Genomic DNA, 271,347 nt, shown 5'->3' with positions numbered 1-271,347 from the left:
CCCCAAAGATATAAAGAAGGCCAGATTCTATTTAAGCTGCCCTGGTCATAGAATCATAGGGTTGGAAGGGGCATAGAAGATCGTCGAGTCCAACCCCCTGCTCAATGCAGAAATCTAAGCCAAAGCATCTCTGACAGATGGCTGTCCAGCTTCATCTTGAATGCCTCCAGGCAGGAGAGCCTACCACCTCCCTAGGTAATTGGTTCCATTGTTGGATTGCTCTAACAGTCAGGTTTTCCTGATGTTCAGCCGGAATCTGGCTTCCTGGAACTTGAGCCCATTATTCCATGTCCTGCACTCTGGGATGATCAAGAAGAGATCCTGGCCTTCCTCTCTGTGACAGCCTTTCAAGTACTTGAAGAGTGCTATCATATCTCCCCTCAGTCTTCTCTTCTCAAGGCTAAACGTGCCCAGTTCCTTCTGTCTCTCTTCATAGGGCTGTTTCCAGTCCCCTGATCATCTTTGTTGCCCTCCTCTGAACCCGATCCAGTTTGTCTGCATCCTTCTTAAAGTGCGGTGCCCAGAACTGGACATAGTACTCAAGATGAGGCCTAACCAGTGTTGAGTAGAGGGGAACTAGTACTTCACAGGATTTGGAAGCTATACTTCTATTAATGCAGCCCAAAATAGCATTTGCCTTTTTTGCAGCCACATCACATTGTTGGCTCATATTCAGCTCGTGATCTACAACAATTCCAAGATCCTTCTCGCTTGTGGTATTTTTGAGCCAAGTATTCCCCAACTTGCAACTGTGCATTTGGTTTCTTTTTCCTAGGTGTAGAACTTGGCATTTATCCCTATTAAATGTCATTCTGTTGTTTTCTGCCCAGCACTCCAGCCTATCAAGATCACTTTGAATTTTGTTTCTGTTTCCCAAGGTATTAGCTATCCCACCCAATTCTGTGTCATCTGCAAATCTGATCAGCATTCCCTGCACCTCCTCTTCCAGGTCATTAATAAAAATGTTGAAGAACACTTGGCCCAGGACTGAGTCCTGCGGTACCCCACTCGTTACCTCTCCCCAGTTTGAGAAGATCCCATTGATAAGCACTCTTTGAGTCTGATCCTGTAGCCAACTGTGGATCCACCTGATAGTTGGTCAACCAACCTACCATTTTCTGGGTCATCACTCCTAAGAAGTCATTGTAGGTAATCTTTCCAGTTCCTTCCTTATCAATGTCTAAGATCATTTTCTTGATCTCATCTTTCTTTGGTTCAAACCCAAGTGCTCTCATAGCGACCTGCAAACAATGAAAACAGGCTGACAACTCAACAGGAAGAGGAGCAGCTAACATCTATAAACTGTAAACCTCAATACAGTGACAGAAGCAGAACAAATGCACCGGAGACTCAGCATTTCCATCAGCAGACGCTGAGATATTCTACTGTCAGGATGATGAGTAGGAGGAGAAGAAACCAAGGGGGTCTTATTCGTGTACTCGTAAGAGAGCTCCCGGAAATAGAGTACCCCCTACTGTAACTTGCCTGGTGGCCAATATCCATGGCAAGATAAGGTGGAATGGGGACCAGGGAATGAGCACACTGGGGCCAACATTTCTTCTGAACTGACACTACACTGCTAACAACAATCTACTCCTCTAAAAGCCTGGAGAAGAGGAGGATCTGCTGGTGCAACTCTTCATCAGGCAAGCAAATGGCCCTACCAAGATACAGATGGCCACTCAAGGTTTAGAATAAAGCCAATTTTCCTGTCTTTAGCCCCACACAAGACAAACACATTCCCCTGAAACGCCAAGAGAAATCTTTCCTAAAAGACACAACACTAATGAGACACAACACTAATGAGTTAGGCAGATTCCAGACCGGGACATCCATAGCCACATACACCAAGCCTTCATATTCCAAAAGCGACCACCAAGCATAGACTCAGTTCTGTGCAGGAAACACTGGCTCTTCACCCACAACTTTGGTCTGATATAAAGTGACATCTTCCTATCAGAAACTAGATGGCTGATGGTAGTAATGGGTGAAAAGCCTTATTTTTACCCCCAAGGGCCTGATTCCCTTTGCTTCCTGCTACTTCATTCTGGTTTACCAAGGGTGGGGAGAAAAATTAATCTTGGAGTAAAGGGATGGGGCTGCAAACAGTGGAGGATTCCCTCAATTACAGGAAAGGCCTCCTAGGCCTCTCTCCGCCTCCTTAGATTGCAAGTAGGTAAAGACACACCCAACATAGTGACACTGGCAGCATCTTTTGCCATCAGAGATCATGGGGATTACACTGCTTCAGGTTTCCCATTTTGCACCGTTTAAATGGCTGGAGATGGAACATCCTCCTCTTAAGAAGTCTAGTTCCTAATATGAAGCAGTCCCTTCTGTCTCCAGTATCTATGATTTAGGGAGTTCTTTGGTGACAGGAAGAAGGGATTTGCTTTTCCAAATGAAAACTTTGTAAAGACAAGGAAAGTTGACTGGACTAATGAACTGTGATCATCAAAAACTGTTCCCAAGACAAGCCTTGTTGCCCTTGAATCTTTTGGTCTGCATTTATTTCAGTTGATGAATTTGAGCTATTCGGGAAAATGGTTTACCTTCCACTCTGTGTCTCCTGCATAATCCAGTCTTCTCAGGTAGCAACCAATGAAACTGAAGTAAGGAAAACACCTTTTCTCTGCATTACTGGGGTGACTAAAATGGTGGGAGATACCAGATTTGCACAGCTGATTGGCTAGCCTTCTCAGAGCAGTTTTAAAAATATATTAAGTGTCAAATAAACATTTGAGCATATAAATGTACAAAGCACTTGAGAAAATGAAACCAAAGCAGACAGGCCACCTGAAGCATGAGGGAAAGGGAAGAAGACGAACCCATAATTTGGTCTGGAGGCCTATAAATTCATTTGAGAAGCAAGCGGGGAGCAGAAAAGCTTGCATCTGCTCCTGTTTCCAGGTTCATCTCTACCCATCCTAAGATAGCGGCTTCTTGCCTTTGTCACCTCCTCCTCTCCTCATTTAATAGCAATGTGTGCAAGGTAGCCTTGATCACATGTCAATAATACTCATATTTTCCCAATACACATAAGGCCAAAGAACATGCACAAAAAAGAATACATGACAAAACTGACAAAGAAAACAGAGTGGCCATACTGAGACCCTAGCACTTTAGCCCTTACAACTCGTCTGTTCAACAGCTTACAGTGAAACCCTATATATGTATACTCAGAAGTAAGCACCACTGAATTCAATGGGGCTTACTCCCATATAGGTGTGGAAAGGACTATGGCCTTAAACAAGTTGCAGTCATGTTCTGCCGCTTGCCTTCAACTCTTTCACATCGATGTTCCCAGTCCCATCAGTATCAAACAGATCAAAGGCCTCTTGGATCTCCTGCTTCTGCTCTTCAGTAAGTTCAGTTTTGGGGGCTGCCTTCTTCCTCTGAGCTGGAGCCCCCAGAGATGGCTTCTTGTAGCTGGAGGCCTTCAAACATGAATCAAAGACAGAAAATGAGAACATTGATAAGCAGCAACCTAGTTTTAATCTCCTCAAGCCTTTTTCTTTCTGAGCACTCCAAAGACAGTAGCCTCATGTATGAAATGCTTCTCCAGAACCCTGCCTTAAAAAAAGCTAAAACTCTCAGAATGCCAACCTCTATATATTAGAGGTATAGAGTAATAGCCCCCTTCCTGTGGAATTCCCTGCCTTTAGAGGTCAGGCAGGCGCCAATGTTGTATTCCTTCTGGCACCTGCTGAAGACATTGTTATTGAAAGAGGCCTTCCTTGTGTAACTAGCCGCACATTATTAAATTCAACCTTATTGGAATTTGCCTTAAAAAAAAAAAAAAGTTTTAACTGTTTCAACCTGGTTTTTATTGTTTTACCTTTGTTGTTCACCGCTCTGAAATCTTCTGATGTGGAGCGGTATATAGATATTGTAAATAAATACAATAAATATACTGTACTGCAGATCTTCTGCATGGGCATACAGAAAGCAATCACAGCCCTACTTCTAAGAAACCTGGCTTGTAGAGAAGAATGCTACAGCTAGGACAATGAATTTCCTTCAACCAAAGACCCAAACGTCTCCCGTTCAACCTACTAGGCCTATTCCAATGCAGAATAAGCACTGTGACCTGTGGCTAGGACCAGTGATGCACTGTTTCCAGATATTGTTGAATTGAATTTTTTTCTAGATTTTTTTGGTCCTAAATCAAACAAATTCTGATTTATCACATCTGGATTATATGCATTTGGTTTTAATTTACCGTTAATAAATAAGCGGAACTATTTATGGTATAAGTATTTAATATAATACTTCCTAGGACTAGGAATAGTCACTTCCTAGGACTAGGAATAGTGACATAAAAAAGGAAATTACAACTTTAAAACAATCTAGTTTGAATGTTGTCCATTCACTGGGTTATTAATTTTCTGAAACCATGCATTTGTAGAAATGCAAACATTCCTACAGAAAAACACAGTAGCAGACGATTTTCAATTACAGAAATTTTCCACCCACCATCATTTGCTAGATCAGCAAAGGGGATCTGTATTGTTTTATTACAGGTTTCTTGCATGTTGTGGGAAATGACTGAAATGGGGATCAGGTAGCATTTCAGGAACAATGCTTCAAGAGGAACAAGCCGCATAGAGTTGTGGGGTATGCCCTTTGGAGTCTACAAAGCTGTAACATCCCTCCTATGTTATGACATTCATACCAGAGTATAGGGCAATCCTTCAAGTGATCTCTCACCCATAAGATCAGTGTCTCTCTCAAGGGCTTTGCAGCTATTCCAGCATGCAGGTTCTAACAAGGGCTTCCTTGGGAAAACATTATGTTTGGGAGTCATACATGGGAACCTGCTATAACTCCCACATATTTATTATTATTTATTCATTACATTTCTATACCACCCAATAGCTGAAGCTATTTTAAGACATATTTATATTAAAAATGCAACCACTTCCACACCTATTTAACTATCCTGGCTCCCAATTAAGGAACAATGAGTGAGGGATCTGTTTACAAATAATTTAATTATCACATTTCTATTCTCCTGGCTTTCCTGCAGGGAGCTCAGAGTGGAATTATGGAGTTCTTTCATTTTATCTCATGTGAGCTAAGGTGAGGCTGAGAGAAAGTGACTTGCCAGAAACCACAAAGTGAGGAACTGAAGTTGGATTTCACGTATCCAAGACCAATATTTTAAAGCCTAGCCGCTACAGCACACTAGAATCACAAAACTCTAATTTCCAAGTGTACGTTAATGACTAATGGGCCATTTAATGAACTAGGAAGTCCCTTACTTGAATCTTGCCTCTGCCATAAATACACTAGGTGGCTATAGGCAAGTCACTAAACCTCAAACCCCATCCCCCAACAATATGATGATAATAATAATACTGACCTACTTTACAAGGTTGTTGTAAGGATCACCAAGAGAATATGCCTGATGCTTACTGAACAATCTAAAGTAGTGTCAGTACTTTCATAATGCCAGGTGGCTTGGGAAAAGGCATAAGAGCTGAACTGGTTTAACCATGCAATCTATGCATGTTTACTCAAAATAAGTCCAATAGTGCTTACTCCCAGGAAAGTGCATTTAGGATAGCAGTCTACAATAGGTAATGCTGATGTACCCTTAAGTTAACTCTGGGTATTACTGCCATCCACAGGCTGGGGGATTTTTTCCAGCTCCCAGCACAAGTCAGATTCAGTCCCAGTTTGCACTGAATTGGTCAACCACTTTCTGGGCTGTACTACTTCAGAGTATCATAGTATCATAGAATTGTAAGGTTGGAAGGGGCCTACAAGCCCATCGAGTCCAACCCCCTGCTCAATGCAGGAAGCCTGATTCCCAGGCAGTCTCCCATCCAAGTACTAACCAGGGCTGACCCTGCTTGGCTTACGAGATCAGACAAGATCGGACACATCACTTAAGTTGAGTGTGAGTACACGTGTTAGAGCATGAACCTGAGCACACTCCGGGAGAGAGCGGAGGGCAGGAAGGCCTGGCGTGCTATGGTCGGTGGGGTCACGAAGAGTCGGACACGACTGAACGACTGAACAACAACAACAAGTGTTAGAGCACAGAACTGAACGCTGGTCCATACCAACACAAAACAAAACCAACTCCCTGCACTTAGAAAGGTAGCATGTGAACAGGAAGGGCTCCAGCTCAGCCATCTCCCTGACATGCTACTTTTCTACATGCAAGGATTTGTTTATTTTTTTTTCTTGGTACAGAGACGCATTCAAAAACAAGCGTGCAATCCCAAGCGGTACAGCCTGGAAACAATATACCCCCTCGGCGGGGGCGACGAAGCGGCTTCAGACTAACTGACATATGCAAAGGAGATGCGGCCTCATCCCTCATGCGCAGTGGCACAAAAGAAGAGGGAAGAGTCAGTAAATAGCAGCCCCTTGAGATGCAGGAAAGGCAGGGACGATGCTGCTCCCCCCGCCTAAAAACAAGAACCCCCCCCCTCCCCGCCCCCAGCACAAGGATCCTCTTGAGAGCCTCAAAGCCACGCGGGCACATTTGCATAAATTAGCATATGCAAAGTCAACCAGCGTAAATTAGCATATACTGTCTCCTTCCCCGCCAGGAGGCGAAGCCCCACCGAGACCCGGTCTTCTCCCCCCGCAGGTCCCCGGCCGTAACCGCACTGACCATCCCGATCCGCTCCTGAGGCGATTGGGGGAAGGGGGGGGAACGGCCAGCTCCACGATCGCCACAGCAGCGCCGCCGCTCAATATTGCGCCTCCCGATTGGCTCCGCTTCCCACGCGTCGGCCCGAAAAGCAACCGCTCTTGCTATTGGCCCCGCAGACAGACGCGCGCGAGAGCCGCATTCAACGGCGATTGGTTTAGAAACAAAACGAGCCCCGGAGGCGGGACCTCAATCGGGAGAGGCCGGTTGGAGCCAAGGGTCAAGGCGGAAGAGCCAATGGGCGAGCGGCCCGGCGCTCGGCTGATTCTCGGCATAGGAGCGGAGGGGGAGGGAGGAGCGAGGAGGGAAGCTGGGCAGTGATTGGAGGGGCGCGGAGGTGGGCGTGGCCGAGCAGCATCATTAGAGGCGCGAGTGGGGTCGCGTTTCCTGGGCTCCGGAGCAGCGTCGGCGGTAGGAGCGCGTCGTCGCCTCGGTGGAGGCGGGCGGGGGAAATTGCAGGGGCGCGCTGAGTATCTCCAATGCTGACCAGCCCCGTTTTGGCCCCAATCCTGCGCCCTCCTACTCAGAAGTAAGTCCCGTTGTGTTAAAGGGAGCTTACTCGTAGGTAAGTGTGCATAGGGTTGTTGTGGCCTAACCCATCTTATTAATTATATGCTGCTCCTTTTTACTGTCCCTTGTATTGTTTTGTGTTGTTGTAGCAGTTGGAATGGTTTGCAATAGTGTTTTTAAATGTGATTTTTTAACACGTGTGTGTGTGAACCGCTCAGAGATTTTATTACGCTAAGAGGTATAAAAGTATTACTAACAAATAAAGCCTTGTGGCAATGAGTTCCGCAAGCTAACCGTGGTGCTGAAAAGAAGTACTTTCTTTGGGTTGCATCCAGTTGTTTGTCCTACTTAGAGTAGACCCGTTGACATGAACAGGGTTTAAACTGGACTAATCTCGGATGCAAACCGTTGTCTTTGTCCGGAACCTGCCTTGGCCATCAATTTCATTGGGTGTCAAGCTTTTCCTTATGAAATATTTTTTTTCATAAAATAAATCTGAGATGGCTTGTAAACACCAGTTAAGCTAATGCATCGTTACCTTCTGGAACTTGCTACCACAAGATGTTATGGTGGGTGCTAACCTAGATGCATTCCTCACTTGCTTTCTTGCTTTGGGTATGTGTTGGAACCCAGGGAAGAGTTGGAGAGTTGCTGCATTCTTCTAGTGCTCCCCTAAGAAGTGTTTGCCACACGTTCAGAGCTGTTGCCCTGGTATGGCTACGCGACTGCGGCCGGTAAGCTGGTTTATTCCTTTGAAGGATGTCTCATGCTGGGGACTGCCCCTGTTTTACTGCTCTTGCTTAATTACGGCATTTATTTCATTATTGCTTATTTAAAGTAGCTGTATCCTGCTCCTCGACCAAAAAGTCTTCAGGAGTGGGTTGCATGAAATCGGGGAAAAAGATAGCCCCTCCCTGCAGGCTTACAATCTAAAAAGATACAACACACAAGGAAAACAGGATGAGGGAACAGGAAAAAAATGAACTAGTTTTTCAGTATTTTGGCGGTCTCCCTTATAGAGGAGGTTAGTTGTTCTCTCTTGAATGAAATGCCACTGGAATGGTATTTAGGCTTATTATGCCCAATTCGAGCAACACGCATAAGAGCAACACGCATAAGAGCGGTGGGGCTGTGCATACTGACCCTGCCCCCAATGTCCCCATGTTGAATGCAAGTAGAAACCTCCATGCAGCCAGGAACCCTGCTTTATCAAAATTCCTGATCATTCAAAGGGTTCTATTCAAGTTCAAGTGAGCGTGAGTACAAGCCTGCTCCATATCTCCCCGTTCAACATGGGTGGAGGAGCAGGGACTCTGAGGACAGGCTGGTGTACATGTGATGTTGGGGGCAGGCTGACATGTGCAGCCAGTCATACTTGCACATCTTGCTTGTACCCTATTCAGGCATCATGCCTGAATAGGGCTATATTCTGTCATGTTACATGTCAGGGTTGTGGGGCCTACTTTTGTTTTCTGCTAAGACCTTGAGATCCCACAACCAGGTTTAAAATAGTAGCTCAGGAGGGTGGAGCTGGATGAAAAATGGTGTCTCAGAGGGGAAAACCAATTACATCCCTCCAGGGCCGTTCCAACCCTGCTGAAAAATTACTTTTTCCTCTTTCCTCCTCATCCCCTTTTCCTTGTGTGTTGTGTCTTTTTTTTTTTTTTTTTTAGACTGTAAACCCGCAGGGTTTACTATAAGACAGTGAAGTCTTACTTTACTGATAGATCATAAACTGCTCCACAAGCCTGTTTTGGCTGAGGAATGAGATAAAAATACCTAAAATCATAATAAATAATAAGAACAACCTTTATCTACAAATGCAAATCTGCTTCCACATTCTAGAACGTGAAATCCACATTCCACAGTAGCCTGCCTTTTTGGGTGGTGGAGCTTTTTGTTTGTTTATGCTAGTAAATAATTGCGAGTCGGAAAAACCTTGCTGATTGCTGGATCATCCAGTGATATTCCAGGAGATCCCAATCTGCCTTCCATCCGCCCTGGTCTGAACTGACTGATTTCTATGATCTTGTATGGCCGAGTTAGAAATAATGTGTTTTGAGCTGGCTAGGTGATAAATCTGTGAAGGGCTGGCTTTGCTATGAGAAGCCCCTTGTAATGCCTACATTTTTCCCCAAGCACTTTGAGCTGTTCTTCACATGTATTCAAGCTATGCCCAACTCCTTGGGTAGGTTTTTTAGGGGAATGGTAACACCAGTTTTAGGTTTGCTTTTCAGCTGTGGCTCTTACCAGAATGAATTTCTTCTGATTCCTTTCCTCTTTCCCAAGGGCTGTGTGTGCTTATTTATTTGAAGTATTTTTATTCTGCTTTTCAGCCAAAAGCTCCCAAAGTGATCAATTAAACAAGACAGTCCCTGCTCTCAGGCTTACAATCTAAAAAGACATGACACACAAGGAAAAAGTGCTGGGAAAGGAAGAGGAAAAAATAAGTCATCTTTCAGCAGGGCTGGTTGAATGGCCCTGCTCTTGGCTCTCTCTGTACAGCTTGGTGGAATGGCTGCGGGTGGTAACAGCTGAGGGAGGATGAGGAGACTTTTTTTGCAAACATTCATGTATTCCATGGCGCACTTCTGGTCTCTGCTGTGCACAGCTCTGCCGCTATTACCTTGTTGTTTTTTTTACAGGCCAGTAAAAAATGTACTGTGATAGGTGGCTCAGGGTTCCTGGGTCAGCACATGGTGGAGCGCCTGGTGGAGAAAGGCTACTCAGTCAACGTGTTCGATATCCGTAAGAGCTTTGAGGACGACAGGGTGCAGTTCTTCCTGGGCGATCTCTGCAGCAGAGAGGTATGGGCCAACCTAGACTGGTGGGTGCTGAGGCCGAGATGCCAGTGTAGTGTAACTTACGGGCAAGAATACCTTTTCTGTAAGGCCTTTCCCACAGCAGGCAACATCTTCCACCACACAGGTGCAGTAACGCTGCCTCCAGGACTGTTCCCTCAGGTTCAGCAACCCTGAATCCTTGAGATGCGAAGACATACCGGCCTTTTTTTCTGACCTATGTAGTTCTCTTTATTATGTTTACCCTTTTGTAGCCATGAGCCATAGGCGTAGCATTTTATGAAACATAGAATTATTTATTATTTACACCATTAAGGTGTTAAACAGTAAATAACCACTTTATGCTCCTCCTGTGCATAAATAATTGAATTACAGCAATATCACTCTAAAAGCTTCAGTCTGTATCTCTGTCTTCTCCCATGCACACATGCTCAATTACCACTGTCATCTTATACCACAAATCCTGGTCACATGTCTATGTCTTCACAGACCCTATCTTGATCTAAACTATTCCCTATCTAAACTACACAAGCACAGCTCCCTGTTTATATATCGCATGCCATTTCATCCCACCCACTTACTCAGCCAATCACCTTACATTAGCAAATACATTGTACTTCCTATCACTCATACCACTCACTCTAGATCTACTTATAGAAATCACAGAGTCATAACATTAATGCACATCTATAACCATTGATTGATCATTGATTATATATATATATGATCAATCAAATGCACATGTGTGTGATATCACAGCCAGCCAGTCAACAGAGTTTGTGCAGGCTTGGGTTGAAGCTCAGGGGCCTGCTTAGCACTGATGCAGAGAACTGATGCTTTCTATGGAAGCAGTATTTTTTCTGTGGAATCAGAGTTGCTCTTGGGCCCAGGGAGGTGGAATCTGTGTGATTCAACCCTGTTCAGTCTGCGACTGATGTCCTTACTGCTTTTGTGCTGCTCATTTGCCGAGTAGCTTTGAGTCCATAGCTGAATGTTAAGCTACTTCTCGGCTGCATTCGTGAAAGCTTTGCCAAGATTCTGGACAATCCCAGTTTACCGTGAACAAGCTGTGTGCTGGCTTGCTCCCATTTTGACTCCTCCCACTAGTGTGACCAGCGAAACAGCCCAGACATGGTTTGTTTAGCATGGTGGTGAGGAACCTTGGGTCCAGGGGGCAAATCCACCCCCTTCAGTCCCGATCTGGCCTTCTCCCCACCCCCATCCTCTTTCCCCCAGCCACTGATCGATTGGTGGTTTCCCAGGTTTTAGGCCCTTTTATCCCCATTCTAAAATGCCTCTCCGAAGGTTTAGTTACTGGGAGTTAGAGCTTTAAACTAAAAGATGCTGGTATTCGTTGTAATTCCAGACCTTTGCCTTTGACCCCGCCCGCCACCGGAATGTGGCCCCTCGAGAACTTCTCTGAAATGGAATCTGGCCCTTGGGCTGAAAGAGGTTCTCCAATGATGGTTTAGTGTATCGTTCTAACCCAAGATCCTGGCTTGTGTCCCTTTACAAACCTGGATTTGTAAACCAAGATCCTGGATTGCAAAGCCTGGCTTTTTTGGGAGCGACAAGCCAGAGTCCTGGGTTCAGACAATGCGCTAAGCAAATCATTACTGTTTCGTTGCACTAACAGGAGGAGCCAAACAAATGGGAATGGGCGCATCTTGTTCCGTGCAAAGGCAGCCTCGCTGATGTGGGCGATGGCTTCTGTGGCCTTCAGAAACAGATTAAAGTGTGAACTCGTTCAGAGGAAGGTGTGCAGATTTCCCACAATTCCCTTCAGAGTGCTGAATGATCCCAAAGATGTTCCTATCCCTAATCTCCATTACATCAAAATATTTCTATCTTGGCAATACCACTACCTTTTCTAGCTTGCCTCTGGGGGCACTGGGCCTGAACTGCCACAGGCGGCCAGAACCTGCCCTTAGGAGTGGTTGCGCCTGTCGCGATCCCCCGAGGATCTTGCTTGTAACCATCTCTTCTATGTCCCCCAGGATCTGCTCCCGGCTTTACAGGGGGTGACAGTGGTGTTTCACTGTGCCTCACCAGCACCTTCCAGCAACAACAGAGAGCTTTTCTACAAAGTCAATTATTTGGGGACCAAAGCAGTCATTGAGGCTTGTAAAGAAGCTGGTGTTCAGGTAAGGGCAGCGCTGGGAATCTAAAGCAAATGTCAGAGGCAAAGAGTGACAGTGAATCTTTTCGACCTTTGTGTGTGCGCCATTACCTAAAAGAGGGGTGCAGAGCTCATGGGCCAAATCTGGCCTGCCTGGGGTCCCAATTCAGCCCTCTGGAGTTCCCCTGATGGCTCACCCCCCCCCCCCCGCTGATCATTTGGTGTATTCTTGGCTTTTGTGCTTCTCTCTCCACCCCCCTCCTTTCTAAAAGATTCAAATGCCTTTCCCAAAGCTTAGCTTAAAGTTCTTACTTTAGTACCCAAGTCATGCTGGCATTTTGGCCTTGCCCCATTTTGCCTTCGGCCCAGCCCACTGCTGTAACGTGGCCCCCAAGGGCGCCTCTGAAACTGAATTTGGCCCTTTGGCTTAAATAGTTTCAACCCTCCTGGCCTAAAACATGGCAGGCTGACAGTAAACAAGTTTGCCTGGGATCATGTCCTGTTGGCTTTAATCGGTGATGAGTGTTTCTGAGCGCAAGGATAGCAGTTGGATAGCAGTTCAGATTCTGAAGGAGAACGATCAGACATGGGGGAGGTGTTTTCCCACGCTAGTCCAAATATGAGTGTAACCTGGGAAGCAGGCCTAAACATCCAGATTGCTGAGCATGAGGGTCCCTCCTCACCCCTGCCATGAGAGGCAGCGAATAGGAGGCGGTGGGGTTTGGGGAAGATGACCTAATAGATGCCAGATGCAGGCTCAGAGCAAAGAGAGAAGGCAGGGGTGGAACTTAGAGGGTCTACCCCATTGGCCTTGCATGAAAAGCTGTGCTTAGAAGCCTCACGAGAAGAGAGGGACCTCCCGCCCTTAAGTTAGGCTAGCCAGATGGCCTCCCTCTTCAAACAGCAGGCAACTGTCATAAATCCCATTTGAATCCCCTGAAGGCATTCCTTGTAGATGGAGAGTCTCTGAGAATTTGCGTCTGTATGACCCTATGAAGTAATAGATTCAAAGCTATAGACTGAAGCTTCTCGTCTGTGTATGTTTGGGCCTTGAAGTGAAGTGGGGGTAAGGGAATCCTGACAATGAGAATCTTCTGGAAAATTTTGCATGGTGGAGGGCTATTCCGTATTTTTCTCCTGTTACACATTTTAAGATGTGAAATGTTTTGGCATAAAACACCAGCTTCAGTTACAAATAAGAGGTATTCTATGATACCACCTATAAACTGAGCCAGGACCAATCAGTAACAGGCCAAACCTCAGTGAGGGAAACAGAAGCTAACCATCAGCCCCTGTATTCAACAGCTAATCAAGCCTCATTAATAAACATCATGGCTTGTTTCATCTCATCTTACGAAAGAAGGGCCCCTCCAGAAGATCTTAAGGACCGGGCAGGCTTGTATGGGAGAAAGCAGTCTAGCCTGGTCCCAAGCTGTGTAGGGCTTTATAGGTCATAACCAGCACTTTGAATTCTGGCTGGAAACAGATCGGTAGCTGTCAAGAATGAGGGTAGGAGAAGGCAGGATGGCCGATTGGGTTGTCATGTTTGAAGTAGCCACCTGGAAGCTGATTATTATTTGGCCGTTTCACAGCCTGGCAGCTCAAGGCCACCCTCTATTCCTGTTAATTGGGAAAGTGATAACAGCCATGTCTGGTGGGAAGGCCCAGCCTCCTTGGAGGGTGGAGTGGGGTGTCTGGAGACTGGGCTATGATTGGGTGTTTCAAATCTGCCTTGAGTTGCTAGGGCTGGGCAATAAATAAGGGGGCAAAGAAGGGGTGGGCATCTGTTATTTTGCCCTGACGGTACTAGGGGTGTTGCAACTCGATGGCTATCCTGAGAGGCCCATATTTTGGTATGTATAGGACAGACTAGACAGCTTTATTGTTTTGCTCCTGAGCATGTGTGTCCAGGTGATTGGCGTTTGGGTATTGTAATCTTGCTTGTAGTGTCCTGTACAACCTACCACCTCTCCCCTTTCCCCTCCTCTTTGTTCCTTTCCCCTAATCAACTTTTATCCAACTTCCAGTTGGTGTGGTGTGTCCTGTATAACTTCAGTGCTAAATACAGCGCCTACTGGCCTGGGCGGGAAGCTACTGGGTAATCTTGGGAGAACATGTGGCCGAATTGGGCCTGTCCTATCTTGCAGGTTTGTTGGGGTGAGACCAACGATTCTCACAGTAGCCAGCGAAGCTGCTGTAACAAGGGAGTCGTGTGCTCCCTGTAACCAGCCCTGTCAACACGTTGGCAGCAGCATTCTGGATCAGCTGAAGTTTCTGAACAGTTTTGGAAGGCAGCCCCATGTAGAGTGCGTTACAGTAGTCCAAACAGGATGCAATAAAAGGCATGTGTAAGGCACATCTAAGAGGTATAATTATTTTTTAAAAGCCAGAATACTAGTTACTGGGGGCAATAGCTCAGGAGGACTGCTCCCTTCATGCCCTGCTGGTGGGTTTCTCAGAAACTGCTGGAGGGAGTGGAAACAGCAGTCGGACACCCCTCTGTTGTGCCTGGATTCACTTCCAGCTGAGAGGTCCCCTGCCTCCAACTGCCACTGCTGAGGCTATCAGAAGGAGATGGAGGTTTCATGACCTGCTGAACTTTGCAACAATGCATCTAGCGGCTGAATTTGCTGCTGCTTCTTTTTCCTCCTCCTCTCTCTTCCTTTTGTGTTGTGTCTCTTTGATGGCAAACCTTATTTCTGATCTGGGTAAGCTGTTTGGAGAGCCTTGGCTGAAGGGTTGGATAAAATATACTTTGAATCAATCAATAAGTGAATGAAGAAACCTATTTAATTATACACAAATAACTTATAATTAAGTAAATATTTTTTCTGCTACCTTGCGGAAACAGAAAGCTGGGCTACATGAACTGGGCCTTCATCCAGTAGGAGTCTTGCATTTTCCCCGTTCTTACCAAATGTTCTGGGACTTTACGTAAATCTCTTCTTTTTTTTTCTTCCCTCCCCCTCTACCTTTCCTTTTTCCTAACCCAGCAGAAATTGGTATTGACCAGCAGTGCCAGTGTTGTTTTCGAGGGCACAGACATAAAAAATGGAACTGAAGATCTCCCATATGCAACGAAACCCATTGATTACTATACAGAAACGAAGATCCTGCAGGAGAAGGTCTGGATGTGTGTTTCCCCCCTCATTCATTCATTCATTCAATCAATCGATTGCCCATCTGGCTGGTCACCCAGCCACTTTGGGTGATGTACAACAATAAAAACAGTTCATACAATAAAATTCAACATTTAAAACATCACATTTCTAAAATTGCCCTAGCCCACCCCAAACGCCTGCCTGAACATCCATGTTTTTAATGCGTGGTGGAAGCTTGTTAAAGAGGGGGCATGGTGGAGTTCCCTAGGGAGGGAGTTCCACAGAGTGGGGGCTACCACAGAGAAGGCCCTCTCCCTCGTCCTCACCAGCCTAGCTGTCCTGGCTGATGGGACAGAGAGAAGGCCATCCGAGGCTGATCTTGTTGAGCGGCCTATCTGATGTTGCTGGAGGCGCTCCTTGAGAGCTGCTGGTACTGTGCTAAGGCAGGGTTGGGCAGATGGTAGATCAGGGTCTGCTGGCCAATTTGCAGTAGATCAGCGAGGTTTTCTGACTCCCAGTTGTTTAACCATACTAAAATCCCAAGGCTCCACCACCACCCCCTGCCCATATCCCGGATTTGGTTGCTAGGTCGTTCCGCGAACTCAAATAGCGCTAGCTGAGCTCCGCTGAATCTTTGTGCAAGCAGTTGCCCATTACGCTTGCGCAACTGGCTGTGCAAGCAGTTGATCAGCCAGTTGCACAACATGTTACACAAGTGTCACGTGCAATGCATTGCACAAACATAATGCAAAACTGCCTGTGCAACCATGCTGTGCATGTGTACCTTTAGTTGGACACTTCTCTTGCACGTAGTTCAGAACCTAGTTTCCACTAGTTTCAGCATCATTTGCGCTAATGGAATGGCGCAGTTGGATACTGCCCCTGGAATCCCTGCCCTGTTTAACTAACACACACATGCACACTTGAGAGAGGGCCTTCTCCCTTACCAACCTGCCCCGTCACTGAGGTAATTGGGTGATGTGCTCCTGGTGGTTCCTCATGGACCTGTGGCCCAGTTGGAATCCACCCAGAGTAGATCCTTCAGTGTGGTGGCTCCCTCTGTGTGAATTCCCTTTCTCTGGAGGTCAAACAGGCATGGACACTGTTTTGTTTTTGGCACCTGCTGAAGATCTTTTTCTTTCAACAGGCATTCCTCAGTCGGCCAACCAGGGTTTGTATTGATGTTCTGTTTTTAAAATCGTTAATTTTGTTAGTATTGGGTAGTGTCCAATCTTAATCCCACTTAAAGTAGACCCATTGAAATGAATAGAGCTTAAGTTAGTTGTGTCTCATTCGTTTAATGGGTCTGCTCTAAGTAGGCCTAACAGTGATACTATCCTAACATGACTACTCCTCTGGACGTCGTTACAAAGGGGTTCCTGTATGCCTGAGGTCTCCTTGCCTACTCCACCATACATTGGGATGACATGCATATTTATTTACAACATTTATATACCACTCCACATCTAAACAGATACCTGAGCTGTGAACAATGAAAGATAAAAGGAATAAAACTAAGTTGGACTAACGTTGGATATTTTCCAAGAAATCTGTCTGAAGGGGCAGGTGGGTTGCTGGATTGCTTTTCTAAGGCATTCCATGGACTCTCACCTCTCCCTCTCTTCTAGGAGGTGCTGAGTGCAAATGATCCAGAGGGGAATTTCTTCACCGTTGCCATTCGACCACATGGCATATTTGGCCCACGGGACCCTCAGTTGGTTCCCATCCTTGTCCAGGCAGCCAAGAGTGGCAAGATGAAGTTCATCATTGGGTAAGTTCCCCTTGCAATTCACAGAAAACTTTACTGCCCAAGTAGCACAGGCTGTTCTCCTGCATTCTCCCGAGCGCTATGCGGCATGAGAGCATCAGCTTTGTGCATGACACCCTTGAATAATGTGGAGATGGACCACGTAAACCGCGTTGGGTTCCTTTGCAAGGGGAAAAAAGGCGGGACAGAAAAGTAATCATAAATTAAAACAAATCCCGTGGAAAGGAGCTGATCTGTGGCGCTGAACAGTCCTTACGGCACAACTTGAACTTGTTATAATCCAAACGAACAATGTGAGAAAACCCTATGAAAATAGCAATATGCCATTAAAACAGCAACCTTTGCGACAGAGAATCAAAGAAATCAAAAAGGCTGGGAAAACGCATCTGAAAAACTTGCATCTGTCTATTAAAAAAAAAAAAAAAGCCTGGGAGAATAAAAAGGCCTTCCTTTGGTACTAAAAAAGAAATAAAACGAAGTGGGCTCCAGCGAGAATGTGACTCCTTTTCTGCAGGGGTAACTGGTTAAATTAGCATGGCTCTAAAATTGGTCTTTCTCAGCAAGCAGACACAGAAGCTACTTTGCGCATGGCTAAGTGGATCTTGGTGCAAGTGTGCACACGTCTCCATGCATGCGCACTGTGCCGGCTCTAGGTTTTTTGAAGGCTCCTGGGCGAGACATCCTCAATGGGCCCCCTCCCTCAATAAACCTACCTTCTTGCAGCTATTGTCACCAGCTGCTCCTCACTCCTCCTCCTCCCCTTTCCCATCGTTGCTCCCACTTGCTTGCTTGACGGGCAGAGAGCCAGGGAGCAAGGAGGCCGTGGCGTCTCCTTCTCCTCTTTCTCACTGCCCACCATTGCCCGGGCCAAAGGCAGGTTGCAGTGGTGAAGAAGAGGAGCAACTCCGGGGATGCTCTTGTCTGTGGGCCCCTGTTGGGGTGTGGGCCCTTGGCAAGTGCCCCTCAGTGTCTACTGGAGATGGGTGTGTGTGTGTGTGTGTGTGTGTACGTACACACACGTGTACCTAGATGCAAAATGGTGGCTCAGTGGACAGAGGAAATTGCTGATTATACCCCACGGCCCATACGTCGGTACAAATCTACGTTGGAATTGCTACAGATCACCAGGGATTTCAATAGCCTAATTTAGACAGGGTGGGAAGTCTTTTTGTTTATGTTGCCGAACCATTGGGAACCCATGTTGTCGGCCCACCCTTGTTCTCTTTCCTGTCCCAGAGTAACTCTTGTTCACTTTTCCGAGATAAACCTCTTTTAGCCATTCCTGTTTAGTTCTGCATCTCCTTTTTCTGCCTGGCTGGCCAAACATGCAAGAACACCAGTGGAGACTTGCCCCCGGATGCAAATACCTTCAGGGGAATGATTTTCGACTGGGGCGGAGGGGGGAACGGTCACCTTTTCTCTCCACCCTTCATGATCTTGGTGCTGCTTGGGATTCCCTGCAAGTGCTATTGATATTTTGAAATATTAATAGCGAACAAAACTGAGACGTGTGTGTGAATGGTGTTCACACAATCAGCGTCGCAACTAGTTGAGCTGTCTGTGTTCAAGGGCTCGGTTCTTGTGTGTAAATCTCAGCCTGAACCCTTTCCCTCTTCTCTGTGCAGCGATGGGAAGAACTTGGTGGATTTTACCTTTGTGGAGAATGTCGTCCATGGACACATCCTGGCTGCAGAGCAACTTCAGAGAGACTCTCCCCTGTGTGGGAAGGTGAGGCCTTTTCTTTGCCACACATGGTGAGAGGCGCTTACGGGAGAGCATTCCTCCCATCTTGCCTGCTGTGTCTTTTGCACCTCCTCATTCAAAACTCCCCCGATGTCCAGGCCCAGAATGCCTTTGCACTTGTGGAAGCTGGGGGAGGTGAGATGGGTTGCAGGGCCATTCCACCATCCCTGCTGAAAGACCGCTTGCTTTCCCCCTTCTTTTTTCCTCTTCCCTCCCTGTCCCTTCTTCCTTTTGTGTCGTGTCTTTGTCGACCGCAAGCCTGTGGGCAGGGACTATCTTTTATTGATTGTGGGTAAGCTGCTCCGGGATCCTTTTTGGCTGAGAAGCAGGATTAAGAACGCTTTAAATCAATAATAACTTCCAGAGGCTTTGATGGCAGCAGCTCATGGCTCAGTTAATTCTTATCCCTCACCTCTTTCCCCTCTGGCCTGTTTTTGTTTTGTTCTCTTGACTTGCAGGCGTTTCACATCACAAACGACGAGCCGGTCCCTTTTTGGGATTTCATGTCCCGCATCCTGACAGGATTGGACTACGAGGCTCCCAAATACCACATCCCCTATTGGCTGGCCTATTACTTGGCCCTCCTCTTGTCGCTGGTCCTGCTGCTGCTCAGCCCCTTTGTCACACTCAGTCCCACCTTCACTCCCATGCGGGTGGCGCTGGCTGGGACGTTCCACTACTACAGCTGTGAACGTGCCAAGAGGGACATGGGCTACAAGCCGCTGGTCAGCCTGGACAAAGCCGTGGCGAAGACCGTCGAGAGCTACCCGCACCTCCACCGTGCTGCGTAGCTGTCTGGAGGCCCCAGACAGCATCTCCAGGATCCCTGGCACGGACTTGACTTTACCCGGTCTCTCCCGCCTTTCACTCTGGCCACTGCCAGAGCTCCCTGGAGGCCGTAGTCTGGAACAACTTCGCCATCCCGGCTGTTTGCAGCTGACCTGATGTAGCCAGCATCTCTGAAATGGCGGTTGCCCTGGTTGGACTAAGCCTTGTGTGTTTCTTTTAAACCCTTGGGCTTGATCAGCCTGAGCTATCTTGCGCCAGTCAGACTGTTTACTAGCTGTGCCTGTTCAGAGAACAGTGAAGTGTGCAAGGTGTGTTTTCCTGGTTGCTTTCTTCTTTGGGGGGTGAGTGGGGGGTGGTCTGGGGCCTGACTGTTTTCCTTCCTGGCGCAAGGTGACGTTTTGGGGCTGAAGAGGAAGCTTTGTTCCCGTCTTGTTTCATTTGTTATTTATTTCCTTACTGTATTTTTTCCTGTTTTTCAGACAGTTCTTTTGTCTCCCAAAGCAGCTCACATCAGTAAAAACCGGAGAGAAACCGGCCTTTCCATCAGGCTTACAAACTAAAATGACAAGACACACAAGGGAAGGGGCATGGAGAGGAAAGGAAGAGGAGGGGAAAACAGTTTTTAAAGTCTGTAACAAGGTGGTGAGCTATAAGTGGGCATTTAAATGCTCTTCGAGCCAGGTTGATCTTCCTGTGCTGGTATTCTTGCTTGAGTAGCAATTGGTGGCTCTTGTGTGTCTTCTGTGACAAATTTGTCCAGGGATTCTACAAGATAGATTTCCGGCATTTAGTTGCCCCTAGACCATCAGCTAACCAGTCCCACTCAATTTTCCCCAGTGCAAAAGCATCACCAGCAGTGCAGGTTTTTATTGACTTCTGGTATTAAACGCACAGAATTTCCAGAACAACTCTCGGACACCAAGCATTTGTCTTTTGGGTTTTTTTATTTATTTCAAGTAGATCCCTAGTACAGCATAAACACAAGCCATGCAATTCTGGTGCAAGCAGAAATCAGAACAACATCATGATAGGTTTCTACAAGCAAGACCTATGGAGAGTAAAACATAGTAAATAAGGCTTCTCATTGGGGGGGAAGACGTTACCTTAGTAGTAGAAAAAATGCTTTTTTTAGCATGGCTAAACTAATGACATTTGAGCTCCCCTCTTCTGCAAGTGTCCACCTGTAAACTGGCTTTGAAATTCCTTGAAAGGAATAAACGTAAGTTGAGGTTTAACGTGGATTTGTTTGACCCCTGCTACCTAGGGCTGTAGTCCTTTTACACAATAGCACCTCGTTGTACGTCATTCAGGGGTGTTAGTCTGAGCTCTGGATATAGCAGGCTTGACTGGCAGTGTGGACTTTTCCCAATGTTTGCTGTGCTCCTTCCAAACTGGTGGCTGCCATAGCATTTCCTAATTTGATTGTTCTGCTAATTAAGGATGCAATCCTATGCATGTTTAGACAGAAAAAAGTCCTACAGCTCCCAGTATCCCCCAGGCAGCACGGCTGGTTGGGGAATGCTAGGAGTTGAAGGACTTCTTTCTGTCTAAACATACAGAGGAGTGTGCCCTTAGTTGCAAAGACCAGCGATTAACTATAGCATCTTCTCATCTATTTACAGTCAAGCACATGATGCACTTTTCCCCAAATTTTCTTTTTGTCACTAAGAGCCTATTCTGCAAGCCAGGTGCTTGCACTGCATTTGTGGAAAGTGGGTGAAGCCCAGAGCAACTATCTGTGGTCCTGGCATTTTGAGGATGTCCCCATCCTACCCTGTACTATTTTGAACATCAGCATTTCATATGGGAGACCTTGGGCAAGCAGAAGTCACCGTTGTTCTCTTCTCCCCCACCCCCAAAGACCTGTCCTCCTAGCGGATTAGTCTGTAAAGCTACAAACAACACAGTGTTACAACTACTTAAGGCCATTAATTTTACTGAGCTTGAGGGTGCAACCCTATGCATGTTTAGATGGAAAAGTCCTACAAAAGTCCTATGCATGTTTAGATGGAAAAGTCCTACAATTCCCAGCATCCCCCAGCCAGCAGTGCTGGCTGGGGGATGCTGGGAATTGTAGGATATTTCCCTGCTTAGACATGCACAGGATTGTGCCTTTAGATAGTTTTAAAAGGCAACAACATTTACATCATCTCTGAGTCTTGGTGGTTCTTTGAAGTTTTATAGCTCCCAGCATTCTCCATCCACAGCCATGCTGGTTGGGGAATGCTGGCAGTTGTAGGACTTATTTCTGTCTAAACATGCATAGGATTGCACCCTAAATCTGCATTAGATGGTTTGTAAAGGAGTCCAGAGGCAGAAGATCCGACGACTTAGAACAGTTGCAGAAGTGAGCCTCGATTTGCCTTTGTGGCCGTCTTGTGTATGCGAAACATCAGATTCGTCCTAAATTGAGAGGCAATATTGGGGTGCAATAACTAGTTCTGCCTTTAGATGGGGCACACCAGCTACAAGTGAGTCTTCCAAAGCAGCGGCACAGCCAGTGGTGCAGGTAGGGCTGCACTTTGGGATAGAGGTCAATGGCCCTTCAGTCCAGGGGGACTCCAAAGGACCATCCGATGAGTGGCAAGTGTTGGAGGCACTGCAGCCAAGCCTGTGAACAGCACCTGGGCTGGGATGAACATACCTAGACCCACTGCAGTGGTACCATTTGGCAGAGCATCCTTATGTTTTTTTTATAGTCAGGGCAACCAACTGGGCATGTTCATGGATACAGATGCTCTTTTTTCCTTTTTAATGTTGATATATTATCCTTTTCAAAACAAAACAAATGACCACCTGTAGTGTGTCGAGTTCATACATGTATAGATTTTATTTATTTGTTGAATTTATATCCTGCCTTTTTTCCTCTTGCAAGGAACCCAAGGCAGCTTACATTCTCCTCTCCATTTTATCCTCACAACAACAACCCTGTGAGGGCTGAGAGTCTGTGACAGACCCAAAGTCACCTATTGAGCTTCCATGGCTGAGTGGGGACTAGAACCTGGATCTCTCAATCCAACACTCTCACCACTACACCACACTGAAATTCTGAATTTTACAAATTCCAGAATTTCTCAAAATATATATCCTTTTCCACAATGCAGTGGTGCTTTTTCCCAGGTCAATGTGTTTTGTATAAGGGCAGCAGAAGCACAATCACTTTATTCCTGTAGGCATGATGGTGCTATGATTTACATGCGTTTAAAATGTGAAACTGCACATGCTCGGTGATCGGCAGGTGTGCCTGTTCCATGGCCCCTGTGTTCTTGTCTACGTTTCGCCAACTGGAGACGGAGAAGAGGCAATGGTGCTGGGCAATCCAGTGTGGTGCCCCTGGGGATGGGAACTGGGGGGGGGGGGTGGAATGCTACAAGGCAGCGCCTTTTAAAAAGGGAAGCACACCTGGGCAAAATGGGAATTGCAATAATTCGAGAAACAAATTTGTTCTTCAAATGCTGAAGAACAAATGTGTGAATGAATGGCATTGATACCTGTGGCAAAAGGTAATATAGACTTCCCTGATCCTATGCTTGCTGGCCCCCAATTAATTGCAAAGGCAGCGGTGGGCAATGTGTAGGCCAAAACATCTGGAGGGCCACAACTCCCATCATCCCTCACCATTGGCTATGCTGGATAGGCTTGGTGAGGTTGTGGCCCTCCAGATGTTTTGGACTACAACTCCCATTATCCCTCACCATTGGCTATGTTGGCTAGGGCTGGTGAGAGTTGTAGTCCAAAACATCTGGCGGTTGACCAGGGGTGAGGAAGAAGTTAGAGCACTATTCCCATCATCCTGGAACATTGGGTATGCTGGCTAGGGCTGATGGGAGTTGGAGTCAAACTACATCTAGGAGGCCGCTGGTTCTTCACCCTGCGGTACACCTTGAGGTTCCATGCAGGGGTGACAACTGGGGCATGAGTGACGGGGAGGATTTGGGGACTTTATATGGTAAGAGATTCCATTCAGTCTCTTGCCATGAGTCAGAGCCACAGCCAAAAGCTCCACTCTGGGCACACCCAGGTGTCGAAAGGGCAGAGCTGAGGCTTGGCTTCTGTTGCAGAAGAATGCTCAGTATCTCTGTACCAGTCAGAAGTGGCACAAAACTGCATCATTGCTGCCTTCTCCGCTTCTTGGAAGAAGAAAAAAAAAACCCTGCGAGGTGTGGGGACCAATGTGAAGGTCCCACAACAGGATGTCATCTCTGTGCATCCAGGAGACACTATCTTTGGTGTATATACGTATGGCAACAATGGCCAGTTCCAACTGGTAGGTGTCTGCATAGGTGCAAGGGAGAAAAACCAGAAAGGAGAGGTGCAGCAGGAGCGATTGGAGCATATGTCAATGTATCAGCATGAGAGGAACACTACTGGATCAGACCAAGGGCCTCTGTAGTCCAGGTGGCCAACCAGATGCCTTTGGGAAGCCCACAAGCAGGATGTGATGCACCGGCAGCCTCCCTCCTGTGTTTCCCAGTGACTATCAGTGGAGGCTAGGGGCTCCGAGGTCAGTGGGGGAATCTGCTCTGGGTTTCAGTCAGAAAACTAAAGGAGCAGTCCAAGATGCTGAAACCAATCCCCAAAATAGATCAGCCCCACTGACATCAGAGTCACCAGCCTCCACTGGTCACCATATAAATACTTTTAAGCATTCTCGCGCATTCTCTTGTAATCCTTAAAGAGCCCTGCAATAATGTGTTATACGCTTATTAGGGACTGTGCCAAAGTGACTTACCTAAGGCCACCTCATGAGTTCATGGCAGAGTCAAGATTCAAGTGTCTGGGTGGGGGTGGGGGGTTCATGATTCATAGCTCAATTCCTTTGCTGTTGTGTTACACCAGCTGTTTCGGAATGTATTTGTAGGACAAACCTTGTCATTCCAGTGGTTGGTGGGGCTGAAGGCAAGCAGCGGTGGGACAAAAAAAATCCCAAGCATACTGTAGCTTAAAGCTCTTAAGGCACAATCCTATGCATGTTTAGAATGGAAAAAAGTCCTACAACTCCCAACATGTCCCAGGCTGGCTGGGGAGTGCTGGGAGTTGTAGGATGTTTTTCAGGCTAAACATGTATAGGATTGCACCCTTACTGTCAGTAGCTAAGCCTTCGGACAGGCAGTTCAGCCTTTTTTTAGAATTGGGGGAGGAGGGCTGGGATTGCACAAAAGCTGTGGAAAGGGAATCCCGGAAGAATGGATTTATCCCCTAGGCCTAAGGTTGTACAAGCCTGTTTTAGAAGCGTTGCAATTTTGCTAGTGTTGAGCCAGCCTTTGTGACTGCTGGAGTTGAGAAGCTTACATCGCTTTTGGAGGGAGGTCCTCCAAGAATACAGTAATATAACAGGAGTGGCAGTTCACCTGGATTCTAAATTGGCACTACTATCTGTAGAGGCCCTAATGAACATTTACCAAAGAAATGCTGACTTTTATTATGGTAGCGTCTCATCAATTAATAGCAAAAAATTGGAAAGAATCTACAGATCTAGCAATAACTGTGTGGCATAACTACCATTGGAATATTGTGTTGGCTGAAAAACTACCTAAACAGATAAGGCACAAAGACAACAAAAAGAATATGACAGCTTCCATACAATCTGGTATAAATTCATTGACTTCATGAATAAACAAGGTTCCCAGAGAAAACCACCACCATGTCATGGACAAATATGGAAAGGCACATTTAGGCTGCAATCCTATGCATGTTTAGACAGAGAAAACTCCTCCAACTCCCAGCTATGCTGGCTGGGGAATGCTGGGAGTTGTAGGAGTTTTCTCTGTCTAAACATGCATAAGATTGCAGCCTTGGATAATTGCAGCTGAATCTTAAACCCCTGAAGAATTTCTGAGGATAAATGTAAGGTTATGAATACACTGAAACTCCTGTGACCCCTTTTGACTGGATTTCCTATGTAATGTTTGTATTTTGTTAGATTTTTTTTATGTGCTCAGTGATTACATTGAAAACGTGATTAAAACTCCATAGAAATAATTTAAAAGAAAAGAATGACTGCATGTGTCAAAAAGAACCAGCAACCTGCCTTGGTGTGTCCCCTTTCTGGATATTCCATGGGGCCATTAAAAGATCCGGAAAGATATTTCCAGACTAGGTGCCCATGCAATGGAATGGCAAATGGGATCCCATGTTAAAATGTGCAAGGTGATGCACAAGCCGGAGGGGGAAACTGGCATCGCTTCTCAGAAGCATTGTGGATTTGACGACGCCTTTGGCAAGAGGGCTGCATTCTCCTTGCCACTTGCAGCTAAGGAGGACAGAAGCTCAAGGGAGAGAAACTCATGAAAAACCAGTTTGATTTCCTTTCATCAAATGGGTGGTTTGACTACCACACCCGACTTCTTGACTTTCAGCAGTGTTTGCGGTGTTTGGTGGAAAGAGAGGGAATAAAGCCCTCTGGCTTCTGCTTGGTGGGAGATTTGACTGTAACAGAACACAGCGGAACACCCAATTAAATCTTGAAGCTCTTAAATATAGAGCTGTCAAAAAGAGATTACTCTTTTTTTCCCTGATGTATGCTTCACCTGTAAAATTTGCTGCCGTAGAGGTACACTGAGGGACATCAAATAACTGTAGTCCTTGTAGCACTAAAGGAGCTTGAAGATCACTATCAATCTCCAGTTTATTATTACTCATCCACAGACCATCAAATTCCCAAAACAAATATTTGCTTCCCTACAAGGGGAGGGGGGAGGGGAGGAAAAAAACTAAAAAACACAAGAAAATCCACTGAGGATACATTTTCCATTAGTTAAAGATGTAAGCAAGATTTAGACTCAGGCCCCATCTACACGAGCCTTTTACTCTGGGGCGGCTGCGAGTCGAGGTCCCTTGGGATAGAAGATGCAGTCGCCACTTTGCAGCCATCTGTGGTTTTCTCCTGGAAGGCATTTTGCTGTGATGTTTTTCATTTGCTGGGGGCAAATGTTTTTCATTTGCCACAGTTGCAAGCCGTCTGTCCCGCCGCTCACACAAACCATCGCGAGAGTCTCAGGCTGGGGAACTGACAAACAGATGGGCCCTCATATTATGGCATGCTCTCCCCAGCAATGTCCGCTTGGCACCAACATTGTCATTGTTTCTGCACCAGGTTAAGAGTTTCCTCTGTTCCCAGGCATTGGATGGCATATGGTGGGCTGTTTAATTCATCAGTTGCATTGTTTATGGCTGTCACTGATGTTTTAGTTGTTTTATGGGGTGGTTGTATTTTAGGGGATAAAGGTATTTTTTAAATTTAGTATGTTTAAATTTTGTTATAAATTGCCTTCAGTCCCTTTTCAGAGAGGCATCTAAGTAAATAATAACAAGTAACAGTAATAATAATAGCTGCTGTTGCTGCTTCTGGTTTCACTTTGTTGTAGTGTGCACTGAAACAAACGTTTTGGATCTTCCTTGTGAAAGAAAAGATGTGGGAGAGGAGTGGAGTGAAAATGACCAGAAGATTTGCCTTGTTGGATCAGACAAATGTCCATCTAGTCCAGCATTCTCATCCACACAGTGCCCTGCCAGAAGATTCCAAGGCCCGCACAAGCCTGGTGTCAAAGCAATAGGCCTCCCTCAGTGTTGCCACCCATGATCTGCTCAGCTCCCTGGAGGGCTCTGTTCAGCTATCACCTGTTGTGACACCTGATAGATGGAGAAATGGCTTATTTTTTGAGTTGGGAAGCTGGAATCATCATAACTCCTTCTATTTCTGATGTTCAGACTGTGAGTGCCATTCCTTTTCTAGCCAAAATGGTTTTATCCACACACAGGAGCCAGGTATCAGCAGGGTTGGGGGAGATCTGAGGTTGGCAATATACATAAGTCATATTTTTTTTTAAAAAAAAACCTAATTGGGGCAGGGGCAGGGGGCAGCCCAATGAGGACTAAGTACGCTCAGTGGCCATAGAATGACGTACTGTTGCAGGTGGAGTGTGGGTGGGGATGGAATGAAATGTCTGGAACCCTAAACAGTGAGCACTCCACACTGCAATATTTTGTTGCAGGTCCCACTTGTGTAATTTCTAACTTAGGTGGCTGTGGATTGTACTATTTTCTTGACCTCTTTACCCTTGCAGTGGTGGACACAGGCAAACATTGCACACAGGTCCATAAGAGGGGTGTTCGTGTTGCCTGCGGCAAACGTGGAGACCGGTACCTAGTTGTGTTGTGGAAACATGCCCTGGGCATTTGCACTTTCCCACTGAAAATGGTTCTACATAACACAGGGCTGGGGAACCTGGTGCCTTCCAGAGGTTGTTGGACTCCAGCTCCCATCAGCCACATGCAAAAGGAGCATGGTTGGGGATGATGGAAGTTGTAGTTGGGCAACATCTAGAGGGCCACAGGGCCCCTACCATAACAGAAGGAGAGAGAGGTGAGATGGGGGGCAGGTCAAGTGGGGAGAAGTTTACAAATGGTCCAGGTCCCTTGTGCTCCCTGGTCTTTATTTGTAGGCCTACTCCCTGGGAATCTTAAGCTGCAATCCTATACATGCTTACCTGTGAGTAAATTAGGGTGGCCATGCGCCCTCTTTTACAGAGGACAGTCCTCTGTTTGAAAGGCTGCCCGAAGACTGTCCCCTATTTGAAGGTGTCCTCTTATTTGAAGGTGTCCTCTTATCTGAAGGGCTGTCCTGTCCTATTTCAATTTAAAGATACAGAACCCTAAGAATTTTAGCCCATCACCAGCATCTGGGCAGCAGACTGAACAGGCAGGCACACAGGTCACCTGGTCACATATCGCTCTCACATATCACTTTAGGAATAGCGCGTGCAAGCACTTAGAGAAAAGAATCGCTGTTCATTTTAGAGCAAGAGACTGAACAGCTTTAAATAGCTCCTGAAGAAGGGGACCTCTCCGAAACACGTAGAGCACAATAAATTTTCCTTTTTCAAGCACTGGAACCTGCCTCCCCCTCTTCTTCCCCTCTTCACTTCAATTGAAACCTTGGAGAGACGCTGCTGCCACTCAGTGTCGACAATATTGAGCTAGATGAAGCAGTGGTCTGACTGAATATAAGGTGGCGTCCTATGCAAATCCCTGTCCTCTTTTGCCCTGTTTTGATAATGCATTTCTTCTTTTTTTGACAAGTGGCCCCCCTAGAGTAAATTCCACTGAACTCAATGGGATGTCAGTGCTCAGTAGACATGGCTAGAGTTGTGCTGTTAAGCAACTTTTCGGTGTGGGAAGATACACTCCTACACACACAGGTGTGAACATCCCGTTGTAGGCCTTGGTTATTTCACTGATGAGTGGTCATGCTGCAGTGTGTGTGTGTGATTTCATGAGCTGGTTGTTGTTATTTCTTTATTTTGCATCCTTGGGCACTAAGCCACCTGGAATCTGGCAAAAGCAAAAACCCCGTGACTTGGTTTCCAATCCTCCCTGTCAGCCCAGGATGTCTTGAGCGACACAGGGCAGGGAATGCAAAGAATGTGCCAAGGGAGAGGCACCTTCTTGCTGAAGTACATGGGGTGGGGGAGGAGGGGGAGACTCTCTCTCTCTCTCTCTCTCTCTGCCTGGCGTGGATGGAGAAACCTGTTTGATCCCCTGAAGGGCAAAAACACACACCCACATTGTCATCACCCTCCCATAACAAGGCTGGGCCTTGTTGGCAAAGGGAAACTTGGGCTGGGACACAGGTTCTGCCTTGCCCACATGCCGCCGCTGAACGCATAGGACTAGTGGGGAGGGAGAGAGCGCCCGCTCCAGCCACACAGCTGTGAGTCCTGTTAAATGCTGGGGGACATCTTTGGAGAAGGAAGTTCGAGCTGAGACGAGTAAGTACCACAGTCTGGGTTTGAAAGAAGATCCTTTTTTTCCTGCTCTTTCCTCCTTTATAGTCTGTGAGGGAAAAGGCCTTCCTCTGGGACCAGAGAGAACAGCCTGCCTTTGCTGCACCCAAGCCAAGGGCTTGAGGAAAGCTACTTTCCAGATGAATCCCACATCCCTGAATATTTCAGGACTTGGATCTGAAAGGCACGGCCTGGCTTCGAACTATAGGTTTGGGTTTGGCTAGCATGGCCCCTTGCTCTTTGATAAGACTGCCACTTTTTCTGACAGGAAATTAATACCAATAATAATAATTCATACAGTTCACTTTTATTGTTTCTAACTCCAGGACCTAGAGTCTAGGTCATCTCAGTATATGAGAGAAAATATCCAGCATATTACAAAAGTAAAAATGGACAAATGAAACATAGATCAAAGAAAATGACTAATAATTCAGAGCTAACAAATTTAAGTTAATGATAAAGTTCTATAATGTAAAGTAATATAATATAAAAAATTTCCAACTTTTATAAAAGTGTCTGTTAACCAAATCAGAAATAAAATAGATGACCCTAAAATTAAAAAAAAACAAAAAACTATCAAGTTTCTCTGGTGCAAACTTTTACATTTGCCTTATTAAATGTGGCACGGATCCTGTCTAATGCCATTAGGAAAGTGGCAACTATGTCATCATCATTTTTCAGTATATAGATGCAATAATGGGATATGTTGTTGTTGTTGTTGTTTTAATGCAACACTTTCCCTAGGTGCTTAAAATGTTCTGTATATCTTTTCTATTATCTCAGTAAAATGTACAACAGCCTTGCAAAATAGGCAAGGACTGGGAAAAAAGTGGTATTTCTACCAGGGATGCCACAGCTCATTCGCTTAAACCAGGGGTAGGGAATGCCCTCCAGAGGTTGTTGGACCAACTCCCATCAGCCCCAGCCAGCATGGTCAATGGTCAGGGGTGATGGGAGTTTTAGTCTAACAACATCTGGAAGGCTGCAAGTTCCCCCACACCTGTCTTAAACGCTACACTCTTTCTAGTCTGTGCTTTGCCCTCTTAAATGTCTGCCTGTCATGCAGCCCTTGGTGAAAGACCTAGGAGGATTATCAGCCCAAAATGTTGCCAGCCCTATGCTTGCTGGGGGCCGATGGCTTGGAACTGGCATTTTATGCCCAGTGGTGTCCTTCCCTCCAGCTTGCTGTATGCTGACCCCTAGATGCTCTGCTATACTCTGGATGCCTCCCAAAGAGTCTTCAAGGACACACAGGAGACTTTAAGAAGCTGCATGAAGAACGTTTTAGGGGACAATGCTATGCGCATTTAGACAGGAAAAAGTGCTGCAACTCCCAGCATTCCCCAGCCAGCATGGGCCTTTGCAAGCAGGAAGCATAAAGCGGTTCTCATCTCAATCAGGTCTGTTATGAGAATGCAGGACCTCCACTGGGCGTAATACCCATTCCATATGCCTCTCTTTCAATTTAGGAAGGCTCCGATGTTCACATAAAATACGTGAGACGTCCGCAAAGGCACATTAAGGCTTACTTCTGAAACTGTTCTAAGCTGTTGGCTCTTCTGCCTCTGAACTGCTTCACATGTGATCCAGTACAGATTTAGGGCACAATCCTATGCATGACAGAAAAAGGTCCTACAGCTCCCAGCATTCCCCAGCCAGCCTTGCTGGTTGGGGAATGCTAGGAATTGTAGGGCTTTTTTCTGTCTAAACATGCACCATGAAAGTTTTAACGTAGATATGTGCCAGATGTTTGCTGCTTTTAAGAGACATCCCTTCATTTCTTAACCCCAGAAATTCACTTATAATTTCCTGACAGGGCTCCTGTGACTTTAAAAGCTGTGCAACAGACTAAAATCCAACTGGCAAAGTTTCCCCCAAGATGTATTGATTACATTTTTATCCTTCCCCGTCTCCAAGGAGCTCAGAGTGGTGTGGCATATGTGGTTCTCCCTCATGCCCATTTTATGTTCACAGCAACCCTGTGAAGCAGGCTAGGCTGAGAGAGAAAGAGAGAGGGTGTGTGTGACTGGCCCAAGGTCACCCAGAGAACTTCATGGTGGGCCAGAGATTTGTGCATGGATCCCCCTGGTGCTGGTCTAATAACCACTTCACTGCACTGTCTCTCAGTCTGTGCGTGTGGTGATTGGGAAAGCCAGGTGCATTGGGTTTCTGCCTGTTGTGCAGCTAGAAAAGCTTTCCCAGGTGTGAATGGTGACAAGCCATTTCAGAGCATCGACCTGCTTAATTTATGTACTTTTAAACAGCCCAGTGTTGTGGAAGTCAGTAGAACAAGTGCCAGTTCATTGCAGGTTGTTGCCTGGGTGGGGTTGATGTTTACAACATGTGCTGTGCCGACTAGTACTTCCCCCACCAAATATTTTGCTGAGATTCAGTCCCCATTAGAATGAAGTGAATGTTTGTAGGAGGGAGGAGGTGGCAGTGCTCTGGAGTCCTTCCCTGCTCCCTCCCAGTTTCCCACCTGACCACAAATCCAGTTATTTCCCACTGTCCACACCCAACCCTCTAACTGCCCTTATAGCAAACAGCACAGATTTTAGTCAGATGGCATCACCATGCAGTGGGGTGCCAAGGAGCAAGGAAGCTGCCTTCCTTTACAGCACCTTCTCCATCCCACCAGCTTTCGGGCAGGGGTGTTGAACTTCAGGCCCAGGGGCCAAATCCGGCTTGCCTGGGGCCCCAATACAGTTTTCCCCAGAAGGGTCTCCAGAAGGTTCCCCCTTCCCCGTGTCACCAGGTGCTTCCTGTTTCCCCCATCTATCATTTGTTAGTTTCCTGGCTTTTGGTCAACTTCTTCCTCATTCTTAAAGGTTGAAACTAGAGTTGTGCGCAAAGGGCCTCTCAAAATTCTCCAGCCTATTTGTGGGCAGAGAAATGGGGGGGGGGGGATTTCACCAAATTTCTCCTAGGGGAGAAGAAATTCTCCCACAGTTTCTGACAGATAGGGCTCACTATTGGCAGGGGCTGTAGCACAGCTTCTGTCTATTTTTTTCACCGAGGGGTTTTGGGTTTACTGCACTGCTTCTGTAGGTGGCCACAGCATCAAGGCTTCCACTTTTTTGAGGCAGAATTTTGAATTTATTTTGGTGGTATTTTGGAGCTTACTGTGAGGTGGCCAAGGGTGCTGTGTGTGTTTTCTCCCTCTGTTACACATCTTTCCAGTGCTCTGCAGCCTCCCAGGCCACCTGCACTTTCTGACTGAAAAAGCCCCATGGGAGGAATTGCCTCAGGATGCCTTCCTCATGATGGCTTTAACTGGAGACGGAGTGCAGGAAGCCGAGGAGGTTACAGTCTGCCACAAAGATTACTGTACAGTGACAGGACACTCAAGCACACTTTGTAGCCACCTCATATGTAAGGTAAGCACAAGGACGCCAAACCCAACCCATGAGAATTTCTCCAAAGTTTCTCCTCTTTTGAATTTCTTTTTGAAAGCCATTTATTTTCTATCAAATTGAATTAGAAGGGTAAAAAAAAAAAGGTGGGAGAAATTTTCGGAACAGCACTAGTCGAAACACCTCTCTTGAGGCTTAGTTACTGTCATTAAGGGCTTTACGTTAAAATATGCTGGTATTTTGGGTATGTTGGCCCCACCCACCACTGGAATGTGCCCCCTGAGAGCTTCTCAGAAATTGAGTTTGGCCCTTGGGGAGAAAGAGGTTCAACACCCCTGTTCTAGAGAATCCCCATTTCTCCCCACCTTTTTAAATAACAAACCATGTCATTCGGATGTGGTTAGGGTAGGTAAAGACACTGTGCTGAAGCCAGGGCTGTATGTGTTCTGCATGAATGCTGCATTTGGGACTGAATATCCAATCAATTCGGTGTATAATGAGAATTTCTTAATGGCAAGTTTCTAGTCCTTATGGTGGCAACAATTTATTTATTTCACATATATGTGATTTTGTGAAACACACACACACACATATAGTGAACCGCCTGGAGAGCTTTGACTATTGGGCGGTATAGAGATGAAATAAATGCATAAATAAAACAAATAAACATAGAATCATAGATAGAATCATAGAATAGTAGGGTTGGAAGGGGCCTACAAGGCCATCGAGTCCAACCCCCTGCTCAGTGCAGGAATCCAAGTCAGAGCATCCCTGACAGATGTCTGTCCAGCCTCATCTTGAAGGCCTCCAGTGTGGGAGAGCCCACCACCTCCCTAGGTAATTGGTTCCATTGTCGTCTTGCTCTAACAGTCAGGAAGTTTTTCCTGATGTTCAGCTGGAATCTGGCTTCCTGTCACTTGAGCCCGTTATTCCGTGTCCTGCACTCTGGGATGAACAAACAAACAATATCCCCACCAGTGAAGGCTGGTGGTTCTGATGTCAGTGGGGCGGTGGAATTACTTCAGGTTTCAGTTAGAGCCAGTCAAAATTCTAAAGGAGCTATTCAAGGTCCTTTAGTGTTCTGACTGAAACCCAGAGCAGATTGACTACCCTACTGACATTGGAGCCACCAGCCGCCACTGATCCCCACCTTTCTTCTAGCATAGAACTAGAGGTACTATACATAGGGATGCCCAGGCAGTTTTCCTTCCAGGACCTGAGCAGACCCAGACCTGCTTAGCTTCTACAAGAACACTGTGTCTTGTGCTCGTACCCAAGATAAGCTTGGATGTTTCTGTGTCTGTGTGTGGGAAAATCCCTGGTGAAATATCAAAGGCAAAGGCAGGGAGGAGCAGAGTATATTATTTGTAATTATTTACAAATAGGGCTCAAGTGTCCTGTGTCATTCATCCCTGTTTACATGTTGATGGAGAATAACTTATGCAGAAGAAGCAGAAATATGCAAATATACTTAATTCGTACAATGTACACAGGTCAAGGCTGTTGGGTTACATGAGCTAAAAATAAATGCATTCTTTGCTACAGCTGATGCGCCTCTGGCAAACAAAATATTTGGACATCTGATGCTGCCTTATACTTATCCAGACATTGGTCCATCTAGTCCAGGGATATGCAGACCTCTCCCCACTGCAGTCTCTCCTTCTATTTCTGGAATTAGGGCAGCGTGCCGACTCCAGGGTGGGCAGCAGGGCTCTTAATTACTGCTTCTGCTCATCCCAAACTAACTTTGTTTATATCTAAATGATTTGATCAGATATGGGCGTAAATTGTGGGATATGCATCAGTCATGTTGGTCTGGACTGGAGCACTTGATATATTTATTTATCGGTCGGATCTGATTATTTGTTTCACTTTCATCACCACCCTAATCCCATGGGCTTGATGTAAGTTTGCAATAGTGTAATATACAGAGTCACCTCCGCCAACTTGGATGTCTTAAAAAAAATTTAAAAAAATTAGACAGATGTGTTTGCTTCAATTTGAAGGATTTGCATCCTACTTTTCTAGGATGTGTTCAAGTAGTTTAAACAACGGGGGCAGGGTGGCGGGAGGATTGGTATAGTAATCTGCCTTGCAAATATTGCATTTACTCATACATTTGCCAAGAACATTTGGCCCAGCTGTAGAGAGGGTCTTTCTCTCCGCCCAGGGGTGGAATTCTGACTCAAGAAGAAGCTAGGCCTGACACAAATGGTATGAGGTCACCACTATCAATCTGCCACGGAACAAAGTAGCACAATGTGCTACCAGCACAAACTAAGAACTAGAAATATCTGCAGAACTTATAACTCAAGCTCAGAATCTCATCCTCAGATTACACATGAAGTCACTTCGATATGCCACATCTTATCACGGAATTAGGCATTTGTACAATGGGTCATTCCCACTGCCCACCCACTGCCTATCTTCTTAAAAAAAGTAGTACTCATTTTACAGAGTGATGCACTGGTGAAATTTTTAATTTTGTCAGGTGGAATCCTATGCACGTTTAGACAGAAAAAAGTCCTACAACTCCCAACATTCCCCAGGCATCCAGCATTTTCTAGGCCTCTTGCAGGATTCTTTGAACTGGCTGTAACCATGCTCCTGTTAGGATTTTATTGCCATATGTTGGTTGTTGTTACTTATTTTTTTATTGTTTATATTATGGTAAGATGCCCTGAAAATGGTAACATCAAGGGTGCAATCCTATGCATGTTTAACACCAAAAGTGCAATCCTATGCATGTTTAGACAGAAAATGGTAAAACCAAGAGTGCAGTCCTATGTGTGTTCAGACAGAAAAAAAGCCCTACAACTCCCAGCATTCCCCAGCCAGCATAGCTGGCTAGAGAATGCTGGGGGTTGTAGGCCTTTTTTTCTGTTTAAACATGCATAGGATTGTGCCTTAAAAGTAATAAATGTGTTGTTGTTTTTTACATACACTGAAGCTGATTGGTGGGAGATTCGGGACAGATAAAAGGAAGGACTTCTTCACACAGCACATAGTCCAACTATGGAATTCTCTACCGCAAGGTGTAGTGATGGCCACCAGGTTGGCTTTAAAAGGGGATTAGACAAATTCATGGAGGAGAAGGCTGTCCATGGCTACTAGTCATGATGGCTATGTATATTCAGTGGCTGTGCGCCCTGATTTACAGGGGACAGTCCTCCACTTGAAGAGCTCTTAGAGAACAGTCCTCCATTCGAAGGTATCTTCTCTTTGAAGAGCTGTCCACCAGTCCAGGCCTGGTTTAAAGATGCAGAACTATAAGAAGGGAGTGCAGCAGGGGCCCAGAGGTTTTTAATTAATTAATTAATTAATTTTATTATTACATTTATATCCCACCTTTTTTCCTCTTTGAGGAACCCAAGGTGGCGTACATAATCCTCCTCCTCTCCATTTTATCCTCACAACAAGAACCCTGTGAGGTGGGTTGGGCTGAGAGTCTGTGACTGGCCCAAAGTCACCCAGTGAGCTTCCATGGCCGAGTGGGGACTAGAACCCGGATCTCCTGGCTCCCACTCCAACACTCTAGCCACTACACCACACTGGCTCATCAACATTTAGCACCTAGACAGCCGACTGAGCAGGCAGGCAGGCAGGCAGGCAGGCAAGTCGCCATCTTCCCCTCTCCGGAGAGAGAGAGAGATTATTTCTGTTTAAATAATAGCCATTATTTCTAAATTTGCATCTCTCTATATAGATAAATGAACACATGCAAATTTTATGCACCTCTGGGTCCTCTTTTGTCCTCTGGTGATGCATTTCCTCTCTTTTGCTGCTGTGTAAGTTGTTCCCCTACCTAGGTATTACCCCAGTATCAGAGGCAGCGGGCCTCTCTGTACCTGTGCCACTTGCTGGGGAGCACAGATGGGAGGTACTCTTGCACCCATGTCCTGCTTGTGGGCTTCCCGTGGGCATGTGGTTGGCCACTGTGTGCAGCGCCGGCTCCAGGTCTGGGAGGGCCCTGGGGCAAGACACCCTCAATAGGTGCCCTCCCTCAGTGCATCTACCTTCTTGTCACCATTGGTACTTCCTGCTACTGCTCCTCATCTTCTTTTCTCATCATTACTTGGCAAGCAAAGAGCAAGTAGGCAGTAGAATCTACTGCTCCTCCTTCTCACTATTGTCTGGGCCAGAGCAAGAGGCAGGTGAACAAGCAGGTTGCAAGGGTGAAGAAGGGGAGCAACTCCAGGGGGCTCCTGTCAATGGGTGGGGACCCACGGTAGGTGCCTGATCTTGACGCCCGTCAGCTGAGTGTGGGAACCGAATGCTGGACTACAGAGGTCTTTGGTCTGATCCAGCAGGGCTCTCCTTATGTTCTTATGTCATATTACTGTCAAGCTGCATCTCCTACATTCCGTTCGCCGACACAGAGATTTATTTTTGAGAAATCCAAGGAGTGCATCTGTGAAACTTCAAGACTGGCAATGCTACCAACTCACAGTAACATTTTTTTTAAAACCATCTAGTTTTTTGGGTTTTTTAAAAACATACACACATAAATGTGTATGTATCCATAGCAATGAATACATATGAAATGCATATACCATCCCCACTGGGGGGGGTGTGTGTGTGTGAGAGAGAGAGAGAGAGAGAGAGAGGGAGAGAGAGAAAGAGACTAACAACAGAGCATTAAAATATATTTTAAGCTAAATGTTTCGGCTTCCACCCTCATCAGTGGCTGTGCTGTTAACTGGGAATCAGGAGCGGCAGTTTGGAATTTGAAACGTATAGTTTCTCATATATATATATGAATACAACTTACTAGCAATTATACATAGACTTCAACAAAAGCAGACCAGATATCTAAGTAAGTATCCATTTAAAGGTGGCATCTATATGCCACCCATTCAAATGTTGAAAGCATTATAAGGACCTCAATCCATTACATTATAGGAGGTGAGTGTTTATCCTTCCAAGGTTGTAATATCACTCTTTTAGCTGTTAAGAGGGCGTGGAGAATTCATTTACACTGATCATTCATCAATTTCCATGAAGCAGGTAAATAGATTAAAAGAGTGAATATACATCAGGGAATATTAAAGACTGCCCCAGTACAAAATTTATTCACATAATAACCTCTTTCCCCAAAGCAGCAACTACTGGACATTGCCAAAACATATATTTAAAGGAAGCATTAGTTGCTTTAGCTACTAGTCCTGATGGCTATGTGCTACCTCCAATACCAGAGGCGGTATGCCTATGTACACTAGTTGCTGGGGAACATGGGCGGGAGGGTGCTGTTGCACTCATGTCCTGCTTGTGGGTTTCTGTGGGCAGCTAGTTGGCCACTATATGAAGAGAAAGCTGGACTAGATGGACCCTTGGTCTGATCCGGCAGGGCTCTTCTGATATTCTTATGCATTGCACCGCCAGCAATTAGCCGAATTAGATAATCTTTTATTAAAGAGACATTGCGGTGTCCAATACACATGAAACAAATGTTTTTGCTGAATAAGACTCAGCTGAAGATACATCTGATCTGTGATCCATCCCTTGATCTAAATCAGCATTTCATAATGTCCTGTAATCAGAGTCCAGTCTGCCCCATGACTTATACTAGACTGAAAGGATGAGGGTTGGGGGGTTCTCAGTGGTGCAGTTCGGTGATTTTAAACTTTCGACTGAATGACCTTATATCCCCCGACCCCCTGCCACTCTTTACATGAAAGTGTGTATTACTTCACTTTCTTCACGTTGTTGTAGGGCAGCCCTGCTGTATTTGGAGGCTCTCCTCGTTGTATTGCGTGTGGGGCCTGGGCCTTTGCCCCAGAGTCCTTCCCTGATGCTACCTCTGGGAGTTCTAGAAGGAAGAACAGGATCGTGCCCCTGGATGTATGCAGGGAAGGAACCTGAGCGTTAAACTTTGCAGCTATTAAGCTTATTCTGCATCCAGATTTTTTTCACTAAGGGTCCCAGGCTCTTCAACCATTGCAGCATCCCCTAAATCTCTTCCAAACAGGGCCAATGACTTACAGTGACTGGTACCTGAAAGTAGGGGTTGTCCCTGGTAAATAGGGAAGATAGAAGTGTATGTAATTCAAAGAATTACATCACAGATTTAGACAAGGGGGAGCAATCCTATGGCCCATAGACAGCGTCTGAGGGGCCGTAAGATACTTTGGATTCCCAGCTCTGATGTCGGAGATAGCACGCTGACCTCGGAGAGGGGGAACTGGAGATCCGTTCCCCCCCCCTTGCAGCCAGCGTGGAAAGGTTGGGAACTTGACCTTGGAGGGGGGGAGGTGTTTCAGTGGGCGGAGAGGGGAGAAGACAGGAGAGGCCAGGATACGAGCTATTCCCAAGGCTCCCCAGCCTCCTTCTCTCTCCCTGCCCCCCAAAACACCCCAGCTAGATGGGCTGAAAAGCCCATCTAGTGAAAATGCAGGGTGGGAGGATGTGGAGGGGGAAGATCGTCTCTGCAGCTCCTTCTGCCCTGCATAGGATGATCGTAAGCCTCCAAGTTCAGGGACTTATGATCACTGAGGGTGCAATCGATACGATTGTGCCCGAAGTGTCCCAGGCTCTTTGACCCCTGCAGCATCCTCAAAACCTCTTCCAAACAGGGCCAATGACTTACCAGTGACTGGTTCCTGAAAGTAGGGACTGACCCTGGTAAAAAGGGAAAATGGAAGTGCATGTCGTTCAAAAACCACATCTCACGTCTGGATATTTAAAAATCAACAACAACGTTTGCACCCTCTCTGAGTCTTGCTGATGACCCGATGGTGGGAAAAGCTTCCTTAACTTGTTGTATGGGCTGTGGCAGCCACGGGGCCTCCTTCCTTTTTAGGCAGAGGAAGCCGTTGAATAATCATTGGGAATTAATTGTAGGTAACAGCAGCAATTACCCTTAGCTAGAGCGGGGCAAGGCACTTCAGAAGTGTCAGTAACAACAGGAACAGTAACAACAGGAATTTCTGCTTGTCATAAAGCTGCTGGATCAGGACGGAGGAACCTCTGGTCCTCCAGGTGTTGTGGGACTACTGCTCCTATCATCCCTGACAATTGGCTATGCAGGCTGGGGCTGATGGAAGCTGGAGTCCAACAACCTCTGGAGAGTCACAGGTTCCCCACTGCTGTAACAGAGGTTCATGGGTTGTTTAACTTCTGTTCATGGGTTGTTTAACTTTTGTTCTTCTGCAAATCTGAGGGTTCCCTAAAGCATGCTGATACTTCCCTCTTGTTTCTCAGAGGACGCATTTTGCCTACAGCCCTGGTGTCACTCACCACATGAATTCGGTATTAGAGTGATACCTTTCAAACATCACTCTGTGCTACTTTTCTAAGATGTGTTTGATGGAACCTTTAGGTTCCCGGTTTCTTTTGCCTACCAGATTCTGGATGCATGCTACTAGTACCAGCAAGCAATGGCCTAGGAATTACATGTGGTGGAGCTGAGTTTCTTTAGAAGGCAGCTTCTGCCTCAGGATGCCAATTCTGTGATATGCAGTATTCCATGCACCATGCACCAAGTGGAATCTCTAGAAATGCACACAGCCTGTTCACAGTTTTATCCCAACTCCTCTCTCACACACCAGAGAAAGTGAGGCTTCCACCACCGGTGATAATTTAAAAAGTAAAGAAATGCAATGAGAACTGAGAAATTGAGAATAAAACTGCCAATATCATACTGCCCTTATACAAAGCTGTGGTGTGACCACTCTTAGAATACTGTGTACAGTTCTGGCCATCGCACCTAAAAAGGACATTGTATTGCTGGAAAAAGTGCAGAAAAGGGAAACTAAAATGATCAAGGGGCTGGAGCAACTCCCCCATGAGGGAAGGTTACAACAGCTGGGATTGTTTAGCTTGGAAAAAAGGAGGGTCAGGGGAGACATGACAGAGGTCTACAAAATTATGCATGGTGTGGAGAATGTGGATAGGGAGACATTTTTCTCCTTCTCTCATAATACTAGAACCCAGGGTCCTCCCATGAAATTGATTGGTGGGAGATTCAGGACAGATAAAAGGAAGGACTTCTTCACACAACACACAGTCAAACTATGAAATTCGCTACCACAAGACTCAGTGATGGCCACCAATTTGGATGGCTTTAAAAAATGGTTAGACAAATTCCTGGAAGAGAAGGCTATCAATGGCTACTAGTCTTGATGGCTACATGCTACCTCCAGTATTAGAGGCATATACCTATGTACACCATTTGCTGGGGAACATGGGTGGGAGGGTGCTGTTGCACTCCTGTCCTGCTTGTGGGTTTCCTGTGGGCGGCTGGTTGGCCACTGTATGAAGAGAATGCTGGTCTCAATGGACCTTTGGTCTGATCCTGCATGGCTCTTCTTATGTTCTTATGACAAAGGGCCGGGTAGGGCTGGTGTCACTGGTCAGCATGGTTAAGCATCTGCTGAGGCCCACGAACCTGCAAGTGTCCCACTGTCAGCTGGAGATATTGGAGAGATGATGAGACTGGGCCTGCTGTTGCTTCCTTTGGAGCTACCTGGCACCTCACCCATTGTCAAATTGTCTCAGCACTGCCTGTCATGAGGCAGGGACCACTGGCATTATCCCTCATTGGGAGGGATGCCCAGCCACCACTCATATTTGCCCAGCCAGGGAAGGGAAGGAGTGGTGGTGAAAGTGGCTGCATGTGGGGGGAAAGGACATCCCAAGAAAGGAAAGTCTGCAGGCCTCCTGCCTGAGCTCCCTGCAAAAACCTGGAACTGGCTCTGTCAGCAGGATCACATTGTCAGCAAATTAAATCAACAATATTTTCACACACACAAAATCGAGAGGAGGGTGGCCATGTGTCCTACTCTACAGAGGATAATCCTCTGTTTGAAGGGCTGTCAGAGGACCATCCTTTATTTGAAGGTGTCCTCTCTTTGAAGGGCTGCCTAGTCCAAGTCTGGTTTAAAGATAAAGAACCTTCAGAAGGGAGAACAGCAGGGCCCTTGAAGTTGCCCATGAAGCACCTGGACTGCAGATGGAGCAGTCAAACAAGTCACCTGTCACTGTCTTCCCCACTATGCTGAGACGGACTGCATTTCCATTTAAATTATAGTCATTATTTCTACATTTGCATCTATACATGTAAAGAAGCGCGTGCACGTTTTCTGCAGATTGCTGCCCTCTTTGGGGGGCGGGGAGGACTGCGGCGTTTCCTCTTTTGTGGCCACCCTAATTGAGAGCCGCATCCACGAAGGTTTGTCCCGGCTCCCTAGACTGGAATGGCACACCATGAGATTACCATCTTTTAATTAAGTGGAGATGACATCTCCATCACTTGGGGCTTTGGAGGCTTTTCACACACACAGAAAAATGTATCAGGAAGGCAGTATATACCCAGATGTCGACATTTTCCTGATAGCATGATGCTACTGACATTTGGACCTCAGGGTTACCCCTGGCAGTGAGATTTCCAGTGCCATGTGGAGTGGTTCTGTAACAGCTGTTGACATCAGCATTATGGGACGGCAAAACTCAATGGGTTGCAGCTGCAGCAAAAACGTCGTTGATTTAGGCAAGGTGTACACAACATTTGAGGGAGAGGTGGCTGATGGAGGCCTTGCTGGCTTCCCAGGAGGGCTGATGGCGGCCTTGCTTTCCTTCTCTCCTTCTGCTACAGCTTGATGGAACACAGGGAGCTGCCGTATACTGAGCCAGACCCTTGGTCCATCTAGCCCAGTATTGTCAACACTGACTGGCAGCAGCTCTCCAGGCTTTCAGGCAGGAGTTTTTCCAGCCCTATTTGGAGTTGCTGGGGATAACCTGAGACCTTTTGCATGCAAAGCAGGTTCTCTACCACTGAGCTATGGTATGGAATGACTGTTGGACACATACTGCAACTGTCCCCATTGACTGTGAATGCACAGTCCCTATTTTCGGTATTCTGTCCCTGGTAAATCATGGTCTTTGCTTTGTCCCTGTTCTTGCCTTTCGTGGATGCCCGTTGCCTTGTTCTATTAGTGTGAGTGGCTAGATGTGTCACGGTTAGGCCTTCGCTCCTTCCCTAGTGTTTTTGGAAGTTATGTTTCCGAGAAGGGGTTGGCTGCATTTCATTTCTAGCGCACATGCCGATAAAAGCATGTGCGTGAACGCCAAGGCGTAATCTGCCCTTTTGCACACTGCAGATGCTGAGGCCTATTTTGAACTGGGACCCCATGCTGTCAGTCAGTTTATGTTGTTTTTAAGGGCCAGTGTCAAGGGTAGGCATGGTGGGGCACCTGCTGAGGGCCCACACCCCAGCAGGAGCCCCCTGGCAAGAGCCCCCTGGACTTGCTCCTCCTCTTCCCCAGTGCAACCTGCTTGTTCACCTGCCTCTCGCTCTGGCCCAGGCAACAGTGGTGGGGAGCAGCAAGAGCAGTAGATGCCACTGCTTACTTGCTGTCTGGCAAGTAGGCATTGCCAGAGAGTGGCATCATATTGTCAGACAGTAATTTTTTTTTTCAGGGCCAGTGTCAAGGGTAGGCATGGTCGGGCCCCTGCCGAGAGCCCAAACGCCAGCAGGGCCCCCCTGACTTGCTCCTTTTCTTCACTATTGAAACCTGCTTGTTCACCTGCCTCTCCTTCTAGCCCAGACAACAGTGGTGGTGGTCGTGGTGGGGAGGAGGAGGAGCAATGCTACTGCCTACTTGCTCCTTGGGTCTCTGCCGGCCAAGCGGGCAAGTGGTGGCAAAGAGGAGGAGCAAGACCAGCTGCTGACAATGGTGGTGAGAAGGTGGACTCAGGGTGGGCAAGGGCCCACAGAGGGTGTCTTGCTCAAGGGCCCTCCAAAACCTGGAGCCTGCACTGGCATTTTTTGTTGTGATGCACTCTCCGCTTTCCAAGCCATGAGCCGTTCCAGGGATCGCGCTTCCCTGGCTTTGGTGGAGATCACTGGCGACGTATAGCACTCCTGTTACGTTTCAGTTTATTTAGAAATATACAAGTTGAGTAGAGGCGAAGGCAGACGTTTCGTACTCCTACAATAAGCAGATCTAATCCTCCCACATTGGATATCCAGCAACCCCAGATGCTTTCAGCTTGTCCAAGCTCAAAGCTCACTTTCTGCCTCTTTCTCCATCTGTGTCTTTCTCAACCACTCTCTCTCTCTCTCCCCCCCTCTCGGTCTCTCCAGTTAAAAGGAACAGGTAGCAGGCCAACGGGAAGGGCCTCTGTCTTCCTGAGACGGTTGAAGAGCTGCTCCCAGTCAAGAAAAGGCAATACTAGGCTAAATGGACACACAGTCTGACATGATCTAGGGCAGCTTCTTAAGTTATCATTTTCTTGAAAGCAGGGCAGGAGACCTCCCACATGTTGGATTCCAACTCCTATCATCCCTGGCTATGGGGCATGCTGGCTAGGGCTAATGGGCCTACAGCTCCCATCAGCCCCAGCCAGCATAGCTTATGGTGAAGGATGATGGGAATTGCAGTCCAAAGACATCTGGAGAGCCACGTCTTCCTCATCACTGATCGATAGAATCATCTATATTTGGATGGTCTTCATAGACTGCACTTATTTGGAGAATATAAAAAGCCTTGTATGTATAGTTTCTCCCCCGTAACATATAACACGCACACACACACACACACACACACCCCCCTACGGTTAATGAGCTGCGTAATGAGATTCTGCAGTTTGGGGTTTGACTGCCGGCTGTGCAGGTCTCCTGATGTGAAATTCTTACAGCTGCCTACAAGGATGTCACGAAGGAGAGACCAGCTCTAGGTGGGGCACTGAGATCAGCATTGTGTACCGCCTGGAGCTACCAGAGTCCCAACGTGCAGACAGGGGGTGGGGTGGGGTGTGGGGTACCCTAGGCTCCTGATTCAGCAGGTTAAGAGAATGGATTTGGCAACAGAAAGTATTCTGTCAACTTTTCCCAACTCAGAGACTTTGGCAGAAGCAAAGAGAAAAGGCACCGTCTCATAAGGAGCAAGCAGTGTGTGTGGTCTAGCTTTACTGCTTGCCCACTTTGCAAACAGAAACAGAGAAAGGTTTGCCAGGAAGGAGAACGTGGCTGGGGGAGCTGTTCCTTTGGAAGTCCTCAGCTTCCTTCTGGCCACAGGCAGGATGACAGATGTCCAGAGCCAGGCTGGCTGTTGAGGCTGCTGGATGATTTCTGGTGGTAGTGATGTCCAGGGTTTACCTGGAGCCAGACCTACATACTTGAGCACATAAAAATGGTTCCCTTAGCCAGGGCTGGCATCAGGGTTCAGCCTCACTGGGCATTTTGGCAAGGCCCGTGCTTCAGAAGGGGCCCAACTGCCACCCTGGGACCCTCTGGCCTGTCTTTCTCCTTGCTGTTGCTTCTTGTTCACCTCCCCTCTCCGAATGTGTGAGCAGTGAAAGGAGCAACAAGGGAGCCCTTGTGTGCCCCTTCCTCTCCCTCTGGGTGGCTAAGTGGATTGGCCATAGGGGAAGAGGGCAAGCAAATAGACATTGCTGACTGTGGCCAAGAGGGCATCTTGTCCAAGCCCCCCCCCCCCAAGAAACATGGCACTGGCACTGCTCTTTGAAGGAGACGTAGCTTCAATGAAATCCTGGACAAAGCTGTAGGAAACGGAAGGGAAGAGGAGAGGAGGAAGGGCGGGTTGTTGACCACAGTGTTTCTCCTGATTGATCAGTTATGGGATTGACAAGTGGGACCTGAACAAAACGTTGCAGTGTGCAGTGCTTCTGTTCAGGATGCTAGCTAGCAAGCTGGCCGGCCAGCCATGCCCTTTTCCAAGATACTCCGTTCTGTTTCCCCTCCCATTTTTGTCCTCCCCGCCGCCCCCCAGGATAGTCAGTCTGCGTTCCGTGCCTACTGAGTATGCTCAGTCCTCACTGGGCTTCTTTTAGGGCAGCCACTTGTGAATCACCAAAAAAAGAGGACACCAATTTGCATAAGATGCACACATGCGGATTTATATGTATAGATGTCACCCTGCTTATTTAACTTATATGCAGAGTACATCATGAGAAACGCAGGGTTGGATGAATCACAGGTTGGAATTAAGATTGCTGGGAGAATTATCAACAACCTCCGATATGCAGACGATACCACCCTAATGGCAGAAAGTGAAGAGGATCTAAAGAGCCTCTTGTTGAGGGTGAAAGAGGAGAGTGCAAAAGCTGGTTTGAAAATCAACATTAAAAAAACGAAGATCATGGCATCTGGCCCCATCACTTCCTGGCATATAGAAGGGGAAGAAATGGAAGCAGTGACAGATTTTACTTTCTTGGGCTCCAAGATCACTGCAGACGGTGACTGTAGCCATGAAATTAAAAGACGCTTGCTCCTGGGGAGGAAAGCTATGGCAAACCTAGACAGCATAGTAAGAAGCAGAGACATCACCTTGCCGACAAAGGTCCGTCTAATCAAAGCTATGGTTTTCCCAGTAGTAATATATGGCTGTGAGAGCTGGACTATAAAGAAGGCTGAGCGCCGAAGAATTGATGCTTTCGAACTGTGGTGCTGGAGAAGACTCTTACGAGTCCCCTGGACTGCAAGGAGGTCACATCAGTCCATCCTAAAGGAAATCAACCCTGAGTGCTCATTGGAAGGACAGATACTGAAGCTGAAGCTCCAATATTTTGGCCACCTAATGCGAAGAGAAAACTCCCTGGAAAAGACCCTGATGCTAGGAAAGACTGAAGGCAAAAGGAGAAGGGGACGGCGGAGGATGAGATGGCTAGATAGCATCACGGATGCAATGAATATGAACTTGAGCACGCTCCGGGAGAGAGCGCAGGACAGGAAGGCCTGGCGTGCTATGGTCCATGGGGTCACGAAGAGTCGGACACGACTGAATGACTGAACAACAACAAAAGTTAGAAATAATTATTATAATTTAAATAGAAATACAGTACATCTCACCATAGTGTGGGAGGTTGTGACCTGTTGACCTGTGTGCCTTCCTCCATCTGCTCTCCAGGTGCTATTGATGGGCAACTTCAAGGCCCAGCAAACCCTTTTTAGGGTTCTTAAGGGCTTTAAACCAGGCTTGGTTTGGGCAGCCCATCAAACAGAGGACAGCCCTCTTTCAGCCCTTCAAATAGAGGATAGCTGGCCACCCTACCTTTTTTTCCTTTGATATTTTTTGTACTTCAGCTCACCATGGGGTTCCTGCTAGCCCGCCGATGTCTCCCTCTTGCATATGGATGGTGCCATTTGGGGGGGGGGGTCTTCATACAACACACTAACCCACATTCAACGGTTGAGTGTGGGTTGTTTTGAACTGTGGGTTATCGCGGTGCCTGAAAGCAGTCAAGGTAGCATGTTAACCATGCAGTGTGGCTTATTTGTCTCAAACAAGCCACCTTGAGAACCCATGGTTTGTTGTTGGGTTGTTCAGGGTGGTTAACAAGCCGCACTGCAGGGTAGCATGCAGTGTGGCTACCCTGGCTGCATTCGGACAACATGATAACCCACCCTGTGGAAAATATGCTGCGTTTAGACAACACACTAACCCACAGTTCAACAAACAACCCATGGTTCAAAACAACCCACACTCAACCACTGAGTGTGGCTTAGCATGTTGTGTGAACAGTCCCTTTAACTATGTCAGCATCCATGTTCAGAGAATGAGTTTGCTATTAGTATAGGATCAAGGAACATCAAGCGACTCCTTCTGCTCTAGCATGAACTGAACAATATAATTTCCGGCTTCTGCCTAGACAACCCCCGGCACCTCAGTCCTGCCCTGTATATTTCTGTGCAGGCTTGTTTCCTTATCATAATACCATCTTTTGCACTGAATTTGTCAGCCTAACTGCCAAGAACTGGTGTCAACAGATGTATAAGCAGGAAAGGGAGGTTTCTATTTCAGGTCCAAGAACTTGCCTTGATCCCGAGGTGTTTGTTTTAGCAAGGGCACCACGTGTACATGGTTGCATCCCCACTCAGCTCTCCCAAATATGCCAGTTCCCATACCAGAAATCAAGCTTATAGGCACACCCTCCAATATGTCATGAATGAAAACAGAGTCATGTCTGTAACACCCCAATATTCATACCAAGGATTGTTGGAGCCTCAACTCCACCTATGCGTTAGCTTGGTTTGCATAAAGAGATGAACCAGCTTTTCTCAGAAAAGAAATTCTTGAGAAAGTATCTGAGAGTTTCCCCCTCCCAAATGTTGGAGAGTTTCTGGGCGGGGGTTGGAGAATGTTCAGTGAAATCCACCCCCCGCTCCTAATTTCACCACCAGCAAATGAAGAATTTCAGGCCCAAATTTGAATCCAGCCTAGTATCACTCCTTCCAATAGCAAACTTAGCTGGTGAGTGCCAACAGGACTACAGCCAAAATGGAGCCACTAAGGAAAACAAAACAAAACAGGGGTATTGCCATGCTTGGGGGAAGCCCAAGATTTACAGAAGTGCAACAAATATTTAGGGGGATAAAGCCTAAGGTGCAATACCCCCCCCCCCAAGCTTCATGAGAACTGAGCATGTTAAGTGTACTGAGTGTTCTGTTGGGGGTAGGGTGGGAAACTGGAGGGGAGGAAGGGCAAATAGAATAGAGTGTCCTGGAAGAGGGTATTACAGGCTGGTAGGTTTTAGGAAGTGGCAATTCCTTTGACACGAACCCTCTCTTAGGACTGTCCTGTGAAATATTTAAAACGAGACCAAAAAGAGCAGTAAAAGCAGCAACAAAAGCGGAGGAACTGCAAGAATAAAATCCAGTCTTCCATTCTAAGCATGGGAGAATAAAACTGTCATCACTTGGTGCCAAAAAAGTAGTAAAGTACACATCAGCTGAGTGTCTCTAGTGAGAATAATATTCATCAACTGGGGTGCCACCACCAAAAAAGCCCTGTCTCTCTGGATGCCATTGAAGGCGGCAGCAGTCAGTAGGGCCTCTGATGCTGATCTTAAGTAGGAAGCAGGTTCATATGGAGCTTCTTAATGTTAGGGCTTTTTTCAGGTCCTGGTAGTTTTATTGTTGATAGTTTTTAACTGTTTCAAACTGTTTTAAATTATTGTACATTTAAAGTTTTATACATTCTTTTATCGTGTTGTGAACCGCCCAGAGAGCTTTGGCTATTGGGTGATATAGAACTGTAATTAATGAATGAATGAGAGCCACTGTGGTGCAGTGGCTAGAGTGTTCGTCTGGGAGTCAGGCGATCTGGGTTCCAGTCCCCGCTTGGCCATGGAAGCTCACTGGGTGACTTTGGGCCAGTCACAGGCTCTCAGCCCAACCTACCTCAGAGGGTTGTTGTTGCAAGGATATAATGGAGGAGGACTTTGTACATCACCTTGGGTTCCTTAAGGAGGAAAAAAGGTGGGATAAAAATAAATAAAATATGGGAGCAGGTTGTCCTTCAGATACTCTGGCCCTCGGCCATATGCTGTCTATATGGATAGTGTCAATAGGTGGTTTAGCACTGGATTTGGCTGTATCTGGGTGGAGTCAGGAGTTACCTGTTGCTCTTCTGTTCTTGTTGGAGAGATAATAAAGTTTGTTGGCTAGCTTCCCGGCTGGTGTGTCCTCTAAGCCTTCCATGACACTGTCTGATGGAGACAGTTCTGAAGTGTACAGAGAGAGAGCGCATCTAATATTATTATTTATTAAATTTATTAATCGCCCATCTGGCTGGTCACCCAGCCACTCTGGGCAATGTACAGCATATAATAAAACAGTTTAAAACAATAAAATTCTACAATAAAAACATTTTCTAAAATACCCTAACCCACCCCAAATGCCTGCCTGAACAACCACGTTTTTAATGCATGGCGGGAGCTCATTAAAGAGAGGGCATGGCGGAGTTCCCTAGGGAGGGAGTTCCACAGAGTGGGGGCCACCACAGAAAAGGCCTTCTCCCTCGTCCCCACCAGTCTAGCTGTCCTGGCTGATGGGACAGAGAGAAGGCCATCTGAGGCTGATCTTGTTAAGTGGCCTGTCTGGTGTTGCTGGAGGCGCTCCTTAAGATAGGCTGGGCCGGAACCATATAGGATTTTAAAGGTCAAAACCAACACCTTAAATTTGGCCCGGAAAACAACTGGCAACCAGTGCAACTCCTTCAGCACTGGAGGGATGTGATGTTGCTGGTGACTGCCTTTAATCAGGCGAGCCGCCGCATTCTCTACCAGCTGCAGCTTCCGAACCGTCTTCAAGGGTAACCCCACGTAGAGCGCATTACAGTAGTCTAAACGAGAGGAGACCAGGGCATGTACTACTGATGGGAGCAAATAGTCGGGAAGGAAGGGGTGCAGCTGCCATATCAGATGGAGTTGGTACAGCGCTGTCTGGCTCACAGCTGACACCTGAGCCTCCATGGACAGCTGGGAGTCCAAAATGACCCCTAGGCTGCGGACCTGGTCTTTCAAGGGTAGCCATACCCCATTCAACACAAGGTCAACATCCCCCAGCCTCCTCTTGTCTCCCACCAAAAGTACCTTGGTCTTGTCAAGGTTCAGCTTCAGCTTATTCCTCCCCATCCAGCCACTCACCTTCTCCAGACATTTGGACAGGGATTCTATGGCCAACCTTGGTGAAGATTTGAACGAGAGGTAGAGCTGCATGTCATCCGCATATTGATGACACCGCACCCCAAACCTCCTGATGATAGCCCCCAGCGGCTTCACATAGATGTTAAATAGCATCGGGGAGAGGATGGAACCCTGTGGCACCCCACAAGTAAGTGGCCACGGGTCCGAAACCTCCTCTCCCAGTGCTACCCTCTGGTACCTGCTGGAGAGGAAGGACCGGAACCACCGCAATATGGTGGGCGGTCCAGGAGGATACCATGGTCAACGGTATCAAAAGCCGCTGAGAGGTCGAGGAGAACATGGAAGGAGCATTCACCCCTATCCAGAGCCCTCCTCATATCATCCACCAAGGCGACCAAGGCCATTTCTGTCCCATGCCCAAGCCTGAAGCCGGACTGAAATGGGTCTGGATAATCAGTTTCTTCCAAGTGTGCCTTCAATTGCATCGCCACCTCCCGCTCAATCACCTTGCCCCAAGATGGCAGATTTGAGACTGGGCGAAAGTTGTTCAGAACTTGGGGATCCAAGGAGGGCTTCTTTAAGAGCGGTCTTATCACTGCCTCCTGAGGGCTGATGGCATCACTCCCTCCCCAAGAGAAGCGTTCATCACTGCCCTGATCCCCTCACCCAGTCTCTCTCTGCAGCCCATAATGAGCCAAGATGGGCAAGGATCAAGTAAGCAGGTGGTCGGCCGTACAGATGAAAGCACCTTGTCCACTTCATCAGAAGGAAGAAGCCGGAACCGATCCCACAAAACTGGTTTGCCACTCCTCTTGCTCACTAACTGTATACACAGCATGCGGAGTAACACTCGTAATCCGATCAATTTTATCTGCAAAGCGCCTTGCCAAGGCCTCACAGGAGGCCTTAGAATGCTCCAGTGGTTCCGGAGTCACAGGACCGACCAGGCTCCGGACCACTTGGAACAGCCTCCTGGGACAGCACTCTGCAGACGCGATAGAGGCAGCATAATATTCCTTTTTTGCTGCCTTCGCTGCCACGTGGTAGGCTGAAGATAAAGCTCTAGCCTGTGTCTGATCGTCTTTAGAGCGAGACTTCTGCCACTGGCGCTCTAGCCGTCTCACCTCCTGTTTCAGAGCTCGTAACTGCGGATTGAACCATGGTGCAGTCTGAGCCCTGTTCAGGGGCAGAGGGCGTTTCGGAGCCACCTGATCTAATGCCCCAGTGATTGCGGCATTCCTGCCACCCACCAGGGTCTTGACCAAGTGGCCGTTGGCATGCTCCAGAGAATCCCCAAGCGCGTTCAGGAATCCATTCGGATCCATAAGACACCTGGGGCGGACCATTTTAATGGGTCCTCCACCCCTGCGGAGGGGTTGTGGAACCGAGAAGTCCAACGTCACCAGATAGTGATCTGACCATGACAAGGGAGTGGTGGATATACCCCCGACTTCCAGATCACTCCCCGCCTCTCCAGAAACAAACACAAGGTCTAGTGCATGACCGGCTACATGGATGGGCCCAGTTAGAGTATGGTGCAGCTCCCAGGAAGCCATGGTCTCCATGAAGTCCCGAGGTGCTCCTGTGAGGATGGCCTCTGAATGTACGTTGAAGTCCCCCAACACCAGTAAGTTAGGGGACTGTACACGCACATCAGAGACCACCTCAAGCACCTTGGCCAGGGAGTCAGTCGTGCAGCGGGGTGGACGGTACACGAGCAGAATCCCCAGACTGCCCTTCGGGCCCAACCTCCAGTACATGCACTCAGCAACCTTGGTCTCCCAGAGAGGGGGTCTGGTGAAGACCAAGGACTCTCGGTAGATAACAGCCACTCCCCCTCCCCGATCCCCAGCCCTCGGCTGCTGTGCATACGAAAATCCAGCTGGACACATGGCTGCAAGGGTTGGAGCAGCGGCCTCGGCCAGCCAGGTCTCCGTAATACATGCCAGGTCTGCACCCTCATCCAGGATCATGTCATGGATGAGGGAGGTTTTCTGGGTAACAGACCTGGCATTGCAGAGCAGCAAACGAAGGCCAGAAGATGGGGTCACACCTCCCCCAGCCATCCTTTGGCTCTGGACAGGCCCGGAGCAGGGGACAGATACTACACATCTCTCCTTTGTTCCCCTTACCTGGCATGGCCTGCCCCTAGCGCTCCGCCAGTGCCTGCTGCCCAGCGTCAGTATGTTCTGGCCCCCAACACTCCCCCCACTGCCTCCATCAGGTGGACACATGCCCCCTCGCTCCCGCCTATCAGGCAGGCTACCCACCCCTAAAAACACAACAGAATCCCCCAGAAATTAAAAACAACAACAACAACAACTAAAAAATCCCCTTTAAAATACTGCCAGGCAGGAGTCCACAGTAGTGATGATGGTGATGATGATGGTAGAAGTAGTAGTAGCGGTGGTGGTGGTGGTGGTGGTGGTGGTGGTGCAGCAGCAGCAGCAGCAGCAGCAGCAGCAGGAGGAGGAGGAGGAGGAGGAGGAGGAGGAGGAGGAGGAGGAGGAGGAGGAGGAGGAGGAGGAGGAGGCCCGCCTCTTCCCCAGCCAGCTTCTCCTGCAGGCCCTGGCTCTCCCAGGCCACCTCAGCCAACCAGCTTAAGTAGCCCCTCCAGGAAGGGGCAGGTGGAAGCAGCACAGCTGGCTCGGTACCTGGGGGCCTGATCCTGCAGGGACTGGCGGTCTGCAGGCAGAAGTCCGCAGGGAAGGCCTGGTGTTGGTGGCGGCGGCAGCAGCAGGCCCAGCAGCAGCAGGCACGCCTCTTCCCCGGTGGTGGCAACTTCTCCTGCAGGCCCTGGCTCTCTATGAGTAGCGAGCCAGGGTGTGAGAAAAAGAGATGCAGGGGAGTGAGTTGAGTGGCAGCGGGCTGGTGGGAGGAGGAGAGTGAAAGAGTTTGCTGTCTATGAAATAGGTTTCTGTTGGTGCTGAAAACTGTGGGTTCAAAGGAAGTGTTGAGTGTGTTGTAGCTTAGACCTCACCTCTGCCATGCACTCAGTCTTTTGGGCAGGCTATTTGTCATTTGTGACGAGCCCTGCCTGTCATGGCAGCCATTTTGTGGCGGTGTCCAAGGCAGTTTCTCAGACTGCCAAATGTGCCCATGGGGCCCCCAGAGTTTCCCTACTCCTGTTGCCATTGATCCAGCTGCCTACTTGTTCATTCATACGCCTTAGAAGAGCCTTCCCCAGTCCAATGCCCTCCAGATGTGTTGGGCTGCAAGTCTCACCACCCACAGTACAGTGCTGGGGTTGATGGGAGTTGTAGTCCAACACACCTGGAAGGTATCAGGTTGGGGGAAAGGCTGCTCTAAGCAGCACACCTCATGATTCCACTCTTTTTTCTGAAAAAGGTGTTTGTACCTGTAACGTGCTGGGAAGAAACCATCAAGAAAGGACAGGAATTGGGTTGCAACTGCTTCATGACTCATGGCTGGGGGGGTGGGGAAGCATTAGGAAAGACTCTTTGTTGTTTCCCCAAAGCCATACCTGATGAGTGCCTCCGACATGCCCAGGTTTGCATGGATTTGCAAAGCCAGAAATTCCAGTGCAGCCTGAGCGTCTGGGGTGAGCGATTCCAAGTTTAAAGGCGAACAGAAGCTGGTGGTGACAGTTCAGACCTGTTGATGACAGTCTTGGCCTGGTTAACATGTGCATCCGAGTCTCAGAACCAGTTTGCTTCCCTATGGTCGGTCTGTATGAGAGATGGGACAGGAGGAAATGGCCAAACTGTCTCACCTCTGCAACTTGTGACTGGTTAAACGCCCCTGCAGAACATGGCAGTCCATGTCTTGGTGGCAGTGAGTAATCTTGAGCAGAAGACACCCCTGGTGAACTGCGGCTATAATTCTTGCAAGTGAGACCTGTAACAAAATGTGGCAGTGCTGAATGTTCCTGCTCAAGATTCCAGATCAGCTTTCCCCAACCTGGTGTCCTGCAGATGTGTTGGACTACAACTCCAAGCATTCCCAGCCAGCAAGGCCACGATCTTGCAAGGCTGGGGAAAGACTGTTCCAGACACTCCATTCCATTCCAATCCTCTTCCCATCCCCAGGTTTTCCAATGCCCTTATCACCAGCAGTTACCCAATATTCTGTGACCGCTGAACATGCGTATTGGGCTGGTTTTGCCCCTTAATGTTTTCCCCTCCTAAAGATTTTTTGGGTTTCCCTCAGGTCTGCCAGTCGATGTTGGCAGTACTGGGCTAGATGGACCACTGGGCTGACTCAATAGAAGGCAGCGCCCTGTGTTCCTTTCCCTTGGCCTGTAAAGCCCTAAATAGGCTGAGCTTGACATCCAATCCAATCCAGTCCCAGTGTAAAATATTTATATCTCACTTTCCCCATAATACTGCTCAGAGTGGCTTACAATATTTTTAAAAGATCACATGGAGAAAATCACACAGACACTAAAGCAACTTAATGAGAGATGCTACAGTGCAGCAGATACAAAACAAAAGAGAGAGACAGAGAGAGAGGAAGAAGCAGAAGCAGCAATAAACAAAATTAGACAAGAGACCTAGAGCTTCTCTACATGAGCAATTTATTTCACGCTCATGATTGTTCACTCACGGAAGTTTGCAGGTCCTTTACATGACGTCATCAACTTCCAGGAAGTGTCTCCCACACTTTCCCACTTTATCCCCCCTTCATCCTGCTTTCAAAAAGATCGGAGATAAGCTGTAACAAAAGGAAATGGCGTGATATTAGCAGTGTGTAAAACCTGTGTAGCACTATAATTTAGCCACTAGATGGTGCTGTTTCATTGAACATATAGAGCATGGCTGAGAAGGGAAGTTTCCAATTCCGAATCACATGCTTGCCATCTAAAGGAGCTGATCGTAAATCCAAAAATACTCCGGAAGAAGAAAGCCCCAGTGAGGATGCGGGATTTTTGCTTAATGTAGACAAGCCCCAAGAGGATAAAAGAGTTCTCATCAGCAAGGTGGGTGCCAAGTGAACCTCTCTGCAGGTCTGGTCCCAAAGGTTTTGCTACCTGAGGCAGAGCAGCAAATGGTACTTGCTTCCCACAAGTCAAGGTTCATATAGGGATGCTGGAAAAATCTAAAATGGATGCAAATTATTTCGGATTTCTATGAAACCAACACACAGATTCTGCAGTAGACTGGCATTTTCCGAGTCACACGAATTCCATGGGCTTGCAAACTGTTTTTTCTTTTCCAGAATTGTATGCAAATTTAGTTGTATGAAAGGTGCTGGAAAATATACTGATTCATATGCTTTTAAAAACAACAACGACAGCTGCACAATGTTTTTGCACACAATGACAAATCTCTGATTTGTCTTCAGCCTCTACTGTGCAGCACTCTTTTTTTGTGCATTCTGCTCATAGATTGTACACTGAGCTAAGAACAATATGCAAAATGTTATGTGCCAGCGAAAGTGCTGTAAATTGTGGTGGACTTTTTTTGTGGACTTTACTGAAGGGGAAAAAACGGACGATGTAATGAAAGATGCCTGCCAATCCATGAAACACACATGGAATGGATTAAACAAAGTCCATAATTTCCTGGGTGTGTAGTACCCCATTTTGGCAGAAAATCCCACAAGTTCCTCTCCCTCACCTGGGAAGTGAAAATACAAGAACAATAAATTAAATAATGAACATTTGGCTGCTCTTTCATGATGCCCAAGGCAGTCACCTCAGTCTGCCAGCCCTCTGGCAAGAGTGTTCCAAAGATAAGGGGCTACTACAGAAAAGGCCTGATCATGGATCACTGCCTGCCAGACCTCTGGAAGGAGGGACACCTGAATCAGCCTCCAAGGATGATCTAACTGCAGGGGCAGGGAAACTGTGATCCTCCTGCTGGACTACAACTCCCATCATCTGTGACCATTGGTCATGCTGGCTGGTGCTGATCAGAGTTGAGTTCCAACAACATCTGGAGAGCCATAGATTCCCTGCCCCAGTATAACTGAACAGGCACTTTGGGAGTCTAGAAAGAGCGATGAGCAGAGATGTTGCTGGTTCATAGGTGCGCTCAGCCATGAACTAACTTAGCAGTTGGGTCACCAAACAGCCAGTATTTTCCTGGCCCGATTGTCAATACAAACCATGTTGTGTCAGGTAATCAATATTGGGGTTTAAAAAACCTGTAAACTTCAGATTTTCCCAGGTGCTGCTTCCGAATCTATATCTTAGATTGTAATCTCCATGGGGCCGGGACCCATCCTCTTATACTATGAGTGGGCAACTTTTGGCCTGCAGTTCCTGTCATCCTCCACCATTAGCTATGCTTGCTTCAAGCTGCTGGGATTGGTAGGTCAAAACATCTGGAGGGTCACAAGTTTCCCATCCCTGTCTTATACTTTGCAAAGAGATTACTTTTGCGGATGGCTTGTCACATGGTTGAACAATCCAGTCCAGTTGGGCAAAAGCACTTCTGTCTAATCTATCTATATCGTATTTGTATATTGCTTTTCAGCCATAGTGGTTTTCAAAAAAGTTCACAATAATTATAAAACACACATTAAAAAAGAATATAATTAAATACAAAAATTACAGCTACTATCAGCATCAATGGAACGGTGGGTGGGATGGGGGAACGGCATATAAAACAACGGCACTGTGTGAAAGAATCAGCGAAACAGTCAGATAATATCAAACAGAAAAAAACATAATGAAATAAAAACATCTTTATTCCCCTTCAAAAGCAAGGGAAGGGAGAGGGTGTGCCAATTTGGGGAGCTGGCCACCTGGTATAGAATGGGGTTGCTGGAAGGATCCTTAACAAACTCCTCTTTGTTCAGGGAATGCCTGTGGCATGTCTGCTCTCCCAGCTACATTACTAACCTGCATTTTGTTCTCTCCTTCCCAGTTATATCTATTTGTGCAAAAATCCAGAAATTGAGACACAAGCCAACCAGCGCAAGCCATGCTGTCCCTCGGCGTCGTGAAAGGTAAATGACTATTTACCTTTAATGCTCCCCACCCAACCTGGGAAGCTGTGAGAAGTCCTGGAGTCATACTAAAGTGTATATTTCCCTTTGGATGAGAGAAGCCCGGAGCCTTAGGCTGCCTTTGTAATATCTGTGTTTGGGGCCAACGTCAAGGGTAGGCATGGTTGGGCACCTGCTGAGGGCCCCCACGCCAGCAGGGGCCCACTCATGTGAGCCCCTGGACTTGCTCCTCCTCTTCTTCATTGCAATCCGCTTGTTCACCTGCCTCTCGCTCTGGGCCAGACAATGGAGCAAGTGAGAAGGAGCAGCAGGAGACGCCACGGCCTGCTTGCTCCCTGGCTCTCTGCCTGTCAAGCAAGCGGTAGCAATCATGGGAGAGAAGAGGAGGAGCAAGAGCCGCTGGAGACAACTGCAGTGAGAAGGGAGACTCACTGAAGGATGAGGCCCCTTGAGGCTGTCTTGCCCAAGGGCCCTCAAAATCCTGGAGCCGGTACTGGCTGTGTTATTGACCGGCAGGGAAACTGAGCAGAGCATATGCTAATGAAGTGGACAGTAAAACTGCCAATCATGCATTCCATCTGCAAAGCGGCAAGGTAGCCCCTCCCTCTCAAAGCCCCCCCCCCGCCCAGGCTGCTTCTGACCCAACTCAACCCTCAGCTATTTTTCTCTTTATCTGAGGGCCAAACTGCGTGTGATAGGTATGGCCTGTGATGGGATCAGGGGAGGCTGGTAGATCCGATTTCGGCGGGGTGGAGATTCCATTCTGGGTTTTAGTCACAACCAGCCAGAATGGAACCTCCACTCCACCGAAATTGGATCCACCAGCCTCCCTTGGATGGGATCACACACAAATTAGAGGTAGCAGGGGGATTTCTCTCCCTTCCCCCAGCCCATGACCTCCAGTACAATGGAGCTTGTAAATAATTGGCGTAATATGATCCATCTGCTGGCCCCAGACAAGACTTCGGCTGCCGCATTCTGGACCAGTTGACATTTCCAGACTGTCTCCAAGGGGAGCCCCATATAGAGTGTGTTACAGTAATCTATTCTGGAAAATTACAAGGACATGAATGACCAAGGCCAGGTCCATCCTCTCCAGGAAAAGGCACAGCGGGTTTACCTGATCATTGGTGAAAGGCACTGTTGGCTCACACCGCTACCTGAATATTTAGGAACAGAGATGGATCCAGGAGCATCCCCAGACTGTGAACCAGCTGCTTAAATGGTGTTGCAGAGGGTGAGCATGGGCTCAGAGTGGTGGTACCAGGGGAAGGGAGAATTGAACCCTTTGCCCTGTGCCCTTTCCCTGATCAAAGTCACCTCCCCATAGCTGCTATTATTAGCATCACTGGACCAGGTCAGGGGGAGATACTAGTATTAGGTGGCAGGTGGGAACTAGGGATGTTGGAGAAATCTGCAACAGAACCAAATGAGTTTGGATTTTCATGAATCCGACCGGTGGATTCTGCAGTGGACCGGCTTTTCCCCTGCCAGGCGGATTCCGCAGACCTACAGACCGTTTTTCTAACTCTCCTGAATTTTGCACAGATTTCGTTGTAGAACAATATGCAAAATAAAATCCCAACCAAAAATGTGCATTTTCCCCATAGGTTAAAGCATGAAAATGTGCATTTGGGGGGAACTGGGGCATTTTCACACATGCACATTTGTGAAAATTTGGGAACAAAAAAATCTGATTCCATTGATGAGCAGACAATGGAAAGAAAGGTGCCCAACAATCCACGAAACACAGACGGAACAGATTTTACACAATCTGTACATCCCTAGTGGGAATAATTTCATGATGGTGATTTCAATTTCAAAAACAAAACAGGCAGGTGTACTCAATACTCCCTCCTCCTGCTTCTCTGAGCCAAATCAAGGGTAAGTTACGAAACTTACCTGTTTTGTAAGTGGCATCCGCGGTGGGGGGGGAGGTGCTCTGTCCCTCCCCTGGGAATCCTCCCTGGCCAGCTCTGCTCTGCGGCGACTCTGTGGAGCCGCCGGCCGGGTGCATCTGCAGCTGGACATCTGCCTGTGGCAGGTCTGCAGATGCAAATGGTGGCTGCTACACCGGCCGCCATTTGCGTCCCTTCGCTGAGCCTTGATAGGCTATGTAAATATTTATGTAGCCTATCACGGCAAAGAGCGGGGACACAAATGGCGGCCGGTGTAGCGGCCGCCATTTGCGGCCGCAGCCTGGCAGTGGCCAGAGCCACCGCTGCCGCAGCTGCAGCCATGGCCGGCGGCGGCAGAATTCGGCCTCCCTGGGATCCGTGGCAGAATTCTCTGACATCCCTAATCGAGGGGCAAGGGGAGGGCTAATGTGCATTAGTGTAAATCTCCCGTCCTCTCAGTGAAAGAAACTTTCCCAAGACAGCAGAATCCGCGTGACTCGGAAAAGCCGGTCCGCTGCGAAATCCACAGGCCGGATTCATAGAAATCCAAACTTCTTCGAATCTGCTGCAGATTTCTCTGACATCCCTGGCTTCAACCCAGGCTTTCCAAGTCCGGCTAATGCTCTGCAGACACTCTGCCCAAACTTCTTATTTGTCCATTCATTAGATGGCGTCATCCTACCCAGCGAAGAAGACCGGAAGAGGATCCTTACCCAGATGAAAGTGCGGACAACGCTGAAAGGGGATAAGAGCTGGATCCAGCAGAAATCTGACTCTGAAGAGGAGCAGAATCACAGCCCGATGTGAGTAGGGACAGTAGAATGACAGGCCGATGTGAGTTGGGACAGGCAGCTGCCCCTTCTGTGGAAGTCACTCCCATAAGCCCAGCCCACCTCCCAAAGCTGCCAGAAGATGATAGCTCCATCACCACTCCGCCTCCCAGAGTAAAGCTCCTAAGGGACCAAACACCAGATTTTACACTGACTGGGTCCGCACAACACACTAGCCCACACTCAATGGTTGAGTGTGGGTTGTCGTTGAACCGTGGGCTATTTGTTAAACCACGGGTTAGCGTGTTGTCTGAACCCAGGACAGTTTCCGCAGGGTGGCTTGTTACCATGCAGCGTGGCTATTTTTTCTTGAACAAGCCGCCTTGAGAGCCCATGGTTTGTTGTTGGGCTGTTCAGGGTGGTTAACAAGCCACACTGCATGGTTAACAAGCCACCCTGCGGAAAATGTCCTGGGTTCAGACAACGCACTAACAGCAACAACCCACCCTCAACCACTGAGTGTGGGTTGGCGTGTTGTGTGAACAGCCCCACTGTGTGCAAAGCCACTGAACAAGCAAAACTCTGGCTCAAAGAAAGGCAGCTGTTGGCCAGCCAATGTCTGCCAGAGGACTAGGGGGAACGGGGCACATTGGCATGCCACCGAGGATCCATAACACCAAAGATTCATTTTTCTCTGAGGGTGCGGCTTGTAAAAGCTCAGCTAGGATTACAGACTGATTTCCTGCCAACTCACTCATGTTTGAGCAAGTTCCCCATGCTTGAGGGCAGTGGTGGCTGGAGACTCCAGTTCCAGAAGAGCTGTGATTCCATGCAGGGTTTTAGTTACCACCAGCCAAAACTCTAATGCTGCTATCTAAGGTGCTGCACCCATTTGGGTGATAGGATTCAGCACCTTGGATAGGTCCATCAGAGTTTTGGCTGGTGGTAACTAAAGCCCTGAATGGAATCACATGCCCTCTGGAACGGGAGTCCCCAGCTGCCACTGCTTGAGGATGTATCCTTGCTCTAGTGCAGGGATGCAGAACCTCTTTCAGCCCAAAGTCCAAATTCCATTTCAGAGAATCTCTCGGGGGCCACGTTCCAGTGGTGGGAGGGGCCGAAAGCAAAAGTGGGGAGACCAAAATACCGCAAATGCCAGCATATTTTATCTTAAAGCTCTCACTGCCAGCAATTAAGCCATAGGAGAGGTATTTCAAGCTTTTGAAACAGGGGAAAAAACTGCACAAAAGCCAGGAAATCATCCAACAATTGATGACTTGGGGAAAGGGGAAGGAGGTGTGGTCTTTTGGGGAACCCCGGTGAGCCAGATTGGGACTCTGGAGAGTTCTGGGCCTCTACTCTATCCTCTACAGGGATAGAACCCTTGAACCAACTGCAGCAGAGGGGCTATAATCCTGTGGGTCTCAGAGGGCTGGGCTGGCCCTACCATGAGGCAGAGTGAGGCAGTTGCCTCAGGTGGCAGATGCTGGAGGGCGGGTGATGTTGAGTGTTGGAGGATGGAGATACCTGGGCCACATGGCTTGCTCTGTGCCCCCTAGACTAGCCTGCCGCCCTCTATCACCAGTGTCAACATAAAATTCTACTGCCAGTCCAATCAGCTTTGGTACATGGAAAGGGGGCCGCCATCTTGTGCTTTGCCTCAGGCAGCAAAATTACTTGGGCCAGCCCTGTCAGAGGCCCCTTGCATGCCCCTCTGCCAGAAAAGCTGGCAGAAAATGCTTTCAGCCTGATGAAAGCATATTTGTTCAATGCTGTATCCACCATGGTAATTTCTCTTTTTGTCTCTTCTTTCTCCTCTTCCTTCCTGTTAGACATTCACCGTTGAGGACCCGGGGCAACACTGGGAGATCTCCTGTGTCACCAAGAACCTTGTCCCCGAATCGCAGGTGCCTGTCTCACACACATCTGACTTCCAATGGGATCTGATAGGGCTGATCCATTGTATTTAATTTATTTATTTTGTTTATTACATTTCTATACTGCGCAATATTCGAAGCTCTCTGGATGGTTCATGACAATTAAAACCATAAAATACAACATAAGATGTAATATAAACGTTTAAAGTTTAAAACTACAATGTAAAATAAAAGTAAAAGCCAAAATAAAACCTAGCATAAGTACATCGGAAGAGCCGTGCTGGATCAGACCAAGGGTCCATCTAGTCCAGCATTCTGTTCCCACAGTGGCCAACCAGCTGCCCACAGCAAACCCACAAGCAGGGCATGAGAGCAACAGCACCCTCCCACCCATGTTTCCCAGCAACTGGTGTCCATAGGCATACTGGCTCTGGTACTGGAGGCAGCACATAGCCTAGTAGCCTCTTCCTCCAGGAATTTGTCTAACCCCCTTTTAAAGCCATACAAACTGGTGGCCATCACTACTTCCTGTGGGAGCAAATTCCATAGTTTAATTATGTGCTCTGTGAAGAAGTACTTCCTTTTATCTGTCCTGAATCTCTCACCAATCAGTTTCGTAGGATGACCAGCAGCAGTTGCAGTGTATTTTCCTGCCTCTGTGTTCCTGATCTGGATTAAGGATTCCATACCTGCTTTTTGCTTGGGGCGCAGGGGGAGTTCCCATTCACTCCAATGGGAGCTTTCCCCCACCATGCCAATAGTAGGAGCAGAGGGTAGAGGGAAGGTCTAACTCCCCCCACACTATGGTCCCAATCCAGCTTTCTCTCTCTCTCTCTCTCTGTCACACACACATGCACACACAGCACTGGCTATTTGTGAAAGAAAAATCTTGCACTGAAGGGCAAACCTCATGAATAATGTCCCATGTAGTTTCGCCTTTAGTCCTTCTCAACTGAAATGAAGACTAATGTTGCAAGACTATTCACACTTACTTGGGAGTAAGCCCCTTTGGACTTAGTGGGACTTACTTCTGAGTAAACATAAGAATGTAAGAAGAGCCCTGCTGGATCAGACCAAGGGTCCATCTAGTCCAACATTCTGTTCACGCAATGGCCAACCAGCTGCCTCCGGGAAATCCACAAGCAGGGCATGTGCAGAACAGCACCACCTGTGTTCGCCAGAAACTGGTGTTTATAAGCTTACTGGAGATGGCACATAGTCATCAGGACTAGCAGCAGTGCAAAGGTTTAAAGTACAGTACCAGATTTAAAACAACAGGAAGTGAAAAACTAAAACACCTGGGAAAATAAGAAGTCTTCGCTTGGTGCCAGAAAGAGCACAACATAGGTCCCAGGGAAGCCTCTCTGGGAAGCTCATCCATTGGAAAATCTGGATGTGTGGTGGGGTGGCAGTTGCTTTCCAGCTGTTTAATTCTTTTTTGAGGTGAAGAAGAATGGTATCAGACAGAAGTCAGTAGCAAAATCCAGAGTATGTTCTGGATTTTCTAGAGTCAAGAAAGAATTGAGTGGCCTGCTGTTAAACCCCTTTGCTTTCTTGACCAGGCTATTTCCAGTTCTCTCTCTCTCTCTCTCTCTCTCTCTCTCACACACACACACACACACACACACACATACCACCTCTTCAGATTGGATTGTTCCCCAATTATATGGGAATGCTAGAGATGTTGGTTGCTCTAGGCTATGGGTAGGCAACCCAGCACCCTCCAGATGTTTTGGAATACAACTCTCATAAACCCCAGTCAACATGGGCAATGGGGATTATGAGAGTTGTAGTCCAAAACATCTGGAGGACACCAGGTTGCTTACCCTGCCCTATGTTTTGTCTAGCTTGTTGCTTAATAGTGGTCTTTTATCTTTATTTTTATTTTATAAAGGAAACATCCCCCCCCCCTCTCTCTCTCACACACACACACACACACACATGGCCCTCCACCTTACAGCAGAGCTTTGCTAGCCTCATTGGTTGGCCATTGCTTAGTGGCAAAGCACATGTTTTGCATACATATGGTCCCAGGTTGAATGGCCAGCAATAAAAGGATCTTGCCTTGCATGGTTGGGAGAGGACCCTCTGGGCATCCTGTTTATGAGGATAGACCGTCGCTCCATGGTAGAGCATGTGTTTTGCATGCAGAAAGCCCCAAGTTCAATTGCGTCATCTTCAGTTAAGAGAATCATGTAGCAGCTGATGAGACAGACCTCCGTCAGAGACCTGAGACAGCAGCTGTTGCCAATCAGAAGAGATATTACTGGGCTAAATGGACGAATGTCCTGACTCAGTGCAAGGCAGCTTCTGGGGAGGAACTGTAGCTCGTTGGTGGAGGACAATGTATGCATGTAGGAGGTCCCAGGTTCAGTCCCTGACATCTCCAGTTAAAATGATCAGGTAGCAGGCCATGGGAAAGATCTCTGCATGAGGCTTTGGAGAGGCAGTCAGAGTAGACAATACCAGGCCAGATGGACTAACAGGCTGATTCAACGTAAGGCAGCTTTCTCTCTCAATATTCTTCACATTGTGGCTGATGATTCAACATCTCAGCTGCCTTCAGAGGCTATTAGGCAACCCTTGATCTGAATACAAATCTAGGGCAGGGATGGTGAAGGTGTGGCCCTCCAGATGTTGTTGGAATGGAGTTCCCATCATCTCACAGTATTGGATATGCTGGCTAGGGTTGATAGGAGTTGGAGTCCACAACATCTATAGGGCTTCACATTCCCACCCTGGGTTTAAAGACAGTAATCTCTTTCCTTAGCCCAGGAGTGCAGAACTTCTTTCAGCCTGAGGGCTGAATTCCATTCCAGAGAAGCTCTTGGGGGCCACATTCCAGTGGTGGGCGGGGCTGAAAAGGGGGCTGGGCCAAAATACCATAAATACCATCATAGTATAGCTTAACGTTGTTACTGCCAGTCACTAAGCCTTAGGAGAGGCATTTCAGCCTTTTATAACGGGGGAAAACGGCACAAAAGGGAGGAAACCACCAAGCAGTTGGTGGTTGTGGTAAAGGGGAGGAGACAGGGGAAGCGGGGTGGTCCTCTGGGAACTCCAGTAGGGCCAACTTTGGCCCACAGGCCTGAGTTTCTGCACCCCCGCTTTAGCCCAATGCAATAGTGGCCCAATTCCATCTTGAACCTGTGGTGCTTTATCCTGCTATGATGTCCATGTTCTTATGCTGAAAATATTTCTCTCCTGTTCTCCCAGAACAATGTTTGTGGAACCATCTTCCCAAGTGGAAGCAAAGTCTCCTACAACACAAAAAAGTCCTTCCAAAAAGTGAGTGTATGCAAGAAATACAACACTTAATTTAGAAACAACAATGACAACCAACACTTCCCTAGATCTCATGTATTGTTTGGCTTTACATGTGAAAATCTGTGATTTTCTTTTTGTGTATGTGGTTATAGTAGTTCTTTGACAGCATCCCTAGTCTTTTTACGAAGTTCTCCCGAGCTAGGCTCAGAAATGAATCTCAAAATGAAAGGGGAACTTTACAAGCACCAGCATGCTTCTCTGACTCAGATTAAAAAAAAACTGAGCTGAAGAAGAATTCCTGACTTCCCTGCCTGTCTCCAGTGTCTGATCCGGCATGGCTCTTCTTATGTTCTTACCCCCACCCACAAACTAGGGATGTTGGAGAAATCTACAACGCAACCAAATGAGTATGGGTTTTCATAAATATGACCCACGGATTCTGCAGTGGGCTGGCTTTTCCCCCCGTTGGGTGGATTCCATGGACTTGTGGACCATTTTTCTAACTTTCCTGAATTTTGTGCAAATATTGTCGTAGAAAAACATGCAAAATTTAAAAAAAACGGCCAGAAATACGCATTTTCCCCATGGGCTAAAGTGCGAAAATGCACATTTTGTGGGAATTTGTGCATTTCTGCATGTGTGCATTTGCGCAAATGCACATTTGTGCAAATGTGAGTGTACACAAATTTTTTTGGGGGGAGCCCGATTTCATGAATGGGTGTACATGGAACAAAAGGCTCCTGACAGTCCTCAAAACACAGATGGAACAGATTTCACACAATCCATACATCCCTGCTAAACACATACTCCCCTTCCCTTAAATCAGCAGCATGGAATCAATAGCAAAGTTGAGAGGAGAAGCGGGGATGGTTCTCTCTAACATAAGAAGAGCCATGCTGGATCAGACCAAAGATCTATCTAGTCCAGCATTCTGTTCACGCAGGGGCCAACCAGATGCCCCACTGGGAGAAGCCTACAACCGGTACATGAGCGCAATAGCACTCACGTTCCCCAACAAGTGGTAGTCAGAGGCATACTGCCTCCAGTTCTGGAGGTGATACATACCCATTTATAGCATTATCCTTTATGTATTTGTCTAACCTCCTTTTAAAGCTGTCCAAGATGGTGGCCATCACTCCATCTTGTGGTAGCGAATTCCATAGTTTGGCTATGCGCTTGGTGAAGAAGCCCTTTGTTTTTGTGTCCTGACTCTCCCACCAATCAGCTTCATGGGATGACTCTGGGTTCTAGTATTATGGGAGAGAAAGATCTCCCTATCCACTTTCTCCCTCTTCTTTTCCATCACCCTGGCTAGTAGTGTGTCATGGCCCAGGGGACTATGGGAGATGTACTTCTCTCCAGAACTCTTGCAATGGCTTGTTAGAGCAAAAGGCACATTTCCCCAACAACCGTTCCCTTGAATTTTGAACAATAGAAAAAACTGCAATTTCTCCACAACAGCAGTTTTTCCTCAGGGGAGAACATCTGGATTCTCTTCAACAATCGAGAAACCCACTGTGTGTTCATCTCTCCAAAACTGATTGTCTGGATAAAGCCCAAAGAGTTATATCTCTTCTGCTGCTTCCGCTTCTTCCTCTTCTTCCGCATTATTATTATTATTGTTGTTGTTGTTGTTGTTGTTGTTATTATTCCATTTTGGAAATCATGTATTTTTGTTTTCCACCTAGGTCTCCCGTTGCCACATCACCTTCTGGATATCTCATCAGGTGAGTAGAGAGAGATTGAACAAGAAAGAAAAGGATAGAACATTCCCCCTATTTCTGATGTTCAGGCTGAGTGTCGTTGCTTATGAAGCCAAAACAGCACCATCTGCACACAAGAAAGAAGTATCAGCAGGTTTTGGGGCAATCCCAAAGTTTGCAGAAATACAAAACAAAAAAAAAACCTTTAGAAAAGAAGCTATTGGAGGGAAGGACCCTAAAAACACCCCAAGGAAGACTGAATGTTCTCAGTGGCCATGGAAAGCTGACAGACCGTTGAGGGGTCAGGAATGGAAAACTGAGTATGAGGGGGAATAGAATGGAGTATCCTGTAGGAGGACACTGAACAGGAACACTCCATGCTGCAACATTTCATTGCAGGTCCCACTTGTAGCATTGTACTCGTGCTAAATGTGACCCTGGAGGTTACTTACCTTGTCTCTTTCCTGATAGGGGAGTTTTCACCAAGACCATCGATAAGAGTGCTCCTTCGAACACAGCATTCAATGGCTCACCAAAAAGGTTTGTCTGGTGGTTCCTGGCACTGATGCATGGCTTTGTGTTGAATCTCTATGATCCAAATAGGTTCCTAGCCAGAAATATGGGGAGGTGGGCTAGTGATGGGGAATCACTGCGGAAGAACCAGAACATAAATTTAGGTTGCCTGTTACATCTAAAATCAGACTTGTAGACAACACTACCAAAGCTAAGACCCTGCAAAAAAAATTTTTTTACTTGCTTGCTGGGGGCTGGCAGAGAAGGGACAGAGAGTTCCACCTCTCGTGCAGCAGCCTGCTAGGTGTCTGTGATGGTCATGGAAGAAGGGGCTTCCCTCCTCTGGCAGCCTGCTCAGCTTCTATGTTGGCACAAAGGAGGGAGAGTGCTCCATTCCCTCCTCTGCCACCCTGCTCACTCACTACACGTACTCGCCTGGATGCAATTCCTCATCTCCCATGGCGACTCGGGTAGTTCTTAAATAGAAGGCTATCTAAAATGATTTAGGGCACAATTGTATGCATATTAGACAGGAGTCCCACAACTCCCAGCATTCCCCAGCCAGCATGGCTAGCTGGGGAATGTTGGGAGTTGTCGGACTTTTTTCCATCTAAACATGCATACGATTGCACCTTTAATTGTATTATTGCTCCTTGAGTAATTGGGCAGAATCTGCCACGCACCTTCTTTTGCATCACACTTTTCCTTATAACAAGTAACAGGACTAGAAACTTGGTTGTTGTTGTTTTTAATGAAAACTGGATACGAACCTCCATTCTTTGACATTGTATCCTCTCTGCATTCCCCATTATGTTATGAACATAATCCTACAGAAAGAGCACTCAGGTGTGTTCAGTCTTCTAGTGATCAGTGGGGGTGTTATGTTTTCAGTGCCAAAAATGCCAGCCTGCCCCACTTCGCTCCAGGGTACAAGATGACAACTGAGGATTACAAGAGACTGTGAGTATATCGTACTGCTGCTTGAGGATTTCATTCGGTCTGTATTTTTAAGCAAACCGACCTGATTTGCACTTCCTGGACTAATAAACAGATTGGAATGCAGCTCTCCTTCGGTTTTCACAGTTCCCCAAATTTTGTGATACAGTTATTGGCTGTAAAAAAACATACCAGAATGCATATGAAAATGTATAATTAGGACAAAATCCTGTAAAAATGCATATTTGAGGATAAATTGTATGCAATGTGCATATTTTAGGATAGCATGCCTGCTGTGGGTGCCATTCCTTATGTAGCCAAAGCAGCAGCACCCACATGCTACAGAGGAGGCATCAGCGGGCTCAGGGACACCCCGGGATTTGCCCAAGGACACAACATCTGTAGAAAAAAAGTGACTGAAAGGGGGGCAGGGTAACCAGAAAGAGCCCGATGAGATCTGAGGGTGCTCAGTGGCTGCAGAACATTGACTGACTGTTCGGGGTGGGGAGATGGAAAACCAGGTGGGAGGAAGAAAGTCATGGAGTATTGTGGAAGTGGGCATAGCTGGCTGACTGGAATAGTGAACAGAAGCACTCCACGCTGCAACATTTTGTTGCAGCCCCCACTTGTCCCGTTCGTTCGGCCTCATCACCCAGAGGCATTACACACGCTCAAAGAATGTGGTCCGCTAATTGTTTCTGCTGTGCATTTCAACTGTCTCTCCTTGGAGGGCTTTTCAAGCATTCGTCTGTATTTGTGGCCCTCTAGCCAGAGGAAATCCTAGCCTACGCTACAGATTTAAACTGTTTTAATGGTAATGTTCTGCTTAGGGTTTGGGGGGACATCTTAGAGAATTCCAGTAAAGCAGGGCTGTTGAAGCTCTTCCAGCCTGGGAGGCAAATTCTATTTTGGAGAAACTCTCGGGGGACACGCTCCAGTGGTGGGCGGGGCCAAAGGCAAAAGGGGTGGGGCCAACCCCGCGCAGCCCGTTTTAACGTAAAGCGCTTACCGCCAGTAATTAAGGGTGCAATCCTATCAGTACTGATAGGACAGTAAGCCTCTGAGTTCCAGTCGGCTTACAGCCCTCCAATGCAGAGTAGGAGGCATCTTCACGTCCTTGCTCTTCCCACTCTGCATTTCAGCTAGATGGGCTTTTTTGCCAGTCTAGCTGGGGTGCGTCAGAGTGGGAGGGAAGGGGGCTTGGAAGGCATAAGTATGCAGCATAAGCTGGCCTCCCCTCCCCTCCCCCACCCACCCACCCACACCTCCCTTTTCCCTCCTCTCCGAGGTTGTCAGCGCAGTTCTCTCTGTGCCAGGTTGGAGGGGGAGGGGGAGGGGGCAGGGAGCACGGATTCCTGGCTCCGAGGTCAGCATCCTGTCCCCGACCTCGGATCCAGGAATCCAAACTGTCCTATGCTCCCCTCAGACTTTGCCTAGGTCTCATAGGATTGCTCTCTAAGGCTTGGGAGAGGCATTTCAACCTTTTAGAACTGGGGAAAAGCTGTACAGAAGTCAGGAAACCACCAAACAATCAGCAGATGGGGGAAAAAGGAGAAGTAGGGGGGGGTCCTCTAGGAAACTGCAGAGGGCCAGATTTGTCCCCTGGGCCTGAGGTTCTCCTACCAGAATGAGATTCAGGAATGCATGCAGCAGTCATTCATGATAAGGAATGCACAATGGGTACATTTAGAGAGTTCTAGCAATATTTCTTGAACCCCTCACTCACATCATGCTCTATGTTCCCAGCACATGCCTGCATTTTGCTGCCTTTCACTGGGATTGGGGTTGCTGCAGAGAGATGTGGCTGGCCAGCTGTGTTTGTTCCTGTGGTTGTTAACCCCCAAACCACCTCTCTGTTCATATCTGTGATCTAGAGCTCCCTACAACATCAAGCGAGAATTATCAGACCCAGTTGATGTGGAGCCCTCAGTTTCTCCAGATGAACAAAAAAAGAGGTAACCCTCCATGGCTATTGCAGCTTAACACATGTTTGAGAGAGGGCAGTGGCGCCGTTCCTTCATTTTAGACTCTGGGTCTACTGGTCTTATTGGCAGTGGAGGCTGGTGGCTCCGATGTCAGTGGGGTGGTGAATCTGCTCCAGGTCTCAGTCAGAACCAGGTGGAACTCTAATGGAGCTTTCCGAGGTGTGGAAGCACCTTGGACAGCTCCTTTAGAGTTCTGACTGGAAACCGGAGCGGATTCACCGCCTCACTGACATCAGAGCCACCAGCCTCCACTGCCCACATGGGACCTGCCAAGCCATTTCTGGTGGCCTGCCAGAGCTTCCTACTGTTGCCAAAAAAGATCACGGCAGCACTGGGGATTCCCTTGCCGGCACTTATCCCTTATCACTGATCTATGCTGAGACTGGAGATAAGGAAGGGTTTTCCTTGCTAGCACTAGAAAGAGAAACCCTGCTGTGTATTTGTGTGTCTGCCTGCACCATGGATAGCTCCTTTAGAGTTCTGACTGGTTCTGACTGAAACCGGAGTGGATTAATCACCCCACGGACATCGGAGCCACCAGCCTCTGCTGCTTATTGGTGTTGTCCATAGAATAATAGAATAGTAGGGCTGGAAGGGGCCTACAAGACCATCGAGTCCAATCCCCTGCTCAGTGCAAGAATCCAAGTCAGAACATCCCTGACAGATGGCTGTCCAACCTCATCTTGAATGCCCCCAGCATGGGAGAACCCACCACCTCCCTAGGTCATTGGTTCCGTTGTCGTATTGCTCTAACAGTCAGGAAGTTTTTCCTGATGTTCACCGGAATCTGGCTTCCTGTCACTTGAGCCTATTATTCTGTGTCCTGCATTCTGGGATGATCGAGAAGAGATCCTGGCCTTCCCTCCCTTCATATGTTAGTGTCTGTTGTTTCATTTACTTAAAAATGTGGTAAACCAGACCTGCTGCATATGGGAGCACCCCAGCACATACTCTTGCTCAGCTTTCCCTTCACCAATTGTTGACCATACAAACTTTATGTTTAAGAAAAGCAGTGTTTAATCCCAGGGCCGAGAGAGCCTCATGAACAAAATGCCCCCGTACTAGGGATGTACGAAAGTCACTTACCTTTCCGCGGATTATGTTGATGGTGTGGGGGGGAGGCGTTCCGTCCCTCCCCCCGGAATCCTTGACGGGGGGGGAGGCGATCCGTTCCTCCCCCCCGGAATCCTCCACAGCTGGCTGTGCTCCGCAGCAGCTCCGCAGAGCAACCGGCCAGGCCCAGGCCAGAGCTGTCTTCAGCCGGATTTCCGGCCGCGGAGGGCTCTGGGTAAAAAAAAACAACCAACAACTGCGTATGCATATGGCAGCGGCTACGGCCGCCGCCATTTGCATTCCTTATTTTTGGCCGTCTTAGTCTACGTAAATATGACGGCGAAAATAAAGGGGAACGCAAATAGCGTAGCAGGCACTATTTGCGTCCCTTTTTGGTTCACCATTTTAGCCTCCATAAATATTTACGTAGGCTAAAACAGCAAATCAAAAAGGGACACAAATAGCGCCCGCTACGCTATTTGCATTCCCTGTTATTTTCACCGTTATTTTACGTTATTTTCACGTAAATATTTACGTAGACTAAGACGGCCAAAAATAAGGAACGCAAATGGCGGCCGTAGCCTCCGCCATTTGCGTACGCGGTTGTTGTTGTTGTTGTTGTTTTTACCCAGCCATGATAGGCTATGTACATCTTTACGTAGCCTATCACGTCTTGTAAAAAAAACCAAAAATGACAAGACTGCAAATGGTGGCAGCGGCGGCTGGTCGGAAGACCAGCTGCCACAGCCGCCGCCGCCCAGAACATCCGCCCCAGGTAAGTCTCATCCCGGGGGGGATCCGCGGGGGGGGGTGGCAGGCCATTCCGCCACGGAGTTTGGGGGGCTGAATGCACTGGCATTCGGCCTCACCGAGATCTGTGGCGGAATTCTCTGACATCCCTACCCCGTACAGACTCCATCTGTTCACAGGGGACTCAGACCTGAGCCTAGTTGTCACTCATGTGTAAAAGCTGTTTCTAGGGCTGGATCACTTCCAACCAGAGGAGGCTGGTGGCTCCAGCTTCAGTGGGGCTGTTCATGCATTCTGGGTTGCAGTTAGAACCAGCCAGAAGTCTAAAGGAGCTATCCAAGGTGCTGAACCCTATATGCCAAAATAAATTCAGCACCTTAGATAGATTCTTTAGAGTTCTGGCTGGTTCTGACTTAAACCCAGAATGGACCCATTGGCCCACTGACATCGGAGTCACCAGCCTCCACTGCTTCCAAGTCCAGTTGGGGATTCCCATGACAGAACATCCCTTCACATGAAAAACTCATCCCAGATAGAAAACAAACATGTCATGGAGAAGCCTTTTCCCCGACATGCTAACTTTCTATATTCAGGGATTTTAGTTATTTATTTGTACGAAGCTTTCAGTTCTGTGAGTCCGTGCCTGCTGTGTTTTGTACAGTCCAGGGCCAAACCAGAAGTTACTTTAATTGTGTGTCTAGTCGTCATCATATATATGTATGTATGTATGTATGTAAAACATAACAATACTACATCTATGTGTGTTAGGGGGGATTTTCCCTGGGCACTGCAGCTCCAGGAGAGGGGAGATTTAACCACTCGCTCTCCAGCTGCAGTCCTAACAAAAATCACCTCTCCATCAACGTTAGAAAAAAAGTGTTCTCATCGGCACCAATAGGAGCTTTTTTCTAATGCTAATTGCAGCATGTGGGCTGGGGAGGCAAGAGTTAACCCTCCCCTCCTGCTGCAAGAATTTTGGTCATTGCTCCAAAGTGGGGTAGCATGTCCAGCTCCTCGCTTACAGAATGCTGAATGAAACTTTGGAAAATGGCAATTGACAAAACTTAACAGAGTTTGTAGGACTGAACGACAGCAAATAATTGGAAAATTTAATATTAGCCGTTCCCCTTTCATTTCAGTTATTAAATTAAAGTACAGTTTTGATATTGATAAGTATAGGAGTTTTTCCTTGTTGTAAATATTGTAATATTTTAAAATTATGATGGTGATATAGATATATTTATACACTTATTGTGTGTGTGTGTGTCTTGTTTATATATTGTTAAAACATTATTTCTTACTGGTAGCATACAACCTAGGGTGCAATCCTGTGCATGTTTAGACAGAAAAAAGACCTACAACTCCCAATATTCCCCAGCCAGCTATTGTACCCTTAGACTATACCGTATTTAGTACTAATTAGATTATTATGTGCCAATTATATAAATAATAATGCATTAAAAGAACACACCTCCCCACACCACATGCTGTGCTCCTGATGCAAATAGCCCGCTCGTGCCTATAATTAAATTGAGAAAATTAATCCATAAATGGCTGCCAGTTATGCAGTTAAAGTAATCCGGGTTGCCCCCAGATATAGGTTTACCAGCCAGGTGAGAATAGGCTATATACGCCAGGTATAAATTCTGTCGCTGCAACTCATGAATTTAGAAACTGGTATTGTCAGAAGTCAGAGGCTCCAGTTGCATCCTATGACTTACCCTCTCCCTTCTTTCACAGGACTGAAGCTGCGAGCAGCGTCCTCAGGAGGACTGCCAGCAGAGAGCGCTCCTACGTCCTTTCAGCTGCTAAGAAAAGCAACGGGTGAGTTTGAGGGGAGGAAAGGGGAAGTAACTAAGAAAATAAAGAACAAGTGCTTAGCAACAGCTGGAGGTCCAATCTAAAGCCAGCTAGCACAGTCAAGTATTATTCAAACACCAGGAAACTTCTGTTTTGATATGGAATTAGGTCTCCTTTTCCTGTCCTAGGGATGCCAGAGAAATCTGCAATGGATTCAAAAGAGTTTGGATTTCTATGAATCTGACCTGCAAATTCTGCAGCGGAACAGCATTTTCTGAGTCACACAGATTCTGTGAACTTGCAGACCAGTTTTTCACTTGGGGTGGATTTGCACTAATTTGCATTAACTAATGTGCATTTGTGCAAGTGCACATTAGTGCTAATGCACACTTGCGCTTATGCACATTAGCTCAGGAAGAATGAAATGCTGGTAAAAACAATCCATTTCCATCAATGAGTGGACGTTGGAGCAAAAGACACCTGAGAATCCGTGAAACATGGACAGAACAGATTTAACAAAATCGGTACATCCCTGTCCTCACCTCCTTAGGGTGGCCATGAGTCTTACTTTATAGAGGGCTGTTCTCTATTCAAAGCTGCCCTCTCTCCAGTACGAGTCTGGTTTAAAGATAAAGAACTCTAAGAACGGAGAGCTTTGGGGGCCTCGCGCATCGAATGCTAGCACCTGGACAGCAGACTGAACAGCCACACAAGTCACCTGATAACACTCTTCGCTGCTATGGGGAGATGTACTGTATGTCCATTTCAACTTTTGTTGAATTACAGTCATTATTTCTAAATTATAAAGTAGCATATATTGATTTAATGCAAATTGTCATCCTCTTCATTTTGGTGATTTCTTTTATGGTGATGTGCAAATGGCCACCCTTCCTTTTTTTCTCCTCCTGTCTAATCCTGATACTCAAGTGCAAAGTGCATGTGTGAAATGTTGAATTGTATTGCCATGTGTATCTGGGCTGTAGCTAGGGATGTCCAAGGAATCCATCCGGGAGGTCAAGCCTGACGAGCTTTTGGCAGATTGGCCCCCTGGAGTCTGGCTTGCCTGCCCATGAACTGACCTGACTCAACCTGTGCAAATCGGGCTAACTCATGGACTTCCAGCACCACGTGCACCCCTCGCGCTCTCCTTGCCAGCATTGGCATCAGCAAGGAGAGCGTGAGGGGTGTGCGCAGAGCAGCAGCAGGCAGCGGCAGGGAGGGATTCCTCTCTTCCTGCCAACACTGACCACCACCGTCATGTGCATACCCCTCACGCTTGCCTTGCCAATGCTAACAGCAGCAAGAAGAGTGCGAGGGGTGCACATGGCAGCGGCAGCGGTGGGAGAACTCCCCCCTTTTGCACAACAATGCAGTTCCACAAATGATGGCCGTGATTTGTGCAAATTGTGGCTACACAATTGCGTTGTTCCGCAAAAGGCGGGAAAGCTCTCAGATTTCTGTGGAGGTTCAGCTCTGTATCTGTTCCCAACAACCCACGATAAAGTTGCCTTGCTGGGTTCGGACAACACAACAAGCCAACAACCCTAAAACAAGCCATGGATTCTCAGGGAGGTTTGTTTGTAAAAAATGGGCCACTCTGAAGGAACCATGCCGGGGTCTCACAACACGACAACCCACCACGGATCATCAGCCGTGGTTTTTTTTGTGTTGTGCGAACCAGGTCTAGAATTAATTGAGGAAATTTCAAAGCCACCCAACATACATTGTGCTATATATTACAGTAGCATGAACATCCTTTAGGTGATAGCAGCAGATAATGATTCAAAGATTCAATTGAGCTACCATGCACTATAGCAAAACTGAGGGGTAGGGAAAGGGGAAAGGGTGGTTGAAGGAGGGAGCGTGCAGAAGGATGGTTTTGCAAAGGGGGCAGTGGTTGTATTCCCATCTACAAACCTTTATTCACAAAATAACAAATGAAACCCACAGGAAACGTCAATCTTTTGAGTTAGGAGTGACTTAAGCTTGTCATGTAAATCTAATTTAATATTTGTGTGTTTGTAGAAGTCCAGCACAAGAGGCACCACCCTTCCTGGCCAAGAGGTGAGTAAGGGAGCGGCTCCAGAAATTACACTGAAAGATTGCAAGCCAGCGCTAAAGGGCTGTCCATTCCATGGGATGAATGGGCAAAGATAAGGATGGAGAGATATTCTCAGTTGTTTTCAAACTGGAAATAAGAAAAGGATGTTTATATGCTAAAACAGGCTGGAGGCTGGGAAACACCGGACGTTGACTGGAGGCGGTTTGCCTATGTACACCAGTTGCTGGGGAACATGAGCGGGATGGTGCTATTGCACTCATGACCTACCTGTAGGTTCCCAAAGGCAGTTGTCTGGCCACTGGGTGAACTGAATGCTGTACTGGATGGCCCTTTGGTCTGATCCAGCCTGGCTCATATTATGTTCTAAATCCATAGTGGTTAAACCAATATGAAACCAGTTTCAAAACTAGTTTAAACTTGTAGTGAAAAGGTACACATATTTCCAAGATTTTTTTTAAAGATACCTGGCAATCTGGGGGAAGTTGAGGCTGCTTGGTTAGAAGTCACTTACTATCAGTGGTGTAATGTAGGGAGAATACAAAGGAGTGCAGCTCCAGGATTTTTTTCAGAGCAAGGGCAGTGATGTCATTTCCTGGAACATCAGGGTAAGTGAGGGACTCTCCTTGCTCTGGCAAGTGAATAACGAGGTTTTCAGGTTTTACTGTTGTTTGTGACACATTAGCATAGAGGAAGTCAGAGAAAGGAAAGAGACTGGATACTTTGCTCCTTTTCTTTGATGGGGCTCCTACATTTCACTTAGGGATGTTGGAGAAATCCGCAAGGAATCAAGTGAGTTCAGATTTCTGTGAATCCGACCCATGGATTCTGCAGTGGACCAGTTTTTCCTGAGTCACACCGATTCCACAGATGTGCAGACCATTTGTTTGGTTTTTTTGCTTTCCAGAATTTTATGCAAATGTAGTTGTAGAGAAACATGTAAAATTTAAAAAAACACCTCCCCAAATGCACATTTCCCCCATAGGCTAAAGCATGAAAATGTGCATTTTGGGAGGATTTGCACATTATAGGTGGTTGCTTATTTTCATAACTGCGAATTTGCGCAAAAGCAAATTTGTATAATTTCAGGAAATTGGGAAAAATCTGATTGCACCAATGAGCAGATGATGGAAAGAAGGGCATCTGACAATCCACAAAATGCATATGCAATGGATTTTACAAAACCTATACACCCCTATTTACACTAGCAGCTTAAATGGGCACACCTCTTTGCAAGGTAGCTTGCATTTCTAATTAAAAGCCAAAGGTTGCATTTCAGCTGGCTGAAGATTTCGTTAAACCTCAATGTGGTTCACAAGTTGAACTGATGCAGTCAGAGGTAAGCACCTCTGTGTTCAATGGAGCTTACTTCCAGGTAACTTATGCATAGGTTTGCAATCATGCTGACCCATGGATTCTGCAGTGGACCAGTTTTTCCTGAGTCACACCGATTCCACAGATGTGCAGACCATTTGTTTGGTTTTTTTGCTTTCCAGAATTTTATGCAAATGTAGTTGTAGAGAAACATGTAAAATTTAAAAAAACACCTCCCCAAATGCACATTTCCCCCATAGGCTAAAGCATGAAAATGTGCATTTTGGGAGGATTTGCACATTATAGGTGGTTGCTTATTTTCATAACTGCGAATTTGCGCAAAAGCAAATTTGTATAATTTCAGGAAATTGGGAAAAATCTGATTGCACCAATGAGCAGATGATGGAAAGAAGGGCATCTGACAATCCACAAAATGCATATGCAATGGATTTTACAAAACCTATATACCCCTATTTACACTAGCAGCTTAAATGGGCACACCTCTTTGCAAGGTAGCTTGCATTTCTAATTAAAAGCCAAAGGTTGCATTTCAGCTGGCTGAAGATTTCGTTAAACCTCAATGTGGTTCACAAGTTGAACTGATGCAGTCAGAGGTAAGCACCTCTGTGTTCAATGGAGCTTACTTCCAGGTAACTTATGCATAGGTTTGCAATCATGCTGATACTAATAAATTGGATATTGTGCTATGTACCACTGCTTTTTGGTGTGTGTATACATATAAGAACATAAGAACTAAAGAAGAGCCCTGTTGAATCAGTCCAAGGTTCCATATAGTCCAGCATTCTGTTCACACAGTGGCGAACTAGCTACCAACAAAACCCACAAATAGGACATGAGTGCAACAGCACTCTCCTGCCCATGTTCCCCAGCAACTGATGTACATAGGCATCCTGCCTTTGATACTGGAGGCAGCATATAGCCATCAGGACTAGTAGCCACTGGTAGTCTTCTCCTCCAGGAACGTGTCTAACCCTCTTTTAAAGCCATCCAAACTGGTGGCCATCACGACGTCTTCTGGTAGCAAACATTCCATAGTTTGACTCTGTGCTCTGTGAAGAGGTCCTTCCTTATATCTGTTCTGAATATCCCACCAATCAGCTTCATGGGATGACCCTGGGTTCTAGTGTTATGGGAGAGGGAGAAAATCCTCCTACCCATGTTTCCCAGCAACTGGAGCTGTGTGTGTTCTTTTAAAGTCAGGCTTTAAATACAGAGTAGGTGGCAATACTCCTTGTGAATGGGGAGACTCTGAGTGTGAAAGCTCCATTCACAAGAACATCAGAAGAGCCGTGCTGGATCAGACCAAGGGCCCATCTAGTGCAGCGTTCTGTTCACACAGTGGGCAACCAGCTGCCCACAGGAAACCCACAAGCAAGGCATGAGAGCAACAGCACCCACCCACCCATGTTCCCCAGCAACTGGTGTACGCTTCTGGTATTGGAGGTAGCACATAGGCATCAGGACTGGTAGCCATTGATAGCCTTCTCCTCCATGAAAATTTACCACTACATCATTGCTTGGCACCATGGAGAACTAGGATTCCCAGGGTTCCTTGCTTGGAAGCCATGACAGTTAATGATATGTGGAGAGTTAAGCACTCCTTAGGGCTTTTACAACACTTTCCTAAAGGTCAGTCCTGCAAGTCCTGTACAGAGCCTACACCTCTGACTTTTAGGCATCTCCTTAAGACCTACATCTTTGATGTAGGCTTTCCCTGTGGTGCGACCCAGCCAGTTCTCATTCTAGTTTTATTGTTGCATTTTAACTGGTTTCTTGCTAATCTTTAAATTCTCAGGGCTTTTGGTTTTTTTGCATTTTATTGTGATATTACTGTGATTTTATTCTATGTGCATTTTTTCTTTAAGCTGCCTTGGGGTCCCTGTGGTCAAAAGGTGAAATATAAATCTTGTAAGTAATTAAGGGCACAATCCTATGGAAGTTTAGACAGAAAAAGGCCTACCAGCGTGTCTCAGCCAGCCATGCTGGCTGGGGCATGTTGGGAACTGTAGGAGCTTTTCTGGTCTAAACATGTATAGGATTGCACCCTAAGTAAATGAAAGGATGGGAAGAATTGTACCCTTCTGCCTGTGTGCTCTTTGCCTTGCTCCTCAGATTGAATCCCTGTCATAAATTACCACCAGTGTGTGTGTGTGTGTGTGTGTGTGTGTGTGTGTGTAGGGGAGAAAACAGAAGGTCTCTGTAAGAGCCATGGTATACCTCCCACCCTAAAAATAACATGGTTGAGAACAGGAGGGACAATGTAATTTATATGTGGGCTTTTTGTGTTCCTGAAAGGGTTGACGTAGAGGACGACATGGGCCTGCGCTCCAGAAGTCAAACAATGCCTGCTTCAGCATGGTTCAATAGTCGTGGGAAGAGGTAAGAGCCTTTTATTATTATTGCTGTTATTGTTATTCACTTACAAATCATCTAAAAGTGTTATGATATGTTTATAATTTTTAAATCACCTAACATGTTCTATTCACCATACAAAGATTATAAGATAAGACAGACTCATGGTCTAATATGGCGGGGTGTGTGTGTCTGGCCTTCCAGATGCTGTTGGACTGCAATTCCCATAATCCTGGATCATTGGTCATACTGGCTGGATATGGATTGGAGTCCAACAACATCTGGAGGGCCAGATGTTCCCCAGGCAAAGCAAACACCAACTGAAGTAGAGGGGTTTTCCTCAGGACTGCAGCAGGGGTGGAAACGGTTCAATTTCCCCTCTATGCCTTGCGGCCCTCCAGATGTTGTTGGACTACAACTCTCATCAGCTCTAGCCAGCATAGTCAGTGGTGAAGGATCATGGGAGTTGCAGTCCAACATCTGGAGGGCCACAATTTGTTCACCTCTGGTGGAACTGTACCAAAGGCAAATTCCGACTGGCTATTATGGGCTTCTGCTGAGGATAACAGTACCACATGGACTCATCACCAAAATGTTTTTGTTTTCCAGCAGCACCAGTGGGGAAAACAAGAGCACATCAGGGTCTCCCTGGAGTGAGTCAAGGATGGCAAGTGCTGCTTCTAGCACCAGGTTAGTCCAATCCAATCTGTATTTTCTTTTCTATTCCATATTATGGGGGCCCATGAGAACCAAAGCAGCCTCCGAAATAAGGAAGAGAGCAATCCTGTGATCCTTGGGCGAGTGTCCCAGGGACCATAGGATGCCTCCGGAAACCCCTTCCGAGGTCAGAGACAGTGCTCCAACCTCAGAAGGGGGAGTTGGAGATCCAACTCCCAACCCTGACCCTGCACAACTGGTGTGGAGAGAACTGTGCTGGCTGCCTCTCTGAGGTTGGAAAATCGATCTTGGAGAGGGGGGAACAGGGGGTGTTGTAGTGGGCAGGGAGGAGAGGAGACTGGTGAAGCCAGAATAGAATTTATCTGGAGCCTTCTGCAGCCTCCTTCCCTCCCGCTCTGAAGTGCCCTCGCTGGATGGGCTGAAAAGCCCATCTAGTGAAAATAAAGGAGATCAGAGGATGGAGAGGCAGAGATTTGCTTCAGCCTAGCAAGACATAGGAATCTCAGAAGCCTCCGAGATCGGGGGGTTCCAAGCAGTGAAGATGCAATCCATAGGATTGCACCCTAAATGTGTCCTTACTTAACTCATAGCTAACACTGGTTAAAATTTCCCCCTGCAAATCAATTGACTAATCCAATTGAGCTTGCAAGCCTGCTAACCACTGTAATGACCAGGAAATTACAACTCGCAAAGGGATTTAGATGCCAACCTTGCTCTAGGTTCAGGCAATGAAGATAGTCTCGTATAATAGGGTACAACACTACAAAGGTGCCAGGGCATTATTTGAATGAGGGCACATAATGACGTTTTGACTGTTGCAAAGTGACAGGTTCAAACTAAAGTACTTATAGGAAATGTCACTGTTAGAAATCTTGAGTGTAGCTATATTTTGAGCACCTCTCGTGATGGTATGTATAAATAAACAAAAAATGTGCAATGTTGAACTAGAATTTTTCAGTATTATTTTATTGATATACTATATTTCTATACCATCCAATAGCTGAAGCTTTCTGGGCGGCTCATGCAAATTATGCAAATTGTGGCCAAATTTGCACAAATTACAGTCAAATTATGCAAATTATGGAAATTGTGGGCCAATTTGTGTAATTTGTGCAAATTTGGCTGTAATTTGCATGAATTACAGAACCTTCCCCACAAAATAATGCGCAAAAGAATTTCCCACATTTTGAGGAAAAGTCCGCAACACCGTTTGCAGACACAGATCAAGTAGTACATGCTGCAGAACTCTGTCAAGCCAAAAAAGAACCAGAGTTCCCAGTGTTGGACATCCCTACCTGTGCCATGTTGTTAAGATGCCTCTCCTTCTTTTTCTTTTCTTTATTCGTTTGCCTCTTTTATAGCATCGACACCAGCAGCAGCAGGAACCCAGCCTCCAAATCCTCTTCTGAATCCTCATCCACATTCAACCACTTCAGTTCCCTGGAGAGCAGGTAGAGAGCACATGATGAACTCTTGACCAGCCTTCCCCAACCTGCTGCCCTCCAGATGTGTTGGACTACAACTCCCATCATCCCCAGCCAGCATGGACCTCAACTGATGGGGAGTTGTAGTCCAACACATCTGGTCAGGGAATGCTACTCTTAGATGAACCTCAGCCCTAGCCACTAAAATGGACTGGGCAGAAATCAAAGGAAATATTTTCTCAGAAGTATACTGCCAGCCAGCGGAGGTGACATGTCTTTCCTCCAGTTTTTAGGCCCACACCTCAGTTTCAACTATATACATTATAACAAACCAGTTGTGCTTCATTCTTACTCTATGTACCGTGTATATTCAGGGTTCTGTATACCAAGGGTGGGCAGAAAGTATATTGGGATCTATTGGTAAGTTTTTGAATGATTTGGTTTGGCCATCTGGGAAACCCTGAAGGGCCAGATTGTTACCCCGGGATGATCCAATTTGGCCTCTTGGCCTGAGAAACTGCACCTCTGCTCTACTGTAATGTGCCCAAATATAATCCCAAATATCGTTCTTGGCTATTTTTGTGTTTGTTCCTCTTCCAGAAACAAGCCAGATCAGGAGAAACATAACTTGGCTTCCTGGGATGACTCTGCTCCGAAGGTCCCAACTTCTCCTTTACAGAGAAGGTAAAATCCTGGTGACCCTAGTTTACTCCGGATATCGAGGCAGCGAAGGAGGTGGTGCTGTTCACGCTGCTGGCTTAGCTGGGGGAAAGGAGCAGAAAAGGAACACTGTTTAACTTTTCTTGCTTCCATTTCCACAGTGAGAAGAGTGAAAGAAATTCCCAGGCCACATGGAGTGCTGAAACACGAAGTACCATTTTTTCTGAGGACAGGTAAACATCCCCAGGGATTTCTGCAATAACTGCAGTGATTAAAAACAACAAAGAGTCTGGTGGCACCTTGAAGACTGAAACATTTATTATGGCACAAGCTTTCATGGTCTATGGTCCACTTCATCAGATGTCAAACTGACTTCCTCCTATCACGGACACCCTGTCCAAGGGTTTTTTCCCCCTAAGTTTAATTGCCATGCAGGTAGAGATTTATTGTGGAGGGAGGGAGGTGTTGTAGCTCGGGAAGTATGAGAATTTTGGTTTTGCTTACAAAACATGAACGCTTGCCCTGTTCGAAGCCTCGAACTCACTTGTGAGTCCATGTCTGCCAAAAGTGTTTGCAAATTTCTGGACATGTGCTCGCGTCCAATTAGTGCAACTTTCCCCAGTTCAGTTTTGCACACATGTCCTAATTTGTGCAGATTTCCCCAGCAGACTGAAAGCCCCACTTTAGTCTATGGAGGAAAGCTGTGGAAATTAGGAAATTTGTGCACATTTGGGGAAATTTGCACAAATTTCACATTCGATCACTGCTGGATTTGTGCAGTTTTCCCATTCGCGCTGAACGAGCAGCAATCACAAACGCTAACAGGAAGCAAGCATAAGACGACATTTGGAGAATCCGAGAGGAGAGTCAATCCTTCTCTTCCAAGCTGCAATCCCCTTTGGAAATCGCACCCTGCATAACAATTTAGCTAAGAAAAAAACACTTGCATTGGCACCAATGGATACTCAGGGCCCTGGGAAATAGATTTGGGGGCCCATGGGCCCAGACTTAGAAATGCCTCCACCCTGAGGTAACAGAAAACTGGTTGAGAAGCTTTGGCTATTGGGTGGTATAGAAATGAAATAAATAAAATAAATAAATAAATTGAGAAGAGTAAGGAAGTTGCAGGTCTCTCCAATAAACAAACAGACAAATAAATAACCAGATGCTCTGTTGCCATCCATAGCTGGGAAACAAGGAAACCTAAAGGTGCAACAGTGAATGAAATAGCTCAAGTTCCTCACATAGTCATCTCCCCAGAGGCAAGCCCACAGAGGTAAGAACAGATCGTGTGTGTGTGTGTGTGTGTGTGTGTGTGTGTATGTAATACCACTACCAATGCAACCCAAACAAAGACCCACTGTGATGCTATGCTCCTTCCCTGGTTCTACCTTCTCCAGCTTCCACCTGATGAAACTGATAAGAAAACCCCCTCAAGATGTCTGCCTCTGCTGGGTCAGTTGTCCACACTGACACACACAGCTTCAGTCCCTTTGACTCTCTGGGTTAAAGAGACACCCAATATGCCTAATTGGTTCCCTCTACCCAATACAAGAGAAGTAACAAGGAAATATGTTTTACTAATGGTAGTGCAATAAGACAAACCAACAAACACATGGGATTTTGTAGTTAAAAATAAAAGAAATAGAAATGTATTCAACACAAGAAGAGTTACATATTATTATTAATCAATCTATGCATGGTCCTAACCTACGTGCTGACTCTGTCCCTTCTAAATGCTATTCACTAGATGTAGCTTCCTCAATCCCTAAAGCCCTATTGACATCTACATCAATATAACAGGCATATGTTACACCCACTATACGTACATACACAGTACATATACTTTACTCAGTATATAAAACATTTATGAATACAAAAGATGTGTGTGTGTGTGTGTGTGTGTGTGTAAAATTCCATCAATACATAGGGAAGAGTGCAGAACTCATATCTCAGATTCCAGTCACAACTACAGAATACCAGTAGAACTCCTTTCTAACTATGCCGAGTTGCATTTATTAAGGCTTTCTTCACACAGAGCTTTTATCCTGAGATTGAGATTGTTCCTTCACAGCAGTTTGTGGGCTCTTTACATGACATCGTGTCCCCCCAGGGCATCTCCTGCACTAAATGCCCTTTGTTCCATTTTTAAATAGATTGCAGATAATGAACTATCAAATTACCCCATTGTGTTCCACTTGAGTTTCCTCCGTGAAAAGAGTAAAAGTGGCAAGAAGAAGAGTGAGATCAATGAAAGATAATGGAAGATTCAGATATGAGAAGAAGGAGGGGGAAAGGGGTGGGGGGAAAGGAAGCAGGTGAAAAAGGGAGTCGTCATGATTCTGCATTTAAAATGGAAGCAGAAAGCCCTGTTTTAAATGCAGGAATTTAAGGCAATGTAGAGATGCCCTAAGTCACAGAATGAAGAAGTTCAGTGACCTTGGGCAAAAAAAATATTTTTTCCTTTTTGTTTGGCTCTAGTAGAGGGTGTCATGTCGAGATCCTCCTGTGCTTTCAGTGATAACCAAAAATTCCTCCAGTTGTCCACACCCAACAAAACATCAAACACTTTTTAACCCAAACAGATTGTCTCGAAACTCACTCCTCTTTCCTCCTCAAGTATATTGAGTAAACTCTCGATACACTCCTTGAGTATATTGAGTAAACTCTGTATGGTGCACAGTTGTTGTTTTGGTTGGATTCGTTTTGAGAAGACCCACACTGTATTTTGGAGTTGGATCTGTGGACCAATACCATTACCACTACTAGTCATGATGACAGGTCATCTGGCCAGGCTTCCTCATAAGGTCTTGCTGGTCTCTTCTCAGCAGGTCCAGTTCTCACTATCGAACTGGGGATGCTGACCCCACAGCTGAGACGTACCATTGGCCCAAGGTTGAAGAATACCTGCACGATGTAGATGTTGGCTTCCCAAGGTAAAAGGGTGTAGGAAAAAACATGGAGGTTCTAGAGATAATGGAAGAGACCAATGTGCACTTTTAAAGATGATGATTACTTTGTTTTACAATTAGTTCATTTAAAAGATTTAAAAGCTGCCTTCTAGGGTAAACCCTCCCAAGGTGGCATACATAAATTCTAACCCCAATGACATTTATAAACTGATCAGGAAGTTGAATCAGGTCTCCCTTGGTCCTAGTCTGACACCGTTTTTTTTTATTCTGGGGAAAAGTTAACACTGGGGAAATGAGATGCATGATGCTTCATGTACCACAAGAAAGTTCACTGGTCTTTTTTTGACAGATTTCCCCCAGATCACAAAGAGGAAAGCTGCACTGGAGAAGACAAGTACAGGAGCCCAGGTTCAAGAGTTGCAGAATCCTGTGAGCCTCAACCTGTCACAGCAAAGTAAGGATTGTGTGTGAATGTACAAAAATCAAAGGCAGCCACGTTGGTCTGTAAGAAAAACTTCAAAATCCACAGTTGGACAATACATTTATTAGGGCCAGCCAAAATGTCACAAAATAGAGAACAAGCTTTTGAGTTGTCCAGTTATCCAACTCAGGTGATGGACATCCCTCAGAATCTCATCACTGTGAAATCCAGCCCTTTGGGGGCTCAACGGATTCCCGCTAAGCACCTGACTTGGCTCACATTTGCAGGCCGAGCCGTGGGACTTTTCCCAAAATCCAGGAACTTTTCCATTTTTTTATTTGCATAAATAGAAAATCATGGCTGCAATTTGAGCAAATTATGCCAATTACAGTCAAAATTTGCATAAATTATGCAAATTTCTATTTGTGTAAATTAAAAAACCTGAAAAATCCATGAACTGGCCTGACTCGATGCAGATCAAGTTGCACCAGCTTGCGGGAAACCGAGCTGAAATCCGGGGGGACCGAGATGATGAAAGCTCGGTGAGCTGCATTGCTTGGATGGACTCCTCTGATATCCCTAACTCCAATGAAGAGTTCTGGCTCTTCATCAGAGTGGATGTTACGGAAAGTTCGATGCAGGGAGAGATTGCTGGCTTGATGTTAAAGCCATAGAGCAGCAGGGAGGAACCTGCGGCTGTCCAGCTCTTGTTGGAGAGCAACTCCCAGTGATGTGTTGGGAGATGTGTAACCCAACAGCATCTGAAGGGGCTACAGGTTCTCCACTGCTGCCATAAAGTCTGTATTAGTCACAGCCTTAAGCCTTGGGCTCTTGGACTCCCAGTGGTGGCCTGACTTCAGGCTTGCAGGAGCTACTTTGTTCTTTTACTAGAGCCCTGAGATCCACCAGTTGCTGCCAGGTGCAAAGCAGCAGTGCAGGCAGGCAGACTTACACTAAGAGTCAAGGAACAGGGAGCACTGAGCATGTGCTCCGCCCAGGAAATTGTGGTCAGCGCCAGGACCATGCTGGCAAGCCCTTTCACACAAAAATCTACTACTGGTTCTATTTCAGCAACCTAATTTAGGGCGTGCAAAAAGCTTTTTACTCATCGCTGTTGCTAGGCAGTTGGGGATCAGAAACCCTTCCTGATCTACTGAAAGAGAACTTCTGTCCACCCCCGCACTATGCTGGAAGGGTCATTTACACCTGCGCTGGGCACAAGGTAGATCTGGATCTACTGGTAGATCTCTGGGTGATTTACAGTCTAGGCAAGGATATCTGACTCCCAATTGTTCAACAACTGCAGAAACACGATGACTCCCCTCCAGCCCTAAATTGTACTGCAGAAATGAATAAAGGTTGGAGTAAGCAGGAGTGGATTTTTGTGTGATCAGATTGGGAACTCCGTTCAGTTCTGGTACTCAAAACAAAATACTTTAATTCTAAGCATTTGTCTTTACCACCAGGCTCTGGTTGATGGATCTTGGGGTTCAAGAATTCTGCTCATCTCTAGTTTACACAAGCCCCCAATTACGCTATAAAATCCAGAAGTTACCTGGATCCAGCTCCAACCTTAAGTGAAACACTCTGGTTACTTGTTAGACAAAGATGAGAAATAAAGAGAAAAATGACACTTTTTATTTTAGTAAAGCTGGCAATTAATGTTACGTGGATGGTAGACCTGTGTAAATTCTGTGGTGCACATATGCAATCAATATCATGTTCCTGATTGCATGGAAACACATAAAGTTTTCTAGCTACCTCAACAAATATATATATTTTTAAAAATACACCAGTCAGGATCTGTGAATTTACACTCTAATAGACACAATACAGAAGGGAAAGGGGGCAAGGAGGGAAGAGGAAAACAAGCAAATTCTGGCAGTAATTCTTTATCTAACACTGAAATATATCACTGTCTCTGCTAGACCTCGAACTTTTGCCAGGGACAACACCGACGCTCTCTCTGGAGCAAGATATAATGTGCCCACCCACTTTGACAATGATGAAGACCTTGACTCAAAAAGGTACAGAGGAAAAGAGAAAAGTTGGTCTTAGTACCCTATCTTATGAAAAAAAAGCCCCATTTCATATCTATATCTATATCAACGATATCTATATACAATACAAATATTTTATTGACAATGTCATTTAACACAAAATACCATTCCAAACATTGGGAAATCTTGATAAAATCAATTAATGACTGTACTTTCTACATTCAATACTTTTCTTTCTTTTTTCCAAAGTTGTATAATAATCAATTATAGGTGTTTGATAACTTTTCAGACCACTTGCCCTACATTCCAATAATTATTCTTTTGTTTCCAGTAATGAATACATTTGTCCAATTGAACTAAAGAATCCCTTTTTGTACTTGACCCTCCCTCTTTTTAAATAATATGAGATATTACGCATTAATACTCTATGCCAAATATTATTTTTCCACTCCCTTAGAGATCATACTTCTTGTTTTCCCTCCAATTTTCTGTATTAGAATCTGAGCTGAAACTAACATGTTTGCAATCATCTGTTCATTTCATGAAAAGATTCCCTCAGAAATGAACGGCACCAGAATATATTGTGTCTGCCTCCTAGCTGTCTAGGAACAGTAAGCCAAGGTTACCATAATGCAAGATGGATCCAGTAACTTGTAGACAAAGTTACATGATAAAGGCATGTAACTTTGTTACAGACAAAGTTACAGACAAAGGCATAATCTTGAAGGAACTGGCTGCCATAACCTGCTCAGCATGTTCCCATAACATCCTACATGTATTAGGAAACAGGTTGTGCAACCTTCTTTGCGAATATTATTGAAATTGGCCCTTTCTCTTCTAGCAGATTTTTCTCCAGTTTTGAGAAGAAGACCACCCAAGAGATGGGATATGAGAGTCCAAGTGACACAGAATACAAAAAGGTGGAGGCTCGTCTGGCAAAGTAAGGAGGCAGAGAGAAGTGGTCCCATCTTTGCTGCTTATATGTTGTTTGTGCAGGTCCTCTGATGGGCCACTTTCTCCAGACATTTTACACATCAGGGTGCCTTGCTGAATCTTGCCTTTTATTTGTGCTTCTTTGTATGTGGCTAGACTGTCTCTAGGACACCACTGGAAATCCAAGGGTGTTTTTCACATATTGCTTAAAAGTCATTCTTGCTTTCATAATACTTATATGTGAATTAATAATAATATTTAGCACTGATAAAGAACTTTTGGAAGGTTCAGAGCACACCAGACATGATCTCACTTGTCCTTAGAAAAACCTTGTAGGGCAATATCATTCCCCTCTTGCAAATCAGGTGCAAGATGCTGAAGCTTGGAGAACAATGGCTTGCCTAAAGCCACATGGCGAGATGTGGTGAAATTTGAACTGGGGACCACTCACACTCTTAAGTTAATTGTAAGCTTGCTCCTCCACTTTTCAATATCTCTGTTTAACCTTTGTCATCACCACAACTGATTATTTTATATATACTGCAGAGATGGGGAACTTCTGACCCACATGCTGGATCCAGCCTTTGGCGTTCCTCATCTGGTCTGCCATATCCCTGCTCCCACTCCCCAGCCTTGCCCCGTGGTCAGCACTAGAGAAAGGTTGCTTTTCTTTAGCATTGACAAGGGAAAAGTATTCCCTTTCTCTGTGTACAGAGAGGCACAAAGTTATTGCCTCTGTGCCTCTCTTTGCAAGGACAAATGGACTGTAGTGATGTTGGAGGCAGGGCTTCAGAGGAAGGTAGGGATGTACGGATTTTGTTAAATCCGTTCTATCTGTGTTTTGCAGATTGCCAGGCATCTTTCATTCTATTGTGCATTCAGTGACAGAACTGGATTCTTTAAAAACCTGAATGTCATTCTACTTGTGCTAATATGCATCAGCGCACATGTGCATTAGTACTAATGTGCACTTTCACACTTGCGCAGATGCGCTAATGTGAATTAGCGCAAATCCCTCCCAACAGTGAAAAACTGATTAGCAAGTTTGCAGAATCTATGTGGCTTGGAAAAAGCTGGTCTGCTGCAGAATCCACAGGTCAGATTCATAGGAATCTGAACTTCTTTGAATCTGTTGCGGATTTCTCCAATATCCCTAAGGGAAGGAGTGGAGCTTTGGGAGGGAGGGGCCTGCCTCTGTCATCATCCAGCCCATGGGGGTGTTCTGGGAGGCAATCCGGCCCTCAGGGCCAGAGCAGTTCCCCACCCATGATATAGTGCCTATGAATGTACCATACAAAACTTAAAATATCAGTGAGATCCTGTCTAGAAGCCTTACCATCTAAATGGACTGGATTTGCAAAGTTGACTGTCTTTCCTTGACCAGGTCTGGCTCATGGTCCAGTGAAAGCAGTCTTAGTACCACTGGAACCCAGTGTGAACTCCTGAGAGCTTCCAAGAGGGATGAATCAGAGCTCGACACTGTGAGGTGAGTACTGGATTCAGCCACAGTTCTTTCTGGGATGGGGCACACCACTCCAGTAGAGCACGGTGGGCTTTTCACACAGAAAGCCCTTAGAGGACCCTTCTCACTGGTGGAAATGAGGCAAATACTGTCAGTTTCCTGTCAGGGATTATGGGATTGGTCGTTCCAGTCCCATTTCCAGCAGGGAAACAAGGTCTGCCATTACCTTTGGAGTGCCTGCCACTGGCCATTTCCTTCTCCTGCCCCAAAGTAAGCAACTGGGTCTTTGGGGGCAGAGGAAAGGGGAAGCAGTGGCAGTGTTTTCAGTTTTAGGGTGAGCAGAGCCCTGTTCTCCTTGCTCTTAGCAGGCCACAAGGAGGGCCCTGTTCATCTCGTTTCTGCTCTCAAAGGATGTAGGAGCAATCCCTAGCCAGGAAACAGGGCCGGCTCAACCACTGGGCAGAGTGTGGTAGCTGCCTCAGGCAGCAAATGCTGTGGGACGGACAGTGTCAGTGAGGTGGCAGCGGACAGAGCTGTGTGTACCATGCACATCTTGTCCTGAGCCTCATAAGCTAGCCTGCTGTCCTCAGATACGGTGGATGACATGGTCCCATCACAAGTGTTGAAGTAAGATTGAATTGCCCATCTAGATGGCTTCTCTATGTGGATTGCAGGGCAGGGGGAATTTCTCCTTTACCTCAGGCAGCAAAAGGTCCTGGCCAGGCCCTACCAGGGCAGGTAGAAAGCTGGAAACTGGCTTCCACTTAGGCCCCAAACAGACATTACTTTAGACATATTTGCTAGGTATGTCTTACATTCATTTTCACTCTGAGTAGGTGCAGAGCCCCAATTCAGATGAGGATCTTAGCATGGTGGTGGGATCTAAAGCATGGGGGATCTAAAGCATGGGGGACTTTAATGCTTCCACTGCCACCTCTGCTATGGGCCCGATCCAGATCGGGGCTCCCACGTCTGTCATTTCTATTGCAAAATAACAATCCATAAAACAAATGGATCACTCGAACTGGGGGCATGGGTGAGGTAATGTCTGGATTGGCCCATAGGTATTTTAAAGGCCTGTATCCCCTTCCCTACTTTGGCAGGTCCAGCTCCCTCTCCACAGAGAGCGGTGTTGCCACTCCAGAGAGCCAACGGGGAGAGCACAGATCAGACTCGGACACAGGAAGGTAAGGAACCATAGCAGGCTGCTTCTCATAGTTTCACAATCTAAGCGGTGGCCTGAAAAGATGCTGTACAAATTCACCTTCCTTCGACAGTGCCCTGTAGGGTTGTCATTTCCCCCTCCCCATCCCTGCTCCTGTGTTTTTGATCAGCACGCTGACATGGAGAAATGAAGCCGGCGAAAAAACCCTTTCCCCCATCACTGGAAACAGCTGTTTTCGATCTTTAATTTGGAAATACTGTGTTGGATGGACCTTGGACTCAGGGGTTGATCAGTGCAATAAAAGTGGGCTGGTGTTTGCTGTGTATTTTAAAACCTATGTAGAAAGCCCAAATGACATTCTAGCCACTACAAAAACATCAGTGAGACTAGAACCAGGAGAGTTTGTCAAAGTGTACTCTCTCTGTTTATCATGGTCAGCTGCACCATTGAAAATGAGTAAGTCCAGTCTGTACAACAGGTGGAATAAATGAAAGCCGGCACAGTTCATTTGAGAATCTTTTGAATTCTTTTGGGGAAAAGATCTCTTCTCCTTGATCTCTAGCAGTGAGGGGCAGGTTATTGAGCTTCAAGCATGTAGTCATTGGGTCCAATTCTGGCATTAAAATCACCAGCTACCAGAAACTTGGCCTTATGGACACAGAAAAGCTCTATTGTTCCATTTCTGTCCAAGCATCCATTAATTGGACCATAACCTAAGAGGAGGGTATGCAAATATTAAAATAATAATAATGATAATAATACACCTAGTAGAGGTCAATATCAAAAGATTCAAAGAGCGAATGGACCATAATTATTTATGGGTCATACTTACAGTAGACTTATGAAAATCAATGGGATTTAAGTTAGTAACTAGCTTTAAGTCCAGTGATTTCATTAGGTCTACTCTAAGTATGACTAAATCTTGATCCAACCCCATCACTTTATTTTTCCATGCTTTACCCAATTCTTTCCATGTGTCAGGCTGTTTGTGGAATGCATTGGAGCAGGGCTGGTGGGGGGGGGGGCAGGGTAAGACCCCCTTAGTTCAATAGGACTTACTCCCAGGTTAGCGTGTATAGGATTGCAGGCTCAGTTATCCAGCTGACAGTGCTCTCATCTGGATGTTTTACTTGAAACTAAGTCCCACTGTGTTCAGTGGGGCTGACCCCCTAGTAGTGTGTTTAGGACTACCTGGGGGTTGGACTCAGTGGTCTTATAGGCCTCTTCCAACCCTACTGTTCTATGATTCTATGACTGCAAACCTAGCCACTTAGCTCAGACCCCCAGAGAACAAAGGGGGTGACCAGTATTCCCCACCCCCTTGCCAGATCTGTCCTATGTTCTGAACAGTGAACTTCTGGCAGCAAGGAGACAGGTCATGAGGACTGGAAACTCGTCAGGTACTTTGAGCTGGACTTGGGTGCTGCAAGGAAAACTCTCAGGCTCCAAACCTCTTCTGTGCTCATTCAAGACCAGGGACAGGCAAATCTGTCAGTTTCAGACCCATTCAGTTTCTCATTTCTCCAAACCTTGATTTTGCATCATTGTACCAATTCTATTTTTAAAAGTCGACATTAAAAGTTGTATGTGTTTTCATGCGCACTTCTCCTTATAGACATATTTTTCTGTGCACTTTTCCCAAATGTATCACTTTCCCCAGCTATGCTGGCTGGGGAATGCTGGGAGTTGTAGGATGTTTTTTCTGTCTAAACATGCATAGGATTGCACCCTTATTTTATTTATTAAATTTATCTCCTGCCTTTCCAGCAAAAATGGCTTATGAACACCACTTCTTTGTAGATTGACAATAAGCATACCATGGCTAGCCATTACTCTTTAGGTATGTCTTGTTAATTCGTTAGTGCCCTCCTTGCCTTTTTACAGAAAATCTAACCTATATTTTGGTAGCTAATTTTGCTATTTAATGGCAGATTGAATCGAGGCCCTGTTTTTGGATTGGCTATATCATGCCCACTGTGTGTTGTTTTCCGTTCTCCAGTCTCTTGTGGCTTCATCTCTCTTCCACTAGATTCTCCAGGATAAATGCTAAGGGCTCTGACATGTTCTTCAACTAGTTCCTTCAGCATCCCTGGGTATAAGCTCACACCCTGCTAAACTGAATTCATTTCAAATAGCCAAATATTTCTGAGTGGAAGTCTGACTTTAAGAAACACCTTTTTTGTTTTAACTGATCATGCTCCTTGAGATGTAACTCATTTGATATTCTGGCTATTTGTTTTTATTCCTATCAATGGTTTCCCTTCCCTCTATGCATTATACACATGGCTCTAAATCCACCTAAAGTTACTTCTGACCGTACCATTAAAAGCAATGTGACTTGAGTTAGTTGTGATTCGCCTGTCCCATTTTTGTTCTATAAGACATAGCTGGATTGGGGCCATTTTTAGTGTTGCATCCTTCCTTTCTGGTACTTTTCCTTTAAAAAATGCTTTAACACTTTATTTTTTTTTATCATCCATCTATTCCAAACCCAAACACATTTACTTGGATATGAGACCCATTAACTTCTACTGAATTTGCTCCCAAGTAAATATGCTTGGGACTTCACCCATGGCTGGCTTTGGACTCTTGTTCCTCTAGCATTACAATAGTTTACAATTTTGCAAACTATTTGGCATTGTTTCTTAAAGCCCGGTCAGTTGTTCTGGGTTTCTTTTCCACTCAGCTGCTTTACATCTGGAAAATTTTACCTCTTCCTTATCCACCATTGCTTATTATATGCCAGGGCTTGCAGACCATCTCAGTATCACTTCAGCTTTGGACCATGGCAACAACAATTTTTTCTCCAAAGCAAACATGGTGCTTCAGAATTTTGTTTCCCACATCACAATGGCGAACAGAATCTCTCCATGCTTATGGATTAACTACTCCGACAGTTAATCATGACAAAGAGCCAACACAGTCATCCTCTGAGAGATCTTACTGTATGATGACACCTGGGATTTCTTTTAGTCTCCTCAGAGAGAGACGTAGGTTTGACATGTCTGAGACCAGTTGTAGGATGCCAAGTTATCTGGACAACCCAGTTTACAACCACCGTGCGTTGGAGAGTGGTCACAGGACATTGCGGTATCTGGATCTCCATGCTAACAATGCCATTCGATCAGCAACTAGTCATGGGATTTCATCATATCTGAGCAACCAACCACACAACAACCGCAGGTTGGAGATGAGTCATGGGATAACTTCGTATCTGAACAACCAAGCATTCAACAGTGGAAGGTAAAGGGGCAGTGAACAGTGACTCAAACACATATCGAGAAATCTCTAGGGAACAGGGGCCCATGCAGGGCCGGCCCTACCATTAGGCAGAGCGAGGCAGTTGCTTCAGGCAGCAGATGCTGAGAGGCAGCAGCAGGGTGTTGGAGGAAAGAACTGTGTGCCAAGCAACCTGCTCTGTGCTCCCTAAATTAGCCTGCTGTTCTAAGGTGTGGTGGAGGATGCAGTCCCATTGCCAGCACTGAACACAGATTCATTGGACAGTCCAAGCGCTTTTTGGACGTGGAATGGGAGGGGTGCCATCTTGTCCTTTGCATCAGGCAGCAAAATGTCTTGGGTCGTTCCTTGGCCCATGGGTCCTACTTTACAGTCCTCTGTTGGAAGGTGTCCCCTCTTTGAGGGCTGTCCAGTCTAAATCTAGCTCAAACATTAAGAACCATAAGAAGGGAGAGCAACAGAGGCCTTGAAGTTGCCTGCCAGCAGTGTTACAACCTCAACACCTTACACAGGCACAGGCCTCTAATATGGGTTTCAGTGGCATCTCAGGATACACTACATTGGATTTGGTGGGGCTTAATCTGTCTGATTCTCTCTCTCTCTCTCTCTCTATATATATATATATATATATATATATATATACACACACACACACACACACACACACACACATGCATACAGTTTAGGGCAGTGTGTGTGGTTCTCTCCCTTTAATTCTCACAACCTCCTTGTGAGGTAGGTTCAGCTGAGAGATGTCCCTGGCACAAGGTCACCCAGTAAGCTTTGTGGCTGAGTGAGGATTCATACTCAGACCTTCCCACCCCTAATCCAACACTATAACCACTATTCCACATTAGCGATGAATAAACAAGCAAAAGATTGGATTGCACAACTCTGTTCTTTCATTGCTGCTGTGGCATAGCTTCTGAGCGGTCTGGTGCAGCTGCCTTCTCAAAGGTCTGGACTCATGCCACACTAACCATCAGTGTAAATAGGATTCCAAGCAGTCTGGCCACTGATATGGCACCATTTACACACATCGTCATGCTTAGGGAAGATTTTCAGAAGTACACACATATTTAGCAGGGAAGGGAGCCTAATTGGGGAGCGGGGGGACTCAAAACAGCCCTGATGCTCAGTGGACAAAGAAGGCTAAGTGTCTGTTGAGTGGGGGAATAAAAAAACTGGGGGCAGAGAGGGGAAGGGGGAATGGCGTACCCTGGAAGAGGGCATGGCTGGCTGAAATCCTGAACAGGAACATCCCTGCTGCAACATTTTGTTGCAGTTCCCACGTGTTGCCCAACTTTATGAAGGTTACCGGTGCAGTGTGAGATTGGTCAGCATGGAAATTGCTCTCATGCCTAGGAATAGGCAAATGAGCTATTTTTGAGCTTGTCAAGGCTCTCCTTTTCCCACCCCAATGCTCATTTCACCTTATTCTCACTCACAAATGCGAGCACGTGATTTTTTTGTGCTGGTTCTGATTTTTGTTTTGATTTTCTGAGGCTGCTTCTCTTCTATTGTTGTCCTGCTGCTGTTATATTGTGATTTTTGACTGCTGCTTTTCTTGGGATTTATTGCTGCCCTTTCTTGCTTTAGACTTGCTAGTGTTTGTAATGTGGGTTGGCTTGCCGTCATTTTGGTTTGGGTTCTCTTTTATTTTGTTTGGAATGCTTTAATGGTTTTTGCGGGTCGGCTTCGGATGTTTGGCACCCTAACAACATTATTAAAAGATAATTAAAAACTGAAAAGCAGGAGATCCTTCTTAATGGAAGAGGTAGAGGAGGGAAAGGCGGCCGTGATCCACGAGAGCATTGCAGAAGTGCTGCTTCACCAGCATGGAGCTCCACCAATAGTGTGGCAGTTATTCATATATTAATTAATTTATTAGTCCATTGCATTTATATATCACCCAACTGGCAGATGCCCTCAGTGCAGTTTACAAGCATTAACCCCATTGCAAAAAAATAGCAACCACAATAAGAAATACAAAAATGAAAATATTAAAAATATTAAAGAACCAGCAGGAATGTAAATAACCAGAGCAACAGGTTTGTAGTTAAATGCCTCTTGGGAGAGGAAGGCTTTGACCTGGCATCTAAATGTATACAGTGAAGACACCAGATAGATCTCCTTAGGAAGGGTGTTCCAAAGACAGGGGGCCACTACAGAGAAGGTTCTTTCCCTGGCAGCAACCCATCAAACCATTTTTCTCAATGGCACCAGAGAAGAGCCTTGGAAGATGATCTTAGCAATCAGGCAGGAACATATAGGAGAAGGTAGACGGCTGATGGAAAGTTAGGCCAGCGTAGATATACTGCCAGTAGGGATGTACAGATTTTGTTAAATCCATTCTGTCTGTGTTTCTCAGATTGTCAGGCCTTTTTCATTTGATAGTCCACTCATTGATGGAAACAGGGGTTGTGTATGAGAATTCCGTTCATTTCCAGATGTGCACTTGCACTAATGCACACTTGCAAATGAATGAAATTGCTCAAATCCCCCAGAATGAAAAACTGGTCTGCAGTTGCGCAAATTCCCCTCAGAACGAAAAACTGGTCCGCAGTTGCGCAAATCCCCCAGAACGAAAAAATGGTCCGCAGTTGCGCAAATCCCCCAGAACGAAAAAATGGTCCGCAGTTGCGCAAATCCCCCTCAGTACGAAAAACTGGTCTGCAGTTGCGCAAATCCTCCTCAGAATGAAAAACTGGTCTGGGATCTGTGTAATTCAGAAAAGGCGGTGTGGTGTGGAATCCGCAAGTGCAACTGATAGAAATCCAAACTCATTTGGATCTGTTGCAGATTTCTCTGACATCCCTACCTGCTGGTGGTGTTTCACTGGTGGTAGGGTGGAGTAGGGTCATTCCAGGGCTTGTTGAGGTAGATTTGGGATGGGGGGGTTGGATCTACAGGATCCAAAGCCCCCTCATTCCACCAACACACCCTGATAAAGGGGGATAAAATATCCCAGCCCTGGGTCTGGTGTACTGATTTTCCCACCCATTGGTGTAATTGGGAGGAAAATTATTTAAAAAGGACCAAAGGGAGGGAGGAAAAGCCTGCCCCCCAACTTCCACCCTGGCTGGTTTGAGCCATCATGGTTTAGGAAGTGTCAGTTAATTTGCTATGGATTAGGGATGTCCAGTTCTTTTTTGACTTGATGGAGTTCCGCGGTGTGTATGGCTTGATTTGCATTTGTGAGCTGAGCTGCAGGCTGTTCCCTGAACCCTGGGAACTTTTTTTGTGGATTTTTTGTGCAGGTTCCACAGATTTCTGTGCACTTCGTGCAAATTATGGACAAATTGATGCAAATTGCAGAACCTTCAAGGGGAAATGTGCAAAATGGCCAGAAAATCTGCGAACCGGCCTGACTCATTGCAAATCGAGTTGGACACCAGAGAGGGAACCAAAACAAAATCCAGGGGGATGAAGCTAGGAAAACTAATCGAACTCCACTCCCCAAACAGATTTCTCTGACATCTCTACTATGGATGCTCCTGCCCCCATTTCCCTAGGATTATTCTATTAACTTCATGAAATGATGGAGTCTTGCTACAGCGGAAGGAAGTAGCCTTGCCGTATTCACCCCATTAAAAAAGAAAGGAAGAATAGATATGCTCTCCTCCACTGGGACACTACAGCCAGGGACACTAAAATATGATGATTTTCAAAGGCTGAAAAATAATGGAGACCAATGCGGAAGTGTATCGGTCATGACCGGCAGCGTCACAGGCACTGTACAATAGGAGCCTGTAACGCTTGCACAATTAATTTTTCACACAGCACAATTGCAACTACAGTGGAGGGTGCTAGCTGGGGAAAGGACCGCATCTCCCCTCTGGATTAAATGCAGAACATTGAAAGCTGGGAAATTTCAATAAACGTGCAAAGGGAGTGCCTAGGTCACTCGCCGCGAATGGGAAAAACAGTCTGTGCATTGCACAAAATGAGAGTCTAGGGGTGCAGAAACTGAGTCCTGGGGTTCCAGGCCGGCCCTCTGTAGTTCCCCATAAGGCCCCATCCCCTTCCCCTACAATATCCCCTTTCTCCTAGCCACCAATTGTTTAAGGGTTTCCCAGCTTTTGAGCAGTGTTCCCGTCATTCTAAAAGGTTGAAATACCTCTCCAAAGGCTTAGTTACCAACAGCAAGAACTTTAAGCTACAAAGTGTGGGTATTTTGGCCCACCCCTTTTGCCTTTGGCCACACCCCCTTTGCCCTTGGGCCTGCCCACCACTGGAATGCAGCCTCCAAAAGCTTCTCTGAAGTGGAATTCAGCTCTCGGGCTGAAAGAGGTTCTGCACCCCTGGTCTATAGAAAGGCTCATAATGTCATTGAAATATTCAAGGTGAGCTTTCAAAGTACAGGTGTCGCATTCAAAAAATCCCATTCCTGTATTTTAAAGACAACATCTCCATTGTTCTTATGTTTCTTGCCCTTTTGTTAACATTCTGATCTGCTAAAATAGCTGTTTCTTCCTCGTAGGGCCTACTACCCGTTCCGAGACGGACCAGTCACTGGCTCCCCAAGAAGCCATAGGGTACCCTTCTATAAGGACAACTGTGATACAGAGATGAGAAGGTAAAGATGGGGTTCTTAATAGGCTCGGGTAGGGGCAGTGGAGGCTGGTGGCTCCGATTTTGGTGGGGCTGTGAATCCATTCTGGGTTTCAGTTGGAACCAGCCAGAACTCTAAAGGGCTATTCGAGGTGCTGAACATTAACCCCCCAATAGGTTCAGCAACTTTGAATAGCTCCTTTAGAGGTCTGGTTGGTTCTGACTGAAACCCGGAATGGATTCGCAGCCCCACTGAAATTGATTCCATCAGCCTCCAGTGAGATTATTTGTTTTTATGTTACCCGCCTAAGCCTTAAGATCGTTGTCATAGAGCTTCCTCCAAAGAGCTCAAGGCAGTTTACATAGCCCCCCCCCCCCCCCCCCGTTATCCTCACAACTACCTGGCGAGGTAAGTTAGAGTAAAGAGACGATGTCTAGCCCAAGGTATATTCTGGGTGCCTCTTCTAGAATTCTATCAGAAACCATCCTGCAGATGGCGCTAGAGTGAATCATCCATTCATTTGTTTATTTGTAATAGGGACGCATGATATATTCTTTGCAGTTTATTTTTGACCAGAATTAAATTAACCCAAGTATGCGCCTCATGGAACCAAACACTGACCCGAATGTAATCTACGGTTGAAGTCCATATGTTTCTGAGCTTGTGATGTGATTTGTGGAACAACGGTTGTTTAAAAAATGCCTGCATTTGAAGAATGTGTATAGAAGAATGCATCCTTTTGAAAAATGAGCATGAACATGCTTCAGTCATTGGGAGAAAAATGTGTATAGAAGAATGCATCCTTTTGAAAAATGAGCATGAACATGCTTCAGTCATTGGGAGAAAAATGTGTATAGAAGAATGCATCCTTTTGAAAAATGAGCATGAACATGCTTCAGTCATTGGGAGAAAAATGTGTATAGAAGAATGCATCCTTTTGAAAAATGAGCATGAACATGCTTCAGTCATTGGGAGAAAAATGTGTACATTTCAAAAATGCTCACAGCTGATGGCACACATTTGGAAAAATGTGCACTAAGATGCACTCGAATTTTTGTGCAAAAAGATAAACTCACTAAGAGATATGGACACAAATTCAAAAACATATGATGAACTATCACCGTGATCAATAACCATAGTGTCTCACTAAGTAAATACAAGATAAGAATATAAAATGATAACGACCTAGTCCAACAGCTTAATACAGAACAGGAGTGAGAATAAAGCCTACCACAGAAATAAAAATATGTCTCATACACAGAACTATCTTGGTCTACCATGGAAAGCTAGCAGGTCAGAGAGAGGGGTTTAGCCTAGCCTAGGCTTTTCCGTGATGCGCTAGTTTTCTACACGCAGGGAGTTGGTTACACAACAAAGCATTCAACCTACAGTTACAAATGGTACAATTCCAGGAGTCCAGGAATGGTTTGCTTGTATATGTAGTCCTGTGCCTTTTGCTACTAGGGAGAGGGAAATCTGTCAGTTTCACTTTCACCCACATTCAGTTCAAAAAACAAACTCGAGTTCTTTCCATCCTGTTTATGACAACATTAGTGAATTTTGGTGAGTTCTTATCGAAAGTGAACTCAAAAAATTCTCATCCATCTGCACAACATCCCAGCATGGAGAGGACCATATTCTACTTGCTTACCATGTAGCTTAGCTGTTCAAGATGAAGAAGCAGAGTCAGCCCTGGTTAGGACATGGATGGGGCACTGCCTGGGAATCAGGCTTCCTGCACTGAGCACGGGGTTGGACTCGATGGTCTTATAGGCCCCTGCCAACCCTATGATTCTATGATCTATGATCCATGAACCTGTCAGAAAATAGAGGTGGTGACCCTAATTCAGTGCCACAGACTGAATGTACAGGGGTCCCAACCCAGGCTTTTAAACTCAAGTTCTTTCCATCCCGTTTATGAAGAAATGTGTGAATTCTTGTAAGCTCTTATGAAAAAAACCAAACCAACACCCATTGCCTCTAGCTGGGACCTTGGTTAGTATCCAATGTTAGTCCTACATAAAGTAGACCCATTGAAATGAATGGGACTTAAGTTAATCCTGACTAACTTAAGCCTCATTCATTTCAATAGGCCTATTCTGTGTAGGACTAACATAGCTACTGGATAGCTACTCTAGTAACCTCACAATTATACTATTGTAATGTGCTTAATTAAGATTAATATTGTAATCTCACCAGGTGAGGTAATAGCATCTAAGTGGGCCTTCTTGGTCGTGGTATCCACCCTCCAGAACACTCTCCCACATATGGTTCGAGAGGCAAAAACTGTGGCACCTCGAAATTGTATTTGCTCACACAGACTTTGCCTGACCTGTAAGGGACTATGACGCTGCCCATTTTATTGTTGCTTGGTTGTGATGTTTTTAATTTTTAAAAATTGTATATTGCTTCTACATTGTATTATATATGTCTTTTACTTTGAACTGCTTAGAGGTTTTATTATATTAAGAAGTACAGGAGTATAAATACATAAAAAATAAAAAACAAAATAAAATAAATAAAAACAAGTCATGCTCAACTACAGCAGGGCACTCCCAGATAGCATGAAGGAAAACCTGTCTGAATGCCTGATCTTTAATGCGCATCCCTCTTCACCACGTTTCTCTTGCCAGGAATTTGAGGGGTTTGGATGAGAGGACCGCAGCTCTTTCCTCTCAGCTTAAGAATACCTCAGCCTCTGGCTATGACTCAGACCCCACCACATCAAGGTAAAGAATGGCAAAGCAAACAGGCTCTTTTTCATTGCCATGGTTCTCGATGCATGAATCATCGCACAGTCCATGAATAAATGCAGTGACCATTACAGGCAGTGTGTGGTTGTCAGAATTCTTGTTCTAACTCTTGTTCTAAGGAGCTCAAGACAGCTTACACATGTCTCCTTCCTCATTTTATCCTCACAACACCCCTGTGTGGTAGGTAAGGTTGAGAGAGGGTGGCAGGGGGGTAGTGCAGAGTCACCCACAACTGACCTCACCCATGGCCAATGACACGCATGCTGGCTATACCCTCCACCAGCTACACATTTAGCAGCAGTGTGGAGGAGCCCTACATGTGCAGGGCCTCTCCACCCTATAAAATACGGGTGTTGAACTTCAGGCCTATGGGCCAAATCTGGCCCACCCGGGGTCCTGGTTTGACCTTCCAGGCTTCCCAGATGGCCCCGCCCTTCCCCTGGCTCCACCCCCTTTCCCCCAACCACTGATCATTTGGTTTCCCAGCTTTTGTGCGGTTTAGTTCCTGGCAGTAAGAGCTCTACACTCAAATATGTGGATATTTTATATTGTTTTATGTTGTACTTTGTGGTAGGGATGGGCGAAACCCCTGATATCTGGGGGGGGGGGTGTCCATTGCAGGGAAATCTGGGCCACTTGGGGGCCCATAGATTTCCCCGGAGCCCTGGCACAGCCGCCGAAGTTTGCGGGGCAGCTCTCCGGCTTTCAAAAAGGAGTGATAGCAGAAATATTACAGCTGTAAAGCACTTACTTTACATACATTTACAGCTGTAATTTTCCCGCGATAGGCTAATGGTGGCTGCTATTAGCCTCTCGCTCCTTTTCAAAAGCTGGACAGCTGCGGGAACAGTTAAGGACCTGGAGGTGAGTGGTGCCAGTCCGTTGCGGACTCCGCAGGTCGGATTCTTTGGGATCCAGCCTCATTTGAGTCCACGGTGGATTTATCGGGCTATTGGGTGGTATAGAAATGAAATTAATTAATTAAATAAATATTTTTTACTATCTTTGCCCCACCCCTTTTGCCTTCCACCCCACCCACCACTGGAATGTGGCCTCCCAGAGCTTCTCTGAAATGGGCTAAAAGAAGTTCAACACTCCTGCTAAACATGCACATGCATTCGGCCCCTTGCCTCTGCTGCCAAACACCTGCACGGAGGGTGTATGCATCACATTACCCCTGCTGTCCCCATACATACTTTCAAACCATGGGGGGGTGAACCCGTGAACCCGCCCACCCTCCAGTGAGCTTCATGACTGAGTTAGGAACCTGAACCTGGGTCCGCTGGCTCCTAGCCTGACACGCTCAGGGTGCAATCCTATGCACGTTTGGCTGGCTGGGGCATGCTGGGAGCTGTAGGCCATTTCTCTGTCTAAGCATGCATAGAATTGTGCGTTAAGCGTAAAATCCAATGTAAGCCCTACTTAGAGAAGAGCTACTGAAATCAATGAGACTTAAATTAGTCTTGACTAATTTAAGTCCCATTCATTTCATTGGGTCTATTCTAAGTAAGGCTTACGTTGGATTTTACCCTAAGCCAGAGCTGGGGAACCTGGTGCTCTCCAGATGTTGCTGGACTACGACTCCCATCAGCCTCAGCCAGCATGACCAATGGCCATGATGGGAGCTGTAGTCCAGCAACATCTGAAAGCCTGAAGGTTCTCCATCCCTGCTCTAAGCACTACCCCACCATGGCTTTAGTTTCTGGACTGTTTAATCTGAAGCAAATTTCTCTCTTGCTTTTTCCATACTTCTGTAGCAAAGGCCTCCTCTTTGTGAAGGAGTCCATCAACAGCACTGAGTTTTCCTCCTCGCCACGTTACAACAGGTAAGGGAACAAAGATGTGGAAGGGATCTCTGCGGTACATAAACTCATGCCATTGTTATCTATATATGAATCCATGTGCAAGATGGTGTTTATTTTGATTTATCTCTGCAGGGCTCTGTTCTGCTGCTGATGTGGTCATTTTGGCACCAGAAAAATTATGGCTCCATATACGCAGAAGGTCCTCAAAACAGCTCTCTAAACTTGTTGAAGTAGTGCTGCCTTCCCAAACCTCAATCCCTGCAGACGTTTTGGACAACTCCCAGCATTTCTCACCATTGGCCATGTGGCTAGGGCTGATGGGAGTTGAAGTCCAAAACATCTGTTGGGCACCAGATTGGGAAAGACCGATGTAGTGGATGAGAAAGGGCATGGATACAGGGAGGGTGAAGTAAAGAATTGCTCATGAGATCTAACATCCTATGAGTGACTACACATCCTCATGGGAAATCGGTAAAGGTCTCTGACTTTCTCTGGTTGTTTTCACATTTTCATTTTCCCTTCAGTTGCCATCCTTTGTTCCCTCACTTTTTATAGAGGATTCATACACTATCAGTGTGTGGACAGTAGTGGATAGAGTGTTGGACTCGGACTCGGGAGATCTGGGTTCTAGTCCCCACTTGGGCCATGAAGCTCACCGGGTGATTTTCGGCCAATCACTGGCTCTCAGCCTAACCTACCTCACAGGGTTGTTGTGAAGAAGAGGAGGATCATGTACAATGCCTTGAGTTCCTTGGAGGAAAAAGGGTGGGATAAAAATTTCAGCCCATCACAATCCAGTGTTTCCTGTGTTGCTCTCCCATGTTCTCTCAGACCTGGTTTTTATTTCTTTGTGTGGAATAAAATGGAAGTGCAGCTCCAGCCTATCCTGTGTTAACAGGCAAAATGCTATTGAGGCTTTTCGGGGTGCCTCTGCCTTTAATTAAGTTTCCTGCTTGCCTGTCCTTGCCCATTTTCTTGCTTCTTGTTGATCACGGCTGGGAGATCGGTGATGAATTAAGCCTCTCTTAATTGCCTTATATTGCAATCCTATGCATGTTTACTCAGACGTAAGTCCAATATAGTCCAGTGGGACTTAATTCCAGGTACGTGATAGGATTGCAGCCTTAATGGCACTTTCTGCCCATACGGAGAGTGAGGGGTGCAGCTGTAATTACTGATTTCCTTTTCTGTATAGTGAAATAGCGGGAATGGAAAACTGACACTGGAGCAATTTAGAGGGGCTGTTCATGGGCATTTAGTAATCCCACTGCTGTGCGCAACAGGATGTAGTAAAATGGGCAGAACGTGCTGCCAGGAAACTTTTAATTAATGTTGGAGGGGACCTTTGCTGAATAGGACTATATTTGTGAGTAATGCTTATAGAAGGGCATTGTTGGATAATATAGCATTGGATTAAATGTTGTGTGGGACCTCCATTTTAATTCAGCTTCCAGCTAATTATAGAAAGGCAATTCCTCAGAAGCATTAAAAGACTCCTGAGTGTGGAAGCAACCTCTGTCACATCTGCCTATATTTCTCAGCAATGCTCCTTCCGATTTGGTAATGTAATGTTTGAGTTTTTATAGTATTTCCCCTGTATGCAGTAACAATCTTGCCTTCTCTCTTTTTTCCCCCAGTCGCAGCCTGGCTGATCTGTCTGAACTCGAGAAATCAAGTTACAACAGTGGCAGTTATCTGAATAGCACCCCCCCTAAAAGGTAGGACAATTTGTCACCCTTGGTGGCTGCTTTATGTTTCTACAAGAAGAAGCTTGGGCAGTGCTGGAATTGAGGAGAAGCTGGGACCATGGTGTAAAATTTTCTTGCAGCACCTTAACTCATGGCTTCCTCCTTCTCTATCTCTTCAGGCCCTCCGAAGACATCTGCACTTATTGTGGCCGTGAAATCCGTAACTGTGCAAAGATAACCATTGAGAACCTTAAAATCTGCTGCCATGAATACTGCTTCCGGGTAAATGCCCTCTTTTGCTAAATGTTGCATGCAAACAACTCAAAAGCAAGGGAAAGTTGGGAGGGGAAAATTAGTTCCAGTAATATTATCCATTTCCTGGTTGAATAATTAGTTGTAATAGTCAGACCTGGCCCTACCATGAGGCACAGTGAGGCAGCTGCCTCAGGCAGCAGATGCTGGGAGGGGCATTGGTGAGGTGTTAGAGGACAGAGCATTATGAGCCACGTGGCCAGTCCTGTGCCCCCTTAAGCTAGTCTGCTGCCCTCGGGAGAGCACTGTGCCATCACCGGAGTCAAAATAATATTAATCTGTCAGTCTGATCAGCTTCTGTACCTGGCATGGGAGGCATCATCTTATCTGTTGCCTCAGGCAGCAATATCTGTTGTGTCAGCCCTGGCAATCGTATCAAGTACTTTGATCTCTATGTGGGCACCCCAAATCTGGCACAAAAAGGCTGGTATTGATTACACTACAGAATTCACTATCCTGGCAATCTTTGCTTTATAAGAAAACTAGGAAGCTGCCTTATACCAAGCCAGATGATTCGTCCATCTAGCCCAGTACTGACTACTGTGATTGGTGGCAGCTTTCCAGGGACTTCTGTAGAGGTCTTTCCCCATGCTACTTGATTTTTTAACTGGAGAAGCCATTCCAAGACCTTAGGGCTGCAAAGCTAAGCTTGAAAAGGCAAGTACAGAAATTCAGCCTCCAAACAATCTGTGATGGTGGTGGTGATGATGATAAAGCAAGTTTCTAGACCTTAAGTTGAGAAGAACTTGAATGTTCAGTGAAATCTCAGGAATCAGAGAATTGCCAGCAGGACATCCAGTGATTACGGGGTGGAGGAGAGACTTCACATGTAGTATAGCTTTGTGCCCTTCCCCCATGGTCATCAGATGAAAAAAATATATGCAAAACAAATATGCAATGCTTTACCATTTCCATGGTTTATTCAGTTTTCAGAATTCTGCTTCTCTTGGTAGCACATTTGTTCTTTGTTAAGTTCTGAAAATACACAACCTGGGTAATAATTCGGTGAAAATTAATATTAAATGGTGGGGGGTTCCTCCCACCCCAAACCTTTCAGAACAAATGTTCTTTGTGTGTGGCTGCGTAAACCTACATTGATTGGATTTTTTTCTCCAAAATCAATTTTTGAAAATAATTTCAAGTACCCCCAGAAATACACAAGGCCAAAGCATGCAGGACATGTGAGGTACAGGGAGTACGGGGAATAGGTACCATTTACTGGGGCCCAGAGATCCACGAGGCCAGTGCAGGCTGCATTCCAATGACCATGCAGCGGGAAAAAAAATGTTGATTATGCTTGAGGTTATTCACCAAAACGTATTTCCCAGTATCTGTGTACCGATGGTCCAGATCTTGTGAGATTTGCTGGAGCCAATCTGAAGCAGTGTTAGAGCAGAACAGCCAGTGTGGTGTAGTGGCATGCGTGTTGGACTGGGAGCTGGGAGATCCGGGTTCTAGTCCCCACTCGGCCATGGAAGCTCACTGGGTGATTTTGGGCCAGTCACACACTCTCAGCCCAACCTACCTCACAGGGTTGTTGTTGTGAAGATAAAATGGAGAGGGGGAGGAGGATAATGTAAGCTGCCTTGAGTTCCTTGCAAGAGGAAAAAAGTCGGGATATAAATGCAATAATAATAATAAAAAAAAGAACAGGCAACATTCTGATCAGTGAGCTGCTGGTACGGGCCCTTCTCTAGAAGAGAGAGAGAAAGTGCTAGCGCAGACCTGTAGTTTGCGGGACAGAGAGATTTGTGCTTCCCTATGTGACATTCTGGGCAAGTTCGCGTGATCGCAGGGTGGTGAATAAGCCACGGTGGCTTATTAGCCACCCTGTGTGTGCCAGTCACATGCTGGAGGGATTTGCACAATTAGCCTCAGTAGTGGCCAGGGAGGCTTGTTGGCGTGTGTAACAGCCCATGGGCTGTTTTAGGCATATTTTCTCCTCTGTAATTGTATGAACTTAGTTGCTCTCTCAAGAACTACCAGTCCCATAGTTCCTTGTGCATAGGCAGGTGGGAGGGACAACTGGTAGGAGCGACAAAGCATTATAACCATCAGGGATATTGATCCCAGGGGCAGTGGGAACGACTGCTGCTGGTAGGACTTATAGGCCCCAAATCTCTCTCTCTCTGTCTCTCTCTCTCTCTGTCTCTCTCTCTCTCTCTCTCTCACACACACACACACACACACACACACACAGTCAATTCTGAACTTGCAAGAGAAATTGCCTTTGGGGAGTGAATTCATGATGTTCCAAATGAAAATGGCCAGAAAAATAAAGCTTTACAATGAATTGGTCCGTTTATAAAATGTTTGCAGCCACATTGGTTAATTAGAATGTTTTTAAAAATCAGAACAAAACAGGGCAATACCCTTATTAGGACCAACCAAGAAGTTACAAAAGAGTCAGCAAGCTTTGTGAGAGTCTTCTTCAGGCTGGATAATACATTAAACAAAAACAGACCCCAAAGTGTGTGTGTGTGTGTGGGGGGGGAGTATTTGGGGGCATGGTAGAAATGTAGAAAATGTAGTTTCAGAATTAAAATAGAAACTTGGCTTTTGCAATTCCTGAGATTATATGTATGGGATGGGGTCATGGTATGTGTGTTACCAGTATGTGCTCCATTACAAGTTTGTATTTCCCCACCACCCATTACGCTTGGGCCCTGGAGACATACTCTCTGTCCAACAGAGATGCTGTGGAGAAATGATTCCTTTTGTCTTTTACAACCCTACCAGTGACTGTGTGTGTTCTGGCTAAATAAACTGCGGTGGTATATTACTCTGGCACCGTATGGTTCTGGCACAATAAATTGCACCTGCCCCTCTTTCTCTATCCACAGTGTGGGATTTGCCACAAGCCAATGGGAGATCTCCTGGATAAAATCTTCATTCACCGGGACATTGTCCATTGTGATAAGTGCTACGAGAAGCTCTTCTAGGTGAGTGAGACCTTTTCTGCAAGGAAGTAAACTGGGTTGGGGGTCATGGAGGAGAAATATGGAGGTGGTAGAATCATAGAGTAGTAGGGTTGGAAGGGGCCTATAAGACCATCGAGTCCAACCCGCTGCTCAGTGTACAGACTAAGTTCTGGATCAGACATGTTGCAGGATAGCCATGATTGCATGACCAAAATATCTGTCTGTCTGTCTAATCTATCTATCTACATATACATGCGCTCAGTGGAGGCTGGCGGTTCCGATTTCAGTGGGTCTGTGACTCCATTCTGGGTTTCAGTCAGTACCAGCCAGAACTCTAAAGGAGCTATACAAGGTGCTAAACCCTCCCCCAAAATAGGTTCAGCAGCTTGGGTAGCTCCTTTAGAGTTCTGACTGAAACCTGGAATGGATTCGCCACCACACCGAAATCGGAGCCACCAGCCTCCACTGCATGCATGTGCATGCACACAATGGCATCTTAAAAAAAGGAAAGAAAAGAGGACATGCATCACCAGGAAAGAGGCCAAAAGAGTACACAGATTTGAATAATATTTGCATCCAGGCCCAGCATCGGTGGTCGACATGAGCAGGCAGCTGCTCAGGGTGCAGTGGGTCAGAAGGGAGTCCTCACTCCTCCTCTTGGTCGGCCCCACTAGTGAAAGGATGGCCAAGTGTGCAGGCCCCGTGGCACTTCATTTTAAAAGAGAGGAAAAATACTTATATTTTGAGTAGCAGCACTTTGAACCAAGTGCTGCCTTGGGAGCTCTGGGAACTCTGGCTTGGGAGCGGGAACTTGGCCGGTAAGAGCACAGGAGCGACGTAAAGGCCACCCTGCGCCCTCATTGGCTGAGTTTGCCCCAAAGGCAGCATCTGACTAGTTCAGGGCCTACTGAAATCTAGCCCCACCCTGGTTGCATATGCTCATGTATACGTATAAATGCAGATTTAGAAGTAATGTTGTTGTTGTTGTTGTTGTTCAGTCGTTCAGTCGTGTCCGACTCTTCGTGACCCCATGGACCATAGCACGCCAGGCCTTCCTGTCCTGCGCTCTCTCCCGGAGCGTGCTCAAGTTCATATTCATTGCATCCGTGATGCTATCTAGCCATCTCATCCTCTGCCGTCCCCTTCTCCTTTTGCCTTCCGTCTTTCCCAGCATCAGGGTCTTTTCCAGGGAGTTTTCTCTTCGCATTAGGTGGCCAAAATATTGGAGCTTCAGCTTCATTATCTGTCCTTCCAATGAGCACTCAGGGTTGATTTCCTTTAGGATGGACTGATTTGACCTCCTTGCAGTCCAGGGGACTCGTAAGAGTCTTCTCCAGCACCACAGTTCGAAAGCATCGATTCTTCGGCGCTCAGCCTTCCTTATAGTCCAGCTGTCACAGCCATACATTACTACTGGGAAAACCATAGCTTTGATTAGACGGACCTTTGTCGGCAAGGTGATGTCTCTGCTTCTTACTATGCTGTCTAGGTTGGCCATAGCTTTCCTCCCAAGGAGCAAGCGTCTTTTAATTTCATGGCTACAGTCACCGTCTGCGGTGATCTTGGAGCCCAAGAAAGTAAAATCTGTCACTGCTTCCATTTCTTCCCCTTCTATATGCCAGGAAGTGATGGGGCCAGATGACATGATCTTAGTTTTTTTAATGTTGAGTTTCAAACCAGCTTTTGCACTCTCCTCTTTCACCCTCAACAAGAGGCTCTTGAGATCCTCTTCGCTTTCTGCCATTAGGGTGGTATCGTCTGCATATCGGAGGTTGTTGATAATTCTCCCGGCAATCTTAATTCCGACCTCTGATTCATCCAACCCGGCATTTCTCATGATGTACTCTGCATATAAGTTAAATAAGCAGGGTGACAATATGCAGCCTTGTCGTACTCCTTTCCCAATTTTGAACCACTCGGTTGTTCCATGTCTGGTTCTTACTGTTGCTTCTTGACCCTCGTACAGGTTTCTCAGGAGACAGGTAAGGTGGTCTGGTACTCCCATCACTTTAAGAATTTGCCACAGTTTGTTGTGATCCACACAATCAAATGCTTTAGCGTAGTCAATGAAGCACAAAAAGACGTTTTTCTGGAATTCTCTTGCTTTCTCCATGATGCAGCGAATGTTGGCGATTTGATCTCTAGTTCCTCTGCCTCTTCGAAACCCAGCTTGTACTTCCGGTAGTTCTCGGTTCGCATACTGCTGAAGCCTAGCTTGTAGGATTTTGAGCATCACCTTGCTGGCATGTGAAATGAGCGCAATTGTGCGGTAGTTTGAACACTCTTTGGCGTTGCCCTTCTTTGGAATTGGAATGTAAACTGACCTTTTCCAGTCTTGTGGCCACTGTTGAGTGTTCCAGATTTGTTGGCATATTGAATGCAGCACTTTAACAGCATCATCTTTTAGGATTTTAAATAGCTCGGCTGGAATACTGTCATTTCCGCTAGCTTTGTTGTTACTAATGCTTCCTAAGGCCCACTTGACTTCACTCTCTAGGATGTCCGGCTCAAGTTCAGTGACCGCACTATCATGGCTATCAGGGACATTCAGATCTTTCCTGTATAGTTCTTCTGTGTATTCTTGCCACCTCTTCTTAATCTCATCTGCTTCTGTTAGGTCCCTGCCTTCTTTGTCCTTTATCATGCCCGTCTTTGCACAAAACGTTCCCTTGAGATCTCCAATTTTCTTGAAGAGATCTCTCGTCTTTCCCATTCTGTTGTTTTCCTCGATTTCTTTGCATTGTTCATTTAAGAAGGCCTTCTTGTCTCTCCTTGCTATTCTCTGGAACTCTGCATTCAGTTGGGTATATCTTCCCCTTTCTCCCTTGCTTTTCGCTTCCCTTCTTTCGTGAGCTACTTGTAAAGCCTCATCAGACAACCACTTGGCTTTCTTGCATTTCTTTTTCTTTGGGACGGATTTCGTTGCTGCCTCCTGAACAATGTTACGGACCTCCGTCCATAGTTCCTCAGGCACTCTGTCTATCAGGTCTAATCCCTGAAATCTATTCCTCACCTCCACTGTATATTCATCAGGGATATGATTTAGGTCATACCTGAACGGTTTAGTGGTTTTCCCGACGTTCTTCAATTTAAGCCGAAATTTTGCAAGAAGCAGCTCATGATCTGAGCCACAGTCAGCTCCAGGTCTTGTTTTTACTGACTGTATGGAGCTTCTCCATCTTTGGCTGCAAAGGACATAATCAATCTGATTTCGATATTGACCATCTGGTGACGTCCATGTGTAGAGTTGCCTCTTGTGCTGTTGGAAAAGAGTGTTTGCTATGATCAGCATGTTCTCTTGGCAAAACTCTATTAGCTTTTGTCCTGCTTCATTTTGTACACCAAGGCCATGCCTGCCTGTTATTCCGGTGATTTCTTGACTTCCTACTTTAGCATTCCAATCCCCTATGATGAAGAGGACATCTTTTTTTGGTGTTAGTTCTAGAAGGTGTTGTAGGTCTTCATAGAACCGATCAACCTCAGCTTCTTCAGCCTCAGTGGTTGGGGCATAGACTTGAATTACTGTGATGTTGAATGGTTTGCCTTGGATTTGTACTGAGATCATTCTATCATTTTTAAGATTGTACCCCAGTACTGCTTTTCCCACCCTTTTGTTGACTATGAGTGCTACTCCATTTCTTCTAAGGGATTCTTGCCCACAATAGTAGATATGATGGTCACCTGAATTAAATTCGCCCATGCCTGTCCATTTGAGTTCGCTGATTCCCAAGATGTCAATGTTCAATCTTGCCATCTCATGTTTGACCACCTCCAGCTTACCTTGATTCATTGATCTGACATTCCAGGTTCCTAAACAATATTGTTCTTTACAGCATCGGATTTTCTTTTCACCGCCAGACACATACACAGCTGAGTGTCCTTTCGGGTTTGGCCCAGCCGCTTCACTCTTTCTGGCGCTACTTGGAAATACCCTCTGCTCTTCCCCAGTAGCATATTGGACACCTTCCGACCTGAGGGGCTCATCTTCCGGCGTCATATCTTTTAGCCTTGTGATACGTTCCATGGGGTTTTCTTGGCAAGAATACTGGAGTGGGTTGCCATTTCCTTCTCCAGTGGACCACATTTTGTCAGAACTCTCTGCCATGACCTGTCCGTCTTGGGTGGCCCTGCACGGCATAGCTTATGGCTTCACTGAGTTACGCAAGCCCCTTCGCCACAACAAGGCAGTGATCATCATTAAATTGAAATACAATATATTTTAGCATGGTGGTAAACACTATGAGCAAGCAGGACATGGAATAATGGGCTCAGGTTATAGGAGGCCAGATTCTGGCTGAACATCAGGAGAAACTTCCTGACTGTTAGCGCAATACAAGAATGGAACCAATTACCTGGGGCGGTGGGCGGCTCCCCCACACTGGAGGCATTCAAGACGGGGCTGGACAGCCATCTGTCAGGGATGCTCTGACTTGGATTCCTGCATCGAGCAGGGGTTGGACTCGATGGTCTTGCAGGCCCCTTCCAACCCTACTATTCTGTGATTCTAAGTGACCTGTCTGCCTGCGCAATCTGCCATCCAGGTGCTAACTGTGGCTGGGCAAAGGCCCCTGTTGCTCTCCTTTCTTAGGGTTATTTTTAAAGGCAGTTAGACAGGGCAGCCCTTCAGATAGAGGACTGTCCTTTGTAAAGTAGGATCGAGTGGCACCTTAATACACACATACACACACACTATATTAAACCGCTGATGTTTTGCTCCTTCTGGCAAAAAATAGATTCAGGAGGGGGCAATATGGAACAGAGCAGCTTAGGAGAGCCGGGAGAGGGTGCTTCAACCTTACCCTGTCCACGTCTTTCCCATACAACCTTTACCCTGCCTTTGCCTCCCAGCTGCTTCTTCCCCTTGAAGGTTTCCAAATATGTGTTTGCGAGGTTAAACACTCATTTCAAACTACATGGGGAAATAATCAGCTATGTGTGTGTAGTTGCAGTATAAATGTGGTGGGTGAAAGGTTAAGCACACCCCGGCTACTTCTCCACTCCAAATTCCCCCCCCCCTACACACACACACTCTTACACTTCTTTTTCCTGAGAAGCAGCAGCCATCAGGGTTTTAATGCATGCATTTATGGGCAGTGACGTTTGCTTCTGAGCTGTGAACCAGAAATTACATTTTTAGCTTTTTCCTGCCACATCCTACATTTATTTATTTAATGTACAGTATTTATTGGGTGCCCTATAAGGCCGTTAAGGCTGCAGTCGTGTACCCTCAGGAGGACTTACCTCTGAGTAGAGACGTATAAGATTGCAATGTAAGTAGGCGTAGGCATGCCACTGCTCTTTCAGCAGCAACCCTCCCATCTGCAATAAAGGCATAATACTGGTCTACTTTACAGAGTCGTTGTAAGGATGTCAGGGTTCCCCTTGTGGCCTGGACCCCCTGAGCAACTCTTTAAGGATCTCTTGCCTCCTTAAGAGTCCCACCTTCTTTCTTTTACCTTCTCCTTTCCAATAATGTGGGGTTTAGGCTGTAGATGTGGGGTGATTGGCACTTCAGACACTTGGGTGTTGTTAACCACAATAGTTTACTGGTAAATTAAAGCAAGCAAATTATAACTAAAGGTATTTACGGAATAGAGATGAGTGATACAAAAAGCATTAAAAGAAAATAAAAGTTGCAAAACACAAGTTCCTTTACCCTAGCTGTACTTAAGATGCCTCCAGAATGCTTCTTCCTGCGCTGTCTTCTGACTCTGCTCCTGCTGGCTCTCTCACTCTCTTTTTATACCCTCCTCCCTCAAAACAAAAGTACTGTTTCAAGTGTGAATAAATTAAACAACCGGGGAAATGAAAATGAAACTTAACCAGGGAAATGAAACTCAGGGATACCCTTTCCCAGCAGAAAAACCCAGGCCTCTAAGCCTGACCATTTTTCCCTTTGGCTCTGTAGGCCTCAAACTTTCACAAAAGGCAACTGCAATAATGAATCTACAGTGCTTTGAACACTCATAAAGTGTTACATAAATAAATGCTAATAATATGCTGCTGTTGTTATAATTGCTATAATTAAATACTCAACGCTTATGATGCAGGCACAGCGTGGCTGTGATGTGCAACATAGTCATACCTGCACCACATACACAGACTATTTATTATCATTCCATTGTATACCCTGCCTTTGCTCCAAGGAGCTCAGGACAGTATATCTGGGCCCTTTTCTCCCTCACTCATTTTATCCTCACGACAGCCCTGTGTGGTAGGTTAAGCTGAGAGAGAGCGACTGGCTCAAGATCATCCACTGAGTTCAATGGCTGAATAAGGGACTGGAATCCTGTTCTCTCAGTCTTAGTTTACCACTTTGACTCCATACCCCTACTCCCTCCTAGGGTGATTTTATATTATTATTATTAATTTAGATTTATCTCCCACCTTTTTACCTCTTACAAGGAACCCAAGGTGGTGTACATGGCCCTCCTCTCCATTTTATCCTCACAACAACCCTGTGAGGTAGATTAGGCTGAGAGTCAGTGGCTGGCCCAAAGTCGCCCAGTGGGCTTCATGGCCAAGTGGGGACTAGAACCTGGATCTCCAGAGTCCCAGTCCAACACTCTCATCACTACACCACGCTGGCTCTTTTACACTGGCTGATGTTCCGTGGCAGCAGCTCATCCAGACATGGGGCCTTCCCGCTTGCCTTGGCTGCCCACCATTTCGCAGCAGATGCGTGCACGCACCATGGCATGAGGGCATTACCACTCTGCTGTTGGGCCCCATCTGTTGCTCTCTTTTCTAGGCTCGTGCCATTGCTTGTGGTGTGCATTCTGTAACCAGCTCATCCATTCCTGCTCTCCAATTTTCTTCTAGGATATCCTGGTTTGGAAAAAGCCCATCTGCAGCCACGTGGCCTGGGGTGATCAGAGTGCCTTCTGACCCAGCAAACATCCTGTTTCCTCTGCTCTCAAGTTACTCCTCTTTCACCACCTTTTTCCTAGGGAAAAGCAGTTCATATCCATCAGTAGCTGGGTAATTGTAGATTCTGGACTTAATGGTCTTATCTCTCCCCATCCACCCTCTTTAGATGGTAGTGTGGATTATTTCACTTTTCCAAATACAGTAAGCCAGCCCTGCTGCATTTGTGGGCCTCTCCTGTGCCTTCTGTTGAGTGGAGGCCCTGGACGTCTGCCCCAGAGTCCTACTTTAATGGCACCACAGACTATTCATTTAACTGGGCCAGCCACCTCATAAAAGCAAGGTTTAGCAGGAGCCACAAAAAAAGAAAAGGAAGAAAGAACAGCTAGGTCCCATAGCCAAGAAAAGGATATCCAAAATTCGAAGATGCTGAGCGTCGCTAGATCATTTGGTGGGGGACTTTATGGGTGCTCAACGATTCTGGGAAACTTGCTCAAGGGCCAAACTAGATGAGATGCACATGGGGGACATGCATCATTCCTATTTACCAGGGTCACCCCCTGTTTTCTGGTGTTCACTCCTGTGATGGTGGGGGACCTGGTCCCTGTCTTGCTTTGGGGGATGCTTAAAAAAAAAGAAGTGTGAGCATGTGCATGTATGGGGAGCGGCCATAGTTCAGTGCTAGCATGCTGGCTAAGGATAATGGGAGTTGTAGGCCAACACCTTCGGAGGGCTGGAGAAAGTTAAGTGATGAGTAGGTGATTGATGGCTTCTGCACCGAGATCCTGGAGAGCAGCTGCCATTCAGAATAGGATATACTGGGCTAGGTGGACTCATTCAGAATACGGCAACTTCATATGTCTACTAGTTTCCTTTCTATCACACCAGAACTGTTTGTCCAGAGAGTCAATGTTGCTCAATGCGTTTTTGGAGTTGCAGCTATTCTATGAATGCCACTGCTTCTATTGTGACATTCAATATTCTTAAGCTTCTAAACAAGCAAGTAAGCACAGTTACGGAAAAGTTTGCTATCATACCTGTTTCAGAGAAGTGCTGCTCGACGGCTTATTCACAGAGGAAATGAATACAGAAGACGGCAGGCAGAGACGCATCTTCAGCAGTGCATAATGGTGGAGGGAGGGCACATAGGCATCGTTGGCAATAGGGTGCATTTTGCAGGCCTGGCCCTACCATGAGGCAGAGTGAGGCAGTCGCCTCAGGCAACAGATTTTAGGTGTCATAAAAGGGCAGCAAACTGTTAGTTATTTACATTGTTATTCTTGTGTTTCTACTGCCAGGGATAGGGAGAAGTACTTATAGGATGTTCTGTCTCATGTACCAAAATAACTTGGCTGGCTTTGGATATTATGAACCGTGGGGGTGCCATTTGCTGCTCTGCCTCAGGCAGCAAAATGTCTTGGGCTGGCCTTGGCATTTAGGGTGGGACTTCGGGGCCAGACGCCCATGGCCCCACTCAGCAGGAGCATGACGGGCCCCAAACAAAGTGGGGCTGGCTTACCACATTTTGAAGTCAGTGAAGCAATACCCATTACCAGCTAAAGGCAACAGGGTCTGTGGGGTAAGAGCATTAAGTCCAGAGTCTAAACGTACCAAATGGGTCCACCACTCCATGGTGTGAGGACAAGGCTATTTGCACAAGCATCCCTATTTGCATTTGTGAACTATTGGAAGGGATGAACACGCGGAGCATCTCCCAATAGGTTTTGTTTTGATCTGCATGCTGCCGCAGAGGGTGGGGAGGGAGGGGGAAGGGACTCCAAATTGATCAGAGCAATGGTGCTTGGGACAGGGAATGCTTGACCCTTTCCCTGCAGGCTGATTTCTCACTCAGAATTGACCTTCCAAGCTGTTTTTCTTCCTTAGAGATGCATAGACCCAGTAACTTTCGGCTGGATGGCTGACTGCAACCCTCTGAAACGGATGTGTTAGGATAACTACCCCCACCCTGGCACCCTCCAGATGTTTTGGGATTACAACTCCCATAATTCCAGATACTCACTGGAGATTATGGGATTTGTAATCCCAATACTTCTAGAGGGTGCTTCTAGATGGAGGGCACCTAGCGCTACCAGTCGAAAGACACTGTGCAGCTATTCTGTCTTTCTCTCCTGAACAGACTTTCTGTGATAAGAAAAAGAGGGAAGCAGTGCTGGGAAAACACATCGTCTGGACCCCCCCTCCCCCGCCCAAAACATAAAATTCCATGAATGAGGCAGGGTGATTGCACAGTAAAAGCCTCTTCTGGATACACCCTCGGAAAATTCTGATCTCCAATTTTCAGACTCAGCCCAGGGTGACCTCACTGTTGCAGAGTTGTTGGACAGACGGATTAGATCCTCATGATTAAAACACTTTGCAAGGCAAAACACTCTATTATGACAAATAAACCTTTTAATGTGTTGTTTCAAGACAATGGACCACATTTTGATCACCTCTTGAAAGTGCCTCTAACTTAGGGGGGAAAAAAACAAAAACCCACCACCTTCCCAGTTCTTGCTGTGGAATGTTTGCACACCAACATGTGATCAAACAGCTGGTCTAGCAACCTGGCCAAGGTCTTTTGTTAGTCCTTTGTCAATATTTATCTTCTAGGCTGATTCCTTTATGCAGGCTCTGGATTCTCCAGTTTCCAAAAGATGCAGCTTTACAACAAGTGCACACATTTTACGGAGCAACAAGTGAAATTTCAGAAGCTGTTTAACTGATTGCTTTATTTCCTCCATGACGTGTATCATTGCAAACTGCTTTGGGAAGGGAGTTCTGCTCTAGGTCATTATTATTATTTGCTTCATCGTCCATGTTTGCCAGCCTATTTTCTTTGAAACAAATGTGTAACCTCCACATCCAGTTCCAATAAACATTATGTGTAGAAAGCTGACTCAAGTTCTTGATTTAATGGTCTGTTGTGATGTATTTCCTGGTGCTTTAGAGCCAAGCAGGTCTAGTGGAGGGGATGGGATAACTTTGCTGGCCTTTGCCACTTGAAAACAACAGCTGGATGAATGTTCCAGCTCGGTCCCTGAGTAATCTTTTATATCCTTAAAAAGCAAATAGAAGTCCACAAAATTGACAGGGGTTAGGCAACTGAGTTGTGTCAGCCTCAACATTTGCATTAAAGAGAGCTTTGGCTTTCGGGCGGAATAGAAATGTAATTAAGCGCAAGTTAAAAGGGGGACATCCAGTAGGTTCTTTTGACACTCATGCAAACCATACTTTACAAAGCAGGGGTAAAAGATTAGTAAAGGATTTGCAAGAGATGCAATATTTATTATTTTATTTATTGTATTCATATCCCTTTTTTCCTCTTGCAAGGACCCCAAGGTGGCTTACATGATCCTCCTCCTCTCTGTTTTATCCTCACAACAACCACCCTGTGAGGTAGGTTGCTGAGAGTCTATGACTGGCTGAAAGTCACCCAGTGAGCTTCCATGGCTGAGTGGGGACTAGAACCTGGATCTCCCAGCTCCCAGTCCAACACTCTTGCCACTACACCACACCGGCTCTCATATTTATTCCAAGCATGTGAAGTGTATCATAAGAATATAAGAAGAGCCATGCTGGATCAGACCAAGGGTCCATCTAGTGCAGCATTCTGTTCACACAGTGGCCAAACAGCTGACAACCAGGAAATCACAAGCAGGACACAAGCGCAACAGCACCCTCCCGCCCATGTTCCCCATCAACTGGTACACGTAGGCATCCTGCCTCATACCGGAGGTAGCTCATAGCACTCAGGAGTAGTAGCCATTGATAGCTTTCTTCTCCAGGAATTTGTCTAATCCCCTTTTAAAGCCATCAAATGGTGGCTATCACTTAGGGATGTACAAAAGTCACTTACCTTTTCGAAAGGTGACATTCGTGGTGGGGGGGGGAGGCGCTCCGTCCCTCCCCCCAAAATTCTCTCCGGCTGGCTCCATTCTGCAGCGATTCTGCGGAGCCACCGGCCGGGGCCGCCCGCAGCCAGACATCCGGCCGCTGGGCAGCCTGCACAGGGACGCAAATGGCAGCTGCCGTAGCCGCCACCATTTGCGTCCCCTTTTTTTTGCCATGATAGGCTACGTAAATACTTATGCAGCTTATCACGGCTCCCGCAGGGACACAAATGGCGTCCCTGCGTTAGCCATGATAGGCTACGTATTTACGTAGCCTATCATGGCTATAATGAAGAAGCGAATGGCGGCTGCGGACGCGGCCATCATTCGCAAAGCAGCGTGAACGGCAGCAGGTAGGTGTCCCGTTTCGCGCGCCTTTCGCGGGGTGGGGGTGCAGGGGGGCTTCGTTCCACCACAGATTTCAGGGGGGGCCAAATGCATTCGCATTCGGCCTGAGATCCATGGTGGAATTCTCTGACATCCCTACCATCACTATATCTTGTGGAAGTAAATTCCATAATTTAACTAGTGCTATGCTGAAAAATTTCCCCACGCTTTTTTCGACCATTCAATTTGATATAAAGGAAATTGCTTTCAAAAATAAATTAAGTGTTGAAGAAAATGTCAGAGAAAGTTTCTTGACTTGGCTTTGGGGTTCTTGTGCTTACCTTACATGGGAGGTAGCTGAGCAGTATCCCCAAGTGTTGTGTTTTTCATTGTACAATTATCTCTCAGGAAGCCTTTGGCCTCCCAAACTTCAACTAAAGCCCAAAAGAAGACATCATGAAGACATCCCCCCATAGGGCTTTTTAATATCAGGAAGTGCAGGCAGCCTGGGAGGCTGCAGAGCAATGGAGAGACGTGTAAGAGAAAGAAAACATACACACACACAGACACGCAGACACCTTGGCTGCCTCACAGTGATTAGGTGAGCTCAAAAAAAATGATAAAACACCTTGAGTATGAGGCAGAACAATGGAGGCTTCTTTCATAGGGGAAGAAAATTGTCAGAAAATTGGAGGACAGATTTTGGCTCAGCTCTAGCTTCACCTCTCCCTGGTGCTAGACACAACACTGCCCCCCTCACATCTGTATTGTGCTGGATGCAAAATGGAGCAGCCTGCAAACACAGCTGATACTGTTGCCATTTGCAGTGGCAGCACAAAACACCCCTATGGAAAAAAGAAGCTGTGCTACAACCCCTGCCAAGGATGAGCCTGACCTGTGAGAAACTGTTGAGAGTTTCTCCTCCCCTTACAGAAATTCGGTGAAATTGTCCTCCCAGTTTCTCTGCCCATAAAAGGGGTGGAGAATTTTGAAAGGCCATCTAAAGCTGTGTGAAGGATATCTGTCCTGAATCTCCCACCAATCAGCTTCATGGAATGACCCCCTTGGGGGTAAGATGAGAGGAAGAAAAATGTCTCCATATCTACTGTCTCTAATTCTCTACACCTCTATCATGTCTCCCCTTACTCACCTTTTTTCTAAGCTAAACAATCCCAGTATCGAATTCTCTCAGGTACAGAATATTGTGATTTGAATGCATGGAAAATGTGAGACCCCCATAGCAAAAGCATGCCCTTCCAGAGCCTGCAACAAGCAAGAAACACACACTCTTCCAAATTTGTGGAAACATCTTTGCAAGACGAGAACCATTTTTGTTGTTGTCATTATACTACAGAGCCTGGCTCCAGTGCCACTGGAATAATTAACAGGGAATTTGTGCCACACAAAATTGTGGCAAGTTCTTGGTGGTATGGGGATACCAAGTCATCTTGTCTGCCTCCTGAGGAATCTGTATAATGACCAAGTAGCAACGGTAAGAACAGACAACGGAACAACGGACTTGTTTTAAGATTGGGAAAGGAGTATGGCAGGGCTGTATACTCTCACCCTACCTATTCAACCTGTACGCAGAACACATCATGCGACGTGCTGGGCTTGGTGAAGCCAAGGCTGGAGCTAACATTGCTGGAAGAAACATTAACAATCTCAGATATGCAGATGATACCACTTTGATGGCTGAAAGTGAGGAGGAGCTAAGGAACCTTATGACGAAGGTGAAAGAAGAAAGTGCAAAAGCTGGGTTGCAGTTAAACCTCAAAAAAACCAGCAACCAGCTTGATTGATAACTAGCAAATAGAGGGAGAAAACATGGAGGCAGTGACAGACTTTGTCTTTCTAGGCGCAAAGATTACTGCAGATGCTGATTGCAGCCAGGAAATCAGAAGACGTTTACTTCTTGGGAGGACAGCAATGACAGATCTTGATAAAATAGTGAAGAGCAGAGATATCACACTGACAACAAAGGTCCGCATAATGAAAGCAATGGTATTCCCCATAGTAACCTATGGCTGCGAGAGCTGGACCATCAGGAAGGCTGAGCGAAGGAAGATAGATGCTTTTGAACTGTGGTGCTGGAGGAAAATTCTGAGAGTGCCTTAGACTGCAAGAAGATCAAACCAGTCCATACTCCAGGAAATAAAGCCAGACTGCTCACTTGGAGGGAATGGTATTAAAGGCAAAACTGAAGTACTTTGTCCACATCATGAGAAGACAGGATACCCTGGAGAAGATGCGGATGCTAGGGAAAGTGGAAGGCAAAAGGAAGAGGAGCCGACCAAGGGCAAGATGGATGGATGATATTCTGGAGGTGACGGACTCGACCTTGGGGGAGCTGGGGGTGGTGATGGACGACGGGAAGCTCTGGCGAGGGCTGGCCCATGAAGTCACACAGAGTCGGAAGCGACTGACCGAATAAACAACAATATGAAAACCCATAAAAAATGCAAAGCTCACAAGCTCCAGTAATCCTGGCAAGGGCCATTGCTGATGTTTACCTTGGTCCACCACCAAGTTAAACGTAAATTACAGCTAGACTCAACCAGCCAGTGTTGCTGCAGCCTGCCACCCGCGCTAGGTAGGTCTACCTGGGCCCATCGACGGAGGGAGTCCACCACAGGGCTCAGGTTCCCCCCAAACCTCGGACTGGCCCTGCCGGCCATCGCAGAAGCAAAATTAAAAATTACATCATTTTCCTCCATTGATCAAGGAAGCCAGAGGCACTGTGCATAAGTAGGCCCAACTGCAGATTAGCCTGGCGCAGAGAGAAGGCGGCGGCATCAGCAACAGAAACACAGATCCCAGCCACGCTCCCTTCATGTGCATGTCGTTTGCATAACTGCATACATAAGCGTGCATGCTCAGGACTTTGCTTCCCCCGCCCTACGCGTTTCTGTGCCCACGCCGCCTGGCAGCCACAGCGCAAGCGCGCAAACGCCAACAAAAAAAAGGAGCGAGAGGGCGCGCGCCTCAAGGACGCTCGAAAAGACGGAGATGGGCGGGGCTTCCATTTCCTCTCTCCCCCCTCCTTCCCCCCCCTCCTCTGTTGCCTCGCCTTCATTGGGCCGCCCTCCCCGTATATGCAAATGAGGTTCTAACCGGAGCGTTTGCTGCCAATCAGCCAGAGGCACCAAAAAAACAAAAAAGCCGAGCAGCAGCAGCAGCAGCAGCAAGCAGCAGCAGCAACGACCGCAGCTGGAGAGCGCGCGCGGCAGGTACGGAGGGCGCGCGCGCAGGATGAGGAGGGAATAAGGGCTCCCAACGGCCGCGCGGCCCCCCCCCCGCCGCCTGTCCCCCTCCAGCGGCGCAGCCAGGCGGGTCTGTCCGCCCCCCCCTCCGTCCCCCTCCATCCCTCCGTGGCCCCGGCCCCCCGCTGTTGGGCCCCCAGGCCTCCGCATCTCCCTCCCCTTTCGTGAGAGGCCGCCCCCTACCCCTCTTCGCCTCCCTGAGGGGGCTTCTGTCCGGGGTGGAGCAGGTGAAGAGGCCGACGGACGGACTGACGTGGGGGAGAAAGGGGAGCGTTCCAGTCGCACGGCAGTTTCCCCCTCCGCTCCTCCTCATTTTGGCTAATCTTTCCTATGCAGAAGATGCGAATATTGGTTGGGGTGGGGGTGCTGGCGGAAACCCTCCTCCCCTGCCCCACAGCTTGATTCTGTGCCACTTACCCCCCTCTCCTGAGGGGAGCCCCTTTTTCCGCCCCCTGCCCCTCTTTCCGCCCCCTCTCCTGAGGGGAGCCCCGCTTTCCGCCCCCTGCCCCTCTTTCCGCCCCCTGCCCCTCTTTCCGCCCCCTCTCCTGAGGGGAGCCCCTCTTTCCGCCCCCTGCCCCTCTTTCCGCCCCCTGCCCTGAGGGGAGACCCTCTTTCCGCCCCCTGCCCCTCTTTCCGCACCCTCTCCTGAGGGGAGCCCCTCTTTCCGCCCCCTGCCCCTCTTTCCACACCCTCTCCTGAGGGGAGCCCCTCTTTCCGCCCCCTGCCCCTCTTTCCGCCCCCTGCCCTGAGGGGAGACCCTCTTTCCGCCCCCTGCCCCTCTTTCCGCACCCTCTCCTGAGGGGAGCCCCTCTTTCCGCCCCCTGCCCCTCTTTCCTCCCCCTCTCCTGAGGGGAGCCCCTCTTTCCTCCCCCTCTCCTGAGGGGAGCCCCGCTTTCCGCCCCCTGCCCCTCTTTCCGCCCCCTGCCCTGAGGGGAGCCGCTCTTTCCGCCCCCTGCCCTGAGGGGAGCCGCTCTTTCCGCCCCCTCCCCTGAGGGGAGCCGCTCTTTCCGCCCCCTCCCCTGAGGGGAGCCCCACCTCAATTTATTTATATGTTGAGGGGGAGGCACCCTCCTCCTTCCTACTGGGGGTGGGCTCTGCCCCCATGTGCCCCTCTTTTTTTCCTCTTATTCTCTTGCCCCCTTTATTGCTCTGAAGGCAGGGGGCAAGGCACCTGCCTTTCTGTCCTAAGAGGATGGGCCCTGCTTAGACATTAACTTTTATTGTTTGCCCCAGACCCTGCTTCTGGCAGTAATTTGCTTTTTTCATTTCCTGGTGGGGTGGCTGTATCTGTGTGTTCTACTCAGGGCTTCATGCAACTCCTGCTTTGTTGGCCTGTGAGGTCATCCATCCAGACCAGGCTGCTGCTTTGCTGTGCTCCTCTTTGACAGATGCTCTGGTAAGAATTTGATTCTTCTAAAGAAGAGAGAGAGAGAGATGCTGAAGCTTCAGTTGATCTTATGGATGGTGGGCAGAGAGCTTGTTAACTAATTTCTGCTTGATTGCAACAGTCTTCTTCAAATAGGACCACAAATGGTGGCTACAGAAAATTGAATATTATATTTCAACTGACCTCTCTCTTTATTTTGTTAGGCCTTTGTATTTGTCAAAGACCTTTGACAAAAAGGAGATTGACATTAGGGTTCTTTTAAAATGGAGGGTGTGTTTTTAGTATTGTGTGACACAGACTCCCTTCTGGTTTCATTTGAACATAAAAAACAAGAGGGAAAGATCCCAGGTATTGGAGACATCTGGGTTTGTTTTTAGTAAGCGGCTTGATACATTTGGAGTATTACAGCTCTTCCTTTGAAGGATATTTTCATCTTGCAACCTTTCTAGAGACAACAGGTTTTCTTTCTTTGTTTCCCTCAATAGAAAGACAGAAAGTATATGAAGAAAAAACCTGCTCTCTCCGGTGAGAATTGCCAAAATAACACTTTCAGCAGTTTTCTAAAAAAATAAAAATAAAACCCATCTTCTATGGAACCTTTGATATTTTCTTCTGTTTGCTGTTGATGGATGCATCTCTCATTAGTCAGATTGGTGGCAGAAGAAATCTCTAGTGATGACAATCCCTTAGTGACAGGGCATAAGATTTGAAGGTCTGTGCAAAATAATGAAGATATTCCTAAGTGTGCGTCACTGTTCATGTTCATCCACAAGAGTGCTGCTTTCTCCGTTTTTGTTCTCTGAAACAAAATTACCTCAGCCTTGCTGCTTGCAGTGCTGCCTATTTTGCAGTAAATTCCATGCTGGGATAGTGTTTTTAGGTTGAAAATAAGGGGATAACATTTTTCTTTCTCCACACGAGACACTTGACTTGCAGATGCAATGAGAATTTTTGTATGGACTTGCTTTAGGAGCTTAGATACCATTTTATTTCCTTCAACTTGTAAATTTGAGCAGGGAAACATGAAAACCTGTCAGTCTTAACTTTATAACAGCGTTATTTGTGTAAGGCCCATTTTCCATGATAATCATGGAAACCAGAGAGGTTGGAGTTGTCACTCTGAATTTTCTCATGCCTTCATTTTTGGTGCAGAGCATGTATAACGGGGGGATATTGCTAATGAAAGACTGAGTGTATAGTTCTTAGCATCACTGTGCTTTTATATGGGTCTGTATACTTGTGTACTTTGTTTAAAGTTAATTGACAGAGGTGGTTCCATACACACCCTTCCCTGTGTCCACATAATCACTCTGTTTGTAGATGAGTACTGAGTTGCAGACCAGCCAAAAAGATTCTGTGCATGTATAATTTGGTTTGATTTGGTGTAAAGATACTAGTGAAGTCCATGTGTCCTCTTATAATTAAACTGCTGATGATCCTTCATTTCATATCTCTGTAGGACCACTTCTTACCAAACCTGCAGAAATACATTTATGGTTTGCTCTTCTAGTGCTAATATTGGGGAAGGGACTTGTATGCTTGGTTTTCTTGGCTTTAATAAGTGATCATCGTGTGTGTGTGTGTGTGTGTGTGTGTGTCAGTGTGTAACCAAGGAGTTGGTTAAATGTAAGGCAGTTTCCAATTCAACATGGTAATGTTGCAGCTACTGCACAACAAATAGTAACTGTTCAAGTATATCTGTATTTCAGATCTTTAACAAATGTTGGCTTTTCATGTCAGAGTTCATTAAACTCTAGAGCTGGACTACAAAAATCCTAAGCACTAGAAATTTAATGCTGGCTAGTAAAAACAATTTAAACTTGAAAGATCGTTTCAGTGGTAGTAGTCTCTGAATCTTTCATTTGGCACAGGATTAGGCAAATATTGCTTGTGGGGGTTTTTTGACCAGAAACATTTGGCAAGTCAGAGATGGTCTTACCCTTTCCAAATTGACCTCACAGATCTAAAAGCTGCCTTCCTGAAACCACTTGTTGTTGTTGTTCAGTCGTTCAGTCGTGTCCGACTCTTCGTGACCCCATGGACCATAGCACGCCAGGCCTTCCTGTCCTGCGCTCTCTCCCGGAGAAACCACTTCTGTGTAGGCAACTACATATGGAGTTGGGAGGATTACAGAGTACTCCACTCATTTTGTACGTACTCATTATGAATGTCTGCTTACATGCTGGACACAGATTTGTTGCCTTTCTCATAGTAGTGGTTATGGCTGCTGCTTATACTGGAAAAATGTAGCTCATGTCAACATTTCCAGTGTAAGTAAAAGTACCCGATCCTTGCAGATGTGTTCAGATTCACTAAAGCTTGGCTCTATGTATGCTGTTTCCCTAGAGACATATAATTGTTACGAGAGCTGGTATATTCAGCTTCAGGGTGTCCACTGTATTTTTTTAATATGCATCTTCTATAATACCTTTTCCTAGCAAGACTTCTCAGGGGTTCCATGAAGATGGTTGTTCCTGGGAGTGCCCCTATAATTCAGGCAGACCACAGTCTTGGAAATGAATTGGGCCGTGTCTCAACAGAGAACTCTGTGATGAGTCCAGATGCAGAACCAATGGCTGATCAGGTGGGCCCTGAACTGGAAGAGGTGCGGAAACTGCAAGAACTTGTGAGGAGACTTGAGCTCCAGAATCAGCAGTTGAGAACTAGAAGCCTCCGAAATGTGCCGGAGGCAAAAATGCTGAGCCAAGCTGGCGCTGGAGTGGATAATTGCAATTCCAGGCTCAATGGGTTGGAAATGAATAATAGCATCAATGCACTGATGGATAAGCAGGAATTGCAGATAGTGGCAGACCTGCACTCTGCACTGAGTAAAATGAGGTCAGAAGCAGATGAGAGTGATGAGTTCTTGAAAAAGGATGTAAGGACCACAGTGCAGCATAACTGTGCCAGTGGTTCTGGGGAAAAACCTCCCAACACAAAGTTTGTGAGCAATACCGAAATGCAGAACAGCGATGCTAACACCAACGACTCCTCCAATTGGGATTGTGGCAGCACGGTGCTTGTAGAAGACTTCACCACAGATGTTGAGCCAGCACTGACAACGAGTGAAGGGAGTGCTAATGTAGAAGACCCCTTGAATGACACAACTCTGGATGAAGTGGAAGTATTAGAGCTTGAGAATGGCAGTGATGAAGAGGACAGCTGGTAGGTACCACGAGATTCTGGGTTGTAGCTCAAAATGATTCATGTTAAGAGGAGACTAGACTAGAATCTTAACTTCTGGAATTGTTTTGTTATGTTTTAGTTTCTTTTTGAGGAGATAAAAGAATCAAGGCCTTAATCCTTGTCCAAAGAGATTAAACCAGGATTCTTCAATGTCAACAGCTTTTCATAAGTGTGAAGTCAAAGCAAAAAGAGACACTTCAGCTCTCATTTACATTAGCTCTAGAGGCAGATTGCTCAAAATGGGCCTGAAAGAAGCACTTGTAAAGAAGTCCACTGGCCCAAAGAGCTATCAGTTAACACATTAGTGAGACAGGGACATAGGCAAGTCATTGTTCACATATTTATTTTGAAAGAGGAAGAGAGTCGATACACTGGACTTTTCCCTGAACTATTAAAGAGACAGACACAAACTGAGCTAGAAGAAGTTAGGAGAAGCCAGGACCATTTCACACATAAGATACTGCCAAATGTGATGGGAAGCTATTGCTCATTCTTGTTTCTTAATGTATGTACCTTTTATAACATATGTGTTTGGTGCATAAATATTTTACATACACACAGAATAAAATGTAACATGTGAACTGGCCTTAATCCACTGGTCCTTGCAGCATCCAGTTTTTAGAGTTTTTGCATGAACAAATGATTGGATCCAGGTATTGGATGGTAAGAGAGAGAAGGAACTGATTATGTGAAGTTATGTTTTTTTTTTTTTTCTGAGCATAATATGTTTGCTGTAGAGAGGCACATTCATAATTATTGTGGGAGAAGTATTTGGTGGATTGAATGTTTGTTGTAAAAAAACTTGGCAGTTTTGTGAGAACTGATAAGCTGTGTATGACTGCTACTTCTGTGGAAGTGGTTCACACTGGTTGAAGTTACTGATTGTATGCCTAATAATTTGTGATAGGATTTTATCTTTCAGATAGGTGTGTGTCCTGCTAATTTTCTATTGAAGAGATGTCACATCATCCACTACTTTCTGACAAATGTCTGTTTTTGAACTTAAATGCTTGTATGTTCTATCTTCATAGTTCCTTATGTTATTCACGTACGTGTGTGTGTGTGTGTGTGTGTGTGAGAGAGAGAGAGAGAGAGACAGACAGACACAGACAGACAGACAGACTAATGAGAAACTGAAGCTGAGATTTAACTTTATTATCAAATCCTCACTCGAAGCGAGAATTTAGAGCTGACAAAGTACAGTGGTAAATCCACCTCCTTAGACCTACCTCCAAATATTTGATAGGATAGTACTTAAATACCAGTAGAATGGAATACAAAATTAAAAGTACATTGTATATATATAGATTAGCACTCATCTTTAAAATATAACACTGTAAAATGATGTAAGACTTAAATGAAAAATATAAATGTTATTTTCCTATTTGGAATAAAAATGCTCAGTTCTTTAAAAAACAAAACAAAACACCCTACCCCTCTTCAGCTAAATCATGGTTTTTCTTTCTCCAAGAGCAGTCTTCAGAGAACGGTTCCTGCAGTTTTCTTTTTTGCATCCTCCTTGTTTTATTGCAGATTAATTTTCCCCCTCAGTGTATAATTTATCTTGCCTATTTGGAACAATCTTTTAAAACTTTTTAAAAAAATGAACTTGAGTATTTTACTGAAGTATGTATTCAGCATGGCTTATCTGCTTTAAGCGCAAGCACTTTCAGGTGACAAAACCTACTGCTAGATTGCTTCCTTTGCTGTACCACCACCCCACGCTGCTCCCCGTGGCCTCCCTAGCTCATAAAAACCTTGTGGAAGAAGTATGGTACTATATTTCTTAAATGGCTTAGTACCTGAAATTGCTTTATATGCAGTGTAATAAGTGTAGTTCTTTATATGGGATATGTGTAGGTATCTAGTTCATGTTTGGTACTTAATCAGCTTACCCAGAATGTAAAGATGGATGGGTTGGATTTTATTTTCCAAACTGGCATGATAAACTTTTATTCTGCTTAAGGCTGTATGTCTCTCCAAGAAAGTCATCAACAGTTGAAAAAGAATGTCCCCTGAAGTGGTGTAGGCAGGTGTTGGACAACCCCAGTCCTGAGACAGAGGCAGCTTGCCGTACCCTCATCAGCAGACTTGACCAAGGTAAGTGACCTGGTTGTGTTTGAAAGGGCATTATAATATGTGCCCCTTAAGTTGCTACTGAGAAGAGGACCAAAATTCAATTGTTTAGCTTGTCACAGGAATTTGCAAGCATATGATACAAATGGAGATACTTGAAGTGCTTGATGTTAAAGTTAGGTTGGACAATTAAGCCCACCCCTGTTGAATATTTGACATTTTACAGCAGAATGTGATCAGTCAAAGAGCCTTGATATCTTGATCTTTTGCTTTGCTCTTTAGTATTTTCTTGCTGGAGTTTAAGACAGATTGCATTAGCACTACTGGCTGGGCAGGGTGCTGTGGAGATAATCTTCCTAAACTTGCTGTAAGCAAGATGGTTTACATGATCCTTGGGGCTGTGGTGTCATAATCAGAGCATGACTTCTGTCTTTGCACATCTTTAGTAATCTCATGCTAAACATGAAACTTTTTGAAATGCTCTCTTCAAATCTTAAAATAAACATTTTCTTTTAAAGAGCCTTTTTGCTATTGTATTGCTTCACTTCAAATAGTTTTTTTAAATTAAAGTAATTCATACTCCTAAAGCGATACACATGCACACAAAACTGACTGTTCGTTATAGTTCTTATTTAGAAGTATAAATGCCTTTTTATAATTACAGTTATTGAAAATTTGTCCAATGGAGCTGTAAGCTGCTGTACCCTCTGCAATCTTGGCTTATTTTTGCTAGTTGGGAAAACAGAAAAATAAAATTGAAAATGGAAGCCATCGACGTTATAGTAAACAAGAAGAAAGGCTTTGTAAACCTCAGTGTTCTTATACAAAAGCAGAATAATGAGTTGGATCTCAGGCTAGTTATACTTGGAGAAGGCCCATTGAAATCCACGGCACTGAAGTTAGTCATGATTAACATGTTCCGTTGATTTCACTGGGTGAACTCTTAAGTATGACTATGTCTGGATCCAACCCAATAGTTTTAGAGAGAGTTCAGAAAATAAATTTCCCTTATAGTGTAACTAAGGTGTAAAAATACATTTGTATATTCAGCTACACTTCATAATACTATTGAAGAATCCAGTTTCCCATCATTCATAGCAAGGGTCGCAGTCCCGTGGATGGACAAATTACCCTTTATTTAAACTCTTAGACTGCCATGCAATAAAATAATAAAAACAGTAAATATATAATAACCCTATAAAAATAAAACAGAAGCTGCATTTAAATTATTTGATTTATATTCTGCCCCTTTTCAGTAACTAATATATCCTCAAAAATAATAGCATAATTCAAAAGTTTTTTTTTTTACTCAGAATCAATATCTGAAAGACCCCATAGTTGCTTCTGAACTTCATGTACTAAGAAAATTGAAGATTTGCCTGTTTTGAAACAAGTGTCTCAACTGTTTTTACATGTTTAGTTCCTTGATTTATATGTGAGAGTCAGTTCAGACATTCATCACTAGCTTTCACATGATGCAGAAAATGGAGGAATCTGAAGCAGGTGGGAAGCAAGAAGAGTCAAAGGCTGTATTGTACAAGAGGCCTTGCTATCATTTCACGGGGCAATGTCCTTGGCAAACTCTTACTCTTAGATTGCACTCAGCTCCAAATACTTTTTAAAAGACCTGTATTCTGCAACATTGAATTGCGTATTGGTTATGTTACCAATATTTTAAAAAACTTTTTAAAAGTGTTTTTCTCATTCTGGAAGAAACTTTTTCATAAGAGGTTTTTCCCCTCAGCCCTCTTATTTTCCATAGCTCTGCTGTTGTACCAAGGCATAGGGGTTGTGGTTAGCCTAAATGCAGACAGCTGTAGAATATAGGCAAAGCTCTGAGTGGACACATACACACACCTCTCCAAAGCCTAGGTTTGTCACTTGGCATCATATCCAACTGCTCAGAGAGGCAGAAATGTAGTATAATTCCTGGCTTGGTAGCCAAATGTTAATCTTACTATTTTCAAAATGGCATTAGGTGAAATTGCAACAACTTCCATCTTGAGTTGTTAAACTAGCCTGTGCTCAATTGCTAGAATTAGCAATTCTATGAGAGCCAGTGTAGTGTAGTGGTGAGAGTGACGGACTGGGAGCCGGGAGATCCGGGTTCTAGTCCCCACTTGGCGATGGAAGCTCACTGGGTGACTTTGGGCCAGTCACAGACTCTCAGCCCAACCTACCTCACAGGGTTGTTGTGAGGATACAATGGTGAGGAGGAGGATAATGTAAGCCGCCTTGAGTTCCTTGCGAGAGGGAGAAAGGCGGGGTATAAATGCAATAAATAAATAAATAAATAAATTAGTAGGAAAGTGGGTGAAAACAAAATAACTTATATTTTTATATTGTTTATGCTTCTGCTGCTTTCCATTTTATGGCTGAGTTCGTCTCTCTAGAAGGCATGTAGTTAGCTTTCAAAGAATCTAAATTGCCATTGTGCATGAGGTACACTTCTAAGTTGAGGGATTTGAAGGACAAGATGGTTCAGAATAAGGCTTGATTGTTCTCTGCACTAATAATGCCACTCCCTCTTGAACTCTTAGTGCTAACTTGTCTTGGATCTCGTTCATAGTTATCTCGTTCATAGTTAATGATGGGAAATCTTCCTTTGATTTTAATATCAGTACCAAGCACCTGTGGGGTACTCATGCTGGGTTTTTATAATTCTGACATTTGTAGCATGTCTTCCAAAACTACTTAATGCACTTCCATTTAAAGTGCATTAAGGGAGCATTATGAGGAGAGCCAAGCACCCCTCGCCAATAGTCCACAGAAGGCGCCCTCGTGAGACCACTCTACCTGCATCTGGCCCCATTGAATGTTGGAATAGCTGATTCACACTGAATATTCTTGTGTGGTATATTTCATGCTGTGGTCATGTCAGTTGTATATTACGGTAATGTATTCTGTGCCATATTTGCTTGAGGGAGCAAAGCTCTTTTTTTCTGCTCCGGGTAGGCTATCTGCTTTACTAGTGTAGATGTTAAGGGCACTGTAACTGCACTAAAGTGGGGCTGACTTGGCTCCTTATTCAGAATTGTCCAAATAGGAAACATCTGAGTAATGCAAGCCCCCACTTCCAGGATGACTTGAGAGGTGAAAAATCATGTATCTCTTCCATGGCAGGAGCTGTCCTTATATTGGATGCCCTCTCATCTCACCTGTCTGTACATTACCTGGGAACCATGGAAAGTGGAAGCACAACTTATGTTTCAGTGCTTCAGTGTAACTCATGAGGCTATCTCAAGTGCACCTGAAGTGGGCATTGTAAAATCAGGCAGCAGCAATCGTATTGCTAGTCTGACATTTGCAGGACTGCAGTATTAAGCCAGGGAGAGAACGGCAAGTGGAGAACTGAGAACTCTCTTAATTTGTTCTAATTCTGGACACTTTAAACTGTCAGCCATAGTTGGAAATCAAATAATTGGTTTGTATGTGATTCAGGGGTGAGTGCGTCTGGCAAGTAATGCATGGAAATGTGGTTTGACATGCTCTGTCTCTCCTCCCCTCCATATATGTGTAACTTGGTAACGTTTCATGGCTTTCTTGTATTTTCCTCTAGCCAGTAGGTGGAAATCCTTGTATTGCAGTCCACTGGCGTCTCCAAGTGTGCATAACTTGAATACAGACACAGGGTCCTCTAGCAATGCACTAAACTCTCCTGGGCACTTCAAATCAACTAACAAACCGCTACTAACTTGTGGCAGCTCAGGTATGGCATGGCACTGGGGATACTTTCAGAGGACTGGAGGTGGGAGATGCATGAGGAGGTGGGATGGGAAGAGGGGAGACTGGTTTGATATCTTCAATCTGAATGTGATTGCCTAGGTTTGCCTTTTCTTTATTGAGTGCATCAGGAAAGGTTCTTGTTTAGATCTCTTTGCCTGCTTGTGTCAATTCTATGGAATGCTAAATGCTCCAAGTGATTTCTTGAGAGAAAGCTTCACTTCTTGGCACGTCTTAGCGTTTCATTCCCAGGGTATTCGATTAGACCTTAGGACAAAGTTCTGGTGGAGCCTCCTGTTCAGCAGGGCTTTCCTCTGTTGCTTTGCCGCCATATGCTTTGTGCTTATGTGAAGACTTGCTGTTATAACTTTCATGTGTGAAAACACTTTTGTGTTTGAGGATTAGATTGTCATATGCAGTCACAGGACCATAAAGAGATTTGTTAGTCAGTTTTCTCATCTGCTTAGACTTTGAAAACATGTTGACTGAAGTTTTCTTAAGACTGGTGTTACCAGTATGCACTGGGGGCAACAGCTTAATCAGGATACTTCGTTAATACTTGCCTTGAGATAAATCCTCTTAACATATGCTTGGAATGCTGACATTGGATGTAGCTATGCAATTATTTTTTAGTTTAAATTTAAATAGTTAATGAATTCTTCCATGCTTGATTTTAAAAACCCAGGCCCCAGTGAGATGCTGTTAGAGTAGTGTCCAATTTCTTGGACGTTTGGGGTGGGGTGAGGTAGGCTTCAAGGGATTTACCAACTAGTTAAAACAAGTAATCCCATTGATGTTACTGGACTTCACCGATTAAAACAGCATTGAACTGACCCTTCATTTTTCTTGGAAGGAATGGATGGGTGGGAAGTGCAACACTGAATCAGTTGTGTTTTGGGGTATTTAGGATTGCCTCCTGGGATTTGGATACCCAGTTACCTTTTTCTTTTCTCCTTCCCTTGGAAAACAGAAAAAACACCAAACACCTGTTCTAGTTCTTAATTGAACTCTTTTTTTTTTTTTTAAAAAAGTTGGCTTTAGTCAAAAGGCATGATAGAAATCTTACATGTTTTGTAACACGGGGTGGGAGGGGAGGGGGAGAGAGAGAGAGAGAGGCTGTTTCTCAGATTGGCTTCTTGGGAAATCTCTGAAAAAGAAGCTTCCAGGGTGATGAACAAGCTGGAGACACATTCTTAAGGAAAGCCTCTTCTTTTCTAACATATTGTTGAAGCTACTAAAGCTCCCTCAAGCATTTGGTAAGGAAAGCTGCAGGCAGTGTCTGTGTACAGGATGAAAGTTAAGAGCTCATGATAAACTGTTCTGCAGCTTTTAATTGGATTCTTCACTTGCTTGCCACACTCAGAGCTTTGGCACTTCCCTTCCCTTGCACAGCTTGGTTTTAATCCTGATCTGAATCCTTTGGAGGTTAATCACTTGCTAAACAGGAAGCTGTCCTCCTCAACTTCCCACTTGAAGGGACTAGTGAGATCAACTAATTGGAGAAAGAGACAAAATCTTAACAGGACATGTTTTCAGATTATAATGTAATACTATGAACTAAAGAGAGAGACAGGCACATACACATTCATGTATACATTCATCCTGCCAGTTGATCAGTGCTTCTTGCAATAAGGATTTTCATCTAGATTTGACTTCGTTTTCTTGGTCAATTTGCAAGTTTGGAGTACAAAACAAGGTGTTGCTGCTATTTGTGGGCCAAACTAGATGCGATGCCATTCATGCCATTAGCAAGCGTGAATGACTTCTTAAAAGTAAACTGCAAGCATGTGTGGATGGCAATCCAGATCAAGATCAAGTGTGGAGGATACTGTGGCTTTAACCCTTTGCCCCCCCACCTATGGTTGCAATTCAGATGCTCCCCCCCCCCACATACTATTTCTACTCTATTAGTGTGAATGAGACCTCTTTTTTCCAATGCAAATAAAAGACATGGGGACCCTGGTCCAGATCAGGATGACAGTGGGGGCAAAGGGTTAAAGCCCCCCTATACCCATGTCAGAGTCCTGATCCACGCAATGTCTTCAGTTTACATTCAAAAGCCATTCACACAATTCCTAATAGAGTGAATGGCATTTCATCTAGTTTGGCCCTGTATTGCCTTAGTAATTTTAATTCGCTTCTTGACAAGCTTGACAGCCGTGCTTAATTTGCTTTAAGAATCTGGGAGAAAGAATGCCCTGAGTGGACATCCTGCCTAGATCACACGAATCCTGCCATATAATTAGCTTAGCTTCCTGGTCAGTGAGTAAGCCTGTACTTCCTTGACAGTGTTCCAGGACTTGGTAAATAACCACTCACCTGGTTGACTGTGAAATGCCCTTGAGCAGTCAACCATAGAAACTTGACAAACTTTGGATTTTTTCCCCTTTTAGGCCAAAACTATCCCCCCAAAAAGGGTCAGGGAAGATGGGGTAGAAAAAACAAACCTTTCTGGAGGCTAGTAACTTATTTGCTGTGGAGCTTGGTGGACTCAGGAAAATCCTGCCCTTTTCTCCTGCACGGTTGTTGTGTTCTGGACATTTTTATGGTCAAATATCTACAACGTGTTAATGCCAAAACTGGCCCCCAGAAAGTGGGTTGCAGGAGACTTGGGCCTTAGCCTAAATCCTTGTTGGGTCTGAATTGAAAATGAAGGGATAATCCAGAGAAGTTATAATCCAGTTTCAGCAGGAGGATGAGAGAGCGTTTGAGTGGTGCAATCCAGGAGGCTTTGAAACATGAGATTTGGTGATCTTATAAAGCCAGTCCATGTTAAATATCAGTATGCATGCTTTTCTTTAGCCAAAAGAAAGAACATCTTCTGTAAGGTATGAGGCCTGTCTGCAGGCAACTATCCTATGGAAACACTTCACTCAAATTCTGAAAAAAAAAAAAAAAACTGGTTTAAAATGGCTTATTGTTTTTATTTCTGTTCACAAAACTTTCCTAATGTTTTGTTCCATTCTTCCATTTACAATGCAGCATGTGCAAGTGTGTGTGTTTGTGTTTGGGCGGGGCAGTGTATTTGGTAAGTGGGGAATGATGGTAGTTGCTAAGAGTTCCACTGTGTTATGGTGGCCTAACTGTAGCTCCACCCAAACTGTTTCAAAGGCTAAGGTTCCTCTCCCCTAGGTATTGCGTGTCACGGTAATATTGGAGCTGCTAAAAATGTGTAGGCCTTTCTTATTGTCCTTTGGGTAGTAGAGGCCTTGTGGCAGTTTTAGACACAAACTCTGTACTTACCACATATCCAAGGATAATTTTTCCTATAAAAATCCACCTCCTCTGTAATATGGATACAGAAACTAGCGGCCTCATTTTGGAATTATTGCTGGTTCATTCTAATGGTGAATTTGGATGTTTTATAACAAAAGTGTTGCCATATTCATTATGGACTCAAGGCAGTTTGCTATTAGGATACTGCTTATATGTGGGTGTTTAAAATATCTCTAGCACTAACTTTGGCTTTTCTCCCCCCCACCCCGCCCCACACTTCCTAAAGGTTATTTGAGCATGCATTCAGCATTGAGCTCTCAGTCTTCTGTCGACAGTGAACTCAGTACTTCAGATGACTCCATCTCAATGGGCTACAAACTGCAAGACTTAACTGATGTACAGGTTATGGCTCGTCTACAGGAAGAAAGTATGTAAAAGTAATTTACTTCCTTCTGCATTAGGACTGCACTATCTTGAATTTTATATAATTGTACATCACTTTGATATCTGATGACATGAACAGGATATAAGCAAAGGGCTGCTATTGCTCTGGTGATCTTAGGCTTGGATAACCTGCGCTTGAACTCATTGCAGCTACCTCTGGAGCAAGACCATCTTTTAGCACAGCTTAAATCTTGTACAGGCTAATTTGGTATTGGAACAGGTTGCAGTAGCATCTTTGTGACAGGGGTGCAGCAAGATTCTACTACACTTGTGCAAAGTTAACCAAGGGTTTCTTTTACTAGTCGCAATAGTTCCGTATATGATGTACATACTGAATAGCTGATTTCTTGCTCCAAGAAATATGGGAGAAAGGCAGGACTATAGATGTGATACATCAAAGCCTCAGGGGTTTTATATGAGAAACAAAATGCTACTTGGATTTCTTTCTGATGCAGGTGCTGTGGAAAGTGTGCTTGAAAGCTAAAAATGCTAGTGACTTACAATCTCCATGCATTTCTATATATCTAAAACAGATACTGAACATGGGTGTCATGGCCTGTAAATATAGAAGCTACTGTTTGTGTATAAGTTCACTTGCATAATTGCAAGTCTAATTTTGGAGCTCTGATTTTACTGAGAAGGCTTAGGGTTAGAGGCCTGAAATGTTGTGGGAGAAATCTGAGTGTTTTTTCAGTGTAAAATATGTCCACTTTCTCAGACATTAAGGTTCTCAGTTGGGCTGTTGTATCAAGTCTGAAGAAGCACTTGCTTGCATGGGATTTAAAACCATACCAAAGGAGTTTGAATTTTCCTCTGAAAAGATTTTACAAGAAATAACAGGAGCAAAGGAAGCAAGTGGACATTTAGATTGGCTGATTGCTTGTTAACTATACTAAACCACTGGAGGACAATCCAGAATAGGGGTTGAGAAGCAAAGATCCAAAAAGAAGTAGGATGAGTGCAGGATTTGTAAAAGTTTTATTTTTAATAGGTATCCTTCCCTGCAACCAGTTATGTGGGGAAGAAACTTTTCCAGTGCTTCATTTTTCCATGGAAAATTTTCTGTCCCATACGTTTGTTAGTAACAATGGACAGATGCTGACTGCAAATAGAGTATTAGGCAAGTTGCAGTTTCAGGTTATGAACGAGTGGTTGTCAACATATCAAGCACAGTTCTTTGGGTTGCTAACATTTATTAGTGTGTCAACAGCTGCCAGTATCTCTTTTTCCCTCTTAAACTTGAATACTGTAAGGGAAGTACATACAATTGTTTTTACATTTTTACAAGTATTCCAATAAAAATGTGTACACAATATAACATTGGAATAACATTAAATGTGCTTTACTTTTCTCCTGCAAATATTTCAGGTCAAATACTTTTGGTGTATTGGAAAAAAACATAACATGGGGCAAGTAAAATAAACATGCTAAATTAGATAATGCTCCAAGGCAGCCTTTCCCAACCTGATGCCCTCCAAATGTTTGGGGGCACAACTCCCAGAATCCTTGACCATTAGTCATGCTGGCTGGGGCTGATGGGAGTTAAAGCCCAAACCATTTGGAGGGCACCAGATTGGAGAAGGCTGCTTTAGGGCATCAGAAAACTTTCTAAATGTAAACTGAAATTTTTCCAGTGCAGACTACCACAATTTGCATAGGAAAACTTTCTCAGAAAATGTCCAACTCAAAACCACATCACTACCTCCAACTTTAAAATTTGGGCTATATATGTACACACACACACACACACCACTGCCAACACCCTATGTCCTATGCGTAGTTTTAGTAGTGTATAACTAGGTTCCTAAGTAGCAGCATCATAAAAATTGTGAACTCAGTTGGGTTGCAGCACACCTGCTGTGAATATTAAATGCTAAATGATTGCCCTCCACCCCTAGTATATGGAACAGTAATTGTGCTGTTTGCTTCACCGTGATTATGATAGGCAGACATATGTCTTTCCCTTTCTATCTGGTTTGGTAGTCCAGTGGTGAGTCATAGCATGAGAACTTCACCTGAGATGTGTTAGGCAAGAAATCTGGGCTGTGTGATTGAGCAATGACTGTGTCTTCTGTGGTTGGCCATACTGTAGGTCTTCGTCAGGATTGTGCCTCCAGCTCAGCCTCTGTTTCACGCCGCAGTTCCAGTGCCTCTCTGCATTCCTTGCGCAGAGGTACCTACAGCGACCAAGATTTTGACACGTACAGTTTGGAGGATGAGGATGATGACTGCTCCTTTTCCTATCACAGCAGTCACAGATACTCACCATCCCCACTCAGCTCACCACGGTGCCAATCCCCATCCACAAATGCAGACTACGGCAGGGCAACAGGCACCCGGATCAGACCCCCACGGAGAACAATGCAAAGTCCCATGCAAGATAGACTGAAATATTCTGGGAATGAAGGTGTGTGATATTTTGCTGAACCTCACCAAGTTTTAGAATGTGTGGCTACAGCAGACAATTGAGTGACTGTATGGAAGCGGTTAGATTCCTCATTGTCACTGTATTTCTTTCACAGAGGAGCTGCGACACAGTATGCCTAACCTGGCCAGAACAGGTCTGCGCTCCTTGGAATCAGTAAGGAACAGCCGCAGCATGGAATCAGATCTGCAGGTTCCTGGTAGTCGACTGTCCAGAATCCAACAGCCATCATCCAGTAAGCTGGCTTCTTCTGTAAATGTTCTTACAATGTTTCAGGTGGTGCTTCACCTAAAATACAGATGATGGAGTTAATGTTGGTTGAGGGTTCTGATGATCTTGCAAGAGGTGTACACCCTGTTTTGAATGGAGTTGCAGTTTCCAATCTCAGCTCCTAAATATTCAGGTATCAGCGACAGCAAGGAAAGCCTTTCACCAACCATTTGGTAAACCAGCTGTTCCTGTTGCTGGAGAAGGTAGACATGGGTTTGGTCATTCCATGTCCTAGTTCTGCTGGGTTGGATTACTGTAGTGTATGCTATATGGGACTGCCCTTGAAGATAGTCTGGAAACTCCAGCGGCTGGATTATATTATGCCAGTTCTTTGAGTTCCATCGTCTAACTGTTTTGTTTCTGGAATCGATTCAGGGTGCTGGCTTTTGCCTTTAAAGCCCTAAATGGTCTGAGATCAGGGGATCTCAAGAATCTCCTCTTCCCATATGAACCTGCTTGAGAATTCTTCTCTCTCTAAGTGCTGCTCTGTGTTGCTCCCACTGATAGATGTATGGCAGGTATGGATTAAAAATAAGGCCTTTTCAGTCATGGCATTAAGACTGGAATTGCCTCCCAAGAGAGGTGCATTTAGCCACTTCACGGTCTGATTTTAAGGCTGTTGTGGAAACTTTTTTTCCCAGTGAGCATTTTTCAGAAAGACCTTTAATGGCTGTGCTTGTTTCTGCTCTGGATTTGTTTTCTTTCACTGGCTTTTTATTGTATTTTAGCCTTGTGTTTTACTCTTAATTGTGTATGCTGCCTTGCATGTACACACAGAAAGGCAGGATATAGATTTTTATAAATAAAATCTTGCTATTGTTTCACTTGTGCCTTCTCTCCCATTTCATTTAAAGGTCTGACTCCAAGTAAGCTCCGCTATTCCTCCAGTGCTGGCCAGTCTCCCTTAACAGTCCGACAGCCAGTAAAAGCAGGCTCCTGTGCCAACTCTCTCCTAACACCTCGGCAGCCGGTTAGAGCTGCTGGTTATGCCAGTCCTGCTGGCAGAGTCCGAAAGCTACAGTCTTCCACGCTGAGTCCAGGTTCTGCAGGTAGTAGCAGTTCTGTGGTCAGAAGCAATAGTATGGCCACAGGAGCAAAAAATTCCCTGCCTAAAGGTAGAGCATCAGTTGGGGGAACATCTTCTCTGAAGAGCAAGCTGACCCAACCAGCCAGGAGGTAAGAGCTAAAAGCTTGAAGTATTAAGCTAAAAGATGATACTCTTGGCTTGTGCCCTGAGAATTGAGCAATATAATGTATGCTTGGTTGTAATGGCAGCATTGGCTTCCAATATAATGTCCATTGTAGTCAGGGCGCCTCAATTTTGCTCACCATGGCGAAGGGCTCAGCAGCCCTTTGGTAAGTGTGATGTGCTCCTTTGGTAACTGTGATGTGCTTTGGTTTCCTCCCAAATCTGGAGTTGCAGGGGGAGAGTGGAGAATGATCCTTATCTCCCCCTCCCCAGAATTGGTAAGAAAACTTCAATTCGTTTTAGCTCTGCTTTTGTCAGGTGCTCTGAAAGTCCAGCAAGCTCAGACGCACAATAAGCTTCCACCTCCCCTTTCCAGGTCAAAGCTGGAGGGAAGTTTGTGGGCTTGTCTCTGTGATTTTCTGGCATTTCAAGTGCCCAAGAAGTGCAAAGCAGAGCCAAGTAAGCCTTCTCTCCAGCTCAGGGCTGGAGGCAGAGTGTTTTGTATTGGATGAAAAACATCAGCCCCTTCCCCAGTTCCAAAATTAGAGCTGGAGAGAACAATTTTGTCCGTGTTTTGGAGATGCTGTGTGAAGTCCAGGACAAGACCCATCAAAATGTATGGACCCTCAGTTGTAGTCATTTCCCAGAATGCTGCCTTTGATATGAGAGTGAAGCTTGAAAGTTCTGTTGGGACTTCTGTGCAAGCAGCCAAATTTAGGAACATTGTGACTCCAGCCTTGAAACTTAAAGGGCTAAGGGTGGAGATGGAGAAGCTTCACAACATCCTGTCTTTTGACTCTGGAATTCAGTTGCCAGTTCTGTTTCCATTTACTGCCCGGTGATACCCAATAAGCCCTATTTTTCCCATTTGCATTTAGGAGTTAATAGCATGTCACAGCCATGAATAAGCTACTGTAGTTTTGCTGATGCTGAAAAAGTTATTGGGTGAAATGCAATTTCCATAGTTTTGCTATCAACAGGCAAATTGCTACAGTGAATGAAAATTGCTCTGGATAGATGAAACATACAGTGCTTGAACCATATATTTTAAAGCTGACCTCTATGAGGTTGGGTAGGAATCATTGCAGATTCCCAGTGAAAATCCTGGTTTTCAGCTAGCTACAGTAATATTGTGATGAGAGAACTTCTCTTTTCAAAAACAAACGTGAGTGTTTTGAATGACAACCAATGTGTTTCTTTCTTGATAAAAGTTTTAAGGTCATAGCTCTTTGCTATGGCAATCCCTTTACATGACATTTGTCTCATTGGATTTCACATGGGGCATTGCATGTTTGAAAGCAACCTTCATGAAAAATCTTGCATTCATGCATGCACACTCACACTAGTTACTTGCCAGATTGCATTTGTATTTGGTCCAGAAAACTCCTTGATACTGTTCTGTTTGTCTTGTGGATTTCAAGGAAGAACTGTATATAATTGTATGGAAAAGTTGTGCTTAAATCTATGTTGGGAACTGTCCTGCTCTATATCGAGTCTTGGCCATTTGTAAGCAAGTATAGGGAGTGATGCAATAGAATACTCAAGCTGGCAAGCAAATGGTCAAGCATACAGGTTTCAGTCCAAAGAGGTTTAAGCTAAGGCAAGAGTGATCAAAATTCAGGCAGAGGTCAGAACACAGTCAGTCAGACAATGAGGATCAGACAGTAGCAGGAGTAGTCAAGGTAACAAGCAAGAGGTCAAGCACAGTAAATCAGTCAGGTACGTTATGCAGTCCAGAAGCAAGGTTGTTACGCAGTCAGTAAACAGAATCACAGGGCATGATTTGGGGAGCAAGGTACACAGCAGAGGCTGGATGGACCAAGTTGTTCCAACACTGGCTGGGTTTCTAGTGAAGGCTTTTAAGCCCAAGGCCAGCTGGACCCCACCCAGAGTTCAGCTGCAGCAATCAGGGCTCTCTTTCCAGAGCCTTCTCCTGAGGAGGCCTTTTCTGGAGGTGTGAGCACTCCTTCGCACAGGAGCCCTACTAGCCTGTCACTTGAGGCAACGATGCTCCCAGGGAACAGGGGGTGGCTCTGCCTCAGAGGCAGAGTCCCTTTCTCCTGACGAGGATGGCCCTGGAACCACTTCCCCTGAGGGTTCAGGCTCCTGTAGATCTTGTGGCAGTGCCAGGTCTGGGTTTCCCTGGGCTTCTGGGGCTCTAGCTCCTCTTCTGAGGACTCCTCGAGTCAGGGCATCACAGAAACCTATTGCAAGTTACAGCTTCCCAACACATGAACTTATGGTAATACACCTGTGTTATCATTGCTTGTATTCTTCCTGCATCTGGATAGAAAACAAGTCATTTATGAAGAGTTCCTGAGTGTGCCTGGGAGAAGGGTTAGTCTTGTATGCCTTTAGAGGGTTTTTTTTTTAATATGACAGAGCATTCCATTTCTTGCTACAGTCTAGCAATACACACATCACTTGAGTCTGCTCATCATGTATTTTGACTCCTACTCTATTAGAGCATCATCTGACTACTTGTCTAATGTACCCAATCTGTATCCCAACAGATTTCCGAAGGCCAATGCTGTTTCTGTTGATGATTCTTGGAAAGATGGGTGTTACTGAGCCAGTCTGAAGATACTAATAAACAGTAGCCTGTTGGTGGGTCGGTAGTGGGACAAGAGCCCAGCTGGCTGGGCAGAAGGAGGTTCTTAAAACTCCAGACCTCTCCATTGCCACACTTGACCAACTGGGATAATCTTTTTTCTGAATTTAGACCACCTCTTGCCTTTGCTTTGTCTTGATGGTGGAAATGGACTGCCTTTTTGTTCCTGCTGTTGCGTTCTTGCTGTTGAGCCCTTATGACAGTAGCTTTTGTACTTGAGGTACATATGGATGCCTGATGTCCACACTTGAAGACTTGCTCATGATGCCCACAAAGAAGGGAGAAGAGCATGGGATAGAGCTCCTGTGGCAGTGAAGCTTTTGATTCTGTGGCTTTTGTTTTGTAAAAGGGGGCTAGAGAAGTAGGCATAATTAGAAATGACTCTTTACATTACCTGAAGCATCCTAATTTTGTTAGGAAACTCAGAGGTTGTTTTTATTAGTCCTGAATAGGTACCTGTCTCTTCACCACTTTTATTATTGTAGAAGCTGAAACAGGGTTTTATACTAATTGATAGTACACCTGAGATTTGTATCACCTGTCACAAGAGAGTGTCTTAAGCTCAGCAGGAGCATCACTACCATCACCTCCAAGATTCCTGTGTGGTCTGGGCTGCTGTGTGCCCTATTTGTTCTTTCCCTTATCTTTTAGCTGGGCAAGACCCATCATTGGTGTGGGTAGTGGTATCACTTCTGCAAACTGAACATGCAGTTGAAGTGTTTCTCTCCACAATCATCTTTACCTAATCGCAGATGCTAAAATTCTCCTTTCTGCTTTTGTACAAGTCTTTTCTACTGTCCTTTTTTGATGAAGGAACTTGGTTTTTAAACTAAATCAGTGGCTGCTGGAGCTTGCTAAATGCAAGAACACAATCATACCTGGGAATGGAAACTGGCCTGCCAGCCCTACTTCCTGCCACCAATGTGACTTGATATTGTAGTTAATAAATGTGAAGGGGCTAGTACTACATTGTCTTTAGTAGCAAAGCTGTTTCTTGCTGCTTTCTTTTCAAAAGTGTATGTGTACATGGTGGGGCTGCATGTTTAAACAAAAGAGAAGTGATTTCCTTCTCAGTAGGGTTTCCTCTTTGGCTAAGGCAGTGTAGATTCCTATGAAAAGATGGAAAACCATGAGTTGACACTTAAACATAATACTTAGGTGCACTCAGTACATGAAAACTGCTTTGTGGGGGGCGGGGGACACAACACCTTGACATACGTTACATTCATACTCTTGGAGCTAATTCTCTTTTCAAATGGTAAAGCCAAGTATCAGAAAAAGCAAACAGTGCACATTTGGTAGAGAATATAGCTAATGACAAACTTGTGGCTCAGGGAAAACAGGCTGTGAAGTATCTACTGCAGCCTTCCCCAATCTGCTGCCCTTCAGATGTTTTGGACTTCAACTCCCATCAGGCCCAGCCACCATTGCCAAAGGTCAGGAATGCTAGGAGCTTGAGTCTAAAACATCTGGAGGGCAGCAGGTTGGGGAAGGCTGATCTACTGAGCGAAATCAAAGTTTGCCCAGTAGTAAACTTGCTTGCTTAAAGTACCAAAGGAATGAATAGCCAGTGCAGTCTGACATTTAAGTTTCCTTAGGTTGGGATAAGTAGTTGCCCTTTGAGCAAAGAATGTTAATGATACTTAATCCTAAACAAACTGTCTTAATGAATAGGTTTAGCTGCTTCTTGCAGAAATTATTGGACTTGATGCAAATTTGTGAGCTCATAGATGTTCTGTTGCAGTAGGATGCTGTCTTCAAGCAATTAAGAATGCTTGTTATTATGAATATGCAGTGCCTCCTGAAATGACAGTAGCTGAAGTTTCCACTGAAATTTAAGAGCTGAGTGAAATGGGCTTGGAGGTGCTTGTAATTTACAATACCTCAAAAATATCACACAGTGGATGCAACATAATCAGAAGAATTGACAATCATGCTTGTGGTCAAAAGAGCTGGACCTGTTCATGCACAACAAAGAGTGCACAGAGGATGGAATTGCACTCGAGCTATGCTGGGAGGTAGATTAGACAATTATCAGTAGGTGTTCATAAACAGGTCTGCAGGTGTTTTCAGATTTTTTACCATTCAGTAAAACAAGACAAAATCTTAACCTTTTTTTAAAAAGCCGAAATGGTTTGGAGGCTGTTGGGCTGCTAGCTCTGGTGTGCTTTAGTAATATATGTATTTTATATATTTCTTCCTCTCCCCTTCGCAGCAGTTAAGGGGGATGGATTTATAAATTTTGATTTTTTTCATAGTCCAGTTTAAAGTAAGCTCAGTAGTGAGATACTTCTTGGGAAGGAATTTAACATTTAGTCTGTGTCAACCAAGTAATTTGTCCACCCCATAGATCCTCATTCCATCTCAGTGAACAGAAGTTACATTTCCAGAAATTAAATGTCTGACTACAGACAATAGAACCACCACCAGGATTAATTCAGTAAGTAGCCCCCACCCCATGAAGGCTCACATCAACTATTTCCAGTGCAATTAAGTTTATTCAAACAGATTAACTTTATTTTACAATAATGCATCAGTGCATTTTTTTTAAACAGGAAGAAGTAATTTCTCTTAAGTTTACATAAAGGCAATCAAAATCATAGAAAATTAACAATGACTATTAACAGTTCCTAGAACATGCACAATGAATTGAACATTTACTTGTGCCTGGAAAGGTATCTGACAGGGAGCAGGGAGAAGAGCCCTTCTCAGACAGGACCTGTGTCAAACCATGGCAAGCAAGGACAACCCTAGGAGGCCTTAACCTCAAGCATGGTGAAGGAGAGCACTGCAACTGTAGCAGTGCTCACCTTTGTCTAGATGTCAGAAATTGCCTGCAGGAAACAACAGAAAAACTAGGACAAGATAGAAGAGTAGCACAGGGGGGAGGTTAAGTCTCTTCCCACTGTGAGGGGTCCCCCCAGTACTTCAGTAGCACTTTATATAAAGCTGGGAGGAGGGAGATGTGTCACATTGTTACCAGGCAACTGCACCATGACTAGCAAGTCATCAGAACTTCCTTTTCCTATAAAGTTTGCTCACTATCTTGTACTGCTAATGAAGTTTAAAGTTTTCCCACAATAAAAGTATGAAGTATTTAAAAACGCAGTTCAGCTCACAATCCAATGCAGGCGTGCCCTGGAAAATGGTTGTCACCTTTCTTTGCCACCACCACTTTAAGCAGTAGCACTTCTAGTCCAAGGTCCAACAAATTTTATAGCTTTCAGACAGAAGGTGCCAAAATAGTCCACAGTGCGCATGACTTTGTTGAAGTCACCACCTCCAATTACATCTGTACCTCACAGTGTTAGCAGTTGACACTGATAACAGAGATGAAAATCCAATTAAGGCAGTGCATGCTAGAAGTGACTTCACATAATTTATGGGCAGCTTCCCTTGGGATGTTATGTTTTAAGCAAGTTTTATCTCTTCTTCAGTCTTCTCTTCCTTCCCCTCACAAATCAGATTAGGACTTCCCGGTGTCTCAGCTGCCTGACATCTGACTTCTCCTGGTGAGTTAGGCACCATAAACCCTACCACATTCAGAATCAGGTGGACAATCTCCAATCTTGTGCATTATGTGATTGCTCTGGCCAGTACAGGGCTTTGCTCACTGGAGCAGCTGTTTAAGCCCCCTTGCTCCCCCTGCAGGTGAAATCAGAGCTGAGCACCTCTTACAGGCTGATAGAATATTCCAAACCAGGCAGGAGGACAGGACTCCAAAACACAAACTACGAAAAGCAGATACATCACAGCAACATTAAAACATTATACAGTTATACTCACCCATGTAACAAAGCAGAGCCCACCAATATGCCCAAGAGGGGGCCACAGGAGGAGCCTCCAAGGGTGAAGTCATAGCCTGACATGAATTTAGGAAAGGCACTGCTAGGAAAGCAACTCTGGGAGGAGCTGATCACATGCATCTGCGCTAGGGTACATGAACAGGAACCCATTGGCTTCAGTCGTCCTCACCCACATTATCCTCTCAAGGGCTAAATAATTAACAGGATAAGTGACCTTCAGCTCTTCCCAACCCCTCCAGCAGGGACAGTAAAGTGCAAAGCATGATAATACAGAAGTATGTTTAGAGCCTCCCACTGTCAATGCCTTCCTTTCCCCCTTGGGAAGCTCTGCAGTTAAAGGAGGAATACAATTCCCATCAACTAGGTGTAAAAAAGTGATTCTTGCCACCTGGAGGCTGTGGCCCCATCTAGGCCCTTTTGGGGTGATAAGGCAAAAAGACTCAAGTGTCCTGGAGGACGAAGAGCAAAGAGGTCCGAGTTTGTTTTATGAGGGTCATTCCTCTACACATGTGCTCTTATGTGGTTGACTGGTTCTGACAGCTACTTCTGTACACAACTTGGCCATGATAGCCCCCCGCAGGCAGCCGACACAATGATGTAAATTATGACCTGTGTGGATAAAGCATTTAGTCACTTCACTGGCTCCTCACCTGTGGCTGTCAGGGGAGTGCACTGTCCATTTAAGTAAAGCAGATTAAAAGAAACACCCTACATTTCAACAAAGGCTACCTTGAGTTTCCCTCTTGCTTTGGAGTAGCTGTTCAAGTTGATCAGAAGCTACATTAACAGCATCATTCTGAACAGAAGTTACTAGATCCCAAGAGTGTAAGGTAATCAAAAGCACACAGAATTGTACAGGGCTATTCATTTATATCAGTTGTACTGTTCCTGCAGAAAGATCCACAAGGAATTGGGGCAAGGGAAAGAAAAAGTAGTAGAAGGGAAGAACAAGAACAGCCAGCACAGGAATATAGAGGTCCCAGCCGCCTAGGCAGAAAAAGGTCTTAGATAGCCCAAGAATTTGCCCTTGCAGAGTAGTACAGTTGTAAGGGCTGTTTTTCCTTTCATACCCAAGTTTGGATTCAGGTGTAAAGCTCTCCTGCCCTCCCTCCCCCTTTAGATGTGCACAGCAACTTACAATTGATACAATGGCAATTATGATGGTGAGCTTGAGATTCTTCATGCACATTGCTCTAGCCAGGTTCCTGCTGGTTGTTTTGAAAGTGACGGACTATGGGAAGAGTAAAGGAGAGCTGGTTACAGACATCCTACACTGTTAGCCTTTGGCTGAAGTCCATGTCATTTCTCCTGCATCTACCCCCTATACAATGCTATTTTGTTTTAAAGTCTCAACATACAGCAATAAGCAATTCAATTCGCATCTTTCCAATACATGCAAGTGAATACTTAAGAGGTCCAGCTGTTGACCCCAATTTATCAGAATGAGCAACCATTTTGCAAGGATCATGTAATACCTTCCTAAATAAACATACCTTAACCAAGAGCTATTTGAGAGATTCACAACACTTGAATCTTTACAAGTAGCATTATCCATAATTGCTTTTTTCTTAATAGTTTACAAAAGTTTTTAGTTATTTTAACTAGGGAATCTGTGGACATAAGGGATAGCCAATTGCACTACTGATGTAAGCAAGCCCTCATATCTGTAGAGTTGCAATCCATGTAAACTCAGAACTCTCACAAGTTCAGTGGATCTTACTCCCAAGTAAGTATGCACAGCATAAATCACTTGCTACAGGATCAGAAACGCATGAGCGCTAGATCTGGTAATTGTACCTCCCCCACCCCGCCCCCCAAATCAGACAAATGTATATGGCTTGTCATTCTCTCCCTCCCCCTCCCCATGCCAACATCTGCTGCTTATGCAGCTGGCAAACTTTGAATGCACTGCAAGAAAGACCTCAAAGACAGCTTGAACTGTTTAAAAAATGTAGGGTGGGTGTGTACTAGCAAATCAAATGTTGAGCAAACTGCTTATATTTAGGAGGGAAACCCCCCCACCAACTGCTCTGCAGAAGAGAGGAGAAAAAAAGCTAATGCCCATTAGAAGCTTCTAGTCTTAGGATTTGGAGCATTAAAGAATAGGCCCTGGTTTGCCTGCTTAAAAGCAGTTACGCAGAGCGGTGTATCCAAGGGGAACTTGAAGCTCATATTCCATCCTGAAATTACTGCAAAAAGTGATCCTACCTTTGCCCAGAATTCCTTGCTTCCTTTAATCTTTTCATTCCTGTGTCCTACACATGTATTATTCTGAATCTCCTTCCCCTGTACACCATGCAATAGCCTCCCCTCTCCCACCGTTTTCACATAGGACCAAGAACAAACAAGCACTAGGAGAGATGCTGGCAACAATAGGGAACAGCAAAAACTGAGACCAGCAGAGGCACTTCATTGTCCATTGTTGGGGGGCCTCTTGACTGGGCTGCAAGATGCATCCAATTCCTGACTTCAAGGCAGTTTCACTCCCAAGAGCACACATTTCTGACTTATGCTTTGTCTACAGAGAGCCCACTGAATCGTCTTAACAAGATCTAACTATCCAAAGACAGCATCTGTCAGTCTCCTCCTCCTTTCATTGTTCCGAAGAGGAAAAGATTCAGCTAAGTTAACAGTACCCTTGCAAAGAAACAGCTAGTTGATGTTGTCCTTCTGAACACCTAGAAGACTTGCCCTGTGTTCTAAAGACTACTTACTCCCTTTCAGTCCTGCCTTTGCTGCATACATGTTACACATACCCTGAGAATTCATCTTATTGTCTCCCTGCTCCACTTCCAGAACTTACCGAATCCACAAGATTTTCAGTTTTGTCTATCAGCAACTCCAGCTTCTCTCCTCTTTGGGCCACCAGATCTGGGTGGAAGGGAGAGCAACAATGAGAATTTCACAGCTCGTTCCCAGATGACAGGAAGTGATTGGACATTGTACTCTCAATCTCTGAGCCAGGTATTTGCCAGGTGCAAGATTCTTTACTGAGGAAAGCCTGAGGCTACTAGCTTGGCAAGCTAGCAATACACGGACTAGGGCCAGTTCAGGGTGAGGGTAAGTGGAAGTTGAACAAGTGGTTTGTATTTTGCCCCATCCAACCTTCCTGCTAGAGAAGTCAAATGTAACACACAAGCTCACTAGAAAGGTGAAACTGCCTTCACAGAAAGCCATCTTCCCAAGCCAATGCAGATCCTTCCCACAACAAAGCAAGTTCCAGGCAGAAGCACATCGGTGTTGGTGCAGGAAAGAGACATACATCTCACATTCAAGTCATGTCATCCTCAGCTAGCCACTCCTACACATGTTGGAGCTTGCAGGTGTCCATGCATCTGTATCAATGAGCACAATAATACCTATATTGCGGACCATGATCCCTTTGAGCTCATCCACTTGGGCCTGTGTCTCTGCCACCTGGTCGGGACCCTTGTTTTCAGAATGGTGTTTCTGCGTGGAGGGAAAAGGAGAGGAGACATGAATGCATGGCTCTTGTTTAAGTTGGTGAAGCAAGAGAAGGGCAAGGGTGACATTAGTCTGTAGGACAGTCTAAGAAGTCGAACAAGAACCTCCCCACAAAAGAAACTACTCCCAACACTGGAAGTTGGGCATGGGTTACCTCCAACCCAACATCAGTTGCTTCTCCAGCCCTCTGATCAATTCTTCTCTCTACTTCCCCTAGTACTGTGTGGTAAAACCATCCACTGCTTAAAGGATTTGTTTCTGTCTACAAGCTCATCTGGAGTTTATCTCTTCAGTATTAAAACCAGTAATTTGCAAGCTGTGTGCTAGGACAGGCCCCTACCATGATCCCAGAACACTCAGACATAGGAGTCTCCCTGTTGTACTGCTACGTGACTAACTGCAAGACAAAAGCGCTTTTGGTCAGGCAGCCAAATGACCCAGTAATAAGGTGTTAGCATATTCTGTTTGGGATTGCACTACCCTTGAATGATCAGGTCTGCAGTTTTCCTGGTGATGGGTGAAGCCAGAGGCACTTGCTTCATTTTAGCTAGTGTGCCAACTGCATATGTTCTAAAAGAGAGCAGAGCTGGTCAACGTCACCCGCACCTTAGTTACAGCTAGACTGGTTTAGTGTTAACATGTTTTATGAGAGGCTGTCTCTGAAGACTGTTTGGAAACTTCAGCTACTGCAAAATGCTGCTGCTAGTGGTGCCAGGTTTGGGGAGCATGTTATTCTCTGCTAGTACCAGACACACTGGCTACTAGCCCATTCCACAGGACAGTTGAAAGTGCTGGTCATATCTTTAACAGCTTAGGCCACAATACCTAAAGGACTGTCCCCCCCGCCCCCATATGAACCTGCATGCTCTCCAAGAGCACTTCACCAGTGTTTAACCAATACCTCAACTCATCTCTTCTCTTACAATCTTTTATCTGCTGCACAGGAGTCTCCTCGTCTGGGCTCTTTTCAGGGGTAGTTTTAAATTAATTGCTGCTTTTGTCTTTTTTATGAATTTTTTGTATTGCTTGATTAATACAAGAGCTTTTATATGTTTGGTATGCAAGCTGCTTTGAGCACCCCAGTTTTGTAGGTGGAAAGGCAGGGTACAAGAATCTTGTACAGAAATACAGCATGTAGGTTCTTACGAATTCTAGGTTTTGTTTTTAAACCTAAAAATGCTAACAAGTAATCCTTTTGGAATTTTGAGAAAATGGAAACCCTCAATTTTAATTCAAAGAATTGCGCTGCCAGTATCAGAAGTCTGGAAATGTCCTGATGTAGCCACAGGAGGATCAGCCATGAAAAGACCCATTTCCCACTATGAGGGGGCTCTACATGCAGCCCCAATCAGGCTGACATTACAGGACCTCACCAGCTGTGCGGCCAGAACACTGGAAAACTCGCTGTTCATGGCGTATGGCAGGGCTGTCTGTGCACGAGAACCATAGGTGGTTTGAAACCGTTTCTTGATTTCGTTCAGGAATGTGAAGGCTCTGGAACGCTCGAAGTCCTAAAAAGGCAAAACAAAATCTTCAGAGTGACAAATTAATTTAAGATAGGTGTGTATTAACAGCTATGAGCTGTGAAAGCTAAATAGAACTTCCATGTACACAGGCAGTATATTTAAGTGGCAAGTGCCAGGAACAGACAGCAGGGAAAGGCCATCACCTTCTCGTCCTGTTTGTGAGTGCCCCAGAGGTATCTGGCTGGCCACTATTGGAAATGAGACAGTGGACTTTGGGTGTAATCCAGCAAACAGTTATGTCTTTAGCAACAGGACTGACAACTGTCACCACCACCCCCCCCCTCCCAAATCTTGTCCACATATCCAAATACAGAAGACTGTCCTTGGAAGGAAAATCCCACAACAGTGCAATAGAACCCAGACGTACTCCGGGAAGCTCCACTATTACCCACACAATTGAAGTTCTACATAACCAGGCAGCTCTTGATCACAATGAGAGATATGAATACAAATAAATTGTCAAGACATGATAATACCTCTGAGTTCTGTCACTGCAACATTGTCAGAAATATACTTAAAATAGAGATGGGGAAACAAAGCAAAAAAAAAAGCCACAGTGTAACTGTGGATCTCAGAAGCCACAGTTACACACTAGATCTTACTAGGCAAGTAAGCTAATTCTGCTAAGTCTGCAGGGGACCTATAGAGACGAGAAATAGACGGAAAGAAGCTGCAGGCACCAGCAAGCAAAAGGGCTGCCAACCTGTACAGGCACTTCTTTGATCTTAAATGAAGGGCCTAGATCCTGCTCTACACACAGGAGATAAGCAGCATCTCCTCAATGGCATACCCTTTCGATTTGTGTGTTTTCAACAACCCCCTACAGAGAGCACAAGTATTCACTAAAGCACACATCACAGCTTTGTTGCATATACTTACATCATCAGTGATGCAGAGGTATATAATCCGGTCCTGGCAGATGTAGTGGAATAGATAACTGGGGAAAGACAAGACATCAGTACAATGTTTTCAAGGGGATCTAAGTAGAGATTTTGACACAATGGCATCTAAGCCATATTGTGTAATGTATTATGTGAGAGTCCAAGCACTCATTTCTAAGTTTCCACTCAGTTCATGCATAAAGAAACCACTCTTCTGCTAAGAACCAGGTTTCATTTTCAAGCTCTTAAAGAGAGGACAACCAATCGATGAAGACATTTGTGTGTTTTCTTCATGTGCTGAATATCTTCATCCAAAAACAAAGCTAGGTCTACATGGTGTAGCTAAGAGGACCGGGTACCACAAAGCAGACAGTTATCCTACTTCAAAGTTATCCTACTTCAAGAATGGATCCAAACATGCAAGGCTATTACTAGCACATTTGTTGTTATTCCCAAACTTTAAACAGCTCAGAGCATCCAGCCAGGCACTGATCAGGTCCATACCCACTTCAGTTCAACTACAGCTTTTCTTGCTCCCTATTTAGCAAACTTGCTAGGGAAAGTGGAAGGCAAAAGGAAGAGGGGCCGACCAAGGGCAAGGTGGATGGATGATATTCTGGAGGTGACGGACTTGACCTTGGGGGAGTTGGGGGTGGCGATGGCTGACAGGAAGCTCTGGTGTGGGCTGGTCCATGAAGTCACGAAGAGTCAGAAGCGACTGACCGAACAAACAACAACAAATTTAGCAAACTGGTAGTTTGCAAAGCAGGAGCCCATGAGGAGGCTGGAATGGATGTCAATGGAATAAGAACCAATTCCAGCCACCTACAGTCTTGAGGAAAAGTTGTAGATAGTATGTATTCCCTCATGTGCATGGCTTTAATCACACAAATGCAAACTCTCATTCAGTACCAGATGAAAACATCAGTTCTCTTTGTTTAAATGTTTCTGGTCCCTATGATTACAGGAAACAGTGTACAAATAGGTAGTTTCAAAACTCCAGGATGCAAGCCTGAGAATAGTGGTCCACCAAAGGAATCTTCACAGCCTCCCTAGGCACCTTGTTCCACTGCTAAATTGCTGTCAGGACATTCTTCCTAATATTTGTCCTTAATCATTATTACTGCCAGCTAGACTTGCAGTCTTATTCTGATGAAAGCAGGGGTGGCCTAACCTCTGCTGCAGGTGGAGAGCATTAACAATGGGGATGAGAAGCATTCCCATGTCACTTGCACATCGGCTGAGACCATCACACCAACTCTTTTCTTCCCCCACCCACTTTTATTTCATTCCCTCATCTGCAACAGGCCTGTTTCCCTCACCCTGCCACTTTCTTCCTCCTCAAAGCAGTACTCACTTTCCATGCGAGTAGGTGAGTTTGTTGTTCTCAGATGGTATCTTGGCCAGGATCTGTTCTGTCACCTCCAGGAAGTTCCCTCCACACCAAGCATGTTTGGCTAGGATCGTGGACCCCCTGGCTACAACTGCGAACAGGATAGTCATGGTTGCAAGGCTGCCTGCAAGGGCAAGAGACACAGAATGAAAATGTTTGTCCATCTGAGCATAGCACAGATACCAGACTTTAGTCTCTGTCCCATACGCTTTGGTGTATAGCCAAGAGAAAAAAACACACAGCAGTTCTATGAATGTCAGTTTCCCCCTTCCAGGCACCTTGCAAAGCCTGTTTAAGTGTCATCAGCAGAAATTCACTATTGAGAAAAGCAACATCACAAGAGCAACTTGCAACCCATTTGTTCATTCTTCCCCTCAACTTGAATATATAATCAATTACATGTACTCCAAAGAGTTGCATATTCCAGAATTAACATTTCTTGCAGGATATGAGGACTGGGGGAAACAGAATGAGAAGAGCAGCGCCAGAATGGAGGAAGCAAAAAAGGGGCTCAGAGCTGTGGCCGCCTCCACTCAGAGAGAGGCACCATTAAAGCAAAAGGAAATCAACTTTAACTGATTTGATATTGCTAGCCTCTGTGGCAGTCATAGTGGAGTCTGACTAAGGCAGTCTTCCCCTCAACTGGATCCCACCATCCCCAACCAACATGGCACTGGCTATGCTTGCTGGGGATGATGGGGGTTGTAGTCCAATACCTCCACAAGAGTTCAGCTAGCTATTTCAGGCAACTTAGGAATGACTAGCATATTGTTTTAAATGACAATAGTAACTGGCCAATTCTTATTCTGCATTTTGCATATCTACACAAAATCCTCTCCTACCCTTTTAAGAGGTCTGTTCACATGTGACTGCTGCCATGTGAAGTCATGTGCTGCACAGTTGTGGATTACTGAGGCCTCTCCATGCACCAAGAGCTCCCACATGAGGGAGATTGAAGAGCTGGGTTATTTGCCTATCTACTCTGAGAGCAACTCTCCAACAAAGGTGCCCCCCCCCCCCACTCCTTTTAACTTAAGCATTTTACAAATCCTGTGGCCATGTACCAGCTGGACTCAGCTGACAATTAATGGCTAAGGTATGTCCATGATTACATTGCAACTGGGAAGGTGAACTGGTAGACCTACAGTATTCCCCTGGCATGACCATCAAAGAGGTCTGCTCTCTTCCTGCCTTGATCACATCCTCAAGGCATCTCCTGCCAAGAATCTCTCTCTGGGAGCTTGATAGCACAGATGCCTGGAACTATCTGCATTTACAGGAAAATACAGGTATAAATACAAGTGACACGTTTAGCTACACACTTATTAGGGGCTCTGATTTACATGCCTATGCCTTAATTTGCTCTAAAATCCATAATAGTGGAATACCTTTATTAGGCCAACGGAAAGGTCACAAAACGTTTGCAAGCTTTTGAGATCTCTTCATGAAGGCAATATATTATAAAAAGCATGGTGGAAGTGAAAAAGAAGCTGACTTGATGTTGAAGTCATGGTGCCTGCATGATCATAATCCTGAGATGGAATGGGGGAGGAAGGATCTGCAGACATTCAAAGAAGACTTTGTTTGACCTCCCTCATTCCATCTCAAGATCATGCAGACACCATGACTTCAACATCAAGTCAGCTTCTTTTTCACTCCCTCCCTTCTTGTAATGTCTTGCCTGATGATGAGATCTGGAGATCGTGAAAGTTTGCAAATTTTTGTAACCTTTTGGCTGGCCTAATAAGGCATTATACTACTGTGGATTTAGGAATTTTTCTTATGCCCCCCCCCATTTTAAAAAAAATTGCTCTGCCATTCTAGAACCATCATTCCTCACAAGGCTAAATTCTAGATACAAGTGCTGGTGACTGCAGCTACAGTCTATAAGTGCTAATTCTAAACAAGTACAAGTATACTATCTGCAAGTATCTATGGCAGCCTTCCCCAACCTGGTATCCTCCAGATGTTTTGGACTTCAACTCCCATTATCCTCAGCCAGCATGATCAATGGTCAGGAAACCTTGGAGTTCTAGTCCAAAACACTTGGAGGGCACCAGGTTGGTGAAGGCTGATGCTATAGTAGGCCTACAAAGGAATTAACAGCTTGCAATCAATGTGAGTTATACCCTAATGGCTATATTACCTCCCATGGCAAAGATGAAAACAAAGCAGCACCATTACAGCTTAACTAACAGCACACAGTCTCTGCATGACACAAACAAAACACCAGGACATAACTGTGGCAGGAAAGGAACATACAATTTAATCCAACTCGTCAACTGACCACTCAAGATGCTTACACAGCTAAACATCTGGCACAGCAAGCAAAGCTGAAACAAAGAGCCAGTCACAGATTTATGTGAACAGTGTACATACAGTGAACAACTTATAGTCTACCTCCTACAGATACTACATGTTCTAAAAGGTCTCATTTCAATATAGCAGGATACCATGTTTATTCTTTGATCAGTCACACTGTTCCCCTATACAAAGGTTTGGGAACCCCAGCCACTGAAATCTAGTACAGCTAAGGTGGTTTTCCAGTGTTGCTGAGATTCTTAGAACAGCCCCCAGGAAAAATAAGTTCCTTAGTTGAGGGCTGAAAAGAGTGTGGAAAGGGGAGGAGAGCTATTGAAAGTGCCTTTCTCCTTGGCCAACCCAAACCAGTTAGCAATTAGTTTACTCATAAATTGATAGTTTTATCTGCTCTGGAAGATGTCACATATACTACTGCCTTTGGAAACCTTGAAGTTTCTTTGTGCTCCCCTGCACTCACAGCCCCTTGCTGTTCAGCACTGTATTGAGTAATCAGCATACATTTCCTTCCCACTTATCTTCTAGCTGTTAAAGCTAAACGGTCCACCTCAACTGCTTTACTCAAGCATATTTTTTTCCAAATGCATACTACCACTCTGCTCTTCAGAACTTCTGCAAGGAAGAGTTTCGGTGAAGATGAACTCATTTGAGTCATTACAGGGGTTCTTCACCCTCAAAGAGAATGTGGCTTTGCAACTAGTATTAGAAATGCATACAAAGCAACACATTAAATACTGGCTTGGTGAATAAGTTAGTTTGCAGGCTTGCCCTTATAAACCTGGTGGACAATCTGACTGTGAGCGCTAATTCTTTACCCTACAAAAATAAAGAAATAATAATAGACTGCTCCAGATGGAAAGATGGATTGGTGATGTAAACTAAAGCCAGGATGGACTCTTCAGACCTTGCCCCTACAACAGAAAAAAGTAGACATTTTGAGTGTTGTGAAGGAGCAAACTGCCTCCAATACACTTCAAGTGTAACATCTGTCTTTGCTCTCTTCTGCTGCTGCTGATGGAGCTACCTGCTGTCAGCTTTCCAACTCCTTAATTTTTACAAGAAGTGCTTTCACAACCCTGCCACATTGAGCACATTGTCTGAAGGCCTGGTCTCAAAGGCTTTCCCTAACTCCCGATGGAACCTTCTTTTTTCCTACTACACATATTCCAAGCTGCAGTCCTTGCACTGAAAAAGTTTCAGCAATGGCTTTGCAAATTCTGGCTCCTATTAAGCCCTGTGTCTTGCACAAAACCCCACAAGAAAGCAGAACGGTAATGTAATCCTAGTCCTACAACTTCCTAAGGCAAAGTCTGTTGCCCAATATGACCCAGCCGAAAGACTTCATTCTTGCATGCTTCCCTCAACAGTTTATTTTTTTTTACCTGGCCCACATTGATTGTTCCATTTGCTTTCGTTGTATGCCCGCATTGAAGCCCAAGGTGCTTTACAGATAGTCCCCTCTTTCTGGGAGACTGCATGATTCTCTAAGCAGATCACAGTAAATCATTGTTGAGAAAATGCAGCTCATGGTTGCACAAATATGGAGAGTATCCGTGACATCACTTGTGTTAGCAAGAAAAAACTATTCCACATCCAGGCTGCCAAGGTCTGCAGAGAGTGTGGGTTCACACTAGAGTGGACAGTGGCTTGTCTTAAAGCAGAAGTGTGGAGAAATCATGTCAGGTTTCTTCTTTCATATAGATTGTGCCTTGAAATTTTAGCTGGACTTGCTGTCTAACTGAAATTGGCCTTAGAGAGCAGGCATATACTGAACCATTACCAACTTTTTCCCTGTCTGGCAGGCAGGATCCTTAATACTATTAACAATGTTGTGACAGGGAGAAATTCAGCAGCTGAAACTTTCCCTGGCAAGAATCCCCTGAAATGCCTTCCCTGAATGCCTATATCTGTCTTCCCCAGCCTGGAGCCCTCCAGATGTTTTGGTCTACAACTCCCAGCCTTTTTGACCATTGCCCGTGCTGGCTGGGGCTGATGGGTGCTGAAGTCCAAAAAATCTGGAGGGCACCAGGTTGGGGAAAGCAGGCCTATGTGCTCCTTATTCAACATGAACAAGCAATCTGTACTCATTTCTTGCATAGGATCCAGACGTTATCTGCATACGGAAGTGCTTCTGAGATTGTAACATTTTCATATTTGACCATTTAACTTTCAAACAAAAAAGTATCTCGCCACCCCCACTCCCCGCCTCAGTAATCATGGCATTTTACAAACTACAAGGGGGTCCTTGCCACTAGGAGTTTGCAAACTAAATTTGATATGGGGGAAGAATCAGAAAGAGGGGAGAGAAATTAAGGTGAGGGGTAAAGGGGAAGAATGTGTTCAGTCTACCTACTTAAGCTCAACTTCAGTAGAGGATGTTGATTAAGCGACTATACCAAGTTTGGGGAACAGGGAGAGGGGCAACATCTACCAGAAGCTGCCCCGAGAGTCATTTGATCAAATGGCAGGATGTAAATCTTCTAAGTAAATATTATTTATATAATTTATATAATAATTATTAGCATTTATATACCGTCTTATTTGCTAAAAAGCCATCCAGGTGGTTCACAGCAAATTAAAACAAAACCATACACCAATAAAAATAAGAACGTTAAAAACAATAAAACATTAGGACATTAAAGCTACATATTTTAACAGGGTAGATTAAAGAGATGCATCTTCACACACTTTCTAAAAGCGGGGGGGGGGATAGTTCTTGAGGGAGCGCATTCCACAGTTCTGGAGGAATGGGCCTTGGAAGCTAATGGTGCCCTCAAAAGGGCTCTCCCATCTTAGGATCTGGATCCCAGAGCTTAGGACCTGGGCAGGTTCATAATGAGACAGGTGGTTCTTTAGGACAGCCAGGTCCTAAGCCATTTATAAGACTTTAAAGGTTAAAACCAACACCTTGACCTGAGCCTGGAAAACAATTCGGAACGACTGCAGATCTTTCAAGCCAGGCCCCAATACCATGCACTGATTAGCCACCTAGCTGCTAAATAACTACATAATTATTCCCTGTTTCTCCTTCCCTCCACCTTCCTCCAAATGTGTTAATCTTTAAAATTCGTTTCCTGTTGCCTCCCTTTTCCTCCCTGGTTTGCCTTGTGTCGGATTTTAAGGCTCTCAGCTCCTCAGGGCAGGGACCTGTCTTATGTCTCGGTGGGTTCTCCGCATATTTGGGACAACAGGCTGACCGAGACTAATGGGGATTGTAGTCTAAAATGGCAGTAGGTTGAGAGAAGGCTGTTGGCTCGTGCTCGCGGTAGGCAGGATGCAGATTGAGGGAGGCGCCCCCTAACCCACCCTCCCCCAACTTGGTGCCATCCAGACGTGCCGGACTACAGCTCCCAGCAAGGCTGGCTAGGGGGTTCCGGGAACTGCAGCTCAACACATCCGGAGGGCATCAGGTTGGGGGAGGCTAGTCTCGGCAACCGCCGCCGCCGCCCCCGCAGAGGGCGGGGCGGGAGCCTTGACCTCCTGAACGCCCGTCTGCTCACCGTGCAGTCAGCACAAGGAGGAAGCGGCGGGGAGGCCGCGGTAGGGCAGGTGACCCAAGCGCCCGGCCCCCCACCACGGGAACGAGAAAGGCCAGATCGGTCCTCCCCCCGCGGGGGCGTTGCCATAGCTACGGGGCCCAGTCCGGGGTTGCTCCTGCCTCCAGAAAACTGACACCGCCCCTCGCTCAGCGGCGACGGCCGGGCCTTAAGTCCGGCACGGGTGGCGGTGCGGCGGAGAGAAAGCCAGCCTTTCCCGCGCTGCCCACCCCGCGGCCTGCAGCAGGCGCAGGCGAGAGCACAAATGCCTGCCCGACGGACGGGCGACGGGTTCCCTACCTGGCTGGGCGCCCGCCCGGACCTCCGCTTCCCTTCTCCTCCGTCGCGTCGCTCGCAAGACGAAGCGAACAGCACGTGAACGGCTGACCGCAAAGGCTTGTGGGGAACGGAGTTCGGGATCAGAGGCAAGCGGACGAAAACGAGGAAGGAGGAGAAAGAAAGGGAAAGCGCCGCGCGTCCTCTCGGGAGCTGTAGTCCGTCACTGCGGCGTACGCCGGAAGTAGGATGGCGGAGTTACCTCCGGATAGGATAACCGAGAGAGAGCAGAGGTCATTTCCTCCTGCCTCGTTAACCTTTTCAGTGCCTCCAGACTTAACACCCCCCCCATCTTTCTTTCTTTCTTTCTTTCTTTCTTTCTTTCTTTCTTTCTTTCTTTCTTTCTTTCCAATCACTTTCTCAGTTTTTAATGACGTGACGGGAAGGAGCCGTTGTTCTTCTGACTCCGTCCTCTCCCCTTCCTTCCTTCCTTCTTCTTGGCTTGGCTTTCCAGCTCCGCGCAGAACGTGGCCTACGATTCCCACGACCCTTCGCGGCGCGGATAATTTACGCACCGCCTTTCCGCCGCAGGGGCCGACGGGGGTTGAGTGCCTGGCTCGGTGACTACGGCTCCCGGCGTCCTCCGCGCTCCGAGGGCCTGCTGGAAAGATGGGCGAGGAGGAGGAGAAGAAGCCGCGGGTGCTGCAGATGGTGAGGCCCGAGCGGAGCAGGCGCTGCCCCGGCGGCCGCCCGGTTTGCTTTCTTTCCCGGGCAGCACTCCTGTGCCTTTAAGAGCTGGCACGACAGGCTGAAATCCAACAGATGAAGCTTTCCCTCTGGCCGTGGCCGTCCAAGTGGATTTCATTACACGAGAAGGACAGCAGAGGACCAATTAAGCTATCGCCGGTAGATTTTAAGAAATTGATGATGCCATTCCTCTACGAAGCTCAGGGTCGCCTGTTTGGTTCTCTTCTCTCCCCCCCCCCCCGCCATTTTATCCTCTCAACAACCCTGTGAGGTAGGGTGGACCAAGAGATCTCATGTAAGCTGATCTAAGGGCTCTTTTTTTGGCCAAACAGCAGGGTAAATGTGCCTTAAATAAATACTGACTGGCCGAAGGGCATCCCGGGGTGTTCACGGCTGAGCGGGGCTTTGACCCTTTGTCTTCCTGGCGCACCCGTGGGCATACTAGTGGCCGCAAACAGCGTTTCCCTGCCTCTATTAAAGTCTATGCAGTGATCACGTTCCACAGACTTTAGTAGAGGTAGGGGAAAGGGTGCCCTGGCAAAAAACGGATTAAGGGGGGTACCCTCCCCCCCAAGACCCTTCACATTTTGCATGGCTGAAATTCCAATTCCAATTGAATTTTATTGCACTGGCAACCGGTCATCTGCAAAACAATGAACCAGGCCGTACAGCTAAAACATATTTAAATTAAAAAACCACCACCACCACTGCTTACCTCCAGAAATTCAACAACCCTTGAAATCTAATATTTAAAACCTAAGACCAAACCATTTCGTCTTATCTTACCTTGAACTAAGCACAATTTGGGGGTTTGAATTCAAAGCCCCTTGTCTCACTTTCAAAGCAGAATTAATATATTTTGCCGTTCTAAAAGCAACATAATATTCCGATCCATTTAATAACATAAGCACCTTATCCCTTGATGTTTCCAACCTCTTTTTCTTTAGGAGCGGAAAAATATATTTGGATCTCAAGTTGTCATATTTAGCACACTCTAGCTGGAAGTGAAGTCCTTCCTCTATTGTCTTGCAACCGAATGGACATAGCTGACATGACCTGGATACATTAAGAAATCTTCCCTCTACTAGGCTGAAATTCAACATGTGAAGCCTGCCGGAAGGAGCTTCTGATAATGAAAAAAAATGGCCTCCCTAACCTGGAGGATTGTCTCTGTTTTTATGCAGGGAGTTATACTGCCCAGGCCTAATTAACACAGATGTCATGTGCTTTCCAATGAAAAACCAATCCTTGAAAGGCCATTTGTTTTTGTTTTTTCCCTTTCAAATTCAGTGGCTGGCCCTGCGCTTAATGTTATTAGTGGTGGTGCAACAAACCAAAGAGGTGAATCTTTTCCTGCTGTTCTTGTATCCATTGTGGCAAGCTGATGGTCAAGTGTCCAGAGTAGGGCCATAAAAGAAAAGATAGCAACCCTCTATTATCCCAATAGGTGGAAGGCTGGGTGAGAGAAACTTACTCCCCACTGATGCTCCCTGTAAGGAGGTTTTTTTAATTTTTGCTTTACACAAGGGACTGTTCAGAAGTGACATCTCTCACCTGCAACTTGAAGTGGCACGGTCCAGTCCTACCTTTCACACAGGAACAGGAAACCTGTGGCTCTCCACATGTGTTGTTGAACTCCCAGCTCCATCAGCACTAGTCTGCACGGCTGAAGATCAGGGATGATGGGAATTGCAGTCTAGCAAAAAGAGAGAGAGAGAGAGAGACCCCCATCCTGCCTTAAGACTTTCAGGATCTGATGATCTATTTATTTTTTTATCTCCACCCCCACCCTCACAGGTACGAGCTGAGGGGTCAGATAAGAGCTGTGTCACATTCGTGCTCCACAATGAGGACCATACCCTTGGCAACTCCCTTCGGTACATGATCATGAAAGAGTAAGTAAAGTTCCTGTTGCCTCAGTGATGGTGTAACCCGCACACGGGTTGCCTAAACCAGCTATTGCTCACCAAGAAAAGGAGCCTGTGCCTGTGTACTCATGTGTAACTAGGATAGCAAGGATCTGCTAAATCAGTGGCAGCTGGATCATATCTCTTCTGAACAGTGGTGTAGTGGAGGCAGGGCTTGCAAGGACACAGCGGCAGCACTTTTTTATTGGGCAGCATCAGCACTTTTTTTTATTAGGAGGGATGCTGGCCTCATCTGCCACCCTTTTCAGAATTCCCTGTTTCCTCTGAGTGTAAGTGCAGTTCTCACAGTAGCCAGTGGGCGGGTGGAATTAATTTCCCCAGTAACAATATATTGTTTCCTGTTGTAATGCAAAATCTGGGGATGGCTTGGTCTTGAATGGGCAATGAGGATTCCTTCGCTTAACAAAAGACCTGCTCCTAGCAGATGAGAAGTCCTCAAACTGGTTTGTTGATATGGATCAAGCAGCCTGCAATTTTGGAGTCTCCTTGGGGGGTGGCTGTGGAGACTGTCATGAGGAGTGCCTGCACTCCCAAATTTACCACTGTACCAGTGCTTCTGAGCCAGGGGCTTTGGCTGGTTCAGAATCATTTGGCCCAGTTCTGGGTTCAGGTAGACGTGATGCAGGCGATCTGTGATAGAACTGTTAATGTTTTCTTACATTAGGACTGGGGAGAAATGCCCCTGACCCCTCCAATTTCATGTGCCTGTTTGCTGTGAAATGGGGAGGAGTTGTTCCAGTGATTTGGGCGGGGAGGAACCTCCTGAAACTCTGCAAAGCTCTGTTGGGTTGCTGGCTGCGATTTTAGATCAGCCAGAGCATCTTGATTTGAAGCTAGGAAAAATGGCCGTTGCTGCAGAAAGATGGGAGGGAGGAGGGAGTCTGCAATTCCCCACCAACCCCGTTTTCCTCATTCTGGGAAATCTAGAATGGCAGCCACCTGCCTGCTGAGGCCTTGAAGAGCTCCGTCACGGTCCCACCCCATGGGCCCACACGCACCCAGCCCTTCAAAAGGTGGAAGAGGGGAGGCTGTTTTTACTCCCCCTTCCACTGCCAACACCCCCCCCACTCTGGCAGCTGTAGTCCAGCACATCTGGAGAGCACCAGATTGGGGAAGGCTGGTTTATTTCAAGGCTCCCTTCTGCTTCCTTAGCCCCAGTTGAACTGCTGATGGTGCTGCGAGTTTCCTTTTCCCACTGTATAATCTCTCTCTTTCTCCATAGCCCTGAAGTGGATTTCTGTGGTTATAGCATCACCCATCCTTCTGAAAGCAAAATCAACTTCCGCATTCAGACCAAAGGTGAAGCCTGTGGCCCCGCTTGCTGGAGGGCCAACAGAGCTGGCCTGCCCACTTCTTCCCTTCATGAGAAGCATTGTTCCCATGGCTTCGGGGAGGTTTGCGATTTAACTGTTATCCACATCCCACCTTCAGGTTGTTGTGGAGCAGGGAGGCAACTTCTTCCATTCTGTCACTGGACATGGGGGCAAAGGTATTTAGTGTAGTGGCAAAGAGACTGAGCTATGAATTAGCAAGCTCCCAGCTCAAATCTTGCCTCTGCTGCTATCTTGCTAGGTGGCCTTAGGCAAGCCACTCATTCTCAGCCTCAGTCGCTCTCCCTCCATCTGCAATACGGAAGATAATAATACTGGCTTAACTTCCATGGTTGTTATAAGGATTGCAACTAGAAAATGCCCATGAAGTGCTCTGAACACTTGAGAACGCCGTACACATGTTAACCATTAGAACCCTGTATATCAGGTTGCCTTGTCACCATAGGCAACTAGGAATTTCATGCAAGTGAATATCTGAAATTCCATTCGAGCAACTGAGGAGAAGGACAGAGGAGGGACAGATCATTCTGTCCCTTTTTTGCCAGCCCATTTGGTTTTCCTAGCTGTGGAGGAAGGAAAATCCTTTCCTTCGTGGCCAGCATGGAAACAAGGGCTAGTAGCCTCTTAACAGGCTAGTAAAAAAATATTGCAGGCTTGTAATTTTGCTGGCTAGTAATTTACAAGGGTCAAGTATTCTTCTTAGCCTGTTGATGCTTGTCATACAGGATTGCCAGCAGGTTGGAGGCCATTATTATGGATTCTTGCCTGCAGGCAGCTCTCTCTCCTGGTTCCCCGTAGATCATGGCTCCCCTGGGCATGGAGAAAGTGCCTGTGGAGAGGAAGGGTCTGGGTCCTTCTAGTCCTGCCGACACAGAATGTTTCTCTGTTCATGTAGGAGGCCTGCCTGCTGCCGAGACGTTTCAGAAGGGACTGGAGGAACTCGTTGGTGTCTGCCAGCATGTGCTTAGCACATTTGAGGTGGGTCAGCTCATCATGTCCCCACTGAGGTTGATGATGATATCATTTAAGGCAGGGCTGGACAGAAGTTATATCTCCAGATGTTTTGGACTTCACCTTCCACCATTGCTGACCATCCTGGCAAGGGCTTATGGTCTGAAACATCTGGAGATCCTCTGTCTGCCCACCCCTGATGAAGAGTAGGGATCTTTTAGGCTGGCAAAGAGAAGCTTAAGGGGAAGAGATGATGGCTATCTTCATATACTTAGGGGCTGTCACACAGCTCTTTTTCAGGATACTCTGTTACGTCCTCCCCCAGTTTTCCTCCCACCCACCCACAGTCAGTCAGTCAGTCAGTCAGTATTGTGTTGCACTGAGCATGCTCAGTCCTCATTGCAGTGTTTTGGGAGTCACCTACCACCACCAGCATTAGGGTTTATTCCTATAGGGTTTTTGAACTTCTGCAAACTTCGTTGTTCCCTTCTCTCTCGACGCCCTCCACCTCCTGTGGCCATTCTCTCTGCATTGGTGCATGAACAGGGCTTGGGGTATATTACATTCATAGGAGGAGACACCAGAAGGATACTGTCTCTGAAGTCAGGGTCACCCCTAATCAGGGGTTCTGTAGTGGCGGATTTCCTGCATTGGTGAGGGGTTGGACTAGGTGATCTTTGAGGTGCCTTCCAGCTCTGTGACTTCATAATTACACTTCCCTCACTCAGGGTCTTTGTTTACTCTCCCTTGCAGGCAAGTGTAGCAGAGTACAAGGCCCAGAAGGATGTGAACATGGAGTAATCAGTGGCGCCAACATGATGGGCATCTCTGTACATAATGACCGGTTTGGGATTGTGACTTGTGGGAAAGAGTTTTTTTTTTTTTTACAGATTTAGTAGGATTTTTCTAATAAATGCTGGATGATGAAATCCTCATTCTCCATTCAGTCTCAGTCCATGTTTTTTTTTTTTAAACCCACACATTTGTTTTCTGGGGTGTGTTGAAAATTTTGTTTTAAAATTACATATTTTGTAAACAACTTGAAAAGCAGTTGAGCAAACTTGTATGCCTTAATATAAGCATTGGAAAAAGGGGATTGTTGACATTCACCAGTAAATACTGACAGTCCCTCCGTTAGTGATGGTCATTATTCAGTAGTGATTGTAGTTTTTCTGGTTTGTGTTAATATAGTACACAATCTCCAACTTTGGCTGGTCACAAAATATATTTTAATTTGACTGTCGAATCTGTTTTTAAATCAAACTTGTAATGTTTTGGGTTGTTTTTAAAGTGAGATTGATTTAGCGAGGTATTACCCCTGATGTTTTACACGCCTGAGGCATGTAAAGGTTTTATCAAGTCTCAGTGCTTATAAACAAAGCCGTGTGTATTCCAAAATTGCATTGCACAAAAGTGGAACTAGGTATTACCGGGGAGGAGAAGACAGAATGTCGCATCCTGAGAAATGCAACCTGCTTTTCAAAAAAAGCAAGTTTCTAGCCCTTAGGGCCACACAGAATAGCTTCAAAGTATGCCAGCAGTGCCTTATGGAATCAGAAGCTGGGGCAAGGTGGTAGAGCAGGATTTTCAAGGGCAGGGTTTCAGTACCTTAAGTAGCTTTTTGGGATTACTGGCAGTGTCAGTTTTACCAAATGACCAAATTCATGCATGCAAGGAGTGTCCTTTGATGAAGGCGGGGTGGAGAATTTCAAGCTGGTTGGAGCATTCCCACCTTAAGAGGTAACCCCAATGGGGAAACCCTCCCTCATCACTGACCAGTTTAGGGTCTGTCTCTTAAAGAAGTGAAGTGGCATCTGCTGGGGCTCTCTCCTGCATGTTACATCCCGACTTCATCCTAAAGGGCGGAAGCTGGCGGGGTGATCTGGCTTCTTGGGTCCCCGGACAGTCCAGGCTAAGTAAAGGGGCTGCGAGGTAGGCTGGTCGTCTGTAGGGCAGTTTTCCTAGTCTGGTGCCCCCATGGATGTTTTGGACTACAACTCCCAGTATTCCTGGCCACTGGCCATGCTGGCTGGGGTGAATGGGAGTTGAAGCCTAACACATCTGGAGGGCACCAGGTTGGGGAAGGCTACTATAGGGACTTTACCCTCCTCACACCGCCTCTGCCCTTGCTGCCAGGACAGAGTTTGTTGCCAGGCCCTGCCTGCTCCTGTTGACAGCAGGGCTCCATTCCGCTGCAGTGATCTGCAGGTGCCGGAGGCAGGTGCCTTCTCCCTCCTCCTTTTCACTCACTTCCCCTTCAGGCCGGGCTATGGATCTTTGTGTCAAAGAGCTGGGCTGCAGCATCGGAGCCCCCCGCCTCCCGCTGCCATGGCCTCAACAGCACCCCCTAACCTCCCCACCCTGCCCCGCATGTGCAGTACCAGTAGAGGAAAAGGGGGCAGTACAATATTGTTCAATTAGGGCTCACAAAATGGGAGCTCCGTGGTCCAGCATCTACTTTGCATGCAGAAAGTCCCAGGTTCCATCCTTGACCTCGCCACTTAAAAGGATCTGGTCACAGGTGATGGGCAAACCCTTCTCTGCCTGAGACTTACCCCCCACCCCACCCCAAACAGCTGCTGCCAACCAAAGTTGACATTATGGGGCTGGATGGATACATGGCCTGACCCACTGAAGGACACCTTCACATCTGTTCAAGGGCAAGCCCAGCAGACACGTGGTACCTGCCCAGTGGGTCTTACAACATCCTCTGTCCCTTGTATGTGAGCCTCTGGCACTTGTGGGGTTTCCTGTGCGATGTTTGCATTACCCAAGGGTGCATGCGAGACCAACGACCAAGGTAGGAGTATTAAGTGTTTAGCAGATTCCCGAGCCCCCTTTGCAATGAAGAAGAAAGGCTCTGAATCTTTCATATGTGGAGGAAATATTTTATTCACGTGGAGCTGGGAGAACAGCAGGGCTTCGAATGTCACCATTTTTCTGTTTGGCAGTTCCTTCCCCTACAAATTGACAGACGCTGTCCTGGGGATGGGTTGACAGTGTGTTTTTGCTTCTGCTGGTCAGGAAGGAAGCTAACCCCAGGGCTTCTGAATAAGGCCCCTTCTTGCTGGTTCTCCTGTGAGTTAATATTCCCCAGTCACTGAGGCTGAGAATACAGCCTTGGTGACTTCTGGGAAGATTAGGGCAGGGCGATAACCTGTGGAACAACAACATCACTCCTGCTCCACACACACAAGCACGCACCTGGTGCCATCCCAAGATGTGAAACAGCTGCAGGTTGAGTACAGGTTCAGGCTGAGTACAGGACTGGTGGGAGGGGAAAACTTAATTGCCAGTAACTATTTATTTATTATTAAATTTATTAATCGCCCATCTGGCCGGTCACCCAGCCACTCTGGGCGATGTACAACATACCATAAAACAATTTAAAACAATAAAATTCTACCATAATTTTTTTTTTTAAATACCCTAACCCACCCCAAATGCCTGCCTGAACAACCACGTTTTTAATGCACGACGGAAGCTCATTAAAGAGGGGGCATGACGGAGTTCCCTAGGGAGGGAGTTCCACAGAGTGGGGGCCACCACAGAAAAGGCCCTCTCCCTCGTCCCCACCAGTCTAGCTGTCCTGGCTGATGGGACAGAGAGAAGGCCATCCGAGGCTGATCTTGTTAAGCGGCCTGTCTGGTGTTGCTGGAGGCGCTCCTTAAGATAGGCTGGGCCGGAACCATATAGGATTTTAAAGGTCAAAACCAACACCTTGAATTTGGCCCGGAAAACAACTGGTAACCAGTGCAACTCCTTCAGCACTGGAGTGATGTGATCTTGCCGGCGGCTGCCTTTAATTAGGCGAGCTGCCGCGTTCTGTACCAGCTGCAGCTTCCGAACAGTCTTCAAGGGTAACCCCACGTAGAGCGCATTACAGTAGTCTAAACGAGAGGAGACCAGGGCATGTACTACCAATGGGGGCAGATGGTCGGGAAGGAAGGGGCGCAGCCGCCGTATCAGATGGAGTTGATACAGTGCTGTCCGGCTCACAGCTGACACCTGAGCCTCCATGGACAGCTGGGAGTCCAAAATGACCCCCAGGCTGCGGACCTGGTCTTTCAAGGGTAGCCGTACCCCATTCAACACCAGGTCAACATCCCCCAGCCTCCTCTTGTCTCCCACCAAAAGTACCTCGGTCTTGTCAGGGTTCAGCTTCAGCTTATTCCTCCCCATCCAGCCACTCACTGTCTCCAGACATTTGGACAGGGATTCTACAGCCAACCTTGGTGAAGATTTGAATGAGAGGTAGAGCTGCGTGTCATCCGCATATTGATTACACTGCACCCCAAACCTCCTGATGATAGCCCCCAGCGGCTTCACATAGATGTTAAATAGCATCGGGGAGAGGATGGAACCCTGTGGCACCCCACAAGTAAGTGGCCACGGGTCCGAAACCTCCTCTCCCAGTGCTACCCTCTGGTACCTGCCGGAGAGGAAGGACCGGAACCACCGCAATACAGTATCTCCAATGCCCAACCCCTCCAGGCGGTCCAGGAGGATACCGTGGTCAACGGTATCGAAAGCCGCTGAGAGGTTGAGAACAAGGAAGGAGCATTCACCCCTATCCAGAGCCCTCCTCATATCATCCGCCTAGGCGACCAAGGCCATTTCTGTCCCATGCCCAGGCCTGAAGCCCGACTGAAATGGGTCTAGATAATCAGTTTCTTCCAAGTGTGCCTTCAACTGCACCGCCACCACCCGCTCACTAAACTAAGCTTTAGGAGAGGCATTTCTACCTTTTTGAATGGGGAAAACAGTGCACAAAAGCCAGGAAACTACCAAACTATTGGGCGGGGGGAGAGTGTGGTGCCAGGGGAAGAGGGCAGGGCCCTCTGAGGAACCCCAGAGGGCTGGATTGAGGAGCCCAGGAGGACCAGAATTGGTCCCTGGGCCTGGGCTTCACCCCTGCTCCATCTTCTGTGTAACAGTCCTACAGATACTTGAGGACTGCTATCATGTCTCCTCTCGATCTTCCCTTCCTCCACTCAGAATTGTCCCCTACCCAAAAAACCTGAGTTCTCCCTCCCACCCGGAGTTTATTTTCCTTTTTTCGTTTGTAATTTTACAAACCTTGGGGTTTCCCCAAGCCTACTGGTGCCGCCTCCTTATGCGTTGTTTTGGCTACATAAGAACAGGCACTCAAAATACTAGAACCCAATGGGGGTCATCCCATGAAACTGATTGGTGGGAGATTCAGGACAGGTAAAAGGAAGGACTTGTTCACGCAGCGCATAGTTAAACTATGGAACTCGCTACCACAGGAAGTAGTGATGGCCACCAGTTTGGATGGCTTTAAAAGGGTTGGACAAATTCCTGGAGGAAAAGCCTATCGGTGGCTACCAGTCCTGATGGCTATGTGCTACCTCCAGTACTAGAGGCAATGAGCCAGTTGCTGGGGAACGTGGGTGGGAGGGTGCTGTTGCACTCATGCCCTGCTTGTGGGTTCCCAGTCGGCAGCTGCTTGGCCACTGTGTGAACAGAATGCTGGACTAGATAGGCCCTTGGTCTGATCCCGCAGGGCTCTTATTATGTTCTTACTCGGAGAACCAAGATCACTGTTTGTACATACAGTGATGCCGATAACGCAGTTGGGAAGTTGTTGCCATACAGTACCGGACAGGATGCCACTCCCACTCATGCTCGTAATCCCTAGCCAGCATTTTGTCTACGTACAAGTTAGTGACACAGTTGATTAACTTTTAATCCAAATTAAGCATATATGATGGCTACATACACTACAATAAAGTCATAATCCTAAACCATGATCAATTCATTCTGTTACAAACCCTTTATAAACCACTGGGAAATCAGACTTGAAAAAGGAGGCCCAGGTGTGGTTGTGCTGCCCAGCTGAGGATCTTGGTCACATTTATGGAAGGTGTGAGTGTAAAACTCAGTTCGCTTGGATCTCTGCCCTGACATGAAAGGGGACTGACCGGCCGCCATATTGTAGCAAATTATGGTTACTTGTCATTCTTGGATACAGCACTCTCTTGTCCAGCAGCAGCTTAGAGTTCATTTATAGAGCAGCAGGTCGGGAAATCTGATGGCTGAAATCAGTTTCATAGAAGCTCTTGGGGGCCGCATTCTAGTGGTGGGTGGAGCCAAATGCAAAAGGGGTGGGGCCAGAAAAATACCCCCAGCATATTGTAGCTTAATGCTCTCACTGCCAGTAACCAAGCCTTAGGAGAGGCATTTCAAGCTTTTGGAATCGGGGGAAAAGTGGACAAAAGCCAGGAAAATACCAAATGATTGGAGATTGGGGGGAAGGGGGCGGGGGAAGGGGCAGAGCCATCAGGGGAACCTGGAGGGCTTGATTGGGACTCCAGATGAGCCAGATTTGGCCCCCCCAGGCCTGATGTTCCCTACCCCCGTTATAGAGCAATTCTTTGCAATACTCAGAAGCATATTCCACTGAATTCAGTGGGGCTACTTCCAAGTAAGTGGGTATAGTATTGCAATCTTAGTCTTGCTTACATCATGTACTTGTTTTACTGTCTCGTCAAGATGATTAACTAATTTGAGCCTTAGCTTAACTGATTTTCTGTACAATATATACACTTAACATGAGAAAGAAGCTATGCTATACAAATACACATACACATTGAAACATAAGCATGTTGGCAAAATCCGAAATAATCAAAGGAGACTTGGCTGCTTCCTACCGAAAGACAGCTGTCTCTAGGGCCAAGCAGGCCAGGGGAAGATGGGACGGCAGGCTGATGGAATGAACTGGCAGGACTTCAGGAAGACTGTCCATGGCGGAGTGCAGGAACAATGCGCGTATGCTGGGGTAGAGAAGATCAGAATTCCTATTCTGGTGACATGCTCTTTCAGGTCCTCAGTGCTGTACCTTTGACAAAGAAATCTCTCTAAGTGGCAGTGGCAGAACAAATGCATTTCTTGGTGGCTGTGGCCCATAGGAAGTGCATTGCATGCATGCATGCGTCTGTCTGTCTGCAATGCATCACACACACTCAGGAAGTGATGTCAGAGGGCATGGAGCTTTGTTAGTGTGAGTGAATACTCACTAGGTATTCTCATGTTGAGTATGAGAAGGGAAAGGATTCCATTATAGCAACCAGGTGCCCTCCAGTTGCATTGGACTACAGCGCCCAGAATCCCCGACCAGTACGTGTTCTGTTATTTGCCAGCATGAGTTGATCAAAGGCATAACAAAAATGAACGTGTCAGTGGAGATCCTACTAAGTCTTCAAGTGATGGAGGTTCTTCTAGCGTATGCCACTGTGTCCCATTCGGAAAATGCAGCGCTCAGCTTTAGGTTTTGGCAGGCGAAAAGAGTGCTAAGCACTGTTTTTGGCTGGGCTTGGAGTTCATCGTCCCACGCCGACATATCCAGTGGTGCCTGATGACTCCTTTCCCACTCTAGTTCATTTGCTGGAAATAATATGGCCGTGGAGTCTGCCACAGTGCTATGAACAATCGCCCGCTACATGCAAATAGCACAGAATGAACTGGGAGAGAGATTGCTAGGGTTGCAAGATTTGACAAGAGGGCAGAGATATTCAGAGCACTAAAACCCTGCCTGCTGGGTAAATTTGATTCAGACTGCTCTCAGGCTTCTGAGATTTTGGCAGTATTGCCCATCCCACTTTCAAGCAGAGATTTGCTGTCAGGTGGACTAGGAACTTACTTTTTTGAGAGAGAGAGAGAGAGAGAGAGAGAGAGAGAGAGAAAGAAAGAAAGAAAAAGAATTTGGTGCTCCATTGCACATTCCATGCTTTTCCCCTGCCCTCTGGTGGAACTGCAACACAGACTTCGCCCCCAGTACAATAAGTGCACAAGTAATTGTGGTATATACACAGCAGTTGCATTGCTAATAGTATAAACATGAGGTGAAAGTCACCCATAGTTCCAAATGGCCCGAACAAGGTTTGGAATCACAAATGTCCCTCTGAATACTGGGGAACGTTGCTGGGGCTTGCGTGTCCCCAATGATCTGGTTTGGATTTTAGAGTTGAGTGGGACCTGCAACAAAATGTTGCAGTGTGGAGTGCTCCTGCTCGGGATGCTAGCCGACCAGCTACCATGCCCTTTTTGAGGACACACCATTCCATTCTCCTTGATTTCCCCCCTAACAGTCAGTCAGCATTCCATACCCACTAAGTCCACACATTCCACATTGGCCTGTTTGGGGTCACCCCAGCTGTTAAGGGCTCCTTGGAGGTCTCTGTCAGTCTAATCCAGTAGCCAAGTCCAGACACAGACAAAGGGATTCTTTTCAAAGCTTTATTCCCCCTTTACAATTTAACAACTCTGCTATTAGCAACTAGATATGAGCAGCAGAGTACCTATGCCCTAAGTTGGAACAGTTGGTCCCTGTTTGAAAGGGAATCACTGGCAGACCCTGAATTTAAGGGCTAGGGAGAGTCCCTCCCCTTTTCCCTTGGATCCTCTGGGCGCAACCGTTGTTTGCGTGCCAACCAGGCACTATGCCTCCTTTCCGCGCCCTCCATTTGGCGCCGCTCTCTGCGTTGGTGACGCGCGTCCATCAAGTCTGCTTCCCGCGCTCTGTCACTCCCGGGACTGCTATCTAAGCTAGGAATGCCGGTAGGAGGAATCTCCGTCAGCTGTTGGCCCTGGGAAAGAGGAGCGCGCTCCTCTCCCAGGAGCAACTCCTCTTCCTCAGAATCAGAACTACTCTGGGATTCTATGGGCTCAGTGTCCACCCTGACACCCCCGCACTTAAGTTTTTTTTCCTAAAGTCCTAAGATTTTTTTGTACTTTCGCAAAACTTGGGGTTCCCCCAAAGCCTTTTGATGCCTCCTGCTTTTGTGTGGGTGGTTCCGTTCGACTGCATAAGTGACGGCACGCACCACATTGGAAATAGAGGGAATGATAGGACAAATTCTGTCTGGAGAAAATGAAGCAGAACCATGAGTATGGTCTGGCACCTGCCAAAGCACACACCCGTGGCAGGGGGCCCACCACCAGAAGACCCCTGGCTCCTGCTGCTGTCCTCGCAGTTGCCATCTGATCACACACCTTCTTGCCTTTCCCCTCTGGCTTAGGGGGCACAAGTGGGCAAGCAGCAGCGGTAAAGAGAAGAAGCAGCTACCACCTTCTGATCACTCACTTGCTCGCCCACCAGCTCCCTCCCCGGCAAACCCCAAACCCAAAGCCAGAACTGAAAACTATGTGACAAGATGCATGCATATGGGGAAGTAACAGGGATGTAGAAGCTCTGCCTTACCTTGATACCAATACTGTGGGATGTGGATCCATCCCTTCTGGGACAGCAATCACCCCACTTCACCGCTGTGGCCTGCCTCCTCCTCCACCAGTTGTAACACAGATGGTTCTGGTTGCTGTTTGGCCTTCAGGTGGGGACAGGGCCGGCCCTACCATTAGGCAGAGTGAGGCAGTCACCTCAGGTGGCAGATGTTGGGAGGAGGTAACAAGGCGTTGGAGGAGAGGCCTGTGTGCCATGCAGCCTGTTCTGTGCCCCCTGCCTTAGCCTGATGCTTTTAGATGCAGTGCAGGATGCTGTCCCTCTCTCAGTGCTGAAGACCAATTAATTTCCCAGTCTAGCCGGGCTTTGTACGTGAAATGGGAGGGGCGCCATCTTGTTCTTTGCCTCAGGCAGCAAAAGGTCTTGGGCCAGCCCTGGGTGGGGACATGTGTTCCTTCACACTGGTGGTGCAGTGAAAACGTTGAAGTGCAGGCGCTCCTCGTGACAGTCCCCATAGCCACAGCCCCAAGGAGAGTCCAGAATTGCAGGCTGCTGTGTCAGTCCATCTCTCACACTCTCCCTGCCCTGATTCACATGAGCACCACAGCCCACCATGGTTTACCAGCGATCCAAGCCCTTCCCGCTGTGGCTTCTTGTTATATGTGAACCCGGTGAGGGTGTGTTGTTGGGGTGGTTGACAAGCTACCCAGAACCCATGGGCTGTTTTAGGGCTGTGCGTGGCTTGTCAACGCCTCCAACAACACGCCCTCGTCGGGTTTGCACCCACCCAGAAATTACATTGTCCCGAAAGTTCAAAACAGTGGTGGCCACCTCAATAAGACATCCTGCAGGGAAATTCAACCACAGTGTTTCACATTACTTGCGAACCGGGCCCTTCCGAATTATATATGTCTTTTGTAAAGCTTCTGGACCAAGCCACCCCAAAATACTTTGCATTACAACCGGGATAGCTGGCAACCATATATTGTTACTGGGAACCCCCCCCCCCCCGCTACTTGAGGATTGCAGCTAAGCTTAGAGGGAGCAGGAAAGCCCAAGGGGGCAGGCAATGGTGGAGGATGTCTTCATTCCTGCTAATCAAATGTCCAGGCACTTCGACCCTCTGAGCTGTGCCTCTGATATCACACCGCTTCACTCCACACCTAATTGCCATGTGGAACTTATTGTGATGATTACTACTAACCTGGATGGCTTTTAAGAGGAGGAGACAAATTCAGAGAGGACAGATCTGTCGGCACCCTGTCCTGTTCCAGCTTTCCAAGCCAGGTAGGAGAGCTGCCCAGCAGTGTCAGCAGTCAGAGGGCCGAACATCGAGCAGGACGGGAGCTGTCCAGAAGATGACTAGTCTGAGGGTTTAAAGCAGGGGTGAGCAACCTGTGGCTCTCCGGGTGTTGTGGCCTACAACTCCCATCAGCCTTAGCCAGCATAGGATTAGACCATCCATGGAAGATAGATTTATCAACAGCCATTAGCCAGGATAACTAAATTGAGCCTCCAAATCAGGGGCAGTGTACCTTTGAATTCACCTACCCCAGGCTTCCCCCACCTGGTGATCTCCAGATGTTTTGAACTATAACTCCCAGTATTTCTGGCCATTGTCCATGCTGGCTGGGGCTGATGGGAATTGAAGTCCCAAACCTCTGGAGGGCAACAGGGTGGGGAAAGGTGATCTAACATCTATCTATCTATCTATCTATCTATCTATCTATCTATCTATCTATCTATCTTTATTATATATATATATATATATATATATATATATATATATATATATAGGCATATAATATCTGAAATTGTTGTTTGACTTGGCACCTATTTATTTTGTCCATTTTTTTTTTTTTAAAATGAGTGGATAGTAAAAATTGTGGGGTGGCGGACACAAATCAAATGTCACCTGCCCACATAGAGGGGGAAGGCTTGGAGCCCACATATAAGGAGGATGGAAAGCAGGGAGTGTGGAAGGAGAAAGCAGGAGGAAAAAAGGACTGGCCAATACAAGGAATGTTTTCCCTCCCTCTGTAACCACTCTGACCACAGCCCCACAGTCTAGGCCTCATGCTCGTACAGCTCCAGTCCTACACACCGGGTGTCCTGTTCCAGCGGACTCCATCATCCTTTCTGGCAGCAGCCAAAGGGAGGGTGCAGGGCATAAAGCAGCTGGCTGAAGCAGGTGTGGGACACAGCAGGTTGCGAACCCCGGGCAGAACTGCAGGGACTGACCCAAGAGCTGGGGGCTCAGTTTCAGGACCATGGAGAGCAGCCCTGCAGCTAAGGTAAGGCCAAGTCTCCCCAGCACTGGCCTAGAGCAACTGACGGGTTTTTATAACCAGGGCAGAAATGTCCTTCTGGGAGTTCCACCTCTTCAAGTGCTACATTTGGTTTTTAAAGGACCAGTGTCCTTTCCCAAAGCCGCTGGCTTCTTCTGGGGTGGCGGAGGAGTGAGTAGCTGGGTAGGGAATGCTCCTCAGAGCATCCTTGCTCATTGGAGGAGCCTGAGGTCCGCTTCTTGGAATCAGAGGGCAGGGAGACCTCCCAGGCATTGACTGGACAGGGTGCAGGAAGAGAGGTGGAGGGCCCCACTTGCGAAGAACCAGGAACTGGTTTGAACTCCTCCTCTAAGTTATCCAACTCTCAGAGGGCTCCCAGTCCTGGGCCATGACACCGGGCTTTAGGTGGGAGGGATCTGCTCTATTGGCCAATTCCTTTCTTTTCCAGCAATCTCTCCCCCAACCCACAACCTACCCCTTCACTCCTGGCTCCTCATTCCCTTTGCCTTTGCATTCACTCCTGGCTCCTCATTCCCTTTGCCTTCCCTGCTCTATGCAGGGGAAGAAGGGAATCTGGATTATGCCCATATCTGAGGCCTGGGGAAACTGAGAGCCAATGACATGCAACCCTAAGTTGGACTAGAATCTAGTCCCTAGATGGACCATCAGTCTGTTCCAGCCTGCCAGTTCTTATGAGATGCTCTGCTATTTAGAGAGGTGGTGGGTTACAGTTATTCGGGAGCTGGGGTTAAAGAACAACAAGAGGCCAAGGAATATCAGAGGAGCAGAGATTCTTCAAATGGCTGCCTCTGGAGCAGGTTGGCCTGGGAGATGCAAGGGAAGGCAAATAAAGCAGAGCAATTGAAGAGGAGTACCAGGTCGCCATGGGTGGCCATCTTCAAGGCCCCACTGCAGCCTCCACTGCTTGTTTATCCATGTGTCTAAGAGGAACTGTACTTGTTGCTCAGGCGGGAGCTGCTCTGGTCGAGGCACAGTTCCTGACCATTGGCTTTCCACTTCCCAACGGAGCCCTTGTCATCTGTCGGTACAAGGCCAAGGGCTGGTCTCTGGCACCAGCAACAAAGACACGACTACGAGAAACAAGCCAGAAAGAAAAAGTGTTTAGGCTTTTGGAAGGCAGTGGAGGCTGGTGGCTCCAATGTCAATGGGGTGGTGAATCCACTTCGGATCGAGTCAGAACTGGTGCTTGGATAGCTCCTTTAGAGTTCTGACTGGTTCTGACTGAAACCTGGAGTGGATTCGCCATCCCACTGACATCGGAGCCACCAGCCTCCACTGTTGGAAGGGCTGACATGCTGCATTCCTGGGGTGATGACAGGTCTGTGCCAAGCCACCCCCACCCCACTGCCCTCTCCCAGGGAGAGGATGGGATATAATTTCTCAGGCACGCTAGGATGGAACCGAAACTAAAATGCACCCCAAATTAGTGCAATCTTTTAGAAAGTTGAAAATTTGCACGTGCTGCTTTTGGACATTTAACTCGATAGACTTTAAGGGTGCTTTGTTTTGTTATTTTAAAAATAACTTCATGGAGAGGTGGGATTTCAGGACAAAAACAGGTAGGGGGAACCTTAAACCCTCCTCTCCAGAAGTGCCATGGCCCTGATCAAAATTGGGGCTATGCACACTTGCAGGAGAGTAAATAAAAGTAGCATACATAGCTCCACTATGTGCGCTTAAAGGAACAATGAGTTTGGACTGAAGACAAGAAAGTTATGTACCTGTTTCAGTTCTTGAACACCTTTATGGTCCCCTATCCCCACAATTCATGAAAACAACAGTAAATGTCATCTGGGATTGCTTATTTCCTATGATGCTTTTTATGCATCTAAACCAGTGATAGGTAATTTGGTGCCCTCCATAGTTGGAATTCCAATGCACATAATCCCCAATTCATTGGCCATACTGGCTGAGGATGATGGGAAATGTAGTCCAACACATCTAGAGGGCACCGGTTTGCTTATCCCTGACCAAAACTGTGCATGTACAAAGAGCAGGAAAAGGACTTCTTGAGAGAGGAAGAAGCAATCTAAAGAAAGCTTTTCCCTACTTCTTCCTTTAACAACTTGGCTATCTCGCTCAGCCCCTTCCTTTCAGAAAGCAACCCCTTGCTCCTCCAAGAGCCCAGCTGCTTTCCTACCTGGAAGCAGTTCTTAAATTTCCGGCTGACAAAATAGAGAGCCACAGGGTTGATGCAGGAGTTGAGTGAGGCCATGTTGATACCAAAGTAGTCCATGACCAGAAGGAAGCTGGGTGGGGAAGAGAAAGGAAAACCAGTGATGTCAGGATGGAGCTGAGCACAAAATACTGGCAAAAAGTCTGCTTGTTTCAACTCTTTGCCAGTTCTTTGGGCTCGATCAAGGTTTTCAGCCAACTGCATGCCAACTTCATGTAGGGCACATGCTTTGTGTGGAGATGATCCCTGGTTTAAGTCCCAGCATCTCTAGTTGAAGAATCTTGGATACTTTCTCCCATGAAAGCATTAAGATATATTTTTGGAGACCCTGTTCTAGGTACCCTCCTCTTTGGAAATCAAGTAGGTGGTTACCCAGGAGGAAGATGGCCAGTGTAACAGAAAAATGAGTAGTGAAATGATTGGCAGCAGGGGCCAGATGTAGTGGTCAGTTTTGAAGTGCAGGACCTCATTGTGACAGCCCCCATAGTCACAGGGATGTTGAACCTCACAGTGCCAATAGTAAAGAGGGGGGGGAGAAAAATTGGGGAAAAATCCATTATTTCCTCTGTTTCTCTCCCACCCATGGATTTTTTCCAAAATAAAAAATAAAAATGGGGGTGTACTTCCTCTCTCAAATGTTTCTGCCCCCCTGCCACCCCCCCACAGTCCTTCACATCTCTAGTCAATAACTCCTGCATTAGTCTGAATGGCTTGTATGTTGGGGAGATGTCTCATACCCCTGCACTGAGATGTCCTTAGATATGTACCACCCATCCTTTGAGCCCTAAGGGATTTATACCCAGACATCTTAAGAACCACCTTCTCTCATCTGGACCAAACAGCACACTGCATTCAACAGAGGAAGCCCTGCTCAGATGTTGCTGCACCATCATCTTAGGTGTGGAGGGTGCAGGACAGGGCTGAACTATGGACCACAGTGGCACCCAAACTATGGAACTCCTTGCCTCATGAGACCCAGGTAACCTCTTCCCGTTGCTTGTTTAAGCATGGACACTATTGTTTAGATGCACATTTTTGGCTCAGTTTGACTTGGCTTTGGCTGCTGATTTGGGAATTGGCAGCCATTTGTTGATTTGACCTCTGGCTGTTCAGTTTTATGGTCAATTGTTGTCTTGTTGCAGTTTTGTTGTGATTCTATGATAGCCCTTTGCTGCCCTGAGAGCCCCAGGTGGAATGGAAAGGTGGAATATAAATTGGTCAATAAATAAATAAAAGTCAAGTGAAGAGGCTAATGGTGGACACAACTTCAGGGACTCTGGAGCTCTCTGCCAGGAACAAAAGATGGCACTTCTGAGACTGAACCCTTACCTAAGCAGCTCACATCTATCCACGTCTTGTGGGTTATAGATGGTCTTCTTGAGGATCCTGCTGAGATGCAGAGGTAGCCAGCAGAGGGCGAAGATCAGCACCAGACAGAACACCGTCTTGGCCACTTCCCGGCGCTGGAACGCCCAAGTCCAGCCATATGAATAAAGGGGTGGGGAAGATGAACACGACCGCGTGAGCATGGGTCAGAGAGGCTAAGAAATCCCACCAACCCCATTCTTCACATCACTATCTCCCAAGGCCCTGCCTTTCCCTTTCTCCCACTCTGTTGCTGTTCCATGTCTGCCTTTCTCCGTTGTCCCTCATACCCTTTAATGGGGTGGGAAACCTCAGGTCTGAAGGCCCTTCCCCAGACCCACTCCCTTTCCCCCAACCACCAATTGTCCACCAGTGGTTTGGTAATGTCCTGACTTCTGTGCAGTTTTGTTCCCATTCTAAAACGCTGAAATACCTCCCCTAAGGCGCCTACGTTACTGGCAGTGAGAGCTTTAAGCTGAAACAAGCTGGGAGTTTCTGGTAATTTTCTCCCTGTCCCATTTGCTTTTAGCCCTGCAACCCCACTGGAATGCATGTCCAAGAGCTTCATCAAAATGTAATTCAGCCCTCAGGCAGACAGTGTTGGAACTATGCATGCAACGCAGCTAGTTTCAAAAAGAAAGGAGAACGGCTGATATGTCTGCATGGAAAGGGAATAGATAGCGGACCTCCAAGCTTCCTAAACTGTCTTCTGATCTGTGCTGACCTTCCTTCCAGTGCTAGACTGACACTCTTAGGGTTGCTGACCTCACTTCCTACTTCCTTCTTCTCTGTGATCTTGCCTCTCAGAGAGGAGACGTCTCTTTGGGTCTCCCTCCATCTTGAGTTGGGGCCCCTCCTATGCAACATGTATTTCCTGCAGTAAATACAAGCCTTCTTATTCCTTTGACCCAGTGTGATTTATCCATGGGAAAGCGTGCTCCTTCAGCTAAGATTCCACACAGCTCAGCAATTGTCAGGTTCTCGCTGTTCTGCCAACAGACAGAGGCTGTGCATCCCTGCAGTAGACTATGCCGGGCCAGACTGACCCTTGGTCAGACCCAGTGCAAGTCAGCTTTCCTGTGTTGGGTTCCTTGTGTGCCAGCTGAGGAACAAGGCTCACCCGCTTCATGTGATCATTCAGCGCGATCCTCATGCCGTTCCTCTTGCTCAGCATCTCACATGACATGAGGGAATAGAAGATGCCGGTGCAGGCCAGAGGCAGGCAGAAGTAGAATCCAAAAAGCCACCAGTCTTTCACATCCTTGTAGAACTGCAGAGAGGAGGGAAGCAGTGAGGACAATGACCTCTCCCCTCCAGAGGGTGCCTTTGCCATGCACACAACATCCAGCAGGGCAAGGGAATGTCAGCTGCCTTGGCGGCCATTGCCCTTGGGCCACCTGAGGGAGGCATGAAAAGTGCCCGAACATGTTGGGTGGTGGGGCAAGAGGGCACCATCTGGTATGGTGTGAAATCAACATCTGGTTGGCCAGGATGCTGGATTAGATGGAACTTTGGTATGATCCAGCATGGTAAGACAAGCCATCATCTGGCCGAGAGGGCAATGGCCTTCATCACTGTAGCCTTGGTTGGCCAGGATCTGTGATGGCACTGTAAATTTTGAAGTGCAGGCACTCATCATGGCAGTCCCCATAGCCATGCCCCCAAGGAGAGGCCAAAATCCAGACAGCTGTGTTGATCCATCCAGTGGGGGCTGGGGGCTCTGATTTCAGTGGGGCTGTGAATCCATTCTGGCCTTCAGTCAGAATCAGCCAGAACTCTAAAAGAGCTATACAAGGTGACAAATTTATTTTGGGGATAGGGTTTAGCACCTTGGAGAGCTCCTTTAGAATTCTGTCTGGTTCTGGCTGAAACCAAGAATGGATTCTTCGCAGCCCCACCGAAATCAGAGCTTCCAGCCTCTACTGGACCCATCTCTCTCTCTCTCTGTGTGTGTGTGTGTGTGTGTATTATATATGTATTTTACAAACTTAAAGAGTCTGAATTAATCATTCAGGACTAAGCCACCCCAGAAGGACCAAGCCACCCCATTAGCGAATAGCCAATGTTTTAAGGAAGCATGATGTAGTAGTAATGGGGGACTTCAATTTCCCCGATATTTGTTGGGAGACAAATTCTGCAAAACATGGCCCCTCCAGGAAATTCCTGACTTGTGTGGCGGATAACTTCCTCCTACAGAAAGTACAGGAAGGAACTAGAGGATCAGCTATCCTTGACTTGATCCTAACCAACAGAGATGACTTAGTGGATAAAGCAGCAGTTACAGGAACTCTGGGGGAAAGCGACCATGTTGCACTTGAGTTCTTGGTTCTAAGGGAAGCAAAAGCCGAGTGTAGTCAAACGCGTACCCTGGATTTTAGGAAAGCTGATTTTAATAAACTCAGAACAATGATCAGTAAGGTCACATGGCAAGCGACGCTAACGAGAAAAGGAGTCCAAGATGGGTGGGAGCTCTTAAAAAAGGAAATTCTCAAGGCACAATCACAAACAATTCCAACAAGAAGAAAAGGTGGAAGACAACAGAAGAAGCCAATGTGGCTTCACAAAAAGCTTAGGGATGACCTGAAAACAAAAAAGGACACATATAGGAAGTGGAAAGAAGGCCAAGTAACAAAGGAAGAGTACAGGCAGGTAGCACAGAATTGCAGGGATGGCGTCAGGAAGGCTAAAGCTGAGAACGAGCTGAGGTTAGCGAGGGAGACTAAAAGCAACAAAAAGGCTTTCTTCAGCTACCTGCCTAGTAAAAGTCAGAGGAAAGAAATGGTGGTTCAGCTATTAAATAAGGATGGCAAAATGTTAACAGATGACAAAGAAAAGGCAGAGGTTCTCAATTCCTACTTTGGCTCAGTCTTCTCCCAAAAGAGGGTCTATGACCCCCCTGGCAAAGGCGAAGTGCAGGCAGAAGGGGCAGGATTGCAGCTTGAGATCGATAGGCATATCGTCAAGGAACACCTAATTACTCTGAATGAGTTCAAATCTCCAGGGCCAGATGAACTGCATCCTAGAGTAATAAAGGAAATGGCAGAAGAACTCTCAGAACCGCTGTCTATTCTCTTTGAGAAATCGTGGAGGACGGGGAAAGTGCCAGATGACTGGAGGAGGGCTAATGTTGTCCCTATCTTCAAAAAGGGTAAAAAGGAGGAACCTGGGAACTACAGACCAGTCAGTCTGACATCAATCCCAGAGAAAATTCTGGAGCAGATCATAAAGCAATCCATCTGGAAGCACCTTGAAAACAATGCCATGATTACTCGAAGCCAACATGGATTTGTCAAGAACAAGTCCTGCCAGACAAATCTGATCTCATTTTTTGATCAAGTAACCTTCCTTGTAGACAGTGGGAATGCTGTAGACACCATATACCTCGACTTCAGCAAAGCTTTCGACAAAGTGCCCCATGATCTCCTGATGAGCAAACTAGCTCGAAGTGGGCTAGATGAAACAACGATCCGGTGGATCCACAGTTGGCTACAGAATCGGACTCAAAGAGTGCTTATCAATGGGACCTTCTCAAACTGGAGAGAAGTAATGAATGGGGTACCAAAGGGCTCAGTCTTGGGCCCAGTGCTCTTCAACATTTGTATTAATGACTTGGAGGAGGAGGTGCAGGGAATGCTGATCAAATTTGCAGATGACACAAAATTGGGCAGGATAGCTAATATTTTGGAAGACAGAAACAAAATTCAAAGTGATCTGGATAGACTGGAGCACTGGGCAGAAAACAACAGAATGACATTTCATAGGGATCAATGCCAAGTTCTGCACCTAGGAAAAAGAAACCAAATGCACAGTTACAAGATGGGGGATACGTGGCTCAACAACACTACAAGCGAGAAGGATCTTGGAATTGTTGTCGATCACAAGCTAAATATGAGCCAACAATGTGATGTGGCTGCAAAAAAGGCCAATGCTGTTTTGGGCAGCATTAATAGAAGCATAGCTTCCAAATCCCGGGAAGTACTAGTTCCCCTCTACTCAGCACTGGTTAGGCCTCATCTGGAGTACTGTGTCCAGTTCTGGGCACCACACTTTAAGAAGGATGCAGACAAACTGGAGAGGGTTCAGAGGAGGGCAACAAAGATGATCAGAGGACTGGAAACAAAGCCCTATGAAGAGAGACTAAAAGAACTGGGCATGTTTAGTCTTGAGAAGAGAAGACTGAGGGGAGATATGATAGCGCTCTTCAAGTACTTGAAAGGTTGTCACAGAGAGGAAGGCCAGGATCTCTTCTTGATCATCCCAGAATGCAGGACACAGAATAATGGGCTCAAGTGACAGGAAGCCAGATTTTGGCTGATCATCAGGAAAAACTTCCTGACTGTTAGATCAATACGACAATGGAACCAATTACCTGGGGAGGTGGTGGGCTCTCCCACACTGGAGGCCATCAAGATGAGGCTGGACAGCCATCTGTCAGGGATGCTTTGACTTGGATTCCTGCATTGAGCAGGGGGTTGGACTCGATGGCCTTGTAGGCCCCTTCCAACCCTACTATTCTATGATTCTAAGGCTTTGTGTTGTTATAACACTGATTGTTGCGGGAATATGCATGCTTCCCCCAGCTACTGTGAAGATTGCAGCTAAGCCCAGAGGGAATTCTGAGGGGGTGGCAGAAGACATCAGTGCCCCTGCTAATACAAAAAGTGCTGGTGCTGCATTCCTGTGAGCCCTGAGTCCATTACGCTGCAGCTAATGTGTGGTGTGACTCTGGGATGGAGCCTGGCACGAGATGAGCTTTTAGAGAGGTGCTCCCTAGCAGCCGAAGCAAGAGGGGGCAAGCATTTAAGGCAACGAGGACCACCGGTTCTTCAAGATCTCTGCCTGCCCACCCAGTGAAGGCTGGTGGCTCTGATGTCAGGGCAGCAAATCCACCCTGGATTTCAGTCTGAGCCAGTCAGAATTCTAAAGGAGCTGTCCAAGGTGATCCGCCCCTTGGATAGCTCCTTCAGCATTCTCGCTGGTTCGGACCGAAACCCAGAGTGGATTCTCTGACCCACTGACATCGGAGCCACCAGCCTCCACTGCACCCACCCACCCACCCACCCCAAGCGAGGACGCACCCTCATGAAGCCAGATGTCTGCTCGGGGGCCAGCATGCAGACCCAGTGCACCTGTTCGTGGTAATTCAGCTTCACCAGGTCAAAGGCAATGGCTTCGGGAACGGCTAGGGCAATGGCCACCACCCAGATGAGGATCGCCTCGACCGCCTTCCACATGGGGATGCCAATCCCTTGGATCCGGCTCCAAGAGGCAACCGCTCGGTACCTGCACAACCACCACAGGGGTGGGGAGAAGGCACAAGCAATGAGGCAGCTGGAACCTCTCAATTCCCACACATGGATGAAGGGAAAATGCTGCAGGGGTGATGGTGGCAGCTGGTGCAGGAGCTCATGGATGCTCAATCTGCCTTAGGTTGGGTGGTGGGTTAGGCAAACATGTGACATTTTGAAAAAGTGGCCCAGGGGTCACCACCAATTGCCGCGGGGAATGAAATGTTGGCAGCACCCCTCCCTTCTGGGTTTGCACCTTTCTTGCCCTCCCAGCTTCTGTATTCTCACTCCCCCCACACACACCTTTTTTTATTTTTTGTTTTGCACAGGACTTTCCCCCTATTATTATTACTATTATTACTATTGATGATGATGATGATGATGAATGTATTAATTACATTTATATCCTGTCTTTTCCCCCAAGGTGGCTTACATTATCCTCCTCCTCCTCTCCATTTTATCCTCACAACAACCCTGTGAGGTAGGTAAGCCAAGGCTGAGAGTCTTGACTGTGACTGGCCCAAATTCACCCTGTAAGCTTGCATGGCTGAGTGGGGACTAGAAGCCGGATCTCCGGAATCCCGGTCCAACACTCTCACCTCTACACCACACTGGCTCTCTTTTGAAGCCTATGGAGCGATATTGCTCTGAATTTAACAGAACTGGAGGAAGAGTGGGGGGAGCCCACGCCCACGCCCACCCCCACGCCCACCCCCTACCAAGGACGCTGTTGCCCCAAGGGTCTTGAAAGGCTCCTGACAATCCACAAAATACAGACAGAACTGAATTTACACAATCTGTACATCCCAATGTCTGGAGTATGTTTGACATCCATATTTGTAGGGGAGAATTTCGAAGAGCATTTCAGGGAGCAACCCTTTTTAGTCTGAATGCCTGCCGAGCACACTGAGAGGCAGCCCATGAATTAAATGTGCCCCCACACTCTCTCAAAACCCCCATGTTTAAGCGTAGTCATGCAGTCTGCCTTGTATGTGGAGGCTGGCCAAGGGAAGAGTGAGGCACACCACGCCGATCAGGCTGGCTGGGAGGCGGCAAAGGCGGTCTGTTACCTGTCTATGCTAAGAGCACAGAGACTCAGGACTGTGATGCCGACGGAGGCCTTCTGAATGAATGGCACCAGCTTGCACACCTGCACGCCAAATGGCCAGTCCTCTGCAAGCAGCTGGAGGGAGAGGAAGCGCACCATTAGCAGGCCATTTCAGAGGAGAATTGGGTTTCTTCACAGAACATGTGTATGTATCTATTCTGTGATTCCATGATTCTATGTGTGTGTAGGAGGAGGTTCAGCCCATCCTTACAACAGGGTTGGACAACCCCCAGGACCAAATCTGCCCCAACTGCAGGCCAAATCGGTCCTCCCAGGTTCTCCAGATACCCATGTCCGTTCCCCTTCCTTTGGTCCAATGCGCTTTCCCCCAGTCAGTGACGGCTCCAGGATTTTGAGAGCCCATGGGCAAGACACCCTCATTGGGCCCGCTCCCTCGGCGAGTCCGCCTTCTCACTGCCGTTGTCACCAGCTGCTAGTGTTCCTCATCATCTTTCTCATCATTGCTACCACGTGCTTGCTGGCAGAAAATCAGCATGCAGTGTGGTCTGAATGCAGGGCAGTCTATTCTCCCCGCTCAGTATTTTACCACTTTGTGTTCTGCAGCATGGGTTTCACTAGGGATGGTGGAGAATTCTCCCATGGACTCCAGGGAATTCTCCCCTGGAGTCAGTGGCGGAACAGATTGCTCCCCCCCCACCCCGCAAAGTCCCTGTGGACCGGATCCTACCTGCCTCCGGCTGGTCCAGATCTAGCTGCTGCTGCCTGCTGCTCTGCGGCCGCAAATGGCGTCCCCTACGCAGGACGCCATTTTTGTCGTTGCTTTAAACGTGATAGGCTACATAAATATTTATGCAGCCTATCACGGCTAAAGTGGGGACGCAAATGGCGTAGGGGATGCCATATTTGTGTCCCTGCCAGGCCGTGATAGGCTATGTAAGTATTTATGTAGCCTATCACGGCAAAGAGCAGGGATGCAAATGGCATCCCCTAAGCCATTTGCGTCCCCGCTTTAGCTGTGATAGGCTACGTAAATACTTACATAGCCTATCACGGCCTGGCAGGGATGCAAATGGTGGCCGGCTTAGCAGCCGCCATTTGCGGCCGCAGCCTGGCAGTGGCCAGAAGTCCAGCTGTGGCCGGCCCTGGTCGGCGGCTCTGTGGCCTTGCCGCAGGGCGGAGCCAGCCAGGGAAGATTCTGGGGGGAAGGGACGGATCACCTCCACCCCCCCACCGTGGACTGCCAGACCGGAATGGGGTGAGTATTCCGCACACCCCTGTCAGGGGGCCCTAGCCGGCCTCTTTCAGTCTACTCCAGTAGCCAGCTATAGACACAGACAAAGGATTCTTTTCAAGGCTTTATTCCTCTTACAACTTAATAACTCTATCACCAGCGACTAAGCTATGAACAGCAGAGTAACCTATGCCCCGGGTTGGAAACAGTTGGTCCCCGTTTGAACAAGAATCACTTGCAGACCCCGAACTTATGGGCTAGGGAGAGTCCCTCCCCCTTTCCCTTGGGTCCTCTGGATGCGACTGTTGCTTGCGCGCCAAATGGGCGCTATGCCTCCTTTCCACACCCTCCATAGCTGGTCGCTCTTTGCATCTGCGTCGAGCATCCAGCCAGCCCCCCTCCAGCACTCTCTCACTGCTAGTGTCACTATCTATCCCAGGAATGCTGACAGGAGGAATCTCTGCCATCTGCAGGGCCTGGGAGGGATGAGCACGCTCCTCTCCCATGGACGGCTGTTCCTCCTCAGAATCAGAACTGCTCTGAGGTTCTATGGGCTCAGTGTCCACCCTGACAACCCCTAGGTTTCACCGCTCTAATTGGGCTCATGTATGCCCTTTCAAAACTTAAAAAGAAAAAAGTGCAGTATGTGCATACTGCACTCTTTTTCTCTATGATAGCAAATAGCGACAATGGCTCAGTGCAAGTGCATCCGCTCTGCATGTGGAAGGTCACGGGTTCAGTCCCTGACATCTCTAGCTAAAAGGATCAGGAAGCAGGCAATGGGGGAGACCTCTGCCTGGGACCCCGGAGAGCTGCTGGGATAGGCTGGAGCTCAGCAGTAGAACACTTACTTTGCATGCAGAAGGTCCCAGGTTCAGTCCTTGGCATGTTCTGATAACATGACTGGGTTGCAGGTGATGTGGATGAGTATTGCCTGAGTCCCTAAGCAGTGCTCGGCTAGATGGTAAGGGTGTCCGCCGCTTGGATATCCAGTTCTTTTTCGGTTTGATGGAGTTCTGCGGCATGCACTGCCCAATTTGTGTTTGCGAGCTGAGCTGTAGGCTTTTTCCTGAACTCTGGGAACTTTTTTGTGCATCCCCCCACCCCCGGTTCTACAGTTTCTGCAAATTTCTGGGCATTTTGCACAAATTGCAGCCGAATTTGCACAAAGTCCTCAGAAATTCCCACAAATTGCAGAACCTGCAAAAAAGAAGAAGTGTAAAATGCCCAGAAAATCCGTGAACTGACCCAACTTGCAGCAAATTGAGTTGGGCAACAAAGCAGGAACCAAAGCAAAGTCCAGGGTGCTGAACCTAGGAAAACCTGTTGAACGCCACCCCAAAACAGATTTCTCCAACATCCCTACTAGGCGGACAAAGACTGACCCTGATGCAAGGCCGTTTCCTATGTTTCTAAAGCCCGAGTTGAGATTGTGGAAATACAGCTGAGGCAGGCAGGTTATTTGGGCTAAACATTCTATGTTGTGTGTCTGTCTGTATGAGTGAATGGGGTGAATGGAGTGTCTGTGTATGAATGGTGTGAATGGTGTGTGTGTGTGTGTGTGTGTGTGTGTCAATGCAATGTGTATGTGTGTGGGGGGATGGAGTATGTGTGTGTGTGTGTGTGTGTGTGTGTGATAGGGATGTCTGGATTTTGTGAAATTCATCCTGTGTATGTTTCATGGATCGTGCAGTGTTGTTTGTTCTGGCATCCATTCACAGACAGATTCATATTATTTTTTTTGTTATGCAGAAATAATTCCATAAGAAAATTTGCAACAATGTATGTAATTTACGTTAGTATGTAACATTTAGTTCATTGTCTCCCAATCCATTCAACTTTCCCCCTTGTATATTTTCCAGTCTCGGCAGAAACTTGCATATTTTCCAATATGCATGTTTCGGCCAGATGGGCAATTAAGAAATTAGATAGATAGATAGATAGATAGATAGGAGGGGGCTGAGGAGTGAGCACAAGTGTCCTGTTTTTCATTGTACAATCATCTCTTTGGCAGCCTGTAGCCTCCTCAGCTCCCTACACTTCAAGGGAAGCCCAGTGGAAGGCATCACCAGCTAATTCCTCCCATGGGGCTTTTTCAGATCAGGACGTGCAGGCAGTCTGGGAGGCTGGCTGTGATTCGGGTAGGGATGGGGGAGAATTTCTCCCTGAAACTTCGGGGGGCCGAGTGCCAACGTGTTCAGTCCCCCAAAGTAGTTTCGGGGAGAAATTCTCCACACACACCCGCCCCTTGCACCCCCCCCCGGGACGGGACTTACCTTTCCTGAATGTCCCTCCCGGCGGCGGGTCCCGGCGGCAGTTCGTCAGGTCTTCGACAGGGGCAGAGACGGCAGCCGGTCTTTTGACTGGCTGCCGCCGCCGCCATTCCAATAAAAGTAAAAAAAACAAACAACGCCCCCGTGATAGGCTACGTGACAATTAACGTAGCCTATCACGGCTAGATTTGCAAAGTCAGCCGTGATAGGCTACGTAAATCGTCACGTAGCCTATCACGGGTGACTTAAAAAAAAAAAGCGTGTACGGCTAATGGCGGCCCCCATAGGGAGCCGCCATTCATGTTCCTTATTTGGTCGCTGTAGTCTACGTAAAGATTACGTAGACTACGCCGAAAATAAGGGCAACGCTATTTGCGTTGCCCTTATTTTCACCGTAGTCTACGTAAATCTTTACGTAGACTACAGCGACCAAATAAGGAATGCGAATGGCAGCTCCCTATGGGGGCTGCCATTTGCATACGCGCTTTTTTTTTTAAAGTCACCCGTGATAGGCTATGTGACGATTTACGTAGCCTATCACGGCTGACTTTGCAGATCTAGCCATGATAGGCTACGTTAATCGTCACGTAGCCTATCACAAGGGCGTTTTTTTAAAAACTTTTTATTTCGCGGCCGGGCGAGGCAAGGCGCCTCCTCCCCGGCCTGAATTTCAGCCGGGCAAGGCGGGAAGCCTCCCCCCCCCGGCCTGAACTTCGGGGGGAGCAGCGAAGTGCCTCCCCCCCACCGCGAAGAAGCTGCAAGACCAGGTAAGTGGCTTTCGTGCACCCCTAGACTCGGGAAGCTCAAAAACACCTCCCAAAGAAATTCAACATAAATTATAGGCTGTCCTGAGAATGCGGCAGAACAATGGAAGCCCCTTTCATGGGGGAAGAAAACTTTCAGGAAATTGGAGGAAAGATTTTGGCAAAGCACTAACTCTGCCTCATCCCTGGAGCTTGACACAACACTGCCCCCCACCTCACACCTGCGTTGTGGTGGATACAAAATGGGGGCCAGCCTGCCAACACAGGTGATGCTGTTGCAGCACGAAAAAAACCCAAATCCTTACCAAAAAAGACAGAAACTGTGCCACAAGCCCTGCCAATGGGGAGCCCTACCTGGGAGAAACTGTGGAGGATTTCTCCTTCCCCTGGAGAAATTAGGTGAAATCATCTCCCAAATTTCTCTACTCACAAATAAGGTGAACGCTTTTGAGAAGCCATCTCTGCACAACTGTAAGTAAATTGTGTAGCTCACGGTATTTGCGGCCATGAAGCACTTCCTTCTATGTAAATTGCATTGTGAAAGGCTGCAATGTACATAGAAGAAAGTGCTTTACAGCTGCAAATATCATAAGCTATACAATTTATGGCCATAACTCTCCCACGATTGGCTGGTGGTGGCCACCATTTGCCTATCGTGCCTTTTAGACAGCTGGAGAGCTGCTCCGCGAACTATGGGTGTGTGTGGCAGGGCTCTGGGGACATTTGCAGGGCCCTAAGTGGCCCAGATTTCCCACAGCGGACCCCCCCGAACTGGACTTTGGGGGGGTTCACCCATCCCTAAATATGGCAAGCAGGTCCATCACAGTCCTCTCCGTGTACCTTTGTCAAAATTGGCTGGTTGGAAGATGGGTAAGGATTTAATTTTGGTTTGTTTTTGAGAAGAATGGACCTCAAAGTTGCACATTTCTTCTTATCTGCGATGGAAAGAACCTGAGGTTTAAAAAATCCAAATGCAGGAGAAAGCAAAACTGATAGATTTGCCCATCCCTACGGGAGCTACAGAAGATGGCAGGAGTATCAGGGCAGACTCCAACAGGGTGTTTAGTCCCCACCAATGCTCTTATGCCCTGTCAATTCCATTGCGCAAGTGGCCCCAATTGCTTGTGTCAGAGTGATTTATTGCATCCCAGGCAACCCGAAATGAGTGGAAATGCTCACAGTAGGGAGCTCCGCCAACCTGCTTCCTTCCAGAAACAAGTGTTTCTGCTCATTTCAGAGCTTCTCCTAGGAAGTGCTAAATCTCCTTTGCATAAATGTGGGTCCTGCTTGCACAACGGAATTGGCAGGACCCACCACTCACGGAAGGGAATTGGTGGGGCAGAAATGGGGATTTTGTGGAAGTCTGAGAGAGGGGCTGGAGTCCAGTGGACTCCCCTCCCCTGCTTGATCTCCCAGCCCCTGCTCACCAAGCTGCAACACTTACTGGACCTGCTGGCTGAGCCAACGCACGTTCTGCGAGTGCTTAGCGGCCACCTATTCCCTCAGCAAGCTGCCATTTTGTGAAAAAATGGTGGCTCGAGTTTTTCCATAAATGTAATGTTACGTAAATGGCAGCCATAAAGAGGCCCATTTATGCAACATTACAGGCATAGGTGTTCTATTTAGACTATTTATGCCTGTAATGTTGCATAAATGGCCCCTTTACAGCTGCCATTTACACAACATTAGATTTATGGAAAAACCCAAGTCGCCATTTTGCAAAAACTGGCAGCTCACTGAGGGTATGGGCAGCTGCTGGCCACTCGCCAGGTGCCCATGGACCACGTGCTGGCTCACACGGCGTGGCGAGCAGGGGCAGGTGTCCGGTGGGGGTTTGGCAGATGGATGGCATGGATGGGGGTAACTCCATGCAACCCTAGGCAGAAAGGAATCAGCAGGGGCATAAGCGCCCCGTTGGATTCTGCCCTCCGACCTCCCCACAAAATGGAAGATCTGTGCTCTGGTCCCTTGCATTTGGACTGTTTTGGCTCCTAGCCAAGGTGCCTCCTGACTCATTTTAATCAGGAGATGCTTTGGCTAAGATCCAAAGCAACTGGGATCATCTGAGGGGGCCTGCATGAAACAGATACTTCCCACAGACATATTTTGCCCTGGAGGGCCCCCCTCCTGACTCGAGCACTTATGAAGGCCTGGTTTCGTTGCCTTTCTGACATCTGACCAACTTCTGGCTCATGAGCTCCACAACAGTAGCTCTATTGTATTCTTTGTTGCAGTGCAAAATAGGAAAGAAAGATGCATAAGAAGTTGCAGTGCAAAATAAGAAAGAAAGATTTTGAACATGGGATTCAAAAAGGGATGTTCCCATTCAGATGGGAGCCTTCCTGAATGCTTCTGAGCCTCCATACCTTTGCATACTGAGCCTAGGTCTACATCAGAGGTGGGCCACCTGTGGCCTTGAGTACGCCCCCGCCTGCTGCCACCCCGACCCTGCTGTAATCTGGCAACGTGGTAGCAAAACTATTGGTGGTATGCTGCTGAAATTTGGCAGTGAACCACTACAGAGACTGGAAAGTGCCCAATTTTAGCTTGTTCTCAAGCTAAATGTGACCCTTTTGAGTCTCCGTAGTGGCTTGCCATTGCATTTTGGCAGCACACCACCAAATCTTTTGCCACTCCAGGTGGCGTGGGGGCAGAAATGCAGCCCTTGGGTAGGTCTGGGGACTAAAAATTGGCCCCCAGACCACCTGAAGTTGCCCACCTCTGGTCTATGCACACAGGAGATGACAGATTGCACTACTTCAATTTATAGATGCAGGGTATGAGTTTTAAATGGTTATAGCACACTAGAGGGGTCAAATGACTTAATTTTGACTAGGGATGCCAGAGAAATCTGAAATGGAACCAAACAAGTTCAGATTTTGAGGAATCCAACTGGTGGATTCTGCAGTGGACTGGATCTCCCCCGTTGGGAGATTCTGCTGACTTGCGGACCGTCTTCCTAACTTTTCCGATTTTGCACAAATTTCATCATGGAAAAATACAGGTTTTTTTTTAAAAAAAGGCCAAAAATGTGCATTTCTGCATAGGCTAAGGCACAATAATTCATATTTAGGGGGGGATTTTGCATGTTTTGGAGGAATTAGTGCATTTTCACGTGTTTACAATTGCACAAATGCACATTTGTGCAAATTAAGGAACTAAAAAATCTTATTCCATCGATGGGTGGACTGAAGAATGAAAGGTGCTTCACAATCTGTGACACTCAGATGGAATGGGTTTTACACAATCCACACATCCATAATTTTAACCCGTTTGGTGCTCCATAGCCACTCTGGATGCCATCTATAATAATAATAATAATAATAATAATAATAATAATAATAATAATAATAATAATAATAATAATACAATTCTGGGGGGAGCTGCTGCTAGGGATGTATGGACTGTGTAAAATCTGCTGTCTGTATTTTGCAGATTGTCAGGCACCTTTTTCTCCATCATCCACTCACAGATGGATGTGATTTTTTTTTTTTGTCATGTGGAAAAATGCGCAAATAATTATGTAAGAGTTTTGGTAACAGTTCACATAATTGACCTTGGTACATACATTTAGCGTACCGTCCCCCATTCCATTCAACTTTTCATCAACAGAAACCTTCTATTTTCCTACGAATAAATATGCATAAATTTCCGGGAAGCAAAAACCAAACATCTGGAAGTCCATGGACTCTACATGGCCTGAGGGGATCACTCTGCAGTGGATTCCGCACATCGGATTCTTAGAAATCCAAGCTCATTTTAGTTCATCTCAAATTGCTCCAGCATCCCTAGCTGTAGCGGAGGGCCATGTGTTTCCCTCCTCTGCTGTAGAGTTTTCTTCTTTTAGTTTTAAAGAAGGTTAAAGGCACTTACTACATTTCCAACCTAGCTCACTGCAGACAGTACACTAGAAAGACCCACCGCACCACCACCGAGCTCAGTTTGGTGTCCCCTTCACCTTGGCACTCAGAGGAAGTGCTCAGTTTTCCCACCCAGCGCCTACCTTGTACACATTGATGGGCAAAGCAATGAGGATGTACAGAAGGTCTCCCAGAGCCAAGCTGGCAATGAGGACGTTGGGCCCATTCCTCATGCATTTGTTCTTGTAGATGATCCTCAGCAGGGTGGAGTTGCCGATGATGCCCACGATGAAGATCGTGCAAGAGACAAATGTGTTAATGTACTTAAAAGCATGCCGGATTTCCGTCGGCTTCGCACACATGACCGACAGCTGTGGGGCTTGTGTGATGGCATCTCCAAGAAGGCCTTCTGATTGGTTGGTTCTGGAGCCTGGGAGGATGCCCAGCCGGATGAGGCTGTGTGCTGGATCTTGGTCCAGAACCTCTAAGGGGATAGTGCTGTCCCTGAAGTTATTGGTCATCTGGCTGGAGGCGTTCAGGATAAGACAGCTCAGGCAAGAGGCCAACCAAAGAGGAGGGGGAAGGCTGCCCATGGAGAAGCAAAGTTCCTGTCCTGGCCAGAGATTTGCATATGTTGGTGGCTCACGGTGCTACAGGTGTCTCCAGACAGCTCCTGACCTCACCTGCAGAAGAAGGACAGGGATAGGAATCTGGGTTACAAGAGAGAAGAGCGATATTGAATACAGTTGACCTCTGCATGGATTTCCTTAGACCTGATGATTCTTCACATGATTGACGAAAACCTGGGAAAGCTGGCAAGAGGGAAGAATCTGTCTGTCCCTGTAGCTACCATGAGGACTAGAAACACACCTCAAAAGTTAAAATTGTGGCCTTGGAAGTTTAAAAAACATCATATGATTATTGATTGCTAGTAAGATCAGGGGTGGGGAATGTGTGGCCCTCCCAGTGTTGTGGGACGGCAGATCTGATCATCTTTGATCATAGCCATTGGCTATGCTGACCTCTGCAATTATAATTTAAACTTTCAAGATCACAATTTTAACAACAGAGGCCTGGGTGGTTGCTTTGTAGGAGAGCTGTCTGGGAGATCCCCTGCAGCACAGACGATTTCCTGCAACACCTCTCCAGCCAGGCAATGCTGGAAGGACAAGTAGCTGTCAGGAATGAATCTGAGTTTGCGGAGATGTCTGGCAGCTCAGATTCAGAATCTGAATGGGAACGGCAAGAACAGAGGGAGGCACCCTCCCTAGTGAGCCCAGATAGGGCAAGACTTTATTCCCAAGGCCTTGACACACAGATGGTCTAGGCTGTACACACGCACACCCCATTCCTCCACCATGAGAACCAGGTTTCGGAGGAGGAGGAGAACGATGGGCGTGACTTGAGGGACACTAGGGTCCATCGCAGAGCAAAGAGGGAAAAGTTAGGGGCAGGGCTCAGATGCTCTGCCAGGTTGGCCACTCATGGAAGCCAACATAGGAGGGAGCCACCCGAAGGGAGGGGCTTCCCTGCCGAGCACGTCTGGCCTAGAAGTTCATGCCCAGATTGCTGGCAACTTCTCTAACTTCCAATTAGTCTCCTCTATTGATATTTGTAGACATGTGGATGAGCTGGTTCTGTGCAGTCAGAGAGTTTGCTAGAATCTGCATTTGGAAAGAAGCTAGGTGTTAACTAACAAAGTAGTGTAGCCTGAAGCCTGGTATCCTGGGGTGTGTTGATTGCAAAGGGGGAGGACGAAGGAATGTGTCATTAGCATTCAGCCAACCGAGACTGAGCAATAACAGGTCTGTGATGCTTTTAGGGCTGCAGAACCTCAGGTTTGGGGGCCAAATCCAGCCTGCTTCCAGTCCGAATCTGGCCCCTAGGGGGCCTCAGATGGTCCCACCCCTTCCCCTGATCCCACCCCCTTCCCCCCAACGACCAATCATTTGGTGGTTTTCTGGCTTTTGTGCAGTTTTCTCCCCATAAAATCTTGAAATGCCTCTCCTAAGGCTCGGTTACTGGCAGTAAGAGTTTATGCTAAAATTTGCTGTTACATTTAGTGCTTTGGCCCCGCCCCTTTTGCCTTTGGCCCCACCCACTCCAGAATGTGGCCCCCAAGAGCTCTTCTGAAATGGAATTTGGCCCTCAGGCTGAAAGAGGTTCAGCACCCCTGCTCTTAGATGTCTGGGCAGCATGCATGCTCAGGCATGGCCCAACATTCATTCATTCATTCATTCATTCATTCATTCATTTCATCTCATTTCTATACCACCCAATAGCTGAAGCTCTCTGGGCAGTTCACAAAAATTAAAACCAAAAAAGCAGGGTAAAACAATATAAAATATAAAAGCATTAAAACCACAATATAACAGTACAACCAGAATAAAACCTAGCAGCAACGCAGAGCTTTAAAATACAGATTTAAAACACCAAAACCAAAAGACTAGGAAGCTTAAATGCTAAAATGCTAAAATGCCTGGGAGAATAAAAAGGTCCTCACCTGGCGCTGGAAGGAATACAAAGTAGGTGCAAGGAGAACCTCACTAGGGAGCTCATTCCACAGCCAGGGTGCCACAGCAGAAAAGGCCCGCCTCCTGGTAGCCACCCGCCTCACTTCCTTTGGCAGGGGCTCACAGAGAAGGACTGCTGAGGATGATGTTAAGGTCCAGGCAGGCACATACGGGAGGAGGTGATCCTTCAGATAACCTGGCCCCAAGCCATTAATGGCTTTGCATGTTAATATCAGCGCTTTGAATCAGGCCCAGAAATGGACTGGCAGCCAGTGCAGCTGGAAAAATACTGGCATAATGTGCTCTCATTGGCAAGTCCCTGTTAACAATCTTGCTGCCCTGTTTTGGACTAGCTGAAGTCTCCGGACCATTTGTTATCAGAGTATGGATAACTGTAGCTAGGCTATCTCTGTCCAGATAAGGGCGTAATTGGTATACCAGCCTAAGCTGATAAAAAGTGCTCCGTGCCACCGAGTTCACCTGTGCCTTGAGTGACAGTTCTGGGTCCAAGAGCACCCCCAAACTACGAACGTGATCCTTTAGGGGGAGTGCAACCTCCTCCAGAACAGGTTGAATTTCACCTGGCCGGGCAGACGAACCACCCACTTACAGTACCTCCGTCTTGTCTGGATTGAGTTTCAGTTTATTGGCCCTCATCCAGTCCATTACTGTGCCCAGGCACTGATTCAGAACAGCCACTGCCTCACCTGGGTTTGATGAGAAAGAGAGGTAGAGCTGGGTGTCATCCGCATATTGATGGCACCTCAGTCCACACCTCCGGATAACTTCTCCCAGCAGTTTCATGTAGATGTTGAACAGCATGGGGGATGAAATAGAGCCCTGTGGAACCCCATGGCATAATTGCCATGGCACAGAGCAATAATCCCCCAGCACTACCTCCTGGAATCGGCCATCCAAGTAGGAGCGGAACCACTGCAGTGCAGTGTCTCCAACTCCCAATCCAGACAACCTATCCAGAAGGATACCATGGTCGACGGTATCAAAAGATGCTGAGAGGTCCAGGAGAATTAACAGGGCCGAACTGCCCCTGTCCCCCTCCATCTCTGCACACACCCCTTGGCCACACCACAACCCCCCTCCCACAGTTGTGGAAGCAGATGTGGTGGTGGCGGCAGCCACTCGCTTGCTCCTGCCTGCCCAGCTGCTCCGAGTTTGTGCCCCCTTACCAGCTGCAGCAGGGCTCCTGCAAGAGGTCAGGTGAACTATCACAAGGGCTCCTCTCCACAGCTACAACCCCCACGTCTGTGGCCATGCTAAAGCGAAGCAGTGGCGCACCCAGCAAGGTACCCTAGAGAGCCCTGCCAGCCGCTCTCTTGCTGCGGCAAATGCCACAGCAGGGGAGTGGCTGGTGGGGCTCCTCAGAGCTGGAGGCGGCAGGGAGGAAATGACAAGCCATCCTGGCCAGGGTGCAGAGAGATTGCCGCAATGTGCCGCTCTTCCCACTCTGCCACCTGATGCGGGTGCGTGAGCCTGTGTAATGGTAGGGCTGGCCCTTTGCATGCTTCACTCACTGCCTCAGTGAGCGTTTGCCATACCTGGACAGGTGTGGACAACCCACTGAACTCCATTCAGATAGGGATTGGGATTGCAATTGCTCCCCATCAATGAGGAACTCCCAGTTAAGAGTGTTACCCAACAGTAATGACTGGGTGGTTTCAGTGAGGCCTTGGGTTGGCCTCAGCAGGGTCAGCCACAGCTTTGGTGAACTGCCAAGAAGGTGGTTCAACTGGGCTATCTAGAGCAGGGGTGGGCAGAAGATAGATCTGGATTTACTGGGTGATTGGCAGTAGATGGCAAGGTTTCCTAACTCCGAATAGTTTAGCAATAGCAGCAATAAAATTATTTCATCCCCCCCCCCCAATTCTACTGATGAAATAAAGAATGCTGGGGGGGGGGGTTAACCCAGCATAGGTTTTGGTGTGGAAGGATTGTGAGCTCAACCCTTCTCAAGGGGAAGTAGAGGTCATTACAAAGTTTCTGCAGGTGGCCCTGTGACCTGCCTGGATGGGAAACCACTTGAGAATCGTATGTTAGTTTTTCTTTAGAACAAGGGCGAGGAACCTTTTTCAGTCCAAGACAGGGCCTCAGGTGGCGGAACAGGAGGAGTGGCAAACTGCCTGGCTTTGAGGAGGTTCTTCCGAGATGTTGTGTGCTGACTGCTTAAGGGTCACATTACTAGTTGGTGGCAGAGTCTTGCCTCTAAGAACAGAACTGTACCCAAATTGAGAAAGAGCTCTGAGCTATCAATCTGCCAGTCATGTATAGGGCAGGTACGTTTGCCTTGTAGTAGAAGTAAGGATGGGGTAGAATTTTGTTTGCTCCACATTTTTAAGTGAACTGACTTAATTCACACTTCCCAGACCAATATCTGGGTCAGAACCCAGTTATCCTTTGGATCATGCAATTCTACAGATTTTATGATATAGCTAAACGTTGCATACAAAAACACATATATTAGGGAAAGTTGCAAAGAAAAAAATGTCCATATTGGTGAACGTTGCATACATGTGTACAGTTGGGAAAATGATGTACAAAAACAAATCTGAATTGTCATTCTCTGGGGAAAATTTGCAAACCAATGCAGAATCTGGATGGAACGGACTTATGATTAAATGCATGTGAAACTGCGATGGACTGGAAATAGACTGATTCATCCATATAATAATAACAACAGCAACAGCAGCAGCAATAATGGGAAAAGTTACGGGGCCGGACTTCATCATGTCCCTTCAGTCCAGGGATGGCCATATTATATCCTTTGATTGAACTTAGTGGTGTATTCAGCTTTCAGAATGAATATGGCTAATAAGATTTAGCAACAAAAAATAAAAACAAAACTTCACCCATGGCCTTTATCGGAAAGGGCTTTTTTTTTTTTTAAAGGATGGGGGTGGGGGGTGGAAAATGATTGAAATCCATAAGTAAAGAAACTATACAAGGAAGTGGTTGAGCTATTACAGTCATAGAACCATTTTTGTGCAAAAGGTCTTTTGCTACAAAACATTTTACTTTTATTCGTTTTTAGAGCTTATTAGCTGTGGCTCCCCCCCACCCCCAATCTGAGGAGCGCAGTCTTGCTGCCTGTGTGGATACAGGTATTAGGGTAGGTGTTCAAAACCTTTTAAAGATGGGTCACTTTCACTGACAATTACCAATTATTAACAATAGGGGGTGTTTATTTTTTTGTCTTGTTTTGAGGAACAATGCAAACAAATCCACAGTAAACTGAAGTCTGGGATGAATAAACGCCACCTCTAACTTCTCGAAAGATTTCATCAACGCTGCCTCTGAAAAATTCTGCAAATTACTTGGGAAGACAGATGGAGTAATGTCAGCATATTGGAAGAAGCAAAGACCACCAGCGTTGAAACAATGATTCTCCAACATCAACCTCGCTGGACCGGCTATGTTGTTCGAATGCCTGATCATCGTCTTCCAAAGCAGCTACTTTATTCCCAACTTGTGAATGGAAAATGGAATATTGGTGGACAGCAAAAGAGATTTAAAGATGTTCTCAAAGCTAATCTTAAAAAATGTAACATAAGCATTGAGAACTGGGAAGCTCTAACCCATGAGCGTTCCAACTGGAGGTCACCCTATATTAAAGGCGCTATGGACTTTGAAGAAGCACGAATACAGGGCGAAAGGGAGAAACAAGCTCAGCGGAAGGCACATCAAGCAAACCCTCGCCGTGCCCGCCTTCCACCTGGAAACCTACGTCCTCACTGTGGGAGGCTGTGCGGATCCAGAACTGGCCTTCACAGCCACCTACAGACCCACTGCTAAGACTCTACCCCTGGAAGACAAACTTACTTGGTCACGAGTGATTGCCAACCCTAAATCCTCTCCCACCCATCTAATCTCCCCTTTGCTCCTCTTTCCCATCTCCCTGTTCCAACTGTCAGCCACCCAAATGTCCACCACTACCCCAACGGTCAAGCTGTGCTCCCTCCAACTCCCCCTTGTGACTTATTTTAACCTTCCATCTACCAAGCCAACTCCTCTCCTCCAAGCCCAAATCCCAAACATGGTTCATTATTTAATTAACTCATGTCCCACCTTTCTGCCAAAAAATGGCACTCAAGGCGGCTATCAAGAAAATAGAGATTTAAAGCAAAATCTTAATTAAAATGTGACATAAAAACAAAGAAATTACAAACACACAATTAAAAACACAGCAATACAAGAAATAAACAGCACCAGTCCAAATCTTCATTACATTCAAAGGCAGGACCAATTATTTTGTTCAGGCACATAGAGAGAGAGAGAGAAACTACATCCATAATAACTACGAATAGGTATAGCGAAGGAACGAGCACCAAAAATACAAACTTGCGAACAACAAATCTCATGAATAGACTGCAACCCTGGGAAAGATCCATGCCTTTAAAATATTTCATTACCTTCCCAGTGCTTGTGAAAGGGGAAGTTCTCTGTGCTGCTCTCATTCACGGCAAAGTTCACATTTACCCAGGATAGTAGTTTTTTTGCAAAGGGAGCTGGGCGGCTTTGAAGACCAGAGTTTAGATCCAGCCACTTCCCGCCACTGGGGCAATGAAGGAGGTGGTGCTGTCATGCACTACCTGATGGTGCAGGATGAAATGTTTCTGAAAGGAGTGAGTAGTTTTTATAGAGGTCCGAAACGGCCTGTCCCGCCTCTGGATTTAAGCACAGCAGCCAATGAGCAGGAGCCTGGAAGACGTGAAGGGAAGTAAAAGAGGAAGGACATGGAAAAGCTGTCATGAGGGAGAAGGAAACCATAAACAAGCTGTGCACTTCAGGCAAAGAGGAGATGGAGAATGAAGGGAGGCAGCCCAGGCATGAAAAGACCCACGGGCAGGAAGCGAGCCCCAAAGAGCAAACTCCATCGTGAGGTCATGGGACTGATGGTCTTGTGGCAGAAACAATTTCTTACTAGGAATAATTAAACTAGTGCTGAGCCAAAAACAAAAAAGGGGTGTATGTGTTTCTCATGAACATTTTTTATCCCTGCAAAACACCACACACATGCACACAGTTTATTTATTTAATTAAATCTGTACCCTGCTTTTCTGCCCCCAAACGGTACTCAAGATGGCTTACAAGCATGATTGAAGTTGATTAAAGCAATAAAATACATTAGAATACAATAAAAAAATAACTAGAGGGTTTTTTTAAAAAAAAAACCCTGCATCCAACTCAACACATCAACTTACAGGCCAAAGACCTTCTTGACTAAAATTGTCCTTGACTGCCGGCGGAAGAACAGCAGAGAGGGAGCAAGCCTAGCCTCCTTTGGGAGGGACTTCCACAGGCTGGGAGCAGCCAAAGAAAAGGCCTTGTCTCAGGTTGCCACCACATGCAGCAGTTTCCAAAGAAGAGCCTCTCCTGCTTGGAGGGGTTTTGTAACCCTTTTTCACAGGAGACACGTGTGGGGTGGCCACTTACACATCACCCCCCAAAGTGGACATGCCTGACCAAAAAAATGAGGACACTGTTTTGAATAACTTGTTTGTATGTAGATTTTTATGTGTAGACTTATACACCCTCTTCAGATGCCCATTGGGCAAGGTGGTTAGGCTAACCATGCTGCAGAGAGGTTAGTGCTAACCACTGTGAGAGCTCCTGCCACACATGCGGTTAACCATGGCCCACAGCATGGTTAGCCTAAGCACTCTCCAACCACCCTCCCTCCTGCAGTCCTCCAACCGCTCCCTCAAGCATCCCAGCAGCCTCAGTAGCTCACATGGGCATTAAAGGAGTAGGGCTGCCGATGGCTGATGGTGGCCATTTTCTTCTTATTTTCTGAGTATGTTACAGAAATAAGTAAAAAAATAAAAATAAAAGCAGGGTAAAATTGTGGGGAAATCACCATATCCCAAAAATGCATATTTGCATATATGCATACATGCACGAAATCGCTATATCAATACAGCGATTTTGTGCATATGTGTATATGCACAAATGTGCATTTTAGTGATATACGGGGATAATGGGCATTTTAGTGATATATGGGGATAATAGGCGTTTCAGCAATATAGAGCTATTTTGCGGAAGTGCGTATGCACAGATGCACATTTTAGTGATAGGGCGATTTTTCCACAATTTTCTGGGCTGGATTCATGAAAATCTGAAGTCTTTTGATTCCATTGCAGATTTCTCCAACATCCCTAGTTGCTACATAGCTGTTGATAGACAGCTTCAGTCCCCCTGCTTTGCCTTCTTATGGTCAGTGCTGGCTTCAGGTTTTGCAGGCCCATAGGCAAGACACCCATAATGGGTTGTGTCTCCTTTCTCACCACCATTGTCATCAACTGCTCTTGTTTCTCATCTCCTTCTCATCATTGCTACTGCTTGCTTGCTTGCTTGACAGGCAGAGAGCTGGGGGGGGCTTTCTCAACCTGTTCCCCTCCAGATGTGTTGCACTGCAGTCCCCATAATTCTCCAGCCAGCTGTGCCGGCTGCAATGAGCAAATAGACAGTGGCATCTCTTGTCCCTCCTTCTCAACACCACCATTGTCCAGGCCAGAGTGAGAGGCAAGTGAACAAGCAGGTTGCAATGGTGAAAAGGAGGAGCAATTCAAGGGGGCTTTCATCAGTTGGCCCCTGTGGGAGTTTGGGCCCTCAGCAGGTGCCCAACCAGGCCTAGCCTTGGCGCCAGTCCTGCTTATGGCCTTCTTGATTGTTAAACCAGACTGAAACTTCAAACAGAAGGTCAAATAGAGGACCCCTTCAAATGGAGGACTATCCTCTGTAAAGTAGGATACATGGCCACTCTATCTACTGTTCTAAAAGCTGCCCTCTCTATATTGCAACGAGCATCTTTCAGTTGAAGGACACACACCTTGGAAGGAAGGGGGTGAAAAATAGAGAGGAATGAGAGAAACTCTTTATTGCTGCTTCAAAAATGACCTCCTGCTTCTGCTAGGGGAGCTTACAGCATTCAATCGTAGTTAATTCTGATATGAACTGACCTGAACTCACACCACCTGGACCAGCCTTTCCCAGCTTAGTGCCTTTCAGATGTTTTGGACTCAACTCCCATCAGCCCCAACCAGCATGAACAATGGTCATGAATTCTGGGAATTGTAGTCCAAAAACTATATATTTGGAGGGCATCCATTTGAGGAAAGTTGTGATGGACTAAAGTGAGAATCAGAACTTAGCTATCCACTAGGGATGCATACGATTTTAATTTTTGCTTGCAAAACATGTGAGCATGTCCAGGTCTGCCAAAAATGTTCACATGTCCAGTGAAAATGTCCACAGGTCGTCAAATGTGCTCCCATTCACCTCGTTCCTGATTCCAAGTTCAATTTGTGCAAATATCCCCAGTAGACTAACTCAGCCTGCTTTTGTTTATGGAGGAAATTTGTGCAAAGTGGAGATTGGTGCAAATTTTGGGGAGATTTGAGCAAATCTCCCATTCGCACAAAGAAGCAGCAATCACAAATGCAAACAGGAACTGAGCATGTGACGAATGGTGGGACAATGTTTGGAGAAGCCTAGCCCTCTCAAACTTCACTCTTTCTATCCTACCATCCACCGACTTTCATGCTTCCCAAATATCCTGACTAGGGATGTATGGATCATGAAAAATCCATTCTGGCTGTGTTTTGCAGATTGTCAGGCACCTTACATTCCATTGTCCACCCGTTGACAGAACTGGATTTATGTTAGTTTCCGAATTTGCACAAATTTGCAAGTACAAAAATGCATAAATTCCCACAAAATGTGCAATTCCCCCTCCCCCAATGTACATTTTCACACTTTAGCCTAGGGGGAAATGTGCATTTTCAGGTGTTTTTTAAAAAATGCACATTATTCTGCAATGAAATTTGTGTGAAATTCCTGAAGGTTAGAAGAACGGTCCACAAGTCCATGTAGTGGACGGTCCACAAGTCCATGTAGTCCACCCAATGGGGGAAAAGCCATTCTGCTGAGGAATCCATGGGTTGGATTAATAAAAATCCGAAGGCACACAATTTTTCTTGGCTAAAAGGATACATGGTAAAAATGCCTCTTTTCAGAGAAAAGATGTTGCAACACACAAACACGCACATATGAATGCAACGTTTTGTGCATTTCCTTTTTTAAAAATCAGATTCATTTTATCGGTGAACAAATGCAAAAGCAGCCCAGACTGGAAACAGACTGACTACCCATCCCTAACCAGTGTTGAACTGCCCCTGTTCTGGAGCCGGCCAGATCAATTGGACCAAAGCTATTTCATCAACTGTTTGGCTAAGAAAAATTTCCAACCCAAATGTTCTCTACTATGAATTAAATCTTTTTTCTGGGAAACAACGGTGACTTTGCTCTCTCTCCCTTAGTTGTAAGATACTTTTTAAATGAACATCCAGAACAATGCTTTCATGGGGAGGGGGCGAGGGGGGGGCAGTGTTGGCTTTTCATGTACTTCTAGATCTCTCCCTATGTTAGTTCAGTCAGCATCTGGAATGCTGCACTACCAAACACACAGCCTGAGCTTCTGAGATACCCCTTGGTTCCACTTTGTCATTTATGGTTTTTCCGAAAAGATCAGTGATTCATACATTTTTTTAATTAAAGGATTCAAAAGATGGCTTGGCCAGCCGTCTCTTGCAGATTTCTGCCAGTCCAGGGATGCTTGGAGTTTTTGCTTAAATCCACAGCTTAAAACTGATCACTCACTCATTCTTGGGATAACTTCTAAAATAGCTTTCAGCCTTGTGGGCTGCTGTGAAATTCCATTGGTGTCTGTTCTGCTGGTAAACTTCTATTGTCTTGTCTTGTGTTGTCTTGTCTTGTGTTGTCTTGTCTTGTGTTGTCTTGTCTTGTCTTGTCTTGTGTTGTGTTGTCTTGTGTTGTGTTGTCTTGTCTTGTGTTGTCTTGTCTTGTGTTGTCTTGTCTTGTGTTGTGTTGTCTTGTCTTGTCTTCTTTTTGCAGGGGAAAGCGTGAACGCAGTCCCCCACTATGACAAATTATGCAGCCGAGTTTCCCACATTTGGGGAAATAGCAGGGGTCAGCACACCCGGGGTGCAATGGAAGAGCCTCACCCTGGGAAAATCACCTTCGTGATTGTGGTGTTGCCCCTGCCAGATAAGTATGTGAAATTCTACTGTCACATGGCAAGACTGGTTCCACCACTTCTACAAATGCTAAATACTAAAGCTGTGCACAAATGGCCTCTCGAAATTCTCCACCCTGTTATGGGCAGATAAATTGGGGGGACCATTTCATTGAATTTCTCCAGGGGGAGGAGAAATTCTCCACAGTTTCTCACAGGTAGGGCTCCCCAATGGCAGGGGGTGCAGCACAGCGTCTCTCTTTCTTCGTAAGGGTTTTGGGGTTTTCTGTGCTGCCACTACAAGTGGCAGCGGCATCAACCGTGTTGGCCGGCTGGTCCTCATTTTGCATCCACCACAATGCAGGTGTGAGGTGGGCAGTGTGGCGTCAAGCTCCAGGGAAGAGGTGGAGTGCATGCTGAGCCAAAATCTGTCCTCCAATTTCTTGAAAGATTTCCTCTCCCATGAAAGAGGCTTCCGTTGTTCTGCCTCATTCTCAGGGTGTTTTATAATGTAGTTTTGTGGTGTTTTCGAGCTTACCTAATCACTCCAAGATGGCCAAGGCTGCTGCTGTGTGTGTGATTTTTCTTTTTATTGCACACCTCTCCATTGCTCTGCAGCCTCTCAGGCTTCCTGATTTTCCAAGCACAGACATAGACATAGACATAGACATAGACTCATAGGGTTAGAAGGGGCCTACAAGGCCATCGAGTCCAACCCCCTGCTCAATGCAGGAAGCCTGATTCCCAGGTGATCTCCCATCCAAGTACTAGCCAGGGCTGACCCTGCTTTGCTTATGAGATCAGACAAGATGAACCCCAAATGCGCATTCCCCCCCACCCGGCTAAAGCATGAAAATACAATTTGGGGTGTATATGAGCATTTTGGAACTGTGCACTTGTGCAGGCCCACAATTTTGAATGTGAACACAAGCTTGGGATATTGCAAACATGTTCCCGTTCACCTTTGGGGTTGTGGAACATGATCACATATTCACCAACGGGAACAAAATACTTGTACATTCCTAGTTACTGCATTGTCTGCTTCCTTTTGTTTTAAAGTATTGGTCCATTTAGTTTTAGTATTAATTCATACTTTATTTTGTTCCCTTTGGGGATTCTGAAGGAGTTGCACTGGTTACCAGTTGTTTTCCGGGCCAAATTCAAGGTGTTGGTTTTGACCTTTAAAACCCTATATGGTTCCGGCCCAGCCTATCTTAAGGAGCACCTCCAGCAGCACCAGACAGGCCGCTTAACAAGATCAGCCTCGGATGGCCTTCTCTCTGTCCCATCAGCCAGGACAGCTAGACTGGTGGGGACGAGGGAGAGGGCCTTTTCTGTGGTGGCCCCCACTCTGTGGAACTCCCTCCCTAGGGAACTCCGTCATGCCCCCTCTTTAATGAGCTTCCGTCGTGCATTAAAAACATGGTTGTTCAGGCAGGCATTTGGGGTGGGTTAGGGTATTTTAGAAAATGTTTTTATTGTAGAATTTTATTGTTTTAAACTGTTTTATTGTATGTTGTACATCACCCAGAGTGGCTGGGTGACCAGCCAGATGGGCGATTAATAAATTTATTATTATTATTAATAATAATAATAATTCTTGTTCCCTCTCTCCCCACCCCCACCCCATTTGTCTAATTCAAATATAATAATACCCTTGCTACAGCAATCATATAAGTAGACTGTTCATCTTTCCTAATGAGAATCAGCCCATTGGGAAGGCCCATATCATGTTGCCTGTACACTTTAAAAGTTTTCATGTGATGCATTTGGCATGGAGCAGTTCTTGGATCCTTTCCTGTGTGAAAATGTGGAAAGCAGGAACTCCCTGGTGTGATTCTGAGTTGCTCCGTGACTGATGCTGGAAGAATTAAACCGGCTGAAACCAGAGTCCAGTTAAAGAGCTCATGAATTAGAATTTGGATCTAAGAAAAGATCACAAAGACCCATGCAAGAGCTAATGAATGACAATTCGCATCTAAGAAAAGAGCGTCAAGTACCATGAAGAAGTTGAAGGCTTGGAGACGTTATCTGAGACCAATGGCATTCGGTCTGCCTTCACATTTGACTAGAAAGGTTTGTTGCTGATACACAGCATGATGGCAGAATGTAAACATTTTGGAGTGGAAAAGGGAAGATGTGTGATCGTTAGAGAAGTCACCAAATGTAGTCTGGGAAGTAGGTTGGCTGGCTGCTAAACCAGGGCATACATGAATACCCTGTGGGATAGATCTCATCCAGGGCTGGCATCAAGGACAGGCATGGTCGGGCACGTGCTGCCCACTGATGAGAGCCTCCTGAAGTTGCTCCTCCTCTTCATCACTGCTTGCTCACCTGCCTCTTGCTCTGGCCCAGACAATAGCGGTGGTGAGGAGCAGTAGATGCCGCTACCTAATTCCTCCCAGGCTCTCTGCCTATCAAGCAAGCAATTGGTAGCAATGGTGAGAAGCAGGGTGAGGAGCGATAGCAATTGATAGCAGTTGACGGTGAGAAGGTAAACCCACTGAGGGCCAGGGGCCCCTAGCAAGGATGTCTTGCACAAGGGCTCTCCGACACCTGGGGCCAGATCTGTTCTTGTCCACTGGATTTAGTGGACTGATACAGTGAAAATTAGATATTGGTCACTCAGTGGGCTCATTCTCCCCAAACAACAGACCATGTGGTCAAACAAGTGAAGGGTGAGGTCCTTGCATCTCAGTTCAGAATTGGCTCTGTACTGGTGGGAATTCTCCATGAGAGTTAAGAAAAAACTCATTTATTTCCTGACGCTTTCTTCAGTCTCGTTATTTGGCGCATACATGCTGATGGAGATGTGCATGTGTGCATTATCAAATTGCTCCCTGTGTGCATGTGCTGAATCTCATGGCTGGATGTCTGGGTGGAATGGTGGTCAGTCTGTAACACATGTGAACACTGCAAGCTGGATGAATCTGCAGACCAAACCAAGTAGAATCATGGCATTTAAGAGCCGGAATGTACTTTGGACATCATCTGTTCCTTTCCATCATCCAGACGGAGTTGTAATTTACAAGGTGGGATGGGTGAGAATTTTGTCAATATAGTTTTTATTAGTGTAGGCTAAGAAAGCCTTCTATATTACTACCTCAGTGGTGTAAATCATGGATTCCATGTTCAGGGTGTTTCGCTGATTATATGTTTATGTAAGCAAACACATGCCAGTCATTTGCATTCTCTCTAACACTGGGGCTCACTTCTGAGCAGAAATGCATAGGATTGCATAGGGTTATGACTTGAGCATAGTTCAAGGTCCAAAGGATAGAACAAGAGCAGTGATCTACTCATGTTCTCTCTTCATCCACAGCCTTCAATTTGGGGGGCTTGTATTGCACGATTGGGGTTGACAGCTAGCCAGGATTTTATTGATCCGATCTGCCTCCGAACTGTCTGGTTTGGGGTCCAAAAAATCAGTAAACTCCAGATCTGGCTCCATCCTTAACCCCACTAGATGATGAGATTTGACCAAGCTGGGCTCCTAACCTTCCAGACTGGGTTAGGTTCCACCCAAGGTTCTAGCCTCACTCCAGCTTTAACCTGCAAGACTCCAATTCACCCTGGTTCTATCCCTGCCTTGGCTTCACCTTGTCTCTACCCACCTGGCACTGCCTAGCCTGGTTGCATCCCCAGGAGTTCAGTATCCTTTAAAAAAAAAGAAAAGAAAAAAAGTAACCTTATCCTAGATGGCTGATTAGTTTCCCCAACTGCTGAACTAAGGATGATAAGGTCTTATGAGAGAGCAGCTTTGTTCTCGTGTTACTTTAGGCAAATTGTTGTATTTTATGTTCTGATCTAGGGTTTATAGTCCAAACCTTATAAATAAAAACACAAAACCAGGGAGGTCAGAATGGAAAGTCTGTTTGGAGTGAATGGCTGGTTGGAACCTTTAACAGGAGCACTTTATTTATTTATTTATTTATTTTGCAGGTAAGTCCTTACAAGTCCTGCTTGTAAGCTCAGAAAAATAATGCCACAAATTGGAAAGAAAGCATAAAAGGATAGTGAAGGGGCGGGGGCAGGGGAGGATATAATATAATATAATATAATTAATATAATATACTTGAGATCAGCTCCCTCCTCCATCCTGTTACCCCCAGCCACGTTACCTTACAGTTTGTATTGAGAAAGGATGCCATTATAATGTTCTACCTTCAGGAAACATATTCCAGACCAACTTTGTCTGCTGAGACTCTCCTGCTCATCTGCCAAAGAAAGCCTGTGGCTCACAGAGGTTTCTGGGTGTGTTTTGTGGCATGCATTTCCTGCCCCTTTCCCCTCAAATATCTTTCCTCCATTCTGCATGTTTCTGCTCATCTGATATATTCTGCTCATTGCTTGTTAGTTTATCTAAAATTCGTGTTGGCTGCCTTTAAAGGTTAAGGAAAGCACCCTCAAGGCATATTACAACAATAGGGAGAAAAGATCAACAACACAAAACTAAAACCAGAATTGATGATAAATACTAGAAGTGTGCAGGGAACCCCTGATCTGACTCAGAAGCTGCTCCGTGGCTTCGGAGGTGGGCCCGATTTGCCTGGGGCTGATTCGGGGGGCCCCGACCCGACTCGGCCCTGAACCTGAAGTGGGATTCGACCATACGAATCCCATTTCACACACCCCCAACACCCCCATGCAATCCCCAGCTCCTTACCTGGGCTGCCTCCTCTGCCGATGCCACTGCCTCCTCCGTGGCCATTGTCGCCGCTTCCGCCACCTTCGCTGTTGCTGCTGCCACTACCGCCACCACTGTCATCATCTCCTGCTGCCACCAGCTCCTGAGACCTGGACACACATCAGCTCTTGTTGCAGGGAGTTGCCATCTAAAAAACCCTAAAATCACATTCTCTGTTCGCCAGCTCTGCTGTTTCCCTGCCTTCCTGTTTGGCAGGCCTCTTAAATGTCCTCGAAGTGGAAATGCCTCACTAAAAGAAGAGGACAAAAGAGGACTGCCAATATGAATGAAATGTGCATATGCTAATTTATATGTATAGAATGCAGACTTAGAAATCATGACTATAATCTAGATAGAATCATAGAATAGTAGGGTTGGAAGGGGCCTACAAGACCATCGAATCCAACCCCCTGTCCAGTGCAGGAATCCAAGTCAGAGCATCCCTGACAGATGGCTGTCCAGCCTCATCTTGAATGCCTCCAGTGTGGGAGAGCCCCCCACCTCCCTAGGTAATGGGTTCCGTTGTAGTATTGCTCTGTCAGGAAATTTTTCCTGATGTTCAGCCAGAATCTGGCCTCCTGCAACTTGAGCCCAGTATTCCATCCCCTGCACTCTGGGATGATGGAGAAGAGATCCTGGCCTTCCTCTCTGTGACAACCTTTCAAGTACTTGAAGAGCTATCCTATCTTCCCTCAGTCTTCTCTTCTCGAGGCTAAACAGGCCCAGTTCTTTCAGTCTCTCCTCGTCCTTATAGGGCTTTGTTTCCAGTCCCCTGATCATCTTCGTTGCCCTCCTCTGAACCCTCTCTAGTTTGTCTGCATCCTTCTTAAAGTGTGGTGCCCAGAACTGGACACAGTACTCAAGATGAGACCTAACCAGTGCTGAGTAGAGGGGAACAAGCACTTCACATGATTTGGAAGCGGTACTTCCATTAATGCAGCCCAAAATAGCATTTGCCTTCTTTGCAGCTATGTCATATTGTTGGCTCATATACAATGCATCTCAGAGTAGTAGGGAAGGGTGCCACTGGGTGATCGTTGCGCCTACTCGGTCTTTTGTTGAGGTTCTACAAACAGTTGATGGTCAACGTCAAGGGCCCTATTGCACTCCCTTCTTATGGCTCTTTATCTTTAAATCAAATTTGCATGGAGCAGTCTGTTATGAAGGATGCTTTAATTTACGTAGACATGCGTATCACATACATGTAAACCAAATACCTGAGGGATCTTTTGGCATTGAACTCTGGGCACCTAAGAAAACCTGATATCCCCCCCAAAAGTTGACAGAGTCAGAGACTACAACAAGGTCTTTGAAAGCAATTCTTTGATTTATTAAAGGGGAATTTAAAATGAAAATGAATTAAAATCACACATCAGGGGAATTAGAACTATACATACATTTGGGGAATTAGAATCATACATTAGCACACAGAGAAGGTTAAAGATAAGCACTTAAAGTCAATAGTGAAGTACACTGGGATGCATAGAAAAGCGTGTGTGTCTGTGTGTGTAGGAAGGAGAGAGAAAGTGTGTGTGGGGGGAGGAACTTTCAGCTTTGGATGATTTGAATGGGGGAGTAACAGACTGTTTGGAGGGACTGAGAGAGAGTTTTAGAGCAAATTCAGGGTTTGGGAGAAAGTGGATGGAGAGAGAGAGCTAAAGCCTAGGAGTTTTGGAGTTTGGTATTGGGTGGAATATTAGGAAAAGGGAAGAAAAGAGAGAAGGGGAAGAAAAGATGATGCAAAGATTTACCTCTCCTTATCTGCTGGCTTGTAAAGTGATGGGAAGCTCTATTGAGTTCCTTCTCTGTGAAAGAAGGGGAGAAAGAAGGGAGGAAAAGGGGGTGTTGCTCTTCTGAGCAGAAAGGATGGAAGGTATCCTCTTTTCTTCTTTCCCTCACTGCTGTTCTATGAATTTGGGTTGCTGTTTTCATCCTTTTTCTCTCAGGTTGTAATAATCAGAATAAAACAAAACAAGTATTTCTTTCAAGATTACTCAAGGATGTTGGAAAATGGATTTTTTGATGGGTGCATATTCCCGGCTCTCAGAGGTCCCAGGTGAGCAAGACAGCCAGAGGGATTTTGGTGATGGTCTTAAGCAAAGGTGACAAAAGAGTCATGTAGGCATGCTTGCTTACACAATATTGGGTTTCTTACAGCTTTAAAAGGCATTGAATTCTTTATTTTTCTTTCTATTTGGCTTAAACAGGAAGGTTAGACATCAGCATAAAATATTTTCATGGTGGGGGCTTCTGTAGTTCTGTAGTTGTTGTCCTGAGGAATTAAGGCAATGAGAGCACAGTGGCTGGCCAGAAAGTTTATGCAAGAAGTCTGCAGCTCCTCTTGGGTTGTGCAAGGCCTTAACATCCTATGGGACCTGCTTTTCTGCCCTTCTCCAAGACCAAAAAACCTTAGTCCCCATCCAGATACAGGCCACATTTTCCCAGATCAGCAGAATTTTGGGGTACTTCATAACAAGTCTTTCAAATACAGTAATCTTTAAGGTGCCACAAGACTCTTTAATGTTAATGAGGAGGATGGTGGTGATTATACAGACACTCAAGACTGAAAGAATAGCAGATCCCGATCTTGGGGCATACAAAATATGTGTCAATGCAAGTTCTGTACTTTAAAAACAAATAAACCTAAATGGATAGCACAGCCCCCTTCCATTAGAATTGGGACTATGGCGCATGGGGAGTGAGTGTGTGTTAGCCATTTTCTCCCCTACTGTGAGATCCTAGCAAAACTCAGAAGCTGCTACTGGCTCATAGGTGCTGTTAGCCCAAGAATGAATATCATCATCATCTTATTGTACTAGCTGAAGGCCATGGCAAATACATTAAGAATACACAAAGGTGGAGACATTTCAAACATTACAAAATAATGCATGTAAATTATACATTACCATAGGCAAACATAGCTTCAGCTTGGCACTCTTGAGTCTCCAGGCAGTTTAAAGCAATGTTATCTAATTCTCTCTTCCTAATCTTTTTTGCTGCCAAGGCAAAGAGAGCCGCTTTATGTAACACATCGCCACTGGTATCTCTGAAATGAACCAGTTCTGCAAGAGCATTCCTGCACCCATAAGTTAGCAAGGGTTTCAAGAATTTCTCTCTTGGGTTCCTATACAGAGGGCAGAACAGCATGCAGTGAACAATGTCTCCCACTTGACTTTGGCCACAGATGCATAGACTGCATTCAAATAGCACCTTGTTATAGCGTCCATCCAAGACTGCAGTTGGCATGACTTGAAATCACAGCTCAGTAAAAGCATTTCTTAGGAAAAGAGGCTTCATTTAAGATGAATAGCTGGCTCTAAAGTGTTCTGTTTCAAAGAGGAAACCACAGTGAAAATTTAGAGTTCTTCATTGCTTCTCAGGCTTTTGGCTAGGATCGAGTGTAGTATCTGTTCTTATCTGTTTAACAACAACAATACAAAATACTCATACACACATACTGTTCCAGTATGTACAACCAGTACCCAACCATCTCCAGTCTTCATCCATCATGCCTGCAGGTCGAGCATTTTCACACAAAGTGTTGCAAACACGTTTGCGCCTCTCTGATGCCATTTGTGAGCTTGGGTGAACATTACTAATACAGAACAGAAAGGGAGGAAGAAGCCATTTAAAAATCACACGTACATTCTAGCCAATATAGGATTCCCATTTGCATCACAGGCGTGGGGACTGCAAAAAACCAACAGCCCAAGAGTCTTAACCCTCACAGGAGAAAAAAAGCCCCATGCCCCTAATAATGAGGAAAAACTTAGTTAAAACCAAAGACTACACAACTGATCACCAGCGTTCAGTCTAATGCAGCCTTCATTAACCCAGTGCCCTCCAGATGTGTTGGATTTCAATTCCCATCAGCCCCAGCCAGCCCAGTGGCTAGGAGTGCTGGGAGTTGTCCAAAACATCCGGAGGGCACCAGATGGAGGGAGGCTGGTCTAATGGAATGGGCATTACAAAACAGCTTATTGCCAACCCATATTGGACTAATTTTATTTGTTTGTTTGTTACATTGATATCCTGTCTTTCCTGCAGTTGGCCCAAGGTGGTGTACGTGGTCCCCCTCCTCTCCATTTTATCCTCACAACAATCCTTTGAGGTAGGTTAGGCTGAGAGTCAGTGACTGGCCCACAATCATCAAGTGAGCTTCATGGCCAAGTGGGGACTAGAACCCAGGTCTCCCGAGTCCCAGTCCAACACTCTAACCACTGCACCATGCTTAGCTCTCTTTTGAGCTTGGCTGCCATTTTTGGTCATTCCAAGCAGTGATTCAAGTGTTCTGGCTATTTCACAAGTTCAGGTTATCAAATGATCAGAGCACAAACCTGTTGACTCATCATGAGATGGAGTAAATGAAGGAGACATTCTCAGAAGGGCTGAACACGAAACCACGAATTTATCACATGCTGGAAACTGCAGACATTATTTGCTAACTGGAAAAAAAAAAAAACCCACCTGGTTTATTTACTCCTCTAGTCTGTCTCTTCCATTCCTGAAATCTCCATGTATCTTTGCAGGGCAGTTTGTTATCAGGGCCACAGTCCCCTTAAGTATTATTTATTTATTACATTTGTATCCCACACTTAAGGATGTATAAGAATTCTGTTTGGGGGAATTCTCATGTGTGCAAGAGTGCTGATAAACTTTAAAAAAAAATTATGAGCCCATTTGCACAAATTTAAAGAAGGAAAAAAAAGATCCCATTTGCACAAATCACCATTTGTGAAAATCATGGCCCCAGAAAAATAAATAAAAATGTGGCTAATGTGCACACAAAAAAATGAACATTTCCGGAATCAAAAAAAATAATCTGCTACAGTCTGCTACTGTTTATTAGAATGGAAATGCTAACCAAAAGTTATAAAGGGATAACCAGAGAACTTAGGTGTTGAAGAGGTGATCAAGAGGAGGTCATTATCCCTAATATCTGCTGCAGGTTTCTTTGAAGTGCAAATAATGCCTCTTCCCTAGTACTACCAAATTTGGTAATCTGGGGCCAGATAAAGTTGGCCTCCAGGCTGTGGACTGCCAATTTGCCATCTTAGACTTAAAAGATGGTTGATTCATGCGAGTGCCCTGTGGTAAGAATTTGCTGGATTTCTTAAGTCTGGTCAACTTAATGTGCCTAGTCCCATCTTTTCTAAACCCATATATAACTTCCTTCTCACTCTTTCTCAGTTACTCTGTTTGATTGTAACAGTAGGGATGTTGGAGAAATCTGCAATGGATTCAAGTCCCCAAAGATGCCTCATATTGGGCTTGCTTGTTTTGCCACACAGTGGAATATTATTTAAAGAATAGATGTAGTGTTTGACCCACTGTATTTTGAAATGTGGATGAATGTAGCACTTTGCTTGACCACAACACAAGCACACACAGAGAGAGACACAAGAGCAAAAGTAAAGCAAGTACAGAACTACCTATGAGCAAAGAAAAGGCTTGATATTTTATTTTTTTAGGGGAAAGATATAGAGTTCAAAAATGGGAAAGAGAGTTGCAGTGGAAGAGGAGACAAAAGAAAAGTGGTGAGTGGGCTGGACTAAGCCCAGGGACTTTCCATTCTGAGTTGCCGTGTGCTCACCATGTGCTCCTGAGAACTCCAATTGAATTGAAGGGGCGTGGCCTGATTACTCTCAGCAGCTGTGTGGGCAGGGAGTTTCAGTCTGTTTCCGGACTTCTAGCTGAGCAGAGCAGAGGAAACTGCTCCAGCTGGTCTAGGGGCTATACAAGCAAGGAAGTTCCCAGAGAGTGAGGTCAGAATGAGTAAACAGGGAAAGCAAACAGGAGTTTGGCAGGGGAGATCAAAGGGGAGGTCCCTAATTTTTTTTTAATTTCTTTTTCCTGTAACACACACTTCTATACCAGTGGAACTCTGTTGTTAACCTCCAGTGAATAGAGGACAAAACACAGGCTATCCCAGTATAATCAGAAAGCTAGAAACCGCCCAGAGAGCTTGTGAACTGCCCAGAGAGCTTTGGCTATTGGGCGGTATAGAAATGAAATGAAATGAATGAATGAATGAATGAATAAATAAATAAATAAATAAATAAATAGAAACATAAAGGGAATAGAAACTATGAAAGGAAAAGACTCTCCAGTGGTGGTGACCTGCAAGGTGTGTGCAATGTTTGTTTTCTTGTCTGAGATCAACATGGCCTACACGTGCAACACGTGCAAGTTGATCACACTGTTGGAAGAAAAAGTAAGAGGACTGGAGCGGCGAGTGTCAACCCTCAAGGTAATAAGAGAAGATGAAGAGTTCTTAGACAGAACAGTGGAACTGCAGCAGCAAAGTGAAGTACAGAAGCTAGAAGAGCAACAGCAAGCTGAGGCAGAATAAGAAAATGCTGAGGTGAGGACAAATTAAGTAGAGGATACTCCTTGGAAAAGGGTGACAGGAGCAGAAGAACTAGAAGCCACTCTGCACCAGTGGAAGCAGTGGAACTATGGAACTGTTTTCAGGTACTTGGGGATGAGACTGGAGGATAGCCTGCAGAGAAAGAAGTTCAGAGGACCCCACAGGAGAGCAAGCAAGAGGCTGAAGGTCAGTCAAGCAGAGGCAATGAAACCAAGGCCTACAACAACAAAAAGAGAAGAGTAGTAGTAGTGGGAGACTCCTTGCTGTGTAGGATTGAAACCCAAGTATGTCATGAAGACCCATGGACTTGCCAGGTATGCTGTCTCCCAGGAGGATGGATTAGAGACATGACTGAAGGGTTGCCTACACTCATAAAGCCCACTGACAGGTATCCCTATGTGGGAACAAGTGATACCACCAAGTGGAGCTATGAAGAAATCACGTCAGACTTTGAAGCTTTGGGAAGGAAACTGAAGAACTTTGGGGCCCAGATAGTTTTCTCATCCATCCTTCCAGTAGTTAGAAGAGGGATAGAAAGGGAACGAAAAATACTCCGGGTGAATGACTAGGTACGAAAGTGGTACCAATGCGAGAGATTTGGTTTCTGTGATCACGGGCTATACTTCCTGGAAGACGGACTGTTGGCAAGGGATTGGTTGTACCTTACAAGGGCTGGGAAGAATGTGTTTGGCCACAGCATGAAGAACTTCATCAGGAAGGCTTTAAACTGAATCCTACAGGGAAGGGAGATGTAAAGTTGGGGGTAACAATGGACAAAGGCTCATGCACCGCAACGGAGAGAACAGCTCTAATAGTGCCCAATAATAGTCTTCAAAAACATGTAGGAAGAAAGCCAGACTATAAAGCACATGGTCTTTGATGTCTATATACTAACGCCAGAGTATGAAAAACAAATAGAGCAAACTTGAACTCATAATACAGGAAGGAAATTATGACTTGATAGGTGTAACTGAAACTTGGTGGGTTGACTCCCATGACTGGAATACAGCAATTGAAGGATATAACTTGTTCAAAAAGAACAGGAGGAGCAGAAGGGAGGTGGGGTTGCACTATATGTGAAAATACATATCTCTGCACAGAAATACAGGAGGATGAGCTTGGTAGCCCCATCAAGAGCATATCTGTTAAAATAAATGGAGCAAAGAATAAAAGGAACATGGTGGTCAGAGTCTACTACCGGCTACCCAATCAAGGAGAAGACGAGGATGAAACTTTTGAAAAGCAAGTAGCCAATGTTTCAAGGAAGCACGATGTTGTAGTAATAGGGGACTTCAGTTTCCCCAATATTTGTTTCAGACAAATTATGCAAAAAATGGCCCCTCCAAGAAATTCCTGACTTGTGTTGCTGATAACTTCCTCCTACAGAAAGTGGAGGAAGGAACTAGAGGACTGGCTATCCTTGAATTGATCCTAACCAACAGAGATCACTTAGTGGATAAAGTAACAGTTACGGGAACTCTGGGGGAAAGCAACCATGGTATACTTGAGTTCTTGGTTCTAAAGAAACCAAAAGCCGAGTGTAGCCAAACGTGTACCCCAGATTTTAGGAAAGCCAATTTTAATAAACTAAGAACAATGTCAAGGAAGGTCCCATGGCAAGCAACTCTAACAAGAAAAGGAGTCCAGGATGGGTGGGAGTTTTTTAAAAAAGGGAATTCTAAAGGTACAATTACAAACAATTCCAACAAGAAAAAAAGGTGGAAGACAACAGAAGAAGCCAATGTGGCTTCACTAAAAGCTTAGAGATGACCTGAAAACAAAAAAGGACACACATAGGAAGTGGAAGGAAGGCCAAGCTACAAAGGAAGAGTACAGGCAGGTAGCACAGAATTGCAGGGATGGCGTCAGGAAGGCTAAAGCTGAGAACGAGCTGAGGTTGGTGAGGGATGCTAAAAGCAACAAAAAAGCTTTCTTCAGCTACGTGCATAGTAAAAGACAGAGGAAAGAAATGGTGATTCAGCTAGTCAATGAGGATGGCAAAATGATAACAGATGACAAAGAAAAGGCAGAGGTGCTCAATTCCTACTTTGGCTCAGTCTTCTCCCAAAAGAGGGTCTATGACCCCCCTGGCAAAGGCGAAGTACAGGCTGAAGGGGCAGGATTGCAGCTTGAGATCGATAGGCATATGGTCAAGGAACACCTAATTACTCTGAATGAGTTCAAATCTCCAGGACCAGATGAACCGCATCCTGGAGTAATAAAGGAACTGGCAGAAGAGCTCTCAGAACCACTGTCTATTATATTTGAGAAATCAGGGACGATGGGTGAAGTACCAGATGACTGGAAGAGAGTTATGTCCCTGTCTTCAAAAAGGGTAAAAAGAGGAACCTGAGAACTACAGACCAATTAGTCTGACATCAATCCCTGGGAAAATTCTGGAGCAGATTATAAAGCAATCCATCTGTAAGCACCTTGAAAACAACACAGTGATTACTTGATGCCATCTGATCTCGTTTTTTGATCAGGTAACCTCCCTTGTGGACTGTTGGAATGCTGTGGACATAATATACCTCGACTTCAGCAAAGCTTTTGACAAAGTGCCCCATGATATCCTGATTAGAAAACTAGCTAAAAGTGGGCTAGATGAAACAACTATCAGGTGGATCTGCAGTTGGCTACAGAATGGGACTCAAAGAGTGCTTATCAATGGGATCTTCTGAAACTGGGGAGAGGTAATGGGCTGAAGTGACAGGAAGCCAGATTCTGGCTGAACATCAGGAAAAACTTCCTGACAGAGCAATACGACAATGGAACCAATTACCTAGGGAGGTGGGGGGCTCCCCCACACTGGAGGCATTCAAGACGAGGCTGGACAGCCATCTGTCAGGGATGCTCTGACTTGGATTCCTGCATTGAGCAGGGGGTTGGACCTGATGGTCTTATAGGCCCCTTCCAACCCTGGTTCTGTTCTGTTCTGTTCTGTTCTATTCTATTCTATTCTGGGAAGGAATACAGGAACTGAGAAAGGCAGGAGAGGGGAGAGCCAAGAACGAGAAAAGGGAAGTACTTTTTAAATACCTTTGTGTGTGTGTTTTTTTAAAGGGTCTAGCTGGAAAACTATGATGAAAGAGAGGGAAAGAGTCCAACACCCCCCCCCCCCACACACACACACAGATCTAGCCAAATAACTTCCAAATAACTTCAGAGCTCTCTCCAGTAACACCACCAGATCTCTCTCACACAACGATCCAACACAGGCTTTTTTCTGCAATATATCCAGTATCCCCTCCACCCACCCCCACTACCGTCACTGATTGGAGACTGCTGGGTTACATTTAGCCCTAATTTGGCAACTAGAGTTGCCATTCACAAAGCTCCTCCCTCCTCCTTCTCCTCCTCCTCCTCTCTCCCTCCCTGATATTTCTCAAGTGGATACATTATACAGATAGGCTGCCTTGGGAAGGCATCAGAATAGTTCCGAATCTCCAAGGCAGACCGAGGCGCTTCATCAGTAGCCCACTTTGCTTTGGAGTGCCTCAGTGATGGTCTGATTTGCTTTGAATGCACTGAGCCCCCCCCCCCCCAAGCACCCTGATTCACTTCAGGATTTAGATTTGGCACCAGAGCGATAACAGCCATACTACAAATCTATTTTACAACTACACTTGGAATACTGTATACAGTTCTGGACATCACACCTAGAAAGGGATATTGTAAAGTTGGAAAAAGTGAAGAAAAGGGTAACCAAAATGATCCAAGGGCTGGAGCAACTCCCTTATGAGGAAAAGTTACAATGTCTGGGACTGTTTAGCTTGGGAAAAAGGGTGAGTAAGGGGAGACATGATAGAGCTATACAAAATTATGCATGGTGTGGAGAAAGTGGATGGGGAGACAGACCTCTGATCATTCCATGAAGCTGATTGGTAGGAGTTTCAGGAGATAAAAGGAAATACTTCTTCACACAGCACACACTTAAACTATGGAATTCGGTACCACAAGATGTAGTTATGGCCACCAGTTTGGATGGCTTTAAAAGGAGGTTGGACAAATTCCTGGAGGAGAAGGCTATCAGTGGCTACTAGTCCTGATGGCTATATGCTACATTCAGTATCAGAGGCAGTGTGCCTATGTACACCAGCTGCTGGGGAACATGGGCAGCAGTGTGCTATTGCACTCATGTCCTACTCGTGGACTTCCCACAGACAGCTGTTTGGCTACTGCATGACCAGATTGCTGGACTAGGTGGACTTTTGGTCTGATTCAGCACAGCTCTTCTTACGTTCTTATGAGAGCACATTCTGAGTTGGGCTCCAGCCACTGCTTTTTCTTCAAAGGAAAAGTGGCCAGTTAAAGTGCGTAATAAACCAAAACCAAAAATGTGTATAATGTAACATGTACCTTAGTCCACATTCTCTGCAAAGCATTGTGTCTAAGTAAGCTTAGAATCTAGACTTAGGGCCAAAATAGACAATACTTTAAATCCATTTCTAGCAGCTACATCTTTCTAGCTGCTAAGCCATATGGGAGGATCCACCTTCACATAGGTTGGCCATATATGGATCACTGAAAAGGAGGAAACGAATCAGCAAAAAAATAAGAAGGACAAAAGAGGATGCCAGTTCACATAAAACTTGCATCTGTGAATATCTATCTATCTATCTATCTATCTATCTATCTATCTATCTATCCATCCATCCATCTAGACTAACAACAGAGTTTTAAATATATATATATATATATATATATATATATATATATATATATATATATATATATAATATATATATTGAGCTAAACATTTCAGCTTCCACCCTTGTCAGTAGCTAGGCATGTATGGATTGTATAAAATCCATTCCATCTGTGTTTCATGGATTGTCAGGCACCTTTTGTTCTGTCATCTGCCCATCAATGGACTCTGAATTTTTTTAGTTTCCAAAATTGTGCAAATTCGCATTTGCAAAAATGCACAAATTCCCTCCAAATACACAAATTCCCCTCAAATATGCATTTTCACATTTTGCCTATGGGGAAATACACACTTTTGGTTGTGTGTTTTTTTTTTTAATTGCATATTTTTCCACGGATAGGAAGTCAGAAAACTGGTCCACTTATGGAATCTGCTGGGCAGGGGAGACACCAGTCTGCTGCAGAATCTGTGGGTCAGATTCACAAAAATTCAATCTCATTTTGTTCCTTTGCAGATTTCTCTGTCATCCCTATCAGTATCTGTGCTGTTAAATGAATACCAGGAGTGGCAGTTTGAAATACCTAGAGATGAAAATTCGTGGGAGAAAAAACAGAGGCATGACTGGTATAACACTTACGAATTGCCCTCCAGATCAAGGCCACTTGGACTAAGAATTCTAAGTGTTTAGATCCAGATGTTTTCACTTTAGTCAAGATTGCCAGTGTCTTCTGTTTGTTCATTTGGAAGCAACTGTAAATCAGAGAGACTATGTGAAGTTGAGTTAAAATGTCTTGCAACAGACTGCTCCAGTTTTTTGGTAAGAATCACAGATTTGTGGTTGGGAAATCATGTTCTTAGGTCCACTGTAGTTTTCTCTACATGTTGCATACGGCATCTCTCCCCGCCCCCCTTTTTTACATTCAGTTAAATAAACCACATTAGTGGAAGTGCATGTTAATGATTGTCTAATGCAATAATTCAATAAGTGCTTCTGAAAGAATTGGTGTCTTGTAGGTAACTGCAGGTAATGCAATGTGCTGCTTTACACTGGTGTGACTCTGAGTGGCAAATACACACACACACACACACACACACGACTATTATAATTTAAAAAGAATACCATACAATTCTCACCTAGTGAGGAAGGCAGTGACCAGGTGACTTGCCTGCCTGCTCAGTCATATGGCCATCCTACCTCCCAAGAGAACCTGGGCCTGTTCCATTTAAGGGTGCATTGGTTTTGTGTGGCAGATCGCCTTTATTGAGTGGTCAATCTTTGCTCCAAAATCTGGAAAGAAACCAACACCACTTGGCCTGTGGGAAGTCAAATGATAAGGCCTCCTTAGTAAGAAAGCGGGGGGAGGGTTGTTGTTTCTTCATCATGCCAGAGAGTAGCTGGAAAAATGTGAAGGATTGTTAAAAAAAGAAAAAGAAAATATAGTTCTTATCTGTAAATCAAGAATGCTTTGTGGGCAAAAGATGGTCATGCACATTAGGGGTGACTGAGTATACGTGAGGGTGGTGAATGGGACCCTTATCCACAGAGGACAGTGCGCTCTCTGTGGATTCAAGTGTGCCCAATGGAGGCTGGTGAGTCACAAGTGGAGCATGTGACTGGGGAGCTCTCAGGCTTTCATGAGTCCTCTTTTTCAGAGTGCTTTATCCCAGCAGAGGCTGGTGGCTCTGATTTCGGTGGGGCTATAGATCCATTCTGGGTTTCAGTCAGAACCAGACAGAGCTCTAAATGAGCTCTCCAAAGTGCTGAACCCTATTCCCAAAACACCCCTTTAGAGCTCTGACTGGTTCTGACTGAAACCCAGAATGGATTCACAACCCCACCGAAATCAGAGCCACCAGCCTCCACTGCTTTATCCTGAATTCCAGAAAGCAGGGCAGTTGAAAGCAGGCTCAGCTAGAGCATCCTGTCAGAAGTCTCCTCCCCCACCAATAGGAGAGATGTTTCTGTAGTGGGTGTAAATTCCAGGGCAAAATCCAGTTTGCCTGGGCCATGCTGCCTTTCCCTGGCTCCACCCCCTTTCCTGTGACCACTGGCTGCTTAGTGGTTCCCTAGCTTTTGTGCAGTTTTCCCCCACTTCTAAAGTGTGACCTGCCTCTCCGAAGGCTTAGTTCTGGGCAGCAAGAGCTTTAATCTAAAATATGCTGGTATGTTTTGTATTTTTGACCAAATCCCTTTTGCCTTTGGCCCTGTCCCTTTGGCTTTGTGTCTACTCAGCAGTGGAATGAGGCCTCCAAGAGGTTCTCCAGGATGGAAAATTGGCCCTTGGGCTGAAAGAGGTTCCCCACTTCCAGAGGAACTCTGTTCTTCCTCAATCCCTAAGCCCAGGAAATGGGCCAAATTCCTTCCTGGAAATCCAGTGACATTCTTCGTTGGCTTGCACACACATCTGTGAAGGCCATCGCCCTCTCCAGAAATACCTGTGCAGAAGATGATTTTGAGGAGAGATTTAAAGGTGAGGGAGCAGTAGCATAAGAACACGAGAAGAGTCCTGTTAGATCAGACCTAAGTCCTACTTAGTCCTGCTTCCTGTTCTCCACAGTAGCCACCCAAATGCCCACAAACAGGACATGAGCGCAGTAGCACCCTCCCACTCCTATTCCCCAGCAACTGGGACTCAGAGGCATGCTGCCTTGGATCCTGAAGCTAGCAGATAGTCAACATGACTATAACCTGATGGACAGAGATAGGGAGGCTTTGCTAGACCCAGTATCAGGAGCAGCGTTTAAAAGAAGGCCCTTGTCTGCCAAGCTTTCCCTAGCCTACTAATTAGCAAACTTGGAGAGGCACCAGAAAACCCATCTGGGGGGAGGGGGGAGTATCCTGGAAACATGGAGAGGTTAATTGAAGGCATGGGGCAAACAAGCTGAAACCTTCTTCATTTGCCCTTGTTATGCTAACAGCATCGTGCAGGCAGATTTAATGACTCCTTATTACCTGGCTTCCTAATTAGCCTCCTGCCCCCAGATACAGAGAGTTTAAAGAGGGCTCTCCCAGTGCAGGGACTTCCAGCTTCTTCAGGCCTGACGGTGACCGGAGATGTTTCTTTTGCAGCCAGGTTCACAGTCTCTGGGCACTCCAGATCATTCATATTTAATAGCAGGACACAGGACAGCAGCGACTTGGGAATTGTCCTGTGTTCCTGTCTGCCAAGCCCCAGCATTGCTTTGTAAAAATCCCCCAATGGTAAGGTGCTATCTTCCCTGTGTTATTCTGATCATTGCTCAGACTGCTCTGGGGGAATCTGCAGACCGATGTGTTCGCTAGAACGAAGGGCTGAGCCAAAATGCCCCCTACTTTGCCACCCAGTTCCTGGTCTGCAAAGAGGCCCCTTTTGGTGATTCATTGGGTGAGCCTGTAAATAAGGGCAAAGGGTTCAGCCGTCTTACTGGGAGAGGTTCTGATGGAAGTGGCAATAATGTCAAATGACACTGTTGCCATTTTTTATTTCCTCTGTGCCAGGGATGGACAAATGTTTTAGTTATGCTTCCTCTTGCATTCAGTTTAGGGATGGTGGTGGAGTCCAGTTGGGGGCTCAAGCTTGGCGGATTACTGCCAGCTCCCCCCACCCCTGGACTGGGATCCACAGACTACCACACTTGCCTGACTCAGCACACTCCAATTTGGGGAAGCAGTGAGCCCTGCTGCTCCGCCGAGCCATCTTTCTGCAAAAATGGCTTGGCCTTTTCCATAAAGGCTGATTTTACATAAATGGCAGCCATAAAGAGACCCATTTATGCAACATTACAGATATGAATGGACCATTCACACCTGTAATGTTGCATAAATGGGCCTCTTTAGGGCCACCATTTACGTAAAATCAGCCTTTATGGAAAAGGCAAAACTGCCATTTTGTGCAGCACGACGGCTAGGTGGAGGAGTGGGATGCTGTGTGCTGCTTGCTGGGTGCCCAGGGACCACCTGGCAGCTTGTCACATCTGGCGAGCAGGTTCGAGAGTCCAGTGGGGTCTGGCGAGTGGTGCTCAGCACAGACAGGGGTGAGTTTGCCCATCCCTAATTCAGTTTTTAAAATATTCCCACCTCAAATATGGACACATTTGCAATTTTTGGTAAATACGTATAAAAAAATGAACTAGAACAAAATTCTCACTCATCTGAACCTGCCAAATTCAGTAGGGACATGGACTGAACTGTGTTTTACCTGTCTGCTGTATAGTAGTTAAAGATAAGGAGCCAGCCAGAGAAAAGAGGTGGCAACCCTAATTCAGCACTACAAACATGACAGAGATTCAAACCCAGACCTTTAAGTGCTAAGTGTTAAAACCTCTGGATCGGGTTGGATGAATCTGTAAGTTTTGGTTTCTCCCACCTTTGAGTTTCAAAAATTTCAAGTTCTTTCCATTCCGAATATGAAGAGATTTGTGAATTTTGGTAAAGTTTTTATAAAAAATAAGTGGAAAGAAATTCTCACTGAGTCCTAATCTAGACCAGAGTGAGGGCAGCAGGCATTGCTGTAACTCTGATTTGATTTCATGATCATCCCACATGGCCAGTTAGAACTGACTATGTGATCAAATAATGATGTTAATTCTGAGTGAAAGTGAAAAGCAGTGCCCTCACTCTTACTTGTCTTCATGATGCCATACAGCCAATTCGATGTGGTTACATGATGATTTCACATCACGGCAAATAAACATTAGAACTCCCCTTAAATCATATTTGTTTGTGGGTACAGCTGGTTGTGAGAACTTCACTATTCATCAGTCATATCCAGAAACTTTCTTCTATTTGAGCTGAGCAAAAACTACTCATATTCATGAACATTTTCTGCATTCCTTGGAAAAATTTTGCTTGTCCATTTCTAGTGCCCTCACTTCCCCTCACTGGCTTTACATAGTCAGATTTGATTGGATGCATTGCACGTATCCAGTCGGGATATCCTCTTGTTCACTACATGATGTCTGATTTCCTGGATATGCCCTCTTTCCTGGATAAACCTATGTGGTTTACCCAGGAAAGAGGGAGACATACAATCTATGTGTTTCCTGGGGGAAAATTTTATCACAGAGAAATTGTTTCTGCTTGAAAACTGGAGAATTTTTGGCCTCCAAGTCTTCAACTAGTATCAATTTATGGGGTCTAGGAAGTGCTCTACAGCAGCGGTCCCCAACCTTTTTGGGACCAGGGACAGGTCCGTGGAAGACAATTTTTCCACCGACCAGGGGAGGATGGGACCGGGCTGCAGTAGGGGTGTGGGAACTCCCCTTACCTTAGGTCTGTGGTGGGGGGGTGATCCGTCCCTCCTCCCCCGGAATCCTGGCCGGCCCTGGCCGGCTCCACTCCACGTCGGCAAGTCTGCAGAGCTGCCGGCCAGCTCCAACCAGCGGAAGACTTCCGGCTGCTGGGACACAAATAGCATCCGCGTAGTGGACGCCATTTGCGTCCCTGTTCTTTGCAGTAATAGCTAGTACTGCAAAGAACACGCTCCAGCCAGGGGTGGATGTCCAGCTGCTGGGATGCAAATGGTGTCCACGTAGCGGCTGCCATTTGTGTCCCTGTTCTTTGCAGTAATAGGCTATTACTGCAAAGAACAGGGCTGGAGCCCTCCGGCAGCTCCATGGACTCGCCGTGGAGCAGAGCTGGCCAGGGCTGGCGAGGATTCCAGAGGGGGAGGGATGGATCGCCTCCGCCCCCCGCAGACCCAAGGTAAGGGGGGTTCCCACACCCCTACTGTGGCCCAGTCCCTAACAGGCCACGGACTGGTACTGGTCCGCAGCCTGGGGGTTGGGGACCCCTGCTCTACAGAACATTGTATGGAGCAGCCTTCTCCAACCTCTGAATGTTTTGGACTACAACTCCCATCACCCATAGCCCAGCATGGCCAATGAGAATTGTAATCCAACACCTCTTAATGGCACCAGGCCATGGAAGGCTAGTTTAGAGTAACCAGCTTCCGGATGGCACCCTGAAGTGAAAGGAGAGTGTATATTTTTCTGAGGCTCCCAAAATGTTTTACCGATACTCTAAGCATAGCGAGAATGTGGATGAAACACATTCATGTCAGTATCCCATAATAATATATACTTGTCATTTCTGGCAAACCCCTTTTTTAAACCAATGATGGGACCTCTGCTGGGTTTTAAAATTTTACTTTTTTGCTCTTTGGTTTCTGGAAGCACAGAATGGAAATACACTGTTCAAGCTGCAAACTTCTAACAAACTTCCAAAGTTTGGGGCACTCGGCTCCAGGGCTTTGGTTTGGTCCTCCCTCTCCATTGTGAACCTCCGCCTCCTCTCTCCTGCTGATATTCGTTACGTGCTCAGAGTCAAAAGCAAGAGGCTTTCTGGGCATGCTGGAGGCCATGTAGCTTTAATCACTGGTGAAAAGAACGTTGAAATATGCCTCCTGCTGTGCAGGGGTGTTAATAAAACATCTGTGCTGGGGTGTTTTGGGGTGTGTGTGTGTGTGTGTGTGTGTGTGTGTCTGTCTGCTGGCCATTCATCTCTGCTTTTCTTCCATTTCCTTAGACAGTTTTATGTTTCCTGGTTTGGAATGGATCATGAAAGTGTATTCCAAGCAAAGGCTCTGAGATCACTGGGAGGGGTGTGGTCCCATGTGCTTATGTTCCCCCTCTCCATGTCCCTACAATGCTGTCTGAGTTTCAGATCAGGAAGTGGTAACAACCAATTCCTCATCAAGCAATCTCACATGTTTGGTTATAGACAAGCAGGCCTAGCTCCGGATTTTGGAGAGCCCTGTGGCGCCCTGTGGCCATCTTAGCATTAACGCATCACCCAAGAACAGGAAATATGTCACCAAAAAAGAGGATGGAAGAGAACACAGATTCAAATCACATTGGCTTATTCTAATTTGTGGCTCTAGATGCACATTTAGAAAGAATGACGATCATTCCAATAGAAATACAAGACATGCCTCACCATGGTGTGGAAGACTGTGACCAGGTGACCTGTGTGCCTGCTCAGTCTGCTGTCTGGGTGCTAACAACTGGAATGGGACAGGACAGCCCTTCAAAGAGAGGACACCTTCAATTAGAGGACAGTCCCCTGGCAAGCCCCCAAACAGAGGACTGTCCTCTGCAAAAGAGGACACATGGCTACCTAACGTGGACTGGAGAGCCCTTCAAATAGAGGATTGTCCTCAGCAAAAGAGGAGATGTGGCTACCCTAACTTGGAGCAGACAGCCCTTCAAACAGAGGATGCCGTGAAATAGAGGACTGTGCATTGGAAAATATGACACATAGCCATCCTTGTGGTGACACAGGGGCTGCAGGCAAAAAATATTGATTTTTGACAATGTTAGATGCCTTACTGGGGGTCCAGTGTGATGTGATCAAATCCTGATTCTGCCACAAAGCAAGTTGCTATCTCTTGCCAGGGGTGGAGAATGTGTGGCCCTCCAGATGTTGTTGGACTACCACTTCCATCAGCCCTAGCCAGCATAGCCAATAGTGAGGGATGATGGGAGCTGCACTCCAACAACTTAGGGAAGGCCACACAATCTCCATCCAGGTCCTACCCTACCCTCATTGACAGAATTGTTGGGAGCCTATGAACAACATGTGAAGCTGCCACAGAGAAGTGCACATAGGATTTGGCTTTGTGTTGGCACTCCATTTATCTTCATTCTGAAAGAACACATAAGAGGATTTTCTCAGGGACATTCTAAGCCTTTTCTCTAAATTATTCAGCTATTATTATGATTATGGTTCTTACTTCCTTTTACTTACAGAGAAAACCATATGAACATAAGAGCATAAGAACATCAGAAGAGGCATGCTGGATCAGATCAAGGGTCCATCTAGTCCAGCATTCTGTTCACACAGTGGCCAACCAGCTGCCCATGGGAAACCCACAAGCAGGACATGAGGGCAACAGCACCCTCCCACCTATGTTCCCCAGCAACTGGTGGACATAGGCCCACTGCCTCTGGTACTGGAGGTAACACATAGCCATCAAGACTAGTAGCCACTGATAGCCTTTTCCTCCAGGAATTTGTCCAACCCCCTTTTAAAGCCATCCAAATTGGTGGCCATCATGACATCCTGTGGTAGCGAGTTCCATAGTTTAAGTATGTGCTGTGTGAACAATTTTGTAGACCTCTATCATGTCTCCCCCTTTTTCCAAGCTAAACAATCGCAGCTGTTGTAATCTTCTCAGGAGAGATGGTCCAGCCCCTTGATCATTTAGTTGCCCTTTTCTGCACCTCATTCATAAAGATGAGATTTGTTTCACTATTTGTGTGTGTGTGTGTGTGGGGGGGGATTCATTTTGGTACTCATCTTTATTTTCATCACTTGGGTTTTGCCTGTTCTTGCACTTTTGTTTTGCTTGTTTATCTGTTTGTTGGCAGTGGCGGAGATTATTTTGGTCGCTGTCTTCTGGCAGCACTCTTTTAATTTACCAAAGTGTTCCCAGACATTGTGTCTTTTCAGAACATTCTGGAGAGAAAAATGGCAGCCAATGCAAAAATATGGCAGCCATTACCCCACCCCCTTCCAGAGTGCCCTGGAACTTTCTAGGGAAAATATATGTCATATGCTAGGAAGACAAAACAGAAGAGAAAAGAAGTTCTCAGGTGCCTGAATTTTTAAATTATTATTATTTTTCCCAACCCGTTGTGGAAATTTCCTTCCTCATGGGGCTGCTTATCTTTCTTCGGCTGTATCAAAAAGAATCCTATCAATGCTTCTCCTATCTTGAAATGCTCAAAAAAGAATTTCAGGAAAGATAAGTGGCCTTTGAGGAAGGGAATTTCCACAATGCATTGGGCAGAATAACTTTTTTTCCCCCAGGCTCCTGAGAACTTTGCTTCTTCTGTTTTGTGATAATGTGTCTTCCTCTCCTGCTGTTTCTGTATGTTAGGAAGAGCCACCAAAGTCAACTACACTGCCATCACCTGTGGAGAAAGGGAAGAGCTCCTGCACAAACTACATACAAATGGGTACAAGTGAGAGTCATGAAAAATGAAGCCATTTATAACTGTTGTTACTCATGGCATTCATTCATTCATTCATTCATTTATTCATTTATTCATTCATTTATTTCTATGCCACTCAACAGCAGAAGCTCTCTGGGCAGATCACAAAAACTGAAACCACAAAGTACAACATAAAACAATATAAAACATGAAAGCTTAAAATTGCGCTATAAAAGCACAATCAGAATAAAACCTAGCAGGGATGTAGAGATTTACAATACAAATTTAAAGCAGCAAAGCTAACAGAGCATTTGTTTCAGAATGAATGAAAGTTGAACCAAATGGGCTTCACTCAATTCAAATTTTCACTCACTCTATAATGAACCCCCCCCCCCCATGTGCCTTACTATGCCATTTCAGGCAGTGAGTTCTGATGATTTTCTGAGATGTAGCTTGCGTTACAGGGTTCTGCTAAGGATCAGATCTTGAGTGATGAGCTGGTTGGGCCAGGTTCCTCAGGAAGCAAGGCGGGGGGGGGGGGAAATCAGCACTACTGAAAGCTCCTAATGGTGCTGAGGCTGGAAGCCAGACAGGATTGTTTGTATGTTACTCCAGCAAGGATCAGAGCAAGACTGAAGTTTAAATAGAAGTGTTGCTGAATTTATTAATCTATTTATTTATTGCATTTATAGCCCACCTTCTTTCCTCTTGCAAGGAACCCAAGGTGGCTTACATCATCCTTCTGCTCATCTCCATTTTATCCTCACAACAACAACCCTGTGAGGTAGGTTGGGCTGAGAGTCTGTAACTGGGCCAAAGTCACCCAGTGAGCTTCATGGCCAAGTGGGGACTAGAACCCGGACCTCCCAGCTCCCAGTCCAACACTCTCACCACTACACCACACTGGCTCTCCAGCTCTTAGGCTGGTTGGCCCTGCCTCCATACTGACTGAGGTGTTGTTTCTTAAAGGGGCTTGGCCTGTTTTAGCAGCCTCAAGCTGTGGTAATGTGGGAGTAGGTATGGGCAAATGAGCATTGTTCGAGATCGCTAGGATTAACATAACATAACCTAGGATTAACATAACATCTCACACCCGATTCCTGTTCATGTTTGCAATCACTGCTTGTTTTTTGTGAATGGGAAATTTGTGCAAATTGAGCAGTGATCGAATATGAAATTTGTGCAAATTTGGAGAAATTCATGTAAATTTCCTCCATAGACTAAAGTGGAGCTGATTCAGTCTATAGGGAAATTTGTGCAAATTAGGAAATTTGTGCAAAATCCAACTGTGAAAGTTGTGCAAATCAAACATGTGCACATGTCTGGCAGTTTGCCAACATTTTTGGCAAACACGTGGTCATGATCCCATTCAGGGCTTTGAAGAGGGCATACTTGCATATTTTGCCAGCAAAGGTGGAATTCTCATACATCCCTTTGTGGGACTGATGGTGGCATGCAAGTGTCCTCGTGGCTGGAGTCAGTGGAGGCTGGTGACCTCCACTGGGGGGATGAATCTGCTCCAGTTTTCAGCAGAACCAGCCAGAATTCTAAAGGAGTTCTCTACACCTTGGATAGCTCCTTTAGAGTTCTGACTGGTTCTGACTGAAGCCCGGAGCAGATTCATCACCCTACTGAATTGGAGCCACCAGTCTCCACTGGCTGGAGTCATCAGAGTCCCAACATGGCAAAACTACCTCTTCTGGATGTGAGAAAGCTGTCCCCTGGGACCTTTCTGGGGAACCGTGTCCTGGAGAGACGGAAGCCTTGTGATGTCTTCCCGTGACTGGATCCTCTTCCTGAGCTCTTAACTCTGGAGCTTCCTCAGAGAACTAGGGTTTGGCTTCCTCTGAGGATAATGGTTCAGGGTCTATGTCTGTGACACTTATATGGAGCCTTGGGCGATGGTCAGGACTGGGTCATGGAGAGCTGGCTAGAATAAAACAGGAACCGGGTACCGGGAGGCTGTGGGAACTCAGGACATATGTAGAGCAGATAACTCAAGGAAGTGAGCCAAGCCACAATACAAATCAAACCATACATGTGAATTATATCACGGTCAAGATATTAAGCATGGAGGAAATGTACAGATGTCCTGTGCATGTGAATTAAAGTCCGAGAGAGCAGCTGACAACAAAACCCAGCCTCATCCTCTCTAAAACACACAGGGGAAGACCTGCCTTGCACAACCGCTTTGTTGGCTGAGCTGTTGTGTATTTGATGTTCCTAGCTGCAGACAGCACTGGTTCACTCCATTTCTCCATCCGGGCAGGTATTGTGTATGGTGGGCAAAAAAGAAAAAGAAAAGAAGTGTGGGTGTGGCTGGGGGGTAGGGGGGGACACGGCTGGGTGGAGAGAAATACAAAGAAAAAAGAGAGAGCAGGTTGGCGGGTGGCACCCTTCCTCCAAGGGAGACATGCATAGCCCTCCCTCCATTTATCCTCACAACAGCCCTCTGAGATAGGTTCACTGCCATTCTACAACTTCCCAGCATTCCTGACCATTGCCTATGCTGGCTGAGCTGATGGGAGTTGGTGTCCACAACATCTGGAGACTGCCATTCTGGTATAATTGGCCACTTTCAAGGTGACAATACCTGTGTTCCCTTTGAGTTGTGTGCTGGGGTGGGCTAGCAAGAAGGAATACTTGTTCTGCAGGGCTTAATTTGAACCATACACCTCAATAATATTGGCTAAGATGAAAAACTATGTAGCTTCTCTGTACTGTTCAACCAGATCCTTCTTCTGCAGCTTTTTAAAATTGCCTTTGGACATTGAAATGGGCAGCAATTTTAGCGTCCCTGGGGAATGCTTCCATATTATTAACCTGCTGCTGCACCTTTCACTGGCTGCTTTTGACCCTCAGTAAATAATAAATAACGGTCAGCAGCCTCAGCTCTGATGCAGTGGAGCAAGGCAGGGCAGGGAGAGAGTGCATCAGGTCTTCTTCCAAATGGAGAGACCTGGAGATGGCACTGAGGCAAGGTGGGACATTAGGTGGCTTCTTCTCACTCTATATTTCACAGTGCATTTGATTATTCCCCAGAAGGAGCATCTATATCTCTGGGCAGCTGCCTGGCTCTACTCATCAACAGCACATTCCTAAGCATGTCTACTCAGAAGTAAGTCCCACTGAGTTCAATAGGGTCTACTCCCAGGTAATCGTGTGGTTATATTGCAGCCCATGTGACACCTGTTACTATAGCCCAGGGATGGGGAACGTGTGATCTTCCAGATGTTGTTGGACTTATTCAATGTATTTCCCCCAATTTATCCCTGCCTCTGTTTCTTTCCTCTACCTTTCTTGCTTCCCCTGTTTGCATTTTACTTCTGGCAGGTACCTGGCTCCTGCTGCCTATCCTTGGTAAATCGCTGTCCCTAATTTGTTCCTAATTATGATGGACAAATTGGTCAATTTCAATTTCTCTCATTTTCTTATTTTTTCCTATCTGAAGAGTGGTTCATCCCATTTTGAGATTTTTCTTGTTTATATGTTCACATGAAAATTTGTATGCATTTTTTGTGCAAATCTCTCTGAATACATGCATTGTTGTATGCAATTTTGCCTAATATACACATTTTGGGCAAGCACGTTTCCTAATGTAATGCATGCTTAACATTATTTTTATGAACATATGCATTTTTGTGTGCACTTTCCCCCTCATATATGCAGTTTTGCATGCATTTTTGATTGAAGAACTGCAGTGTAAAATTTGAGAACGTGCAAATTTCATAGAGTAATTGAGTTTCCGTTTGCGCATTGGCTCAAATGTGTGAAATTAGGTAAGATCCCATTAAAATGTGAACTGAATGAATTTCTCCCTGATCTCAATTCTTAATACATTTTTGGGTGATACCTTCAAAAAATGAGAAGGTCCTTGCTTTATAATAATAATTATTATTTTTATTATTATTTATTTATATCCTGCCTCTCCCCCAATACTGGGACTCCAGGCGGCTTTACAACATTAAAACTTGTACAATTAAAACCTATAAATAGAAGTATAAATAGAAGTATACAAAAGTTAAAAATATAATTAAATCATCAATAGTATTAAAATTATATATAATAACAAAACATTAAAAGACAACAAGAAATATAGTATCCATCCATCCTATTCTCACAGGTCCAGACTACCTATCCCCAAAGGCCTGCTGGAACAAGAAAGTTTTTACATGCCTGTGAAAATAAATCAAGGAGGGTGCAACTCTCACCTCCTTGGGAAGGGAGTTCCAGAGGCTTGGGGCAGCCACTGAGAAGGCCCTCTGCTTTCCTTACATGACGTTAGTAACTTGATCAAATAGAAAGGGACAGATTGTAGAACTGATCACATGCAAAATTGAAATTGAAATTAAAAAAAAAAGTATTGTAAAAAAACAGAGTTGGAAATGCAATGTCCGGCTAATCACTTAATAGCTGCAGAACAGTACAATTAATTTCAAGCATGGTCATTGTGGGAGCCTAGTATAGACAACTGGTGGAGACCAACATCAGTTTGTGCATAGTAACTTCTTGCTGTCTGTGGTTCTTTGATTCTCTCACCATTTCCCTCGTGCCACATAGACATAATCAGTAAGCACCCATTCAGAGTACTCATATGCGATAATCATAGTCACACTATACTCACACACAGACGTCATATACTTATACAGATACGTGTGACGTTTGCACATAGTTTAACAGTTGACAAATGTTTCATTAATGCTGCTAGTCCTGCCCTAACGATAATCTGAAAGTCAGTGCTCATGCAAGGACCCCTAAGAAAAAGCAGGAGATGTTTGTCATTGTTGGTTAGGCAGCAGTGGAGCCTGGGGGCTTCGATTTCGGTGGAGCTGTGAATCCATTCCAGGTTTCAGTCAGAACCAGCCAGAACTGTAAAGGAGCAATCCAAGGTGCTGAGCCCTATCCCCCCAAATAGGTTCAGCACCTTGGATAGCTCCTTTAGACTTCTGGCTGGTTCTGACTAAACCTCAGAATGGATTCCCAGCCCCACCAAAATTGGACCCATCGAAATCGGAGCCACCAGCCACCACTGTTATGAAGTTAGGTGCATCACTAGCTCCTGTCTAACGAATCAAGTGTGACTGTAAAGTCAACCAGGACCAGATATATTCGCTACCCTGGTTTTACTGTAGACCAGGCTTCCCGAACCTGGCACCCTCCAGATGTGTTGGACTACAACCCCCAGCAACTCCAGCCAGCATGGACATTGTAGTCCAACACATCTGGAGGGCACCAGGCTGGGGAAGGCTGCTGCAGACTAATCAGTGGCGCAAGGCAAACCATTGATGGATTGAACATCTACCTGCCTGGAAGGGGTCTTGTTCTTCTGCAAGGTTACAACAGCTGGGATTGTTTAGCTTGGAGAAAAGGAGAATAAGAAGGGGAGACAAAATTATGCATGGTGTGGAGAACGTGGGTAGGGAGACATTTTCTCCTTCTCTCATAATACTAGAACCCAGGGTGATCCCATGAAGCTGACCGGTGGGAGATTCAGGACAGATAAAAGGAAGGATTTCTTCACACAGTGCATAGTCAAACTATGAAATTTGCTACCACAAGATGTAGTGATGGCCACCAATTTGGATGGCTGTAAAACAGGGTTAGACAAATTCCTGGATGAGAAGGTTATCAATGGCTCCTAGTCCTTATGGCTATTTGCTACTTCCAGTATCAGAGGCAGTAAGCTTATATAAACCAGGGAACATGGGTGGGAAGGTGCTATCGCACTCATGTCTTACTTGTGGGTTTCCCATGGGTCACTGGTTGGCCATTGTGTGAACAGAATGCTGGATGGACCCTTGGCCTGATCCAGCATGGCTCTTCTTATGTTCTCAATACTGTGGTAGGCCAGTCTTCCAATTTTCCCTAAAAATCCCCCCCCCGAGGAAATGCATCACCAAAAAGATGAAGCCAATTTGCATAAAATCTGCAGATGTTCATTTATAGCATAACATTTAGAAATAATGACTAATTTAAAGCGCAATACAATACATCTCACTGTGGTGGGAAAGACTGCAACCACAGTGACTTCTGTGACCACTCAGTTTGCTGTTTTGATTGGCAATTTTAAGATCCAAGCCCTTCCTCCTTAGGGTGCTGAGATCTGGAACATGGTCTGGTCAGCACTTCAAGTAGAAGACACAGTCAAATGGGAGACTGTCCTTTATTTTATTTATTTAATTTCTATACCACCCAATATCCAAAGCTCTCTGGGCAGTTCACAAAAATTAAAACCAAACAGCACACAATAAAACAATATAAAATATATAAAACATTAAAACCACAGTATAACAATACAACCAGAATAAAACCTAGCAGCAATGCAGAGATTTAAACTACAGATTTGAAACAGCAGAGCTAAAATCGCTGGGAAAATAAAAAGGTCTTCACCTGGCGCCAGAAAGAATACAGTGTAGGTGCCAGGTGAACCTCACTAGGGAGCTCATTCCACAGCCGGGGTGCCACAGCAGAAAAAGCCCTCCTCCTAGTAGCCACCCGCCTCACTTCCTTTGGCAGGGGTGCACAGAGAAGGACCACTGAGGATGATCTTAAGATCCAGGCAGGCACATATGGGAGGAGGCGATCCTTCAAATAACCTGGCCCCAAGCCATTAAGGGCTTTGAATGTTAATACCAGCACTTTGAATCGGGCCCAGAAATGGACTGGCAGCCAGTGCAGCTGGAAAAGTACTAGTGTAATATGAGCTTGCTGGCTAGTCCCTGTTAACAATCTTGCTGCCCTATTTTGGACTAGCTGAAGTTTCTGGACCGTTTTCAAAGGCAGCCCCACGTATAACGCATTGCAGTAATCCAGACGAGAAGTTATCAGAGCATGGATAACTGTAGCTAGGCTATCTCTGTCCAGATAAGGGCGGAGTTGGTATACCAGCCTAAGCTGATAAAAAGTGCTCCGTGCCACTGAGTTCACCTGTGCCTCAAGTGACAGTTCTGGATCCAAGAGCACCCCCATACTACGAACCTGATCCTTTAGGGGGAGTGCAACCCCCTCCAGAACAGGTTGAACATCACCTAGCTGGGCAGATGAATCACCCACTAACAGTACCTCTGTCTTGTCTGGATTGAGTTTCAGTTTATTGGCCCTCATCCAGTCCATTACTGTGCCCAGGCACTGATTCAGAACAACCACTGCCTCACCTGGGTTTGATGAGAAAGAGAGGTAGAGCTGGGTGTCATCCGTATATTGATGGCACCTCAGTCCACATCTCTGGATAACCTCTCCCAGCAGTTTCATGTAGATGTTAAACAGCATAGGGGATAAAATACAGCCTTGTGGAACCCCATGGCATAATTACCTTGGCACAGAGCAATAATTCCCCTGCACTACCTCCTGGAATCGGTCATCCAAGTAGGAGCAGAACCACTGCAGTGCAGTGCCTCCAATTCCCAACGCAGACAACCTATCCAGAAGGATACCATGGTTGATGGTATCAAAAGCCCCTGAGAGGTCCAGGAGAATCAACAGGGTCGCAATCCCCCTGTCCCTCTCCTGGCAGAGGTCATCCCACAGGGTGACCAAGACAGTTTCCTTTCCAAATCCAGGCCTGAAGCCCAATTGAAATGGATCTAGATAATCCATTTCATTCAAGAGTGCCTGGAGCTGTCCCACAACCAGCCACTCAAGCACCTTGCCCAGGAAGGGGATGTTGGCCATTGGCCTATAATTGTTAACGTCCTCCAGGTCCAGGTTAGGCTTTTTCAGGAGTGGCTTGATTACCACCTCTTTTGAAGAGGCTGGCACCACTCCCTCTCTCAAGGAGGAATTTACAACCTCCTGGACCCAGCCAGACATCCACTCCTTGTTTGATGTAATAAGCCATGAAGGGCAAGGATCAAGCACACAAGTAGTCGATCAGACTTGGCTGAGCAAGGTGTTCACATCCTCAGGCATCAATAACTGAAACTCATCCAATAAAACTGGACCAGATGGTGCTCTGTATGCCTCTACCAATGGAACTGCATTAACAGTGGGGTCCAATTCATGACAAATCTGTGCGACTTTATCTTCAAAGTGCCATGCAAACTCGTCACAGAGTGCAACCGAGGGTTCCACAGTCTCTCTCCCTGGCCCAGAATGTAACAGGCCATGAACCACTTGGAAAAGCTCCACTGGACGACACTGAGAAGATGCAATGCTGGTGGAAAAGAACTGTCTAATCTGCCTCAGATTAGGCTCGATAATGAGCTCTAACCTGTGTTCGATCAGTCTCAGCACATGTTTTCCTCCACCTGCAGTCTAGCCATCTCCCCTCTTGCTTCATTGCCCTCAGCTCAGGTGTATATCAAGGAGCTGGCTGGGCTCTGCTCAGAGGGAGTGGGCGCTTGGGTGCGATCGTGTCAATCGCCTGAGTCATCTCTGCATTCCACAGAGCGACCTGGGCTTCAACAGTAGCCCCAGCCAGACCAGCAGGAAAATCCCCCAGAGCCCTCTGGAATCCATCAGAATCCATTAGCCTCTGGGGGCAGACCATTTTAATAGGTCCCCAACCCTTGCAGAGGGGGAAGGCTGCCAAGAATCTAAACCTCAGCAGGAAGTGATCTGACCATGACAAAGGGACAGATGTTAATTCCTCCACTTTCAGATCACCACCCTCCTGCCCAGTTGAGAAAACCAGATCAAGCTTGTGTCCTTTTATATGTGTTGGGCCAATGACATGTTGCAACAGCCCCATGGTTGTCATGGTGGCCATGAAGTCCTGAGTGTCAAGGGCTCCTTGGAGGTCTCTCTCAGTCTAATCCAGTAGCCAAGTCCAGACACAGACAAAGGGATTCTTTTCAAAGCTTTATTCTTCTTTTACAACTTAATAACTCTACAGGTAGCAACTAGATCTGAGCAGCAGCATCCCTATGCCCTAAGTTGGAACAGTTGGTCCCCGTTTGAAAGGCAATTACTGGCAGACCCCTGAATATAAGGACTAGGGAGAATCCCTCCCCTTTTCCCTTGGATCCTCTGGGCGCAACCGTTCTTTGAGCGCGAACCATTTGGCGCCGCACTCTGCGTCTGCGCCACGCATCCCCCCCAGTCTGCTATCTGTGCTGAGTCACTCCCTGGACTGCTTTCTAAACTAGGAATGTGGGTGGGAGGAATCTCCGTCAGCTGTTGGTCCTGGGAAAAAAGGAGTGTGCTCCTCTCCCGAAGGAGCGACTGCTCTTCCTCAGCACCAGAACTACTCTGGGATTCTATGGGCTCAGTGTCCACCCTGACACTGAGCTGCCCTGGATACAGCACCCTTGGAATGGAAGTAGAGATCCCCCAGGACCATCAACCCAGGGGTCCTCAACGCCAAGTCCGAGACCACCTCTGTCAGCTCAGGCAGGGAGTCTGATGGGCAGCAGGGCAGGTGGTACACCAACAGAACCCCTAATCTGTCCTGGGTACCCAACACAAGGTACAAGCACTCAAGATCTGCACTCAAATGAGCAGGAAGCCTAGAGAGAGGGATTGAATTCCTATAGACTACGGCAACCCCCCCTCTCTGACCCTCCAGTTAGTGTTGGTGCTACACTGAGTACCCGAGAGGGCACAGCTGGGAGAGTGTAACCCTCCCCCCCAGTTTCCTCACCCAGGTCTCAGTAATACATACCAGGTCAGCCCCCTAATCCACAATCAAGTCATGGATGAGGGAGATTTTATTTTGGAGATTTTATTTTGTTAATCCTTTGTTAATTTTGTAAATTGTTGATTTTATTTTGTTAATCCTTTGACAGTCCTTCAAACAGAAGTAGGACACATGGCCATCCTGTCTATAGGAATTGACAAGAGGCCTGTTCATACCATTAACCCAGGTAGGCTGAATGCATGCTTGGAGGGCTCAGGATCTTCATGTTCATTCAGAGGTCTGAACTAGGGATGTACAAAAGGCTTACCTGGCTCTGTGCCAGGGCATCCATGGTGGAGGGGAGGTGCTCCATCCCTCCCCCCGGAATCCTCCCCAGACGGCTCTGCTTGGCGGTGGCTCAGGGGAGCCACCGGCCGGGGCCGGTTGCAGCCGGAGTTCTGGCCACGGCCAGGCTGCTGTGGCTGCAAATGGCGGCCATCGTAGCGGCTGCCATTTGCATCCTTGCAGGCAGACATGATAGGCTACGTAAGTATTTACATAAGCCATTTGTGTGGCTGCCTTTGCTGTGATTTACGTAAGCCATTTGTGTGGCTGCCTTTACCATGACAGGCTACGTAAATACTTACGTAGCCTATCACGGCAAAGAGCAGGGGCGCAAATGGCATAGCAGCTGCCATTTCTGCCCCTGCTCTTTGCCATGATAGGCTATGTAAATACTTATGTAGCCTAACACGGCTGCCTGCAAGGATGCAAATGGCGGCCGCTATGACGGCCGCCATTTGCAGCTGCAGCAGGCCGGCAGTGGCCGGCCGGGAGACCAGCTGGAGCCGCTGCCACCGCTGCCAGAGCCACCGCCACATCCGCCCCAGGTAAGCTCCATCCCGGGGGGATTCCGTGGGACGGTGGGAGGCTGTTCCGCCATGGATTCTGGATTCTAAAAAATCCAGCCTCACTGGAGTCCGTGGCAGAATTCTCTGACATCCCACTCTGAACAGAGATTGACATGCATACAGCTGTACAGCAGAGCAGTCAAGCCTAAACTCGTGCATTTTCAGTTGCAAGTAGGGGTGTTGGAGAAATCCTCAACAGACTCAAATTGAGTCCGGATTTCAGGGAGCCCTTTCCCTCCATCTTTGAAAGTCACAGGCAATCTCCCAGCCAGCAAACATAGGGGAATGCCCATGAAAAGACCTCAAGTCCTTTTATGGATATTCCAGGAAGTGGACCAACATGGGAGACTTCATTCTAAAACACACACACAATGCCCCCCCAATAAATTTATAAGAATGTCACTTCTACTGTAACTTGCTTCAGATTATTTGCATATTTTTCTGGGCAGGAAAAAGATAATTTGAGTGGATGTGTTTACGAATGGTGGACCAGAAAACTTAACCTGATCTGCGCACCTGTCGCAGACCAGATTAAAGACAATCCTAACATCCTTAGCTGCAAGTATGAAGCCTGGCACATTTATACATTGAGCCATACTGAACATTTTTGATATAGATCCCATAATCAACGTCCCCCTCCCTGGGGGGACGGGAGACTGACAAATGTTCTGTTCTGCCTTTGAGTCCACGAGGACACGCATTCTTAGCATATGTGATGAACAGGGGCGGCGTCAAGGACAGGCATCATTGGGCGCTTGGTCAGGGCCCACACCTGGCAAGGGCCACTGACAAGAGCCCACTGGAGTTGCTCCTCCTCTTCACCACTGGAACGTTCTTGTTGACCTGTTCTGGCCCAGACAGTGGCGGTGGTGAGAAGGAGGAGCAGGAGATGCCATGGCCTGCTTGCTCCCTGGCTCTTTGCCTGTCAAGCCAGCAAGTGGGAGCCACGATGAGACAGAGGACGAGGAGCAACAGCAGCTGGGGACAATGGTGGCGAGAAGGTGGACTCACTGAGGGAGGGGAGCCCTCAAAAACATGGGAAACAGTACTGGTGATGAATAATGCTGAATGTGATTCTAGAGGACTCTCAGGGCCCTGATTCCAAATCTTAACCTCCTCCCTACCCCCATGCTAGGGTCCTGATCTGGATCAGACCTCCTGTGCCTACTCTAGAGTAAATTGAAAAAAATGTAGCTGCTAGATATGGATTTAAAGTAGTGTCTGTTTTGTTCCTTAATTGCACCATTCTTTGCCACTGTGGAAGGAAACTGGTTTCAGGAATTATTTATCTTGAATAACAGTAACAACACTATATATATCAGAGTGAAGTTATTATTTATTTATTTATTTGATTGATTGATTGATTTATATACTTCTGTCCATATTTTAAAAAAAAAATATCTCTAAGTGGTTATACCACAAGCAGAACAAATATAGAGGTTTCCAGTTGACCCTTATCCCCCAAAATAGGTACATAACCATGACGATAATCATACTTCTGTCCCTTAAGCTGTTTAATGTCCCATATAGTATGAATTTGCACACATAATCAAGAGGTTTGCGAATTTATTTGGGTGATCAAATATTCTAATAATAATAATAATAATAATAAAAATTCAAATAAATAAATAAAAATAAACAATTAATGTTTGGTGATAATTAGGCAATATTTGGTCAGCTATGGATATAACACTGCTTTTCAGAGACAGCATCTTGCATGGTTTGGCAAAATTTTCTAGTGAACCACTTGCATGTATATTTATTTAAAGAGCCCTTATATGACATTATGAGCGTGTACACTCATTGGGTAAAATCAAGGCTAAGTCCTACTTAGAATAGACCCACTGAAATGAGTGGGACTTATTTTGTTTTGGTTTTTAATCTATGCATGTCCATTTTATATTTCTCATATAGTTCCACTGGAATGTTATGGTCACTCTTAGGAACGTTCTCTTGATGTAGACAATCTTTATTTATGAGCAAACAGTGTAAAAATATTTAAATTTCCTTTATTTCCAAACAGGAGTAGATGTGAGTGGGGGTCTACAGAAGGAAATGTTTACGCATTATCACCGTATGTTGATGGCAAGTGTAATGCTTTTAACCCAAAGTGCTTAACTATTCTGCTCGTGTGTGCATATGCCCTTTGATGAAAACATGGATGTTTCACTCTATTCTGCACTGGTCAGACCACATCTGGTGTCCTGTGTCCTGTTCTGGGTGCCACATTTAAAGAGGGACATTGACAAACTAGAGTACATGTAGAGGAGGGGGGCTAGGATGGTATGGGATCTAGAAACTAGGGATGTGCATCAGATTTGGCTGCAGCCTGAGCTGAATTCTGCCCCTTTGGACTGTTTCTGGTGGTTCCCAAGGTGGAGTGGGCTTCCCTCTGAAGTGACTAGAACTGAAGCTGGGCCCTGCACAAGGCACCATTTGCAATGCAGCTTTGGAAAGGCAGACAGCGTGTCTTCAAAAATATCACCTTTGCTTTTGTCTCTCTAATCACTGATGGAGGAGGGGGCTGAGTGATTGAAAGGTCCTCCTTCGAAGCATAGAGCATGTGTTGCCAGAGGATCTCCAATCACTGTGCTTTGAGGGAGAGCAGGGATGTTAGTGAAATCCTCAATGGAAACAAATGAGTTTGGATTTTTATGAATCTGACCTGTGGATTCCGCAGAACACCAGCTTCTCCTCTGTTGCATAGATTCCGTGGACTTGCAGACCATTTTTCTAACTTTCCTGAATTTTGCACAAATTTTGTCATAGAAAAATATGCAAAGTAAAAAAAAGTGGCTAAAAATGCTCATTTCCCCCACTGGATAAAGCATGAAAATGCACATCTGGGGGGAATTTGCACATTTGGGGAGAATGTGTTCATTTTTGCACACATTTTTGCACACAAACTCATAACTGAAAAAAGATCCGATTCCATACATGGGTAGCAATGGAATGAAGAGTGCCTGACAATCCATGAAACACAGATGGAACTGATTTTACACAATCTGTATATCCCTAAGGGAGAGCAAGGATAGGACTATGAGATGGCCATTCTTCCAATGCTACTGGGCTTCACTATGGAAAAAAGCCATCTTCTTCTCAGTCAAACCCTCCAGATGACCTCTCCCAGCAGTTCCATGTAGATCAGGGCTGGGGGACCAGTGGCCCTGCAGTTGTTGTGGAACTCCAATTCCCATCAGCCCTGGCTAGCCTGGACAATGGTGAGGGATACCAGGGATAGTTCATCAACATCTGGAAGGCCATAGCTTCCCCATCTCTGATGCCTATTTATTTACTAGAAATATTTCTATACCACTTCTCAATTGCACAAATCCCAAAGCGGCTTGCAATAATAAAACAATACAATAAAAGCACAATGATGTAGATTAGGGTATCAAACCTCTTTCAACTTGAGGGCTGAATTTCATTTCGGAGAATTTCTCAGGGGCTGCGTTCCAGTGGTGAGTTGGGCTGAAGGCAACATAGGTGGGGCCAAAATCTGTAAACAACAACAATAACCCAAAGGGCCAGATTGGGATCCCAGTGGGCTGATTAGGCCTGAGGTTCTTCACCCCTGATGTAGATGTTAAAAAGCATGGGGGACTGGATAGAACTCTGTGGCTCCCCAAAGGTCAAAGGGTAGAGAAGTAATTCCCTAGCACAAACGTCCGGACACCCCCCCCCCCCAGGTAGAACTGAAGCCACTTTCACACCATATCCCCAATTCCTACTGTGGTGAGGCCGTCCAGAAGGATGCTATGGTCAATGGTAGCAAAGGAAGTCCAGGAGAGTGAACAGGGTTGCACTCTCCTGGTCTGTCTCCTGGCACAGCATCAACCAGGGCCAGGCAATATACCTCAACAAGTTGGCTAAGATAGTAGCCAGTGTTGAGAGAACAATTAACAAGGAAAGCATATCTTCTCCCAAAACCTAATAATAATAATAACCAGTGGTGGCTGGTGGCTCCAGTTTCAGAGGAGCAGTGATTCCATTCTGGATTTTAGTTAGAACCAGCCCGGAGTTTAAAGGTGCTATCCAAGGTGCTGCACCCTATCCCCAAAACGGGCTCAACACTTTGGATAGCACCTTTAGAGTTTTGGCCGGTTCTGACAGAAGCCCAGAATGGAATCACCGCCCCTCTGAAACTGGAGCCACCAGCCTCCACTGATGATGGTGATGGTGATGGTGGTGGTGATGGTGATGATAAGAAGTGCAGTGCCAAAAATTCCTTCCACATTATTTTCAACCATTCTCATTCAATTTGATAGAAAAGAAATTCATTTCGAAAAGAAATTTTCAGGAGAAGAAATTTCGGAGAAATTCTCCTGGGTTGGGTTCAGGGTCCTTGTGCTTACCTTACATATGAAGTGGTCAAGGAGTATGCATGAGTATTTTGTCTTTCATTGTACATTAATCTCTCTGCACCTGTATTAGAGACAAGATGTATCCACAATCCATCCTCAGAAATTTGACATTTGGAAGACCCTGGGGAAGGTGCTGAACCCTAAAGTGTGACAAGTATTGCTGAGCCAAAATTTCCCAGAAGGCATTTTTCCTCAGAAATGTCCTGAGGTGTTTCTTTTCCTACCCACCTAGAAATAAAAAGCAACTTTTCAGAATTTCCTCAAATTCCGTCCTCATTTTTTTTGTGGGTTTCATCTTCCCCCCCCCCATCCACACACACCCATGCCCCGGAATGATACTAGGCATGGGGTAATGTGGGCAATGCAAAATGGGGACCAGGCTGTCAACACAGTTGATGCCACTTGCAGTGGCAATCCAAAAAACCCCCCACACCCTTAGGAATAAAAAAAGCCACTGAGCTACCCCTGCCAATGGTGAGTCCCACCTGTGAGAAATTATTGGAGAATTTCTCCTCCCACTGGAGAAACTCAATGAAACTGTTTCCCCAGTTTCTCTGCCCACACATAGGGTGGAGAATTTCAAGAGGTCATTTGCGCACAGCTGTAATAGTAGTAGTAGTAGTAGTAGTTAAAAATAGTAGTGGTAGTAATAGTAGTAGTAGTAGTAGTGGTAGTGTAGTAGCAATGTAGAGGGTCAGACTAAGTAGTCTCATGCCTCATATTCTGGCTAAGCTCTTGCTCCCTTGAATATATTCTTGTAAACTGATGAGACACAGGATTCTCTTATCTTGCCAACCAGGCTGAGGTCAGAGTGATATGTATCATGTTCTTTGCTTATCATGCCCTATAACCCACTTCCTGTGTTATAAACAAATTGTGCTAGGAGAGGAAATGTTGAGGACTGCAACCCCACACGGGAGGGAGAGGAGGAGCCGTTTCCTACGTGTCACAATATCTATAAAAACAATCTGCTGATGTAAATCGGAGCTTTTGGCACTTTGGAAGTGATTCCAGCCATAAAGCCCGCGCGTTAATAAAGAAAACTCTTTTTCCTTCACTCCATGGTCTCTCTGACTCTGATTTCTTCAACAGTAGTAGCAGTAATGAAAATAGTAGTGGTAGTAATAGTAGTCGTAGTCGTAGTAATGAAAATAGTAGTGGTAGTAATAGTCATCGTAGTAATGAAAATAGTAGTGGTAGTAATAGTCGTCGTCGTAGTAATGAAAATAGTAGTGGTAGTAATAATAGTTGTAGTCATAGTAGTAATGAAAATAGTAGTGGTAGTAATAGCAGTACTAGTAGTAATACTTCCTTCTCAGTCTTGAGGGACCTTATTGGAGTACTACCCAAATCAAAACATTACTACAACTCTTTCAGATCTGCAGCACTGAATGTCACAAACATTAGCAAGATACTTCTTCCATTGCATAATCAGAATGTGTGACTCCATTGAAAATGTTCTTTCTTGTCGCCTATGAGCTATCATGCCCCAGAGTCCAGTTTAATTTTGTTCAATAAGAGACAGACAGAATTCTGACCACAACTTACACTGAAATTAGCTTTTAAGGACTCTTGAAAATGTTCCACTCTTGGACAAAATGCCCGGAGCCTCCATTATTTCACAGATGAAAATGTAGATGCGTTTATAAGCTCCCTGCCACCATTCCCACACAGAGATCCCCAGCTGGCCCTCCCAGGCATACACATTGCTAAAGGCTCTGCACTGCATGCTGTGTTCCTTTACTTTGCAATGCTGAGAAGAAGTTTGTCCTACAATTGGTCATCAACACCAGGTCATCAACACCACTCATGTGAAATAGAAGGCTGCTCTGTACATTGTAACTTAGTATTCATGCACACACAGGGGGTGCATGCATGAGCTACAGCTGTGCACAAATTGCCTTTTGAAATTCTCCATCCTATTTGTGGGCAAAGATATTGGTGGACAATTTCACCAAATTTCTCCAGGGGAAAGAGAAATTCTCAAACAGTTTCTTGGAGGTGAAGTTCACCAATGTTGCAGCTAGGGATGTCACAGAAATCCACAACAGAATCAAATGAGTTCAGATTTCTATGAATCTCACCCATTCATTCCACAGCAGACTGGCTTTTCCCAAGCTGGACAGATTCCATGGACTTGTGGAGTGGTTTCTTCTTTGTTTCTTCTTACTTTCTGAAACGTTATGCATATTTAGCCATATAAAATACATAAAATATAAAAATACAGGTGAAAATAGGCATTTCACCCATAGGTTAAAGCAAGTAAATGCACATTTGGGAGGGATTCATGAATTTTTAGAACTGTGAAGTTGCACAAATGCAAATTTGCACAAATCTGAAAAATTGGAAAACTTCAGATTCCATCAATGAGCAGATGAAGGAATGAAAGGAACCTGACAATCCATGAGACAGATGGAACAGATTTTACAAAAGCCATACATCCCTGGTTCTAGTGCACCTTCTTCCTTTTCCTCTCAGGGTTGTGGCTTTGTTTTATGTGCTGCCACTCCCAGTGGCAACAGCAGCAAATGTGCTGGCAGCCTGGTCCCCATTTTGCACCCTTCATTTTGCACCCTTCATGGGGTGGGGGAGACCAGGGCCTCCACAAAAGCAGTGGAGCAAATTTGATGTTCATGTACAATACATTGTACATGCATTTTGTTGTTGAGCAACTCTGGGTCACCAGCTGCTGCGATCCAGTGCTGACATGTTGAGCAGCAGTGTGTAAGGAGAGATGCTTAAGCTGATGTGGTGAGGGCCTGAATGTATCAGCCCTTCACTGCAATGCCAACTGACCTTGAAAAAAAGGTCAATTGGCATTGCACTGAGTCCCAACACTCTAACCACTACACCTCACTGCAATGCCAATTGACCTTGGGAAAAAAAGGAAAGGGATGTGTGCACATGTGTGTGTGTATAGGGGGGGACGACCCACTTTCCAGGCTTCCAAGAGGCTGTTCAGTTCTTTGCATGTCAAGTCCTTCAGCGGAGGTTGGTGGCTGCCATTTCAGTAGGACGGTGAATCTGCTCTGGATTTCACTCAGAACCAGGCAGAGCTCTAAGGAAGCTATCAAAGGTGCTGCACCAATTTTGGGGATAAGGTTCAGCACTTGGAGAGTTCCTTCAGAGTTCTGACTGGTTCTGACTGAAACCCAGAGCGGATTTACCACCCCACTGAAATAAGAGCCACCAGCCTCCGCTGCATCCAGCATGATAGCTGGCTAAGACATCAGAAGAACTCTTCCATCAAGGGTGGCTTCTCTTGTGTTCTTTTTTAATCCTGAAATTTTACCTTATTTCTAATGAAAGGTAACAAAATAAAGGCCACAAAAAGAAGAAGGATGTATGTAATAATAAATCAAGGTCACCAGAGAAACAAAGGAATTCATGGATTAGAATTTTTAGGGTGAAATCCTATGCATGTTTAGACAGAAAAAGTCAGACTTGTAGGACTTTTTTTCTGTCTAAACATGCATAGGATTGTGCCTTTAGTCTATAACTGATATGCTTATTGAACATCTACAGTAAAATAGCCTAAGTAGGAGCTCAATACCTAATGAAAGAATAAAAATGCAATTTATACAGCATATAAAAGGATCATGTGCAAGTGTGCCTTATTTTGTGTGTATGTGTGTATTACTCAGAAAAAATATAGGCAATGGTGCTTGGTTGGAATTTGATAAAAGTTGAAGAGCTTCAACATAGGAAATGAATGGAAGAACCTAGGACCTGGAATGCTTCCAGGTAGAGGGCACCTATGGCTACCAATTAAAAGGCACTGTGCAGCCATTTTGTCTTTTCTTCCTTAATAGGGTTTCTTTTTCTGCTAAGGAAAAAGATGGGAAAAGTGGTGGGGAAACACAGGAGGGTTGCAAGTAGAATCCAACATAATCTGGACCACCTGTAAAATTCAATAAATGAGGCAGGGCGATTTCACATTAGAAGCCTCCTCAGGATTAGGAAGTAGCCCTGGACTCTGTCATGAGCTGCCAGGGACCAAAAGAGATTGCCATACATACATCTGTTATGATAGTAGCTTTGTATGTATTAAAAAACAAAACAAAACCTTGTAGCTCACTTTGGGACTCGAACTTGGCTGGAAAAAATGGAGTATACCTATCGTAAATACATAAACAAATAAGTTGAATGCGAGCTAGTGGGGTATAGTGGTTAGAGTGCTGGGACTCAGCAGGTCTAGTTTCGAGTCCCCACTCGGTCATGAAGCTCACTGGGTGACTTTGGGCCAGTCACTGACTCTCAGCCCATCCTACCTCACAGGGTTGTTGTTGTGAGGCTAAAATGGAGAGGGGGAGGACTATGTTAGCCTGGTTAGGACTTGGACGGGAGACCGCCTGGGAATCAGGCTTCTGCATTGAGCAGGGGGTTGGACTCGATGGTCTTGTAGGCCCCTTCCAACCCTAGGATTCCATGACGTCGAGCAAAGGGCTGGATGTGCCCGATCTCGTCTGATCTCAGAAGCTACGCAGGGTCAGCCCTGGTTAGGACTTGGGAATCAGGCTTCCTGCAATGAGCAGGGGGTTAGACTCGATGGTCTTGTAGGCCCCTTCCAACCCCATGATTTTATTATTCTACTTGGCCACCTTGAGTTCCTTGCAAGAGAAAAAAGGAGGGGTATAAATGCAATAATAACTTAACAAGCCATAATCTGGTGTTCAGCAATTCGGTCTCATGTACTTGTGTACGCATGTTCTTCCTGGTCTGTGTGGCATTCCACCCCACACCCCTGCATGGGCTCTCAAGCCCAATGCAATCAGGTGAAGGAAATTCAATGAATCTGCGGCTACATGTCTGCACTAGTCCTCAGTGATCTACTTTATATGACCTTTCCTCAACAATGGGTCCCACCCTGATGTTTTGGACAACAGCTCCCATCATCTTTGACCCTTAATCAGGCTGGCTGGAGCAGATGGGAATTGCTGATAGGGATATACGAAAGTCACTTACCTTATGACGAAATTGATTCACGGTGGGGGGGAGGCGCCCCGTCCCTCCCCCCTGAAATTCTGGCTGGGGGGGAGGCGCCCCATCCCTCCCGCAGCAAATCCTGGCTGGCCGGGTCTGCAAATGGCGGCAGCTGTAGCCGCCGCCGTTTGCATCCCTGCAGTCAGCTGTGATAGGCTACGTAAATGTTTACATAGCCTATCACAGCTGAGTAAAACAAAACAAAACAAAACGTGCATACGCAAATGGCGGTGCCCATGGGCGCCGCCATTTGCGTTCCTTATTTTGGCACGTCTAGTCTACCTAAACATTTACGTAGACTACGGCGAAAATAAGGGGAACGCAAATAGCGTAGCGTCTACGCTATTTGCGTTCCCCTTATTTTCGCCATAGTCTATGTAAATGTTTACGTAGACTAGACATGCCAAAATAAGGAACACAAATGGCGGCGCCCATGGGTGCCGCCATTTGTGTACGCGCGGTTTTTTTTTTTTACTCAGCTGTGATAGGCTACATAAACATTTACGTAGCCTATCACGGTATTTTTTAAAAATCTAGCCGTGATAGGCTATGTAAATCTTTACGTAGCCTATCACTTTTTTTTTTTTTTTACTGGAAATGGTGGCGGCAGCCACCGAACCGCCGCCAAACCGCCGCTGGAGCCGCTGCCACCAGGGAGATTCGCCCAAAGTAAGTCCCATCCCGGGGGGGGCGGGGGGGCAGACCGTTTCGCCACCGATTTCAGGGGGCCAAATGCGCTGGCATTTGGCCTCCCCAAGATTCATGGCGAAATTCTCTGACATCCCTAGAACTGCAGTCCAAAACATACAGAGGGCACCAAATTAGGGAAGGCTGCTTTATGCTATCTGCACTTTACACATTTGATTGGTAATGCTGTTGCTTAGGTGGTTGAATGTGTGTGTCGCCAGAAGCAGAGAGGGGGAGAGGAAGCTCGAAGGAGAGTCGTGCCAATACCTTTCATGGCCAGTAGATGGTGCTGGTAGGAAAGTCATCGCAGAGCCCCCTCCGAGCTTGGAGGCAGCCGCGGTTTCCTTGTTGTGAAGAAATCCCCCTCCCCTGGCCCCCGTTCCTATCAGCACTGCTGTAAAAATAACCCCACATGGCTAAATCCACCATGTGGGACATGAGGAGTTATTTATGACATCCAGAAGATTACCGAAAGAGCAAAGACATGCAGCAGCTCAAAAGCCGCAAGGCAGAGATGGCTCGTGGGCAGGCGGCAATGGGGGTATTCTCTGGGTGGCTAATGGACATGTCGGCCTGATTGATAACGCGTTCAGGCTGTTCATCTTCCCCCGGATATTTCTTGCCGCCTGCTCAATAGCAGCCAGGCATCCCTTGCTTGGGGGCTGGAGAGGGATTCCCTCAGGCCCTGAAGCTCAAGGAGGAGAGAGGTGCCTCTGTGAAGGAGCAGGTCTAGGCTGACCTGACACCATACTGGCTGGTGTAGTCCAATACATCCAGAGGGTGCCAGGTTGGAAAGGATGGCCTAGGCAACAGTGTCTTCCTAGAAGAAAGTCTGGCTGAGACTTCCCAGGTGGGGAAGTCTGGCCCAGGCAACAGTGCCTGAAGAAAGTCTGGCCTAGAAAGAAAGTCTGCCCTAGACTTCCCAGGTTGGGAAGCCTGCCTAGGCAACAGTGCCTGAGGAAAGCCTGGCCTAGATTTCCCAGGTTGGGAAGTCTGGCCCAGGCAACCATGAGGAAAGTCTGGCCTAGGAGAAAGTCTGGCCTAGACTTCCCAGGTTGAGAAATCTGGCTTAGGCAATAGTCCAGGTTTTGGAGGGCCCTAGGGCAAGACACCCTCAATGGTTGGACACTGATGGAAGCGGGATGCTAGACTAGATGGCCTTTGGAGAGGGACTGAAAATCCGCAGCAGGGCACATGCTTGACATGCAGCACCGGCTCCAGGTGGGCAAGACACCCCCTACGGGGCCCCTCCCTCAGTGAGTCTCCCTTCTCACCACCATTGTCACCAGCTGCTCTTGCCCCTCCTCCTCTTTCTCATCACTGCTGCCACTTGCTTGCTTGGCAGGCAGAGAGACGGGGAGCAAGCAGGCAGCAGCATCTGCACCTCCTCCCCACCATTGTTGTCTGGGCCAAAGCAAGAAACTGGTGAGCAAGCAGGTTGCAAGGATGAAGAGAAGGAGCCTGTCCAGGGGGCTGTTATCAAGAGCCCCCACTGGGGTGTGGGACCTCGGCAAGTGCCCAATGACATCGGCCCTGCTAGGCTTTGGATTTAGAAGCTAGAGTGGGTGGCTAGCGCTGACACCGGATTGCGGGAGAATTTGCACAGGCGTACTTATTGTATAGTGATGATACAACCAAGTGATGTGCATGTGTGAAACCAGCAGCCATCACAGATCAAACGCTATGGTCTGAATGTTAGAAAGTAATCTTTTATGGACTGGAGCCTATTATTTTTGCTGCTGCGGGGGGGGGGGGGGAGCCTTTCCATGCCAAATGATATCCCCTTCCCCACCACCACCTTTCCCTGCCATAACCTTTGGAACTACTCACCACATGGATCAGGTCCATCAGGTTGTGAGTCTCTCTCCACATCCTTCCCTCTGCTGATGGGGAAGGTGAAGCAGGGAGTGGAGATCATCCCAACTGGGAGTACTTCCACATAATATCAGCAGAGATTGCCAGTCTCTGCTAGCCTATCGTGGGGAAAAACACAAGACGCAAATGGCGTATTGGATGCCACTTGCGGCCATAAAGCCCTCAGTTTAACCTAATTGCAGCCGTTTACGGCTCCATTTAGGTAAAAACAGCACTTTATGGCCGCAAGTGGTGTCCACTACGCCATTTGCTGCTGTATTCCTCCCAGCGATATGGTACTGGCGGCTGCCATTACCGTATCGCCAGCAATATGGAGCTGGCATGCCGTTCCGCAGGAAATCCTCAGGAGGTGGAGGTAAGTGAGCTGTTCCGCCATGGATTCTGGAGGCCATATTCCAAAGAATCCAACCTCATTGGGGTCCACGGCGGAATTCTCTGCCATTCCTAGTTGCACTTGGGCCCTGTGGAAACTAGGTTCTGAGCTATGTGCAAGAGGAGAATCCAACTAAACTTACATTTGTGCAAGCATGGGTGCACAAGTGGTTGTGCATTAAGCTTGTACAAGCTGTTGTGCAACCAGTTGCACATAACTCTGGTGCAATCCATTGTGCAACCTGTTGTGCAACTGTTTGTGTGTTCTGCTTGCTCATTCTGCTTGTGCAACTGGGATGTGCAACCACTTGCACAACCGGTTATGCAAGCGGAATGGCCACTACACTGTTGCGCTCATGCCCTGCTTGTGGGCCCCCGGTTGACAGCTGGCTGGCCACTGTGTGAACAGAATGCTGGACTAGATGGACCCTTGGTCTGATCCAGCTGGGCTCTTCTTATGTTCTTATGTTCTTACTCTTGCACAATGGAAAGATTCAGCGGACTTCCACTAGTACTATTTGAGTTTGTGGAATGACTCAGTTGGATACTGCCTGTAGTGAATTCTTATCACAAAATTAACAACAGCAACAGCAATTCTCACCAATCCCTGTTCTAATTGCAGAGTAGGGAAGTGTCAGTTATACAATGTAGAATAACTGTGCAGCTTTCAAGATGGCAATGGTCAGCTTGACCTCACGGGGCAAACCCCCATCTTGACTTCAGCAGGGAACCCTCCTTCCTACAGACAAGAAAGGCTGTGAGCTGTTGACAGGAAGGAAGGGTCAGAAAGAGTAGAACTGAGTAGGTACAGAGGGTGATTATGAGGAACCTAAGATGATATGATAGCTAGGGATCTACAGATGTTGTTAAATCCATTCCATCTGTGTTTTTTGGATTGGCAAGCATCTTTCATTCTATTTTCCACTCATCAATGGAATAGGGTTTTTCTCAATTTCCCAAACTTGCATTCATGTTGGAAAGTGCACACTTGCGCAAATGTACACTTCCAAAATGCACATTTGCGCAAACATGCAAATCCCTCCCCCAAGCCTGCAGTTTCACATTTTCACCAGTGGGGGGAAATGTGCATTTTCCATTGATGGTGCTTTTTTTAACACTTTCAATTTTTATTATATTTTTATACAACTAAATTTGTGTACAGTTTCAGAAAGTAAAAAAAAAAAAAGGTTGCAAGTCCACAGTATCCATGTGATGTAGAAAAAGCTAGTCCACTGTGGAATCTAGAGGTGGGATTCATAGAAATCCAAACTCATTTGAATCTGTTGCGGCTTTCTCCAACATCCCAAAAGATAGCCATCTTCATCTTTTTGAAGGACTGCAGCATAGATGATAGAATAAGTATGTTGCTCCAGAAGGTAGGATCTGAACCAACTAGAGATGTAAAATTTCCAGAAATTTTGAAGCCATGGAAAAACACTGGGAGGTTTTCTGTTTTATCAACAACAATGCCCCCCCAAATGGGGGGGGGAATTGAAAAATACGCATTTTTTTAGCACTCTTTACATATCTGAAGTCACTTTGTTCCTTCAGGACAGCCTTCCCCAACCTGGGGTTCTCCAGTTATTTTGGACTTCAGGTGCTATCAGCCTCAGCTCAGGCAGGATGGCCAATGATCAGGAATGCTGGCCATTGTAGTCCAAAACATTGTAGGGCACCAGGCTGAGGAAGGCTGCTTTAGGAACATAAAGCAGCCTTTATCTTGCTAAAGTTATATTATGTATAACTTGGTTTCCTCATACAATTGTCATTATATTTGAAAACTTTAAAACATGAACTCAAAAAATTTGTAATTATTGTCTGAATAGACTATACTTTTAAATTTTAATATACCAAACATGATTAATGTTCTGAGCAAACCAAGTTATACATAACATATTTTAGATTCCTAGTTTATGTCTGTCCAGAGGGAACTTTATCAAGTAGTCCCTGAAACATCTGAATCATCCTAGAAGCCAGAAGAAGCAGGAAGAACTGGAGGTAGAGGAAGATAAGGCCAGAAACACGGGACTCTTGCAGAACAAAACCCGACTGTCAAGAATTTACATTGTCTTCTGTATATGGTGACTTTATTCACATTTGGGGGACTGGGCATGACTTGGAGCATCCCAAAATATTCATCAGTGAAACATATACTGCATCAATAATTTTAACAAGAAATGGAAGAAGTAACTACGCTGAGAATCTTACTGAGAGGATTAAAAAACATTTTCCCCAATGGCTTCATTATTTCCAGACATTTTACATCTCTAGTCTATCTATAAAAGGCTTTTTGTTGAATAGTTGTTAGAAATCATTTGGGGTGGTGGTGGTGGAATAAAGGTCTGGTAACAATATATAAGCACCTTGTCTTAAATTCTAAAAGAAAATATTTCATAATATTTGGAGGGTGAGGTCACATGGTCTCCTGGGAGTTCAGAAAGAACTGCTGGGCTGGAGAAGCGTCCTGGGCTCCTGCAAGTGCAGGGGGTGTTTAAAAAGAAAGAAAGAAAGAAAGAAAGAAAGAAAGAAGTGCCTAGGCTTAAAAAGGCATGTGGAAACCCTGCTCTGCTCTCCAAGGAGAACACTCCCCAAAATTCTCCCTCTCCCTGTGAAAGAGGAAGAAAACCCAATGCCTCTTTCGCAGGGAGAGAAAAAGTTCCCGAAAACAGGGGGCAGGATTTGGCATAGCACTAGTTTTAAGCAGAGGTGTAATGACCGCCTATCCGGAATGCGGTAGATTTCCTGCATTGCCAGGGGGTTGGACTAGATGACTTTTGAGGTACCTTCCACCTCCATGATCCTATGATTCTGTAAAGAACTAGGCCCAGAAGCAAGGAGCCTGAAGGAAAGGGAGAAGGTGGAAAAGCAGGTTGTCGGCTGAAAGGGAGGGACCTAGTGGGAGGAAAAGTGGAGAGGATGCAGGATGGAATGAAGGAGGTACTGAGGAAGCACACTAGTCTAGAACAAGGATGAGGAACCCCTTTTAGTCTGAGGGCTGAATGAATTTGGAGAAGTTCTCCGAGGCCACATTCCAGTGGTGGGCAAGGCTAAAGGCAAGAGGGGGCAAGGCCAATGTACCAAATATTCCAGCATATAGTAGCTTGAAGGTCTTACTGCCAGTAACAAAGCCTTAGGAGAGGCATTTCAACCTTCCAGAATGCGGAAGAGACCGTGCGAAAGCCAGGGAACCACCAACCAATTGGTGGTCGGGGAAAAGGGGAGGGTCTGGGGAGGGGGCATGGCCTCCTGGGGAGCCCCGGAGGGCTGGATTTCACCCCTGGGACTGAGGTTCCCCACCCCGTTGTAGCTTATAGTTCTTCGGGCCAGTAAGTAATCCTCAGGAGCGGCATTTCAACCTTTTAGAATGGGGGAAAAAACTGCACAAAAGCCAGGAAACCACAAAACAATTGGCAGGGTGCCCCGTCCACATAGGCAAAGTAGGTGGTCGCCTAGGGCACCAAGTTAAGTGGGGCAACCAAATTTGAGGGAAAAAATACCCGTTACACAAATACAAATAAAAATGAAAATTTTGTGTCTCTGTTTTATCTGATCTCAGAAACATTGGTTGGACAGACAGAAAAACTGAATAATTATGATTCTGTTTAAATAAATACGCTTAACAAATATTACACAGAGAAGAGGAGCAACATGAAAGTGAAGAGGATCTAAAGAGCCTCTTGTTGAGGGTGAAAGGGGAGAGTGCAAAAGCTGGTTTGAAGCTCAACATTAAAACAATGAAGATCATGGCATCTGGCCCCATCACTTCCTGGTATATAGAAGGGGAAGAAATGGAAGCAGTGACAGATTTTATTTTCTTGGGCTCCAAGATCACCGCAGACGGTGACTGTAGCCATGAAATTAAAAGACGCTTGCTCCTTGGGAGGAAAGCTATGGCAAACCTAGACAGCATAGTAAGAAGCAGAGACATCACCTTGCCGATAAAGGTCTGCATAATCAAAGCTATGGTTTTCCCAGTAGTAATGTATGGCTGTGACAGCTGGACTATAAGGAAGGCTCAGTGCCGAAGAACTGATGCTTCTGAACTGTGGTGCTGGAGAAGACTCTTACAAGTCCCCTGGACTGCAAGGAGGTCAAATCAGTCCATCCTAAAGGAAATCAACCCTGAGTGCTCATTGGAAGGACAGATACTGAAGCTGAAGCTCAAATATTTTGGCCACCTAATGCAAAGAGAAAAGTCACTGGAAAAGACTCTGATGCTGGGAAAGATTGAAGGCAAAAGGAGAAGGGGACAGCAGCGGATGAGATGGCTAGATAGCATCACCGATGCAATGAATATGAACTTGAGCACACTCCGGGAGAGAGCAGAGGACAGGAAGGCCTGGCGTGCTTTGGTCCATGGGGTCACGAAGAGTCGGACACGACTGAACGACTGAACAACAACAACAAGGGGCAACATGTTTCCCAGTTTACCAAAATCCTCAAGCTAGATCTGCCCTTGGGGTTTGGGGGGGGGGGCGCCAATTGCATGGCTCGCCTAAGGCTCCAGTTGCTGGCAGCTACTCTGGGGTCACCCCGATGATGGATGGTTGGGCACATGGGATCAGTGGAAGGGGACATGGCCATTTAGGGAACCACATAGGGCCCAGTTGGGATGCCAGGAGGGTTCGATTTGTCCCCAGATAGAGGTTTCCCACTCCTGGACTATAGGATAGGACAATAGTCTAGAAGACCTCACAGAGGGCTTGGTGGCTGGAGGAGTTGTCTGCTAGTGGTAGAATGAGAACAAACAGGCCAGGAAGTTCTGTACACTCCGAATTCACATCTTGAGTTGAACTAACTGCCCAGATATTTGCAGGTGTTTGTCTCACTTTCAAATGAGGAGTGTTCACTTTATGACAAAGGGCTGTTGATCCTCATTTTGCAAGCGGAATTTGAGAGGCAGGTAAGTTGCTTGGGGCCCCAAAACAGCCCACTTAGGTTGGGAGGGGTTGGTCAAGCAGGTGGAGGGTGCTAGCGCTGAACGGCCTTCCGACTGAACCATGCCTCCGCTGGGGATTCAGGCACCGATTAGAAACTGATTAAATATTAAAACTATTCATTTTGTACTTAAACTGTTCCGATGGCTCCTGCTGACAGCGGCTTTGAAGATGGCAGCGAGAGATGGGTGCTCTTTTGTTTCTCACTCACTCACTCGGTGTGTGTGTTTGTGTGTGTGTGTGTGTGTGTGTGTGTTTCCACAGTGGAAACAGCCAACCTGGGCTGGGAGTTTTCATCACCAGCGTTCAGCTGACTGATACAAAAACTGACTGCAGCTGTCAGAAGAGAGACCTGGTGTATCAAGGAAGGGCTGCCATTTGGGGGAACTCATACAACACCCATCATCCCCCAGCCAGCATGGTAGCCTAACACATCTGGAAGGCTGGGGCAGAGAAAGCACATGGGATTGCTATGTATGGGGAGGCTCTGTGAGGCCCTGGCTGCTGGGGTTCCGGGTGGTGTCATTGGAAAGGGTGGCATGGTCACTGTTCACATGGGTCTAGGAGTGTGATCTGTGAATCTGTGCACAAACACACAAATAAGTATATGGTTAGTGCAATGTGTTATATGTGGGGCTGCCTTTGAAAATGGTCTGGAAACTTTAGCTGCTCCAAATTAGGGCAGCAAGATTCTTAATAGGGAGTGGCCAACAGGATCATATTATGCCAGTATTTTTCCATCTGCACTAGTTGCCAGTCCATTTCCAGGCCTGAATCAAAGTGCTGGTATTAATGTTCTACCTCTAAATGGCTTGGGGCCAGGTTACCTGAAGGATTGTCTCCTCCTGTATATACCTGCCTGCACCATAAGTTCATCCTCAGTTGTCCGACTCTGGGAGCCCCCAGCAAAGGAAATGTGATAGGTGGCTACTAAGAAGAGGGCCTTTTCTGCTGTGGCACACATGTTGTTGAATGAGCTTCCCAGAGAGGCTCACCTGGCATCTATATTGTGGTCTTTCCGGTACCAGGTGAAAACCTTCTTATTTTCCCAGGCATTTTTGTCTTTCCATTTCTGTTGTTTTAAATCTGTTACCTTATTTTAAATTGTTGTATTGCTTCTAGGTTTTATTTTGGTTTTTACTTTTATTTTATACATTATTCTTAAACTTTTACGCTTACATATTGTACTTTATGTTGTATTTTATGGTTTTAATTGCTATGAGCCACCCAGAGAGCTTTGGCTGTTGGTCAGTATAGAAATGTAATAAATAAAATAACATAAAATAAAATAAATCATGAATGACAGCAACCCAATTATTTATTTTCTTGCACATGGAACATATGCAACATGGCTGTTCTCCTGTTGCCCTTCCTGTGAATGTTCAGTAGGCTTAGCTAGAAGTCTGTGGATATCAGACTGAATGCATACATGCACAAACATGCACAAACATGCACGCACGCACGCACACATACTGCAGCATGTGTTTTCATCAACATATCTGGATGCTCTCTTCCTCTCCATCCAGACCTGGCTCGAGCATACATGGAAGACCTCATCTAGCCTTCCCCATCCCTGTCCCCACCAGGCTGCGAATCCTATCATCCCCAGCCAGAATGATCATTGGCCATGGGAACAATGGGAGTCCCAGTCTTTGGAGTGCACCAGGTTGGAGAAAGCTGTCGTGACTCATCATCTGGAGGCCCTATAAAAATGAGGGGAAAGAACTGTGCACATGCCTAAAGCCACTCCCATGAATTATGATTACTTTCTAGATTCTGGGGCTACAGCCTAATGAGTCCCAGTCTGAATTAAGTCCCAGTCTCTTCTCTGGGAGACAGGTGCATAGATCTCTGTGTGTGTGTCTGCTGCACGGGATGCAGGAAGCAGCTTCAAACATTGCAGGGGTGGAGGCAAGAGATCATGTGACCCTGCATAGGTCACTTGGCATAGACTTTGCCCTCACATCCTCCCATTGGGCTTCCCATAGGTACCTGGTGGGTCACTGGGAAGCAGGATGCTGAATGAAATGGGTCATTGGTCTGATCCAGCAGGGCTTTTCTTATGTGCATCCCCCAGAATGCAAAGGAGACTCAGTGGCATACAAACTAGGAAGCAGTCCTCAGAATGTCACTTTTGGGGTTGCTCACTTCAAACATACATCATCTCCCTTGGCCACCTTGCAGGGAAGGGAAAGGAAGAAAGAGGAGAGGGTCAGACCTTTCTTTGTAATCAGAAAGGAAAAAAAATCCACTCTCTTCCCTCTGTTCTTTTCTCCCTCTCCCATTCCCCCCCCCCACACCAGTGGTGTGCAAGATCGGAGCGAACTCTCTACAGAGCTCATTATCCCGCAGCCCCAGTGCTCTGGCAAGGGCGGTGAGGTCCTGGGTGGAATGATTTGGAGATGATTTGTATTTAAGACATTCGGCTTTTCAGTGCTGGAGGGAGCATGAAAAAAAAATTAAATAATTGAAATAGCAAGGTGGAGGCAGCAAGGAGGGGGAAAGAACCAAAGGAAAAGGGAATGAGGAGGAGGAAACTGAAGGGGAGTGCTCCTGCATTCGGAAAGAAGTGCATATCTTGAACTGACTTTGCTAATGGGAAAGGCTCAGGGTGTAAATAAAAGGCCTTAAAAAGCAAAAGAATCTTTTCAGAATCTGCTGGTTTGTTTGTTGGTTTTAATGTCCATCTTAGATAAGTTGACAATAGATTTCCAGAAAAACCTGATCAAGATGAACATCACAGGTAGCTCCGATGAGAACCAGGACCGAGGATGGTTGAAACCCCTGGAGGGTTCTTCCAAAAACGTCTGGAGAACTGGGTCCTGTGGAGATGGAAACCTTGATTCACCTTTCCATAGCTGAGTCATTCTTGAACTATTAACTCAGAGGCCTCTTGTTCTGAGGATGAGTGGTCAGAATCCTGGTCAGTGACACAGGTGGAAAAATGGGAGGTGGGTCATTTTGCAAATATTCTCCAGGGAAGGGGAAGGAATTTAACAGTTCAAACAAGGAAAAAAAAATCTTCTGAGATCAATTTAGCTCAGTTAACACTGAATGAAAATATATTGTTAGTTCGTGCTGGTGGGTGAACAAAGTCATGGGCTAGGAGAGGAGAACCAGAAGAACTAACTGCTAGTCCCATTACCAGTTTCAACAATGTTAACATGATAGTAAGCAATATTAAAAGTGGATCCAGAGTTGCACCCAAAATTTTCTATCCCATTTGCAAGCAGTGAAATTGAGGCAGTCGTTTTGCTGAATATTCTTGGGTGGGGGGAGAAATTCTCCAACAATTCAGAGGGATCCTGATAAAGGACATCCTCAGAAAATGTATCCTGAAATTATTTTCTGAGAAATTTTGGCCCAGCTCTAGATGGTATAGAGAGTCTAGTGGAAGTGTGTCTTCTGGGCTGGATTGATCAGAAGCATCTGATGGGGTGGACTCCATAGATGCTTAAAAAGGTAAAGTAAAGGTGTCCCCAACCAGTCGTGTCCGACTCTAGGGTGTGGTGCTCATCTCCATTTCTAAGCCGAAGAGCCAGTGCTGTCCGAAGACACTTCCGTGGTCATGTGGCCGGCATGACTGAACACCAAGGTGCACGGAATGCTGTAACCTTACCTTTCCCGCTGAAGCGGTACCTATTATCTACTTGCAATTTCTTGCTTTCGAACTGCTAGGTTGGCAGAAGCTGGGACTGAAGCTGGGAGCTCACTCCGTCACGCAGCGCTCGGGTCTCAAACTGCTGTCCTGCCGACCTTCCGGTCTGCAGTTCAGCATCTTAACCACTAAGCCACCGTGGCCCCTCCACTAAGCCACCGCGGCCCCATAGATGCTTATGCGACAATAAATCTATTAACCTTCAAGACATGTTGCTTTTAATGAAAACAGAACATACATGTTTTCTTCCCTTAAACCTCAGCGGGGGCATGCATGCATGTACATGAGGCAGAGTCAGCAGGTGGGAGGATCCTCTGGAGGTGAGCCCAACTCACTCAGCACCAAACAACCTTCATCTTTGATTGCTGGTATAAATCCACTGGAGTTCACTGGTGGCAATTTGCAAACACAGGGCCTAGACCGAGTGAGCTATTGATTTTGTGTGTTTATGACAATAGCTTGGATGCGGGGCTGTAGCCCTGGGGAAAGAGAGCGGATTCTCTCAGGGATATTCTAAGCCTCTTCTCTAAATGTGAACATAAGAGCATAGGAACATCAGAAGAGCCAGGCCCATGCTGGATCAGGCCAAGGGTTCATCTAGTCCAGCATTCTGTTCAGACATTCTGTTCACACGTTCTGTTCACCAGCTGCCCATGGGAACCTCATAAGCAGGACATGAGCGCAACAGCACCCTCCCACCCATATTCCCAGCAACTGGTGTACATGGGCTCACTGCCTCTGATATTGGAGGTAGCACACAGCCATCAAGACTAGTAGCCATTGATAGCTTTATCCTCCAGGAATTTGTCCAACCCCCTTTTAAAGCCATCCAAATGGGTGGCCATCACTACATCCTGTGGTAGCAAATTCCATAGTTTAACTATGGGCTGTGTGAAGAAGTCCTTCCTTTGATCTGTCCTGAATCTAGGGATGGTGGAGAATTTCTCCACGAATCTTCGGGAGGCTGAGCGCTGAGGCATTTGTTGGGGAAAGTGTTGGGGAAATTCTCCGCCGGCCCTCTGCCCCCCCCCCCCGGGATGGGACTTACCTTCAGCGAATGTCCCTCTCAGCGGCGGGTCCTGGCGGCGGTTCGGCGGCGGTTCAGTGGGGGTGGGGGCAGTGGCCGGTCTCCTGACCGGCTGCCGCCGCCGCCATTACAAAATAAAAAAGTAAGTAAAAAACACACACACACACACACCCATGATAGGCTACGTGATGATTTACGTAGCCTATCATGGCTAGATTTCCAAAGTCAGCCGTGATAGGCTACGTAAATCGTCACGTAGCCTATCACGGGTGACTTTGGGGGAAAAAAAAGCGCATACGCAAATGGCAGCGGCCCATGGGCACCTCCATTTGCGTTCCTTATTTTTTTGGCACGTCTAGTCTACGTAAAGATTTACGTAGACTACGGCGAAAATAAGGGCAACGCAAATAGTGTTCCCTTATTTTCGCCGTAGTCTACGTAAATCTTTACGTAGACTAGACGTGCCAAAATAAGGAATGCAAATGGCGGCGCCCAAGGGCCGCCGCCATTTGTGTACGCGCCTTTTTTCCCCCCAAAGTCACCCGTGATAGGCTACGTGATGATTAACGTAGCCTATCATGGCTGACTTTGGAAATCTAGCCGTGATAGGCTACGTTAATCGTTACGTAACCTATCACGGGTTGTTGTTTTTTTTTTTACTTTTTCTTTCGCGGCCGGGGAGACGGGGCGCTTCTCCCCGGCCTGAATTTCGACCGGGCGAGGCGGGGCGCCTCCCCCCCCCAGCCTGAATTTCGGCCAAGTGAGGCGGGATGCCTCCCCCCCCTCGCCTGAACTTCGGGGGGAGAAGCGAAGCGCCTCCCCCCCACCGCGAATCACCCCTGCGAAAAGGTAAGTGACTTTCGTACATCCCTACCTGAATCTCCCACCAATTCAGCTTCATGGGATGACCCCCATGGGGTTCTAGTATTACAAGAGAGCGATATATATAAGTAGTATCTTATCTAATTGTTCAGTAAAAAGTTAACCAAGTCCCAGATTCTAATATTTTGGCCAATCAGTGCGAAAATATCAGGATGATTTACAAATAATTGGACATCTTTGTTTTCCTTTCTTTTAAATACAGTTTTATGTAATTTAAATTATGCAATAAAAGAAATCATTTGAAACAAATTAGAGGACTTTTGTGTAGTACTTTGCATTGACTTAGGATGGCTTCTCAATTTCCTCCAAGGCCACTGTCCAACCCATTTCTTTTGTCCATAGGCTGTGGATTGCACAGACTTGAGGGACTTGAATTATGAAAGGGGAAAGTAGAGGGGGGGGGGCGTAATAAATCCCACATACCTCACCCACTGGTTCTCCCAATTCTGTCCAGATCATAGCCCCCTCTATAGTTTTCTAAAAGAGTAACCAAGAGGGGCTGTCACAAGAGGGAAGGGAGCTGCCCCCCCCCCGCATTGTTGCCATTGAAGTAGCAGCACCATCAGGGTAGGACTCTGGGGCAGAGGTCCGGGGCCCACTCAACAAAATAAGCAAGATAGCCTTCAAATGCAGCAGGGCTGACTTACCACATTTTGAAGCAAGTGAAGCAATATACAATTCCATCTAAAGCCCCAGCCCATTCTCCATAAGAGTATTAAGTTCAGAGTCTAAAATTACCTGGCTGTATTCAAGCATTGAGTAAAGGTGTTGTTTCAGTGTGGGATCTTGAGCTGGCCTGTGTCTCCTTTTCTGAAAAACTAGAATTGACTGTCACCACTATGTTACAGAAGTTTAGAAGGTTTCTGCTAATAGAGCTCACCTCTCTCTCCCACCTCCTCCTCTCTGCTCCTCCTCCACAGTCCTTGCATTCCCCGGAGCTGGGCAGATGACCCATTAAGCAGTGCATTAAGACTGGAGAGAGCAGAGGCTGTCCATCTCAGATCTAAAATCGAGTCAGATTAGCTTGTACTTTAGCCTTTATCCAGAGCTAGCGAGTCAGAGGAGGCAGGGAATCTAAAGCTCAAAATCGATAGTTTGGGATGATCATCCATCTTGCATTCATTGCCTCCTTCCAGTGCTCAGGAAAGCTTCCAGACACTCTGGCCCAGACTGGCCAGAGACACTTTGCGATTGGCTCAGAGAAGCTTTGTGCAATGTCACCTCAGCGTTGTTATAATTTCTTGCGCTCAGATGGGAGGGATAGAAACATGGAGAGCTGCCTTATAGCAAGTTAGGATAATTGTCTGCCAGTTGGTGTTGTTTACTCCAGGGATCGGGGAACTTCTGTGTGTAGGCCAAATGCTGACCTCCAGACCTCTCTTTCCAGACCTCCTGACTTTCCCAGCCTACACCCCTCTCCCCAGACCACGCCCCTTCACTGGCCCTGTTCCGGGTTCTTGCTGTCATTTACTCCATCCTGCTTTGCCCCCCCTTCCCAACTACAAAGCAGATGGCGGGAAACCTTGCACAAGTTGGGGAAGGACAATGCCTAGATCCAAATGCTTTCCCTCCTGTTGCATACTGAACAAGGGTGAGGGTAGGGATGTACGGATTTTGTAAAATCTGTTCCATCTGCGTTTCGCAGATAGTCAGGTCCCTTTCATTCCAACATCCACTCATTGATGGAATCGGTTTTTTCCCAATTTCCTAAATTTGAGCAAATTTGCACTTGTGAAAATGGGCAAATCCCCCCAAAATGTAGAAATCCTCCCAAAATGCTCAAATCCCCCCAAATGTGCAAATTCCCCCCAAATGTGTATTTTCATGCTTTAGCCTATGGGAGAAATGCACGTTTTCAGCCAGTTTTGTGTTGTTGTTTGTTTACATTTTATGTACTTTTCTAGAAATAAATTTACATAAAATTCTGAAATGTTTTTTTAAAAAACAGTCCACAAGTCCATGGAGACTGTGCAACTTGGGAAAAGCTGGTCCACTGTGGAATCCATGGGTCAGGTTCATAGAAATCTGGACTCATTTGATTCTGTTGCAGTTTTCTCTGCCATCCCTAGTAAGGGTCACATCCATTCACACCCAGGGAATGGATGGGGGGAGTGCAACCCTGCTGGTTCTTCTGGACCTCTCAGTGGCTTTCGATACCATCAACCATGGTATCCTTCTGGATCGTTTATCTGGATTGGGCTTGGGAGGCATAGTTTTAAAGTGGTTCCAGTCCTTTCTGGAGGAGCGGTCTCAGAAGGTGGTGCTGGAGGACCTTAGTTCCACACCATGGCCATTAGCCTGTGGGGTGCCACAAGGCTCTATCTTGTCCCCCAGATGCTTTTTAACATCTGAAATGTTAATCAGTATGTGGATGATGCTCAGCTCTACTTCTCGTTTCCATCTGCACATCCCAGGGAATCTGTGGAACTCTTGAACTCTTGTCTGGAGGCTGTTTTGGGATGGATAAGGGTGAACAAGCTGAAACTTAATCCAGACGAGATGGAGGTACTGTAGGTTGGGAAACCAAATACTTCGGATGGAGGTTTACAACTCACCTTAGATGGGGTTGCACTCCCCCTGAAAGACCAAATGCGCAGTCTGGGAGTCCTCCTGGACTCTGAGCTAACTGGTGAAGCCCAGGTAGCTGCAGTGTCCAGGAGTGCTTTTTACCAACTTAGGCTGGTACACCAACTGTGGCCCTATCTGGAGAGGATGGATGTTGCCTCAGTTATCCACACACTAGTCACTTTCAGGCTGGACTACTGTAATGCACTATACATGGGGCTGCCTTTGAAGACAGTTCAGAAACTTCAGCTTGTGCAGAATGCAGCTGCCCCAGTATTGGTGGGGGCGAAGTGATTCAGTCACATAACACCTATACTGCGCCAGCTGCACTGGTTACTGGTGCGTTTCTGAGCCCAATTCACAGTACTGGTTTTGACCTTTAAAGCCTTAAATGGTTTGGGACCAAGTTATTTGAAGCACCACCTTCACCCATATCAGCTTGCCCACACTTTAAGATCAGAAAGAGAGGCCCTTCTCATTTGCCCACCCGTGAGAGCAGTCAGGTGGGTGATCACATGTGAGACGGCCTTCGCTGCAGTGGCCCCATGCCTTTGGAACAAGCTGCCATTGGAGGTCTGCCATGCTCCATTATTTCAGACTTTTAAGAAGGCCTTGAAAACATATTATTTTAACTCAGACTTCTCTTGATATGACTATTTTTGCTATTTTTGCTGTTACTGCTGTTAACATTGTTGCTGGTTTTATTGTTGGCTTTTATTGTTGTTTTTATTGTTTTTATGTTTTTTTCACTTTTAATATTTTAACTGTTTTTATATATTTATTGCTGTAAGCCACCTTGGGAGGGCTTCTACCCTGAAAGGTGGCCAAGAAATATTTTAAATAAATAACTCCACCCACTTTGGTTTTGTCCCACCCTCTGCTGGGGCACAGACCCTGACAGGCTTTGACTGAGGTAATGCAGACCTAAGATAGATAAATCTCTCAATCTCAGTTTCTCTCTGTTTCTCATTTTTCCAATCTTACGTTTGGTTCCTCCCAAACATGGAGAATTTTTCCAGTTGTAGGTTCGATTCATCCAGAATGTCAAGTTTGTAAAAGAATTTGGCATGAAAATTTCTACGCGTGCATGCATTTTTTTTACACAACTTTGCCTAATATACACATTTTGAGCAAGTCATTTTCCTAATATAATGCATTTTTACACATTATTTCAGAAATATATTCATTTGGGGGTGCATTTTTTAGATCAGAGGATTCCATTGCCAAATTTGGAGAAGCGCAAATTTAGAAGGATAGCTGACTTTTGGGTCACATATAGGTTGCAAAGTGTGAAAGTCGGTAAATTCATATCAAACTGTGAAGTTAACCCCCCCCCCCATGTGGGCACTGACAGGAAAAAACAGCAGACTCTATTCTAAGAGGTAGTGGGTCTCCACGATCTTGGACAGAGGTACCTCCCATCACCTGGTACCTGATCTTTTTAGGGATTGAACCTGGCACCACAGGTCTACTGAGATGGGAGACCCATTCCTGCCCGATCTAACTAGCTTGCTTCTCTTCTCTGAACAGGTGTGACTGTGACTCACCTGACCAAGATAGAAAACAGTGGCTGTATGGACAGACCCCACTCAGCAACAGAAGTATGAATCCCAGCTGAGTGTTCTGAGCTTCAAGAATTACTTTATATGAGTTGTGGTCCTTGAAACACCCTTCAAGCCAGCTAACACAAAGTGGTACCCGAAAACATATATTTATTGCTCAAACAGTATTAGAGAATAACAAATCTTTGAAATGACAAAACAAGCAAAACACATTACTATACGTAATGCAATTAGGATGGTTAGAAGCATAATAGAAATAGTAGCTAGCATATTTCTAGTAAACCTAAAGTTCTGTTCTTCTCATCCAGCAAAGCAGTCATCATTAAGATTTTATACTTACCCATGTGGCAAGCATGGTTGTCAGAACTTAGGTAATCATGTTTAGTAGGCTTCTCGTTCTCCCAGGATCTCACTGGGCAATCAGATCTTTTCATAAACCCTATGTTGATGACCTCATCCTAAGTTTTGGACCTGTTCATACCACTACTCCTACCATCAAATAGCTCTAGTTGTTTTATTTTAAATGCACATCTATGCATCTTGACTTTTTGGACTGAGTCATAGCTTCTACTCCTGACCTCAGGAGGGCCTCTCTGTAAGGCAGCCAGGCTTACAGCTTACTTCAGAAGCAGCCTTGCAAAGGTCTATCTCCTCATGAGGCAATGAGCTTTTTACTTCCAAGAATACATTTTTGCCCTTCAAGCTAGCTTGTTGTATACATAGCTAATCTCTCTATACTTACAGCTAGCATACACAGATAATTATGAATCGAGCTCCTATGAAATACAATGAATTCTTATCAACAATACATGTCACATTCATACTTTGTGACACTATGACTCAGCTATAATCCCTTCCCCTGAATATACGAAGCTGCTGAGTCAGACCTTTGCTCCATCTAGCCCAGTTCTGTCTACTGTGATTGGCAGTGGTCTTCTGGAGGTCTCTCCCAGCTCTGCTGCTGGTGGTGTAGTGGAGTCAGGGCTCACAGGGATACAGCTCCAGCACCTTTTTATTAGCAGGGATGCTGACATCATCTGCCACCCCCTTCAGACTTTCCTGTTCCCTCTGAGCTTAGCTGCAATCCTAGCAGTAGCTGGGGGGAAATGAATTTTCCCAGCAACAATACTGTTCCCTGTTGTAATGAAAAATATCTGGGGAGGCTTGGTCTTGAATGGGCAGTTAAGACCCTTTATCTTTACAAAAGACCTGCACTCGGTGGAGCTAGAACAACTAGAACTGGCCTGTTGATATGGATCAACATTGCTACCTGAAACTTTGGACTCTCCTTGCTGCCATGGCTATAGAGACTGTCATGATGAATGGCTGCACTTCAGAATTTACCATTTTGCCGCTGTCTGCTGCTAGAGATCCTTATAACTGGAGGTGCCAGGAACTGAACCTGGGACTTCGTGCATGCAAACTGGTTGGTCTAAAATTGAGTTATGACCCCCACACACACCTTCAGATGCCAGACAGGAAAGTGAGGTATTGTAGTTGATATTGTCAGTTGGAAGGGAATATTGTTTGATGCTGCCCAAATGGAATGGCTACAATCTAGCCAAAGTTAAGCACCATTAAGCTCCATTGATATCAGGAGGGGAGGGTTGGTAGATGGTTAATTCTCCCCCTGAAATCAATAGAACTTAGAACTAGGGATTTGTGGATTGTGTAAAATCCATTCCCTCCGAGTTTCATGGATTGTCAGGCGCCTTTTGTTCTGTCATCTGTTCAAATCTGAATTGGACTTTTTTAGTTCCTGAATTTGTGCAAATTCACATTTGTGCAAATGCACAAATTCCTCCCAAATGTGCAAATTCTGCCAAAATACACATTTTCACACTTTAGCCTATAGGGAAAATGCACACGTTTTGCCCTTTTAAAAAAATTGCATATTTTTGTTCCACAAAATTGCACAACATTTGGGAAAGTTAGAAAAACAGTTCCCAAGTCCACAGGATCTGCCTGACAAGGGGAAAGCCCATGCTCTGCAAAATCCATGGGTCAGATTCATAAAAATCCAAACTCATTTTGTTCCATTGCAGATTTCTCAGACATCCCTACTGAGAACACACAAACCTATGAGGAAATATGTCGCACTGTGTCCTATGGTGCTGATTCCCAGTTAAGTATGCATACAATTGCAGCCTCACAGTGCAATCCTATGCGTGTCAATTCAGCTTTAAGCAGAACTGAGTTCAACGGCTCTTGCTCCCATGTCAGTCAATGGAGACAGAATTGCAGCCTTAAAGTGCTTAACTTTGACTGGTTCGTGGCATGGCCACAATCCTAAACATGCATCCTAAGGGATAAGCCCTAAAGGATACAGTGGAATTGACTTCTGAGTAAGCATACAGAGCATTGCACTGTCAGTCTCATACATCAAAATTAAGCACCGTTTTGTCAGAGAACCTCATGGCAATTCTATGATTTTGTCTGAACTATTTTATTTTTACCTCTGTCAGTGTAACACTTCTAAGCTGAAGTGTTATACCATTGCATTAAAGAACAATTTTATTGTAGTGTTGTGTTTGTGTGTTTTTTAATTGTATTGCTTATGGAATGCTGCTTTGGATAGTTTTAAAGCTGAAGAATATAAAATACAAACATATTACATTTCATTTATTATATTTCTATACTGCCCCATAGCTGATGCCCTCTGGGCAGTTCACACAAATTAAAAACCATTAAAATACATTGTACAAAGTGGGGGAAAAAAACATTTACATAAAAACATACAAACAGATAGCACACAGACAGGCACCATATATCTAAAAAAGAAGTTTTAAACAATCAGCCAATCAAAGATAGATATAGATAGATGATAGATAGATGATAGATAGATAGATACAGTAGATAGAGATAGATAGATACAGTAGATAGATAGATGATAGATATAGATAGATGATAGACAGATAAATAGATGATAGATAGATAGATGATAGATAGATAGATAGATAGATAGATAGATAGATAGATAGATAGGCAGGCAGGCAGGCAGGCAGGCAGGCAGGCAGGCAGTATTATCTTATCTTATATATGAAAT

General features: G+C 46.1%; 7 protein-coding genes, 1 non-coding gene and 1 pseudogene across 42 annotated transcripts in view; 5 read left to right on the top strand and 4 right to left on the bottom strand.

The window, feature by feature from the left end:
* The window catches only part of CETN2 (centrin 2), a 10,612-nt gene extending 3,897 nt beyond the window's left edge, over positions 1–6,715 (bottom strand). Inside the window, exons 1-3 of the mRNA XM_084814010.1 lie at positions 6,632–6,715; positions 3,279–3,437; positions 1,113–1,241 (exon numbers count right to left, since the gene is read on the bottom strand). Of these exons, the coding sequence (XP_084670136.1) occupies positions 1,113–1,241; positions 3,279–3,437; positions 6,632–6,634 (291 nt within the window). The 5' untranslated portion in view covers positions 6,635–6,715. The remainder of the gene's footprint in view (positions 1–1,112; positions 1,242–3,278; positions 3,438–6,631) is intronic.
* A 344-nt stretch (positions 6,716–7,059) lies between these two features.
* On the top strand, positions 7,060–20,741 carry NSDHL (NAD(P) dependent 3-beta-hydroxysteroid dehydrogenase NSDHL). Of its 4 annotated transcripts, none has more exons than XM_084814009.1 (8): positions 7,060–7,199; positions 7,814–7,914; positions 9,826–9,987; positions 11,979–12,125; positions 15,097–15,225; positions 16,830–16,972; positions 18,595–18,697; positions 19,171–20,741. In XM_084814009.1, the coding sequence occupies exons 2-8, from the start codon at positions 7,894–7,896 to the stop codon at positions 19,501–19,503; spliced, it is 1,038 nt and encodes a 345-aa protein (XP_084670135.1). In that variant the 5' UTR covers positions 7,060–7,199; positions 7,814–7,893; the 3' UTR covers positions 19,504–20,741. The 4 variants fall into 4 exon arrangements, with proteins under 4 accessions (XP_084670135.1, XP_084670133.1, XP_084670134.1 ...); XM_084814007.1 differs by having other exon boundaries at positions 15,094–15,225; XM_084814008.1 differs by having other exon boundaries at positions 7,060–7,235.
* An 8,358-nt stretch (positions 20,742–29,099) lies between these two features.
* ZNF185 (zinc finger protein 185 with LIM domain) lies at positions 29,100–117,924 on the top strand. Of its 8 annotated transcripts, none has more exons than XM_084813332.1 (30): positions 29,105–29,271; positions 56,861–56,942; positions 59,508–59,643; positions 61,443–61,517; positions 64,704–64,775; positions 66,443–66,481; positions 66,929–66,997; positions 67,862–67,930; positions 69,781–69,861; positions 73,435–73,518; positions 75,520–75,558; positions 79,184–79,267; positions 79,850–79,930; positions 81,280–81,369; positions 81,943–82,026; positions 82,164–82,235; positions 83,189–83,278; positions 84,831–84,938; positions 85,264–85,368; positions 87,264–87,362; positions 88,180–88,275; positions 89,653–89,754; positions 90,834–90,917; positions 98,616–98,711; positions 101,321–101,416; positions 103,198–103,266; positions 104,883–104,963; positions 105,113–105,215; positions 108,089–108,187; positions 114,989–117,924. In XM_084813332.1, exons 2-29 carry the CDS (start codon positions 56,918–56,920, stop codon positions 108,185–108,187), a joined length of 2,328 nt encoding a protein of 775 aa, XP_084669458.1. In that variant the 5' UTR covers positions 29,105–29,271; positions 56,861–56,917; the 3' UTR covers positions 114,989–117,924. The 8 variants fall into 8 exon arrangements, with proteins under 8 accessions (XP_084669463.1, XP_084669458.1, XP_084669461.1 ...); XM_084813335.1 differs by having other exon boundaries at positions 29,125–29,271; positions 79,853–79,930; XM_084813333.1 differs by having other exon boundaries at positions 29,125–29,271; positions 84,834–84,938; positions 88,177–88,275.
* A 4,493-nt stretch (positions 117,925–122,417) lies between these two features.
* LOC146338539 (SLAIN motif-containing protein-like) lies at positions 122,418–144,115 on the top strand. 11 transcript variants are annotated; one of them, XM_084813976.1, is made up of 12 exons: positions 122,418–122,483; positions 123,821–123,912; positions 124,389–124,428; positions 125,865–126,053; positions 126,342–127,068; positions 129,056–129,189; positions 132,725–132,874; positions 136,391–136,531; positions 138,641–138,955; positions 139,071–139,208; positions 140,098–140,419; positions 142,946–144,026. In XM_084813976.1, exons 3-12 carry the CDS (start codon positions 124,404–124,406, stop codon positions 143,001–143,003), a joined length of 2,199 nt encoding a protein of 732 aa, XP_084670102.1. In that variant the 5' UTR covers positions 122,418–122,483; positions 123,821–123,912; positions 124,389–124,403; the 3' UTR covers positions 143,004–144,026. The 11 variants fall into 11 exon arrangements, with proteins under 11 accessions (XP_084670102.1, XP_084670107.1, XP_084670103.1 ...); XM_084813981.1 differs by lacking the exon at positions 124,389–124,428; XM_084813977.1 differs by lacking the exon at positions 125,865–126,053.
* On the bottom strand, positions 137,509–160,330 carry VAMP7 (vesicle associated membrane protein 7). Of its 8 annotated transcripts, none has more exons than XM_084813993.1 (8): positions 160,270–160,330; positions 154,079–154,238; positions 152,720–152,777; positions 151,688–151,825; positions 150,209–150,299; positions 149,653–149,720; positions 147,988–148,080; positions 137,509–139,261 (listed from the first exon to the last, which is right to left on the bottom strand). In XM_084813993.1, exons 2-8 carry the CDS (start codon positions 154,222–154,224, stop codon positions 139,202–139,204), a joined length of 654 nt encoding a protein of 217 aa, XP_084670119.1. In that variant the 5' UTR covers positions 154,225–154,238; positions 160,270–160,330; the 3' UTR covers positions 137,509–139,201. The 8 variants fall into 8 exon arrangements, with proteins under 8 accessions (XP_084670119.1, XP_084670122.1, XP_084670120.1 ...); XM_084813996.1 differs by lacking the exon at positions 137,509–139,261 and adding an exon at positions 143,859–144,152; XM_084813994.1 differs by lacking the exons at positions 137,509–139,261; positions 160,270–160,330 and adding exons at positions 143,859–144,152; positions 156,402–156,516.
* A 567-nt stretch (positions 160,331–160,897) lies between these two features.
* LOC146338537 (DNA-directed RNA polymerases I and III subunit RPAC2-like) lies at positions 160,898–168,590 on the top strand. Of its 8 annotated transcripts, none has more exons than XM_084814003.1 (5): positions 160,898–161,151; positions 162,790–162,887; positions 164,143–164,219; positions 165,147–165,229; positions 165,956–168,590. In XM_084814003.1, exons 1-5 carry the CDS (start codon positions 161,068–161,070, stop codon positions 166,001–166,003), a joined length of 390 nt encoding a protein of 129 aa, XP_084670129.1. In that variant the 5' UTR covers positions 160,898–161,067; the 3' UTR covers positions 166,004–168,590. The 8 variants fall into 8 exon arrangements, with proteins under 8 accessions (XP_084670129.1, XP_084670130.1, XP_084670128.1 ...); XM_084814004.1 differs by having other exon boundaries at positions 160,898–160,956; positions 165,956–166,555; XM_084814002.1 differs by having other exon boundaries at positions 160,898–160,956; positions 164,143–164,314; positions 165,956–166,555.
* Positions 168,591–177,577: 8,987 nt separating this feature from the next.
* On the bottom strand, positions 177,578–195,332 carry LOC146338536 (endothelin receptor type B-like). Its single transcript, XM_084813330.1, has 7 exons — positions 194,883–195,332; positions 186,613–186,725; positions 185,333–185,537; positions 181,375–181,524; positions 180,219–180,352; positions 178,854–178,962; positions 177,578–177,783 (listed from the first exon to the last, which is right to left on the bottom strand). Exons 1-7 carry the CDS (start codon positions 195,330–195,332, stop codon positions 177,634–177,636), a joined length of 1,311 nt encoding a protein of 436 aa, XP_084669456.1. The 3' UTR covers positions 177,578–177,633.
* A 10,845-nt stretch (positions 195,333–206,177) lies between these two features.
* On the bottom strand, positions 206,178–206,341 carry LOC146338535 (U1 spliceosomal RNA). The gene has a single exon (XR_014784895.1). It is a non-coding gene; the product is annotated as a U1 spliceosomal RNA (small nuclear RNA).
* An 8,015-nt stretch (positions 206,342–214,356) lies between these two features.
* Positions 214,357–214,475, top strand: LOC146338534 (U2 spliceosomal RNA; annotated as a pseudogene).
* The last annotated feature ends 56,872 nt before the right edge of the window (positions 214,476–271,347 follow it).

This window comes from Heloderma suspectum, chromosome 9, assembly GCF_057233095.1.
Source record: "Heloderma suspectum isolate Gila_16-S chromosome 9, 16-S_ref, whole genome shotgun sequence".
In the NCBI taxonomy this organism is placed as follows: Eukaryota; Metazoa; Chordata; class Lepidosauria; order Squamata; family Helodermatidae; genus Heloderma; species Heloderma suspectum.
The sequence above is the reverse complement of the archived record's forward strand: the minus strand, read 5'-3'. Positions and strand labels throughout refer to the sequence as shown.

What these genes read in the sequence shown, in the direction of transcription:
- ZNF185 (XM_084813331.1), top strand. Translation starts at nt 56,918, where the DNA reads ATGCTGTCCCTCGGCGTCGTGAAAG. An exon ending in ACCATTTTTTCTGAGGACAG is followed by an intron (nt 82,236 to 83,188) that starts GTAAACATCCCC and finishes TGCCATCCATAG; the next exon opens with CTGGGAAACAAGGAAACCTA. An exon ending in TCCTCGCCACGTTACAACAG is followed by an intron (nt 103,267 to 104,882) that starts GTAAGGGAACAA and finishes TTTTTCCCCCAG; the next exon opens with TCGCAGCCTGGCTGATCTGT.
- LOC146338539 (XM_084813976.1), top strand. Translation starts at nt 124,404, where the DNA reads ATGAAGAAAAAACCTGCTCTCTCCG. An exon ending in CAGAGTACTCCACTCATTTT is followed by an intron (nt 126,054 to 126,341) that starts GTACGTACTCAT and finishes ACCTTTTCCTAG; the next exon opens with CAAGACTTCTCAGGGGTTCC. An exon ending in CTGACCCAACCAGCCAGGAG is followed by an intron (nt 140,420 to 142,945) that starts GTAAGAGCTAAA and finishes GTATCCCAACAG; the next exon opens with ATTTCCGAAGGCCAATGCTG.
- LOC146338537 (XM_084813997.1), top strand. Translation starts at nt 161,068, where the DNA reads ATGAAGCTTTCCCTCTGGCCGTGGCCGTCCAAGTGGATTTCATTACAC. An exon ending in CGGTACATGATCATGAAAGA is followed by an intron (nt 162,888 to 164,142) that starts GTAAGTAAAGTT and finishes CTTTCTCCATAG; the next exon opens with CCCTGAAGTGGATTTCTGTG. An exon ending in CACTGGACATGGGGGCAAAG is followed by an intron (nt 164,410 to 165,146) that starts GTATTTAGTGTA and finishes CTGTTCATGTAG; the next exon opens with GAGGCCTGCCTGCTGCCGAG.
- LOC146338536 (XM_084813330.1), bottom strand. Translation starts at nt 195,332, where the DNA reads ATGGGCAGCCTTCCCCCTCCTCTTTGGTTGGCCTCTTGCCTGAGCTGT. An exon ending in TGCCCATCAATGTGTACAAG is followed by an intron (nt 186,726 to 194,882) that starts GTAGGCGCTGGG and finishes CTCTCCCTCCAG; the next exon opens with CTGCTTGCAGAGGACTGGCC. An exon ending in AGACATCTGGCTTCATGAGG is followed by an intron (nt 181,525 to 185,332) that starts GTGCGTCCTCGC and finishes TCCTCTCTGCAG; the next exon opens with TTCTACAAGGATGTGAAAGA.
- VAMP7 (XM_084813988.1), bottom strand. Translation starts at nt 156,429, where the DNA reads ATGTTTAGCTGTGTAAGCATCTTGAGTG. An exon ending in CTCACCTACTCGCATGGAAA is followed by an intron (nt 152,778 to 154,078) that starts GTGAGTACTGCT and finishes GTCTTTCCCCAG; the next exon opens with TTATCTATTCCACTACATCT. An exon ending in CTGAAAATCTTGTGGATTCG is followed by an intron (nt 148,081 to 149,652) that starts GTAAGTTCTGGA and finishes CTCTTCCCATAG; the next exon opens with TCCGTCACTTTCAAAACAAC.
- NSDHL (XM_084814007.1), top strand. Translation starts at nt 7,894, where the DNA reads ATGGCTACGCGACTGCGGCCG. An exon ending in CGAAGATCCTGCAGGAGAAG is followed by an intron (nt 15,226 to 16,829) that starts GTCTGGATGTGT and finishes CCTCTCTTCTAG; the next exon opens with GAGGTGCTGAGTGCAAATGA. An exon ending in ACTCTCCCCTGTGTGGGAAG is followed by an intron (nt 18,698 to 19,170) that starts GTGAGGCCTTTT and finishes CTTGACTTGCAG; the next exon opens with GCGTTTCACATCACAAACGA.